The 272,920-nt window shown below is 37.1% G+C and overlaps 7 protein-coding genes and 2 non-coding genes across 21 annotated transcripts; 3 read left to right on the top strand and 6 right to left on the bottom strand.

The window, feature by feature from the left end:
- Positions 1-2,779: 2,779 nt before the first annotated feature.
- Positions 2,780-49,517, bottom strand: LOC139120745 (receptor expression-enhancing protein 1-like). 3 transcript variants are annotated; one of them, XM_070685294.1, is made up of 9 exons: positions 49,350-49,517; positions 26,545-26,617; positions 12,658-12,734; positions 10,858-10,978; positions 10,106-10,219; positions 9,287-9,428; positions 8,486-8,715; positions 7,359-7,398; positions 6,752-6,910 (listed from the first exon to the last, which is right to left on the bottom strand). In XM_070685294.1, exons 1-9 carry the CDS (start codon positions 49,379-49,381, stop codon positions 6,906-6,908), a joined length of 834 nt encoding a protein of 277 aa, XP_070541395.1. In that variant the 5' UTR covers positions 49,382-49,517; the 3' UTR covers positions 6,752-6,905. The 3 variants fall into 3 exon arrangements, with proteins under 3 accessions (XP_070541396.1, XP_070541395.1, XP_070541394.1); XM_070685295.1 differs by lacking the exon at positions 7,359-7,398 and having other exon boundaries at positions 2,780-6,910; positions 8,585-8,715; XM_070685293.1 differs by lacking the exon at positions 7,359-7,398.
- Positions 49,518-50,038: 521 nt separating this feature from the next.
- On the top strand, positions 50,039-144,358 carry LOC139120741 (probable JmjC domain-containing histone demethylation protein 2C). 6 transcript variants are annotated; one of them, XM_070685280.1, is made up of 21 exons: positions 50,039-50,317; positions 98,547-98,705; positions 109,015-109,131; positions 120,395-120,598; positions 123,827-123,908; positions 125,241-125,338; positions 125,808-125,982; positions 126,543-128,716; positions 129,435-129,656; positions 130,237-132,792; positions 133,226-133,286; positions 135,412-135,616; positions 136,102-136,469; positions 136,937-137,071; positions 137,362-137,528; positions 137,844-138,626; positions 138,963-139,134; positions 139,782-140,003; positions 140,190-140,321; positions 140,912-141,222; positions 141,475-144,358. In XM_070685280.1, exons 1-21 carry the CDS (start codon positions 50,156-50,158, stop codon positions 141,685-141,687), a joined length of 8,718 nt encoding a protein of 2,905 aa, XP_070541381.1. In that variant the 5' UTR covers positions 50,039-50,155; the 3' UTR covers positions 141,688-144,358. The 6 variants fall into 6 exon arrangements, with proteins under 6 accessions (XP_070541381.1, XP_070541383.1, XP_070541384.1 ...); XM_070685282.1 differs by having other exon boundaries at positions 138,120-138,626; XM_070685283.1 differs by lacking the exons at positions 50,039-50,317; positions 98,547-98,705 and adding an exon at positions 103,678-103,828.
- Positions 144,359-149,817: 5,459 nt separating this feature from the next.
- LOC139120730 (uncharacterized) lies at positions 149,818-165,915 on the bottom strand. Of its 2 annotated transcripts, XM_070685265.1 has the most exons (7): positions 165,776-165,915; positions 164,997-165,084; positions 155,731-155,849; positions 155,064-155,290; positions 152,196-152,307; positions 151,449-151,640; positions 149,818-150,936 (listed from the first exon to the last, which is right to left on the bottom strand). In XM_070685265.1, exons 3-7 carry the CDS (start codon positions 155,825-155,827, stop codon positions 150,827-150,829), a joined length of 738 nt encoding a protein of 245 aa, XP_070541366.1. In that variant the 5' UTR covers positions 155,828-155,849; positions 164,997-165,084; positions 165,776-165,915; the 3' UTR covers positions 149,818-150,826. The 2 variants fall into 2 exon arrangements, with proteins under 2 accessions (XP_070541366.1, XP_070541368.1); XM_070685267.1 differs by lacking the exon at positions 164,997-165,084 and having other exon boundaries at positions 150,651-150,936; positions 165,776-165,876.
- A 3,578-nt stretch (positions 165,916-169,493) lies between these two features.
- On the bottom strand, positions 169,494-169,580 carry Trnastop-uca (transfer RNA opal suppressor (anticodon UCA)). The gene has a single exon. It is a non-coding gene; the product is annotated as a tRNA-Sec (tRNA).
- An 885-nt stretch (positions 169,581-170,465) lies between these two features.
- Positions 170,466-170,537, bottom strand: Trnaw-cca (transfer RNA tryptophan (anticodon CCA)). The gene has a single exon. It is a non-coding gene; the product is annotated as a tRNA-Trp (tRNA).
- A 7,505-nt stretch (positions 170,538-178,042) lies between these two features.
- On the top strand, positions 178,043-205,335 carry LOC139120732 (xaa-Pro aminopeptidase 1-like). Of its 3 annotated transcripts, none has more exons than XM_070685269.1 (20): positions 178,043-178,158; positions 182,587-182,722; positions 183,403-183,466; positions 183,978-184,082; positions 184,884-184,924; positions 191,777-191,828; positions 192,377-192,523; positions 193,358-193,453; positions 194,156-194,237; positions 194,632-194,812; positions 195,407-195,451; positions 196,091-196,177; positions 196,929-196,979; positions 198,695-198,753; positions 199,933-200,082; positions 200,503-200,563; positions 200,972-201,041; positions 201,263-201,439; positions 202,998-203,173; positions 204,098-205,335. In XM_070685269.1, exons 2-20 carry the CDS (start codon positions 182,606-182,608, stop codon positions 204,215-204,217), a joined length of 1,881 nt encoding a protein of 626 aa, XP_070541370.1. In that variant the 5' UTR covers positions 178,043-178,158; positions 182,587-182,605; the 3' UTR covers positions 204,218-205,335. The 3 variants fall into 3 exon arrangements, with proteins under 3 accessions (XP_070541370.1, XP_070541371.1, XP_070541372.1); XM_070685270.1 differs by lacking the exon at positions 178,043-178,158 and adding an exon at positions 178,513-178,707; XM_070685271.1 differs by lacking the exon at positions 178,043-178,158 and having other exon boundaries at positions 182,654-182,722; positions 183,403-183,563.
- Positions 205,336-208,243: 2,908 nt separating this feature from the next.
- Positions 208,244-218,235, top strand: LOC139119658 (homeobox protein EMX1-like). 2 transcript variants are annotated; one of them, XM_070683486.1, is made up of 4 exons: positions 208,244-208,476; positions 211,769-212,009; positions 213,679-214,048; positions 217,360-218,235. In XM_070683486.1, exons 2-4 carry the CDS (start codon positions 211,983-211,985, stop codon positions 217,716-217,718), a joined length of 756 nt encoding a protein of 251 aa, XP_070539587.1. In that variant the 5' UTR covers positions 208,244-208,476; positions 211,769-211,982; the 3' UTR covers positions 217,719-218,235. The 2 variants fall into 2 exon arrangements, with proteins under 2 accessions (XP_070539587.1, XP_070539586.1); XM_070683485.1 differs by lacking the exons at positions 208,244-208,476; positions 211,769-212,009 and having other exon boundaries at positions 213,622-214,048.
- Positions 218,236-231,625: 13,390 nt separating this feature from the next.
- LOC139120734 (UV-stimulated scaffold protein A-like) lies at positions 231,626-244,484 on the bottom strand. 2 transcript variants are annotated; one of them, XM_070685273.1, is made up of 13 exons: positions 244,136-244,484; positions 242,910-243,240; positions 241,794-241,914; positions 240,921-241,397; positions 240,553-240,665; positions 239,904-240,132; positions 239,144-239,312; positions 238,302-238,478; positions 237,554-237,611; positions 235,652-235,774; positions 235,001-235,097; positions 234,484-234,703; positions 231,626-234,150 (listed from the first exon to the last, which is right to left on the bottom strand). In XM_070685273.1, exons 1-13 carry the CDS (start codon positions 244,276-244,278, stop codon positions 234,051-234,053), a joined length of 2,358 nt encoding a protein of 785 aa, XP_070541374.1. In that variant the 5' UTR covers positions 244,279-244,484; the 3' UTR covers positions 231,626-234,050. The 2 variants fall into 2 exon arrangements, with proteins under 2 accessions (XP_070541374.1, XP_070541375.1); XM_070685274.1 differs by having other exon boundaries at positions 234,484-234,700; positions 244,136-244,466.
- A 2,261-nt stretch (positions 244,485-246,745) lies between these two features.
- Positions 246,746-270,621, bottom strand: LOC139120737 (tRNA (34-2'-O)-methyltransferase regulator WDR6-like). The gene is made up of 24 exons (XM_070685275.1): positions 270,250-270,621; positions 267,730-267,828; positions 266,950-267,022; positions 266,382-266,445; positions 263,385-263,491; positions 263,004-263,151; positions 262,036-262,239; positions 260,233-260,295; positions 259,817-259,864; positions 259,285-259,345; positions 258,268-258,370; positions 257,589-257,740; positions 256,980-257,086; positions 256,302-256,490; positions 255,286-255,444; positions 254,832-254,909; positions 253,014-253,199; positions 252,496-252,625; positions 251,497-251,914; positions 250,297-250,860; positions 249,782-249,925; positions 249,083-249,180; positions 248,523-248,590; positions 246,746-248,383 (listed from the first exon to the last, which is right to left on the bottom strand). The coding sequence occupies exons 1-20, from the start codon at positions 270,380-270,382 to the stop codon at positions 250,482-250,484; spliced, it is 2,901 nt and encodes a 966-aa protein (XP_070541376.1). The 5' UTR covers positions 270,383-270,621; the 3' UTR covers positions 246,746-248,383; positions 248,523-248,590; positions 249,083-249,180; positions 249,782-249,925; positions 250,297-250,481.
- Positions 270,622-272,920: the final 2,299 nt, after the last annotated feature.

Raw genomic sequence — 272,920 nt, forward strand, 5'->3', positions numbered from 1 at the left:
GAGCTTAAAATCGCAATGTGAAAAATAGTCTTTCAGCTATATGTTGCTCATTGACTTCGTGGTCTATCTAATTCACAGTGAGTGTGGTGTTGATAAATGCCGATAATACTAGGCGGTCATTATGTCCAAGCGCCATTGGCGGTATTTTTTAACATAATGACCATAGGTCATTATCACATCTGGAAGTTGTGATATAGGGTTAGCTTCAACCGGTGGTGGACAGTGTCCATTTTCCGTAAATGACAAAAAGTCAAAAACCGCTGAACAGACTGCATTGATATTTGGTAGAGATATTCAGACTAATTCCAAGGTTCCGATTCTGAAAAATGGAGCCAAACGGAGCAGCGGTTAGATAGTTTTGGGAAATTTCTAACCCCCCTTTAAGGAGGTACGCTACCATTCCAAAAAATGTTGGGACATCTTTGAAGTTGACTTTTCTGAAATAATCTTTATGTGTACATTGCAAAGATATGAAAAAAATATGGGGTACCCATGCAAATTTTGAAAAACACATGCCAAAATTGACAGAAAACCACTAAATCTCCCATTTTGCGAAATTTGCACTTACCAGCAGAATCTTTATTTTATCGCAAACGATTAACAGATCCCTGTGTGCATACCACATTTTTGCATCGCCAGGACAGCTGAATTAGGAAAATCAACTAAAATTTGTGATGTCTTGTCTTAAAAATTAAATATTAGACCCTAAATTTACCTTTTAACTGTAAAATTAGTCTTTTTAAAAAATATAAACTTCATATAAATGCACAAAATAATTTTCAAAATGTTAAAATTACAGCAATATATATCAAACAGACAGTATTCTTTGATTTAGAAGCAAAAAAAATTTGGGTCACCGCGCAAATTTTCTTACTAAACAGCAAAAAGTGACGAAAAAAGGTGAATTTTGTTAGACCTGAGATTTGACCCTCTAGCTTACTGATATTATGTCAGAGCTACAATTGTTAATTATTCTCTTCTGATCTTTTAAAATAAAAATATCTGTCGATTTCTCAGTGCAAAAACATAATTTCGGTTTTTTTGATTCATAAAAACTTCTGAAAGAAATATTATAAGGTCACTAGCATGATTTTTTGCCGTTTTCTCCTGTTATTCACGCTCACCAGGTTAGGTAGTTTAAATGGAACATGTACATCTTCTGGACAAAAGAGGGCGCTCTCCTATATAGAATGGTAGCGTACTACCTAACTAATTGATTTTAGGGGTCTTTCATATATGTAGTTTTGGAATGTACACCAATCGTGCATTGTGGACTATTTAATGAGTTGTGGAACAGAAATGAGGTTTTGATGAATGTTACAAATATGCAGGATGGCTGATTCAAGGTATCAGAGATTTCATGCGCTTTTGGTAATAAAATTGATAAAAAAAACATATTTAACGTTTTAGATTTCTCACATTTGTTATTACCCTTAACATTACAGACTTGATGACATAACTAGCTGCTGGACCTGTTTACTGCGCGCATTGATTTAAAGACAAAGATCGTTTTATTTTGTAATAAGGACGTGTGATTTCGTAAAACATAGTCTATTAGCCTGGAAATGTGATTTGTGCGAATATTGCTTACCCCACTGACAAACAGTGTGGTTTGAAAATGGCTGGAATTCGCTACTTCGGGACTTTGTTTTCTGTGTGCATTTACTGACAAACTCCAAACCCGCAGCACCTACCCATTCAGTATTTCATGTACAGGTGTACCCAGAGATAGAGTAGTTTCACAATGTGCCAGTTGTGATCAAGTGCCATTGGCGCTATTTTTTGTCTTTGATCACAATGTCTATTACCAAGTCTGTGGAATTTCATCTGCAAATAATAGTGACTCGCAAGAGGGTAACAGCCAATGTTTGTGTGCCTGAGGGCCAGAACAATGTTGTAAAACTGTGTTTCATGATGGGGATAGGCTTAGAGGAACAGACTGTTTTGGATGACTCTGCATTTGAGAAAACAAACTTAGTCCTAATATTGCCAGCCTATATGTTTTGCAAAACATCAACCAATTTTCTCACTAAAAAATAGAGAAATTCCTCTGCTATCACAGGTCTTGGTCGTAGATGACACCACCATCTTCTCTTTCTTGTTTGAATTTCACAGTCAAGTCCAAGGTTGTTCGAACTACATGCATCAGTACCAAAGTGACGCAGACCAAGTGAATGTAAATTAATAATTTCTGACAGATTTTGGACAAGATGTGCTGCAATAATGACTATTTGCCACAATTAATTCAATAGGGAAATTTGGTTCATCTGTAAATCATGAGCTGGTCACTTCACATATGGATTATGTCATGGGGGTTGCCATTGTGCATTGCAGTGACCCTGGCTGTGACAAATGTGAAAAATCATTGAGTTGGGCTAAAGAATCTGAAACCAAGCCAACATGACACAGGTACTTCCTGAATGGAGAATGTACGGTATAAGCTAAAAGTATTAAACAGAATAGCATGCAGACTCGTACTACTCCTAGACTGACATTGATCCGAAACTTATAGAGAGTAATAATTTAATTATCTGTTCCAAGATGTGTTTTGGTTACTGCTAGACCAGTTGTACATCTTCTCAAATATTTATTTTGGTTACTGCTAGACCAGTTTCACATCTTCTCAAATATTTATTTTGGTTACTGCTAGACCAGTTTCACATCTTCACAAAGATTTCCTCTAAAGCCCATTCCTAAAGAAACTTCAGAGATAGGCTGTCAGTAATTTATCCGAGCAAAGATAGCTGTTTGTAAATGAAGACACCATGACAACAGCAGATTGCTGTAACACAAAGCAAAGGGATGTGTAACCTTTATTACCAATATTACAGGCCTAACAATAAATACACTAACTGAAAAACAATAATACAGTCAAAGAAATAACACATGGATGGAAGAAAAAAAAATTCTTGAACACTACAGAATTCTTGGAGCTATGACTGTGAGACCTGTCTCAGCTGTTTGCAAATGTCAGGAAGATTATACAGTGAAAGTATTACAATTCAAAAGTGAAAAATACTGTACATAATTGCATCATTGCCTCGTCGGGAGACTTCTCACCAAAAATTATCAAAACTCACCTAAAATTGTACCAAAAAATCATGAAACTTCATCGCAAAATTGTCAAAACTAAAATACCTGTTTATCAGAAGACCCCTGTATTAAAGTTGGCCTGAGAGGTATCGTTATCAAATACTCTGATGTTGTGGAAATCATGAATTACAGCATGCAGACATCTTACTCAAACCTTTACAGTTCTTACATGTAAGGAGATCAGTTCCTCATCTTCAGATGCCAGAAACAACAATTCAGAGGTACACTTCATTCTCACATGACATTACATGTCAATCTTTAATGGCGACCATCGAAGATGTTGTATTATGTTGCAGACATACCCAGCATTGTGCAAACATTCTCAGAGACAACTTTTCTGTTCATGACTTTCAATACTTGTCTTATTCACCATCTTGTTGGAAATGCACATAGATTGTTTCAACTGTCTCACATCTTCTGTACACAGCTATCTATCTTACAATTCTGCTGCCACTTCTAACGACCTTTGACCTTGGTCTACATCTGAAAAAGTCACATGGAATTGACAGAAATTCTTTGAACTTGTAAAATAAGTCAGAATGGAGAAGCCTTCTTGTTTGGCTTGGTTTCTGTAATGCAGTTGTCATCTGAAACTTTCTGACAGTGACGGTAAGAAAGTACTGAGATCTTGAATACCAAGACACAAACAGACCACCTGATAATCTTGTCTACCTTATCTACACACCCTGCTGTTCCATAAAATTCACAGCTATTAGGCTGTGGAATAGATATGCAGAAATATCACTGGTATAAGACTGGAATCCTGCTCATGTATAGTTGAACTGGTTGCTATTAACAACTGTCATTTAGATCATAATGTAAAAGTGCTTCAAATATTTTATACCAAAATTATTTTTTTTCATGGAAAAATTAATCCTATGTACTCAATGTATACCAAAAACAGAAAAGTAAAAATTTATGATGCATAAGTGTTGTATTTTATGTAAATCAGTGGAAAAGAAAAATTGATAAATTGTCAGTCTTTGCAAAATACTGTTACTAGTAATTATCATCTCTGAAAATGAACAGGCACTTGACTTGGTAGAGAAATCTTTTACTTCCCAAGTTGTAATTGACTGTAATCCTGTTGACAAGCTTGAGAGTATGATGAATGCTCCGTATCAGTTGTTACAGGTTTTTCCCTGTGACCTGGGTTCATATAGAGGGCGCTGATCAGCCAACTCTATCACTTTTGCACAGACAGCTGATCATAGTTTCATCATTTGTTGTTGATCTGGTTTTAATCTTGCTTTAAACAAATGTTGACTTTTTCTGACATAGGCTGATTGCAAGTATTGAAGGGTGTTGGGAGAGCAAATCAAAATTATTCCATGAAAGTTATAAGAATGCTAAAACAAAGCAAATGGAAAATATCTTTGACAGTAATTACACTGAGGCAGTGAAAACATTGGACAGAAAGTACTAACATATAAACCTAGCATTAGAGATGCGATAACCCAATGGTCTACACTGGATGTACATACACCATATGTTAGTACTGTAAATAAGTCCTTCAAGCTTAAAGTTTACATCTTGGAAGAGCAAAATATGATTTTTGTACAGAATTTCTACTCAACATATAAACAGATTGGAATTTGTTAGATTAACAAGGAAAATATTAAAGCCACATGCATTTAATTTTGACGGATCTGGTATCAATACATTTGGGATAACAGCAATGATATTAACTTGTATCTTTGTGACCTCTTAATCACAGATTTGGATCACTTGGAAATCATATTGTGAAAATAATGTTGTTATATCATCGAGAACAACTTGGCGTGATATGGCAGATATATGGTTCATGCACCGTAACATTATTCTCAACTGTAACAAGTCTTTACAATGAAAGCAACAGTTGGAAAGGTAGGGGATGTGGGGGGGGGGGGGGGGGGGGGGGGGGGGGGGGGGGGGGGGGGGGGGGGGGGGGGGGGGGGGGGGGGGGGGGGGGGGGGGGGGGGGGGGGGGGGGGGGGGGGGGGGGGGAAGGAGGTTGAGCCATTTATCTGCTATATCCTTTACTCAGAACTTCAAATAATCATGATATTAAATCACATGCCAATAGAAAATACACAAAGTGTCATGAAATTTGTCCATACTGGTAATACCATTCGCAAAGTATTAAAGCATGCACTGCGCCGGCAAGACAATAGCACAAACAATCTGCAATAAAATGGTTGTGTCACATCAATGATGTATTCCCATAATCTAATTTCCTGTGTAGACATCATATTCTGGTTTTCATTGTGTGTCCATGATGGTGGAGCTGTACATTCACTTAGAACGACCGTGTACAAACCCATTGTACTATATCATTTTATCAACCCACGTTTTCCCTTACTGTAAATTATACCTGGAGATAACATGCCAACAGTCTTTACTGCTATGAAACCACGGCAAAGTGTCTCTCGTTCGATGAATGAATTCTCAAATCTCCCTGAATCATTCAATACATTTTGTAATTTGGACAGAAACTAAAATTGGCAAGGTGTTTATTTTCATGCATCACTAGGCTTTCCCACGGTTCACAAAGATTGAAGGAACCAGATCATCAGATTTCAAGATTCACATCTCTCTGGATTTTTCTGCCATCAACAATGCCCAAAATCAGATTTTGAATTATCAATATATCACTACTACAGAAACATGGAAGACATCATTTTCAACTGCTCACTGTAAATATTTACATTCAAACTCCCATGAGGCACTGGGAGGTCTGATTTGAACTTTACATAATTGAATTGTAGCGGTCTGCTGAACCAATCAGTAAAGTGAATTCACACAATGCATAGTAACACAAGAACTTGGCACCACTGCGTACCAGCATACAAATTGGAAGCCATGAGCAAAATGCGTAAAAAAGTTCAAATTCTTCTGAGAATGCCCAGAACACAGCTAATTTAATACAAATCTGGTCCATTAAAGTAGTCCCAAAAAATCCTTTGCAGGTGATATGTGTAATTGGCTACTAATCAAACACTAATTGTAAATTACTCTAACGTCATGGTCATTGATCACTGACTGCAGCCACAGTGATTGTCACGATGGTACAATCTAGCTCACTGTAATTGCATCTTTCCCTATTTCAGAAACTACGGTGTTGCACCCTGTATCTACCAGCCATGGCTGAAAGACAGCTCTACTTCAGTATCACTAATAGAGGCTTAATATTCTACGGACATGATCCCCATGGTACCTCTGCAACGTCAGCTCTACTCTATTTCCCTACAACTGCATTTCATGCATAGGGGCCAACATTTTATCAACTAAATGCAATATGAAACAGACTGATCATCGGTCTGTCCAGTATATCAAGCTGCCAAAAGAGTTTGACCCTGATTCGTAAATTACTAATCCATTACTTCTAACCCTACATTGGAAATATGGACCATTATGACCAAGTGTGTGTGCCACCAATTATCCATTATCCCGTGCACAATATTGTCATGATTAAAACAGGTTGGATGACCACCCCTTTTTATTGTCTTGGTGAAAAAACATCCAATAGAGCAAGATTTGTTGTTTGGCATAGTGATTTTGACAATACTGATAGGACTATGCATGGTTGTATAACACGTTGACAATATTTGTTCAGTAAGTTGCTCCTGGAAGTTCACTTGAAGTTCAATCTTCACAGTAGGGGAATTGACGTTGTAGGCCTTTGGCTGGTCTCAGATTGAGTTGTCTGTTGAAATCCCAGTCCATGACAAATCAGCGTGAAGACCTAAAATCGCATTTTCTTGTTCTCAATAGTTACTACTTCTGGTAGAATGTCTGGTTTGTCGTCCTGAATGGTGGCCGGACATCTTGCTACTAGTCTGTCACAAAAAAAAAAGACATATTATGTAGTTAAAAGTTGAATGTGACTTCAAGCAATGGAGGGCATCTCTACACTGTCTGATTAATGACATCATGGTATGGTACTATGTTTATGTGAGGTTGTTAGTGTCTAAAAGTGTACTTGAGTGCAAGGAGGTCATTTTCAAGTCAAGTCAAGTCAAGGGTCAAGTTCAAGTAACAACCTATCTGCAACCATGGTTAGTTGACTCCATGCTGTGACTGAGAGCTTGGATGTAGAAGATTATCATAGCTTGTAAATAATGTACTGATAATGGTAAACACAAATTTTGCATGTATAATTATTAGTGTGTGATGGCTCCTTTGATCAGAGTTCAGATTTTGAGCAATTCAGCTGATATTTTAATAACATGTGAAGACAATTATTCTCAGAGTTCACCCCATATCACATGTCTCAAGAAAACTCACCTAAGGATATGTCAAAGCACTGATTAGATGAACCGGAATCCTGAAAAAATGTAATTGCTACAATGATCAAATATTACTACTGTATTCCTAGACCCCTACATGTCATGCATCGTAGCAAACCACCACTAGTTTTATAAACCTTCCTGCACAAATTCACCAATGTTAAAATCAAATTGTGTGAACCACTGCCATTTGAATTGCAAGCAACACTGCCATCAATCAACAGATAAACTTATATGCTATCATATCAGCACACTAGAATGTCCCTCTTCTCTTCATCATTACTCTGATATTTTACAAACAAATTCCATTTCTCCACAAAAGCAACAATGCATTTATAAAACTGAAAGTTTTTCATCCCATTTCCATGTGCATGGTTCCATTGTCACGTGCATGGCTCCATGCTCGTTATTGAAAATCATAGGTTAAGGCTAAACCACGGTGATTAAAAAGTTCCATTGTAATACTTACTGATGCTGAACATATTATTCAACACCTCCCAATAATATACAACTCAATCTTTCTACCAAAGCACTCTTCAGACAAGCAAGCTATGAACTTATCAGTGCAATGACCAATAAACCTATTTGAGTCCATGATCCTATACCATCAGCCAATCATTAATACTCCTTGTCAAATTTATCAGCCAACATGCTGTGTTTGTCTGTTTCAACAATGTTGCATACAAGTACAACTGCCTCAATATCTTTCAGTATCTTTCAAGCTAGTAAAACAAGTCATATACATTTCAATTCTAGATTTCATTTCCAGCATGCAACTAAACATTACACATAAAAATCCCACAAATCTTTGTCAATTTTAAGTAGCCACTTTCCAACCTAACTACACCTGGGTAATTTTACAACCATCTATTGAACTGGGACAGGAAAGATTGCCATTTCCAACAAACTAACCTTCAGACTTGCCAACATATCTATTTCATCTTCCCCTAGCCCACATCAGCACTGCCTTTATTCAGCCCTTATAGAACTGTTTCCATACAACAATACACCTACTACCTGCCATGTTACTGTACCTTTCCATCTGCATGCAAGCACAGCAATTCCACACCATCCTAGACTACTCTAGTCTACTCTAGTCTAGTCTACTCTACCGACAAGCTTTACCTCTTGGTGCTTCTTCACGTGTTGTTTAACACTGCCTTCTTGTGCGTACAGTCCATAGCTGTATCTTTTCATGTTGATTTTTAAACCATTATTATCTACCTGTCTATTGGAATCTTCCTCTACTTCCTTGTTAAGATCTCGTCTTCGCCTCCGTCTGGTTTGGACAGGTGGTTCTTCTTGCTCTTGTTGTAAATGTTTTTCCATAACTCTGTTATCAACACTGTCAGTCTCTGTAATCAGATCATTATTCTAATTATATCCTTCTGCTGCTCAATTTTAATCTGACTCATCTGAATCTCTCATTCATTTTCAGACTTGCCATTATTTTGTAATTTTTACACTAACATGAGTCAGCACTACCTCTATCAGAATCAACGGGCTTACACGCTGCCAGAAAATCAGAGCATGCCCTTGAACTTGTGGTATTTCTAAACTCTTAGGGTAAATTGAAGAATTTTTATGAAATTTCCTTTGGTCAGTGCTATACTGGTGCATGTAATCCATGTATGTCCAATTTTCTTGAATCAAAGAGAAGATTTTTGAGTCTGTGGTGCATCAACTCAGCTTAGAGACACACTGGTGTAAACTCTACCAACATACAACTGTATGTTGGACATCGACAACCTATCTGTCAGAGATGACATGATTTGAAATTAGAAGGGTTTAAAAGGCACTACCATGACAGAAGCATTTATCTCCATTTGTGCCAAGCTTGCTGCATCTATATTACATGTATGATATCATTGAAATGTTCTCTGAATACAACAAAATATACGCAATAAAATGATGTCAAGACAATACCTATTGTTGTCGATTCTTCTTCTTTCTCTGTCTCTGTCTCTCTCTGTGTTTCCATCTCTTCTTTTGATGATATCGCTTTCTCCTTATCTGCTTCAGGTGAATTGGCGTATTGCCGTATATGGTCAACCAGTGAAGATTGGCCCTGATAAGTTGACAAAGTGATCACTTTTAATGAAAAATTCCTACTGATATGTTTATATCCAACTTCATCTTTCTCTCAAACTCCTTCATACAAAGTTGAAAGTACCTGTTATAGCTGAACATAGTTGTACTTGTACTCTGGACAATAGAATTACTGAGTTCATTTTGAATTCATTTGTGAATTTCTTGTATTTTTTTCCTATGACTGTGTAAGCCCAATAACAATACAATTATCATGGAAAAACATCCACTAGCTGAGAGAATTCACCTGAAGTGCAATTCACTATGACATGATACATCTAGTTGTTAAAATGGGTTTTAAGAACTGTACACGTACATGATCTGTGTACATGAACTTAATTTGTACATAATTGTTACTGTCAGTATTTTTCCTGAGAGACAAAATATAATTCTGTAAATCCACTTGATGTAGTGTAATGAATTGGCCAATATTCAAACATCATGAACTTCATACTTTGATTACCACTAAAGTGTCAGGGTATATGGTCAATATGAGTGCAAATTTGCACATGTACAGGCTGTGTTGACGATGAAAATATCACATTTTTCAACATGCCTTAAAAATGATTAAGAATGTATGACACATGTAACAGAAGTTTAAACAACACAGAGAGAAAGGAAATTGTCACTGTTTTACAGAAAAAATAGTATACCTACCATGATGGCGGAAGTAACTACAGCATTTGCTGCTATCGTTAAACCATTTTTACTGACTCTCTTGAGCGTCTGGTAACCTTTATCACTGGCTGTAGCTATGTATTCATCAATTTCCTACGGAGTAAAACACAAAGTTCAGAAATCATGGATAGGCATTCATTACAATAAAATTGCCTATTATGTTTCTTTTACTGAGAAAACTCACTGATAATACATGTAGACAGATAAGCCCTGTTGACAAGAATAAAATAAAACAAAGAGTGTGAAACCATGACCTAAACACCGACATGGATTCTCTCAGTATGAAACACTGAGGGCGCTGCTTCCTGGCAAAACATTTTTACACTGAACATTTCAATCTGTACAGCTAGCTAAAAATCAACAACCACCCACGGACTACCAGTAACAAACATTACATAAAATCACTTTCACTATTAAAATTAATAGTACATGTACTTGCTGTCCTTTTCCTGACCTCACAAAACTGCAAAGCTCTCTCTCATACCTTACAATTCATCAGAAAATATGGAATGTTCAAGAGTCATTTGAGAATTGACGTTAATAGATCGAAATGGTTAGGTTATGTCAGTTTGAGATTACAAATTCATTGCTTCTTCAGATTATACATCTCCAGATCACAACATAGAAAACATGTCAGTTAAGCCTGTGGGACAGAAACAATGGGTATGAGTGGTACATTTTCAAAAAACCTGAATTTTTCAATTTACCAGGCACTGTGGGTTTTTACTCACCTTTTCTTTTTTACTCAGAGTTGGATGGACAAATTTCCTGTAAATGTAGCTAGAACCCCGTGTCCAAGGTGACAGTAGCCAGAATATAAACAAAATCTTCGCCTCGTAGTAAAATGGAATTCTGGTCAAAAAACAAAGGAAACGAGAATGCGATGAATTTAAGTCAAGCAACAAGTTGAGAAAGCTTGACAACCTTCTCCCGGATTCAAAAACAAAATAAATAACTTTTACAAAACATACTATCTTTACATAAACTGAATAGCAATGGCATGTTGAAAAATTATAAATATTTTCATTTTCTCAACTTGTCATTAAGTGATTTCATTTCTTTTAGTGAGAATAAAACACTGGCTAAAGTAAAATGTGACTGGTTGTTGCCATGTCCTCTAATTTCAATTCAAGGTTGTCGGAAGACAGTATAATGCATTTCAATGAAATTGAGCTAATCTACATGCTGAAAAGTCCATTTGATTTTACTTTCAATGGCTGCCTCCCTACTCTTGGTAATTACGTACTGTGATGAGGACTGGCATATCTCCATGGCAACTGCATCAATTTCAAATGGAAAAACACGTCTGATCAATTTATCCTTGAGCGCCTTTGTTAGACGCACCAGTGAGAATTTTGCTAACACTCTGCCCCAGCAGATCTTTGATGTATTTATTGTGGGTGGGGAAGCATACCTACTTGGCTGATTTTTTACATATTGGCATTGAGTCAGAAAAACATGCAGTTATGTATGATATAACATAACAATAATGTTACTTCACCGATAATAATTTCAATGCAGTGTTGATGTTGCACATTAATGTTCAAACAATTTGGATAAAGCCACTTTGAAAAATGAACAGTGTTTGAATATATTGGGAAACTGTATAATCTTTTGAAAATGTCCCAACCTTGCAATGTCAGTCCTGTCAAATGACTAAAATTTGATCGAAAATCACTCATGATTAGCCTTGATGACTGGTATGAGAATCTTACTGTCTCAACTTTTCGCAGCTTCCATGACGAATTCCTCATCATTTCTCTAATCAGTATAGATCCTACATTTCATTGTACTAGAGACAATTTTCATCTTACTTTCATCTAACTTTCATCAATATTCTTTAAAACTACGGTAATATAACTTATGTGTTGTGATTTAACAAAATGAAATAATTTCCATTGATCACAATAAATATTCATTCAGTTTTAATCACACAATGACTTTTAGAGTTAGCTTTTAGGAAGGCTATTAAAAATTGTTTTATCCAATGTTGGCCTTATGAATTGAAACATGGAAAAGCAAAGAGCAAAGAGCAACAATGTACTCATATATGTACATCAAAACCTATATTTCTTTTATACAAATTTACATTCATATGAAAATTACAAAATCATTTATTTGCTAAAAAAAAGCATATTAGGATTTACAGCGAAAACATAAATTACATTTTATAATACCGTGATGACACAATTCAACACTGCAAATACATCAACCGCTAGTCACAGTGTTGAAACATTGGTCATTTGTGTCTGTGGACCAGGGATGCTAACATGATACTGAAATTGGTTCTTGGACTGGTCACAGCATATTTGATTCTACAATATTTCATTTACCCAGGGTTCTGAATTGTACTGTGACCTCTAAATGCTTATTTCACTTCAGTAAGTTATCCAACTCCATGTACGGTAAATGTGAAAGATATGATAACACAACTCTTATGAGTCTAACATATAAGTGATTTGGCCTTTTTTTTTCAAGGACAAGGTCAGTTTATTAACTGTTGTAAGATGAAGCCAAGACTAAGTACTTACAGTGAAGAAAAGATGTCTGTCACAGTCTCCACGCATGTGAATAATGCAAAGACTATCCAGTACATCATCCATTTCACCTGCAAAATGTAATCAGATCACAGCAAATCAATGGTGAGCGGCCCTGAAATGTACGCACCAAGTGTCAATTTCACTGGGCTACTGCCTGCTGAATAAATCAAACCAGCTCTGAAATTACATCAGAGCAGAATGATGGATGGATACTTTGCTTGTAAGACAGCTGAAGGGAAACACAGTCCCAGGAATTGATATATTTTATTTCCACGCTAAACTATTAATCATGATGCCCTAAAAATATAGGACACTAGACTCTGCATCATCTGAAATATAACAAGATTCTGTTTAATTGAATACTTCAAATGCAAAGCAATCTAATTCGTATTCAACACCATCATCCTGAATTTGAATGCAAAATCGACTGAAAGAAATATCAGGTTACTTATAGCCTTGGGGAATACATTTTAAGTACAACTGCACTCAATGAATGAAAGAGACAGGTATCAGGTACATGCATGGTCATTGTGAACAGCGCCCTCTAACACAACCAGCTGTGTTATTTCTGACTCTGCATGTTGAATACAACACACTGACGACAGATTTGGAGTTTCTAAAGGGGCCACAGTTGGGCAGTCTGTAAAACTACAGAGAAACAGCAATTTTCAAATACAGATTTTCTTCTTTAGTGTACTTCAGCTTCTGATTTAACTTCCAACCTCTCAGTATATTGCTGGATATGTGTCTTTGCTTTTGGACTCTTTCCAACTTGATTAGTTCTATTGTTGGATCAGAATATACATCAATTGAAATGATCAAGACATGCTACCAAGCAAAATTTGATATCCTTAGAAAATGGAGGGCACGAGAGCCTGTCAGTGCCATTACAGATCAACTGCTTGATGGAAAATGTGTGCCTGGACAGAATAGAAAGTCTGACATTTTGTTGAACCCTAACATCAATTTGTTCATAGCATATTCAGGAATATTTCATTAAAAATTATATGATCCAGATGTCGAACTGGTGAAAGTCTGGCTCCCTTTCTCAATCAGAAATAACAAATTATGTGAATGGAATCAACCACGAGTGGTTCTAGAGTGCCGTTGTAATAAACACAGTCTTGGGTGCATGTTTATGATACCTGTATTGAAAGCTAAACCACATATATCACAATGCAGGTTGTTTGTCTGTATGATAACAATAATGGCTTCAGACACACTGCATGGATCAAACATTTTCTACGACGATGTTTCACTTTTCATGCATAAAAACTGCCATTCCTCTTAAAATATTTCTGAATGCAAAAGCAGCGTCTGCATTACATTCAAAGAGATGAGGTCACTGAAGAGACGAAACACAATACACACAATGAAATTTATTATCTGCCATCAATAGTCTACTTTCAAATGTTTCTTTCAAAGCAAGCTTACAACTGCCTTTTATTGACAACAGCATGATAATCTTGCAACGGCAACAGAGCTATTATTCAATGTAACAAATCGGTCATAGCAACTCTCAAACAGCATCGTATCATTATTTTTTTGCAATTTTAATTGTATCAAAGCTATAAAAAATTTCCAAGGGTAGAAGTTGCTGTTGAGGTTTTTGTATTCAGAGAAAATGACTGATTTTTGCAATCCATCATTAAGTAACATAAATATCTGATAGTTGATACAAGTGTACAACATAACACTGCTGTATTGCAGACTGTACAACATAACACTGCTGTATTGCAGACTGTACAACATAACACTGCTGTATTGCAGACTGTACAACATAACACTGCTGTATTGCAGACTGTACAACATAACACTGCTGTATTGCAGACTGTACAACATAACACTGCTGTATTGCAGACTGTACAACATAACACTGCTGTATTGCAGACTGTACAACATAACACTGCTGTATTGCAGACTGTACAACATAACACTGCTGTATTGCAGACTGTACAATATAAGACTGTACAATGTAACACTGCTGTATTGCAGACTGTACAACATAACACTGCTGTATTGCAGACTGTACAACATAACACTGCTGTATTGCAGACTGTACAACATAACACTGCTGTATTGCAGACTGTACAATATAACACTGCTGTATTGCAGACTGTACAATATAACACTGCTGTATTGCAGACTACAATATAACACTGCTGTATTGCAGACTGTACAACATAACATTGCTGTATTGCAGACTGTACAATATAACACTGCTGTATTGCAGACTGTACAACATAACACTGCTGTATTGCAGACTGTACAATATAACACTGCTGTATTGCAGACTGTACAACATAACACTGCTGTATTGCAGACTGTACAACATAACACTGCTGTATTGCAGACTGTACAATATAACACTGCTGTATTGCAGACTGTACAATATAACACTGCTGTATTGCAGACTGTACAATATAACACTGCTGTATTGCAGACTGTACAACATAACACTGCTGTATTGCAGACTGTACAATATAACACTGCTGTATTGCAGACTGTACAATATAACACTGCTGTATTGCAGACTGTACAATATAACACTGCTGTATTGCAGACTGTACAACATAACATTGCTGTATTGCAGACTACAATATAACACTGCTGTATTGCAGACTGTACAATATAACACTGCTGTATTGCAGACTGTACAACATAACACTGCTGTATTGCAGTTCTGGTTCTGTCTCAGGCCTCTCAGCTAGGCGACTGATGCCGTATGTTGTGGGTTCGAATCCGATTGAAAACTATCCGTATTTTCTATCCTGGGTCGGTAACACTGCTGGTGGACAGAATTGTCCCCGAGGTTATCGTTCGCCCAGTTAAAGCGATGAAATTCGTTTCTTCGCTTCGATAAAGTGTGTATGTGCGATGTATGATAGTGAGCATGCGTGCGTGAGTGCTTCACGAACTCTCAACGTGTGAAAGGTCTCAGTCAGAAAAATGTAACAACTTAGCCGGCTATTGAACCACTCTTTTTTGGGAGTGGAGATTTAGCCGACTGGTTCTGTCTCAGGCCTCTCAGCTAGGCGACTGATGCCGTATGTTGTGGGTTCGAATCCGATTGAAAACTATCCGTATATACTGTACAATATAACACTGCTGTATTGCAGACTGTACAACATAACACTGCTGTATTGCAGACTGTACAACATAACACTGCTGTATTGCAGACTGTACAACATAACACTGCTGTATTGCAGACTGTACAATATTACACTGCTGTATTGCAGACTGTACAACATAACATTGCTGTATTGCAGACTGAACAATATAACACTGCTGTATTGCAGACTGTACAACATAACACTGCTGTATTGCAGACTGTACAACATAACACTGCTGTATTGCAGACTGAGGTATGCAGCATCAGCAGCTGTCACTTCATTAGCATATCAGCAAGGCTGAAGGTATGTCCTGTCTCTCTGTAAGTCTCTGAGGGGCCGTCGATAATAAAAGCTGATGCATGACAAACGTAATTCTTTCATTTAGGGGAGGAGGGGGTCAAAGCTCATTTCGTTTTGTGTGCGTCAAAATCGCATAAGGATTTTTGTCTATTATTTTCGAAGCGCGACTTTGCAGCGAGAACGCAGTGCTACCTTCGTGTTCATTGAGAACAGAATGACCACAAAATACGGAGACAGAAAAGACAAAAAAAGACATAAATATAAAAAACTTGTATGCTTTTTCAACGTGAAACATGTACGTAAAACATTTTCCTGCCTGCGACATACATTAAAATGTTCTGTGACTTATAAAGTGATACGCGTAAAGTGGAGGGTTATTAATTAATGTGCACTTCCGGTATTTTTTCATGGGCGTGTGGATAGGAGAGGTGCGAGTGGGTTTGTCAGAAATGGCATCATAATACGAAATTGATTTCGCATAAGAACTTTCGTTTTGAGGGGGGAGGGAGGGGGTTCAAGTAAAACAAAGGAATTACGTTTCTTGCGCATCAGCTTTTATTATCGACGGCCCCTAAGCATATTATAAGATATATTGAACAGTACAATTGGCTCTTACTCTTGTGAATTTGCACAGAATAATGCCAAGGAGAGTGATTTCATCCCCACAGCTTAAGATTGCATAGAAATCATATTTGGACTGGTAAAAATTACACTGATTACAAAGGCGTTGACAATAAATGCAGAAATGTTTGACTTGTGTTACAGAATTAACGATTAATTAGATTACATTTGAAAATCAACACAAAGAGCCTATTAGGGTCCCATGTTACTGATATTACACTGAAAAATTCATAACAATGTCATTGAATAATTGTATTTATAGTTTAATATATACAGCAGGGAATATGCAGATATATTCCAAGGTCACCAAATAAATAGAATCACCAGGTAATGACTTTAACAAATTTCTTGTTATGACTGTACTGAAAGTACATTTTGTAGACTGTGTGACCTTTTCTGCTGTACAAGAGTGGCATTTACTGTGTTTCAGGCATGATTGACAGATCTGTGAATATACTGCGCGAGGTCATCTGAGTTGTAATTGGAACTTCCACATGAAACACAACAACTTGCCAATTCTAGGGAGAAACAAATAGGTGGCTGACTGCCAAGAAACGTATTTGGAAAGCAATGAAAACACTTGGTATAGCTGGTAATTAGAGATAGCATCCACTTTCAATAACTTTACATGTACCCTCTGTGGTATGCTAAGTATGACATGGAAAGTCAAATGACTGTATGAGCTATGTCAGGATCCGTGTCCTCCTCAGATGAGATAATTGGACACTTTAAAGCAGTATGGAATTGTGATGTCAGCTCAAAAGGATGAAGTAGATCTGCCTCATTAAAATCAGTCAAGTGAACCTAACTTGTCTTCTACATACCCCTCCCGTGTATGAACTATACAAATCTACTCCTATTTTTTGTAACGGTTTTAACTAATTTTAAAAAAAATAACTATTTAATGGCTATACCCGTGGTTTATCCTACATTTGATTTGATTTGCATATGACCAATTTTACTTGTTTTTAAAAAAAACAAACTTCAGGGATTAACTTTTCTGTTTATCAATACAAACATTCTCTGAGGACAAAGTCCCTATCAATGCCAACAGCGCCCTCTTTAGTTGACCCTGGTATGTAAAAACCCCCCTCATAAATAGCATTGGCCATATTTGCTACAATGGTGTTTACTTTACTTGTTTATGACAGATAAATATAACATATTATCAAAATTCAGATTAAATAGAAACATCTGGTCCTACCCTTTTCACATATGTACTTTATTTATTATTCATCAAAACTGTGGACTACACTCATTTTGCAACATTACAACATTTATAGCAATGTTTACTTCTGCCACACTCTTCAAGATATCATTGATCAGTGTCAACTGTTGATGAAAACCTTGCCAAATGCAGTAAACACCAGACATATCCTTAGCTTATCTCTCCTAAACATGATAATCATATGTTAATGTCACTGTGTCAGTATTCAGAAGATGACCCAAAAAAGATACAATTAACAGATATTATACTGCCAACATTCAGATGTACAACTTAACAAATTTTCTGAGTTTGATATGTTCATCTCTAAAACATACATTATCTATGAAATGATTGTCACATGTGTATGATTCTCACTGTATTGTCATTTCAATACCGTATGATACAAGAGACCCATCGCGATGTCATTGCTGACATTTTTGCATTGCTATTCAATACTCATCTGCATTGGCAGCCAGATTGACATTTGCAATGTTCAAACCATTGAATTGTAAACAAATGCGGCAGCTGCATGGCAATCAGTGTTGACGTGACATTGTGCTGGTGTTGCCACAATGCTAAACCCATGACATCATGCAGTATGGTCATTGATGGGGCTGGGTCACCATTGCTAACACAACTGTAACTGAATTTACCAAGAATCAAGTCTTTGCATGATAGTCTTGTTTGAATGAATGTTAACCACCTAAGTAATCTGAGAATAGACTGTTTGGCTTCATTTCATGTCATAAAATGACAGCAACATATGGAATGTTTCTGATATGTTATTGATTAACTTGAAATGAGTGTTTCAATGGACCTGAAAATCTGTTTAACATCTTGGAAGTGCACAGAGCTGTATGATGAATAAAACACTACTAAATTTTGGATGAGAATAACAAATGCACCATTAAGAGACACACACACGCACACACATACTGACACACACACACACCAAACAGAAGTGAGAAAACTGAGAGCTATCAGTGCGAGGTCAAAGGAAGGCTAGTGATGACCTGTGTACTGTATTTCAAGGATAATAGTTCAATATTCTGACACAGTGTACAGTTTATCATCTCTCCTGAATTTCCCTGATTTCATAACTCAATTTTATAGCTGCACTGCATGACGTCATTTCTGTATATCAATGACAGCCAAAAATATAGCAGAATGAGATCTGCTGAATGTATGATCTATGTGTTTGGAATGCCATGTGAATACTCTATTACAAAATGATGAACAGCCAGGATGTTACCAGGTCAAAGGTCATCATGTTTCAATCACATGACCTGGTAATGAGTACATCTCAATGATAAACCCTTCCACCTTGTTTTTTAATATTCCTGAACAGAACACTCATTTTGTTCAATTCTCATGAGACTAAACCAGGCTAGACTGTTGAGTTTCTAATTTGATTTTTGATAATAGATGGCACAGTGCTGATTCAGGTCATTAAATTTCAGAGACATTTGGCGACTGAGTTGATGGTATACATGTCATTATGGACTGTTTATTTCTCACATATGTATGAATCAATGAAAATACAATCCACATTTATTAGATTACATTTTCACTTCTTGTTTTATTCTGACTGATTTCTGAAGGATGTATTTACCAATATGTTGATGGTTACTTCCCATGTTGTCTGGAAATTACCAGTGAAGGCAGACTATAATATTAAATTCTGTAGTCACAGCATGCAAATTATCCATCTACAGATTCACACACATGAACTTGCCAGAGGAATATTTACAAATGAAAATGCTACAAAATCAATCTGTATGCAAATTTCATTTTCAATGATGCATAGCTAACTTCTTGCTGCCATGGCAACTGTGTTATAGTAATCATAACACTGACAATTAATTGACCTCCATAACATCACTGTGTCTAATGTAGATGCAGCAATTCACTTTGTGAGTTTATAATTTCAATTCTAAGGAATCCAACTAGGCTGGCAAAACAGTGTATAACACATCATTATAATAGACTGAATACTAAGTTTAGTAAAACCTGACACCCATGTTAACCCCTGTACACCACTGAGAAAATCAACATTGTCATTATAATCCATACGATAATTCCCTTGAAATCAATTATCAGTTATCAGACAGAAGGTACATTCTAGTGTTATCAAGCTATTGTTAACTTATTGATCAGGAAACAGAAGTCTGGACATAAATCTGCTGTACTGGCTGTGTGACATCTGGTTAATAATATAACTACCAAATCATTTAATATTCAATGGTAATATTTCAGGCACTGACTTCATCAAAGTATTCCGTGGAAAGTGGTTGAGTAGAAAAGTCAGTGTTTACAAGGAGACCTGAACACAGCAGGAACTAAAAGTGGCAGTCACTCTGGGTTCAGACATGTGCTGGAAAACTTCTGAAAGACGCTGAACTGCTGCATGACCTTTGGCGACCTCTTTGTTACAGAGGCCAACAGCATGTCAAAATTTGACTCTAATGGACTCCAAAGGTCAACTGATGATGTCACTGCTATATCCGTGCCTATCAAGATGACACAATTGCTTGCATGCTGGTCCACTGTCACTCAAACAATTACTTTATAAGGTACTAGAAATGAATTTGAAATGATACAACACAATATACCCATAGTAGGGGGCATGTACATGACTGGTTGTCTTGCCAATCTCTGAGACAAGTCTTTTTCATGTTCACACTAATGTGAAATGTCGGTGAAATTTACATCACTACCCTTTTTCGCGATAAAAAACATAGTTGGTAGTCTTTTGTTTTATAACACATGTGACCTTAGATCAGTTTAACAACTTGAACCTTGCACCTGTTAATGAAATAATTATTAACCTCTTATTTTCAAAACAACAAATCATCCAGTTTATATTACAGATGTTAAACACTGCAAATCGGGAGAATATTTTACTATGAAACAATTTTTTTCCAAAGATAACATGACAACTTACAGAATATGGAAGCACTGTTTTTTTATACCAGATACTGATGGTGAAACATGATGGTAAAATTTTATTGAGAAAGTATTTGACAGTCAACTGTCCAATAACTTTTCAGTTCATTGGTTGAGTGCAAAACAAACATCTGAATTTTGAATTACATTGTTTTCATGTGTCTGCCATGAAAAGGACAAGTGACTCTTCATCATTATTGCAATGCACTATATAGACTAGTGCATTGCCAGTTGGCCATATTTGATTTGATCACAAAACCAAATGGAATACAGTGTAACACCTTGGCTACCAAAGAAGTCTGTCTTCTAGCAGGGGGAACCCTCTGGCCATTTAATTACTACCGGTAACAAAACAGGTTGTAGGAGGTTGTACCAAGCTGACCTGGCTAAGACTTACAGATCATATATAACAGTATAATGTAATGTATTGTAATGCAATGTTTTGCGTCAATTCTGTCAGGAAAATAATTCTGGAATTTGTTGAAGGTGGCTCAATCACAGCACACTACACTTGATACGTACACGCAAAAAAATGAAGTTGGGTTTAATCAATTCTAGAATCTACTGGTCATTGGTAATCACTGAAAGTTCCTACTAAGAGTGTCAAGCCACTTGCACTTACAGCAAGGCTGATATCATTGCAATTATCTGAGAGAACAAACCAAGACTTCAAAGTATGTCTGCTGCTCTGTGAGTCACAGTTCTGACATTATCACCAAACCTCTGCCTTTATCATGACCCTAGAAACATCAAATTTCAGTCACTATGGAAACGGGTAATTTAGTCTGTAAGTTGATCTCTACCACACGGCACAACTGCACACAATCTAGTGTGTATTGCTGACGTGGCTGGCTGGCTGACTCCAAGCTGAATGTGTTTCCAGAAACCATGCTAGTCGGGTTCAAATCTAGCTGTATTCAAATGATTACTATTTACACCATGCCTAGGCTACTATTCATTAAATGCCTACAACTCAGGTTGAGACATGTACGTAGCTACTTGGATGAAAACTTGAATTCTGCACATATACTAAGAATAAATCACATTATACATGGAATGAAGACAATAACTAGCACAGTTCACTGTCAGGATTCAGCAGATTTACTCAAATCATCATGTTTGAGCAGCAACCATCGAAGACTTTCAGGAATAGAGTTTAATTACGGCAAAAAGTCTGAAATAGAAAGTTCCAGAATAGTTCACCAGCTGAATTGACATGCATGTAACACATACTGATGAGATGGCGCATGCTATTAATATGGTATTGGCATCACAGAGGTAATTTGATTCTGTATGCATGTGTGAAGGCCACTAAGAAGTAATTTCACCATGGTCTATTCAACTCTTCCTTCAAGCCAATCAATATAGTTTAGTTTCTCAAATGAAACTGAACCAACCAGTAGAGATGTATTGACCAGGGCGTATCAAGAGAATGCCAGTCTTTCACAGGCATGCTATAGACCTGGCTCTAATGACAGATAGGCTTTTTTTTCACAGTAACGGAATGCCTCGCTATCAATCCATTACCCGATGCCATTACACAGGAAAAATCAGTTGTCACTCCTGAAATGTTCCATCTAACCACTTTATGGAGATAACACTGATGTCTTAATAGCTTCCCTGGCCAACGCTGCATAACCTACTTTTCTTGTTCTTTCTTTCAATTCAACACTTAGGGTTACACAGAGGTCAATCAATCCATTCTCAGAATATTCACGGCACACCGTTCAATACATTTGCCAAGCATTTCACCTCTAATACTTTGAAAGCATTCATAACATCAGGGAGTGCCGAGCAGATCACATAAATGAAAGTAATTATTTTTGAGTAACGCTAGGGTCACATTATTAATGAAATTTGAAACAAACAGACGACTGTAAAATTGAATTACCCAAGAATCATTATCTTGCAAAGCATCATGGGAGTGACCTCCCTTCCTTTCTTTGCCTTCAAACATCATGGGATAAGCTTGGAAAAATATCAGAGCATTGGAAAATTCTAGTGCAACTTCATGAATATTCATCAAAACAAGATACTTCAAGCTGTCTCATGCATTTATTGATTGACATCATTTTTTAAACTGTGCCTTGCACACAAACTTATAATTTGTATACATCATTTGTACTTCTACCAGATATGGAAATAATCAGACCCATTCATTTCAAAACGAAAACTGTAATGTTTCTCAAATAGACGCATTTAAAATGTACACTTTTTATGTGTGAATCTTTAAATTATAAGACATCTCTAGTCTAATTCACTAATGTGATAAAAATTTTGGTGAATGATAAAATTCAGGTCTTCTTCAATCTGATGCACCTTATAGCAAGTTGCAAATATAAACTCTAGAAAGTTTTCGTAAAAAAAAGATACAATGCGAGGGAAATTATTAAATTATTGGCATATTCTACCTGATCCGGATAAAACCCCACCGAACTTTAATTAATTCTTAAACAATTACAATGCCGACCAGTATTTTCATTCATTTACTGATATCACTGAATCAACATGTATTGCACAGCTCCAGCAGAACAATTTCCACAAAATAAAGCTGCTCTGAGAATGCTCAACTGTATAATTCACATCCATTGGGTAAAATTTACAATACAAATGTCTGACTTCCAATTATCAGCAAAGGTTTGTTGTGCACAAAGAAAGTAAATGAATAAACATAGGGCCAATGTCCCTGAAGTTACTATAGACATGGATACAAAATTAAGTATTCCTTACTGTATGAAATTATCTCACTAAGGTCATCCTACGGACAAGTAAACTAAATATTAAAGCTGTCTGACCAGCGGTTTTGAAAGAACAAGCAACTCAACAGTTGACAGAGCTCTGTTGAGTTATGTAGAGAATAACCTTTTGTGACACATGTATTGATGAAGAAGGTGGATATCTTTGATTAACCTTGTGAGTTCTGTTTAATAAGTTGAGACTGTACATACTCAGAGAAAGCACACTGAAGAGACAAAGGTTTGAAACTTAAGAAGTTCAAGGTCATCAAAAGCATTATAAGGAATCATGTTACACTTTCATTGCACTGTTTACACAGATTGCATAATTGCTATAAATAGCACATGAGGAATCTTTATACAGCCCAGCTTTACCATAAAAACCCTATCACTTTGACCACTCTTTTAATTGACCACTCTATTTTTTTCCTCAAAAAGTAATTTTATTTTATCCTTACCAAGTCAACCATAAATGGAAATTAGAACTTTCTCTATCTCTATCTCTATCTCTATCTCTATTGACTATTTTGAGCAATTTCTTTTAGATAACATACAGGGCACAATAAATGACGGTTCAGAATATGTCAAAGTTGGGATTCAGGAAAGTTGCCTTTACATGTTTTAATCCTCCAAGATGGTAAGCATTTCACTATGAACTGTCAAAAAAAGTTGAACTTTCTGATAATTCTACACTAAAATTATTTGGCTTTGATGATTTCCTAATTAATTCAATTATTTAAAATCATATTAATTATTTTTTTCTGGGTGAATTGATAGGGTTTATACAGTACAAGAATTACATACAATGTAAGTCAAATTTTGACCAAAATGACAAAAAAATTCCTTAAAAATACAGATTTGCATATTTCATCACAATTTGAACAAGTCTAAGTTGGGTTACCCCTAGGGACCTGTATACCAAATAACAAAGCTGTCTGACCAGCGGTTATGAAGAAGAAGATTTTTTACCAAAAACACCTTTTTTGGCATTAATTTGCCTATTTTCAACAATATCAAAAAATTAAAAAACTAGTTTCTCAAAATCGTATTTTTCATCTACACAACAAATATTAAATCAGTAAGTACTGCGGTTCTCAAGATATTTGAGTGGACGGACGCCTCACAAACGGACATACATACATACATACATACATACATACATACATACATACATACAGACTGACGACGGACGCCGGACGGATACCCATCCCAATAGCTTCTATAGACTATAGTCTATAGTAGCTAAAAACTGAAATTTGGATAATTTTGTTTGCGGTATTATGAGCTGTACAATGAAAATATTGTACGCTTGACAGTCTGAAACAGGTTTAGATTTCTCTTTTTATCAATTGACTGAAAACTGGGAATGTATTGAGGGGTTTCCGCTTTTTACAAATGCTTTCCATTTTATCCATTGCTTCTTTTTCCCACTATGATTGAGCTAATCTCAGCAGTGACGTGAGGATTTCATTTCCACCTTAATAGCTGCCTTGCTACGCCTAGTGATTAGACCGCATGATGAAGACTGGGTGGTTTCCATGGCAACAACGGAGAGTGGGAATGACAGCGTGACCTTCATGCGTCAATCATGGAATCTGCCTACCTGGAACAAGCCAGGCATTGGGAGGCCAGCAGGGAGGTTTCAGGCTCTCTGCCTACAAACATTTTTCTATCAACATCACCAGGTTAGAGAAATGTTGAAACTATACGGTACACACTAAGATTCAGAACGCTACAAACACCCTAATCAACAGCTGCACTTTCATGCATGAATGAAATAAATTTATTGCAAGTAATTTTCAGATGGCAATGTTGTGGCCAAACAAAACACTGTTTATCTAAATTTAGAAAGCATTACAAGTAAAACAGCAACCCCAAGATTTATAACACCTTTTTTTAACCCATTCTAGCTGCCTCCCATGAAACAAAATGCAGAATTTCTGAAATACTTGTCTATTCATTCAATGCTGTGCTGTGTCTCAAGATACAACAATGCTAAGAGAATGATATGTCTGTCTGCAAATTACGGCTTTCAGCTTGCATATGAGATTTCAGCTGACAATGAAGGCTGATGTCGCCGTCTGAATCAAGGTTCAATTCTGTAATTTTCCTCTCGCTATGAGACTGACCTCAATTTCATCTTTCACGGACCCTGTCTGTCAGTCATTCATGATCTAGCTCTACAGTGCTTTGTGCCTGCTACAGTACCGGTTCAGTGCTGAAGCTGGAGTATCAGTGCATAGCACCTGTTTTAATTCTCTTGATTCGCTTGACAAGCCACCAATAAAATTTGAGAGAAACCACACTATCAAACACACAAACCAGTAAAATTATCAATTTATGTGAACAACATTTTTATTATATATGTCCCGACAAATGGCCGAGAATTATGTTAATTTTTTCTGAAAGCAGTGCACTGGATAAAAAGTTGTATTCTGATGATCCTTCACGATATATCTTCATCTGTGGTCTTTGGGAAGGGTATCATTCTGTGGACCTGATATTCTTTGATTTTGTAAATATGTCATTGGCAAGCATAATAGGTCAACAGATATCCTATGCTTGGTTGCAATTTTCTCAGAATTGGCATACCCATGCAATTTTCATGGAATAAACACATGATATATTTGTCATAATACTTCAGAATCATAGTTAAAATGTCACACACTATCAAATCAGAAAACTAAACATCAGTAGTTCAATGCTATCACATGGGAGGTTGACAATGAAATTTAAAATACAGAAATGTAGGCAAAGAGTACGAAAGTAAATTGTGCTATACCCAATCAGTGGCAAATATAAATTTCTGCTGGTACACTGTAAGAATTTGCTGAAAGAAAATCAAGTCTTTGAGACAGTCACCATCTCATGTGTCAGCTAAATTGACATGAGATTTTACAAGGTAGATGTGTTCATTTTGTAAATACTTTGCACATATTTTACAAGATCTACTCACATATTCCTTCACATTTCTAGTCTTGACTGCCTTGTAAGATGCGTATGCAGGGTACAGCGTACCAAACAACAAACTGCAATACAAATAAAAAAAATTCATAAGTACATGAATTACCACTTTTCTGTAGTACAACCCTTCTAAAGGGTTATTTTCTATTTGAAATAACATGTTGTTGACAAGAAACAAAGATCATTTTTTGTGGTATTCTTTATAAACCCCATTTTTTGGGCCGGAATTTACTGCAACCTTCAACCAATCAGCGTTGAGTAGCTGTGACCTTGCAGGTCAGCTGCCAGTACCAACCAATGGGTGATGATTATGTGAAGGCTGATCATCCACTGGTTAGCCTGTCATGGAAGTCAAACTGAAGTTGGCAAATCAAATGTACAACTATGCAACACTGTCACACATCAACCGGCCAATCAGAAGCAACATGCCAGTTAGGCTCAGTTAATTAACAAATAAACATCTGTAAATTAACGAATAAACATCTGTGGGAACTCACGGTCAGTTTAGGCTACATAATCAACATATCATGTTACTATTTGTGGAAGTTCTATAGACTTTATATCTTCAATGACAGGTTGGAACATGTCACTTGACAATGCTTATTGAGATACTAGCATGTACTATCTCTGCTATCAATGATAAAAAGTAGGTTACAGTGATAGTTACACAAGACAAACACCTCAAACACAGGGGAATGTTTATAAGAACTTAGACAGACTGCCAACTGGATCATTCTAGAACACTGCTACAATCGTGCAGGCCTGCAAGTTTTCAAGGTCAACCTACAAGTTAGAATCTGGGGCTGGTATGACTCTATTTACAAAAGTTCTATCTAATCACATTTTCAAGGCAACCAACATTTGATGAAATTTTCACACAAAGGATAAATAATTTCCATGTGAATGCACTGGTATACATTTACAATAAGAACTTTCTGCTGGGCATGGACAGATGACCTTATACACTAATTGAACTAAATGAGGCTGTAATTGTTATTGGTAGAAGATAATCTTATCAACACCAGAAGGAGATTACATTGAAAGGAGCTCTATAGCATGATAATTACATACATCAATGCATTAAGTTCCACTAGCTGATGTAGTTTTTTTAGTATTTTCAATCTCTGTGTTGAATTCAATTCAATTTCTTGTTCTGATACCAATGTCATGTCAAATACCAAGTATTCAATTTGAGCCTGTATGTGTGCAATGTCTAATGTGGACTGTGGTCCAATATTATTGCCGAATACTGAGTTAAGGCTGCACTGGTAAAATACATGTAAATTGCATAGTGTATGTACATAAAGCTTAGCATTTGCTATACTAATCAATACACTTTATGTTTCAATATAATCTAGTGAGAAGAGGGGAAAATTTGCTTTTTAAGGCACAAAATAATGACAATATCGAGAGTTACAGCTATTGTCCCTCTAAGTATGATCTATCATGATGGGGGAATATTTATCGATGCAAAATATGTGCTAGGAAATAAATGACACGTATGTTGGGAGTAATAAATTTTGAAATAAATTTGGAATTATTTCACGTGACCTTTGCTGACTAATCTGGGTTGTGAACACAGAGTAGACAAATAGCCATGATTGTGTGATTTGAGTTTTTTACACATCAGTTGAGAGCAAACCAAAGAGTTCATCCATCAGAAGGGACTGCTTGATTTCAAAGCATGGAAGAACCTTTTTTATAGAGTCTGCCAGAATTTGAAAGCATTGTACAAACACAAGAAACTGTGTGACATACCATTCCGTCCACCAAAAATCAGTTCAGCCTACATCATGTTTATTAAATATGTGAAGGACTTGTTTATGTTTATGTTTTGGTCGTAACAAAACTATGACTCAAACTGCAATACAACTACTGTAATGAGTAGAACCTTGATAGATTGTAGATTGTCTGGATTTTCCCACACCATGTAAAATTCATGAAATGTTTCCATTTGAATGGCTCCAGCTACAAGGAAAGTTGTGATTATACACTGATGATGTCATACCTCATGATCTGAGTACAGAACAACACTGGCAAACATTTCATGTACCAGGCAATAATGCAAACAGCTACCAGGATAATCCCACTATAATTTAATGCATGCACTTCCAATACTATTTTTAGAACACACACAACTGGAAGCTTTGCAAAGGATTTTTTTGCTGGGAAACTATGAAGGGTGGTGTAAATCTAAGGCATTCTGGGCATAATGCTAAACCAAATACTGCAAACTGAATTAATACTAAAAGCTGGTATTCATAGTTTGCTTGACAAAAATCATCTCCTTGAATTGTGAGGTTTAAAGAATAACATTTCTTTAATGAAGATACTCATCAAATCTTGCCTGAACTGATTTCATGTCAATAATATATTACTACATATAAATCACATAAAATTCACCATGGTAACATCTGATTATTAGCATTACTAATGAGTGTTTTATATAAAGTAATTTCTCACTTTTCACCTGCTGCATCATGCATGTGTCAAACTCCATGTATTCCATTTACACTGAGTGTTATTATCACTAATCAAACAATCACAGGCTGGGCCGGTAGTACGTGGGCAGTGCAGGATGTGGGCAGCGTATTATGTACTTTACATTTGTAATATAAATATAGCATGTCTCTCACCAGAAAAAGAATATTCTCTATCAAATTTAGGTCTATATTTTATGAATATGAAGGACCTGTACCATCAGCCACAGTTTCTCTAATGATTTTGCGCTGGATTTTGAAAATGATGAGCCCTCTGAGAAAACATTCATTCAGATAAGCATAATGCCAATGAATTATCAGCGCAGATCTTCTTTAAATCATCTGCATTCTACACATGCTGGTCAATGCCACATATTATACGTATATTTATACCATGCTATCATCAACAGTAACTAATACTATGAATATTTTAAATATACTGATGGACAGTGGAACTGACATCTGTGTGGTACAATTCACTGTCATCAAGGACTACAAAGCATCTACACTTTACCATTGCATCTACAATTTACCATCAACAGATTTGCTTGGTTGTACTTGAATTGCTGAGATTTGATATCAGATCTTCTAATCAAGGTGAACTGTTTATTGACCGCTAGTGTCCACATAATATTGATTCAATATGATAAAATAAACAATTAAACTGCATTAGTTCCCAGTAATCATTACATATATGTACTTTGTGACGTGTTCATAATTTATGGTTGGTAACTTTGCATTTTAATGCTCATAAAAATACAAATGTCCCAGAGTGAGTTTCCTAGAAGCTTGATTAAAAATGAAACTACTTTGATCTGTGAAATACCTATTTTCAAAATTTTATATTTGCAAATGTGAGAGCTTTCTCTACTATACAGTGAGCCTTTGCTGCGGAAATGTAGATCTGACAAAAGTTTCAAAACAGAATTAAAATCAACAATGGTTGAAATCTGAATCAGGATTATGCAGCCATATACCAATATGACATTAAACTGGTCCAATAATCATTTTCATTCAAGGTAATATATTACCAGGTCCATGGGACAATTGTGATTTACAAATTTAAGTAGGACCATCCTGAACCACTGATAATTAGTGGTGGTACTAGGTGTCCCGAATGGGTAAGCGTACCCTGCTAGCATGCTACACCCGTCAGGATTGGTCCCAAAATTGTCCGAAGTATAGTATCTTATCAATCATTTCCGACACAAACTGTACAGATCCAAGACATAGCAATCTTTCAGTTTCTTTGTCAAAATTGTTGTTGAAGGAATTCTTGATGATGTTTAGGGGAAATTGGCTGAAGGAACTGCAGCTGTCTTCTTAGAAAGATTTCCCATGTATACCTGACTGACCTGTTACAGATATCAATATCTATTTGATATGGCACATGCATATTTTTTTTTTCATTTATCTGTCTTCACAGTGTGTGTGTATTGTCAGATATGCTATTTACCGTTGAGTGTGTACATTTACCGATGACCTACCAATAAGGAAGTTACATTTAGCAGCTGACAGGTTTGTTTTATCTCTGAGCACAAATACCTCACTCCCACGGCAGGTTTATAGCCTTCCAAGTTCTGCATTCAGGTCACAACCTCTCACCATGTTTTCAATAACATAGCCTTGCACAGAGACATGCTAATAGAGGTGAAAAGTTTACACATGGAATGGACACATACTTGGTTCACTGATTGCCTTTCGTTTGACATTTTGTAGGATTTTTCAATCATGTCTGCACATATACAATTTAAATTATAAATCCATAAACAAAAGTTGAAGTGTGTAAGCAAGGAAGGGTTTTCAAATGCCACAATTCATACCTTCCAGGAATAAACTATATGAATCAAAAGACTGCAACATATCATTAGGGAATATCTTGACATCATTTTGATGTTTTTTATGTCAAACATAATAAATTTCGGTTGGCTGATTGGAATTTACATTCCTTTTTAGCCAACATAGCTCTATACACATGCCACTTGAACACGTACAACACCAAAATTGGATTTATAATTTTTGACCTGTAATTTTGTATCAATTGATCACCAAACTTGTATCATGGCACAACTTCAACAGTGCTTGTGATTGGAGCTGTAAGTGTACATGCATAAAATAACCACTCACTGTGACTTGGTAAAATCACACAGAATAGTCAAATGAATGTTGAACAAGCAACCTAGCGGCCGATATAGCTCTGCTCCGCTGTGTTTATGTCGAGAATAACTATTTTTAACACATGTTGATGAAGAAGGTAGAAATCTTTGATAGCTCAATGCAGTGGCCAGAAAAAAGTGGCTAAAATAAGCTGTAAAAATACACAATTGAAGATTTCATCATACTTTGAATATATAACATCGGATCATCCCTAAGAACATGTCAACCGAAGCTATCTGATGAGTAGTTCTTTGAGAATAAAATTTTCTGACCAAAAATGGCAACAATTGCCCCCCAAAATAAAAATTGCAGATTTCATCATAATTTCAAAAGATCAAATTTAGTTCATCTATAGAAACCTGTATACCAAATTTCAAAGCTGTTAGACCAGTACTTTTTCAGAAACATATTTTTTGACCAAAAATGGGAAAAATTACCCCAAAAATTCAAAATTGCAGATTTCATCATTATTTCAATAAATATTATTTTGTTCATCTATAGAAACCTGTATACCGAATTTCAAAGCTATCAGATGAGTAGTTTTGGAAATACACATTTTTTGACCAAAAATGGCAAAAATTGCCGCCAAAATACAAAATTACAGATTTCATCAGAAATTTAATACATATTACTTAGCTCATCTGTAGAAACCTGTATACCAAATTTCAAAGCTATCAGACCAGTACTTTTTGAGAAAGACATTTTTTGACCAAAAATGGCAAAAATTGCCCCAAAATTACAAAATTGCAGATTTCATCACAATTTCAAAAAATATCATTAAAGTGATCTGTGGGAACCTGTATACCAATTTTCAAAGCTATCAGATGAGTAGTTTTGGAAATACACATTTTTTGACCAAAAATGGAAAAAATTGCCTTAAAAATGCAAATTTGCATATTTCTGCACAATTTGAACAAATCTGAAATAGATCATCCCTAGGGACATATGTACCAAATATCAAAGCTTTCTGACTGGTAGTTTTGAAGAAGAAGATTTTTAAAGATTTTTTAACCAAAAATGACAAAAATTGCCTTAAAAATACAAATATGCAAATTTCACCACGATTTGAACAAATCTGACTGAAGTCACCCTAAGTAAACTGCATATCAAATTTCAAAGCAATCGGACAAGCGGTTTCAGAGAAGAAGATTTTTTTACCAAAAACACCAAAAAATAGCGTCAATGACACTGTAGCTCCCATCCTGGACTATTTAGTGTTTGTTCTCTGGTCAGATATTTGAACATGTGTGAAAGGGATAAAGTGCATGAAGTGAAAATACTTAAATGAAATGTACTGGAGACAGTGAAATATGTTTAATGTAATTATTCAGAATATAAAATGGAAAAAATACAGAATTAGATATATCGAATACTGTGATACAACCATTAACTCAACAAGTCATTTACAATGACATAGTCCCCACTTGTAATAGGAGTATTAGTCTTGATGGGGCAGGAAAATGTGGTCATTAAGAAGTATCACTGGAGTGTATATGTTGAGATCTATGGGCACATATGTCTATGTCGTTGTTCCCAATTTGAAACACATGAGGCATGTCTAAGTTATGGTTCTAAATCGGGAAAAAAGATCAGACCTCTAGCAGTATTGGCCAGCCAAGAAATACATATGCGCATTATAAATGAGGTACAAGATGTGACATCTTAAGGTCTAATATCCTATCAGAATTGGAGGGTATAGAACTTGTGGTTACTGAGATATGCATATATATGTATAATCAAGGTCAAAGGTCATCGAGGTCACATGACATTTTGAAAAAAAAAATTATATTGCTAATTAATCCCTATATGCCGAAAAATCAGATCTCTAGCTCTATTTGCTTGCCCAGAATTAGATGTGTACATAATTAATGAGGTAAAGCGTGTGTTGTCATAAGGTCTCCCATCCTACTAAATACAAAGGACATAGCACTTGTGGTTACTTATTTATTGACATAAACATATATTTTAGGTAAAAGGTCATCGAGGTCACATGACATTTGGTCAAAAAATTTCTCTCCTATAGTTATCCCTATATACCAAAAATCAGACATCCAGCTCTATTGGCTTGCTCAGAATGAGATATGTGCATAATTATTGAGGTACAGTATGTGGTGTCATAAGGTGTCCAATCATACCAAATATGAAGGGTGAAGCACTTGTGGTTACCGAGTTATGGAAAAATATGTATATTTGAGGTCAAAGGTCACAGAGGTCACGTGACATTTTGTCAAAAAAATTGTATTGCTAAGTTATCCCTATATACCAAAAATCAGACCTCTAGCTCTATTGGCTCGCTCAAAATTAGATATGCACATAATTAATGAGGTACAATATGTGGCGTCATAAGGTGTCCCATCATACCATATATGAAGGCTGTAGCACTTGTGGTTACTGAGTTATAGACAAATATGTATATTTGAGGTCAAAGGTCACCGAGGTCACGTGACATTTTGTCAAAAAAATTGTTTTGCTAAGTTATCCCTATATACCAAAAATCAGACCTCTAGCTCTATTGGCTCGCTCAAAATTAGATATGCGCATAATTAATGAGGTACAATATGTGGCGTCATAAGGTGTCCCATCATACCATACATGAAGGGTGTAGCACTTGTGGTTACTGAGTTATGGACAAATATGTATATTTGAGGTCAAAGGTCACCGAGGTCATGTGAGATTTTGTCAAAAAAATTGTATTGCTAAGTTATCCCTATATACCAAAAATCAGACCTCTAGCTCTATTGGCTCGCTCAAAATTAGATATGTGCATAATTAATGAGGTACAATATGTGGCATCATAAGGTGTCCCATCATACCATACATGAAGGCTGTAGCACTTGTGGTTACTGAGTTATGGACAAATATGTATATTTGAGGTCAAAGGTCATCAAGGTCACATGACATTTTGTCAAAATATCCAAGATATCTGCGTGAACGGATGGACTCACGGATGGACGAACAGACAGACATGACCCAATCTATAAGCTCACTGGACTTCATCCGTGGGGACTAAAAATTGTGTCACTGCATCCTTTTTGCAATATGAATACGATGAGAAACTAAATTTTTATTTTTCTTGGCCTTATACATGGGAGTGTATGGAGATCTGCCTTATACATGGGAGTCTATGGACGTGTAAACTAAAAATATGCAAATTTCACCACGATTTGCCCAAATTTGGGAAAGGTCACTCCTATGCACTTTCATACCAAGTTTCAAATCAATCGGACTTGTGGTTTCAGAGCAGGAGATTTTTTGACCAAAAATGGGAGAAAATACAAAAAATTCATGAAAAATAGCAAGTCCAAGATACTGACCCAAGATATGCACAATCATTTCATGTCAGCCCAAAGTACTTACATGCTAATTTTTCATGTAATCTGCTCAGTGGTTATTGAGTTTTTTCAATTTTGACTGTTTTTACATTTTTTCACTTAATTTGCATATTTTTGGCAATGACAACTTCATTTGAACAAAATCTCATCTACAGCCCATCATCCATGTACACACCAAATATCAAGATGAAATCTACAGCGGTTTTGGAGTTTTTGATGTTGACGGACAGACATACAGACATACAGACATACAGACATACAGACACACAGACACACAGACATACAGACATACATACATACAGACATTTCCCTAGCCTATAAGAATAGCTTCCATTGCCATATATACATATGGCTATGGGAGCTAAAAATGCCCCAAAAATACAAATATGCAAATTTCACCATGATTTGAACAAACTGAAGTGAGGTCACCCCAAGTGAACTGCATATAAAATTTCAAAGCAATTGGACTGGTGGTTTCAAAGGAGAAGGCAATTGTTGACGGACGACGACGGACGACGGACGACGGAAAATCAACCTATTTGATAAGCTCCGTGTCGCTGACAGCGGAGCTGAAAAATTGGAGTCTTTGCAATAACACCATCAAGAGCGTTGGTTACATTTTAATGTACCAATACCATGGTGGCTGTACCATCACTCAATATTCATACACATGGTGATACATCAGAAGTATGTAGGTTGCAGCGGGATACATCATATTAGAATTCAAACAGATGAATCTGTATGATTGAATACTTGATGTATCTGCCTGAAATGACTAGCTTGCAGCGATACCTACGATCAGAAGATTATATGACTGTAGGCAATCATAGTTCTGATATTAGACTAGATCTTATTGGGACAGTCACACACTGAGACATCACAGAGAATACACATCAAGATGACACCAAGAGTGTTGTAAGCTGTACACAGTGATACAAGTCATCGTTGATGACACAGTCCCCACTTGTTAATGGTACTTTGATTACATGTCCTCAGAGAGGATAGAGTCCTCTTCATTAATTAGGTCTGTAATAAAAATACTTTGATACAGATGGCGCTCAATGGCCAAGAATGAGTTCCATGGTGATGAAAACATGAAACCAATGTAGGCCACCATCCTAAAGTTCAGAAAATGAGTCAACTAGGAATTAATCAACAGGATGTTGCAAAACATTTTTGCATACAATTCTAACACTTGACAGATTATCACTGGTACCATATTTGAGACATGCCCAAGTTTTGGCTAAGGACAGGAAAAAATTGTAACAAAATGGCTGCCATGCAGCCATATTGGATCATATCATGAAACAAATTGACATACATATGTATGACATAGGTTAATGTCCTTGTACCAACTTTGAATAAAATCGGTTGAGATATGCCTGAGAGTATTATGGCTCTGTTCATGAAAATCGTAACAAAATGGCCGCAAGGCAGCCATATTGGATCGTATCACATAACAAATTGACATGCATATGTATGACATTAGTCAATCTCCTTGTACCAACTTTGAATAAAATCGGTTGAAACATATCTGAGTTATGGCTCTGTACATGAAAACATCGTAATAAAATGGCTGCCTAGCGGCCATATTGGATCGTATCACATAACAAATTGACGTATATATCTATGACATAGGTCAATGTCCTTGTACCAACTTTGAATAAAATCGGTTGAAACATGTTTGAGCTATGGCTCTGTATATGAACAAATTGTAATAAAATGGCCACACAGCAGCCATATTGGATCGTATCACAAAACAAATTGTCGTGCATATCTATGACATTAGTCAATGTCCTTGTACCAACTTTGAATAAAATCGGTTAAAACATGTCTGAATTATGGCTCTGTATATGAAAAAATTGTAATAAAATGCCGTCTGGCGGCCATATTGGATCGTATCACAAAACAAATTGACGTGCATATCTATGACATTGGTCATTGTCCTTGTACCAACTTTGAATAAAATCGGCTGAAACATGTCTGAGTTATGGCCCTGTACATGAAAAAATCGTAATAAAATGGCCGCCTGGCGGCCATATTGGATTGTATCACAAAACAAATTGACGTGCATATCTATGACATTGGTCAATGTCCTTGTAGCAAGTTTGAATAAAATCGGTTGAAACATGTCTGAGTTATAGCTCTGTACATGAAAAAATCATAATAAAATGGCCGCCTGGCGGCCATATTGGATTGTATCACAAAACAAATTGACGTGCATATCTATGACATTAGTCAATGTCCTTGTACCAACTTTGAATAAAATCGGTTGAAACATGTCTGAGTTATGGCTCTATACATGAAAAAATCATAATAAAATGGCCGCCTGGCAGCCATATTGGATCGTATCACAAAACAAATTGACGTGCATATCTATGACATTGGTCAATGTCCTTGTACCAACGTTGAATAAAATCGGTTGAAACATGTCTGAGTTATGGCTCTGTACATGAAAAAATCGTAATAAAATGGCCGCCTGGCGGCCATATTGGATTGTATCACAAAACAAATCGACGTGCATCTGTATGACATATGTAGTAATCCTTGTACCAAGTTTGAATGAAATCGCTTCTTGCATCTCTGAGATATCTGCGTGAACGGACGGACGGACGCACGGACGGACGCACGCACGGACGCACATGACCAAACCTATAAGTCCCCCCGGACGGTGTCCGTGGGGACTAACAAGCACTGGTGAATATCTGGACTTGGTTGATGGCAGAAACACAAGTGAAACTGCTAAATATAAACGTGAAATTGTCCAAGACAATTGCTTTCATGCTGCACTCTGACTGGCTAGCATGTTTGCTTAGCCTGATGTCATCCATTGAACTGATAGTCTCTTCATGTGTAAAATTTATCCACACATCTGTCTAGATGCCTATATTTGACTGGGAGTGTTCATTAATATTATTTATACATCATACATTTCTGTTTATATTTCCAAAATTTCTTGCATAGAGAACTTATAAGAGAGAGTCTCTACATGATCATGGCAGTAGAATCATCAGAATTTAGCAGAGCCAACATGAATTCTCAGAAGGGATCACTTGACAAACAATGGAATGACACAATAAATTTACCTGTAATCAAAATAAACATTCTGCATAATGCGTGAGTGGTTTTTAGAAATTTATGAGAATTGTACTTCCCATATCAAAAGCTTCCATTATGACACCAATTCCAGTGAATTGGTGTTGGGTTGGGTTTCTCATTTGATGGCACTGCACTCTAGGCTATTTGAAGCCCTATGAGTGAAATTACATCACAAGATGGCTGAGTGTCTACTTACAAATAGTTCTACAAGTGCAATCAACTGAACAGAACCTGTACTTTGGATATAACCTCAACTCACACTAAACCCAACAATGTCAAACTTTACAACACTGAAAAAGGCTCCAGAACATTGCTAGTGTTGCAATTCTCAAACTTATAACATAAATAAAACCAAACATTTTACAACTAATGGTAAAGGAAGAGCCATTCTAAATAGATAGGGCAAAATTCATAATACTTGGGTTTTCGAATCCAAAACCACACAGAAACCCTACTATGCTGTATATTTTTCAACATTTGATATGAATCCATAAACAGACCATAACACTTTTTCATAGTCAATCCTGTGCAGTGATTTTTACAAACTAAACCTGCTATAACATGCCATACCAAATAGATGAAAATACATACAGGTTTCTGCTCAATACCACGCTTTACTGACTCTGCAGATGGGAAATGATAGGCCTGGCTACATGGCAGGTAAGGATTATACAACCCCATAACATGAAGTCTTATTTATTCTGAATATAACAGTAACATAGCATTGTCTTTGTGGACATGTTTATTACTTATTATTATCTGCATAATATTTATTGAGTTTTATTTCTGGCAATTATCAAAGTATACTTGCAACAAAATTTAATTCTATAAATTTTTCACCAAGGTTTGTCAGGACCCTTTCCGCAGTGCACTAGGTTTCAACTCTGAGTCAAGGTCACACAAGTCTGTTTATATTAACATCTATCTGACATGCAAGGACACTGGCAAAAAGGGGCAAACTTATCAAAGGAACTGTTTTACCTTTAGCTTGTGAATGTGTTTTGATTTGAAACATTAAGTAAGAAGCCCTACTTCAGTCCAAGTACTAGACATCAACATGACAAGGTCAATGAGATGAAGATATCTTTCAAAACCACTCTTGTATGTGCGTCATACTGTTGTTCTCACTGCAAGCAGTTTATATTGGCAGATTTTCAAAAACAATCAAAATGGCCTCCGCCAATCTATATTGGGTTACCTTGCAACTATGACCAGAATAAACACAAAAGTGATGTTACGCCCGAAATAATGTCATTTTATTCTCCAAATATTTGACATAATATGCAAACACATAATACATAACTGCTCACCGTCTGATGTCACACAGAGAAACGCAAATTTTCTGATTTTAATATCACCAAAAAATTATGACTAAATACACGGGTAAACTACATTCCAGTAATCTTTCTCCGTCCCTCACAACAGAAAGTAAAGCATAGTGTTGTTGTTCAGTTGTAGAGACTTGTATGAACATCTGGTGATGTATAGGGAATTCTATGTCAAGTCATGGCACCATGGTAACAAAGCCTGTCATACAATGGAGGCTTCACAAATAATTTACAATCTGGACCAAACAAATATCCTAAGACTAATACCAAAGGTTCTATTCATCTATGAGTTACAATTCAACATTATTGAAAAAGAAGACCTTGATAAATTTGACAAATTCCATTGTAGAAAGGAGTTCAAAAGATGACCACTAGCTGCTGCATTGAACGAGTAAACTTTGAAAACTTGGCAACTATAACCTTGGACTTTGATCAATAGACACCTTTCTAAGTGACCTCACATGACCTGACCTTTGGAGTATTTTGTCATCTCCTGCTTTCAAACCTTGAAATATCTGTGCACACCCCTTGGGGCAGTGGTGGCATGTCATTAACAACGCTGCTAAAATTCACTTATAGCCTGGAGATTTTTTTTTTAAATACAGAGGACATGAAAACATAAATAACTGTATGCTTAAAAGGAAATACCGATGCTACACAAAAGAACACTAGATGTCATGATCAATGATAAATGATATCATTTCCCTATGTAAAATATAATAAACTGAATGAAAAACTTTTCTTTTCATTCAAATGTGAACACTTGTGACTGATCTCTACAGGGTGTGTTTTATATGTATTTTAAATGACCTTGAAAAGAATTTCTGCAAACTCCTCATATGTGTTCCATTTTAATTGCCCACTCAAAACCTGGAATGAGACATAAAATCCGGCAGCAGTTTTATGACCCCATCAACAATATTAATATCACAGAATGTAAGGTATGCCAAGGTTACAACTGTCATTTCATTTCTTACTTTAATTCTTAAACTTCCTGTGAGTTCTTAATAATGATACATCTTAATTAAAAATTCACTGCACCTTCAGGGGCTTGCTTTGATTATATTAGCTTTCAACATAACACAATGAATATTCAAATTAATCTGCCTGGTATAAAATTGGTGCTGCCATGGTAACTGCAGTGTGTTTGCCAGTTCAGTTCATATCGCTATGACTGAGGGGAAATTACCAGTAAGACTGATGGCTCTAGCTGTTGTCAGAACAGCCCCTCTAAGAATGCTGCTAGCTTTCTTTCAGGCTGTGCTTATTTTAATCCTCTTTTCACACAGCTGTAAAACTAGGACTGCATCAATTTGAATACAATACCATTTGGTCTCCTTGCAGCTTGGCATTCATTCTGAAGGACTAATGTTTACGGAAACTTTTCCCTGCAAGGAATTTTTAAGCTCAGGGCTACTTTCTTCAAGCAATCCAACAATCTTTCCTCAATCCCTGAAAATGTTCAGACTTGTCTGATCAACAATTCAGTACACCGACTAATGTTTGTACAACACACAGCGATGCAGTTTAATGCGTATTTCCCCTGTACATATATGTCTATCACAAACAGTACATCTGAGCAGAGTAGAATGTAATTCTAATTGGTAAAACAAAGATTATCACAAGCAGACATCAAGTATGGAAACAATTTTGTCTTCCTTTATGTGCATGGAATTTTTTAATATTCAGCATTTTAAAATCTTTCTTCAATATCAAATGTTTGTAGACACATCAACTAAAGAGCTACAGGAAATTCCTAAATGTTGATAGTGACAAAGCTATGGCAAGGACCTATTAATCTGGCTGCATTCAGTTGAAATGCAACACTACAACACTTAGTCGGAATCACATATTAAAATTAGTCCAGATTCAGAGAAAATTATTCTTTTCTGACAGTGACCACGATGTCTGTTATCATTTTAGACCCTATGAGACAAATACATCTTAGGGCTTAAATGAGATAATTTTTAATAATTATCACCTCAGTTCAAAAGAGAAATTGTTAAATGATCCTGGCATAAAGGAAGGGTATTGTTCTTCAATTCAAAAACATTTTGCTCCCACCAGCTGAGTTTGCAATGACAATGTTAAGCTAATTACCATACAAATTGTCAGTGTTTTAATTACCTAGTCATAAGACTATAATTGTGTTCCATGCTATTTAATGTAGAAGACACAATACATGATTTATTTGGTTTTGTCCAAGGCTAAGAACAATCAACAGCTTTGCCTCTTGGAAATGGTTGTCTCAAATGATTTTGTAATTCCTCTAACTGTGTTTCCATATGAGTAATGTAATAATCATCACCATTTGTGCTGTCAATCACCCATGCATAGCAGGTCTTGAAATTACCACTACAACCAAACACATATACACTGCACTTAAATGCAGTAGCTTGTGAAAAACCAGGCGGTCTTGAAGTGCCAAAACAATACACTGCATTGTGGGTAAAGTAGTACTGTCAGGGTGACCTCTGGCTAAGAATTCCTGCATCTGATTGGTTGAACTCTTGTTGGGTCAGATGTCACTGTATAATGTGCCACATACACAAATACTGTGAAACTTGAATGCGTGAAAGTTTTTGGCTTTGGTGTTTACATCCTGGAAAGAAATTTCCAATGTTTTGGCAAAACAACTTCACCATTTCCTTCATGGTGAATGTTTGAAAAATTGACATATAGTACTGAACTAACTTCAAATATTAAAAAAATCTGATGAGCATTGTTGATAACAATCATCTACTTCACAAATTTGGTACTGCAGTTATGCTCATTAACTGGGTAGACGCAAACATTATACTGCTGTCACATGTCTCACAGTGAAGATGTACCTGACCTGTTATCACGATAAGGCTTGTAGACTAAAAGCACAGCTATCAGAGTATGAACCAGGAAAGGTCCTTCCTATATGAAAGCAAATATCCTGAACACGAACATATGTTGCACTGCATGTCTGCATGTTTTGAGTTCTTTGAGTATTTTAATCAATTGAAACAATGAACTTTGTACCAACTGTATCTTCTCAAGTTTTTTTTTGAAATAGACATCAAATTAGGTCCAATAATCATTATCATTCAAGGTAACTATGAAATTTACCAGGTCCAAGAAATATATCCAAAATGACAAAAGCAATTGGGTCATCTTGAACCACGAAATAGTGGTGGTACAAGCTGTTTGGAATGGGTAAGCGTACCTTCCAGCTAGCTGCACCCGTCATGATTGACCCAAAGCGACAAATCCATCGTTATTTGGTGAATTCACCAAATTACTTTTGTGAGTCAAAATTGAATCAAACTGGTAATTCATCCTGTATGAAACTGGGGTAACCTTGACGGGTAGACTGTAGACAGAAGAATTATGTACACATGCCACTGACGTAATGCCACCATGTTGTCAATGTAAACTTTCTGTATTTGGGCATTTTTGCAATTCAATAGGGTTTGACTGAAACATGCCGAAAACTTAGAAAACATTCTAATGATTGCCATAGCTGTTTAAACCAAAGACTTCGGACACAAACCAGGAACTACTTGTACCAGCTGTTACAGCTAATGATTGACAGATTTTTTCATCCTTTTCACCGGTAAATATTGACCAAGAAGATCTTGGTTCCACGTATCCTGCCATGTTATTGCTTGTCAACTTATACGGTTTTCAATTTGTTGCAGGGTGTAGAGGCTTATATTTTCTTTCAAGACAGGATAAAGTACCTCTATTGAAGCCATTGAAACCAGTGTACTCTCTTTCACTGATGTAAACAGCCTACAGCGACTGGATTTGATGCATGTACATATGAAAGGGTGACGGCAAAGATCTTCTGAAGATGAAACTGGGACTGTAGAATAGTATTCAATGCGGACTGAACATTTTGACAATTGTGAAGTTTCTGCACAATGTCTCTCTTAGTTACATAATGCACACATTCTTACGGTGACAATTGACATTTGTCAGATAAAAGAGACGCTGAAAGAGTTGTGTTTGAATAGCACTATATGGTATTTCAATTTTATTCAGACATCAATACCTGTAGGGATGTTCGTATGTACACTGGCCTCAACCAACAGTGTTTAAATAGCACGGTGTCTGCATAGTTAATTGTCATCTGACGTTTTTCCTGTTTGCAGGCATGTCCCTTCTCTAGTATTTGTTTGTGTCATAAGTGATCTATTGTTCTGATGTCCTACCTAAAATCACTGATTGGCATGGTGCGTGAGGTTTGAAAATGCATAGTCACTGGTATTCATCCGGATGTTTGCATAGAAAGAGTGTGTGGTCACCAATAACCGATGGATTGTATTGAAAATTTGCAGGTTTTTTCATTACTCTTATGAGACTGATACATACACAGTAGGTATGATTCTATTATTGTAGACCCTATCACAAGTGAGCATAAGAAGTCTACACCAAGTATATCAATAGTCTTGGAAATAATGGTTACTCTTTCCAGTCTTTTCATACAACATCCAAATAATAGTTCTTTTGAGAAGTTCTTGTCACGGCATGCATTTACTTGTGCCTCAAACACGATTACTCTACCTCAACTGTCCTCAAAAGCAGTTTTTTGATGGATTTTGTTAAAAGCAGCATGAGTGTACATGTCATGAGAATTCCCAAATCACTTGCAAGTTCTCAACAATACATCAGTCCAAATGAACAAGAAAGTAACAGAAATGAATCAGCAGTTCCCTATCTCCAATCTTTGTTTTTCAAAACACTGACTGATGGCTGAAAACACAAAATTTGTGGAAGCACATAATTATCAATGACTAAGCTATTTACCATGGAGGCAGATCAGATGCTTGAAATAAATTATACCATAGGAAATCCATGGGCCAGAAAACTTGATATTGCTTTTCCTTTCAGACCAAGTATTGGATTTCAACTGCACCTATCAAATATGTTTGTCATTATCTGTGGCTGTGGACTGATTGCTAAATACATTTCTTCTTTCACTTTGCTTCGCAAAATAAAAGTTGTTATTTACATACACAGTGTACTTAACATGTTTCTCTGATTATGTGCTTTCACATTAAAAAGATAATTCAATAATTAATGGATAAAATGTAGTTCACAGGTGATTCAATCAAATTATCTATATTCGACTCAACTACCACAACAGCAAAATTTGATAAACTTATTTTTTACGTTTGAAAATATGAAAAAAATTACAGGTTGGTCAGTTATTACCTTATAGGGGAATTAGTGAATTTAGTGAATGACATGCTGTGAAGAACTGCCAAAAATAGCACATTTTGTGTATCATGTTAAACATAGCCCTGGGTTTTGACCTTTGAAATTCTAGTTATTGAGTTAAACCCAAATGAGGAAGAAAAAGGAGTGTTTGCTGAAAAATAAATCAGAAAGAGATACTGCATGGAAATAAATGATGACAAATTTCAGTTTATATGATTCACTCTAACAGAAATAACAAGGTCACCAGACGTTAAATTACATCCCTGTATACCATACAAGCACCAGTAAAATTTATCACCCTACAATTTATTAACCCTAAAGTAATCAATTCTATTGTAACACCATCAATAGAACACACAATAGCTGAATGCTACAATTATCAACACCACAACAATGGCGGTGATCTTGGACAAAGAGCTTAGCTCTGTTCTTTTGATACCATCGTTAAAGACAGTCAACCATATCCTTCAAATGTACCATGTCGGTTTTGCCTCTGGAATAGGACCAACATTAATAGTTTCCCAGATATCTGAGCAGTGCAGCACAGGAAGTACATGCTGATTTGTGGCAAATACCAGCTGGAATCCCAAAACTGGAAACTTCATCAATCTCTAAGATTTCAAAACTCATATGGCAATCATTACACACAAGCCAATGACTGGTTACAGCATGACTGTGAAACGTTATATGCTGAAAGATTTATTTCATGGCAGCATTTCATAATGAACAGACATGTTGTCTGATTGTATATCATGCTTGAGTTTTTAAAGGGCTGGTGAAGAGTAAAAATGAATTTTTTATTGCTTGTTTCTTTTGATGAATAAAATGGTCAAAAAAAGATCTGCATTGGAATTTTTCAAAACTGCGCTCCCAGTTCCGAATAAAGGCCCTAGCGACGCCCTTGGCAACAAAGATACAAATCTTCTGTACACTTCGGCAAATGTCGGGTATGACGTCATTTACAGCACATTGACCGCTGGCGATATACACGTCAGTGCTTTTGTGTGCATTCTCGAAATCCATCGTAAAAAGTTGTAACAGCGCCTAAGCGTTGTGTCGCTGTGCATTGTTCTCAGTCAGTATCAAAATTGTTTCAATGGCCAAAGGATGAAGATCTGGCCAGAAAATGGACCTAATTTGTGAAAGCAAAGCGGGTTAATTTTACTCCTGTAGCCAAGCGCTAGCTCTGCATGGCAGGGCTTTGTGTTAACGCGTTCTACGGGGAGGCCGTAATAACAGGTATTTTATACAAAGGCACAGACTTATTCTACCTGTAACTTAAAACTGATAGTGATTTTGTAGCTCATTCTTTGCTATTTTTCATAGTATTTGGTAGCCGGTATCAGACAGTTCGTGTTCGTGTCGGCTACATAGACGATCTGCCATATAAGTTATAACGCCGGTATGTAACACACACACAGCCATGTAGAGCTAGTAGCCAGGCGCGTAGATGTACTTCGCTACACACACTTCACTGACGATTGTTTTCACGGAATACGATCATGAATTTTCCAGAAGGCAAGCCATAATTTATAAGATTATCAATAAAACTAGTGATTGACTTAAAACTAGTGATTGGCTAGACTATTTTGGTGGTGTAGTTCTACCCCACGAGTTCTACGTAACCGAAGATGTCGAACGACTATACTGCTTTCCAAGCATTTCTATGAGGCCAAACCATGTGTTGGTTGCGCAATCGATCGTCTGATGTACGTAGGGGCGATTAAATATCATACCGTTCACACTTGACGATGTATTCAGTGTAGAAGTTACAACAACAACAGACCTAAGCTTACATTGCCGAAGAAATTAATCTGTGAAAAATATCAGAAATTTACAGTTGAATTTAAAAACGTGTGCGGTAAAACGATTCATTGAAAAAACGTATGTGCCGTTGGCTGGTGTAGCTCGGCACGGCGTGACCTTTGAGACAGTCGGTCAATCAACGTTTACAGATCGATGGGAATAATATAAAATGAGATACTGAATCATGATTATGGAGAACACAATTTTCCACGTCTTATATAGGCTCTGAATCTCACGTCAAAACTATGTCAAAGATTAGAAGTTTTCAGGCGTACATGATTCGAAAACACCGCAGCTCGCGCACTGTCTTGCAACAGATCATACACAGATACATGATACACAACTTTCCATTTAGATTAGCTGTTTCGGCACTTGTAGGTTTTAGCCTAAATTGTTTCAGCCGGTAATGTTCACAACCCGGTTTGTTCGGCGATGACAGCCTAGCCTTTTCGGCCTTTATCAGCGGCGCAGCCCATATCGTTTTGTCAGGACTGACATGGAAGACAGTAGGATAATACCACGGCGCGGCGGTACCAGAGTTGTTCTACCTCCATGGATAATACGGACAGTGCGAGTGAGCGTTTTGTCAGTGGGACTAACATAACAGTGGACGACAGTACGATAAAGCCAGCGAGCGTTTTGTCAGTATGACTGACACAATTTGATAGAGACCTACAGCTGCCATGTACAGCCCAAAATCTTGCTGTTGTTCGTCCTCTAACACTGTCTTGGTCGCGCTACTCGACAGAAGTCGTCATCGCGTTCTATACAAGTACAGTAAGGCTGCTCTTAAAGTGACGTCACACTTCCGGGTTTGATTTTTTCGCGGGAAAATGTGACTAAGCTTCGGAAAACGCATTTTTTCCCCGGAAAATACGCACTTAAACCATTTTTCTGCCGTAAATTTTTTGCTTGTGCCTTTCCATGTATTATTTAACGAGTGAAAATCACCTTTTCAGCGATTTCATTTTTACTCTTCACCAGCCCTTTAAGTTGATGCAATCTCACAGTGGACACATGTCTGTGCATAACTATAGCTATATAACAAGTCAATTTCATGCATTTTTAGTACAATTTAACAAAATATTTGCTTTTTCTGTCAGTAGCTTTGCTCAACATTACATTGATACTTCTTTGTCAATCTTAAATGAAGATCTGGTATATATCCAATCATAGTAATCAGTGACCAAGAAATTGACCTGTTACTGATTGATACTACAAATAACATTATTACTTTTGTGCACATGCTAGAATCATGATATCTGTTGTTTATTTTTGAGTTCTTTTCCTAAAAATGATTCTTGAACTTATTACTACTATCCCAAAAGCACTAATTCTTGACACTTAATCTATGTAAGCACTATTAGGCACTACACACTATTTTATTTCACCTTTTTGGGTGGGTTTGTTGTAGTATTGGAATTTGAAAAAAGCAATGATCTGTCTCATGAATTTAACAATTTTACACCTAAGTTAGTGACATTTTACTCATAAAATGAAATGTTCAGAGCTAAGATTACATGTACTTTCCCACCATTGATCGCCCATAGATGGGAATTCAAGCTTATCAAAATTTCCAGCAAAGTCACTCCCACCCCTTGAATCTGGTTGATATCCATGAGTATGCTTATCAAACTTCAAAAGAATGCTCAAACTGATTTCACATTTATTAGAACTCACTGGACAATTGTAATTTCTTGTGGTACTACACTTACACATAACTTAGTTTCTCTTTCTGAAATTTCAAGGATTTCCTTTAGTACAGTGAGCCTGCTGAACTCAAACACAGACCCTAAATGGCTTACACAAGCAACAAATCTCCTAATTGATTGGATACATCACTGTCTTACATGTTGATGGACTGTGGATATATAGAATAATTCAAAACTGCACATGAGAGAAATACAAAATACATCTTCTTTGTGGATCATTTGCTGAGAGAAAACTGAAGATCGAACATCACACATTTATGTCCCTGGATTTATGTTCATATCATCGCAAATCACATGAATCTGAACACAAACTTTCCACTTCACAAAAAGCCTCAAAAATGCTCTGAGAAATGAGAACTATTACACGTTTTTATATTTATGGGCAAATGACTCTGGCAATCTTGGTGGTTTGGATATCAAATGATTATCACTACTCTAATTATGTTCCTTTGAATCCAGACTGGTTAGTAAACATAGAGCTGCATAAATTTATTTCCTCTAACGGTCATTTTCCTGGTAAGCTGATCAGGGAATGACAATATAATGACTGACATGTTGAAAGTATTATGTTATTACAATAGTATCAATGGCTAGTTTGCACATAAACTGTATTCACATGACACTGCATAATTGCTTGCAAAGCTACCTATTGCTTTTTTTCTGGGTGCCCTGACACTCATCAGAAAAGTACTATCCGGTACTTTAGATTGTTTTCATTTGTGTAAACTTGTGACAGCATGTTCTATGATTAAGGCATGTCAAATGATCACCACAGAATTGTGAGCAGGTATATTTTACTGTATTTAAATTCTTAAATGCTCAATTTCTTGTTCTTAAGGTATTGGTGTCAACAAACTTTACATGTACAGCAATGAAGGTAATAAACTTGGGCAACGGTACAGCTCCACATGATAGAGAAGCCCTACAGAGACAATGCTTGATCTCATCAAATAAAATATATGTGACACCATGCCATGGAGGTAGAAGTGATTCTCGCTTCTACCTCCATGGTGACTCTTGACATAATCTATGACCTGAGCAGAGTGTTTACTCGCTGAATATTTAACATCAAAAGTGCAGTTTTAGTTGTCTGTCACTTACAATGGCTCTGTGCAAGGATGGTGTAAATGAACGATATCCCTTATAAAGTAATCGGGTTACCATGCAACTCGTGTTCGATGTGTTGTATTGTTCTCACTTGCACAACTTTGTACTACGTGAAAAACTTTCAAAAGTTTCTTTCTTTTGAAGTTTTGTGTCGATTCATTGATGAAGGTATTCCATACAGTATTATTTCACTATTTTTGCTCGGTAGTTTCCGTACTCAAGGCAGGGGTTAACGGATATGTAAATATGGTTATCTGTATTGCATTAAAAAAATTGCACCAGACACTGAGGCGAAAGTGATCACGAATTCAAACCTCGCGGAAAGTGTCATACTGTTACATGTTATAATGACCCGAATGGACACTCTTTCATCAGCCGAATAAAAGTAACTTTTTTTTAAATGCATGTTAATATGAGTGAATATCTTGAAATCGATGAAGAATTGCATTGCCGATTTAGTAATAAACAACAACAAAGAGTCGTTGCGCAAAAATGTCCACACAGAGAACGAAGTTGATCAAACTCCGAGAGTTATGACGACCCGTTCTAGAAGCCATCATGGAAAAAATGAATATATACTCACACTACAACACGGGAAACAATATACGAAACCATCCTGGCAACAATGATTTGCCTAGAAGACTACGCAGAAGGCAGCAAAACGGAAGAAAAACTGAATATTCGAAAGCGCATACTGTACAGTTACAATCCGGTTACAGCTCCGCCATTTTGAATGACTTATCCTCTCAAGTCTGGTCACGTGACGTAAACAATGTGAACGTGATGCGATATCGCGATGATGATGCTTATGTGATGAGCTGACGCGCTGACAAGAAAGATGACCTTCCTCTCGATTAATTGCAGTGATATTTGTGAAAAAATATATCGACTAAAACAACTTATGCTACAATTACAAACAACGTTGTTTACATAATTATAGAAAAGAAGTTACGCTCAAATTCACTTTGTTTATCATTAATATCGTCATCAATATTCTGTACTAGACTGCTCTTATTCAGTCTAAGCGATACATCTTACGTTAACTTTGGTTTTATTGTAATGGTATAATTATGTTATTGTTACTGTTGGAACATCGTTTTACAGTAAATTGTACAAACAGATCAGCTGAGTGGTGCGACATATAGTTTGGTGCATGGTGTCGCACTTATCGGAGTTACTTTTTGTCACTGCCGAGAACGCGGACGTGCACAAAAGTAACCTCGGTTGACCTCTTCCCTGACCCCTACACATCACATGTAATTGAGTTATTCATACGCCGGGATCTCTCGGAGAGAGCGAGACGTTGTACGAAACTTCAATCAGAATTTCTACGGAATTTCACTCAAATTTCAGGTGGTTTGTAGGAAAATGTTAGCCTAGACTACCAACATGGTTATTCAACCTCGTGAGGAACTTGTCGGAAAGCGATTTCTGTTCGTAAATGGTACGGGCAAGCTGAAACTGAGCAAGATCGAGGATTGGGATTGGCGAGCTGGTGTAATCAGAGCAGTGGATAACTGGACTAAGGGACAATCGAATCCAGATCTTGCGGTATGTTGTCAAAATTTTATCTTTGCAGTCACATTTCCTCTTGTGTAACTCTCAAAGGACATACATAGATAGTGTCAAGTCGATCTTCGGTTGACACTTCGCCGGAATCCCTCGAAATGTATGTTTACTCATTTTGCCTTTGTTGGGCCAGCGCGAGCTGTAGTAGTAGTGTATGCAATAGCTTGGTCAAAAATATTGGTGCACAATCTCGCTGTCCCCGGTCACACACCTATCACCCCATGAAAGAGGAAGTTTGAAACTGCACAATTCACAAATTGAAACTAAGCCTTTGTTTTCTGTCGGATGGCTCGATGAGCGAGCCTAAAAAAGAATTGTAACGACTGTACAGCGTAGAATGAAAACATTGTTCTGGACTCTACCTTGTTACGTGCAGAGAAAACGAACAAAAGGGTGAACTCAGCAGTTTCCGTTTAAACAAAATTTATTACGAAAACAAAACTAATTGCTAAGTTAGGGACAGAGTACAAGCTTTAAAAGTGTACAGACTACTTATCTCAGCTGGGACGGCAAAGCTCCAGTCTCAGAGTTGTAACAGTCAGTCGGATGAATGAACAGTCCTTTGGCTTGCAGGCTTGAATTTGCACAAAGTCCACAGTATAAATCCAGCGTTGGCAGTGAAGGTCTTGAAAAGTCTTGAGAATGACTACTGCTGGAGTTTAGTAACACACAAGAGACACGATCCCCCAAGTCTGACTGGAAGCTGTGCACGTCCCTTTTATAAGGCATATAAGAACAATCTAGAACTTTTATTGACATGCTAATTACTGTTCTAAAATTATCTCCCTTACACAACTAATCAACTTTCCAGAACATTCCAAACATGACTAATTGAATTCAAGGTTGTGAGGTCATCAAGGGCAGTGACCTTGAGAATGTTCTAGACTAATTGAACTCAGGTCATGATGAGTGTGGGGGAAATGACCTACATAACACACCCCCTCTTCAAAAAAAAGAAAATTTTTCAAAGAAAAATCTTTCTTTTACAAATGTAATCTTAAAAGTGTGAACAACAATAAACTCTAAATACGAGAGAGACAGTCTGCAATTAAATTGTCTCTGCCTTTGATATGTCGAATGTCAAGATTAAACTCCTGTAACATTAAACTCCATCTTAGCAATCTCTGATTTTTGCCTTTAAATTTCTGCAGAAAAACAAGAGGGTTGTGATCAATATAAACCACTATTGGCTGATTTGAAGAAGTAACATAAACTTCAAAATGCTGTAAAGCTAATATCAAAGATAAACACTCTTTTTCAATTGTAGAGTAGTTTCTCTGGGATTTGTTAAATTTGCGTGAAAAATAGCAAACAGGATGATCTACACCATGACTATCCTCTTGCAATAAAACAGCACCAGCAGCCGTATCACTAGCATCCACAGCTAATTGAATGGCAAAGTGAAATCTGGTGCAGACAACACTGGGGCACTTTGCAGTATGGCTTTAAGTGTATCAAATGCCTGTTGGCATTGCTCTGACCAAACAAACTTTACTTTCTTTTTAAGTAAGTTAGTCAAAGGCTCAGTAATTGTGGAGAAATTGGACAGAATTTTCTGTAGTAACCAGCCATACCGAGAAAGCGCATCAGTTGTCGTTTGCAGTTTGGTATGGGAAAACTTGAAATGGCACTGATTTTAGCATCAACAGGTTTTACCTCACCCTGTCCTACAGTATGTCCGAGGTAAGTTACCCTTGCCCAACCAAACTCAGATTTGGCAAGGTTGACAGTCAACATTGCTTTGCTCAGTCTCTCAAAGAACTTCCGCATGAGCTTGATGTGTTCCTCCCAGGTGTCACTATACAGGATGACGTCGTCAACGTAAGCGGCACACCCGTCTAGCCCGGATATGACGTCGTTGATCATCCGTTGGAACGTTGCCGGAGAGTTCTTCATTCCGAATGGCATCACCTTGTACTGGAACAATCCGTCTGGTGTAACAAAGGCGGATATTTCACGAGCACGATCCGTCAGAGGGACTTGCCAAAATCCCTTCAGTAGGTCAAATTTTGTCACATACTTGGCTTTTCCCACTCGGTCGATGCAGTCATCAATCCTCGGGATTGGGAAAGTGTCTGTCTTTGTTAAAGTGTTGACCTTCCTAAAGTCCGTGCACATACGATAACTGTGATCTGATTTGGGAACAAGTATGCACGGCGAACTCCAGTTACTTTTACTGGGTTCAATAAAGTCATTGTCCAGCAGGTATTTGACTTCTTCCGGAGATATTTCGCTTTTGGTGGATTCAGTCTGTATGGATGTTGTTTTACAGGCTTACTGTCCCCAACATCAACGTCGTGATAGATGACGTTTGTCCTCGTTGGAACATCTTGAAACAGGTGTTTATATTCGTGGAGCAGTTCTTTCACCTGTTGTTGTTGTTCTGGCTGGAGGTGTGCCAACTTTGTAGACTCCAGCTTCTCCAGGATTTCTGAGTTCTGAAGCTTGACCGAGCCCAGCTTTGAGTTTAGAGTATTATCACTCAAGTCAGTTTCAGTATCACTATCTTCATAATGGTTTGAACTGACTGCACTGACAGGCTGAGTTATAGTAGGATTATCCCTATCCGAATATGGCTTAAGCATATTTATGTGACATAGCTGTTTTTGTTTTCGCCTGTCAGGTGTTATTATGATGTAATTTAAATCACTCAATTTCTTATCAATTAGGTATGGCCCAAAGTAACGAGCATGGAGTGGTTTGCCAGGAACCGGAAGTAGAACAAGAACTTTTTGACCTGGTTCAAACTTCCGTTTTGAGGTGTTTTTATCGTATTTGGTTTTCATTGACTGCTGAGATGACTCAAGATTTTCTCTGGCTAATTCACATGCTTTAGAGAGTTTTGTACGAAAATCTGACACATATTGCAAAATATTCAGACAATCATCATCGTCTGATAGGAATTTCTCTTTAACGAGCTTAAGTGGGCCACGGACTGTATGTCCAAATACAAGCTCAAATGGGCTAAAACCAAGAGACTCCTGAATTGACTCTCTAACAGCAAAGAGCAAAAAATGAATTCCTTCATCCCACTGTTTCTCTGTGTCAAAACAGTAGGTCCTTATCATGTTTTTCAAAGTTTGATGAAATCGCTCAAGAGCACCCTGACTTTCTGGATGATAGGCGGATGACCTATACTGTTTAATGCCTAGCTGATCCATTACTTGTTGAAAAATACCAGACATAAAGTTGGAGCCTTGATCGGACTGGACACATTTGGGGAGGCCAAATAAAGTGAAAAATTTGACTAAAGCTCTCACTATAGTCTTTGTTTTATGTTTCTCAGTGGTATGGCTTCTGGGAACCGAGTTGATGTACACATAATTGTCAGCATGTACTCGTTTCCAGATCTTGTTTTTGGTAGGGGCCCAACACAGTCTATTAGAATCCTACTAAATGGTTCTTGAAATGCAGGAATTGGCTGTAAAGGGGCCTTTGGAATGGTCTGATTTGGCTTTCCTACCATTTGACATGTGTGACAAGTTTTACAGAAATGTGTTACATCTTGCCTGAGATTAGGCCAATAAAAGTGACTGAGAATTTTATGATAAGTTTTCCTTACTCCCAAATGACCAGCCCAGGGCGTTTCATGGGCCAGGCGCAATATTTCAGCACGATAGGGCTTTGGAACCACAATTTGATGTTTTATAGCCAATCGTCATCAACCAAAACATCTGGAGGTCTCCATTTACGCATGAGAATACCAGACTTTGTATAATAGGAAACAGAGCTATCTGAAGTTTTACCTTCATCATCTACCCTGTCAAACAAAGACAAAATATCTGGGTCTTTGTGTTGTTCTGCAATGAGATTTGATCTAGAAAATGTCTGACTTTGGTCAGCAGAAGTTTTACTGGAAGTTTCAAATCCACGAGGGATAACGGAATGATCCGTGTCAAACACCTGACTGAGAAAGGTGTCATTTAAGTCAACATCTGTGACATTATTTTTGAGAGTATTTTGATTCTCGGAAGTTTTCTTTGACATGGCTCGAGTAATGGCACATGAAGGAAATAAATCGGGTATCTCTTGTTCAATTGGCTCTGGATCCTGATCTAAACTAGGATTATCAGTCACAAGTGGATTAGTAATGACCTTGTCCCCAGCAAGGTCGTTTCCAAGAAGAAGGTGAATCCCTTCAAAAGGCAAAAAAGGCCTAATACCTAAAGTCACAGGTCCAGAAACAAAGTCCGAAGACAAATAGACATTATGGAGAGGAACAGGAATAAAGTCATTGCAATCTACCCCTTAATAAGAACTTTAGAACCTGAAAATGACTTTTCAGAAAACGGCAGGGTATCTGCCAACAAAAGAGACTGGGAAGCCCCGGTATCTCTTAAAATTTTGACAGGGGTAGCGGAAGAGAAATCACTAGAAAGTGATATAAAACCATCATGAATAAATGGTTCGAAAATACCCATAATGCTATCTTGTGAAGAATTGACCTTGACCTCATTAATTGGGGATAAGAGGGGTTTAACCTCAGAAAATGTGTTGCACACATTATTAGACTCTAATTGAGTTGATGAAGAAATAAAGCCGGTTGGCTTAGATCCACTTTGACCACTTTGACCTTCACGTTTTCTTTTCAATTTGAAACAATCTGACAATAAATGGCCGTCTTTCTTACAATAATTACAAGAAAGTGTACCGAACTGTTTGTCAGGAGATTGAGACTTGGGATCTGATGATGGGGAAGTGTTACTTGAATTTTGTGAACTGTTGTCATTTGATTTCCTACTCTCCTTTGAAAATTCTTGGATGAAAAGGAGGAGTTAAATTTACCTGCATTGTTTCTGTATGAAAAGGACTGGGATGGTTTGCTGAGAAATGAAGATTTGTGGGTCAATGAATAATCATCGGCCAAACGTGCAGCAACCTCCAATGTATCTGCCTTTTGTTCATTGATAAATGTCTTGATGTCACTCCGGATGCACCTTTTAAATTCCTCAATCAAAACGAGCTGTCGTAATTTGTCATAATTCTGACTGACCTTTTCCGAAGAACACCAACGATCAGACAGTTGTTCTTTTGTTCGAGCAAATTCAACATAAGTTTGATCCTTCACCTTCTCACAATCCCTAAATTTCTGACGGTAAGCTTCAGGCACCAACTCATAGCCCTTGAGAATTAATTCCTTCACAGAATCATAATCTGAAGCCTGCTCTACTGACAACTGAATGTAAATTTCTCTGGCTTTACCCACCAAAGCACTCTGCAAAAGCATAGACCAGGACTCCTTAGGCCAATTCAGACTCTGAGCAATTTTCTCAAAATGGAGAAAATATTTGTCAACATCCTTTTCTTGGAAAGGGGAACTAACCTGAAATGCTTAGTGATGTCAAAACTGTCTGAAGGAAGAATTTTCCTGACTTTCTAAGCTCTAAACGTCTCATTTCTAACTGTAGTCGATGTTCTTCCAATTCTCTCTCCTTTTCTCTCTGTCTTTCTTCCATTTGTAATTCTTTCTCTCTCATTTGTAATTCTAGTTTCTTGATCTCCAAATTTGTCTGCATTTCTAATTCTAATTTTCTGAGTTCAGAGGTAGACTCGGGCTCATAATCTTTCAGGGTGGATTCCTCAAATTGGCCTAAATCAACTAGATGTTTGGCAATACGGTACTGTATTTCCCTCTTGCGCATAGATCTTTTAACTTCTACTTTAAGGAAATTTGCCAGTGCTATGAGGTTGTCTTTTCTGAGGGAATTAAATGTGTCCTGATCAAGGTCATCCATAAATTCGTCTGGTTTAAATTCCGCCATGATTAAATTTCGCTGAGTTCACAGTGTACAGTAGTTTTGAAAAGGCTGGCAAAATGTTGTCAAACGGCTCAAAATATTCGTATCCCGGACGAGCCCCCAATTTGTTACGTGCAGAGAAAACGAACAAAAGGGTGAACTCAGCAGTTTCCGTTTAAACAAAATTTATTACGAAAACAAAACTAATTGCTAAGTTAGGGACAGAGTACAAGCTTTAAAAGTGTACAGACTACTTATCTCAGCTGGGACGGCAAAGCTCCAGTCTCAGAGTTGTAACAGTCAGTCGGATGAATGAACAGTCCTTTGGCTTGCAGGCTTGAATTTGCACAAAGTCCACAGTATAAATCCAGCGTTGGCAGTGAAGGTCTTGAAAAGTCTTGAGAATGACTACTGCTGGAGTTTAGTAACACACAAGAGACACGATCCCCCAAGTCTGACTGGAAGCTGTGCACGTCCCTTTTATAAAGGCATATAAGAACAATCTAGAACTTTTATTGACATGCTAATTACTGTTCTAAAATTATCTCCCTTACACAACTAATCAACTTTCCAGAACATTCCAAACATGACTAATTGAATTCAAGGTTGTGAGGTCATCAAGGGCAGTGACCTTGAGAATGTTCTAGACTAATTGAACTCAGGTCATGATGAGTGTGGGGGAAATGACCTACATAACAACCTCCAAGGTGAAATTGACTATATCGTAAACGCGAAGTGTTCCATAGCACCGGCGTGATAAACGTAGTGACAGTAAACACTCGTATTTCCCTTGGAAAATGTCAGAACAATCACTCACTCATTGAAATCGGACGCGTACTTATATTACACGCCTGATCGTGTCAAACTTGACGACGCTGTTGTAAATTGTGAACAAAATATTTGAGCTTCGTCTTCCTCCACTCGGGTTGAATGTAGCAAGCCAGTAACGTATAACAGCCAGTTCACTGAGAATGAACCAGACATTTATGTTATACCCATCGTGAAAAGTACTACTTAATCCAAACATACACAGGCAGGATGCCATTGATCATAGACAAGCAGGAAACTGAAAATAAAGTCGGCAGAAGTTGAAAGATTGTAGTGACCTCGAGCATTGTTGAGTCATGAAATTTGATAATTGTCAGCAAATAGGTCAGAAGGTTTTATCTATAAAAGGCAGCCTTGGAAGTTTGGTGGGAACAGATGTTATAATAATAGTGTGAAATGGTGAAATTCTCAAACTAACAGTTGGGCAAAGGAGAGACTTGATGTGATTCCAATGAAGTGAAACTTAGTCTTACAATCTAACAAAATATACCTTATCATTACCGCAAAATCGCTGTTCAACAACTGTAGCAGTTTTCATTATTTTAATGCACAGACCACTTATCTTATCATGCTGAAAATGGTCTGTTGAACATCTGTTGGACGGAGCATTGGTGGTGGTAGGATAATAGGCGACTTTTAAGATTGCAGGCTTGTGATCAAAGTTGATGGGAATGCTACACACATTGGTATGTGAGACACTAGCTTCTTACAAACACTGCATGGAAAGTGGAAACCTGAGCTTTTGGCCTGTAGGCCGTATCAGACAAATACTAATACAACAAACATATCAGCATTTGGCAAAAAATCAGCCAGTACTCAACCAGTCGAAGCATGACTTTGCCTAGCAACTCGTCTGAATGCTATGTGACTAAACTAATAGAGTTTGGTCAGTGTATGCGTGGAAAATTTCAACTCCTCAAACATAAGCTAAATAGATGTTGACTTTTTGCTTACAAACTCTTAGCAGGCGTCTTCTATTCATTACCTAAGCTATAGAAACCTACTATGCTATATGTAAGAGATTCATATTTGTACTGAGTGAGGTGTCACAGTTGTAAATGCAATTAGTCAGTATTGAACAGTTCACAAGATGCACCAAATATAGTGTTGTCTAAATGAAGGAAATATGGCGAGAAGTGTGTAAATACAGAAAATTGACCATGCCCAAACACAACCACATGACCATCAATTTATGACGGCAGAACTAGTTTATGTCACCTTCTGACACAAAATTAATTTCAAAGTTTTCATTTTCGTTTTCATGGACAAGTCTTTTCTTGAATGGATTGTTCGGTGATTATATTCATGGTATACTTACTGTACAGGGGTTAGGAAATTGATTTTTACAGAGTTTTGCATTGTCAGGTACTTTGCAGCAGGACTGTCACCATTTTTCTGTATCGACTGAATACAACAATTTGAAAGACTGTGATGTTAATTAGGTTGTTTGGTAAAAATACAATCGTTGGCTTAGCTAAAAAAACAGACTACTGAACAACCTTTGTATTCAGTAATTTAAATTGAACATTGTTTCAAAGAAAAGACAAACAACAGACAGCACAAACCACAAATGGAAAATGTGACAAGTACAAATACCTCTTCTATGTCTCAGCTAGTGTTTTTTTTCTGAGAGAACCATGTTTCCTTGTCAAAATGCCAACATGCATAACCAGATAGCTGGATATCTAGTTGCCAGAAATGTTGGCAAGTGTGTGCTTGCAAGGTGAAAGTGTCAAGGAAAGAAATAAATGATAGTGTGTGGAACCTCAGTCTTGCTGTCAGTTCACTCTAACAGTAATTAAAGGTCTTCACAGGGTGATTCTTATTTTTCAAGGCTTGTTTCTATTCCAGCAAATTCCAATGTTCCAAATTACAGTGTATTTTTATCATGACCATTATTCTATTTATAGTATATATGCAGTTTCATTGTAAGAAACCTTTCAGTAAAATATTTCTTTAAAAATAATAAAATGCATTTTGAAATCGGAAAGGTTGTGTCACCGTACTGTAAGCTACATGTTCTTGTCTTTTTGGATGTTTTGAATTATTTACGCAAAGGCAGTGTACCGGTAATAGGTAGGTCTTGACCTAACTGCATCCACTGCTTTGGAATTCAACATTTAACAATTGGTGATATGAATGTCTTCACATTACCAGTAATCCAAATTTGAGCTTGAGGTTTGCTTACTGCAAGTTTTCCATCTGATTGCAAACTGTCCATCAAATTTTGTGGCGTCTTTTAAGTATTCTTGTAGAGCAAACTGATGGTATCTCACAGTCCAGAATTGTTATTTCTAAAGATGGTTTCATTATTCAGGAGAGGTAATTCCATCTTGCCTTTGTCCTTCAGTGCAGTGCTTCTCAATTGCATTCGTTTTGCCTCTTGAACATTCTAGAAAAGAAACAAGTCTTTTCAGTTGCTGTAATCAAAGAAGATTGTCATTGAAATGAAATAGAAGGTTACAGTGTTGGAAATTTAATTAATGAAGATACTAGTCTGTACCTCTGAACTAAGTGCTGTTTGACATTTTATTTAGAGATGTAGACCTTAGATTGATGGTGAAGACTACAAAAAATGAGAGGCAAGGCATCACTAATGTTGTTCTTTTCTTTTTATAGAATTGTGTACAGTAGTACATACTGATGAAATATTTACCCTCATTTTCATGCATGGATTGCCAGTTGGTGCCTGGCAAATGCACCATAAACACTTTACAAACATCATACTGCAGTCTTGGTATACATACGTATGTCATACATTTCGGAATACTGAAACCAGATTTGTCCATCTTGAAATCTGATTTTCTGTCTTTAAATCGAGTTAGCTAATAAAATAACCTATAACAGGGATAGACTTACTGAACAAAAGATCAGAAATGCTTGAAAAAACATGAAACAAACTCAAAGCTGATAAAACTCATTGATGTTTTTATTTTCATTTTGTAAAATTTTATTCAGTAACATGAAATAATCAAATATGCCAAAAGAATGAACTGTACTAATCTCTACAAAAACACATTGGATAGGTCAGCTATACCACTGCTATGATTACAGTCGCTTATCCCTCAGTTGTAAGGTCACAGACACACATTGACAAAGCCTTCAAAATAGCAAGGAGTTTCACTGATTTGGTTTTGTTTACCAAACACATAATTTGATCAATTGCCCTGCAGATATTTTTAGAAGCCCATTCTGCTAATTTTTCAATCATTGGAAAGTTGTAATTACAGTGTGTACAACAGATGACACCGTTGGCCTAGTTGCTGTAGCTTGTTTTGGTGACACACCCTATTTTGTCAGCCTGGCTTTGTCATGGAAAAAACAGTCCACTCATGTGACTGAAGGTATCAAGCACATTGGACAAAAAGCAAAATTCCTAGAGTGACCAACACTCTAAAGCAGCACTGAAGCATATCTGTAGCTTCATCTGATTCTGAAGTGATCTGTCCCTTTGAAGTTCAGACATTGTGCTGTATATCTTCATGTCCAGACACTATTTCATTTCATTTGATCCCTGGTTCAAAGTACATGGCTGTTTTAAAGACCCTTTGTGAAGGTTTATTTGTGCTTACTATGGTGACAATCAAATCTTTGTTATAGTTACAGATGGACCAGTAAGAATGCAATTTCCTCAAGGTTACCCATTGTTCAATCTTTCAACCAACTCTGATTTTGTGTCATGTCATTGGGCTGTTTGTTTCTTCACATATTCACCAAGTTGCCAGGGATAGAACAAATTTATTAAGAGGATTGTTGAAGTGGGCAACAGTGATTGCACTTGTAGTGCTTTTGGTGTGTTGTTGGCTGCAGAGGCCATGCTGGTATATTTCCAAATGTCATTTTCCTCAGCAGGACACCAGCTGCTTCCTGCCAGATTTGTTGATCTTACCATTCATTGGTGATATATTGCCTTGTAGCTCTTGCCATTTTGTCTCACAAATTTTTCGTAAAGAACTTGATCTGACATTGACCTGCCTTGGATAAATTTCCTGTCATCTGTTTACTCAATTTGCCAGCAGTAAGAATTCATTTCTCTGCATGGGCTTAAATCTCTTTTGCAGTTTTTCTCCAGGCCAGTTTACAATGTAAAATTACTCTTTTCAAAGAAACCAGTGTCATGTCAGGTCATATTCACAAAATCTGTTTTCCCCATCAGTAACTTCCCATTTTCACATAATGCTAAGAATTTGATTGTGTTAGAGAGTATAAAAGCTAAGAATATAGGCAGTCATTAATTAATCAGTCTTAACGTCCATCTGTCCTGTACCAAATTTAGGTCATCCCTAAATATTCTGCACAGTATATGTTTCTTGCAGTGTACTTGACAGGCAAAGGTATCGAGTATTTCAGATTCCAAAGCGAAAGTTGTGGTGTTTGAACTCATTACTGGTATTATACAGTGACAAGGTTGAAAGTTGAGCTATTATGAAAAAAACAACAGTTCAGTAATCAATGTCCTCATCAAGAATTTAGTTTGCTCAACAACTTCAGGCCCACTGTCTTCTAATTGTGAAACATTTGTTTGAACTTGGTTGTTTGAATTAAATTGGCTGTGTGCATAGTGTCATGCCCAGTGAATTTACCTACCTTTTAGTAGAATAACTTCAAACTGATCTACATGTAATGTATTATTGTCAAATCTTCAGATGCCATAAAATGTGATATTACACAGGAGGTATGTTAATGTAAATTATTGTAATTTATGGCAAACTATAGTATCAAGCTCCCTGTGCATGCATGGGAGCAGTCATATTATATTTTTACAAGAATGGTCATAACGTTACTATTTGCAGTTTTGCTTTCAGAAATTTGCCCTTTTACTATTTTGCATTTGCAAAGCACCAATCACCATTGTCAATTTTTAGAATGCATTCTATGCATACTTTGAAATGCAGATTACCTGGCCTATTTGTTTGCCTTTCTATTGTTCTGATTCCAACAAGTGTTCAGAATAGCCAGTTTCAGGGACGTGCCATAGCAACCATTCAGAGAATTTCAAAATCTGTTATACCTTTGGGTCAACATCCACAGAGCTTTTCACTGATGAGCAATATTCAGTATATTGTTAAATGTGGATCTGGCCACAAAGTGACCGTGAATATCTATATTCTGACTTCATACATGTAATTGACCTGTCCTTGGTTTTCTCAGTGTACCACTCCGCCAGTATGTGTTGTAAAATGTATAGTCTCAAATGATGCTTCTGTCACCGTGCCCATAATTGATCACTGCAAAATTTCAGCTCAGTGGTTGAGTATCAGCCCATGAAAAGTGACTGATTTGTATCCAATTATTTTTCCTGTACTTGGATCCTGTATTCAGAATGGTTATACATTGCATCTTTATGTGTAAGCAAATTACCTACAGAAATTAGTGGGGTTTTTCCCTGCTAGTTCCTGTCACAATTATCAGGTGATAAAACCAAGCAGTTCATCCCCAGAGGAAAGTATTATTATTTTCTGTAAATAGGAAAAGGTATTCTTTCATATTACTCTCGCACTCAACAGATAGCTGAGCTTTTTTTTTCTATAGTACATAATAAGACAGCTACATGTGTACAGTAAAGTGAAAATTTTCATCAAAAATGGTAGAAATACATTTATCATATTTTGATAACTGCTGTGGCACAAAATACAAATCAAAGATTTTGTGAATGCTTTGGTAAAATCCTTTGTTATCAGCGTAGGTCACATATCAGTGGTAGTTAAACCTTGCTGTCGTACTAAGACAATTTTAATGCTTTTTAACTTCATTGTTTTCCAAGAAAATCTCAGCACTCAGGAGTTGTTGCAGTTGTGTCAAGTTTTATGTGCAGTTGTCATGTTTTTAGGCTTTGAAAGATGTCTCCTCAATTGGTATTTTTTTTCCTTGAGCTACCACCACCCCAAAGCAGAGTGTAAAATTTATGTGCATGGTTGATTCCCACCAGTGGTGTTGGTCCTGCCAGCTGTTGATTTATTCAGTTGACCTTTAGCATAGAGAGATTGTACATTACTGATGGTATCATAAGACAGGAGGAGACCTAGGGGCGTTGCAAGTGCAACAGTTTCTCAGAAATGATAAATAGACCATTATGTTTCACTTGGCAATCTACTAAAGATGTCTGACAAAAGTCTGGCTTACTGCGTCTTCAATTTGTTTCAGCTGGTGTGAAGGAAGTGTGGTTGATATTTTCAGGTGAACTATAATAAGTGCTGTCTCTTGTGTTGAGAAATGTTTCTAGACTTTTTTAATATGAAGAGGTAGAGTGAATAGGAAATGAAATATTCCTCATACTGATGACTGGTGATAGATTAGCTGAACAGGAGATTTCATTTCAAAGTAGCTATCCTTTGAAAGAAATGTTTCCTTTGGCAAAACTCAAAGCTTGACTTTTTGACTATAGGATCAAATCCATCACAGTGTGATCTCTTCACTTGATTTGACATGTGTGTCTGATATTTAGAAAAACTCTTCTAATACCCTGTGTAATGGCAGGACTCGTCATATTTTTTGTTAGATTTTTCTACCTGATACTGTGACCAAACAAACATTCTTAGATGAGTACAGTGAATATGCTTCCTAAATCACAGAGGGATTTGCTGTGTACAGTTGTAACTTCACATATATGATAATTTCATAAAGCATCTGTTGGAAAAAACCCAAAGATAACAAAGAAATATATTTCATGTGTAAGATAACTGTACTGTCAATGAGTGGACTGACCTCAGTTGCATCACAGCTTTCCATAACCTCTGTGCCATGATAAAATGTGATCAATGAGACTTTGGAATTACCAGCAATAACATTTTATGAGATTTCTCAATACTGCTGGCCAATTTTAACTGCTGAACATCCATGGCTTGCTGCCAAGACAATATGCTTGTCATTTCCTTCCGAGAAGTATGCAGGCAGCATGAATTGCAAGACCGGTGGTTCCAAGCCGGATGGAGGACTCGCATCACACAATGGACTGTTATGTATTTGTAACCATGCCAGTTTATTTCCCCACACTAAACAAAATATATTCCAGACATAATCCACGTGAAAATGTTTCAATTGTACTACACTACAGCAGGAAAACTGTGTAAATGGAATGACACAATTACTGTATCCATGTCAGTCTGTTGGCTGTCCTGTAAAGGTATCAACAATATGACATATGAATGTGGTTTCAAACTTTGCTTGTGCAAATCTGTTGCAAGATTATTTGATGGCTACACAGAGTTAGCAGAACCCATCAATGACGGGCTAGCCTGACAGTCCACAATGCAGCATCATCTGGGTGGCCATTTCTTTCAGCTAATCCCCTCTCGCTTGAATAAGGTAATACAACTCAGAGGCTTGCCTTTGATGTTTATTGTACAGTGAATCCTGTCAGCTGGTACTAATGCTTTCCTTTCCCAAAAACTTGGACAGGACGGGTCGGTTGCTCTCATGCCAGTTTGTTTCACTCACCATTCTTTGATATTTTTTATTTTACACATACAAGTGTGCAAACTGTGGTCATTTATTATGGCACAGTTGTCAAATAAACATTTCCATATAGGTTCACTATAACATAAACAATATAAATATGTCTTGCTCAGGTCGTTATCAATTGTGACATTAGTAGTGTATGGTCAGTATCATGATAAACAAACATACAGCCATAGGCCACAGAGTCCCTTTCTCCATCATCTGGTTTTCATCATTTTCAGTATGGGTCCTTAACCATAGAAGGCTATGTAACAATTTTGTTTTTCCCATTATCACCAAGCAGACGGTTCAAAATCTTGCAATCATGGACTCAGATATTTTGCGCTTGAACCAGCACTGTCTCATCAATTCAAATGAAGTCAAACTGATTGCAAATTTTTCGTCCAAAAAGGAGACCAAAATTGCCATTACAAAATCACCAATTTTAGTGTAATTGCTTCAGCCAGACAAATATTTAATTTCATTTGCAAGATTTCACCTTAAAAAATATACATGTTGTGTGCGTACTTGTAGAAACAACCCAGGTATTACAACCTCATATTTTGAACAAAAGGTATTCACAAGCGTTTTAGTATTGTGTGTTAGGATACATTTACATAACAAAGATCTGTGACGTAAAGAGAGGTACTAACAGAAACGATAATTAGCGCTTTTTGTATCTTGATGGAAATTAAACAGACTGGCAGACTATTGTCATAATATCTTGGTATTTCCCAAGATATTTAGCTTGCTGAGTATTTAACAAACCGTATTAGTCTAGATATATGCTTGAATGTTGTTTCGGGAAAAATAAACTGTAGTGTAAAATATGCATGTGCAGGCTGTCAAAGTGAGTTAACAATTTGGACCTAGATTTACTTTTCATAATAGTGTGCAATTATACATATTCAGGTCATATAGACAAGGATTACTGAGTTTCATTTCACAAGAAGATATGGTTCTGAAATAGTAGGAGAAACACTATCAGATTTTACAGCTTGTTTCCAATCAAATTGAAATTAAACTTCAATTTTAGATTGCAAATTGTAACTTTAAAAAAAAAAATTGCAGGAAAATGTAGAATACCGAGTAATTGTACACATATCATTAGTACTACATCATACAAGATTTGCCATAAATTGTTATCCTGTGATCAAAAATAAATGTTGCTTTTGAAAGATGTAGTATTTTTTATCCCTAATAGTAATAATGCCATGTGACTCTTCATTATAATAACCATGCATTTTATAGTGTACTAAATTTTCCTGCAAGATAACAGAGTTTGCACCATCTGTAGTACTTCTACAGTGGTGAAAAGATTAGTTTCACACACGAATATGTTACAGACTTGTTCCACTAAGTCATCCATCGAATATATTTAGCTCAGCATTTGCCAATACATGTAATATTTTTTTGTTACTTAAATCCCAGTGATAGATGACCTTAATATTTTTGAAAGATACTTCCTGAAACAGAGTGTGCCAGTTGTCAGTGATTTTGTTGTAATTGTAAATTTTGAAAGTGGTGACAGGCAGGTTGAGGCATTGTGATATTCTTGTCCAGGGTCAGACTGTGATTATCAGCAATGAGTAATAACCAGCTGCAAGCAACATCTCACTATATGCTCGCTCTAATGGAAAATCTAAATGGGGCTTAATCATTTCCCATAATAATTGAGGTACAAGAGGGAAATTGCGTGGAGACACTGTCTTAGTACTGACGCCAGACTGGTATCTCAGTGGAAGGAAGAAGAAGACAGAGCTTTAATCAGTAAAAATAGAAAACATTGATCGTGTTGCTGTTCAAGAACTCTAGCTTTCTGTCCCCTGAGTTTGCAAAGTGAACTGGAAATGTGAATCAGTTTGCATGTAACTAGCTGCATTGTAGCCTGCTTTTCAGCAGCAGGCATTAGAAAATGACACAGTGGTTATGTTATCCTCCTGATATGTCAATGGCTAAATCAAAAGTTGGTATTTCACATCACTGGTACAGGGAGTATTCTGGAAAGGTTTCTGTGTAGACATGAACACAGTAATGTGTATCTGGATAACAGGTTTGGGAAAGCTAATTCCACTGTTGACAGGTATCATGGACATCAGTGGACTTGACAAATTAATTGAACCTGGGTTTTGTTTATCAAAAAATGAAGTTTTGCATGTGAAACACAAGAGGTAACAGTGAAATCAACATCTTCAATAGATTGCCTTGCTAGTCATGTCTTGATCACAATGGAACACTACTGCAGTGCAATTTCCCTTCACAAGACACTGATGTAAAAAACAGAAATGAAATGTGAGGACCCATCTGGTTTCTTCCCACCCAGACATTTTGTTTACCATGAATTAACCAATGTTCACCAGACAATTTTTTATAGTCCAGGGGAATGAAATTGCAGCAGCTTGTGTTACCCTGCTCATGATTATATTTCACCATTCTTGGTTTTCAGTGAGGTTGGGTTGGGAGAACATACACATTACACCCAAACAAATGTCCACAAGCTTTGAAACTCTGATCAGTACTCTCATAACAATCTGAAGAGTGCAGTTGTTAAAAGTTGCTGGCAAGCTGTTTACTGTGTCAGGGAATTCAAAGTAATTTCAGAAAGGGTCATTTCTTCCCAGCTAATGTAAGGCAATTACAAACGCCATATCACCTAAGAAATTTCTCTGTATCAATGTAACTGCTTCACAGTAAAATTATCACTTGTCGTGTACTGGTAGTCCGTATATGATATGTTCAATTCAAGAGACAGGCAAAAATATTCTTTAACAGCATATTGCCAAATTGTTATGCATGTCAAAATTGTTGACATTGGTTCAGAAATACTTTACAATTCATGCATGTCATTAGCTGCTTAGCCCCTAGTATGTGAAATTATGTATTTTGAGTGATATTTTGTTTGAAAACTGCCACTGTTCTTGTATGGTTACAGTACCATAATATTGTACTTCTGATGGATTTGATACTTTACTGATTGAAAATACTGTTTGATTCAGCCACAAAATTATATTTGCTACTTATTAAATTGAAATTCTCATTTCCATGTAGCATGTTGATCTTTGTAAAGAAAATCCACATCAAACATACTTGATCTGATCTTGAATGTTTAATCTCACGAAATTGTATGTTTAGTAATTTGTGTGTTTAGTCTGAGGATGAATGAACGGAAATTCCATGAAGAATGCTCTAATAGTGCTGATAATTCCTCTCTACCAATGAATGGAGATTATCAGTAATGATAATTTCCTGCTCAAATGACCTGGCAGCACTGTGGCCATGAACTCTGTACAATATCATTCCAAAACCTAATTACCTAACATAAATGTCTGAGGATCTCATGGGTTTTTCATTTGTTATGACCCACATGGTGCTGTCTGAAGAACAATCATGAAATGCAAACAAACTGCTCCTCTTTCTAGGCATTGTAAATAATTTACGAGCTAAATGAACATAAAGCCCCAACCTGACCATAGCAACGTTCAGTATGTTGAATGGCCCAGTATGCATATTTAGAGAATGAATCACTAATGCAGAAAATAGAATTGATTAAAATATAACACTCAGCCAGGTCATAAAGATAGCAAGCTGAAATCATTATTGTGAATTGACCTTTTTGCAATGGCATTACTTGATACTGTACCTCTTTCAAAATTATACTTGCTTTTGAAATTTTGGCAATGGATTTGAGAAATATTTGCATTCATTCAACATTTATGGTTTTTTAACCCTTAATTGCATTGCAGAAGTCCAAAATTGTAGGTACATGTTACCATAATGTATATATATTTACCATAATTTTAATGAAACAGATGGCATTAAGGAAATGTGTGGGATACTAAGGTAATATAAATGCTGAATTTGTCTGTTTTGTTGTGTCTGATCATCACATGCTGCATTTAGAACATTGTAAGCTAATAATTCATGTGTTATGTAATGAAAAAATATCTACTCATTGTTCAACAGACCATGTACAGTGTAACATGCAAATATAGGGAATCTACTAGATAAACCATCAAATGGATGTTGATTGACCAGGAATCTCTGAATAAAGAATTGAATATCCATAACATATGGGCTAGCCTCTCGTCTCAAGATGGGTCTTATTATAATACTATCCACAGATTTTTGTTTGGCATAACTTTCATTATGTGCACAAATAGAAATTCATCAAAATGCTAATGCTAACGCATAAAGAAAATTCAGGCATTTGTGAGTCTGTCACCAATGCTTCTGCAGGCCCTGAATGTTTTCTGGGGATGTGTTTGATTGACAGCTTGGTGATCTCTCGCAGGGCAGGATTTCGCCTGCTGAAATTGGACTCATTGGCAGCTTAGTGTGTTTGAACTTCTGGGTGTGTTTATTTTCAGTGCAGGTTCCAGTCTTCTGTTTAAATTCTCTGAAATTCTGTCAGACCTGTTATTAACAAATATAAAATATGTGCATATGAATTTGTGAATCTGTCACAAGTCCGTCATTATCACTGTTGTCCTAATTCTGCTTTGGCAGCCATTTAAAACTGTAATGTCTTTGTACTCATTGATCAAAGCATTGTAATGGTCCCATATAACATGCACAGACCTGATGGTGACAGTGGCCCTTTCTGTGTATAATGATAAGATATTTCAAAAAAGGTAAATAACTCAGCAACGTGATCTATGCCAATGGAAAGTCATGTTTCAGTTTGGTTCTAGAGCAGTTCAGAAGCTACCTGCATTTCAGAATATTATGGTGGTGTTTCCGCCTCTCCAGATAAGTCCAAGATTAGCAAAGACAGCTATGTACTGAATGTCTTTTATGGACTGTTTAAACTTCCATATTTGCTTGCGCTGCGCCTGTAGAGATGGCGCTCATTGTACGAACAACAAAGACCTTATGTCATACATCTTTTTACATACCGAAGCCCTGTGTCCTTCCTGTTGGGTGTTCCTTCAAACATTCCAAGTGGAGAATTGTCTTCAACAACACAGACAGGTGTTGAAATTTTAATTACCAATTGTTCAAGGCAGTCTAGAAAATCATTTGTCATTCAGACATGTATACACACACATTTAGTGTAATGAAAAACAGTACACACATAATGTAAAAAGTTTATTCAGCAAAAATGTTGAAGTCAAAAGTGTACTCAGCCTAATCAAAGATAACTGGGCTGTTTTGATCTATACATATGTAGATTAGATTATGAAGATTTCAAAATTGACTTCTAGAGATATTCCGTACACATATTAGTTGAACAAAATTCAGCGTTTTGTGAAAGTGCATTTGATACGGGTAGTGGCAGGCAGTATCAGGCAGGCTTCTGTTGGAAGCCAGACACTTCGAGACAATGAAGGAGTTGAGACTGCTCTATTGAAAAACCCATTGGTAATGTCTAAAGTCTGTGTGATGGAATGTCTGGTAAATGGACCTGAAATTTCATGATAAAAAGTCTTAGGAAAGGGGTCGGGGCATCTGAATCCAGTTTGTGTTCATCTGGAAATGGGTTGACCCCAGTGGTATGCCTTGGGTTTGCAGTTTTGTTGGCAATCACAAGAAGCATAAGGAGACTAGCTGGAAACAAGGCCAAAGGGTCTTAGGTTTTCTGTTACTCTTTTCAATAGACCTCACACAAAAACCAGGCAGATAAAAACACCTATTGTTGGCTAGAGTTTGTATTGATTTGGCCGGCAGCCCATTATATTATCAGCATAACAGTGGGCAATTAGCATCTGTATGGGTGCTTTAGAAGTCTTTCATATCAGCTGGCCTCGCCTGAACAATAGCAGTCAGTTCTACCCTGTCATATCGACCATGTATAGAGTGTCTGGTAGATTTCAGTGACCGGTTAACAGGAATTCACCACCCACTGCTGTACAGAAACCTAAATTCACACCTAATCAATCATTGTTTCTGGATCTGCAAGGCATTTCCTGTCTCACTAGACTTTGATTTCATGTGTGACATCACACTGCACTAGATCATGTCAGAGTATTCATGAGATGTTATGGAAGGAATGTCATGTATCTTCTACTTCAGTGTTCCACAGAACAGTCAATAGTGAGAATGCTCAGTAAGTCCTTGTAGATCCTGTGAATGAACTTGACTATTGTTAATTAAGCGAGCTAAGACATGTTTTGCATGGAAAGATTCACAAGCCTGGCTTTGTCAAAATAAATCTCAAATGATGTGATGTGCCTGCATCCCAATGGTTGCTTACTGAATAGAGGAGAGTTGAAATCACATGAGTTACTGTACAAATGAAGAAGATGAATGCGATGATTTACGCATGAACAACAACTTTTCAGGGAAATTGCTGTCCACAAATTTAACCTTGTAAAATATTACTAATTTGTAGAATAATCTGTCTCTACCTCGGTGTCCATCAAATGAGAACAGAACCCAGATATGAAAGGTTGCTGAGAAATGTTGAAAAATGTATCACGACAACCGGAATTTGAACTTTCAGGGCTTTGCTGTCTCTAGCCCTGGTTTCAAGCTTCAAACTTTCTAGTTTTGAGTTCACAGCAAGGATGATATATTAGACTTCTGTGTGAATGTTTGTATGATATAGTAACAAATACTTACAATCAAGTACAACGCTTGGGTACTTTACCCTATTTAATACATGCATGTCTATCTATGTAATATAATTTACACATCCAAACAAAGTACTGATGATTACAAGTCCACTGAAGCAAACCGAGGACTGTGGTCAAATCTAGTTTATAATGTGAATTCATCTGTATCACCATTCTCTGCACTGTTCCATACCAACTGTGAATATATGAAATATGTTAATTACTAGTTCAGGAATAGTCACGTCAGTGAATGTCTGGACTGATCAGGTTTGTTTTACAGTCACAAGATTCATGGATTTCACTCCGACTGTAATTGTAGAAGCCACTCTGCACTGTTGTTTCTTTGAACTTTGCCAGTCCACTGAGCTATTGACCAGGCTTTCTGGCTATTGAAAGTTGGCTTTTGTCAAAATGATCAATGACAACATGTCCCATTGAGACCAGTGGGAAATTCACTAGTTGAATAACTAAGTAACTATTGAGTCTGACCTTTTGTTCCACTACCTGGCCAGCAAATAAGAAGGTAAAGAATTCCACCGCAGAGAAGAAGAAAGGGGAGTGATGATTGTTACCAAGAATGGTCATCAATCATAAACCAGTTTTCACTCTCTTTGCATTTTGGAGGTTATTCTGTGAGAAGAGTTCTATGTTCCTACGCTCAGAAGTGAGACTGTTGAAAGACAAGCAGATGTGATTGTATGAAGATGAGTCTGCTCCCAAGAGTTGTATGCAAAACTCATTTAACAATGAAAATTCACCTTGTCCACCAGAAGCATTTTAAAAGTTTTAGTATTTGCAATAAATTTACATGTAGGATGTGGTTTAACTGTACACAACATGTCAGCTGTCCACAGTAAACATGCCAACGTAGCAATGAAAATGTACAACAAATAGATTGCAGAATTACAGCCTTTTCACAAACAGTTGATTTTTGGGCAAACTGGATTTCATCAACAATTACCCTTCGACTGTTCCTCCCTCCTCACTTATCACATTGGAGAGAGTGTATCTGGTAAATTAAGTGAACACGAGATTTCAAACATTGCTGGGACAGAATTGCTCCAGAATAATTTGATTCACTGCTGTTAGGAGAGAACTACCTGATTGCTATGCATCAAAAGAACAAATATGTTTATCCATATTAAATGCAAACTGTCCAATGTTCATTCTGGTCTGCAGATGTTGTAAGTTTTGAAATTACAGATGGCGATACAATCATACAATTATTTCCTACCCTGTATTATTGTAAAAAACAAGACCATAAAAGGAAACACAAACTACTGAATTATTTTTTGCTGCGTTGCTCAGTATTTTTTGTAATTGCTGGATGATCTGTCGTAACCATATGGAATAGAGCATCTCTGCCATCATATCTTAGCATGTACAGCCCATGTATTTTATTTATGACCTCAACTGTAGTTTGGAAATGTAACGTTCCCTTATGCCCAGCGAGCTTCCTCATAAAAATGTACAAGTGCTTTGTCGGCCAAATTCAGTTTTGAATCCAATTCTAGCCCTTGTGATTAATTGTTCCCAATGTCTTATTGTTTCTCCATTTGAAACTTAGCTAGTTTTCACCACTAAGAAGCTGATGCTATTCTGAGCATGCCCTCAATTTCAATTTCATTCAAATCTGGTGTCCATAAGTCACCTGACCGAAACTTAAAGCACATTGTTTACTTCAACCTGTACAAGCGCTCTAATTGGTGTTTTAATTATATATCGCTAGGGTTATCAATGTTAAAATTTTTCATTTGATGGTGAAAAATGATGCGCCATATATTTGAGATGTATTGGCCACATTCCATTGGTGACATGAAAGTGATACCTTGCCAACCAGTATATTGTTTAGAGCCATTGACAGTTTCTACAAATATTCAATGTTCTCTGATGAAAGCAATGTAAAGCATGTCGTTGAATAGAGTTCCTGCATGTAAAGAAAGCAAGGTCAGTCTGCCGCAAGCAATATAATTTTATTACCAAATAGTATCCAATCTTTTGTTAGGCTTACCATAAACCTGTGATGCTGTCAATAACAAATAACAAAAAACTGGCAAGTAATTCGGAAAAGGCGTCTGTTATTACTATTAGAAAGTATTATGACTTGCTGTGTGTCACAGATGCAAAGTAAAACTTGCTAAATGTAACTGTAGTTGAGGAAAATGACAGTGTGGTTGCTTTTGACAGCTGTGACAGGATTCAGTCACAGTTGTCTATACTTAACAGATAGTATCAAAATTCAAAATAATTAGTTTGGCAAATTCATAAAATTTGACATTGGCATACCTTTCTTGATATTTCTATTAATTGCAAATGTAGTATAGTTTCTCTCTGAATTTAGCCAGTCACTTTTGTAAACACACATCAGTCTCAGTTGTTTCTATTTGTTCACACAGTGCAGTGTGAATCCAGTGCATTGAAGAATCCACCTTCCCACAAACTAAACCTTCTGAAGCTCTTACATTACTCACATATGAGAATTCTAGTGCATCTAAATAATATTTAGGAAATCATGAGACTAATACATAATGGAATGACATAACTTCAAAAGAATGCACAATTTTAAGGTCATAACTGGATGGATTATAAATAACATAAATCCACCATTTTACATAGATTATCAGTAATGTTTTCAGCATAGTTTTGAAGTCATCTGTTTGATATTAGCAGTTTACTCAAATACAGAGGCACATTGTAAACTTTATGTAAACATGCGATATGACCTTGTTGGGTACCAGTCCCTGCCTAAAAATAAAGTGTCACAGAAGAAGGTCAGTTATGAAGTCATGCATGTTGAAAGATTGTATTTAACTTTGGTAGTAGATTAACAGCCTATTGATTGGCTGGCCAGGTACCCATGATATGAAATCTGATAATATCGAAAGTGATTTACCTTCATGTATTTTTATCAACTGAGACACCCCCTCCTGTCCCCAACACAAACACTTCACAGTGAACTTCTAGTGATAGGGAGAAGAAGGAAAAGAAACCATACAAGTATGCAGAAAATGTTGATAGGCAAGTCAACATGAAAACTGGGTCAGTAGCCGTTTAGGCCATAACTCCAATGATACAGACATCGCATATAACTGAAATCTAATTTGAAAACAATTCGTGGGATTTCATCCAATACAAGGCATAATTGCTCTTTTTGCTAACTCAATTTCAAGAGGCATGAGTCCAATTTTCAAACTTTTACGTCTGTCTTGTCTATCAAGATTTGGAAATTTTTGTTAATTTAGCAGACAGTGTCCAGATAATACATCAACTTTGTGAATTTAACAGACTGTCAAGAGTACTTTTCGCTCGATTAAGATACAGTTTTGTGTGGATCAATTAAGAACATGTCAATTCCAGTTACATAATGAGATGTTATTGTGCATTGTCTTTACTCAATGCATCTGTGTGTGTTTTCAAATACAGCACTCAATGACAGCAGAATGAAAGAGACGACTGTGTTTGGTTATGCCCTTGCTTGTTATTTGCAATCTTTTGTCCTCAAAGTAGCACAAACATTCCCTTTCTGGAAAGCCATTTTTAGTTTCTTTACAGTGATGGAAACGGTATACTTTCAGTTTTGCATTGGATGTATTGCACGTAGTCTCATATATCTTCAAAACCTTTTTGTGCATCCATGAGGAAAATGTACCTGTCAACGTCAAATGTAATGCAGTGCCAGAAATTTTGCTTATTTTTCCGTGTCCAAATCATGAATTCACCCAGATAAGATAAAGCATAAACATCATGTACATATCATGTAAGATATTCACATTGGAAGTCAGAAATGTCATAATGACAACAGACAAGTAAAAACTGTACATCTTTGGTGATAAGATGTCAAAGGTAAAAGTTCTTTCAACATTCAATAATTGGAAGCAGATCAGTCAGTGTGTTGAGTTACCAATGTGTCCTCATAATGCATGTCCAACAACAGATGTCTGTCGGAAGTTGTAAATACCTCTTTTTACCAGTGCTATTTTCAGTCTTTTTTGTTGACATTGACAGTTCAAAAATTTTTGCATGCTTTTTGATGAAAACCTTAAATCCTTGACTGAACAGCATGGGAAATTAGTGTTAAATGGAGAAATTTGAAGAGTTGACAGGAAAAACTCAGAGAAGTTGGAATCATTTGACCATCAAGGACTGTTAGAGAATTATTGTGTTTGTAAATCAGTTCCTTTGTGAAACACATGTTTGCCTACTCTGACATTTACTTTGACAAACAATGAACAGTGTGTCCTTGAATAGCTTTGAAATTATGAGTTGTGGAGTAGAGTTGAAGAAAGAGCCAGGTTTCATTTTGGTTTACAGTCAGCTAACACCACTCATGCTCTAACACTTTAATCAACACACTCCACGGGGCCTTGTTATCAAGTCATTGTCAGATGTTTTAGTGAGAAATACTTGTATATTTATCAAACAAGGAATACAGTATGTGGTCTGTAAGGCCAACTTAGGGTTTATTGGAATACTGATTAGATTTATTTGAGTTGGGGAATTTCACTTGATCTTTGTCAGGCTTGCAAGCTTGATATTGACCTTGTCACCAGTGTCGGTATATAACCTTTGTTTCCTTGACTCCTAGTGTGACAAGTACTATGTGATTTTTGGCAGTAGACATTTGATATGATACATACAGGGCAACCTTGCCAGTGCCAGGGAAACTCACTCAAGGAAAACAGTTGCAGTTTTAACTGGCTAGGCAGTGCCTCAAGCTGTCACATACATCATAATGTAAGGTTGAGGATAAATTATGTTATTCAATCTGGAGCTGAAATCCTTCCATGTGTGCCTAGAATAGAAAATTCCATTCTGTCAGTGGATGAGAAATTACATACATCATGGGAAGGAGTAGATTAGATTGCTTGATAAGCTATCCATTTACATGTCACCTGTTCAGCCTTGACCCCATCACTGTCCTATCCCATTTGATGTGTCTGATCTGTATACGCCCCTGTAATCCAAAGACTCTGCATCCAGATATTACTCGTGAGAACATGCACGGTTATTGTCACTTATTGTCCTGGATCAACATTGCAAGCCAAAAATCAGTTGTAAAATGTGAATTGCATTTACGCAAATCCTGGTTTGTAATCAGCAGTTACACACAGGTCAAGGCAGCTGTGGTAAAGGGAGTGTTTTGTGTACCATTTATGAAAGAGCTGCAACAACATTTCAGAGGACATGAAAACATTTTATTCTGAGTCTAACCCTAAACCAACATCCTGTCGCAAGGACAGAACCTAGGGGACTTGCAATTACTTTGAACAATATCCACCAGATGACAGGAAACTGTGGTTTTTCCATGTGACATTTTGACATGTCCTGTCTTTACTCTACCTGTGTGTGGCAGGTTTTTGTGAGACATTCTTTTTCGGTGAGAAACAAGGTAAATATCAGTAGTTACAAGATCAATTTATAATTTACCTTTGTCAGCTGGGAGACTGCAAATAGTGGGCTGAGATATACTACTAGTAAATCCTTGGTACTAACACCACAAGGGAAAATAACAATAGTTGTCTGTTGTCTGATTTACCTCTGTGAAGTAGCATAGTAGATTTCCCACAGGTAATGCATTGAGAGTGTAATTCTGACTGATAGTCAAGGTTGTCAGTTTCACTGTGCCGAGACAGATGAATACTATATCCATGCAAGGTGGCTTTTCTGTACACAATAACCTACTCAGAAAGGAAATGAAAGTCAGATTAAAAGATAGAATTACCTTGACTTAGTCGGAAGAATAACAGGAAGGATTTTCATATTTCTGTTACCTTCCACTATTCTCTCTTCCTGTCTTTCCTTTGTTTTGTTTCAGTTGCAAAATTCAATGTCACCAAGTGAATTTCCCAATATTCTCTTGTCACTGGTATTTTTGTATGGCCTTGACACAAACATGATCACAAAGGATGTTTACAATGCAGACATTGATGTGCCCAGACAATATTTTGTGTACTATTCTTCCTAACCGGTATTGAACGTTGAGTCTTTTGGTTGCACGGCAAATTATAATGTTGCAGCCATGTTTGTTTATTGATATTAACAAAAAAAGTCCAGTGAGTGCAATCAAATTTGGAAGAAAAAAAATGATAAAATTGCTCTAAAGTTAATATATTCCTGAGTAAAGCCTTGAAAAAACCAAAAATGGTGCCGTTAATGTTTGTGTTTTAAGTTGACTTTATATTCATTTTCCTGCTGACCCCAATACCTGTTTTTTTCTGGTACAGTGATGTGGTTGTAACAGCAGGCCTTGCTTGAATTACATCAGAAACCACCATGTAAATAAATAGATGAGATGAAAAATTCCCTGCTGACACCCATTCAGTTTTGAAACGGATGTAATTGGAACCATGCAATTACTGTAATTATTTGGGCCATATCAGAGTTTGTTTAACCTTTTGCTAGGGTAAAGAATGTTCAGCTCCCATCAATATTAGTAAATACATTGTTAGTTCAAATGAAGTCCAACTATTTATCCCAATCAACTTGCAATCTTTAATTAAAAATAAATCAATAAATATGATCAATACTATTCAATTCAGCCATACTGCTATTCACAGTGTACCAGACCCGCATCAGAAATACTCAGTGGACATTTAAAACAATGAAATATTGATCAGATCTTACAATGTTGTGTCAGAAATTTCACAGAAAAAAAACAGACATGCAAAAAAGTAAATTTTCATAATTGTAGCATAAATTTCTGTCTAATGTCTACTTTTAAGACATGATGTCATCAAGTTAATTGAAATGTAGTAAAAATTTATGTCTGTCCTTGGTATGGTTACGGGTATAGTCTTTTTGTCCTTGAAAACTACTCTTAATTTCCAAAGTTCAATCAAAGAAGCATTTAAGAGCAGTACTTACCCTGTTGAGAGTGGTATTCAAAATGTTCTGAGTCAAATTTGCAATAAAATAGCCGAAGGTTGCTCTCTACTGAAAGATTCTCTTTGTTGTTTTCGCCAAAGAAATATTCAATGAGTAATTTTCATGACTGCCCATGAATTTTCTGTTCGTTGACATCTTTTATATTTGCCAAATTCATCTACTGGTATTAAAACACATGGGCAAGTAAAATGTTGAGATTGTAATATTGAACATAGTGGTCATCATAAAGCCAGTATTAAAAAGAAAGAGTATCCAGTTGAATGACCTATGCAGCTTACCACCCACCAACCAATTTAGAATTGAATGTGTCGGTACTGTTTATTTGAACTAGTTGGTCAGTTTAGAGGCTGCTACAAGGCATAGGACTGTGTTTGTAAGTTAAGTGGCATTCAAGTCTGCTTTGGACATGTTCTCACCTCGCAGTGAGCATGTGTGTGGTGGTGCATACATTTCCAGCTCAGGTCTTGCTATGTGGTTCAGTGGAGTTGTGTATTTTGATCATTCAACCATCATATCATGCTTCAGTATAGCTTGGGTAGAAGACAGTTTCCCTGGTGATATCTTATTGAATTGCTTCATTTTACATTTGATATGTGGACACATTACTACACTAGAAAACAAGACAAATACATTGTCACATTATTATGGTATAAGAAATGTAGGTACGTGTTCACAGAAATATATATGAATCCATAAATGCATTTGTTAATACATGAATGCAGAAATATGAAGATAAATACACACATCTGCACATATTTCATTTGTATATGTAGACTACTATGCTGTTGAAATGGATTGATCAGAAACCCAAATCTCTTTGTGATGAGGTCACTCAATCATACACTCATATTCAAAATCATAAATAAATACAAAATAGCAACACCCAGCTAATACTGTTATTTCATCATCTTATGATCTAGAAAATCCATACTACAGTTTGACTGGCAAAAAATACCCTTTAGCAGGCCTCCAAGTCTAATGGTCTGCTCATAACCTGTACAAAAACCTCTCCTGTGATATTTCTTACATGTATGACAAGACCCCTGGGAAAAAAATCTGCTACTAACGCAGGCTGTCCTTGATTTCTGCCCTTTATGCATAAGTTTCCACTGACTCTGTCTTGCAACATGTTAAACTTTGAACCAGACTCGTGGCCTGGCATATTTTCAGATGTTCTGTTTACTTAATTTTCTGGTAGAAGTACTGTCTGTCAGGTTATCATTATGACAGAATTTTCTCTCATTGCCCTTCTTTGTTTCTAGTTCGGGTGAATTTTCCTCATGAATTTCACGGGTTGAAACAAATGTCAGGGTTGCAGTGTCATCTGATGAAGGGGCAGCCTTTTATGGAAATGCAGCTTGTGAATGTCAACAAACATATGTTGCTTGTATTATTAGCATCAGTGCATAGTGAGTTCTCCATTCTTTGAGGAACAAAATGTTTTCATTTGTGAATGGAATTTTCTGGTGAATTATCAGAGATCTTACTTGAGGAGTGCAGTCCAATTACATGTACATTATTAATTAATGTCAACTTGATCATGCTTAAAATTTAAACCAGCTTGGTTTTGGTCGCAGACAGAAGAACTCACAAAATACAAGCTATTATGGTACCAACTGTCACCAGTTAATCTGGAAAATTATTTCTCACCCAGGGTTAGCATTTTAATGAGCTGATAACAGTATGCTGTTTATCCTGATGTTGATTTTGAAATTGGAAAATTGGCCAAGAGTGACAAGCATGTAAACTTGGTATTAAACACTGATACAAATCCTGTAAGTTGCAAGCAAAGTCAGGTCATGCTAGAATCTGTAGAGCTCTGAGTGTTGGCACTGATTTCAAAATGGTACAAGTGTATGCAGACAGCCGTGTCAAAATGTGGAAACCAATGTCATTAAAATTACTAGCTTGAGGGCATTTGATGACTGATAGTATTACTATTAAAATTCCAATGAAATTATCTATGAAAGATACAACTGTCACAGAGAATATGTAGGCATTGTTTTTGGCTTTTTTCCCATCAGCTGAAGTGATATTCCTCTAGATGTGTCTACATTTCAAAGTGCATGCAAGCACCTTCTAGTTGAAAACTCTAAATCACTCAGCAGCTCAGCCTTGATGGGCTTTTAGCAGAACTTTGCAGCAAATTGAAGGAATTTGACCCAGCTACCAAGACCCATTTATATCTCAACACTTTATGTCTTTGTCCACTGACACTTGGTTTCCTTTTGATGGGGGTCAGTCACAGGAAATTAAAAAAAAACAATGTCAGGTTCCTAGAAAATATCAACTTAACCCTATCAAAGGTTATGCAGGTTTTTTTGGATTGAAAATCCCCAAACTAATACAAAGAAATATTTAGACAGCAAACTGTAAAAATTCTTATTTGTGTTTCATGTGTGTGGATAGTGGATAATTTATTGATGCAACTTAACTTGTGTGCTGGTGTTTGCAGTAACTGAAGAGTGTGCACTGGAATAATATTTTGCATAGCCTTGAAGTTTATGGTGTTTGAAATGTTTACTTACCAAATATTACCTATTCAGTAATGTGCACAGTTGTCAGTAATATGCAAAATGAAGTGTAGGCTGTATTAAACAATGATTCATCCGTCTAAGTCTCCCTAAATGTTTCTAAGTCGTTACTGTATGTGTAGTGGGCTTATTTTTCAGCTTGTTGCCCAGCAGAAGACTGGTACAGTGGTAGTTGTCATTTTGTGACATTTCATGCGCATGGTACATGTTTATATCTCTGCTGAATTGGAGTTGATGAATTCCTATTCACAAGATGATTGGTCGGCATCCAGCAGTCATGTCTCTGTAACTTCCATGGCAACAGCCAATCACAATTGCAGTGTGATTGTAGCATTATGATGGAGTGTGCATCGCATGCCTTCATAATCCTTTACTGGTATTTCATAAGATTCACCTGTTCAGTTGAAGTAGAAGCATCACAAGAAATGGAAAGGAAATTACCATCTTTAGTTAGAGATTAGTGCTACAAATATCTCCTAATTATTTGGTCAGAAAAATAAGCCACTCCAGAGACTCTTCTGCATTCTTGAATGTAATGTTACAGACATGTTGAAGAGTTTCTGTATTCTTACTGTGATTTGATCAAGGAGTTTTGAAAGCCACGTCGTCTACCAGTCTGATGTTTGATTTGTTACAGGATGTGGAAGAAGTCTGAGTGTGTGTTCAAGTCATTACCATCTAACTTCTTTCAAAAGTTTTCAATAAGACAGCTGATAGAAACTAATGTCAAAGTCTATGTGTCAGTCAGTTGTGATGTCTTTCATCTAATCAACCATGGTTACAGTTCATCATGCCAGTGCATGGAGACTGCAGTAGAGACATATCTAAGTTACCGTCTCTTTGTAACCATGACTACAGTACATCTTCACCTGATGACTCCTGTCTGTCAATGCAAGTGATGTGCAGTAGTAAATTGGCATAAATACTGAAGGCTATGACCCCTCTCTCTCTCTTCTCCAGGGTTCAAGAAAACCAAATTACAGTTCTGAGTATCATGTTTGCAAGCCTGTCTCAGACCACTTGTTTGTGACAGGACGAAACAGGATGTAAAATTCAGAAACAAAGGTCAGGCTGTACAGTGATGAATGAGAACCAAGTCTCTTAGATCAGTTCTATACCCTCTCCTCTGTCATGTAACCAGTGATAAGAACTTGCTGTGACAATGTTCATAAGCATTGATCACCAAACCATTGCTTATTTCTGCAATATCTAGGTAGCAAGACAAAAACATTCAAACTAGGACCAGTGATTTTTTTCATCAAGTCCCCACGGACACCGTCCGGGGGGACTTATAGGTTTGGTCATGTCCGTGCGTGCGTGCGTGCGTGCGTGCGTCCGTGCGTGCGTCCGTCCGTTCACGCAGATATCTCTGAGATGCCTGGAGCGATTTCATTCAAACTTGGTACAAGGATTACTTCATATGTCATACAGATGCACGTCAATTTGTTTTGTGATACGATCCAATATGGCTGCCAGGCGGCCATTTTATTACGATTTTTTCATGTACAGAGCCATAACTCAGGCATGTTCCAACCGATTTTATTCAAAGTTGGTACAAGGACATTGACCAATGTCATAGATATGCACGTCAATTGTTTTGTGATACAATCCAATATGGCCGCCAGGCGGCCATTTATTACGATTTTTCATGTACAGAGCCATAACTCAGGCATGTTTGGACCGATTTTATTCAGAGTTGGTACAAGGACATTGACCAATGTCATAGATATGCACATCAATTTGTTTTGTGATACGATCCAATATGGCCGCCAGGCGGCCATTTTATTACGATTTTTTCATGTACAGAGCCATTACTCAGGCATGTTTGACCGATTTTATTCAGAGTTGGTACAAGGACATTGACCAATGTCATAGATATGCACGTCAATTTGTTTTGTGATACGATCCAATATGGCCGCCAGGCGGCCATTTTATTACTATTTTTTCATGTACAGAGCCATTACTCAGGCACGTTTCAACCGATTTTATTCAAAGTTGGTACAAGCTTATTGACAAATGTCATAGCTGTGCACGGCAATTTGTTTTGTGATACCATCCAAATGGCCGTTGTGCGGCCATTTTATTACGATTTTTTCATGTACAGAGCCATAACTCAGGCATATCTCAACCGATTTTATTCAAAGTTGGTACAAGGACATTGACCTATGTCATACATATGCACGTCAATCTGTTTTGTGATACGATCCAATATGGCCGCCAGGCGGCCATTTTATTACGATTTTTTCATGTACAGAGCCATTTCTCAGGCATGTTTCAACCGATTTTATTCAAAGTTGGTACAAGGACATCACCAATGTCATAGCTATGCACATCCATGCGATCCAATATGGCCACTGTGCGGCCATTTTGTTACGATTTTTTCATGTCCTGAACCATAACTCAGACATGTATCAAGCGAATTCATTCAAAAGTATTTTTATCACAGACCTAATGAAGAGGACTCTATCCTCTCTGAGGACCTGTAATCAAAATACCCATTAACAAGTGGGACTGTGTCATCAACGATGACTTTTTTTCATCAAATACTGCAGCTATTTTGGTAATTAGACATGTGAGACAGTGAGTGTATCTTTACCTCTTATATGCAGATTGATGTACTTGTACAAATATTCATCCCTATTTTGTGAAATGTATATTCTGTATATTCTGGTTAAATGTTTCCATGGAAACAGAATGGTTATTATTATCATCATTTGACACTGGCTTTCTCCAATTGGCACTCTACATTCCATCCTTTATCACAATGTGCATCTCTTCAGTTGTCTCATTTTGAATTGAAATTGAAATTGAAATCGATTAGCAACAAGGTACTAGGTACTCCTTGTAAGCCATGTTATGGTACAAAGTCATTTTCTGATGTAGAGATTTTATGAGTAACAAGAACTTTCTCATACTTTGATCTGAGAACACTTTCTGTTGAATAGATAAGTTCGTATTTTAGAAAAAAATCAATTGGTGACATTGATGTATGTACATCATGTATGTCATAAAGAAGTCCATCTGTGGCAAGGATAACTATAAAAAAGTGAAGTAATCCCCATCTCAGTGGAGTTAATCTACAGGGAGACTTGAGAAATATTTCATCAGACCGTGCAGACCAGATTCTGTTTGACTGAAATAGAAGATTTAAAGTAGTACACAGGCCAGTGTGGAATGAAATGTGATTTATCTGTATTCTGAAGATATATATGAAAAATTCCCATGAGTTTCTACTGTACACCACAGAGAAATGTAATGAGTAGTGTCATTCATGTTGGGATAATGACTAAAAGAGTGACTTATCGCTTTCTAGTTCATTCATGTACACCAGGACTCTAGATACCTAGACAGGATTGATACTTGACTGGTTTTGACTTCAAAATATGCAAAACTTGTGGCCATGCAATCCATAATTTGGAATTATAAGTTCATAGAGATGCTAATCTTAGATTTTGATGGCATATCTTTGAAATCAGATATAGAGAATTAATGTATGTTGTGCCAAAATGATATTCTGACATGAGAGGTCATTCAGGATGAAACATGATGTTATGAAACAGGGGATCTGTGATTTCATTGAACCAAAAACATATTTTGCTGATATTACTCAATGTATCATATTACTGAATGTGAGATCACTCATATAGTAGCCATAATGTATGCAGTGTATCGCAATTTTGAAAGTAGAATTGTTGAACGAGCCTTGACTTTTGATGACAAATGGTGACACTATGAAATATTGGAAGGGCTTGCAAGATTCTTTGCTTGTCCATGAACTTGGTAATTTTGATCAGCTGTTGTGTGGATAGGATTACCAAGACCTTGGTGTTTTTAGCTGTACAAATACATTCATAAAACTTGACAAGACTCTAAATCTTGACAAATGGCCTGTTCTTTTCATCTGCAGTGACTTAGGTTCCATTGATAAGTCACCATTCACGTAGGGTTAGCTGTAGCAGTGCAACCACACTTGTCTCAGCAATTCACATTCTGGCCGACAAGTACTCGCAGTTGAATGATGTTTCCCATGCCTGGAATTGCTGTGTTCCCAGCCAACCAAAATAGGAAAGAAAAATAGAGATAACCAATTTACTCAACAATACACTCGCTAGAATCAATTTTGGAAATTTCCCATTAGTGCTGTATGGAAAACTAGATTGCTTGTCACTCCACTCCCACAGAAAGTAATCATTTTACCAACCCAAAGCATTCAGTGAGTAAACATTTCACAGACCGCAAAGTAGTACAAGGGTCAGACATTTGCAACACAATGCCAATCTATTCTGAGAGATGCAGACTAGAACTTTACTGTAACTTTTTCAGTCACTCTGATGAAAATGGCTTTTGTCGTGTTTTGATTTTTTCAGTGAATTATTTATTTTCCAATATCATTTTATTTCCTGTTTTGGTGTCTGTTTTAGTAAAAGTTAAAACTGTAGAACTTTGATCAGAAATATACAGTATCATCTCAGAAGACAGGATATAAAGAATATACAGTAGTATAAACCTTATAAATATTCCTATAGGATGATGCCTATAAATTTGCATGCTTGTTATTTACTGCAAATTACATCAGAAATCCAAAGATAATGATGATAATTTACAAAAACCTGTATAATGTTTTGCATGATTTAGGCAACCTATTACCTTTCCAGGCCATAAAAAATTCAAACGGAACAGGAAAAGCTCTTACCAGGAGTTTACATTGTGTTATAATTTCTAAGTTTTAACATCTCGGTTTTTGACCTAGAGTTTCAAAGGAAGTCAACCATATAGTCTTGTTCAAGTTGATTGATGGAAATGCCCACATTCTGTAGCAGCATGCCTGTCCTTCTGCAAATATTTGACAGCCTGTTTTTCCAATGTTGAGGGACGCTGGCCAGTGTGTTCCATCTTACCTGCAGGGTAATCACTTGTTAGTTCATCAGTTACATGTAAATGTACAGGCTACACACCAATTGTTAATTAGTCAGACTAACAAAAGCGATACTTTGTGAACAAGTGTGTTATACTTCAATTTATTCACAGGGCAATGGATTGTGTAGGCTGCACCAACAACAAAGGCAAAGCATTTCTCTGAAAGCATTTTGTTAAGCTAGCACTTCTGTTTCCCCTCTGCATGTTAATTGCATGTTCATTGCAACACTCAGAATGTTACCGAACGTCAATTTCGCATCCTGTTGGACATTGTTGCAGACAGAGCTCCTTGTGTCAAAGGAGAGAGCTTTTCAGACAAGAATGAATTTAGGCCTGAAAGCACACAGCAGAGAAACCCTTAGATTAAGGAGTACTTTAGTACTATTATTTAAGCAAGTTAATTGATCTACCTTTATGAATGGTAGTTACCTAATCACTTTTACAGGGAACTGAAATGTTTCTAAGGCTTTGTACCTGCGTGAAGGTAGACAAATGGTTTCCAGTCTTGCTTCTGGGTCAAAACATGCATTGGTATGCAGAGCAGTCAACAAATGGGTTTGCACATGCCCTGAATGTCTATTCAAAGTGTTAATGGTATGTTGGTCAAAACAGTGCAGTCACTGTTTTCGGGGGCTTTTTTCTTTCTCAGGTTGCAGCCCTGTACAGGTGACTGAACCCAGCAATTATTGACTGCCATTTTATCAGCTTCTCTGTCAAATTCAGACGTGAAATTGCCTTTTTGCGTAACACTGCAGTCGTTCCTTGAATAATTACTTCATGTGTCCTTGTGAGAGATTGAGGGTGGAACCAGGCGGCAATAAATTATCGTTGTAGACTTCTTTGTCTGCAGGCGATCTGAGCACAGAATCATTATTTCTCTACACTTTATGACAGGATATTCAGTCTGCATGTGTGTCCATATTTTTACAGGTTTTTTCAAGTACTATTTTACCAACGTATGGTGAAATTTAAAAACAAAGCAGAATCGCTAGCATAGACAGTTGAAAAACTGGCAATGTGGCCTCTATCAAGTGACACCATAGGTTGTTGCTTTCATTTCTGCATTAATCAGTGGCTATAAATATCACTTTTGTCCCACCAAGAGACATTTTCCCACTACACTCAAGGCTTGAAAACTATTTGAACTGCATAGTTGTTGTTGTCTTTCCAATATCCAGTCAGATAGGACTTTTTATCCTTGCTTTGCGGAAGACAGTTACAGATAAATCCGCAGCCGTGTTTGAGTTGTTTTAAAATAGAGCATTTCAGAAATCCCAATTGGGCAAGACATCATATATTCAATATCACCATAGTACCATATTAATATCTTTAAAGTCTTATAAAATACAACTTTGTGCAAAACTATTGATGTCAATTCCTTAGCAACAGGCAATAAGAATCTTTCACTTCAGAGTTTATGCACTGCCATCTTAGTTCTTTGGTAAACAGTCTGCATGTTCTTGCAAGGGGTTAGGGAAACTAGGTTATTGCAAAGACACATGTTAGCAAAAGAAGTACAGTCAATGGAGTAATATTGATTTTACTGGCTGAGTGGATTTTAGTTTTTTAATGCATTATTGATGTTGACTTCTGGTACAATGTGCTCAGCACACATGTAGGTATTTGTACTTTTTACATCTCTTTGATGGCAGAGCAGGTGTCTCATTGCCCTGTGTTGTTGCCGTTTCCATTGTAGAGTGATGGGATTTACATAGTATTTCTATTAGCAAAATAAATGCAAATCATTTTAGATGTGTTACAGACAAAGCAGGATACTAACACAGCTCTAAAGAAATTCATGGAAGTAACACATAGTCATGCATTACTGAGGATTGTAGAAATGAAATTTAAGAGTAATTAATCAGTGTAGCTCTGAAAGCATGCCAAGATCATTATATAAACAGGAGATATAACTTTGTTACTGAATGTTGCTGAGAAGACCCGCTGTAGGTCTGATGACAGATGCTTTTACAGTCAGATTTAGTCAGCACCACTAGTGATGAAAAACTTCAATGCATATCAACAGCTGTTTCCGTGTGTCATATTTACTATTCATATGATAATTACAAGGTCATTCCAACCATTAAAAAGAAAAGGATTATCTTTGGTGTATTTTATGGTCCAGAGTGAATTCCTAATGTTGATAATCCCACTTTATTACATGTACACTGGACCTGTTCATCCTCTGTAAGTCCGTTAAAGGACATATTGCATGCATTGCTTCTACTTCATACCAGAATAATCTACTTCATACCAGAATAAATAAAGTAAGGTAAATCAAAGGCCAACAGGAACCTATATTCATATGTGTGACAGTGCCAAGTATGACAGATGATGTTGGGAAGAATTATTGTCTCATTTAGGGTATCTTTCAGCATGAGATAAAGTATAACCTTGTAAGGTCAATTTGTGTTCCAGAACTTTTGAACATTGTTGATTTAGAAATGGTAGACATGTAGCATGATGTTGATCTCTCTCTGGATTTGATTAGTTGAAATAGGTAACTTGATGTCCATTTTTCAGATCACAGAATCAGATGCCAAAATATTGCAACTGAGCAAGTTATGTATTATGTTGCCCTAGATTAGTAAGTTAATAAAATCATGACATTATATTTTCTCATTTAGATTTTGTACACTAAGTACTGTTCATTGGTCAGTGATATGTCTCTTTACTACTGGCATAATATTGTTGTGCCAAGCTTTAAAGTAAAAGAAATTAGGTGTTAGTGATCAGTTGTTAGATACATATTCCTAGGGAAATGGTGAATGTAATCCTGTACCTCTGTCAGGCTGTCTCACTCGTCCTCATTAAAATTTTAAAAAGGTCATTTTTTTCCCAAGCCAAGTCCAGTGTGTTGTGCATGTAGGTTAGAGTGACCTTGGAAAGACTGGCGGTGTGTCTAGCCAGTAATGATGTCCATGTAGCATAAAGAAAAGTGAAGTTATGTGTTACACTACATGCAATTAGTCATGAGGTCCACAATGGATCATTCTTAAAATAGTATCTGATGTGTATGTGCATACTGAATATCTTTGTATTTATCTGTTGAACGACTGATTAAAATCTTTCCATCTGGATGACATGCTGGCTGTCTGCCAGGAGCAGCTCTGTTTATCTTCAGACTGTGAAATAGCTTGCCCTGCCTAAATCATGCTCAGCTGGTGTGATGATCAGCATTTTGACCTGCCCAGGGTTCACTTTCTTGGCCAGATATGCTATCAAATGTAAACAATGCTGGTAGAAAATTGACATGTGCTATGATGGTATTAAGAGCCTCATGAATATAAACCAATACAGCACACACACACACTACTGGCAGAGTGGGTGGAAGGGAAGCGGAACATTGCAAAAATGAAAAAAAGCAAACCAGAGATGTAACAATTTCTGAGTCTAGAAATCAAGGACTGAAAAATCTTCAAATGTGTGGCTGTGAGTAGGATGTTTGTTTCTCCAAGGCACCAGTGTTTGATTTACAAAGTTCACTTACAGCAGTGGGCATTTCAGCATAAAATAACATCTGTTATTTTCTGTCATAAAGCCTTGCTGATTTGGCAAACTTATTGATGAATTATATTAGTTTATGATAGACCAACACGTATTTCATTGTTAATCATTTCCAGGGAACTAATTTCTCAGGCAATAATGTACAGTTTTGAATCATGCTGTCAGCTTCACTTAAAAACTGTAATGAAGATTTAGACATGAGAAGCTTTGCAAATAAAAGCTCTAATGTGAAAATCTATGAACAGTGTGAAAAGATTTGTTGATTCAATGAATGTCAGATTGGTAGTGTATAGTAGACCCATCAAAATGTCAGTTCAGAGGTCAGCATAGTGAACCTTGACCTCTTGATAAAGAGACAGTACATGACATTCTGTGTAACATTTTATATCTGTAAAGGTTAATTTGCTTCTTGAAAATTACTGGTTTTGTTGATCATATCATCAAGTACCTTCAGAAATGCTGGTTTCTGATGCCGAAACTGATTCTGCTAATATCAGGATTACAGTCAGTATTTTTAGACCTTTGAAAGTGTCCTTGATGTGATTATAATGACATGTTGAGAACTGGATATTTCAGATATTTTTAGGTAGAATGATTTGAAGCACATACTTTATGTGACAGCTGTGCCTTGAAATTCAACAGGAGATCTCCTTTGTGTAACGGCAAAATGAAACTCTAAAATGTACTGCTACACAGTAAAGGTTTTTTCAATGCATCTTTTAAAATTTTAGATGATGTAAATAGTCAAAAGTTACAGGAAAATTAACAAAACCACACCATATCAAAGAACAGTAGTACCAGCGAACCAGGAATGGCTGTAATTAAAAAAGGCAAAATAAGCGAGAAAAGTATATGAATTTATCTGAATTGCAAGTTTCAGTTTTCTATTGAAATAAATCTATTCTCATGAATACAAAATACCATGTATTCAGTTGTATACTCAACCATATACTGTGTTCATCTGAAACCTGTCTTGCCATCAGCCAGAGACCTTATTGGTAATTGTAAGTTTAATCTTGTAGTGCGATGTCTGTGTGGCAGTTTGTTCATATCAATTAGACTAATGAATTCTTCTTTATGTGGAGAGTTCAAGGCCAGACTTTAATTTTTGCGCACAGAAAAAAAGCTATAAGCTATTGTACTTACTGAAAAAACTACACTTACTCTCCAGTCATGGGAAAAAAGGGAACTAACATACAGAAAAACCTAATAATTGAATTCACAAAGGTAGTAAATAGTCTAGTGTTGATGTAGCACTACAATATGTCTTTATTTGTATTTGAATATTTGTAGACACTGTCAGAGTTCAAACCCTCTAAAATTTGTGCTTGCTTTGAAGATGGTTCAAGTGGACACATGCCAGCTCCTCAATCTGAAAATCTTTGAAAGTTCTGTACATTGTATTGTAGTTTCAATGACACTGTGCTTCACAAGCTGTGTCATGAAAGGGACTTTTGTTGTGGATCATATTTAGCTCTCTGTACACGGTATACAAAATAAGAAGCCTCATGGAATTTGCTGTAAATTCACTGAATGTAATTGACTGATATGGAAGGAGTTTTCATTGTGTACGGCACATGGGTAAGAAAGGCATCAGTGGTTTCCTTGACTAATTTGAAAACATTGTGGCCTTGATGACAAGACCATGTGAATTGTTTCCTTGGGAGGAGCTATTTCCTTTGAAGTATTTTCAACAGGTTGAGTTTTATCAGACCTTTGTGATTTTCAAGGCTGCCTTGCCACATTATGCTTGTGTACATCCGTGCTGCCAAATACATGTCTGTCTATGAACAGTGCAAGTCACGGAGACACCAGTACCAGGGTTTTATCTTCAGTAAATTGCTTTGTTGGCCTATTCATTTTATTCTCTCCTTCCAAAGATTTTATACTTGAAGAACTTCACTTTGAAATATTCAATGACAAAACTATAAGATTGTCTAGGAAGTTGTTCATATGAAATATCAGGTTTTGTTAAGGTGTACAATACATGTAGGTATTGTACTGGATGGTGTAGTGGACATGATATGTCCATATATGATGATGACATAACAGGCATTCTCTGATACTATGTTGTTTGACAGGGAGGTTAGAACTGAAATACAGAAATGATAACACTATGGTGCAACAATGCAAGCGTTGTTTCAGTTCTCTCTACAAAGGTACGGCAGGTCATTTGACGGGCACAGCTCCAAGGATATGGTGACCCTACCACAGTTCTGTCTAGCCTTTGATTGAAGAATAACAATGTAAAACTTGTTCTTAATTTTGGGTGTGTCATCGGTCGCGGGAAGTTGTTGTAAACAGTGGCAAACATGGAAAAGATTGGTTCTATGAGATCTCTTGTGGTGGTTTGAAGGACTCGATAAGATGGAAACCTTGGAACGTGACAAGTACAATTTAGCAGTGCTGAGCAACACAAAGTCTCCAAGTCACAAGTAGACTAACATATTGTTTTCAGACTGAAGAAAAACTACAGGACGTCACGTAATTCATTAAGTTTTATCCATGCTATAAACTGGGAAATTATTAATCACAAGTACGGGCCATTTTATATTAAACTGCCCTGGTATGAAATGAGTCTGAATATATTTGCATCTGCCAGGTCATAGTTTGTTTATTTACATGTTGACTTCATACATTCTTAGTGAAGTGTCTGAACTCAAATGGTGTTCTAAAATATTCTGAGCATTAGAGGACAAGATTGGTATGTGTTTCTGACCAGCTCTGTGACATATCTGAAGCAGCAAATCTCTTTGCTGTGTAAGTTTTATGAGTACCTGAACCATACAGATCATGGGTGAAGTGGTTTTCTTCAGTAAAAGGCAAGGTTTGTAGTTACTGTCATGCCCTGTCAGTAGCTATGGTAAAAATCCACCAATGACAGATATTTTCAGTGACAATTGACAAGATTCTGCCCTAGCCATTGCGTGTTCTTTCTCAATGCAAAGTTGCTTCGATTCTGATGAACGTCCCAGAGTCGTACTTTAAGCTTATTTCTTTAGCAGCTTGAGGATACTGGAAAATGTTGATTTTGTAGTGGTATTCCATTTCTTTTTAAAATATTATTCTGTGAATATTTTTAAGCATTCAGTGTATTTAAGGACCTATAATTATACATTCAGCACTATGAAACCATTATTGTAGAATGATTAGTTATTGATTTTTAGGGTTCCACTGGATTGTAATGTGAAGACAGCTCCATAGATAACAAAGTACAGACAAGTCAGATACAGTAGCAAATATTATTTGTATGTCCCCTAGAAAAGTGTTGTTACAGGTTATACCTTTTGTTGACCATGTGAATACGCCTTGAGAGTTATTCGGTGTTGGTTGCAGACCAATATAGCCTTTTTTTTAATCCATAGGATGGTGGTTGCAATGATTTATGGGATACAATCTATTCAGAGAAACTGTTTTGCTCTCACCCAGTCTGACTTGTTAATCATCAAGATAGCGTCAACGAAGTGGAACTGTTTTAATTTACAGAGCAGACAAGGAGCTCCTACCGATCAATAAAAGCTGACACTTTTTGAGATGAATCAAGGTTGAACCTGGGGACGTTCACAAAGTAATGAGGCTATATCTAGATAGCTATCAGATTGACTATATTGGCTAGAGTTTGAAAAGTGTATTCCCAAACCTAGTGGCTTTAATGTACTCATGCATTTTGGTCACATTAATACTGTGACTGGTGTATGGGCCTGTTTTAGAATAAACTGCAAACATTATATGTGTTCAATATGGACAAACATAGCCCAATGTAATAATGAACCATGCATATTGTGCAAAGTAGTCTTGTCAATCGCTGCTTTATAGCAGTATGAACATGGTTTCTTTGTAGCAAATGTTGCTAATTTTGATGTTAGTGGTGGGTGACCTTGGTATGTTTTGATTGCTATCTCTGTGTACATGTGATGTCAGTCAGTGGGACCCACTTCATACAGTGGAATTGGAAGTTATTGTTTGATATTTTGTGTGAGACTTATCATCCACAGCAAATGTCAGAGTGAAAAATGTTATGTGTAATAATGTGTGCAGAAAGTACTTTCTGGCATGAATTGGTTTACATTGTGTATATTGAACTGTTTTGCGATATCTGTCAAATGAATTTTGATAATATTCAGAGGTTGTAGTCCTTGATGTTTTTAACCAGAGTTCCTAAATTTTTAACTTTTTTTATCTGCAAATGATTCAAAATTGAAACTGTATATTGTCAACCTGAGCCACAATTGAAATTTTAATGAGCATCAAGAGTAATGTTTCACCCTAGCTATTTGTGTTGTCTTCAATGCCTCAGGGTAGCTTTTGTTCAGCTGGATGAATTAGTTAGGTCATTGACATAATGCAAACATGATTACTGAAAGTAGTTCCAGGCATGGCCTAGTCTCTGAGGTGGAATCCCACAATGCCATGCAGTGGGTGTATACATATCTCTGCTGGCCTTTGTAGGGTTAGTGAAGAGTGTCACTCTGAGCAATTGTGTTCGTTTATGCATCGTTGATCACGTCATGTACTAAACCTGAATATGATTGCAGCGTGCAACAGGTTTCCATGGCGCTCAGTCTTTTTGGTTTGGCTTACCACCTTATTATCGTTGAGAGAACAATACCCCCCATACATGTCAAGTAATTCCATCAGCTGAAAGGCAGGTTCTCTAATTGTATAATTGTGAGTCTTTTCATATGGAAATCTGTTTCCCTTAGCATTCAAGTCTTTTTACGGCCATTGAAAACTATTCAGCTCTCTCATATTTGAAGAGGCAAAGAAAAGGTGCAAAAAACTGCAGGCTTGTTTCTTTGAGTAACCCAGCACCCACAACATTGAAGTAAATAAAGTTATAAATAGACCAGGTTAGTGATGTAGGGTTTGACATTTTTACCCAGACATCTGATAGTCCTCAGCGCATTTCAAATGAGGTTATTTTACAGTGATGGTGTTTATCCTTGGAATAGCATTCTACTCAATCAATATATCAGGCCACAGACTAAACACATTCACTATGAAACTTGAGCCAAGTAGTCCACAGCATAGAATCAAGGATCAGTTTACGTTTCCTTCCATTATAACTCCAAGTCTACTGCCCTCTTGTTGTAACAATGTCTTGTTCTGATTGTTACTGTGTACATACTTGGGGTTGGTTTCTATATTATCACCATACTTCTCTTGATTTTGATGAAATGCTGACAGTACTACCTGTAGACAAACGTTTTGAGGCAATTAGATTTTATTTACATCGTTCCTCAGTGTATACTCAACAAATTTAGCTACACAAACCTCTTGGATAATATCATTTTGTTGTTGAATGTCCTGCCATACTGTGTGAATGTAGCTGAGATAACAGTGTGTCAAAGACACACAGCAAAGAAGAGAGTTTAAGTTAATTGTTGTATTCTACATATATCTTAGTTGAATATTTTTTTACACTCAAGTTTAGTTGTTTTCATGTCATTCCACACCTTCAAAAATAATTTAGATAATTAAATCCATACCCTGCATGAACAGTAATGATAATAATAAGGAATATTAATGAAAATAAGGAATATTTAATACTAGGAAAACTAATTATAAAAGAGAAATTCAAATACACACAGTTCTCTAATTTGCCATTCTAGATCATGTGAAGCATTAAAAACATGGAAAAACAACTGTTTGATGTTTGAGTGGCACTATAATTTAATTGAATAGTGAAGCCAAGAGGTACATAATGTCAGTAATTAAATTTTACTGTAGACATGTACAAACAAGTTGTTGCCATAGTGATTTGCAGTTTGAAGTGGTGGTGGCACATTAATAAAGCTACTCAAGACCAAAGAGGTCAAGGTCATTTGAGATGGTGTGGCATTTGTGTTTCTCCTGCAGTGAACCTTGACATATTGATGATTAGATCTCCAAGAGTTCAAGGAGTAGTGCATGTCATCTATGTGGGTATCTTGTCTGCCTATGTTCTGGAGGTTCCAGAAGATCTGTTACTCAAATATGTCCCGAAGTCATACCGTCCTTTTGATGTAATAATAAAATAATATGTTATGATACTGAAAATGGGAGGGCATGTGTTTGAGAGGTTAGGCACATTGGATTGTTTGATTTTCAAGTTAGTACCAAAAGTGATATGTATTTGAAGAAATAATCGACTTTTGATAGCTAACTATGTTGATAAACTAGTATCTTGTGTAGGTTGTTTATAGTTGATAGCAAGCCATAGCGGCAGAAAGCATTGCACATTGGTTGATGAACTTTGACACGTGTGATTTCATCATGGTGATTTTGTCAACAGACATAAAATCCAATATTTGCCTCTAGTTTAAAATTATAAGTCATTATTTATGTTTGTTGTGTACACAATTGAATGCAAATACCAGTGTATATGTGATTTCCTCCTTGAGATTTGTAAGTGTTAATATTTCACCATGAACAACTGACCGCAATGTCAAAGGGTCATGTGCACAGATCACATGTTTTTATGCTGTCAGAGGTCACTATACAGTTTAACCTTCTGAGAAAACAGTGAAAACAGGCAATTTTCAGTTTCAACCCAGGTTCTGAATGATACGCCTAATTGTATCAGTTGTGTCAGGAACTATCAGAAGCCTTTCTTTCATGAGTGATTTATACACCAGACGATACTCCAATGCAACTGAATACATTCATATTGCTGGGCAACAGCTAGTCAAATAATTCAACCATTTCAGTTAAAATTAGTTAAAGATTATTTGAGTAAGTGTCAATTACAATGAAGACAAGTTAGAAAATCATGTGCTTTGTTTAAACCTAACTCTGCTTTTGCTTACCATCAGATTTGTTATACAATATATCCCATGGTGGCGAAAAGCACATTTTAAATTTTCAGTGGTTTACTAAAACTGCATCTATGAAATTCAACTTTTCTGTCCAGAAAGATAAATTATTTATTGAAAAGATTGAAGGTCAGATGATACAATTAAAATATCAAGAAAAAAATTACATAATTGATTCATCATACAAGCAATTGCTAAAGATTATGGGACACCTTTTAACAATATTGTGTTGTACAACAAAGTACATAGTTGATACATAGCAGGGTTTTTTGTAAATCTGTGTGGGCTGTTTATCTTCCTCTTGCACTGACCTGATAGCTTTGAAACTTTCACATGTAATACTAGACCCACAGAAATGTCGAAGGGATGTTGCATACTTGATGATATCTAGCTGATAAAGATATGCAAGAAAGTTATAAGATCAAATTTATAAAAAAATTCTGTCAAGGTTTAGATCATTTAATATTAATGCATACATGTTAACCTTCTGGCATTTTGTTCCAGTATAATTATACTGACTAGCTATCTTATCACATTAGCCAGGAATTTTGACTTGCCTAGTATCATGTGACATGCTGCATGCATACAAATGAAAGTTATAGCAACCATCCTCTGGTCGAGTCATTCAAAATCAATGTACCGGTGATAATCAAGATACCCTAGTAGTAGAATATTGTCACACACAGTGTGGCAATACACAAAATTATCATCAGGTCAAGTCCATGATAAACACCAAATTCATGTTAGTCATATTTGTAATGTGCGACATCTCTACTTCCCTGCAATTAACCATCCTGACCTGATAGTGAGAGTTAGGGATGAACCTTGTTGGAATATTAAAGGGAAACTTCGTTTTATTGAATAGCATAATAACACCAACCATTTGTCATCTCAGATGTCTACATTCCAAGATCAAATAGTCTAAGAATAAATAGAACAGACATATATTTTTGAAAAGTATACACCTATCAATGCTTATTTAGATAAGAAAGGAATTGAGCAGTTGTTATAAATTACAGAACTGTGTTACACATGGATACATTCCATTCTTCAGAATAGGATCTGCCGTCATAAATTTCAAGGTGTCCAACATATTTACTTTTTGTGGTATCACATTTCTCACGTGCTAAAGCTATCTCATTCAAATCTGCATGTGTTCCTTCAACACCTTAATCTTGTTCCTGACACCTTTTCTCACATGCTTGTCACATAAATTAGACATTGTCACTATGTGCTTGCTGTTTGCCAGGATTGTACCATCACTGCTAAAATAAATATTCAAATATCCATGCATCAGTCCAATCTATGAATCCTTCAAAAGACAATGTGTGTGCTGTATCTCTATGAATCTCTTCTCTTATGTAATAAGTCTGCCAACTTTTCTCATTAATTTATTAAATTAAGGTTTCCATTTACCTTTACAAAGACTTGCTGATTTTATGCAGAGAAAAGGCTTCTTATGTCAACTTATTTCAACTCTCATAACGTACAAAAACAACAGAGACAAGTTTACCGGTGCAAACAAACATTGAAATATATATATCATCTGTCAACATAACATATACAGCAAAGACACACAAATGTAACTTTATCAAAAAGACACTGAATATTGGTGAAATACACAAATGAAATATTGATTTTTGATGTACATGAAGTATTTGCAATGTATCAGTCAGCTGTACATTTCTACCGGTGTGATTTTGCAATAATTGTACCAGTTGCTTAATAGTATACATGACTGACTGAATACAGATATTTTTTATCAATTCCACATGTATGTGAACGTGAGTATCATTAATATTTGATGTTGGAAACTACTTGTTGTTCATGTTCTGAAAGTCATCACGAGAATATACCACTCCATAGATTAATTATTTTGCTGTAGTCTGCTTGTCTCCATGGTAGCCGCATAAGTGTTCTTTTCAAGTCACGATTTTCCCAGGAAGTCTTGGCATTATAAAAAAGCTTTATCCTCTCTGTGCAAGGATACCTTGGGGCTCCATCAGCTTACTGCAATTGAGATGTAGCAGGAAAAAAATTAATGTACGGTTGAGAACGTGCTTACATGTGGTAAGCTTCAAGGACATGCATGGCTAAAGTGCAGCCTGCCAATCATATTTCAAATAACAGATGAAGGATAAAAATGAGAAAAAGGAAATGAGTCTTTGTTGAACGCAGCTGCTGTTATGACGCACACTACCTGTCTAGTTGATATGGATTCACTGCTACAGATTACCTCATAAATATAGTTATCTGTGTGCATGTTTTTTCATTTAACATGAGTCGCAGTTTTATAGTACACAAAGGGAAAAATCAAAGGATGTGTAGTGTGTTTTCTGTATGCGTTGAAGATGTGATTCCATAAATGTGAAAGCTTGTTATTTTCCTAGTTGAACAGCATTATTGTATTACTGTTCTCCTCTGCAATAGAACCTGTGGAGAATCAAAGAGACTTGAGTTTTACAATATAACTCAAATAAAAATATTTGTAAAACAGTAACCGCCATAGAGTAAACAGCTATGTTGGAACTTTGATCTGGGTGGACACAAGTCTGGTGAGAGACTGAGTGCAGCTCAAGTGTATGGAAATCCTGCAGCTGTCACTGTAGGGCCACCACTGAGCAGACCATGCATTGATAAGATGTCAATGGAGATTTTCTTCTGCAGGGGAACAAAAGACATAGTGGCTGGGTCATGTGAACGAATAGCAAAATCTATTATCCTAGGTGTGTCCTTGACCGTGTCCCCGACAAGAAGAGTGCACAGCGCAGTAATTTGTAGTCATATACATCAGCCCTGTAGGGAACTTGAAATTAAAATCTAACCTCACTGCCCCTTGAATAAAAATAATTTTAAGTTTACCCATTGTGATTGTTTTGCATTTTCAATGAGATTTATTTGTCGAAAGTCATGTGATTTACAGTGGTGTTCATTTTTTACGACACTGATAAGTGGTGTGCATTGTTTGTTCCTGATTCATTCAATGATCATTATTTCTATTGTCTGCTTTTGTATAGGTTTATGTGGAGTTTGATAATGACTTGGAGAGGAGAGAGTGGCTGCGGCCTCATGACAACAGCTATCAAGTCTTTGTGGTTGAGAAGTCCCTCGTTTGGGGTCAGCGGACAGATCCATTTTCTTCCAGGCCTGGTAATACAATACTGTGGCCAGCTTTGGTGAGTTTGAACATCTGGTAATTTAGATAGGGTTGATTTACAGGCATGTCTGAATTTGATCTTTCTTGCAAAAAAAAAAGATGGATTCACAACCATCAGTTGCAAACGTGGCTTTCCAGTCATGCCACACAAAGGAAGAGATTCATTTTTCGGAAAACTTGTACTATTTTGGACACTGCAAAGAGAGTACTTTTATCATTGAGTGAGTAAGTGAATCCATCAATTGCATGGTATTTCATGATATTGGTAAATTCTTCAAATGTTTTCATGAAAGAAGAAGCTGTGGGTAGGTATGAAATGTAGGTCACTTTGGTCAAAATTTAGAGTGTACGCGTGTGTGTTGTGAAAAGAGTTCAGACATTGAACCTACCTCCTGGTGTGCCCTAAATACATAACAAGATAAGAGGTTTTTCTCATAAATATGCCAGTCAACTTGATACTTGTTGGCTGTCTTTCAAAGCCTTGATTAAATCAGTTGTTTTTTGTTTGTAACAATTGTACTACCGTCTCTTGTCCAAAGGTCATATGCATGAACTTAGTTCAAGCTTGTTATAATGAAGTTTGATGCAGGAATCCCATCTCGATATGCTTGCCCCATCATATAAAAATAATAAAATACTGACATGTAAGTGCCCTCAGTGTTCTATGCTTCATGTTGTTGTACCATAATAGACTTACATCCACTCTGTGACTAATAAACATACTCATTTTTTTTCAAACAGCTCTGTAGTAAGTTAAGTCAGTCTGTCCCATGAATTTTAGGCAAAGTGAAAACATTTACCGCATTCTTGTTTCCTTAAATTAGCCTGTGAATAGATTGCATTTAGAACAAGAACAGGGGATGGCGTGGTCCTCCCTGTCATATCCTTTTGGCAAGGAACACTTTTGGTTTCAAATTTTACTGCAAGATTCAGGTTAAGATGACCAAGTGAGATCTGTACAGCTGTTGCATGCCAGTCAGATCATCAACAACAATTCTACAATAATCCTGTCTGGTATTTGCATTCCTGTTGCTTGCAATTATGGAGGCTTTGCTGGAAATAGACTAATGGATATTCTTTGTTAGGTTCATTTTCGTGTGGGTCAATATTCATTTATGATACTTTCTCATCATCATAGCCATTTTGTATTTGCTGTATTGTGCTCAATGAAGACAAAGTTTATTGGTCTGATTACAAGCAGTGAGAGTAGCTGGTGTTCACAGAAACTGGAAGTATTCCTATTTCATCTTCACTTTATTTTCATTCATGTACTAGCGACAACTGAACCTCTACACCAGTTCAGCTGTGGTGGCGCTGTATTCTCTCGATGGATGTCATACAAATCTAAATTACAAGTTTAAATGGCTAGTTAGACACCTTCAGGTCACACGTCTGCACAAACACACCCACATTCCACGTGTAAATGTTTTGCTGTCTGTTTCTTTCTGTACTCTGTCTATCTCTGTACACTCACATACACATGCGGACCCAAACACACACGCACACACACACACACACACGCACGCACACCGAGTCACAGTAGAAAAGTCGTAAAACAATATCTGATTGTCTTTATACAACAAATATTTTTGGGCTTGAAAAAAAGACGTGTAGGATTTTTAACCATGTCCCACAAATTCAGTTTGGATGCTCTATCAACTCAGGTGAAAGATCAGTTCAAGTTTGCCGATGTGCACTGTCTTATTGGACTTTTTCCTTCCTTGAAAGAGACCTCAGATTTTACACTGGTTGTTCTCACTGAAGAATTTTTTGAGGAACTGTAATTTCCACACCATGCTACAACAAGGAATCTATGGCATTACAATATTAGTATTGTCATATATATGGGTATTTTATTTGCACAAATTACAAATGGCTGTATCATAAATAATTGTGATCAGATTTACATACCAATTATTCTGATGAAAAAATCTTGGTATGTGACAATCTGTAATAAACTTAGCACTGTAATATTATTGTAGAGTAATAAAATACCATGAAGAAAGAATGTGTGATTGAGTTTTGTATGTGAATTTCTGTCATCATCAGTTTTTGTGAACATTTTAAAGTTTTTAGCGATGTTATAAGAAAAAGTTTTTTATTATGTCATTAGAAAAACAATAGTTAGCTGTGGGCAGGTAATGGCATATGCAGCCATATTGTTGTCATATTAAGAAATAAAATGATTTTGTAAGTAAAGAGTTCATTATTTGTCTTTACTTATGAGTTTTAAAGTATATTAAATAAGCTGAAATGTTTTTAACTAAGAGATTGTCATTGCCATTGTCCAGTTCAGTGTCCATATTTCACATGTTCTTGTAAGTTGCATTTTTATGGTGTGTTTACATCAGTCATACTGACTCATGACAGTGGCATTCTTGTGAAAATGAAATGGGAACAATGCGACTTATTTTTGGAAACATACATGTAATATATGCATGTACATATGTATAGATGACATAGTGGAAAAATTGGTGCAAATTTGCTCATAAGCCTCTATTTAAATAAACGATATTAAAAAAACTACATTGCGTGTGGGTGGCAGAGACTAAATAATTGATGCTTAGAAGATTAATGCTGTACACAGACACTGAACAGTATTTTGCAGTAAATAGCTAAAGTGCATGTCTCATGGACTGTATTTTATGTCTGCCCTGGGGTAACAAGGTTACCAGAGGGCAGATATCATGAGAACCATTTGAAAAAAGTGGTGTAATTCCTGTCAAGCAAGTTAGCCTTGACATGCAAGACCTGAGCAAAGCTTGCTGGAGCCTGTATTCTCATTTAACTTGCAAAATTGATGAAGCTGTATCATCCTAGGAGTTTCAAGAATGCACCACAGGGACCAATAATTCAAATTTAAATTATTTTTGCTGGCTGTTTTTTTATAGCTGAACTGATCAAGGTGATCAAGATCAGGGATTTATTTCATCATGTGTGAATGTCAAATAGTTTCTTTAGTCATCCACTTTGAGAAAAAGAAGTATGATCTCTTTTATGAATAACAATGATGTAATTAACTTAGTATTATTACACACTGAGGGCAGAGATTTGAAAGCCAAACAGTACATGGTAATATTTTTACCAATACATAGTGACAGTGGAATAGGACTTTGCAAAACTCATGAAATATCATCCATGGTATATCAGCTTTCAATTCTATGGATAAAGGTTACCATGGTCAAAGAAAGCCATTACCGGAGAGTAATGAGAGTATAGAGGTTAAGATTGAATGTTACAAGGAAGTAATGTAAAATGAAAATACTTTGGCATGATGTACACATACTATTAAAGTAGGGCACGTCTTGAAGAGAGTGAGTTTACCCCAGCAGGCATACTAGTGAATCCATTGTATTCTGTCAGTTGACATGCATGGTTAGACAGAAAAATCTCTGAAAGGAGGGTACATTTCTTTAAGAGAGTGCTTGGGTAAGTGAAGTAGGTGGAGATTGCTACGCTGGAAATTTAAAGGCAAGATTTGCATGTGATCACAAATACAATGTCAGTGTTTTTAGAGCTTGTTTGCAGCGGTTACATGTATGAAATACAAACCAGTTTTTGGAGAGTTTGCATTCATGTATAGTGATACTACAGATCATATACAGTTGTTTTCATCAATAATAAACTGAAGGGAGTTTGGAAGGGGTTGGGATGAGGAGCAAGACTGATACATTTAGTGGAAACTTTGGGCGCTGAAAGACAGAAAGAAAGAAAGAACAAGGTACAGCACTCATTCCTCAAAGGTCACGTAAAGACCTACTAGAGTGTGCTGTTTTTCTGAATACAGGTGTAGGTACGCCATGATATTTCATGATAAGACCAAAGGTAAGTTTTATATATAGCAGATATTATCATCAGTGACATACACTGACAGGTGACATGTGTCACCTGTCCAAGGTGTTGTTATTGTGCCCGTATTTCCATTTATACAGTATGGTGCTTTCAAAAAGCCAATGGTAACAACATTGTGAGAAGAAATAACGATCGATTTGAGTTCACATCAAGAAAGATGTTTGAAAATCTGGGTTGTGTCTCAGAATATAAGCTGATTACATTCAACATTGCACTCTCTGTGGGAGTTACATTTACAGCACTTCAAAGGGTCAACAGTTACCATGGTGACATACGTCATGGTCCTTCTCTATGTGATTTCCATTGCCTACGTGTGACAGCTAGCTGAAGGCAAGGATGAAACCCCTACTGTTTGTCTATTTTTCTATCAGTTTTCAAAATCTAACCTTTTGGTGAAAGAAGCGTAGTTGTAATCTCCAGTCTTGAAAATTACCAGTTTACTGTCACATCATTGCAAATGACATCCTCTCAAGGGAATGTGTATGGACTGTTTTTGAAAGTGCATTCACATGAATGCTGCTTTTTATTTGGCTACTCTATTCAGGAGGTATTTTTGATGTACCACGGAAAGATGTAGCATTGATGGCCCTGAATTGATTATTTCAAAAATAATAAGTCTGTAATGGCAAAAGCAGGTCAAAAAGACAGATATCAATTTACAACTTGCATCTCCTTGGCTAAGGGCAGCTGTGGAATGTGTCTGTCTGGTTTGCTGTGATTTATTTGTGGATGAAAAATCTCCATGGCTTGCTTGATTGAATGCAAACCTGCAAAGCTGAAGTCTTTTTTTTTTTTTGCTGTCATCACATCTATCACTTTAAGATGTCACAAAACCAACGTACCGCGGTCTGCTGTAATTTGTCCAGTCTGTTAAGATCATTCCAAATTTTACCAGGGAGGTGCTGGGCCAAAGCAAGGGATGCGCTGTGTTGTGAATGTTTCACATTATTGCCAGACAATCCTGAAAATTCCCCCTGGGCTGTGAAGACCAGCAGCGCTGAAAACACTAATTGCATCCAGTTGATGGGTTACGCAGAAGATGTAATTAGATTTCTAAAAATAGCACCCCACTCAATGGTGCTGTACTATCCTACTCATGGCAGATTACATTCAGTCTGATTGGGGAGTCAGTGAATGTTATTCCACTAGACAACCGTGATCAAAGCGTTATCAATCTAGTGTCAACTGCATAACCTCTCTGTGAATAGGCACATCTAAATAGAATCAAGCAATTCCTGTAACAATCCACAAAGAGCCATCCGCAACGATTTGAAAGAGAGTTCCTAATAGGTAAGATACAGGATTATTATGTACATATGCACAGATGCCAGCAATTGTGTATTTACCAGGCGGGCAGTCATCTGTCCTTGAAATATCCAACACTGTTATTGACATCAATGTTCTTTGCTCTGCTTGACTGAATAATAAGTGTTTTCCCCTCCTGTCTATATCCAGTGGGAAACGATAGCTTCAATTGAATAAGGTATGTATTGAACTGACTTACTGAACTGATACCTATGTTTTGTTCTCTGGAGCTCTCTGAAATATGTCCATATCGTGTATTTCAGTCGTGATATAGAGGTCGTTGTCTTTATTGTGTTCATTAAATATTGATATGAAGGAAATCTTTTGAAGTTAATGTATTAATGATGATATGTGAAATGTATCATGACATCACATGCCTTTATTTCTTCAGGGATTTTATTATATTGTAGCGGTTTTATGTGATTTTATGTTTATCACTATTTTTATAGACTATTATATTTTTCAAGTGATATGGAAATGGGCTGTACTGTGACACCATATTTTATAGCAGATTACAGAGGATTTTTGACCAGGTAGAAGTGTGTTTCAAGGTCAGCCTGCTAATGTCACTGCAGCAAACCCAACATGATGCCTGTGAAAAGATGAAAAATGATTATGGCTATTTCTACCAATTAACTGGTTTGTGTTCTCATGACTGTTATGTTGAAAATTGCAAAAGGTGACAATGGGGAATTGATTGTACAGAAAATTGACTCCTGGTACACTTCATGTATCTAAGTACTGAATTATTCATGCGTCGGTTCTCGGAAGCCATCGCAACATTTCATGAAATGTAATATTTATGTAAGGCAAGAGCCATTGACGTCAGTGCTGAAAAGGCGGCTTGATATCTGTTGATGGTACCTTGAAGGCTTGGAGCCATTATGACAAGTACAGGGGTTTGTCGTTGTTGAAACCCATGGGAAAGAACCTGACAAGGTTATCATGCACTATGTAGCTGATTATCACCACTAAAGATGGAAGCCCAGACAAAGGAGAAGAATTAGTCTGTACTTGAATCATAAAGTCATTTATCTCTGTCCACCCACACATGTTTGTTGAGATGCTGCTCTGACTGATAAATGGCAAATATTGTGAAATGATAAGCCCATAGTTACCTGGTTTGATGTCATCCTCATAATTCAAATTTACTCGGCAGCATTGTCTTTGCCATTTGCTACTCAGTTAAATTTATCCTTGTATTATGTGTGAAAAAGTGATCAAAGCAACCCAGATCTTTAATTTGCTATGGATTTTATGGCACCTTTTATGCTAAAAATTTGGTTAGCCTTTATTATAATGGCTTTTATATTCAGAAAAACATTCCGTCTTTTGTATGTGACACCCTGATATCCGCAATTACACTGATGGTTATATTTTTCACCTTTCTACCAAAATGCCTAATATGTTACAATGTACCAGCACCTATAAGATTTTGATTTTAAAATAAACAAACATGTACACAAACGGGATACATGATTATCACAAAATGGGAATGGGATATAACCTGCAGGAATGCACCTAGTGTAGATCATGATAGAGATGGCATATGCAAACCTACCCTGTGAAGTCAGTAATTCTTTAAACCAGTAGGTAGCAATGTATTTTTCAAATCGAAATCATCAAATTCAGAAAATATACCCTATTGTAAAGATGGTTTCTCAAATGTATATAGACAGTCAGGGAACAATAGATTTTAGGTGTAGCAAAAAATTTATACATGTAGGTTTTATTCTATTCTAGCAATCCAAACTAAAATATCATACAAATGATTCCACCACAAAAAATGATATTAAGACCATATTTTCACCATCCAAAAGGGAATGAATATACTATCATTTGCTAATGGACAATAGGAGATGGCCAATCCAATCACAAGGTCAGTCAACCATACTCATATAATGTTGATGATAACATTTACATTACTGCGGCAAAGGGGACCTCTGCTCTTGTGAGTATTGTATCCATCATCAGAGAAACTCAATGTAAACACTGTCTCCAGCATTAGAAATTATCACACTGTAAACAGACATTTTCTTACTCCATACTTTGTCTTTTGTTTTTAACTCTATGCAAACTTTACTCATTATTTTGTTTCTTTGTCTGTCTCTGCTTTCTTTCAATTGGAATTTTCCCCTCAATTTGAAGGACCCCCCCTTAAGATCTAATGGTTCACCCCATGACAACCTGTTTTTATCTGTCAAACAACACCCCTATCATACAGAGTCCCAGACATGACCTGTCATGTGTTTGACCTTTGTCATGTGATCTTATCCCACTGTGCTAAAGATCACATTCACTGCGTGCTAGGTGACAGGAAACATCTCTGTAGTTGGCAGGTGGGTGGCCTGCTTTGTTTCTACATAGACCCTAGAAAAAGGATCTACTGCTTCAATAGCGTTTGCAAATACCCCAGTGTTCATCCAAATCTCATTTGCCTTCCAAATTCCCCCCTCGTCTGTGATTTTGTTCTTCCCAGTTTTGTTGTTTTGTGGGGAATTAGAAACAAGAGTGGAAAAGGATAATGTTTAGGTGTAAATTACTGTGTGATGGTTTGAGCAACTTTACAGCTTACATCAGTGCACTTTGAGGCACATCTCAGTTAGCAAAATAGGAAAAAAAAACATTTTACATGTTTGCCTCGTGGAAGGGGTGGTACCTGTACCAGGGATTGACCTTTTGACCTTTATAACCTTGCAAACCGCGTTCACCCATGTGATGAAGCATGAGACATAATGATATGTATCTCCCATGACAGGAAATATTGTGTACTATCATCTAGCCATAACAAATTCATCATAGGTGTGCAGACGCATGTACCTCATGTATCTACGTTTATTATCAGTGTTGATGACTTCTTCTGTTTCTGAAATTAGTGCAGGTCAAGAATCAGTAATGATGGATAGATCTGTGGCCATTGATAGTTGAGTGGTTGTCAATGGTTAACCAGCGTAAATATTACGTGATCCTACATCAAATATTGGTACATGAAGGTGCCTCCTCCTGGGAGGCTAGTGGATTTGTCTCCAAGCACGTTTATGTAATGAAATTCAGAAGGGTCAAAGGTAGAATGCAATTTGTAAATCCCTAGGAGGGCTTGTGCAGGCACCTTGTTTCCTACAATCATTTTGGTTGCAGCATATTTGCATTGCACATTGCTTCACTTAATTTACTGCCACAACAAAGAATTCACTAGTGCCAGAAATTTAGAGGTGATTTAGTGATCACTGTGTACACCAATTCATGTTTTAAAACCAGCAAAACATATGTTATAGTGGAACGTTAAAGAAAATGTCACCCTTTAACTGTGGATCATAAACCTAATGTAAAGGTATAAGAGATCAGCCATGATGGTGTAAATCAATGCTATGACTCAACATCTGAATTGTGTAAAGTTTTGGATACTTAGTTACATGTATATTATAGTGTATGTTGTACTTTTGGTTTCCTGAAGGTCCATCTTGATTCTGGAAAAGATCAATCAAATGTTCTTGATTTGTCTTTGTAAGTCAACATCCACCTGTGTAGAGCTATCTTTCAGAGTTTAGTTATATAACTTTCAGCCGTTCAATTACTAGGGTACATTCTTGTGGTTTCTATCTTTTGTTGTCTAGGTAAATCACTTTCTCATCTTAATCTATATGTGTGGGGTCGCACACCTGCCAGCAATAGCATTCGGAAGTTCATACGTAGTTAAAAAAGGATGTTAAACCACAACAGTATTACATGACAGTGTCATCTTGATAAAGCACATTTTTCCACTCTTGTTAGTAAACTGAGAAAGCATGGTTAGTTTGTTGAAATCATCAATATGTCACCCATTCAATACTTTAGCGATCAAGTTTTTGGAATACAGCAAAATAAGAATTCAAGATAGTGAATTCTGAATATGGGAAAAACATCTCCAATATAGGTTTACAAGATGGTGACCTCAATGAAACAATAATTTAGAGTGACGTGAAATGTCTTGTAGTGAAATTTATGGTCGACATCATGAAGTGTATGCATGTGGGATTATTTGACAGTTATAGCAGATGAACAGATGATATCTTTGTAATGTAAAAAACTTTGTAGTAGTGTAGCTGATATGAGTTTTAGATAACTTGAATCTCGATTTGCGTGTAATGTTACTGTATTTTAATTTAAACACCAATTTTGGGGGAAAGCTACTAGGGTTAACATTTATTTTTCAATGGTCATAGCCATGCGTTCTGGTAAGATGAGTTACTGAAATATGACTAACCTCTTCAGGACTTCATCAGACATAGTCGTACAAAATGATGAGACAAAATGAAACAAATGTTACCTTACTGATGTCTTGTTAAATTGTTATGATTTCAGTAATTCAAGATATTCAAGACTTAGGTTGTTGTGTTACAAGTTATTGAAAGAAAGATGAAATTAATTTTTGGCGGTGGTATGCAATGTAGTATTTGTGTATGGCTTGCTGGTGAACAAAATTGCCAAATGCTTTCCTTGTTGAAAATGAGCTGATGCAATTCAAGAATTCAATCTTCCTTTGAGGGCCATTACACTTCAAATAGTAATGATTGATTTGATGTAGTGTTATCATCAAGGGATTTGAAACTCACAGATTCAATCTCTTTCCATCTGCTGCATTACAGCTTTGCTTATTCATTAGAATACTTGTCTTATGTTTGTCATTCTCTATGCTGTCAACCTGACACCCTTGCCACTATTCACTACAAGCATAGACAACTTTTGCAATGAAAAAATAAACCCAAATACCTACAGTGCAAGTGGAAAAATACATTATGTTGGAATTATCCTGTCTTCATTCTAATGGTCATAACTGAACCATCATTGTTGTATCATATGTGATTATTGCAGTTCTGTTTTTTGTTGTTGTTTTTTTTTTGTTTTTTTTTTGGGGGGGGGGGGGCGGCATTTCCTTTAAAAATTTTGTCCGTGACTGGGTCAGAGGTCAGTTCCTGTCATTGACACTTTGTAAAGAACATTCTATAGGAGACCAGAAACCTTTCAATAGGTGAGCAAACAGGAGATGGGGTCAGTGTAATTTGTATGAATGTGAAATGGTAATGTGAAGTGTATGTGCAAAAATATGTTTAGAATCAGTATCTTTCTCTGACAGATGTAGTTCCATGGAGAGGAAGAAATTAATTTATGTGGTTTTATCTTGTTTTCTATAGAGTTTCCAAACCCTTGAAGACAAAGTAGGCCTCAGAGAGTGTAAGAAAATCCCACTCCAGTTTTGCGTTGATAAACAGTTGGAATTTGTCCAAGAAGGTGAAACCAGAGTGTATGAGGTGAGTGGGCCATTATTTCTACCTGGAGTCATGACGTCAGTCTGTTCCTCTGGGATTTGATAGTGCATGTACTTTACTTTGTATCTATAGATGCTGCCATTGTTCAATGAAATAATCTCATTTCAGAAATAAGGATGACATTTGACCTGTCAGAAAACGAAACAGGTCATGACTGCATTGCATGATAGTGTACTGCCAGTACATTGTCAGGTACATAACATAGCAGGCAATATTACATTATCTATTCATCCCTGGACATTCAAAGACATGATTTGTCAATTGTGTTTCCAATATGAAAATGACAGAAGAATTGTGTATTTATGCGTTTCAGTCTATTTGACAAAGCAAATGAGTGTGGTTGGTTGAATGAACATACAATCAACTGTGTGTGGGTGTATGTTGATCAAGACATGAGTTGTTGCGTAGGTGTATAATATCTGACACAAATCCATTACCAATGAAAGTGTTCATTGTTGCAGATAGATGTACTCTTTTCTTTACCCATAATGCACAGTGGCAAGCCTGGTTGCCTGTTTTGTGCATGGCAACACCACTTCTAGATCTATATCATATAAAAATTTTGATAAATGTTTACCAGAATAATACGGTGGAAGGGTGAATACATGTGTGTATCTGTGTTTCTTATTGAGCTAAAATGACTGCTTTGAAAACATTCTTATCAAATGTCTGCCAGATAGGTCTTCAAATGTATTTGGCCGTGACATGATTTAGTATGACTGAAGCATAAACGGTTGAACGGCAAAAAAAACAGAGGTTGTTAATGGTTTTCAAATGTTATTTGCAATCTATCCAAAATTACAATCTAAAATTGAGCCATTTCACATTCAACTCAGCAACCTCCAGAAAGCTGATAGGATTGTGATTGTATTGTGTCAAATCTTAAATTTGTGTTTTCTGAGAATTAGACAATTTTAAAGCATTTCATTTCTCTGTTAGCTCCTGCACCAGAAAATTCTAATGTACAGTGTGACCGTAATGTGGTGTGGGTGGTCCAGTTGACATGCCCTTGATCATAATATACCTCAATACTAACATAGTTGGACATCATTTATGAAAAGTCGTCTAATCAAGACTGTATTGAGACTTAAAAAGTCAGACAATGGTAGATATACAGCAAGTTCAATGATATAAATCATTGTTTTATATAATGCCAGTAACACAGATGGGTGTTCTCGCAGATGTACCTGGATGTACCCAGTTATATGCTAATGAGGTGATTGTGTGTACACATTATCCATGTTGTCTGATAAGAAGATAAGTCATGTGTTGACCATTGAAAGCATTTTATAGAAAGCTGAGCTTGGAGATCAGTGGTGTCTAAGTATTTGCGGTTTGTACTCCCTGACAATTTGTGATATTTTTTCCATTGCTCTGTTGGGCATCACAGCTGTTGGTCTGCGCTGACAAACAACAAATTCCTTTCTCGTGATGCACCAAACAGATTGTGGATGAGTGGTAGCGTTGCAGGGATTTGTGTTCAGATCCTGGTGACTGTATCTGATCATGGTTTTAGCTGGACTACCATAAACTGCAAAGTAGAGATTACTGTAGAATTGATTCAATCCCAAAGGTAACTAGCTTGTAAACATGGATGCCATTATAAAGAAGTTGTGAACATCAACTATTAATCAGGTCTTTTTAAAGCAAGATGTAGTGTAGAACATCCCGGCGATAGATGTGAAAATTTTTTGGTTTTTTTGTCGATGAAAAAAAGTATCAGAAATACTATTATGTAACTTTCTTCTAGGAAAAGGAAAGTAGGCATAGAATTTCAGAACCATGCTTCCGTTTGAAAACACTTCAGACTTGTCATTTAATGATGTCATTTAATGCAAAATATCACTTCTCTATCGAGTCAATCAGAAAACCAATATTGCCCCATGGCTCCTTTGATTTATGTATGTTTGTGAGAGACCACGAAATGGGACTACGTGCGACAGTGATAACCACGAATGTCCACGTGTCTAGTGTTTTGCGGCCAAAGTATGCAAGACCACAGTACAATACACAAACTATTAAGAGTGACCACAATGAATGGTATGTGTTATATTCAAGTATGTGGAGAGTTCACTGGGTCGTTAACCATCGCTATCAGAGGCCGAATTAGCATGTGAATAGGGTCTGTGTGTGACCTTCCTGTGAGTTGGCTCTCTGCATATTAACTGGCTTCACGCAGCACATGTCGACCCGCTCCATTCTCAGAGACAGCAAAGACCTATTTTAGGTGATTTTTGACCACCAAACTGAATCAATCGGCATTGGAAGCATTTTCTACAGTCCCGAAGAGGTAGGTTGTTCTTTGATATCCAAACTTCCATGGAGCTTTGAGCCACATTTTGGAGGATTAAGCAAGGTGTAGCACGGATGCTGTGCCATTGATCAATGGACCATGTGGTGTGCCTGTTCAGTGCTCTTGCTATTGCTACCATCCATGGGTATTGGAAAAGCGGGTAAAAGGCATGAAGTCGTATTAACATATTCTGGGATATTACATGTATTTGAAAACTTATTTGATACCAGTTCAGTGACAGGATTTACAGTGCATCAGCTGGTATAGACAATGCAGTATGTTAATAACAGATTTCAAGTACACTATCAAAACAATTAGATAATGATCATTGCCATTACCAGTCACCATAATTTCATGGTACCCTGTAAGCTTAGCTGACATCACATCAAATGAGTACATATCAAAATTTGGAAATGAAACAAACAAAAAAATGCAAAGCCTAGAATGACTTGCATTATCATCAGATTAGGCTATTTTTAACAATGGCCGTGTTTTTTTATCTGATAAGTGATTGGTAATCCAAGCTAACTTTGATAAATTATGTATTCAAGTCGTATAGCGAGGAGGGTGTAGATGCAATATCAGCCGGAAGTCACGATAACTACATTGAAGCAAAGGACAAAGAAAACCCTCCTGACAGGATATGTTTTGTCAGGCAATTCAGTGGCATTCATATTCAAATGAAACCCCAAAATGTGGTTTGCATTTACTGTGAAAGGCCCTCAGTGCCGGCAAACAAAGCCTTTAATAGGAAGGATTGCAGAAAAACATCCCCATGTATCGGGTGATGGCGATGGCGTCATCGCTTGTGACCAATGTGTTGAAAGGTGTGTTTGTATTTGCATGCAATGCTGGTAACTGCGTTAGCATGCATGTCAGTACAATGGTCTGGCATGCAGTGAGAAAACATCTTTCTTGAAGATGCTTGGATCTTATCCTTTGTCCTTGGGAAGCAGCCAACTGAAAAGCTATTGCCGTGAGCCTTTACCTAAGAGATTTGATTTGATTACGTGCTCAAACATCTGAAGTGGAATTTGGGAAAAACCCAGCCGTGACGAGATAAAACGACACAGAAAGTTTGTTTAATGCAAGGAAGAAATTTACAGTCTTCTATCTGTATATATATAAATAAATTTGGGGGGAAAAAGAGGTTTATGAATAGATGTTGATTCTTAGTTGTTATCTATTAGTATCAGTTGTTCAAAGTCAAGAAAAATATCATTATCACTGTCTTTAATATTGCCATGATAACAGATTATGGGTACAAAGTGTGGCTTTTGTCCATCCATCTATCTACAGTTTATGAAATGTGTTCATGGGTCCACCCCTGACATAACAAATCTAGAGATAGTTGCTATGTCACTGAGAGCAATTTAGGGCAGTGTTTCTGTTGTGATCTAGCTGTGATAGACTTTGTTCTCCCTTACCATATCCTGCAGCTGTCTTTGTGTACACAGGGGAAATCAGTCTTCTTGTGAGGGTCACCAGAGGTCAGACAGGACATAGTGAAATGGGGTCGTAAGTGTACATACTGAGCGATAAATGGAGCCCACCCCCTTTTCAAGAGCAACACCTCCTAGTGCAGAACACTTAATGCCGCCAGAATGAATCACATTGTTGTCATATTAAAACAAGATCTTGTCTAAAAGACTTTGACCTTCCATTCATGTAATGATTTTTAATGTGATAAGAGTAACATCAGAATGTTACCTATATTAAATTTAGCACGAGCTAATTTACATCCATTTTCACTTTAAAGCCTTCAAAATTTTGGTTATTTTGAACACTGATAGCCACAAAATGTAGTTTTGAGTTTCTGACCCGTTCCTTTTTACTTATCGTGTCAACGACAATGACAAGTGAAAGTGAGCATAATGAATAATGCAATTTAAAAATAGCTTACTACATGCATATTTCATGCTACTGCTAGTGGTCTCTATGCAGGTATATTCTGCCATAAACAGATTATTTCAGGGCTTTACTGCCCATTTGTGGATATTTTTGACATGTTTTGCATATATCAACAGCTTGATCGTATTGTCGTTTTGTATGAGTTATTTTTAAAACCTCTTTGTAAATTAGAAAATTTTAACCATAGAATTTTAGTTTCAGCCTACTTGTAATGGGTTTGAATTTGTCCTCACTATTTCAGTGTTGTCTAATGCACCATATTGGTTCCAAATAGTGTTTCAGGTTTAGTATAAAAGAAGTACGGTTGGCAGAGTGAATCCCTTTTATGGCTTACTCTGTAGTTACAAAGTCGCATTATCCCCTTATCAGGGTCTAGGCATTACAGTCTATTTGCATGTCTTGCTGTCATTTCACATGTGATACATCAATGCAGGTGTATTATTGCAAAGGTTGAAGTACAGCATGGATGAACAGATAAGCCACGCCACCAGACTATGGTTCAGTTGAACCCATACTTTTCAAAGTGTGGCAGGATCCATAAAAGGAAAACAAGGGTGTTCCAGCATATCGGAGCATATCAGTTGATGTCATTTAAAGACAAAACGATTAAAATATTGTTTAAGCTAATGACTGTCAGAATTGAAATGTGTTACAATGTTAGCCATTCTGAAAACTTGTGAAATTCATTGTTACAGACGGCACTTGAATCAAAGTAGTCTAAAATGTGATAAAATTTCACATTAAAAGAAATATTTATCAAAACATTTATTGATCTTATGATTGATATCACCTGATTATGAAAACTAAACACAACATAAAGTTGTCTGTTTGTTTTATCACAAAAAAATAATAATTTCTCATGGTTTCAAAAACTTTCACACTCCTTATCTTCACTTCAAGACAGAAAAGTCAGTTTCTTGATATACATACCATGATAAAGAAGCTGCGAGGTCAATGAAATTAGGGGATTGAAAATGTGTGTGTCCTTACTGAAATGATTTACTTCAAAGGTAAACTTCAAGATCTTGCATGTTATGATTATACTGTTTGCAGTTATCTAAATTAACTTGCTGTTGACCATACAAGGGTTTCCTATGATCAGTGTACTGGACTTTCCATTAGTTTGCCCATGATCCATTTGGTTGTGGTTTATGAGTTATTTGCTGGAAGTTACATGTCCACAGTTCTCTAATTCTGTCAGTGTTGTTGACAAAATGATTTAATTTACTATTTCCTGTATCAAATTGCATTGTTCAACCACCTTGTCTGTGATTCAACACTCTGTGAATCATTGACGTTGCTTTTGCTAAAGGCTTGCCTTTATGCTGGTTTGGTTATTCAATGACTACTGTTGGTTTGTTTGCTCTTATGGTTTACTATATTTTTAATGATTTTTCACCATCTAGAGATTTGATTGATGCAACAGAGTATGTGTGAAAGTGCTGTTGCCTACCTAAAAGTGCTGTTGCCTCCCACATATTGTTGCATATGTTAGTGTCTGTTGGCCTTCATTGTTGTTCAGTGTATACCTGTTACATTCTGAATTTATTTATACGGATTCATCTCATCAAATATATCCATATACCAGGATACCATGCATATGTATATGAGTACCAGCACTATTGAATATCTGTTTATCATTAGTTTGCAAATGAGGTCATGCAGACAATGAATGATCCTAACAAATTGGAGCCACCTGTTACCTGCCGCTGGAAATTAGATTGGTAATTCTATTTATATCCATACCAGTGATGTGGCAAAAATTTCACACCCTTTACTTGCGATAAAGAGGCTGCACGTATACATAGCAGCAGACCCTAAATAGCACAGATATTATCAATGTATGTTTAGCTGGAATATCTACAGTTTCATCTCTAGAAAGGTATCAGAAAATTCACCTGAACATTCCGTCGCTGTTTTCCCTTCAACCAGTTTTTGAATACTCATAGCACAAGGCCATATTTATTAGCAGTAACACTTGCGAAATCATTCAATAAAAATTCAAGAAATTTCAATAATAATTAATACACATTTCTTATAATCTACATTTTTAACACTTAGTTTTCATTCGACCACAGAATGAATTCTTTCATGTATTTTTGACTGAGAAAGAACCTCAAAATCCTTGTATGTTCAATGAGCAACTTAGTTTTCTATTGTTTCCACTGTGAAAATTTATATCAAACGTCAAATTCAGGAGTATCGTAAATGCTTTGAGAATCCTGCCACCAGAAATGAAAATAATTTATTCATGTAAGGTCTAGTATAAGATCATTGAATGTTGCATTGGCCAATAAGGACATTTTTATCTCTATATGTTAAGTGTTTACATATTTTTTGTTTCACTTTTGCAACATGAAGTAATGGGCTCATTATATGCACTGTAAAGCTTGCATGTTAAAAAGCCATAATTTATGAAACTCTGTAGCACTACTATATGCTGTGAATATCAAATGAAGTCTGAGTTATATTTAAGGGTACTAATGTCCACACATAGTCATTTCAATGGCGGCACACCCCAAGCAATGACCACACTATTTATGACTTCCGTGGGCGTTGTTCAATCTTGTCTGGTGTGTACCAACTCTTAGAGGGCAACAACAATATTTACAAGTGTCGCCATACTCTAGTTTCTGCAAATACCAAAGTTTGCTAGCTCTGTCCATATCATAAAACATTTTATTGGTGCAGGTAATGTATTCTGGTCGTGAGGTAAAAAGATGTTGGCTGTATAATGTCACACAGTCAGTCAGGGGTCGTACAGGAATGAAATTTATGTCTCACATGATATTGAGGAGACTTTTATGTGACACAGCAAACATTGCTGTTCAAGATAACGCAAGATGACAAGCAAGCCTATAATGCCACCATGTGAATGAATATTCTCGGCATGGCCTGACTGTTGCTAAGGTCAAATAGTTCTATATATGTATAGTGGATATGCACAATTGGAGACGGAAAAATTGTCATAAAGGAGTCAAAGTTTGATTATAGCTAGTTGTGGCATTTGTCACCTGATGATTTGCAGAGCAAAGAATTATGTTGGCAGTAGAACAAGACAATTAATTGACACAATATGAAATACTATCAAATTTTAATGAAGAGTTGAGAGAATTGTGATACTTACATGAGGATGTTGTTCCTAAAGAGATGTAGAATTGCAAGTAAACTTTGAGTGTTGAATAATTCAGTTATGATCTCTGATTGAGACCCTGGCTATTGGTCTGCTTCACAAATCTGTTCCACACATAGAAATTTGAAAGGAAAACCAGATATTAGTGCAATGTTATTGACTTAGATACCTGGCCATTTATTGGGAAACAAGGAAATAAGAAATGAATCTGTGTAACTCAAATTAACTTTGTAAGGTGGCATCAATGGCTGTTAAAATTCAACATTGTTTTGTGAGTGATTGGCAAGATAAGGTGTGATTACTAGTTGTGTGGATAAATGACCTTTGAGCAAGTTTATGTAATCATACTACCATATCATTTATTTATGATCTTATTTAGAGTTTTCATGGTCCAATCTGATCAGGCCAGAATTGTTATATATTTTGAACAAAAACTAACCCGAAAAATGATAAACAAACACTTTACCTCAAATTTGAACACGTTTTAGTGTTTTCAGTGATTTGTGTGGTAATATTAACAAACACTGTACTCCTTTCTCAAATGGAGGCAAACTGTTTTTCTAATGAACTGTTGAGGTCATAATGGTTGCCATGTGTGCAGTGTTTTTGATGTAATCAGAGTGGTATTTGGGCCAAAGCATGCAACATCTGCAGGAAAGAAGGATAAATTGCCTGCTTGTCTGCAAGCAGCATACCTATCATACATTAAGAGATGCCGTTAAAGGTCAAAAGTTGATGAGATATAAATGGTGATCTTCAAGGTTTGTGCTACCACGTATCAAATATGGGTAGATAATGCCATCTAGATATAGTTAATCAGTTATTCTAGGGCACTCTAGAATGGATGGCCCTTTAAGGAGAATCAAACTTAAATTTACATATTCTATACTCCGGTGGATGGCCATCAGGTTAGAGTTATCACAATGCAGATTTGGAGTAGTTACAATAAGATAGGACCTCAGAGCAGGGTTTATCCACTGATGCCAAATTTGACCATTTCTTTCATGGAATGATTGAAGGTCACTGGAATTGAGAGATACATTTGAAGAGAGATAAAGGTTGCTGTTCAGCACTCTCCTTCATCTCATATTCTATGCTGATGACACTGAAATGTATTGCTTTTCAATCATTTCTGCCATTGTCAGAACATCTCTGTACGTCATCCACTCAGACTGTGGCATCTAGATATCCTTGATGGATGATATCCAGGTGGCAACCCCCGTATTCCACTCAATTCACTAATCAGTTTCACTTCTACATATTCAAATTTTGGTCAAGTAGATTGAACACTTAAATTTGAATTTTGGTTGTGACAAATAGGTAGATTGAACAGGTACTGCTTCTTGGAATTACTCTTTGACTGCAGGGAGTACTTGTGTTTTCCAGCCTCTGGCTAGGTCACAGTCCCTATTCATGTTGTTATTCTGCTTCAAGCCCGGACTACCAATAACGGGCAATATAGCAAAGTCAGGATTGCTGTCCCATTTTCCAAGGGCATATTTTGATTTGTGAAGACTTAGTTGATCTACCTCCTCAAGTGTGAAGTAATGGTATTCACTCTGCTAGTTGGTAGTTGCATGGACTTGGTATTGGATAAAAGCTTATAGTATCTCAATTCACTTCTGTTCTATATTGTCATGCCCACAGTTTATGTCAGTATTCCTGCTACAGGACATTTAACTCAATTGTACTTCACATCAATGACAAGCATTAAAAATCAAAATAGATTATATCATAATATGTGTAAATGGACTTCTACAAATTCCAACTGGGGGTTCTAAATGAGAGTGAGACTTCTTATTTGAAAAAATGATGATCCCTTTCAAAGATTTGAAGCGTAGGAAGTAACATATAGAGTTCACACAATCTCTGAACTGACGTGAATGTATGCGTGATATTTGCATGATTTCTACAGTAGCGTTCTCACACTTGTATCCAATGTGAACAGCTGTTGTTTTCGAATGCTAAAATAGCATCTGATAACTGAGCTTATTTTAAAACCTTGATTAAATATTCAAGCATTCCAGTCTCAGTCTGTAGCTTGGATATATCACATTAAATGGCATACAAATGTAACATATATTACCTTTGACAGAGTCTGGTCAAACTCTTGTTTTCAATGATATGGTAGGGCCACCTACATTGTATATGGATATGGATTTTGAGTTCATTATTGAATAATGCCATATGTTGTGAATTGACAAAAGTATTTGTCAAATAGTCTGTAAATTGTTGTTCATTTGCTGTACATAATATTATCAACCATATGGGAAAACAGTGATGTAAAATCCAAGTTCATGTGACGGTCAAAGTAGGGTAGGAGCGTAGCAGGAGATAGGAGACCACATAATTGGATAAATCCACTAACAGAAGTGATTCATTATACAGGGTTTGTGTCATGAAGGGCCAGTGTACCTAAATTTCTAGCATCCAGGTGCTTTCTGAAGATTAAACAGGGAGTCAATGTGCTATCATCAGGATCTATCAGTGTGTATGCAGGAAATGTGCATTGCTGTAAGGTTCTGGGTTGTTTATCACATATTTCATACACAGATTCCTAAATTATTATGTTTTCATAAATATAGAACTATTGATGAATATTATTAATAATTCAACAATGCCAATTACACTAAAAAATAAAGCATGGATTTTATGGATCTATGGCTATGCATTCAGTATATAGCAGAAATGCATTCTTTCACCAGTTTTCACATGGCTTGAAAATTTAGCGCTTAATGTGTTTTCCACTTTCTATGTCAAAAAGTATTTGTCCCATTTTTTGTTGTAAATCAGTTTGCAAGGAATTTGTGCAATGCCAATGGAAGCATAATGCTGTGCGTGATGAGCGTTACATGGTGGTACTTTTTTATTGGTAGTTACACAACAATTGCTGGCATATCTTGTCAGGGTGTGATGGGTGATTTGAGTGAACATCTCAGACAAGATTTAGTGAACAGTACATTTCTGAAATGCCATAGTCTGACAACAAGTGGTGTGGTTGTCGACTGCATGAGGTCTGATGTATTTGCTTAATAGAATGCCCTTCAAGGGTTGATATTGGTGAACCACGCATCACATCCACTGTTCACTCATGTCATTTGTATGCAGTGCATGCAGAGTGCAGCTGACGCATTACAAGTAATGGGAGTCAGGGATAAATGACTTGGTTGTCATGACGATATCCTTGAAATGGCAATTTACAATCTTGCATATTTATTACACCAGAGAGTGGCTGTCCTTTTCAATTGGACAATGAACTCTTCTATGAGGTGTTTGTGAGTTGTTTCATTTCAGGGTCACGTTCTTCAGTGATATTGAATTGTATCGACATGTAAAAGCCTTCTATATATTGTAGCAAATTTCCTTTAAATCATTGCAGTTTACATTTTTGAGAAGAAAGAAATTACTAATGGAAAATGTCGTCATAGCACTTGTAGTCTAGGTTGTGTGTTAAAGATCTAGGTCGCCATGGTCTTGTCGCAGCACCCAGGCAAATATTCATTTGTCTGACGCCCCTAACTCCAACACCATTCTTTCCATACTGCCTGTTTTGCCCTCATCCTGTACTCAATATATTGGTGTCTTTGTAGTGGCATGAAGGAGGTAGTTTTGTTGGCATTACTTTCAAAAGGGAAGCATTTCTGTTTGATCTCAGTTGATAGTGTATTGATTGGCAGACCCAGCTGCTAGTTACATGTACGCCAGCAGCCAACGTCTGATGTAATTATTTGTATTCAGGTCACTTTCTGAATGACTCATAGCATTGTCAGTCATTAGAACAAGAATCTCAGTCAAATACCATTTTATTGCCCATGGGTAAAGCCATTAAAGATCACAAGACTTACAACAACCATAAGTTTTTCTTAATTTATTTTTACGAGGATTTCTTCTTCTTTCCCTGGTGACAGGATGATGCTGATGGTCTTCAGCCTGCATTACGATATGACGAGGTCAAGAAGGAGGTAAACACTTGGACACACGCTCAGAAAGTACATCAGATTTTGATGAAAGCTCCCTATTCCCTGACTGGTTATCGAGTTCAAGTGTACAGACTAGACTCCAGGACACAGTGGTTCTCTGCTGTGATTACAGGGCATGATCTGTTAACAAGGGTAAGTCCATTGTTAAACTGATCTTTTTATCACTTTTGCAGTCTAAATGTGGAATGAATATGTTGTTTTCAGGGCAAAGTTGAAGCATTTCTACACGAATGATGAAGGCAAACGGCCACAATCAGCCTCCATTCTACATATATTTTATAGGGGCTTTTACAGATCTGAATTCAGCTATTCTGCAACCGCAAAGTTTCCCCAAAGTGCATTTTATTTGGTTTGAAATCTTATTTAACTTCCTGGTTTCAATTATGTCATTGTTGTACCGGATGTACAGATCCTGTAATCACTCAATACATGGTTTCTGGTGTTGACTCTAACAAGCTCAACAAGCTCCCTACCTTAATTCCTTGAAACCAACCCATCCCTATTTCAAAATACAAGGGTTAATTTCCACATCTATTGATTCCTTGAATGGAATAAAGGTTCAAGACAGGATATTTTCCCTCAATTTGAACAGCTGCTACTGCAGTCCCCACCAGGCATTTGGCTATCTGCAATTTCTTTTAGTTGTATGGTTTGTTTCACATCTGGGGAAATGAGTATGTATAAGCTTAAAAATGGTGTAGACTTTTCCAAACTGTTTTCTAAATCATGATTGAAAAAATTATGTGGTCTCTTTTGAAAATTTTGTGTGAAAACAAAATTTGTATGACTAAAATTAAAAATTAGTGATGTTTGGAGATAATAAAAATGTCATATTTGTTTGACAGAGTGGTACGAAATATCAATAAACAATATGTGGTAAATTAGAGAAAATTCAGCCAAAAAGATGCTTGTACATCTGATAGGACTACAGGTCATTTCTGTCAATGAAAACAGATGAATATATAATCACAGAGTTAAAGAGCTTAGTCTGTCAATCATGTCAAGCACTGCTGGTCTGCAGTATTAATCAATGTGAATGCAGAGTTGAATTAAGAGTCAGGTCATCATAGGGGTCGTTAACCCTGTGCAATGAAAGCACTCCCACAGTCATTCAATCATTCTTTTGCAATTTCCCCCAAAGGAATTACCAAGAGGATACAGCTCAAGGTTTTGCACATCAGACTTGACAGAGAATCAAAAGTTAAAATTGATTGGACATTGACAAGAAATTGTTAGGTTTGGTGCGTTTAGTGCATCAACAACCGATGACTGTATCTTTCCAGGTTATTAGAACAAAATGTGTGGCAGAGGACTTGTTATTTATAACCACTGATACACTAGGCCATATGTCTAGATGAAGGATTGATCATTCTGGCCTCCTAGATATAAGTAATTTATAATGAAAGTTGGATATTATGAAAGATATGTCTAGATATGTTCTTGACATGAATGGAAGAGTTATTCTGAGTTGAGTAACAACCTCTGTTTTATCATCAGATGAGCATTGGCCTTGCTACTAGGGCTGCCAGATCATCAGTGCTGCAAATGCATTATTTCCAGCCCACTCAAAAGCAGACACAGTAAAAGTGTCAAGTAAAGCCTAATTATGTACTTAGTGTTTGGATCAAGTAGCAGATCTTGATGATGAGCTATTAAAAATGGATGAATGTCATGATGGTTTGTAGAGTGGTTTGCATGCTATTGTGCATTTCACTGCTCCTCCATTCCCCAAGGTTATCCAACCAGTATATTTTTATGTAAATCAACCACTGTATCTGTATATACAAATCTATATTCATACCCTTTCCTTTTGTATGGTGATATCACCTCTTAATTTGACTCTTCTTTGTGCATGTTGACAGTATTTTTATTTGCCAAAGAGTGTACTGTACAGAAATGCCCTACACATGAACCATACTGCAGTCTGGGAAAAGCTTTCTAGTCACAAATAGCTGTGGGTGTGAGCAGTAGGTTGTGTTTATAGTCTGTTTACTCTGGTATCCTAAGCTGGAGGGATTTCATACTCCAGTGCATCTATTGTCTGTTGAATAGTGTGGTACTGTCGTCTAGTGTGTGAAATTTTAAAAGGTCATTTAGAGGCTCTCTGCCACTGAACCAGAGCGGGCGGTTTGGGTGTGAAGCTTAATGATTGATCTACTGGTGTCCCTTGCTCTTTAACTGTGAATACTTTTATTGAATTTCAAAGCATTGCAATGTGCAGTTCACAATATGTCTTTCAAGTAGACCTTTCTGTTTGTGTCCAGTGTCTGAGAGGCACCGTGTTCCCAACAGTCTGCGTCAGAGTAATGTCAGCACCCATCAAGTCTGTTTCTGCAGTCATATCATGTCTGAATTCTGCACTATTGTAATGTCACTTCAGTCAGTATGCAGTGTTTGTTAATCTGAACTCATAGCAATAGTGATATACAGCATTGCATAGTATTTCTTTCAAATTGGTATCCCAGTGAGTGTGTCTGATGGCTACAAGAATCTTTTTCTTGAAGACATCATTGCAATATCTTATGTTTGTAATTCACTGGTAATGCATTGACTGATGTCATGGAACTCAGCAACTGAGGCTTCTGTGTCTGCAATTCTCTATGTTGTTATTATGACATACCACCTTACACCGTTACACTCTGTCACTCAAGTTTACAATGCACAGTAAGGTTGTACAAGATTGTCATGTCCCCACTTGATGCAGCTTTCAACGCTGGCCACTAATGTATAATGTAAACCATGTAGTTATGTGTTATTCCATTTTATTGCCATTCAGTGAGTTTACAGGAAAATGTCTTTTGATTATCAGACTGGTAAATTTGGTGATGTGACACACAAATTCAAATAGTGAATGTAATTTATTTCAAGTTGTCTGAGAAACACAAAAATTTTCTATGTCATTTGTTTGAGTCTTATGGGATTAAGTAAAACTTGGGCTTGATAATAAGGTTCTGTGTTCACCTGTTTATATCTCTGTCCTTGGCCATTTCTTACACGTGCCTAGACTGATATCTTTCAAAGTGGGCACAATGACTGTACTATATGACCTGCATCCAATATAAATGTATGTGACAGTGTGTTTTTCATGGCCAGTGTCATTAATCAGATTTGCCCATCAGATTTGTGTCATCAAATATAAAATTTAGGATGAAGACTTCAGATTTGTGAGGTTGTCATGGTGAAATCGAACATTGCAGTCATCCTGGTTTTAGCATCATGTTAGGAGGAAACTCACGCGGTGATTTTTTTTGCACTCATGCATCAGGTCCATAAATGATGATAAAGTTATATAAGAAATGGCAGTGTTTGATTTATTGAGTGCATTCCTGATGCAAATTTCCTATCTTTTCTTCTATCCAGGATCTTCAGGTTATGGATGACACAGTACTAGAAAGCCATTCAGAAAATCCAGCACATGTCCAGATGATGTTTCTAGATGATGGTAAGACACAACCTGACAATTTTCACCTACGTCTCAACGTTAGGGAGTGGTTGTTTACAAAATACTAAACTCATTAACCCTTTGAATGCCAAAGTCCATTTTTGTCCCTTTTTTAAAATAAACCCCTGTCAACTTTTCTCACATTTTCGCCAAATTTTTGAGAAAAAAACTGTAGCCAATGAAATGTGATCACCATTTGGTCCAAAATTATCAAAAAATTACTGAAAAATTCATAAAAATTGGTAAAATGTTGCACTAAAATTTTGGTGGGAAAAAAATTACAGCGGTCAAAGGGTTAACGGTTGCTGTTTCTACTGATCAATGTACAGCTCTCTAAATACTGTCAGATCAGTTCATTGTTCACCATGAAAAGTAAACAATACAATTTGTAAGACTATTGTGTGTCATGAGGTTCATGTCATAAGACGTGTTTTTCGAAAAATTTGCCATTTTGAAATTTTCATATGATCTGTATCTGTGTATAAGCTGCATTAAATCATTTGAAAGCAGCATTTCACAGATCTATGACTCTGACCTTTTTGTTTTAGAGCATGTTATGTTGTGTTAATCAATATAATTCCACAAGTGTTAAACTTCACAGTTTTTAAAAGTCCTATCTTGTGCTGCTTAGTTTGACATTTCAAGTCTTTTTAACGTCTTCCTTGAGTGGGAATGTTCGTTCATTTAGATTTGAAAAACAGACTGGTAAAATTGATCCTTCTTTAATTAAAAGTCATGCCACTCTATTGAGTATGTATAGCAGTTAAATAATGAGTGTGGTGAGTAAGTAGACATGAGATATTTTGAAATGTTTTATGATCGCTGCCAGCGTTTCAAATAACCAAGTAAATATCAAGTTTGTGTGATCTTTGATAACAATTTTTCAGTAAATACATGTACCCAAAGAAAGGCATCAATTCCTAGAAACTGCTTTCACGAAACAAGGTACAGCTTTCAGTTAGGAGGAGGAACCTACTGTTCTTAAGAGAAGACAGCATAGCAAGGTTTCCTTTTCATCTATCTAGCCTTTTAAAATGTTGGAATAATGAAGTGTGTATCTTTTGATACTGACATTAGTCTCATGACATTTGACATATAGATAGCTTGGAGATGGATGAGTTGATGCTGTCATTATAGTGTTTCACAAACAAAGGCAAATGTTGTGTTTTTTGTCTGTTGTGCGACTTGAAAGGACAGTGTTTGTCTATTTTCTAAATTCAATGCCAGATTGATAGTTTGCCTTAACATCTTATACAGGATTTTAGGGAAAAAATTGACCATCAGTGTTAATGATCATGTCTGACACAGAGTTGAACCTTGTCTGTTCCACAGTTGTCAATTCCTTGTTGAAAGGTGAAAACGTCGGCATTACATCGAGAAGACGAGCATGTCAGGCAGCATCATCCTCAAACACACAGATGGCATCAACTGTAAGTACTAGGAATTGAATTGTAATCGTCTGTCTACGCAGCAAACATTCGGTATTGTGTACTTTGAATGGGACAAAACACCTGTCATGGCAATAACTGGTCTTCTGTTCTTTCAGGATGGAAATTTAGCAGTTTTTTCAACGATAACAGACATGCTTCTTTTTCCAAATTCTATTAACGTTTCCAATTCAGTATATTACAGTCAAGATGTACTATTGGCCATTCAATTTATAACCATTGAACTAGCCAAAAACTGCCTTATCATCGCTCAGTGGTTTAAACATGTCTTTTTTGTGAAACAAAAGATTGTATTCATCTTTTACTTTTTGGTAAACCATACAAAATAACTTGATTCTAGTGATTCTATTCTCATCTATCATGTGACTTAACTGTGAATACTTATGTAGATAAATTGCAGCACATAGGTGGTGCTCATTGCAATGATGTTCTTAACTGCGTCATTTTTCAGGTCCACAGTAGTAGAAGTTCAAGTCGCCAACAGAATCAAATTCAGAGTGCAAGCCACAGCTCAACATCAACTTCAAGTCGTAGCAAAAAGAAAAGTAGGCATTCGGAGATGAAAAATTCCCCCAGCCAAGATTTAGATAAGGAGAAAGAGAAAGAGAAGGAAAAAGGAAAAGCAGGTGAGCATGTGTCAGTAATACTCTGTGTGTGTGTGTGTGTGTGTGTGTGTGTGTGTGTGTGTGTGTGTGCGTGTGTGCGCATATATGTTTGCATGAAATATGTATGTACTTCTGTGTGTGTGTTGACTGTGGTGAATTTGATATTCTGCATGTAAATGTTGGCAGCGTGTAGGCATTTCCTGATGACAAATTAAGTCTCACAGAATTCATGTCATTTGTGTCAACACTTTGTACTGGTAGTGACGTCAGTAATGTTTATGTAGATATTCATTGAATGCAGACACCAATTGAAAGCAGTACTTATTGAATTTTTCAGATAATTGCAGAATTCTGAGTGCTTTCATTTCTCTCTCAACAGAGGTCAATTGAAATGGGCTTTTTGTGACATTTGTGTACTTTTCAAAGTGAAAATTTGATTTCCTTGATTGTCAATTGAAATATTGATATGAATCCTTCCATCCAGAATTTTGCATCCAGTTTAGAAATGGGAATAAGGATTGTTAATATCTCAGTAGTTGATATACTTATAAATTGCTCTACTCTTTGTGTTTCTCTCTCAGGGACATCAGAGAAAGAGGCAACTTCAAGGAGCAGACCAAAGAAGGAGAGAAAGAGAAAATCACATGAAACAGTCAGTGAGAGTAATAAGACTGAGTTGCCATCTACGGTGAAAAAACGGAAAAGTGAAACTCAGTGCCATTCTCCGTTACCAGATCCAGTAGCTACTGTTGTACCTTCACCAACACCTGTGAAACCACCGGACTCGGACACACACAAAGACTCAGAATCAAGTACCTCAAAACAGCCAAGACAGAAATCTCCAGACAAGACTATCAAGCATAAAAAGTTTCGAATTCGAGGTCTTGACTCAAAGGTGCATTCCGGGGAAAGTACACCTCCAGAAAAACTCTCAAATCCTGTAGCTCCCCCTGTATCTGTTCCGGAAACAGAGCCGAGTAAACCTGAGGAAAGTGTTAAAGCACAGGACTCCACCATTGAGAAAAAACATAAACACAAACATCGAACGAAGGACAAAGAGAAGCTTTCAGCGCAAAGCAACAAAGATCAAGAAAAGATAAAGAGTAAAGCACCAAAGGAGTCCAGAAAGCGTTCACAGAATAATAGTAGTAAAAGGACTAATGCTGAGAAAAATAAAGTGAAAAAGGAAACTGGAAATAACAATAGCAGTACTGTGATTACAGAGGCAATGCATCTTCACAAAGCCCGTCCATCATCCCCAGTTATCAGTCAGAAACAGCACACAGACAAGCAGCAAGTAGTGCAACAACAACAGCAGCAGCAGCAGCAGCAACAGCAGCAGCAGCATCAACAATTACAACAGCAACATCAATTACAACAACAACATCAGCAACAACAGTTACAACAGCAACATCAGCAACAGCATCATCAACAACAACAACCACCGCCACACAAACAACAGCAGCAGCAACAGCAGCAAAAAGAATACAGCAGTGACAGAGACTCTAGCCATGATGAAAACATGGTTATTATAAAACGTGAAAGAAACATTCATGCTCCTGTGAGCAGTGACTTTGAAACAGAAACAGCTACAACGATTGTCACAACAGCCACAGCAACAGTACCCAGCGTTGCAGCCAGTGACAAAGTGAACACTGCATTGACAGCCAACTTTGAAGCTATTAAGCGTGAGGAGACACGAGAACATCAGCAGCAGTCTTTACAGGTGAAAGAGGAACGACCAATGCATCCACAACTGTTAAAACAGTATCAACTACAACAGCAACACCTCCAGCAGCAACAACAACTTTTACATCAGGAGAAACAGTTGCAACGACAGCAACAGCAGCAACAAGAGCAAGAACTGCAGGGAAGCCTGCAACTGCCCTCAATCCAACCACACCTTCATGAGAGACCACCGTCAAATGAAAGTTCAAAATCAGAGAGTACAAAGTCGCAGAGCTCCCTGATAGTTGACAATGGTGAGCCAGTCAAAGTTTACAGGGATCCGAATCTGTCTGACAGTGAGGTGACCAAAGTTGCATCAGTACAACATCAGCATGTACATGGGGCAGCACATGCTTCGCATTCACGAACCCAGGCACCATTGACACCTTCTCCCACAGTCCCTGCATCAAGCCATTCACAGTTACGGCCTGGTTCAGCTCACAGCACTCTGGGAACTTCATCATCTGGCAGTGCATTCGGACCATCACCAATTAGGCCCCTCACGCCGCATCCAACGATAAGACACCCAACTGCAGCTGTGTATTCCCGTATCCCATTCCTTCAGTACCAAGGCGTTGGGCTTGGGCCTGCATATGCACGCTACCCAATCTCAGCAATAGACCCACTGCGTGCCAGTATGATCACTCAGCAGGACATGCTAGCACACCACCAGTACGGCTTTCCCTCCCAGTTCCTTGGGGCTCAGAACATTGTATCCCTTCAGGGGTTCCATCCAGGAATGTCCACTGCTGAGTTACAATCACTGTGGAAGGCAAATTATCCTCAAAGGCCCTTCCCGCAACACCAAGAGGAACGGGATTGGGGGGAGCATGTCCGCAGGGAAGTGGGTTTTCAACAGAGCCATGATGCTCAAGCAGCAGTACAGAGACATTTTCAGGAATCACTCAGGAACTACCAAAGCACCACCAGTCATGCCCTAGGTGGTCTTGCAGCTGCTGCAGGAGGTTCAATATCTGTACCTGCAACCACATCTAGTGAGGGTCAACAGAGAGAACTTGCACAGAAAGTAAGCTACAGTAAATCATCAATATTTCAGTTTGTATTGGCACAAATTTTGTGTTAATTTGTTCATTTGCTTTGTCTTCTTTTGACATCTGATAATTTTTTTGTCACTATCAGTAATAGTTGTTAGCAATGAAAAAATTAGGATCATATTTATTTTTGGAGAAGGATTTTCAAAATGGTCATGATAAACATAATACAATCAGGGTGTAAATTTTGCCTCTTGATTGCAGTCTCCTTTGTTTATAAGTTGTGTTCATATGTGTATGTTTGTGTGCATATCAGTTCTGTTCAAATGTGTATACATGTTTGTTTGTTTATAAGTTGTGTTCATATGTGTATGTTTGTGTGCATATCAGTTCTGTTCAAATGTGTATACATGTATTTGTGTTCACATCAGATGATACCATGACTCATATACTACAAGCAGACTATTTTCAACTTTTCCTTTAGTAAGTAGAGGCAGACCTAATCATTTGGTTTTAGGTTCATCCAGATCCTTGGGCTGCACACTTCAAGTGCAGTGCTTGAACCAATAAACATAACTGCTCCTGTTGTCGTCTTTATGTTTGCTCCAGGTAAATTAAAAATACAGAAATTAATAAATACAGATTTGCAGTTTTACAGTAGTGAGGGGATATTTGAAAGTAAATACATAAGATAGAGTTCAGGGCCAACAGATGCCATGTCTCTGACTTGCATTTCACATGTATGTGTTCCAGGAGAAGGAGATGGCTCAGAAGGAACAGGAACTCAGAGAACAAGAAGACAAAGCACGACGAGAACGTGAAGAAAAAGAGAGAGAATGGCAGAGGATACAAGATGAGAAAGCCAGAAAGGAAAGAGATTTACAACAACAACAGAGAATAGAAAGGGAGAGAGAGTATATGAGACAGCAACAACAACATCAACACCAACAACAACAACAACAACATAGAAATCAGGTAAGATTCTCCATTGCAAAGTTTTATTCATTTCAAATGAAGAAAATCAGCAGTATTTATCATGGCCATCATACCAAAGCAATACAACAGAGGTGGGTATCCCTTTTCCTGCCAGACAGTAATAACTGTATCACTTCCCCATCAGCCAAGTCAGTAAAAAGCAGTATTGAGCCAAAAAATGACGTATTTTCACCCACTTAGCTTGGTATGTTATAGTATCTTTTGTCCAAAAAAAATCAACTTTACAGTATTATGTTTTCAACAGCCTTCAAATGTACAGTGTTAAGTTAAAATACATCATATGGAATACGTTGTGTTTCATTAATTTTAACCATCTTGACCTGGTGGTGAAATATGGACTTGGCAGGAAAAGGGGTATACTGTTACAGAGCTGGACATATGTAATACTAGGACATGATAGGTATTGTAGACAAACACGTTCTTGACTTGTTTGTAGGGGCCTTGAGAAAGATAGCAGTTATTGGATGAATAAAACACACAACTTGAGGATTACAATTTGATCTTTAATGTAACTTGCTGCTACCTTATACTGATCCATTATTTATTTTTTTCTGTACAGGAGAAAGGCGGTGTTCGTCCAATGGATCCGCTTCATGTGAGTCACCATGAACTTCTGATCAAACAGCAAATGGAACAGAGGGAATTAAAGAGAAGACAGGAAGAAATCCTGAGACAGAAAGATCTGGAGGCCCAGGAGAGGATACGAAGGTTGGAACATGAAAATAAGATCATACAGGAACAAAAGATGAGAGCGGAGCAAGGCAGTGGGAAACATACAGAGACCACTCGTCCGGAGCAGGTAGTACGGAAAATGGAATTCCCACATGGTCACTCACTGCCACATCATAGAAGTGAAATGAGCATGACTGCAGCAGCACCAGGGTACCAGGGAATTCAGATCAAACAGGAACCAGGTATTGCACACGTGACTGCTCATCCTAGCAACTGTACTGCTACACACAATGATGTAGCAGCCAAAAGTGGAAGCTACAAAGTCAAAGCAGAGCACCCAGTTGGTTACCAGCCATTCAGACATACCATCATGAATCCCATGGACAAGGCAGTTGAGAAAGCATTCAGTGAAACAGAGAGGAAACCTAGCAACCCAAACCATGCGCATACTCAGCCAGCACATTCCCCTAGAGGTCACTCCACAACACCCCCATCATTTATGAAACCATCCAAACGACAAGGTCAAGTCATTCCCACACCCCCTCCTCTAATCAAACATAACCCTGGACAGTATACTGAAGGGTATGTGGAAAAAGCCAAACAACCTTTAACAGTTGGTCACACTAGTGTGATACAGGGCAAAGAACGATTCCATGAACAGAAAGCAGCTGCCATTGAGCAACAAATGCAGCCAATGGACTTAACACCTCACTCAACCACAGTAGCAGCCACAGCTGTAGCCCCCAATCATTATCCAGTATCTCCACGCCAACATAAACGCCATAGCCCACAGGAAAAACTTAAAGAGTACAATCAGCCTAAAGCATTGAACGATAGTAAACAGGGAGTTCCGGTCATTATGCATACATCTATCGGACAGCCTCCCCCTCTACAAAGCAATCCTAAGTACAGCAGGACAGGGTCTCCAACTGCTCCTACTAAAGTTGAGCCAGGTGGTAAACCAGGCAGGCGACCTCAATCCCCTCTACATGTAGCGTCACCACAGCAGTTATCACAGGCCGTCTTGCAACCAATGGAGTTACAAAAAGCCTCAGAGGGTAAGGGAGAAGTAGAGGGCAAGAAAGCAGGAATGGGAAGTATGTCTGTAGCAACAATACATAATAATAAGACACCAGTGAGTACAATGGCAAACTATGGTTCCAGTGCAGTCAATGCCATGCAGTCCATGGTGTACAACACCACTAGCCAAGCCACCCACCAGTCATCTTCCTCACAACACAGTCTGTTGATGTCAGCACTGAGATCACCAAATCACAGTGAACCACTCACCATAGACACTAACCTGAACAACAATCCGTCCTCAATGGCCAAGAGGAAATCAGCGGAGCACCAATATGCGGCAGGCAGTAAGAAGATGAGACTAGGAATACCAGACAGGCAAACAGTGACAGCCATCAACAGTGACAAATCACCAGCGGAAAAAAAGAGCCCAGGCTCTAGTTACATAGAAAGTTTTCGAGCATTTGTGTCAGACAGTAGAAATAGCCAAATTACAGGTGGACCAAGTGGGGAATATTTGGGCACAGATCTTCGGACAAGTCCGGGGGCCAGCAAGAAATCAAAATTTCACGGCAAGGACCAAAGTGACAAACCCTTAAATTTACATCATTCTGCACCAGCAACAGTGCTTAATGTGCATTCACACACTTTGAAGGCAGAGCCTATTCAACAGAAAATAGCTAATGGGTCCCTGTCAGACAGCAGTGACTGTAGCATCAAATCTTCATCAAGTGCAAAATGTTCAGACATTACTGCTTCACCAAGCAAATCTGGCTCTCATGTCAACCTTAAAAAGGCATGGCTGCAGAGGCACACAGAAAATGACTCCAAAATCGGGTCGCCGTCAAACAGCAACTGTAGTACTGATAGTAGACACTTTTCAGACGGTAGCACCAGCCCTGGCAGGTCTGGAAACAGTAAAAATGGCAAAATGTCAGCAAGTTGCAAACTTGAGCTGAACTCAGTGATGATCAAAGATTGTTACGTAGACTGCTCTAAAAATTCACCCATCAAAAGTCCCCCAGTCAAATCATCATCTGCCAATAAATTAGCTAGACACAAAGTTACACTGCCAAATGGAGATTTAGCAAAGTCGGAGAACACTAATAATGCAAACATTGCTATTGAAATGGAAGCAGGGAAAAGCAGTACAGAGCAGCATGAATCCAACCTTGCCTCAGCGTCCGGCATGGAGAGCACATCTGCCAGCTTTCCAAGAAAGAGGAAAAGAAAAGACAAAGCTAATAATGCGGATGAGAGTGAAGACTCTAAGAGTGCAAGGTCTGGTAGAGGACCGGGCAAGAAATCCAAGAAATCAGAGGATCATGATAAATCAAATGATGGAACAGAGGAAAAGAAACCAGCAAGGATTAAGAAGGAGAAAGGTTCTTATGGTGAATTAGACCAGGACAAGATTATAGAGGTATGGTAATGTGTTTATGACATTGCTGTGTTTCAAGGGCCATACTAGACTTCAGTGTTACAATGAGCAGAACGGAATGCAGTTTTTAACATTTCATGATGATTTGTGTATTGTGTTTATTTCATGTGTATATCTTAAGGTTGTCAATTGTGTTCTATTTATTATTGAAGCAGGCGTATCAAATGTATTGGTTTTTTTTCGTATCTGATATTGTATCCCATTCAAATGAAAAGACTCAACTTTGTGTGCCATGAATTATTCCAAAACTTTCTCAGTAGATTTGGAAACTAAACAACTGCGTTCCATCACTGTGCAGTATGTCACACACCCAGGCCAATCAAGAACTATTTTTGCAAGAATTAAAAAGCATGTAGAATTTTAGATACTCCATAATCAGCGTAATGACTTTGACATAATATCCATTCCTGTTCAGGGCCTGAGTTTAGTGGCACCCAAGAAGAGAATACAAACAAGAGCAAAGGCAGAAAATAAAGGCAAGTTGAAAGATCTGTCAAAATAAATGTCAAGTGCTATCAGCAAGTGTTAAATATCACCATTCATTGATATAGAATGGATTCCCACATTATATAGTCACCACGTATGATTTTCTTGTTAAACCATGTCACTATCGAAGAGCATATGTACTTCTGTACAGTTTTGTTGTTGATATTTTAGACCAATGTAATGTGCTGTGCTCCAAGATTTACATGAATTTGTTTTCTGACCATGTGCATATTGAATAGGGCGTAATCTCTGCTGGTCATCACAGTATCTACTCTTTTTCAATGTGACGAGGTGTCATCTCCTCATCTTCAGTCTTACCAAATATTTTTGATATTTAGTTCCAGAGACCAGCTCTGGAACTGTTAGTTTTTGCTCACTTTCCTTCTTTCTTTCTTTCTTTCTTTCTTTCTTTCTTTCTTTCTCTATTTCCGGTATTACTACCATAGAACATGCTATACACAAATTTTACTTTAATTACCCAGAATGCATTGCGACACGCTTATGACGTCATCGCTCAGCTCGGACGGGTTTTACGGGCATTTCTTGTTTGTTTATTTATTTATTTTTTTTTGCATTGCTCAACTATCATATTGCGTTCAGCTATTAATAATTCTAGCTTTCTTTCGCTTTGTTTTTTGTTGCTTTTTGATTTTATTTTTCTCTAAATACTCGCCGTACGTGGCGCTATACTGTTTCGCCCGAATGCTCATGGGTTGAATGACACTAACAATGGCGGCGTATTTCGCTTCGCCCGCACAGAGACAGAAAATTAGGGTTTCCGTACGTTTACAAGCGCGGCTGGGCACATCGTGTACCTAGGCGAGGTGGGTGTGCTCGAAAACGATGATCAATGCAAAATTTGGACTCAAAATCGGCTGTTTTGGCGGAGAAGAGAAGAAAACTGCCCGCCGTACTTCTGAGGAGTCACCAGCGGTTTTTCCTATATCAGTCTGCGGGGCTGTGGTGGGAGGCCGTTTAACGCCGGTAACACACAGCCCTGCCATGCAGAGCCAGGATATTCATAGTGAACGTACTGTCTGTCACGCTCCGGCATGCGTTGGCTGCACGTATAAAAAGCAACTCAACTTTCCAAGATCAAACGGTCAGTATCTTGTGAAAACAGCGACATAGCAATGAAAATTGTTTTAGTCTGTGCTTTTAATCAAATGAAAATGCATGTGGCTCAATTTCAACGGCCTAGGTCCGATGTTTCCTCTCGTCTGATCATCGTCGTAAATGACACGCCTCTTTACGGCAAACAACTCAGCGCTACCCGTCAAGCGATTGATTTTTGCGTTGGTCAGCAGAGCGAAAATTATTGCTCTGGCTCGCGAGAATGTCGTTCTGATAAACATTTCCGTGCGTTGTCGCCCCCGTATGTATCTGTTGCGTTTTTACCGTATATGTAGGCATTTGTAATCTGTGTACTATAATTCCCCGGACTGCCTTGCTTTTAGTTGTATTGGTGTTTACTGCTATCAGCCCTGAATATTAAAATCCAAAGCACTCTTTCATTTCTGCACCTATCTTTGTCACACATTCTCTTGTTTCTTCCGCTGCTCTGGTCTCTGGAACTTCGCTTTTGCTTGCAAATGCTTTCTAGTTGGATATTGTTGTCGTAAATACTGTACATGCTGAGTTAGAAGACTAGCAGTGTGAATGCAATACACATGTCATAAACAGTATAACCTAGTGTGATTTAATTGACATGATATCTGTAAAATGATACTCCACATGTCATTAAAGCCGTGATGACAGTATTACTATCAAAGTATTGACCAAGTCTGATAATGTAAAGGATGACAATAACTAGGTTTGTCTTTCATTCTGTAATATCTAATAAATATAAAGGAATGTAAGATGACTGATACAGTCCACATGTAAATCACATGTTCTGTGTATATGTTTGTATCACAGACAAAGGGGTGTTGCTTCCATATATGGCATATCACGCATGTTAGCCTACTACCCAGTAATTGCTGGCTTTATTCTGCTATAGTATCAGCAGCAGATTAGACACAGTGCTGCATCGTCAGAAAATAAATTACAAAGGAATAATGTGTAGCTTTGGCATTTCCCATCTAATTTGACTTTATTTCAAAACTTCATGTATAGGATATCAACCAGTTGGTCTCAACATGACCAAGGCACTGTCTAAGCCATCCATTGCCAAACTGAAGAGGACAGGGGAGTCCTTCCTACAGAATGGGCCTTGCTTTGAGGTGGCTGCCAACTTGGTCAAGTGCAGGGAGTGCCGCATACGTCCAGCTGCAAGAACTGCCAAACTCAATATCTTCTGCAGGTTCTATGCCTTCAGGAGGTAAGCACATGTATTATATCTGTATTTTGTGTCTTAATTTATTGATGCTGGGTCATAGAGAAGTATTCAATTTATCAAGATGTGCACGTGATGCTTTTCATTTTGAGTGAAGTAGCTCCTGAATTATTTATTGAAATATTAATGAAGTGACAAGTTCCAACTGATCAGTAATTACCAGCGCTGAGTTTCCACCGTATAGTTTCACTACCAAATTGTACCATGACCTGGTTGTTTTAGTGGTTAAAGTTTGACTACCGCCCAGGGAAGTAGGATGGCAGGATTCCAAACTACCGAGTAGCTATGTCTGCATTCTGACTACCATTCTGTAATACATCTAATTTTTTCACAAAAGTGACAAATGGGAAATTCTATTTTGTATTCAGATATCTATTTCATAACAGTACATTGTGAAAGTAGTAGCCTAGTCAAAAACTGTGTTCCATGGAAAGTTGTAAATGTCAAGAAATGTGCATTTTTGACAACAGGTTGAAATATGGAAAGAATGGTACACTGGTTGTAGCAGGGTTTTCTGATCCACAAGATTGTAATAAGGATGACTTACAACCATGGCTACCCCAGGCGGACATTGAAAAGAGACTGGAAGTGGATGTGTCTCAGTACATCCTTGCCAAAGTTGGTGATCACTTCTGTGAGCTTGTCAAACAGGAGAGGGAAGCCCAGAGTTGGGCCATCAAGGACTCCAAAGTGGCCTGGAAGAGAGCTGTAGCTGGTGTGCGAGAGATGTGCGATGTCTGTGATACAACACTCTTCAATATCCACTGGGTTTGTGAGAAATGTGGCTTTGTTGTTTGCCTGGATTGTTACAATCACAAGAAGAATGAACCCAAGAAGGGTAAGTTGTCCTTGAAGGACTAGTCTCTGTGTTTGTACTGCTAATGGAAAATGAATACATGAAAAAGTGACTGGCCTAACAATGCAACAAACACTTATGACATTGACAATAGTAACATTTCATTAAATGAATGCAACAGATTCTATTGATTCCTACAATACGTAGCATACTAAATGACCATTGTGGAGCATGGATGTGTGTATCCCTAACACTGTGCCTAAAAGTCATCACATTCGTAGGGTAAAGGATGCTATATAATATGTTCACTGGTAAAGAGGTTCCATGTATTGCCCTTTGGTGAAACAACACAACATTTTTTCAAAGCTCATCAAAATCTCCAGTGTGTGATCATGCACCATGTGCATCTAAAAGGTGGGCACAGCACTTCTTTATCGTATGTTGCTTTGCTTATAATGATTAACATGTTTCATCTTATAATTTACAACATGTTTCATCTTATATTGCAGAAATTCATGATGAGGAAGATCATAATGAAAATCCTACTGGAAAGAAACGCAATAGATCTGCCTGGGTTTGGTGTAGCAGTAAAAATCCACATGTTCCAGATAATCTCATGGTTACACAGATTATCCCAGGGTCTGGTAAGTAACACCTTGTAAGGATTAGTCAGTTGTCGTATGCTTAGCAATCGTAGAGATCAACTCTTTATAAATTTCACAGTGTTGGTATTCATGTGGAAATTGATGGTAGCTGAATGTTTTAAAGGGCAATGGAAATTCTTCCACCAGTTATGAAAGGTTTCATTTTATGAAAATGACTTGAAAGAGCCGAAAGCTTCACTAATGTAAGGATCAGCCGTCAAGCATTTGAAGAGAAGTGAAACAAAAGTGTAGCTGTTGCAAAACTAATACACTATGACCTGGTATTACAGCACTGTGGACGGTTGGTGCAATGGTTCATAAAGTCAGAGGAAGGTGGGGCATACCAGCTGGTTGTCCGTGTGCTTTTGCAGAAAGTGACATGACACTTCTGAAGACGGAGAGTAAACCTGCCAATGGTACAAGACCAAGTGTCAACCAGCTGAATGGTGTTACACAGGTCAGTCAATGATGCACCATAAAGTGTTGCCTGCAGGACAAAATTAGCATAGAATAGCTTAGAATTAATCAGATTTGCATAAGTGAATGCGACTGCTTCAAAACTTACAGTCAAATTTGTCCCTCCACCCAAACAAGCTTTAATCATCCCATATACATTTCACTGCTATTTTGCTTTAATCATGGAAGGCTGGCTTATCAAATTGCTTACCATCATTTCCTTTTTGTTTCGGTTCAGTATAACTACGTGTTTGACTGCTTGTGTGTCTGGATGTTTGTAATTTTGGCAATACGTTTATTTCCCTCTTTTTCATAGATTTTATTTGCTGAAACCAGTGACAATGGACCAGCCGATAGTACATTTAACAATACTGCCATTACTAATACTAGTAGTAAGTTGATGAGAGAGAAGTACAATGCCACAGGTCATTCCAGATGTCAAGCTGTCACGATCACGTCATCGCCCCTCGATTTGCTAGCTGACATTGCTACCTCAACCACTGCCCAATTAGATACAAAACTCAGCCTCAGCAAATCTGAGAAGACCACTGATGAAAAGAAAAACAATATGAGTGTGTCTGAACTTTTCCAGTATTCCTATGAAGATACCAAGGCAGTTGCCATGGCAACTGGGAAGGTTGCTGGCCTGGATGCAGATGATACTGAGAAGAGGGAGTGCGTCACTCTGCGTGAGTTACTGACCAAGACGGCAGGTCGTCTTGGGAAGCCAACCCTGTCAGACAATGTTGGTTACATCACCCCTGTGTCCACTGCCAATGAGAGACCCAGCACCTGTAGGACAGTGACAGGTACGTTTGAAGACATTATTGCCACAGTGGTGGAACAGAACATTGCCCTGCCAAAGCAGCCTATCGTCAAAGAGAAAGCTGCAGATAAACAAGTGAAACAAAAACTGAATATCAGTGCAGATGATGAAGATCCATCCAGGTCACCAATACGACGTACTCTTACAGAATCTAGTGTGACTTATCCTGGTGTTCCTCATTCATGGCTGTGTGATGGAAGATTACTCAGACTCCATGACCCAGTCCATAAAGGAAACTTCCGTATCTTCCAGGAAGAATGGAAAAGGGGAACGGTGAGTGACGCACTTGTAATCAATTGATTTTTAACAGTAGATATATCATGCGTATTTCAGATCTTTGCGGAAGATATTGTAGTATGGTGAATGTGATAACCCTTTGACCCCATTTCCTGTTTACAGGTGTAACTTGCCGAGAAAATAATCAGTAGGTTTATATCTAATGTTAGTGTGTTCCATGTCTGTATCATGCAGTATCATGGTATATCAGACATCAGTCTGTTTGATACATCACCTGATGAAACCATTACAGCAACAGCTGATAACATTAGCTTTCCATGTAATGTATCTCTTGACTTGTTTCAAATCATTGATGTGTTTTTATCTTTGCAGCCTGTGTTGGTAAGCAATGTACACCAGAGTCTTAAGCAGCATCTCTGGATTCCTGAGTCTTTCAGTGAAGAGTTTGGACATCTGGAGAATGACTTAGTCAACTGCCGAGATGAATTAGTCATACAGGGTGCACCAATGAGAGATTTCTGGGATGGTTTTGAAGACATTGACAGTAAGTTTAGCTTATATGTGTTTCTTCAGACCCTAATATAGAGATATTTTTGTCTGACGTTAAAGTTTGTTTAAATCTCTGTGCAGCAGAGATTTCTCCATTACTTCAATAACATTCCTGAGTAAACTAAATGCTCTTGCAGACAGAATCATAACGTGTGCGCATACATTTTACTGTCTGAAATACTCATAATATACTTCCGTATTTCTCTCTGTGATACCACTGCTACCATAACAATTTTATAGGATGTTAGGATTATAGTTCAAATAAATGTCTGAATAAACTTCTCCAATTTCAAAGGAATGAATTGCAAGTATGTCCTGTGGTTTTGACTTGATGGTGCCACTTCACACCATATGTCTGCAGCCTTTCTTTGAAGTATAAAGTGATAACAAGATCAAAGGTCAAACACTGTCACATCATCTTTTTTACACTTTTGCAGCTCAAACGTTTGATGATTTGTATGCTAGTTAGAGAGAAGTGAGTCACCAGAGATACACAGGACACAAGCAGCGAGAAAAACCCTTTCTGCAAGATCATGGCTGTTTGCTGTGATTTTAGTTCTAAATGTTAAATTCAAAATCTGTGCACAGAATCCTCCATGTCTAGAGAACATATATGATAAATGCATTACATTTGTTTTACAGAGCGACTGGTTACAAAGCAGAATGAACCCATGATATTGAAGTTAAAGGACTGGCCTCCAGCCGAGGATTTCAGTGAGATGATCCCGGATAGATTCAAGGATCTGATGGAGTGTTTACCATTGCCTGAATACACTAGAAGGGATGGCAAGTTAAACTTGGCATCTAGATTACCAGACTTCTTTGTGAGGCCAGATCTGGGACCAAAGATGTACAATGCCTACGGTGAGTGCTGACTTCATTTTGCTTATCACATCAACAACAGCGTAGTGTATGTGTGTGTGTCAGTATGTGTGTAATGTCCAGAGATGCCAACACAGACATCCCTTTCTATGGAATCAAAGTTGAGTATGCTTTTCTTAGGTATTAACAATTCATCATTATATATTTCTCCCACTTGATCTGTTGTAGGTTCTGCAATGTACCCACGACAAGGCACCACCAACTTACATCTGGATATCTCAGATGCTGTCAATGTCATGGTTTACGTTGGTCTTCCCTACGGCAGGGAACCTGGACACACCAAACAGGAATCTGAAAGGGGTGAGTTGTCAAGTTGCTGTGAGTTGCTCAGTCTAGCATGTCACTCTGCTGTCTTGCAGTTATCTGTCATGTGCTATAGATAAAAAAATGTGGCAGTGTTTCTCTGATGTCAAAACCACAGCAAAGTAATGTGACTTGAATCACCTCATTGCATAGAGCTCAAGTTGCATCTTATAGGAATGATCCACATGACAGCCGAGTGAGAAATATTTTGGAAATTTCAAAGATAAAAATCCTATGATTCTAGTATGTACTGATTCTATTATAAGGTCAGAGACAAAACCTGCTAGGATGGTCATACGGCATGCTGTTTAAAGACAAATATTGCATACCATATATATTTCTGATGCAAGATATACATAACGCATGCAGAGCTGTAAGCTGACCGTGAAGAATCTCACAACATTTTCAGAAATGCAGCACTGCTGTGATATTGATATTCTTTCTAAAACAGACTGACTTGTCAAGCTAAAAATATGATGTGTGATTATCTGAAAGTCTGCTAGCCGGTGGTGCACATCGCTGGAATTTCTAAACTTAGGAGCTTTTAAATGGCAATTGATATGTGTGGTTTGTGTGTTCCTTTTCAGTGGTATTAAGGGCAATTGACGAGAGTGACTGTGATGACCTACAGAGGCGGAGAGCTCGTGAGGATCTACCAGGTGCTCTCTGGCACATATATGCTGCTAAGGACACTGACAAGATTCGTCAGTTTCTGAAGAAGGTTGCCCAGGAACAAGGTCAAGTGTGTCCACCAGACCATGACCCCATTCATGACCAGAGCTGGTATTTGAGCGGTGAATTGAGGGAGAGATTGGTAAAAGAGTATGGTGTTAGGGGATGGGCTATCACTCAGTGTATGGGAGACGCTGTCTTTCTACCAGCTGGTGCTCCTCATCAGGTAATGTGCCTTTCAAACCTTGCTTAGTAAAACTTTTAACAGACCATACGTTTAACTCTTCTTGTCCAGAATAAATTCATCTCAAATTGCAGCACTGTAACATGAGTATTCCCTGCTAAGCCTTTCATCAGCTTGTTCAACAGTAAAAGTTAAATAAAAAAAGAAATTCATTTCAAACACCCCAGTGTATCTAAACCTTAGGATTCTCAAAGACACTTTTCTCATCATTGTATGATATGTCATGTGTTACAGGTTCGAAATCTGAATTCCTGCATCAAAGTAGCTGAAGACTTTGTTTCTCCAGAACACGTTGAACAGTGCTTCACTCTGACTCAGGAATTCCGTCACCTTAGTGACGGCCATAGCAACCATGAGGACAAACTCCAAGTGAAGAACATTATATACCATGCTGTCAAGGACTCGGTCGGTGTCCTGCTCAGAGAGGATCCCAAAAAGAAGAGCTGAATGTTATGATGACATGACACCTGAGAAACCCACCTACTGAAATGAGATGAACTGATAGCAAGGAAGATATCAGATGTCCATGTGTTATTCCAGTCACGTTTTTCAAAGTGTTTTGAAGATAGTTACGACAAGTAGTCTAAGACTTACCGATACATAGACTGCACATCAAGTATATCTTGACTTGTACAGATAATAACTGCCTGTCTACTTTGTGCCACAACCTAGATGTATGGATGTGGACACTCCAAGGGTCATGCATTTATCGTCACTGTGCTGCCGGCCCAGTGTCTAAAATTTATTTATCAAGCTGAATCATGAAGTGGACTGTTCAGAAAAATTCATTTTGTTGAATTGTGGCTTTCTATTGATATTATGCTGCTGTCTTGATTATCCAAATTGAAGAAACAAATCTCAAATAGGGAGATCAACTCTTCAGAATGTGAACTGTGTTGCTTGCTGACAAATTGACAAATCTACTAAAAGTCAGAAGGCCACGATGACCTTCAGGATTGCTGTTGCTGTCAGTTTTACTGTAAATTCCATAGAGCTTGAACTCCAATCTGTAGAGAAAGCTTTGTTGGAGCAGCTGTTACACGTAAACAGTTCAACATAGTCTGCTGTCTGCCTACAACATACTTGTGTCTCCACTGACCTCCAGGAATAGGATTACTGGCCCAGGACCATGTGTGAAAGATTGCTATTTTTATCTGCAGGGCTGTGCTGATATTATTTGCATAAGACTTTTGTGAACATTATGATGCTAGTTTCAGTGACAACTCCTGACTGTAGAGAAAGAAGTAGAAGAGACCGGAGAAAAACTTATTTCATGATGATTTTGACTTTGGAAGTTAAAGCTTCTAATCTAGAACACTGAACATTCCAATAATTTCTTGAAAAGATACAAATTGAAACTGAAAGAGTATGGTGTACATAAAAAGTTTTTAAAAAATTACATTTTCCATTGTGTACTTTTGAAGACTGAACTATTCAGTCTCTTGGTTTTGTTTTTCGGTTTTTTTTTTTATTTTCTTTGTCTGTTTGTGTTTTTTGGCTTTTGCTATGTAAATAGAATAAGAGAAATGGTAATTAAATAATTGTGAATATGAAATTACTCTTCTTGTATATGTATCTTATGATGATGCTATCATTTTGGTTCAGTTCATTGGGTGCTATAGTTCAAATCGTATCATTAATTTTTTTCATTTTTTATCGTTTTTGTTTGTCATACAAGGACTAATTGAAAATGTTCAAGTCTCTGATATGCGTTTGTTTTTTTCATTTCTTTAAGGCAGGTGTTTTCATTATATTCAGTTTTGTCATGTTTCTTACACTTATTTTGTTTGATGCACCCGTGTTATCATTTGTGGTGGCTCTGATGCGTACTGCCCTCATGTGGAGATAAAATGTTGCGTTATTTCCATGTTGTCATGTGATCCAGACAAGTCCTGATATATGGATACCCAATAAATGTCAAAATTTTCATCAAAGAACTACTATTTTTTCATCTAAGGTAAAGTCTGAAGGCTAGGCTTAAGATACTGAAATTGGTGAAATTCATCTCTAACTGTTCTCAAGGAAAGAGCAGTTATTTAACATTGCAAATGATGACATGATCATATGCTCATCCTCTGGACATTAAAAGATACTTTTTATTTAACTTTCAAAAATTCTTTTCCTTGGGACAAAACAGAATCAGATTTATTTTTAACTGCCAAATTTGCCACCAGCTTAAGATGTTTGTGTCTGACCCAAGCCAAAGCCTTGTAATAGTTATAATTGTTTAAAAAATCTGAAAGCAGTTTCTCAAAGTTGTTCAAGTTGCAGTAGTCGTCCTGTCTCAGATTTTAGACTTTTGTAACAAAACGTAAAAGAGAAGGGAAAAAAAGACAAAAAGGGGAAAAACAAACCAAAAAAAGTGTGTTTGTAAGATCTCTTGTAATATTTCTGAATGTAATTGTTTTAATTATTGTTTGGTGATTAACACAAAATTCAGAATATCATGTTCTGATAATTGCTGTTATTTTTGTGCCTTAATGTTTTTTGATTTGTCCAAGGGAACCCAATTAGGGTGTCTGAATGTTATAATCTCTACTCTATCCTCTATATGTGTGTTGTTCAATGGTTTAAAGGAGAAAGAAAAAAGCATTGTAGCTTCCATGTCACAGAGATTTTAAATTGTAGGGCCCTTTTAGTTTGTAAAACCTACCGAATAACTTTTCTACTGTAAAGTCAATTGACATGAAACAAAGCAAGACTAGCCAGTTTAGATTCATAGTTTATGTGTTTTTGAGCGCAAATAACCCCTACCCCCACCTCTCCAAAAAGTAGTGTTATCGTACATATCACAGTATCACCAACTGACTGCAATTGAAATTGTCTCTGTAAGCCTATAATGTTCTCAGCGATTTCAATGAGATTTCATACTATTTTAGTCCCTTGATAATGAGAATGTTTGCGTTTTTTTTCCTCCCCTAATCAGTTTTCATTGTACATAAAAAACAAACCATAGGACTATTTTTATATGGATATGGTTGCAGAGTAAGTGTTTTGCCATTGTGTCAAAAGGAAGTTCTATATAATATCACATCTTATTATATTGAGGAATCTATATGCATGGCTTGGTTAGCTTTTAGAAATCAAACCATTCTTATTAAAAATTGTTGAATATTGATATACTGTGTCTTGTGTATGTGATTTGACACCCCTCCGTAACTTTCATCCAAACACCTTTTCAGTAAACTTATTATGAAGTTAATCCCTATTTGTAAGAAATGAGAAATATCTGCTGTCTCTTTCACTTTGATTTTCACTTTTGAAGGCCAAACTGTATGTCAAACATGGACAATTTTGAATTTTTGACAGAGTTATATACAAACTGACGAAGATGGAACAAAAAATAAAAATAAAGTGTTCCACATTGTACAACCATTAAAAGTAAAACTGTGTGGAGGTGTCGAATGTAATGTGGTGTGATACATGACATTTAGAATGTGACGTGTAACATGTAATGTATGAAATGGTGTAACGTTTCAGTCAACGGTGTGTGAAATGTTACATCCTACATATGATAATGAAATATGCTGTATGTAATGTTTGATGGAAGATGGTCTGAAGCCATGATTTATCAGATACTCTGGTCTCTATGTTTGAAATGTGACAAGTGTGTTGAAAGTGAAGTATTGTTGCTAATTTATGACTCAGTGTAGCAAGCTAATATGATATGAGAATGTGGTGTGTTAAAGATGATCTATGGGATGAATTATAAAATTAGACACAAAATCCTGAGATTAATGTCAAGGAATTTAGTCCAGTGGAGGCATGAGGTCACAAAGGCATAATTCCTGGTGTATTTTGTTTTGTGTATTTTACACACTTTTTATGGTCTGATTTTGTGAGAAAAAATCAAAATTACAGTGATATTGGAATACCCTATACATACAATGAAGTGGATGTACAGTCCATATGGTAGTGAAGCATGCAGAAATAAAATTCAATTTGCATAATGACAAAGATCATAGCTCAGCAGAATTATTCCTTGTAAATTTATAGTTTTTGGACTTCTCTTCATGTGACTCAATCGATGTCAAGATAATTAAAACAGATCAGATTATATCAGGTTTTCCCCATAGTTTATAAAAACAGCTGTTGGGTCAAAGGTCAAAGAATGGTTTCTGAAAGGTACATCACTTGTAGAGGGATGCTCTGTCCGATGTTGTAGAAAGTTACTGTACAAGGAACCTACATAGGTTATAAAAGTAGGTGTATAACATTTACTACATCCTGTGACATGTGTGGAATACGTAGTTCCCTATTATTAATGAAGCATGGTATATGAACGTGTGCTGTATGAAACAAGGTGTTAAAAATACAACATTTAGAATACACTGCAACAATGTCTGGTGTAATTGTTACATGTGTAGAATATGATATATACAGCACTTGTTGAATTACAGTCAATCATTTACAGGTACAAAATAATAGTTTTCGTTTGATTATAAATGGAGGGTTTCATGTCAGAGGATGTGTGAGTTCAGATGTGATGTCATTTATAATTGAATATAGAATATGTTTTGTGCATGATTTGCATATGTTATGAGTACATTTGATGGAATGTTGTCTGTGACATAGCTTCATTTGTCATCATAGGAACACGGCTATGAACACCTAGGGACAGCCCAACTGTGGTAGGGTGGTAGAATGCTGCAAAGCCAATGTAACAGAGACTTCACACTCTAAGATGTGCTGACATTTGTAGAAGATGTAATATTAAACTGATCATTTCAGATCATATTTTCCTTCTGTGAAATTGTTGATGCCGGTGATATAGGAACACAATATGACACAACTTGAAATGTTTTAAACAGTTGAACATCTCTAATTACAGTCTCTCAAAAGCAAATTTGAAAGAGTGAAATTAGCCTACAGAATACTCAGTGCAGAATGAAACCCTTTATATATGAATTTATGAGAATCCGTGGAGCAGTATAACCTACCCCTCTGTGTAGTAACATGGACATTTAATCATTCAGACCATGTACGAAAAAGGTGTGCAAAATAAAGTGTATGGCTCTTTACTCCTGAACTGAAGTTTAGCGAATCAAAAGTGAAAGCTATCAGACAAATTTCAGAGATTAAGATATTTTGACCATAATGAGAAACTTGGGCAAGATAATTTTCATATGCGTATTTCACAACCACGAAACCAGAATGAAATCGCCTCAAGACAACTACAAATAAAATTCAAAGCTATCAGATACAGTAAAAAGTTGTACCAATAATTGGAATATTGATCCCAAAAATTTATATTTGTGTATTTCATGATCATTCTAAATAAAAATAATCAAGTAACTCATTATTAGGCAGCATAGCAGCAGACCACATTTAAAGGCTGTCAGCCAAGGTGTTTTAGAAAAAAAACTTGAAAATCGACCAATTTCACCAGAGATTCATAAAACATGCAGATATATTTTCAATTCTAGCATTAAGATAGAAAAATGTCTGTCTGAATTCTGACACATCATATTTTAAGGTAATAGGTGCATTGGTTTCAAGATATCTCAGTGGATTGATATACATACGGAGACAAGCACCTAATTATCCCAATTGCTCACCTTGATATGAATAAGTGTAAATGAGAGCTAAGGATGGGACCAGAAAGATGTTTTTCAAAACTGATCTAAAACACCTTTCTTTCACTGAACACGCTGTCAAACCAATAGCGATGTTGAATTTGTTTAAATAAACGTTGCCCACAATCTCACATGTGAAAGAATTTATTATTGAGATTTTTCCTGTTCATATTTTGTAAACAATGACAACCAAATGCAGAAAGATATACTCACAACATTATGCACAATTTCAAGAACAATATACCCATTGTAAGATATTTTAGTTTCTTAAATTTTTGCAGTGGAATCTGTTTTAGGGCAGTTGAGGATCATTGTTTTGTGTCCCTATAGTCTTTAAAAAAACTAAAACCTAGTTCTGTTACTTTCAATATTGCTGTTACAATTAACAGCATTAACAAGCATTTCACACATCCACATATACAAGAACTAGGGATTGAGAGAGGTACCTTTTATAACTGTTTTTACAATTTAATCCAAGTATGTCTTGATATGTACCAATTGGGACATGCTACACTCAAGGCTGACATGTCATTTTCAATCTCCATATCTGAATCAATGAGTGAACCAGCTGAGCAAACACTCATCTTTTACACCATAAAACCTCTTGTGCCAGACAAATTCCAAATTGACATGGTCTGGTGATGTTTTGTATAGTCTTGTGATTACATAAATAGTGATTCCGACTTATCTCCAATCAACTCATAAAATAGAATGATAAAAACAGAGATAAATGACTGACTCTCTTCCAAATTCATAACAGCTGAGATTTCTAGTGATGCACTGAAGTGTGGTGTTGAAAATTTGTCTATGATTGGCTGCCACAATGCCACACAGTCATGATTACTGCAACACACACCAATCACAACCTGTCTCTGATAACAGCGAGTCATTGCCCAATGACCTACTTCCAGTGACCCCAATCTCTAAAGAATCACACACTGGCTGCCATCTTTAGAAGTTGACTTCCTGGTTCTCTCTCTTATCACCATGGAGTAAAAGGTTTGACTGGAAATCCACTGATGTTGAATTAACATTGCTGCTTAACATGATCACCAATTTGCTGAATCTTAAAGAATACATTTTTGACATATTGGTACACTGCTTGTTCTATGTGTTTAACAAATTTACACATTTGCAATCCTCTATATTAAATTTAATCCACTGTTGTATCTCTTCAGGAATTAATCACTTTATTCACTTGTCAATAGATTATCCCCCTCCCTTCCCCAATTCGAATGGACCATGGTACAAACAGCTCAGGTGCACAAGCCTTCACGTGATCTTTTGTGAGTACTGAGTCTGCAGAACAAATGGGGTTCTCAGAAACCATCGTCAATCAAACCAGGAATTGTGTCATTTTTTTTCAATCTAAATTGAAATTGTATTGGCACAGTTGCCAATACAATTTTCACTTGTCAAACATCTCAGTTGAAACACATCTTGATTGGTGATATTTGTGTGTTGTCTGTTAGACTGTAATTCTCCAAAGATCCACCAAGGTCAACAGTCACATGGCAATATATAGAGTGAATATGTGCAATTTGCTACAGGTCACAATGGCAGTGATATTTTGACACAATGAAAATTTGGTCAAAAAATAATGCACACTGATTTCTTTATTGGTCTTTCTCACAGTGGCTTTATGTTACTTCGGATGAAATAATTTACTACTCAAAGAGATAGCTATAGCAGCTTATGTAAAAGATCTACACTGAATAGTCTCATAAAGGAGCTAGTGGGAAGGGGAGGTTCTCTCATGCTGCCTTTCTGTGAAAGGTTGACCAAATATACATTTGAATGGTGTCTGAAAGTGGGTGTGTCTTGTTCATGGATACAAATTTGAAAATTTGCATAATTTTTTCCAAAATCAACAAAATTTCCAATAGTGACATTGGAATGATATTTGCATGCTTTCGTTTGAGTCTCCGCATGAAGTTTGCATTATAGCATTTTGAATTTTTTTTCTAGTTTTTCGTGAAGTTTTTCTTTCCAAAATCATTTTTTAATTGCTTTTTAAATAGGGTTTTTCATTTGTCATGGATTACCTCATAAAAATTTATAAAATTCTTTCACATCAACAGAGGAAATTGTTTGTTTTTAGTTTTAATGTTTTGCAACCATGTGACACACCTGCTCATAATGAGGGGTTTTCCACACTATTGTAAATTATTTACAAGATATTTCAAAGTGATCATATTTGGGTACAGTTACAATAGTCTAGCAGTTTTAAAACCTATTGTTCCCAGAGCAATTCATCAGTAAAGGCATTGAGAATGAGAGTACATCTGAAAAGTGAATTTCTCTTACTATAATATAATGTTGAATGCCCGTAGAGGGCGCCATTGCATTGGAAAATTCATCGAGGTTATGTTGCCTCATTTGTTGAAACTTCTGACACATTTTTGAGTATTTTTACAGTCTGTAAAATATTTCTTGCTCTACTTCTAAAATCATGAATAATGCCAAGTCTATAACTTGTTAATACTTCCATGTACAAGTGTACCTTTCATGTTACTGTTGACAATAATTACATTTGACTCCAGACTAAATTTCAGTTGTCAGCAAGGGAAGTGACATGGTATTTGTATATTGTACAGCATTGACAAGGCTAATCCCACACCCAAGTACAGCTTATTTTACAATCTTTAAGCTGTCCATAAGCTGTCTAACAGCTTAATTTGCCAAAATCTAAGCCATCCAAAGGTTTTGACCGATGTGGAAACTCAAGTGAGCTCATCTGTAAACCGTATCAACATGTAAGATGACTTTGAAAACCTTGTTCATTGTACCTAGGTTTCCCTTGTAGTCAAAAGGTTTGCAGAGTTGACAAAGTCACATGAAAATTTATACCATTGCAATTAACAGCTTGAAATAATAATTTCAACTGTTCACAGCGTGAAGTCATTATTCAGAGGGCATCTTAGGACTATTGATTCATTTTCAGGTTTCTGAGTTCCAATAACCTAGGGCTTTCAGTATAAAATGGACCAGGAAAGATCAATTGTTAATTTTTTAAACTTTATTAGCATTTTCAAAAACAAAAACAGGAAAAAAGGACAAGTAAATAAAACAATTTATGACAAAAACATAATAAATAAAGTAAAGTGCGCAAACATATACGTAATATAAACTTTGGCAGATTGAAAGTTGTGGAAAGTATTTGTGTTTTAATAGATTAAATTTTCCATTGCGTATGTAATTTGAACTCTATGACAATGAATTCCACCAGTCTGATTTCTTCTCCCGGCAATTTTGTTTTAAGCACGATTTATGAACAAAACATAACAGGTAAATCCTATCACTTATTGTTTTTGAAATCTTTCCTAAATTCAATGGTGAAGTTTTTAAATGTCAAAATTCTGAAGATGACATCATTACAGATGGATTGATGAAAATGAAAATTCAAAGATCTCCTCCTCACTGTCAATGACTCGACTGGCCTCTTGCAGTGGATCTGTCAACTACATTTGTGAAAAGTTGAAAACATTTACTTGTGTAAAAGTGTCAGGAAATAAGAACATATCAGATGTGAAATGGTAGTGAAAAATAGAGTGAATGGATTTGGTTACGATCCTAATATTTGAAAAATTCTTGTCAAATAAGGTACATGGTTGTGTGGTCAGCTGGATGGCCTTTGTTACAAGACAAAAGAAATGACAATACTCAGACATTTAGAAAAAAGTCATAATAAACATCAAACAAAAATTAAACTGAATACAATAGAGCATTCTGTCTGTACAAGTTAACTTCCAAACCCTTTTCACTATATCCCTATATCCCACTCCACATGCCCCCTCTATGGCATTTCTTAACAAACTTCCTTTCATTCACCTGCACCAGCTTATTACTTGAACTATGTATTGCACGCTATGGCAGAGACAAAAGTGCAAGGGAATATGCAATGTTTTTGTACCAGCCTCTAGAACCAAACCAAACTCACTAGGATCTGACTAGGTCTAGACACCCCCTTCCTATCCAATCAAAACCTACAAAACATTATCTGGGAATATCTACAGCAGAAGTTGTGTTATGTCCGGGATTTCCACAGGGTCTAAGTCCTTAAATTCAATTCCCTTGGCAAAGTCTTCCATGGAAAACAGCTCATCTTCAACATCTGAGACTAAAAACAGGAAAACAAATACCAATCATTACAATTCAGTCATGCAGATGCAAGAGGCTGGACTGTAAGAGTAAAGTGAAACTTTTGTGATATAGTACAGGAATTACAAAGAAATCTGAAAAACAAAATTGAGAGTTATAAATTTCTTTTTTAAAATCAGATGTACTATACAGGTATCATACATTCAAGAAATTCTTTGGGGTCTGAGCACATTAACAGCATAGGTGATATTCGACTGCAGTGCGCCCTCTACCATGATCACACAAGAAATTCTTGAATTTGGTCACCTGTATTTATAGTGGCCAATAACTGGTTTTCACCTGGTGGCCACACTAAAACAAGTGCATAGTAAATACTGCATGGTGCTACTGATGTTCTGCAAGTAAAGTTGGCTGACAAGGCATTTTTGGTTTAGTAATCAAGAGGTCAAATCTGAATATATGACCACCTCAAATTTATCAGACACCAGTTCACTTTTACAATGGATTATATGTGTTGGCAATGACACTGACCTGATTCAGTTTTTGGAAGCATCATTGTTTCAAGATCAAACTTGGAAAGGTCTGGGTATTCCTGCTGTTCCTCCTTATAAGATTTCATCCTTGGAATCATCCTGCAAGACTTTCTGAAGATGAGGGAAGCACTAGGACGGCCATCTTCTCCCCATACATCAAACAAATCATCTTTACCAGTAAACCAATCATCTGAAATCAGAGAAACATTCATCATTGGTTTTATGGACACTCTATAGAATATATTCTGTCTGAAACTGTATGGATATTTGACGGTATCAAAGAAGGTAGGTTTTGGGTTAGCATTTTAGTATAGACAATTACTGTGTGAGCTGAACCAAGTTAAGTTGTCAAAATGTCACCGCTTTAATTTCATTCTTGCACCCCAACCTTGTTATAGTTAAAAAGACGAGACAATAATGTAAGAGATGAATAAGAACAGTGAAAATGTGCTGATAGGATGGACAAATTTTCATTCACGCAGAGATCACCTATACATTAGAATTCTGATATCACCAAGTGTTTTCATGCCAGGTGTAAGAAATGCACCTGTGTGTGGTATCCTCTTCATTTCATAAATTAAAGGGACAGTTTTTCAGAGATTGTTATTCTATATACAGACTCCTTGAAAACTTTTAACTCTTTTATACAGCTGAATTAAATTACCAAATTTGTGTATAAAATCTGGATTAGTATACAGAAGAACAGCATGGTATACACTTTACAAATCGTGTTGCTGGAATTTACCTTCTTTGTAATCTGGCATGTATTCGACATCTGGAAAGTCATCTACTGGCAAAAGAGATGCTTGTTTCTGTGTTGCTGTTTTTGTTTTTGTTTTCCTCTTCACTGACAAGCCCTGTGTAGAGAATAGAAAAGAAAACTGAGCTATGTATAAAGTTGTGGAAAAGCTTTTCAAGGCCATCGTCGTACACCACGCCCTCTTCGGCGAGTCTTATCACCCAACGCCGAAAAGGCCGTGGTATCACTGGCCACGTTTAGCGTTCACGCATTGCTGCAAGGCTCTATGATAGTCGAGGAAAAACCGACGAGCCAATCAGATTGCCCGTTACAGAGCTGATCTTGGTGCTTACCACACAGCGTTCACTGTCGACGAAGAGCGCGCAATGTGAAAATCTTTAATGTTTTTGGACTCAACCGCTCTATTCACACCAAAAAGACGTAATTGATAATTATTTTACAAGGAAAAGATGGGTTTCTTTGCACAAGGACCAGCAGTGGCAAGTCTGTATGCTACCAGGCATGGCAGGCCGTCCGGCCCATCGTGTTTCACGGGCGTTATATCGAAGGGTATCGCATAACTGGAGCAGCTGGCCCCACGCCTCGCTATGCACAGTGTCCAACCCAGACCGCTGTGTAAAACCCGTTGGTCAAAACTATTGATCATAAATTTACTTTACCACAAGTTATGTATAAACGTTTATGTATCGATCTCTTCATTAAGGTTCACACTGAAAGCTTTCTTATCGTGCTGTGGGTATACATGGAGATAGAAACGTATGAATGGTATATTGGGCCCTTTCATTCGAGCTGGTGCTCCGCAATACAAATCACAAATGTACGCTAGGCTCCCGATCGTCTCAACACTGCCGAAATCACAGATCTCGGGAAATTGCGTAGTTGTTCAAGTCCGATTATGTTTCATTAATTCATCACAAAAGTTACGCTTACAACGGAATCAAACCAAGAGAGGTTTAGTTTGTTCCATGGGTTTGCAGTTCAGCGGGGTACGAACACGTATAAGCTTATGCGTACACTCGCTCAGTGTGACCTGGTGACAATTTTCGGACAGGGTATAGTGAATTTCGCCCAAAGCCGTTTCACAAATAACGAGCAGTACGAAATCTTATTACCATACCCTTCGAAACTTTATTGTGTTTATCCTAAAACTGTTAACAGGACGGAAGTGGTATTTGGGGGGTCAAAGTTGCCAAATTGTTGACTCCATAGTGAGTGCGTAATAATCGGACGTCGTATTTGGAATGTGATTATAGGGGCTAAATATTGATATTTTGAAACTTCAAACCCTCGATTTACAATTTCGATGTGTTGAGAAAACTGTTTGTAAAAATTTTGTGATAAATTAGTTACGTTCAACCCATGGACGACGCAACTATATTTCGACGTGTATGGTGCTTACATCGGATATGGGCTGTCTCTGTGTGTTGCTTTAGATCGTACGGTGTGTTAACTTCGCGAAGTTTTATAGCGCCCGAAATAGCTTCTACCGAAAAAAACTAACTATTCAAAACGGGACAGCAGCGTCACCTGACTTAATATGCGGTATCATGACTTGTAAAACGCTATCAATACGGAGCAAAGTGAGTACAAAGAACAGCATGTCTTTGAATGTCCGAACCGAGATTGTCCGAAAATAGTCGCACTGAGTGTACGGGGACGACCTTGCAGTGGGACCGGGTAGGGTTCGTTGATGGCCGTAGTCTGTGTACCTATCAAAGCCATAGTATTCACATGGTGTCGCCGTTGCTCTCGATCATGACAGAAAAACAGTCAAAATTTTGAAAGATGTCGGATTTAATGCAACATATATCGGAAGAGGTGCAACAGAACCAGAGGATCTCAGGTCCTGAAAGCTCGATTGTGTACACACAGACAATGAGGAGCTTACGACCCGACATGACTTTGTAAAACGTATTCGTGATTGGCTAATTCTGATGATATGTTCTCATGAATAATTAATTAACCCCCATTCATACTTCCGCAGTTTCCCGGCGTAATCTGCCAGAGCATGATTTTTGCGTAGGTCAGCGGAGCGAAAATTATTGCTCTGGCTCGCGAGAATGTTCAAGGCTGAAGGCTGAATCATGGCAGTAGATGAAGTTTGTCTAGGAATGAACTTGTTTGTGCGGTAGCGACAATGGACTACAAACCTTCATCATTCTTCATGAAAAATTGAAACCAGTGGGAAATTTGTGAAAACTTTGTTCTGCTTTACTGGATAACCTGACAATCATTTGCACAAACAAGTTTTGATTCAAACATTACTAAATACCATAGATCCTAACTTTCTCAAGAGTGGAGGTTCACACATACTTCACATGTCAAGCAATCATCCAGGCAACTCAATGGCAATGCACAAAAAAACAAGTTTAAAAAGCACTGTCGAGTGGAATATCAAATTGAAATGTTATGTACAACAGCTGATGATCAACTGATTATTCTTGGTTGTAATGTTACCATTACCACTGGTGACCATAGTGTGGAGAGTTACCCAGGTCAGCTGAGAGCTGACACACTGCTTCTTGTTCAACCCACTGAGCTGTACACTACCGTACACATGCTGCTGTTCCATAGCATAACATGTGAATGAGCTGTATTATCATGAGACAAAATTCTATGAATTAGGAGGGCAAGCACAAGTTTTGGTTGTCTGTAGGGCCAGATTAATGTCAAGCCCAGTTGTCAGATAACTCAATCAACACCATAATTGCAGCTGTATTATGACATATCAACAACCCAACTATACTTTGAACTATTTCCCTCTCAATAATAAGCCCTGTGTAGGCCATCTTACAAGTTCTGCAGCTGAGGAAAGACAGAGAAAATGACAATCGAAAAAGAGAGGAGATTAACCTGTAATGATGGTGTGTTGAAGGACGGTAATCTGATTGCTGACTTGTGTGGTGCTGGTGTTCTGCTGTGCAATGCAGGTTTCTTCATCTGAGTTGGTGCAGTTTTCTTGGCAGTACTTTTAACACTACCAGGAGCCGTTCTGAGTCCAGGGTCAATGTTGACATTGCCAAGTGCCTTCCTTGGTGTGACCAGTGAGTTTGTGTTACCAGCAAATGTCTTCCCTGAAACTAAGGACAAAGGAAATGTTAAAATCTTCACGGAAATCATGAACTCAAACCACCAAAGGTTTAAAGGAATAGTTCAATCTAACCACAAATAGATTTCATGTTTCTACCACCTCCTGCTAGACCACTTTCTTATGAACTCATTTTTAAAATGCAATTGTTATTTCCTGGTCCAGGGCCTACCTTGGGAGTCTTTTTCTCACATGAAATTGTGCAATCGCACTTTTGATGAACAATTTATGGACATGTTATGCCAAGGTATGTTTGAGGAATGGTCTCCACTAGAATAAACACCCTTGGCTAGTCAAGTTGATAACTGTTGATTGCACTTGCATTATATCAACTCAAGAACAAAAATCCTCAATTCACTTTGAGAAATAATTGTACCTTTCCAGCTCCATTGATGCAATCAAATAACATACTGAGTAAATATTATGTCTTACTCGGCCGAGATGATGTTGAAGCCAGTCTGTTCTTTCCAGATTTGATGTTGTCCGGATTTTCCTTGTCAATCAAAGGCTGAAGTATTGAAGATGCCATTGTAGTTTTGGCCAGAACAAATCTGAAAACAATCATTATGATGCTTTTGATATTATTTTACAGTTACAAATTCAAATTGTTTTGCAGAATTAGACCATTCTAAGAGCCATCTCTCACCAACGCAAGGAAACAAAGAAATTCATCACAGTCTCAAGACACAGTCAGGGCTCGAAATATTACCTGTCTGCCTGTCCCGGACAAGTGAAATTTGGCCTGGGACAGGTAGTTTTGAAAAGTACTTGTCCAAGTGGACAGGTACAATGTAGGTTTTTCAGCCTGCAACCAGTATTTCAACCTATTGACTACAGCAAATATTCATAAGTTTAAATTTATATAACAGCGTTTCCATTACAATTTCAAAACTTGCGTACGATTTTACGCAACTTGGTTCTTATTTGCGTAAAATGTATCAACAACTCGTACGGTGTCGGTGGGAATCGGTATCTGAAGTGAGTTGGGCAGTCTTTTCTGTCGAACTTGGGGGTTTCCTTTAATGCGCATGCTCTATTAACAAAAAACAATAACGTGGGGGGCTTCAAGGTATAGTAGCTGAACGCTTGCAATGCCGTGATGCATGTCTCGTATATGATCGTTGAGCAGCCTAATGACTTCATGTTCAAAGTTTCAAAGAAAATACTTTCTGACAATGAAATTAGTGTTTTCAAAGGGCCAACAAAAAGCAGATACTGATCAAAGTCCAGCGGGACCTGTCAAGATGCAACCCTACAGAGTGTAAATCGTCACCCGTAAACACTTTCCAAATAACATGCGACCTAATGACCATGATTAACTGTATTGTGTTACCAACAACGTAGACTCGATGGATTCTCGAATTTTTTGCATCTGTAGTGTCATTGTCTATACAGAACTGATTGACACGATGCTTTGTGATGTGAAATACAAGGTTCATAAAGAGTTGCTGTCTGCTAAAGTCTAAAATGTGCATCATGATAAATGTCACTTGCAAGCAGGTGCATATGTTCTATTTTTGTCCTGCATTGAACCACGTTGAGGCAATGTAGTGCGAGTCAAGTATGTCCGTGTCACGGGGCGGCATTTCTCAATGCGTTAGTTTATGCAGTCATGATTTTTTTGCGTATTCAGACTATTTTGCATAAAATACGCAGGATTTTGCGTAAACGGAAACGCTGTTACAGTATATACCTTTTACAATTTTGAAAATCATTATTTGGATATTTACCTGTCAGAAAAAAGTAAAAGAAAATTCGATAATATCTAATCACTGTTTACAGGAGGCAGCCATATTGATTTATCTAAGGTCACGTCTCAAATCTCTTAGATTGGGAGATTCTCAGGGCTATCTCGACACCGCTGTTACGCCAGTTTGCATATGATACAGGCATGAGTTTGTTGAATTGAATTGAAACTAGTATAGTTTCTTAGAATAAATTAGGCCATTTTGGACAGGTACTTTTCTCACTGGGACAGGTACTTTTTATTTTGACTTGTCCAGTGGACAGGTGGTTGAAAAAAAGTATTTCAAGCCCTGACAGTAATTTGGTATGCACCATAACTGCAGTAGTTTCTTTTATGTACACATATCAGCAGAATTTCAAAATAGCAGCAGGAGTAAAAAGTGATCTGCGTCACAAAAGTTACCACCCATTGTTAAGATGGGAACTCAATCAACTAGAATGAGCATTAACCCTTTTCCTGCCAAGTTCATCTGTCACTATTTTAGGTCAAGACCCAGTGAGGTTAGTGAGGTATAACATGTCCCTATATCCCTTTTCCTGCCAAGTCGGTGAAAATCCGCTTGAAATTCGGTGTAGCTAGAATCTGAGCAGCCACGGCCGTTATCCTGCCAAGGCGGTGGAAATCGGGCTACTTTTTGGTACCCCCTTTCCTGCCTAGTCGACGGAACTACGTGTAGCAAACCCTTGCTCGCGCTAGGGGTCGTTCGAGGACAGGTTTTGGGCGAGGAACGGCGTTTGCTCTCGAAATGGGTTCACAGAGAGTCCAACGACAGGGAAAGGTGCGGAGCTACCCAGCCAGTCCCCCACCCCGGTGGGGGACTGGTTTTTTTTGGGGGGACGAGTAGCGTACTTGGCAGGTTAGCACGTTGACGTATTCTAGCGGAGTTTGGGGTAACTTGGCTCTGAGGCACTACATAGATTGCGGCCGAAATTGACCGTCTCGGCAACGCTAATCTGTAAGGCAACCGCCTAAGACCGCCTCAGCTGGCGGTGCAATTTTTTGCCAATGGTGCGAGACGAAAATCACGGACTTGGTCCTGATTGACGGGAAGTGCGGACGGATTTGACGGACTCGGCTTGATTAGTCCCTGACATGGAACTGATCCGAACGGACTTGAGCGACATTTGTGAAGGGTAACCACCGCTTTTAACCGACTTGTTACCTTCTCGAAAAGACTACCCACTCAGATGTCGGACGTTGTCGGCTGCACTTGGCTCTAGACGTTCAAGCCGTGCAACGAAACACACCGCCTCAGCCTTGCCATTCAGGAACATGGCCTCAAAATTTGATACCATTGTTCACCGACTTGGCGGCTGCGGTTAGGTGCGTGAACCGTTGTTCACCGACTTGTTACGCCTATGTTGTCCCTGTGAAGTTCGGCTAACGGCCGAGTCTAACGGGAGTTGGCAGACCTGTGTTTGGTTTATACCGTAGTATGACCGACTCAGGTAGAGGTACCTGTCGGTATATTCCGAGTTTTACGCACTCGGGCGTCAATGACGGGTCGTCATCACCGCTGATGACGTAGACGTGCTGGCCACGTTATTTGAAGGAGCCATGTTTGCCCAACGGACGAGGCCGAGACAGCCGTTGACAATTTTGGCATCCTTCATCTTTGACCGCCTTAGTTGGGTAAGCCGCTCGGCAGGCGACGGTTATGACCTAAACAAGCCGCTGAAGCACTGTTCGTTGCCGTACAAGAACGAGACGGCCAGTCCATTACTGCTTAATGGGCGATCTGTCGGGTTGGCTTGTCACCGACTTGGATGACAATACGCCCTGCGCAGGCATACTTAGAAGGGACATGAGGTTAAAGATACGGGTTTCCCACCCGTACTAAACATGGGCTTGGGCCAACGTCCTTGGGTGGCAGGTGCGCATGCCACGTACCCAGCTGGACGGAATGTCAAGTTGAGATGCTAATGACATTGACTATGTTATGCTAAGTGCTCGAGGGATTTGCATCGCAAATGAGTATTATTAGCATATCAAATGGTGCGGACAGGCAATTTACATGACGGGTAGGAATGTCAGCGCCGGTTGGTGGACTGATTGCCGTAGGTCCATTATAATAACAGGTGGTTGCATATATTAACACCCCTGCGTCCAATCATGTCCAGGGCTTTGTTTCCCTGTGGCTTTAAAAGGGAGGGACCTGCTAGTCTGTCGACACTGTTCCAGACATGAGCTTGACGGACCGCAAAAGTTTTCTGAAGGCGAGCAGACGACTGAAGCTCAAAGATGCAGAGTCTCCGGGCGGTAGTGGTAGCGATCGTTGTGATGTCCCTAGTAAACGTTCTAAGAAGTCGGGCAAGAAACGCTCCCGTAAGGCGAAGCCATCTCCGGCTGAAAAACCCAGTGGTAAGCGTAAACGTAAGACCGATCGTTCTGCCGATGAGGATGATGACGGGTCACGGTCGCCAGTGGTTCTCACCAGCTAGTCTCGCATGCCAGACCTCGAAACCTGCGTGCGGCGCGAGCGGCGAAGCCGCGAGCAGCGAGTAACCGCAGGTTACGAGGTCTGGCTAGAACCGACGTGCTATATATACTGTCCAATAGAATGCTTCGAAAATCGGCTGGATGAAAGAGTACATCTATTGTTTATTCATGAATGTAGGTGGAGCGTCTAAAAATAGCCTTTTGAATTTGACTGAATGATTGTGTCATTCATCCAGAAATGTTTCATTCGAATTAAACTGCCTTAGGGACCGTCTCAGATTGTCGCAGAAGTTCAAAAAGCGAAATTTATTCGTTTAGGGGGGGAGGGGGTTTGACCTCCATTCAATTAGTGAATTTCACTTTCGCACTTTTATTTTGTGATCACAAGTTTTCGTGTGTTTATTTTAAATTAAAGAAAAACTGCACACTCGTGCCAACAAATTTGTAACTGTTTCCATCTCGTTTGTGCCCCAAACACAATTTACCGATAGGAACATTGTATCCTAAACATTTCATTCATCAAATTATACAAAGACAAAAGTATCATTTTTTAAAAATGTGCTATTTATAAGCGTCTGCTCTAACCACTAGATGTCTTTATTCTCACTTGTTATGCACCTGGTCATAGTCGTTTTAATGATATGATTGAACATGCCTGGGCCCCCTTGTCAAAGTTTTTCGCTTATTTACCGCCCCTACCAAGTACAAATTGCGTCTTCACAAAGACAAAGAACAGCACAAGAGATGCAAAAAGGGAAAGTAAAATGAAATGAAACTTTTATGCGGTAAAATGCCCTGTTAGTACTCAAATCTGATCGTTTACTTTAATTGTAATGTGGCAAGGGGAATACGTCTTTAGTAGCTATAGCAAAATGCAACATTGTACTCTCAGGCAGACATGAACATTTCGCACTTTTGAAGTTTCGTTTAGGGGGAGGGGGAGGGGGTTTTGATCTAAACGAAGAAATTTCGTTTCTTGAACTTCTGCGACAATCTGAGACGGTCCCTTACGTTGACCTCAGACAGTAGCACGGCTTCATGAAATCACGGTTACGCTATCCCCAGTAACCATGATGAAAACAGTCTGCAAAAATGATCTATGCCGTTGAAGAAGTGGTGATGGACAGCCTGAAACTGAAGCAGGAGGTAGCCATCATGACAGATTATCTGGAAGGAGACGATGTTTCCGTGAATTTGCCGACAAGATATGGCCAATCTCTAATTTTAAGATTGCTCCGGCCTTGCTTCAATGCTTGCGATTGCATTTTGTTGATCGTTGACATCCTCTATGAAGTTTGCTTTTTCATTTTGCTCCGTTCAAACGAAGCTCAGACTTTGGGCCCCATTCAACTTCCAATGAGCTGATGGTAAATGGCCTCAAAAATAAATTCTCGCCGTAGATTTTTGCTTGAGTGTTTTTTTCGGCGCAGATATGTGAAACGTGGTGGACAAGTACAGTGAAAATGCGTTATGGCCGTCTGTACGCGGTGGTCCAAAGTTATACTTATTAGCATAGGAAAGACAGCCCACTTTTGACGTCATCACATTCCTGAGCAGTTGGTTCTTGCCAGACCTCGTAACCTGCGGTTACTCGCTGCTCGCGGCTTCGCCGCTCGCGTCGCATGCAGGTTCGAGGTCTGGCATGCGAGACTACTCACCCGGCTGCTCCGGGAGAGACTACTTCACCTGCAGAGACTACATCTGCTCTTGGGAGATACTTCACCTGCACAGACTACGTCTGCTGCTGCTAGTGAGACAGTGAGTAATGAGACGGCTGATGCCATTGGTTCTCCCCCGGCTGCTCCAGGAGAGACACCACCTGTTGCTACTATGAGCCCTCATCCTGCGTCAGGAGAGGTTCCTGTGCCCAGTGCGAAAGAGCTTGAGTCCTCGTCATCAGCAGAGGCTGCCGAGCCCGCTCCTGCCATAGTTTCGTGTGCTGCGATGTCCCCGCCGAAAAAGATAGTGCGGAGGGTTCGTTATCAGGATAGCCCACCTGATTTTGAGCCAGATATGATCCTTGATGCCGCTACGGGCGAGTTCAGGCCCAGACGCCCAGACGATGGTGATATCACCGCTGAGTCCGACTCGGAGGTTGACGAGGATGCGGCAGAGGACGATGACTTTTATGACAGGCAGTATGTAGGTGAGGCAAGCTCTGACGACGATGATGACGTTGCTGCTGTGTTGGCGGAGGACGACACACCTCCTGTCTGGCGTATGTCGGAGACTACCGATGCTAATATATTTGAGGAGACCGATTTTGACCATGAGAGAGGACCGACTTTCACCTTGCCCAGCCACGCCCGTGAGCTCGATTACTTTTTTAAGTTTATTCCAGCTACACTGATCAGATTGGCCAAGGACGAGACTAATAAATACGCCAAATTCCACCAGCGACATATCGCTAGGAAAATAGATAAATACTGGCGTAACGCTGACTACCGAGAGGTGCAGGCGTTCATTGGCGTCTTAGTCTGTATGGATCGACCGTAAATCATCAGTGGAGGATTATTGGTCTAGCGATCCCTTTCTGAGAAACCAGGGTATTTCTACTGTGATTACCCGCAGTCGCTTTCAGCAGCTTATGTGATACTTTCATCTGGCAGACCCAGAGAACGATCCACGTCGTGATCCTGATGAGGCACGCCGCCGACGTCGGTGTCAGGAGGATCCCCTGTATAAAATCAATCCATGGATGGAGCCCATAGTTGACCGGTGCGTAAATAATTATAAGATGGGGTAGAGAGATCTCCATCGACGAGGGCATGGTGCGATTAAGGGCCGTTCTAAATTTAAGCAGAGATTACCGCATAAGCCTGATCGAGACGGTTTCAAGATATGGCAGCTGTGCGACTCCACCACTGCATACATAGCTAACTTTGCACCGTACCTAGGTGTGAAATATCGGGATCGGACTGATGGGAGACGGCAGGAGCGAGGTGTGGTGAAAAGAATTACGATGGAGCTGGTCCAGCCATTCTGTGGATATAATCACAGCCTATTCTGTGATAGCCTGTTTAGCACGGTCGTTACTGCTCGAGAGCTGATGGAGACCGGGATCTACATGGTCGGGAGTTTTAACCGCCGTAATCGTCGCACCATGCCCCCTCAATTATTCCGCCGGGTAAGAGGAAGCGCCTTCCTCTGTCTGTTGGGGATATGAAAGCCACGACCAGAACGGACTCTCGTCTTAACATCACTGCTTATCAGGATAGTAACGCTCAGGTGCTGATCTTGAATACGGTCTATCCACCCTTGGAGTGCGTGCCAGTGGGGGAGGGAGACGAGCGGCGACAAGTGCCTCTGTCGCTGTATAATTATCGCCGGTACATGGGAGGCGTCGACCGAGCCAACCAGAAGCGCAAGTACTTTCACACTGGGCGCAAGAACCACAGATGGTGGACATATCTGGCATGTTACCTGATTGATGTTGCCCTGGTAAATGCATATATATGCTTCAAGCATGTACACCCTGATAGTAAGCTGACCCATAAGATGTTTCATCTGCGTGTCGGGAAACAACTCATTGGCGGTTATTGTGGGCGATCGCAGCCCAGTGTGAGAGAGGTCGAGGCCACTGTTTCTCTTGCCTCGTACATCAATCCACAAAATCAGCCGATGCACGTTGTCAGCCGTTTGGAGGGGCGGCAGAAATGCTGTAAAGTATGTAGCAGAGAGGGTAAGACCACTGCGAGCGGACGACTGTCTGAGACGTCCAAAGGATGTAGTCTGTGCGGGGTTCATCTTCACGAGGGCGAGTGTTTTGCGGCTTTTCATCATCGCATGATGCTACGAGGTAAGAGGAGCATTGGCGTGCAGACCTCTACTCACACAGCCCCGACGACACCCATCAGCAAGAGAACCCGACGTAAATAACGGACAGGGGACAGCTTCGCCTAACAGTGGCTTGACTGTATTCTGAACACGGACCATGATCACATTTTGAGCACGGTTGTGCCGTTTGTTTGTGCTTTACGATCCCGCTGATTGTAAATTGAAACACGGATTATTTTGTACAATCCCCCGATTGTAATCTTTGTAACACGGACCATGCACTCGGACGTCGAGACAGACTCTGAGATTTATTATTCGGCATAATGTAAATTATTCCCGAATAAAATACTATCTATGGATCGCATATTTTCGTTTTGTTTTGTTTAGACGGATTATTTTGTACAATTCCCCCTATTATAATTTTTGAAACACGGATCTGCCACCCCGATTGTAATTTTTGAAACACGGACCATGCACTCGGACGTCGAGACAGACTCCGAGATTTATTGTTCGGCATAATGTAAATTATTCCCGAATAAAATACTATCTATGATCGCATATTTTCGTTTGTTTTGTTTTTACCCCCACTTTCGTTTTTGGCAGATCCGTAAGGACGCTATAGTAATGGATGAACGTGCGTTGTATCACGTGGGAGGGGCACAGCCCAACGGAGGCTGTGCTCGTGCGACGTAGACGTTGTACCAACCATCTGTCGTTGGGGTTAGTGCATAGAGCAGTTGCACTGTCAAGAGCTAAGGTGGTACAAAACTGCACCTTAGTAACAACTGCACAACTAACGTGTTAGGAAACGGTAACACTAACGAGCTAAGTGTTCACTGAACTGGCCAAACTACGTACACGCCTTCCTTCAATGGCGGAACTATGTCGTTGACACTACGTCAAAGCAGACTGCAATGTGCGACTCTTCCAAGTCGTTCAAAGTACGTGGCCAAGTGACACAACCCAGGGGAAACAGGACAGGTTTGAGGGTGCTCCCGCACCCATAGCACTAACCCCTGGGTCTTCTACTAACCCACGAGAGAGGTGACGTTTCCCCGGTGTGGCCGTGCGTGCCGGCGAACGAGCTTTACTTCCGCGAAAGTAAGCTAGAAAAGGGCATAAAAGTGCACGTCCCCCGGGGCAAACAACGCCCGTGACCTCGTCATTTTCTGGACACAACCTCATCAGCAGTTGCCCCTCTATACGGGCATGCAAAAATTTTTGAAGTCTAACACGTATATGGTCGGTAATCGTACCCCGAAAATGCGGTATTTTCCCGCCAAATGCCTGGCAGGAAAGCGTGCAGGAGAGCCTATCTTCTGTAGACACGGAAAAGGGGGCCGGTTTTGACCGACTTGGCAGGATAACAGACAGGGGCGCTCGGCAGGAAAAGGGATATATCATAATTTGGACCTTGTCAAGTATACTGCCATGGAAGTACCCCACAGACTTGACAAGGTCCTCATATTTAACAAAGATGACAATTTGAAGGCCCCTGAAAACAGTGTAAACTAGATTTTTTAAGTAATTGATCTGCTATGACAGACATGCCAAGTACGTGAAAATAAATGTAGGTTTTGGCTCAATATTGCTTTTTACTGACTAGCCAGATGACAGGTTAAAGGTGCTAAATTACAGACATTCAGTTCAAGGTAAATGGTATGTGTTGCTGTTACGAAAAATGTTTTGTAATAAAACAGCAACTAAGCTTATAAAACTACTATTTTGTACTCACAGTTTGATCAGATGTTGTCTTCGGGACACTGTTTGTTCAGGAGTTCCTCTTCAACACTTTTTACCAGATACCAAAAGCTGTGCAATCTCTAAGTGCCAAAGATAGTCAACATAAAAGAAAACATGCGATACCGTAAATAAGGGTTATTACATACAAGTATTGTGTAGACCATTTACTCACTGAATGAGATTCAGGTATGTGCCTTCCTTTTCCTTAAAATCAGTCATTATGTTATTGTTTTGCTGTCTTTATCTTATCACTCAATGATCTTTTACTTCCATGACCAAGAGCAAAGCAAAGGTAAGTCTATTCGGTTATACTGTGTAAGATTCTGTATGAGGGGATATGTGATTATCAATCAGTTACACCGAAAATCAAAATGCACTCGGCAGAACAACATTCTCCCTACATTATAGTACATGCCTTTTGTGAAGTTTCATCCATATGCAATGGATAGACCCCGGTGATGGATTTACATGTAATACATAGTAGCATGGTCCGTGTTAACAGTATTTTCGATACAAAAATGTAGATGAGTGTTGCAAAATTTGAAATTATTCTTCTCTTTTACACGTTTAGCAAGGATTTTAGTCACTCTGCACATTTCAGTCGTTAAAAAAACGGTAAATTTCCACCCCTGCATATCGATGCATCAGGCAACGTTTTTTAAAACACCGAAGTTTGACAACAAAATATGAGACGATACACGAGCTGAAAACCGCTAATCGGTACTTTCGAAACGAATGCCCTTCGCAAGAGGCTTTCTAAAGAATACTTACAATGCTACCTTACAAGAATACCACCTCTCACTTTCGGAGTGACGATTCCAGCGTAATTTCGTCCGTCAAAAGTCAGAGCTCGACTCTCGTTTACACACCAGCAGTACTGTGTTTTGAAGTAACGCGCTGTTCCATTCAGTTGACCAATAAGACGTTTCTATTTTTCACGTGATCATACTTTCCAATCTTGTCTGAAGAGGGCGCTGTTGATTTGGCTGAGTTTTTTTCGTTTCGACTTGTCTTAGGCTGATACACGGTCCCTCCACACTTTTGTGGAGGGACCGTGGCTAAAAGTATACGTTCAGCTGTTGCTGCTTTTGCAGCTGCTTTTTCAGACTAATCCTTCGTTCTGTCTTTTTTTTTACATATTTACAAATACTAATATGTAGACCTGACATTCCATGTTGGTGGGGAATAAATCTAACTTTCAATAAAACGTTCTTTCGTGTAAGTAGCGCATCGAGTTGACGCACGGTCACTCCGCCAGAGTGACCCCGATTGACGTTGCAATCTTGGTGTGAATGACAATCAATAATAATGTTATTCGTATCATTTATTATGATGATAATAATAATAACAATAATAATAACAAAATTTGCTGACGGTGATAGTTACCTATGTTACCTGTGCTAAAATGTTGTCATGCTTGTATAATTTTACTGTACTGATTCAGAAAGTTGTTTCAACAGTTGCTGCTTTTGTTGCAGTTATGGGGTAATCGTCCAAGAGACGGCAGCTGAACTGTTAATGATAACACAGTCAAGTACAAAGGCATTCTTGCATTAGGGTTGTGTTTTATACCTCCATTTGATTGTTTGTAGTCTGAATAGTATGAGTATATTAGGGACTGGTCAGTTTCTTCAGCCTGGGGGCCGGTGGATTCATGGGGGGTCACCCTGTTTTTGATTTTGGTGATGGGGGGTCACCTTGTGTTTGAAATGCCCAATAGGGGGGGGGTCAGTGTGTTTTTGAATTTTGACACAGGCTCATCATTGCCTAAAATGCTAGTGTCAGCCACAAATTTCATCATTCAGTTGTATTTTCGGCGCGCCCTTCGGGCGCGTAACTTTAATAATCAGTGATATTTTTCAGCACACCCAACTTTAACATATCAAGCATACATACATGAGAGATATCTGTATGTTCAATATTTTTCCGCGTGCTCTTCAAGCTCATTACTTCAATATATCAGACATTTTTCAGCATGCCCTTCAGGTGCATGACTTTAATATACGAGGCATATATATCAGAGATATCAGGATGTTTCATATTTTTCGGCGCGCCCTTCGGGCGCCATACTTTAATAAATCAGAGATATCTTGATGTTTGCTAAGTGAAAGTGTACCATTACGAAATCTGCATTTCATATGAAAAGCATGACAAATTCCTGATACTTTTCTGTTCTCTCTATGAGAATTCAGTATGAGAAAGCAACATGCACAAATATTTCACAATATATATTTGATACAGTGACTTATTTTAGAGATAGAAAAATGAAAAGATGTCTTTCCTTTTCATTGATGCAAGTATTTTCCTTTGTGTCACAAGTTTTCTGTAGAAAGTTGCTTTTTTATGAACAAAATAACAGTTAAAAGGGCAGTTTCTGTCATTATTAGCTGTGCTTTTATGGTTTCAATGTTACAAGAAAAGGTCCTCTCAGACACTGTACACATCAGATTTGGCTAAAAAAGCTCTCTATGGCTCCTCAGGAGATTTAATTGGATGGTTGGCAAGTCTTAACACCCATCAAAGTTTTTGATTCACCGCTTTTTCCTCTTTGATATTAATGATTTGTCATCCATTTCTGCACAACAGTTCAGGACATCTGGTTAAGCATAGAAAGTGTGAAATACATTCACAGCTCATTCAAAATACAGCTCATTTAAAATGTACTGTACTTTAAGATTGACACTTTGAAATTCCTATCTTACAGCTGACATGTCAACTATTTCATTAAACATAGAATGACTATTTAAAATATAAATATATGTAAAATGTGAAATATAATATATATATATATATATATATATATATATATATATATATATATATATATATATATATATATATATATATATATATATATATATATATATATATATATAATTCATGTCCACCTTTTGTTTTACCTATGTCGCGCGCCGGGGGGGTCACCCTGTTTTCAAAATTTGGAATGGGGGGTCAGCCACTTTTTGACGTCGGCAAAAAATAATCCACCGCCCCCCCCCCCCGGCCGAAGAAACTGACCAGTCCCTTATATCGTACTGAATTCAATGTACTCTAATGTCTTAGTGATTTAGGTCTACAGTCCACAGCAATTAAAGTTTACGTCACTAAAACTAGCGAGATACCAAACCAAGTAATATGATAACTTATTATTCAGATCAACTGCGGAGTTCTAACTGCGACGGAAATACCTATAAGGGAGCCGTCATTTATGGCCTGAGGCTCGGAGGAATTTCATAGAAAAATTTGAAATTTCGAGTACCCCCCCCCGCCAACCCAGATGAATTTGAGTAACCCCCCTCTAACACAGAAATTTTGACTGACACCCCCCCCCCTTATTTAGAAAAGTTAAATATCAAGACATCTATTTGTAAAATTTACAAAAATACAGCAATAGTAAACATCTTTCATATATCCTAGTGTACTCTACTAGATTATCATCGGTTATCTCATGCATTCAAGTTGAAAAACGTGAAACCAACAAAACGAAAATCAAAGTCACGACAAAATGTAGACATAAAAGCTCACGTTATAACCGATAACGGTCGTCTACTATCCTATCAGATCACAGTCGCTTGTTTGCTCTAATTGCGCTCTGCGCCGACACGCCCCATAAACATTCTTCCAACGCGTGTCTATGGGGTTCTCCACACCCGTATGTACACATACATGCCTATGGCGCGCGTAGGCGCAAAGCCGAATAGGAGTAAATAAGCGATTGTGTATCACATTCTTTGCTAAGGACGGATTACAACAAATTATGGTGTCGTTGACACCAACACACATCAGCCGTATTGAGTAGTGGACATGAATTACAGGGAGGGGTTAGTAATGGGGAGATTCGATGAAAGGAAGGAGAAAGTCATCCACTTTCATTTACTGCTAAGGGTGCGTGTCACTAATTATTTAGAACAAAATTGAAACAATTTGATTCTAAGTTAATATGGATGTATCTAGCCCATTCATGGCCATGGTCACATCTTGGTTACCTTCAAGGCTATTATATGTTGATCTGTAACAATAAAAATATGCAATAGAGTTTCTAAATACAGGGTACGATCAAAGTTAAATGTGCATCAATACATCGCCACATGTCAAGAAATAGCAGGTATGTAAGATCGTAGGGTGAAAATGACAATTTTCCAACACTTACTAGCGAGAGAAACATATTTTTCAGGCCTTCTATCGATCATGGCAATATAATGTTTATTGCAATTACAGCCATCGGCAAATATTAAATTTGTCACCAGAACACGACGATGAGTCCCAGCCTAATATTACATACAGAATTTCCCGATAGACAGTACCTACAACGTTCATCACCTCATGTCTATAAGTTTAAATGAGTTCAAATGAAAAACAGTTGAAACACGGTCGAAAGAATACCAAGTTGAATTTATTAAGCCCCTGAAACACGGTAAGAAAATGAAAATTTTGAAAATGGAATTTGCAGATGACAAAAGGAAACTAATTTGTCAAAGTAAAAAATGGGCGCCCAGAAGGCGGAATCGAACCGCTCCGAAGCTAATCGGCTACAGGTTTGAAGCCTGCACCCCAGACCACTGAGGCTCATCCGGGCAAGATACGGCAGGAGATTTAGCGGTACTTATACTGCAGAACGTAACAATAACGCTCTGTCTGGAATGTGTATTATGACTTGAAGCCGACTTTCAACTATCAAATAAATGTTGTAAACTTAGAACAGCATCAATCTACAGGCAAATGAGACATTTATAGTTCAAAACAATATATTAATAATAATGGAATGCGAATATTACTAATAGAATCAGTTGGGGTTTGATCGGGGACTATTTTCCTTTCCACTCTGCAATACTTGAAAAAAATCATTGAACGGGTTCAATGGGGTTTTGTTGGTGTGCGAACAGTACTGTAGCGGATTTGCTAATTTTGAGAGGGTATTTACTTAATTGTCTTGCGTCAGGGGTGAGGCAACTCCATAACCTCGAGGGGATCGGGGTTGAATCGACTGCAGTTTTGACGTGCTGTATATAGGCTATTAACAATAATTCATTGGTGATATATATATATATATATATATATATATATCGAGAGAGAGAGGAGTATAAAACAAAACTAGTTTCGTGTTTTCAGCTAAAGGAATCCGTTGTTCAACGACTGCCAATGGATGAACAAGCCTTGTCAGGATTAGATTTTCATAACTTAGCATAACATATATATATATATATATATATATATATATATAGAGAGAGAGAGAGAGAGAGAGAGAGAGAGAGAGAGAGAGAGAGAGAGAGAGAGAGAGAGAGAGAGAGAGAGAGAGAGAGAGAGAGGAGTATAAAACAAAACTAGTTTCGTGTTTTCAGCTAAAGGAATCCGTTGTTCAACGACTGCCAATGGATGAACAAGCCTTGTCAGGATTAGATTTTCATAACTTAGCAAATCAATGAAATTTTCCTCAGTATTTTTCGGTAAAAGAATTGGCCACTGACCCCGACGTGATTTGAACACGCAACCTTCTGATCTGGAGTCAGACGCGCTACCGTTGCGCCACGGAGTCATTGCTGATATATCATAGCAAGTAAAGCGATTTATATGATGCAACCAACGTATCATATACCTCACCACGTCACTGCCTGGTTTGTAACAGTATATATGTATCTACAATATATCAGTCTTCAGTTCATGCGCTTTTCATGAAATTCGTTTCACCACATTTACAATAACACTTAAAGCCTTTGTTGAAAATATACACAGTACAACGGGTATTGTTGATACATTATCCGACCGAGAAATTATTGAATTAGGCCTATATGTATTAAAATTTTACCTTGTTATACATATTACTGTATTTATATATCGGCTGTGAAAAGCTCGAAGAGCTTTACAACAGCCAATCTAGCTGCAATGTAAGTACAGTTATGTCATTGGTCTTATCATATAGCTGTGTAAGTGTGTGTTGTGCTTTAAGGGCGCCTATTGTTCATCAAACAATAAAACAATAATACACAGCGCCCCCATAGCGCTGATTCATACGTTGTGGCATGCTGCAGAATACTAGTATATATATGCCTGCCGAAATTTGTCCACGAGATAATACAGTACGGAAATGACATGAATTGCAACGATAATATGATTGAAACAACAGTGACAAGAAGTTAATGTTCTTCCACTCCACTGGCAAATAAGCTTACAGTAATGGATACCATAAATGATGTTTTCCGTTCATACTAGTTCCGGATACTAGTATTCATTTTCGGGAAGAATTTTATCTTAGAGACTCAATCCATCCTACTGATCCGCGGACTAAGCATAGATCCAACGAAAATTACATACAAATAGAACTTTTACAAAATAGAAGATGGGAAAAAATTACATCAAGAAGTTAAAACATATATCGGATGAAACATATAAGGGTTTTACTAGAGTATCGGTATTTTGTCACGCCGGTGTTGGTAGCTCAGGATATCGCATTTACGGTAGCTGGAATTTCCCACGAGCGCATAGCTCTCTCTGTCTCTCTCTGTCTCTCTCTGTCTCTGTCTCTGTCTCTCTCTGTCTCTGTCTCTCTCTGTCTCTGTCTCTGTCTCTCTCTCTCACACACACACACACATACACACACACACCCCGGACACACACACACACACACACATATATACACACAAGATACAGGGCTCGAAATCAACTTTTTTCCCCGGTAGTCCCATTGGGCTACCATTTTCTAAAGTTGGTAGCCCAGCGACAAGGTCTGGTAGCCCGTGCATGAATGAAGAGGTTTCTTTTTGTAAAGGATATTTTTATTTATATCTATGAACGATTTATTTTGCATGATTCTATCCAGGAAGTGAATTTTCTAGTCATTTTACATCAATACCTGCAGATCATAGCCGTAGAAGAACGGTATACCATGTGCAGTGGACAACGGTGACGCCTCAAAGTTTCACGAATTATTCACACACACGCAGAGCTTATATCCAAATTTTGATGTTCGCAATGACAACGACTTTTCTTGAACTTTTAAGAAACTTTAAGTAGAGCAGTCTCTGTACTGTGAAACTTTCTACATTTAGATTACAAAGTTTCCAGTAGCAACTTGGAAGTGAGGAGTGACAGTGTTTGCCATTATTTTATGAAAAATAACAAATCTCATACGATAGCTTTTTAGGCTATTGCTTACTTGAATAACGTAATAAAGGTACTTTTCCAGGCTGTAGGGAGCGATTAACGGTTTGTGTACAGAATTAAATTATTCAAGCATTACTTCAGCAAGGCTGTGGGAAGGGGACCAAGACAGCTTGTTTGACTGTATGATGAGAGATAGTTCTTCGGCACTGGCCGGTCGGATGGAAAGACGAGATATTGAATTTACCAACGAAATGAAAATTTAAGAACTAAGAATCTAGTCTATACAAGGATTTATATTTATCTTGCTTGCACACTACAAAGATGGAGGTACAAGTGAGATTACTGTATTTTCTGGTTGGCAGTTTCACTTGTTGTCGTTGTTATACTCATTTTAACACTTCCTTTGTTGTGTTTCGCACCTCCTGCACCCTTTTGTTCTCCTGTCTACATACCTTTTTACAGTGAATAATTATGTGGGTACGTTTGTTTTGGGCCACAGTCCTGTGATTCAGTTTTTGCACGGAGCACGGTTACTCTACCCATGGAGTTCCAGCTCCATGCTCTACCCCAACGTGCACGGGGATACAAGCAAGATGGTCTTTACTTAGATTTCTTGTTTTTGAAAACTGATACTATATACCACTGATCGCATTTAGGAATACAACCTATTGCTGTAATGTTTACCATTGAAGATCAAAACGGCGGCTACTGTCTTGCAGTACCGACACTGATAGTTGCAAAGGCGCCTGATATATTCATGAAAGCAATAATACATTACATTTTGTGCAACAACTTCTCTAAGGCTCAATGTGTTCAACTTGAACAGCGAAAAATCAAAGATTTTTCCATTATCATATCGTATGGTTGGAATAGTGGAATCAAATGTAAGCATTAATTTGTCAAAATTGGTTAAATTGTGAATGATCAAGGGTGGAGGTGGGCTGAATCATCGTGGCGCAGTGGTAAAGTCCAAGCCTTTGGAACCATAGTCACTAGGAGTCAGGCCGAATAGAGTTCAATACCCGCACAGGCCCACCTTGATTCAGAGACACTTGGCGCACCCCTACTTGTACAAGCTAACAAAGACAGAGCAAGGCGAAAACCAGGCCCGAATACGGCCCCGAGTCTGCAAAGCAGTCTGTAGTCATTTATTTTTATTAAAATGGAGACAGTGGTTTCCATGGTTGGTATAGTGTATTTTTTTCTTTAAAAATATAACTTTAATAAAAACTTTTGCTTTTATTCTTTGGAGGTAGTAAATTATAATATATACTTTGTTCTGCTTTCATGACCCGTTATCATTATCACTTTGAAAATGTGATGGAAAAAATGTGTGCAAAAGTTGGAACAACAAGGAAAACTCTTTCCATGTAGGATATCCCTATCTAGGCTAGCTATTGATTAAGCAAGAAAGTACTTTTACTGTATTACTGACATCAAAGACATTTTTTCAAAAAAGCAACATTTGAAAATATGACCAAAAAATATACCAACATCACTGTTGTGTAAATCAAAGTCTTGAAATGTGACAAATAAGTCTACTTCTGTGACTTCAACAGGACTGTCTGTACATTAATTGAACTAAAAGCGAGATATGTGGAGAGTGAAAACATTTCATGATACCAGATATTAGGGCTACAGTTCAACTTGGAAAAAGTCTCTGCGATGGTGTAGTCCAGCCATGTGTGACACGGTGATATATTCAATTACATCATATGCCATCATCAGTTCGTATAGAACTTGAAGATGAATTCCAACCTATGATTAGGTTGGCCCTGTTACCATGTCCTAATATCTATCCAACAGTAGAAACAAAATTAATAAAGATAGAAACATCGAAGTAAAACTAAATTAAGCTTCATTAAACCAAGGTAAGTTTACTTCAAGTTGAGATCGATGCGGTTGATGAAAGTAATGCTTGAGTCACGGTCCCTCCACAAAGGAGGGACCGTGCTTGAGTCAAGGCGTCTAAATTTCGTTGTTATTTCTGTTAATTGCCCTCCCTGATCCCCTTCATTAATTTGTCCTACCGATCACCGATGCGAGGGCATATACCCTTGACCAAATAACTCGTTAGCAGCTCTTATGATATGCTAACGAGATATTTGGTCTGGGCGATAAGCCCCCGCGTTAGGGACGGACCATTAGATCTTGGGAGGGGGTGGTCAAAAACAGAAAAAAAAAATTTCAGAGCAGAAAGTTAGGAAAAAAAAAATCTTCAAACTAGTTTGCAAAATAAAAAAAAATAAATAAGAAGACAAAGGCGTAAAAAAAAATTCTGCAAAAGTCTTTAAAATTTTGAATTTTTTTAGATTTTACCGACAGAAAGCAACTTTCTGTATTTTTTAGTACATCCTCCCGGCACATTTTTAATTTTAATTTATACATTTAGAGTGACTGTATCCCTTATACTGGAATTTGTGATTATCTTATCTTTTCAGGACTTTTGTATTCTGATCACTTGAAAATTATGAAATTATAGAGCCTGTTTTCTACTTGTTTCCTGCGTACAAACCAAGCAGGTACACTAGGTAAAACATTGAAACTATGGTATGGTTGTCAAGACAGAAAGTTGTATTTGCCTTTTAAGATCAAGGTAAACAGATGCAGGCCACATCAGTTTCATTTTTTTCCCAGCATTTTATTGCAATGATGAATGCAAGAATGGGTGAACAAGTAGAAACACGTCAATAATGATAAAACAACATATCAAGTCATTATGTATTATTTTGCTTTTAAAAAGGCATTTTCAATTCTTTTTTCTCAAAAAACAGCCTCAAAAAACAACAGCAACACATGTTTTAACATTCAACAATATACAGATTTTTTGACCATGAATGGCATAAAATGCCCTAAAAAGACAAATATTTAAATTTCAACATATCTATACACATCAAATCAATTTGGACATGCTGCTACAGAGAAATAGATGTTTTGATCAAAAAAGGGCAACAATTGCTCTAAAAACACAAATATGCAAATTTAACTATATTATTTAGCTTATTTTAGCTTCTCAGCTTGTCAAAATCAATTGTAAATCATGAGATATGCATGATGTTTGGTCGAGTGAATGTAGGCATTTCACCACGCAGTAGAAAGGGAAGCCAGGAAACCAAAATAGTCAATTTTCAAAACTATAGGAAGCTACTGAGGAGCAAGAAGACCATGTTTCAGAGGAAGATGTGTAATCCGAAAAAAATGCTCCCAAAGTGCCACCAAATAACACCATTTTTATCTCTATTTTTCAAAAGCTCCAGTAGCAGGAGGGGGACACCCCCTCCTGACCTCCCCGCAAAAATACTCCCAAAGTGCCACCAAATAACACCATTTTAATCTCTATTTTTCATAAGCTCCAACGGCAGGAGGGGGACACCCCCTCATGACCACCCCCCGCAAAAATACTCCCCAAGTGCCACCAAATAACACCATTTTAATCTCTACTTTTCAAAAGCTCCAACGGCAGGAGGGGGACACCCCTTCCTGACCTCCCCCCGCAAAAATACTCCCCAAGTGCCACCAAATAACACCATTTTAATCTCTATTTTTCAAAAACTCCAACAGCAGCAGGGGGACACCTCTCTCCTGACCTCCCCCCCCTCTGTGACCGCTTGCGTGGCCGCTTGTGGTGCTTGGCACCACATCTTTGCCCTCTTTATGTTCAGACAACGACGAACTAAAAAAAAATTATAAATCTGAAAATTTACTCTGAAAAAAAAATTTGCACAGCTTATCTCAATGGGATAAAAAAAAATTCAGAAATTTACAATAGTAAAAAAAAAATTTTCACAATTTCATTGTGACCACCCCCCTCCCAAGGTCTAATGGTCCATCCCTTAATGAAGGGGAACAGGAAGGATATAAACTGTTTTCTTTGAAATATTATGACGAGTTAGCGATGGTAAAGTAATAGGTACACACGTGACACAGGTAAGGCTTATATAATGAAAAAAGGTCAAATACACGACATCTATTGATCGTATTCATGACTTCTAGACGAATAATGCCTGCAGCACCCTGTGGTCTATGTGAGTGTTTTGCTTACGCCGCTGCCGTACGTAAGGGAATCATACACAGGTAAACTTAGTGAACAGTTTGACTTTTGACCATATGTTGATCATTTATATAAGGGTATGGAGGTCGTACACTGTACTAGCTCCATGGGTAGCTCAAACCTCATTACATATCTTACACCGCAAACTTGATAGACTTGGGATTGGTCCCATTGCATTTCTTAGATGTAAGTGTAACCTTTCTGAAAGAACATAGTGCAACTAAATATTCTTGTTAAAAGTGTTTGCACTGTGACCAAAAGGTGATAAGCCTTCCTCGGTCAGTCTGCATAATTCAGCGTCCGACGGCGTGAATGACACCTCCAACGACGTGTAAAACCAGATATGAACTGTAAATGCTCACGTGTTTCATTATATATTGAAGTTATGTGTAAATTTGAACCTTTGCCACATGTTTGCAACTTCATTGAAAGTATTATGATCAACATAATGAACAATATTCACCACAGATTAACTTTAAATATAGCTATGGATATGTGATGATTGAAGGAATGTATCGGGACAGGCAGTGGCATAATAACCTTTGCAAGACTTGTCATTTTTGAACCTTGATATTATAATCTTATCCATTCTTAGAAAGTTTATATGCATATAAGAAGGGTAGCTTGCTTGTACATTTTATTGAGTAGGGGAATGATTTTTCCAAACATTACAGAACAGTTTTCAAGAATTCGGTACCGTACGAATTGTGAATTTCAAGTGAAAACTTTGAAATCTATCTTTTAGGTGATATTGGTAAGTAGCCACAGGTGAATAAGTTACAATATCTGTATTGCAAATGTTAAAGGCGTTTGTTTTCAACAAAAAATTATTCATAAGAATTCGAACATGTCAATTTCGTTGTAACCTTAGAAATGTCACCAGTGTAAAGTACTGAATAAACAGTAAAATACTTAAATCATCCATGCATTTAATACACAAACAAATGCTTGACGAGTAAAATTCCGTAAAGAAGTGTAGAATCTTTAATCTTTAATTAAAGTGTTTAATTTCATAGTAGCCAAAGTTTAAAACAATCTATGATAAAAGTGGCAAATCAGATATTGGAAAGGTATTGTTTGGGCCGATGCTTGGTCCACGGAGGGGCCCCTAGGCTACCTCCATACATCATCTAAGAATTCCCCTTCCCTCATACAGGTGGTAAGAAACAATTCCCAGTTTGCATTACTCTGATTAAAACGTTTGCAAAGAAGCATGTAAACTTGTGAGAGCAAGTGATAATTCAAAAAGCTTGATACACTTAAATCTCCATGTATTATTTAATATATTAGTAGACCAAATATATATTTTTAATAATACAGAAAGCCATAACTTAGTCGATCGGCCATTTTGATAACATTTGTAGGAACACAGCTAAATAAAAAAAAACAATGAAAGACGTATGGATAACCGGTACCAGACCGTTTCCCTTGGAGTGAGATTGCACATTCTTCACTAGTTCTTCATATTTGCTTGTCCATCGTCATCTTTTTTCAATTGTTCATTCCCAATTCAATTTGTCACATTTTGTTCATTGATTTGTACACCACATTCTCTCAAAGCAAGAGAAGCCGACAACTTTAAAATCAGCACCTCTAGATTTTGCTTTCAGTCTGCCAATCTGAACAGCTTCATGATTAGGCCTACTTTTTCCTTTGTCATTGGCTTATTTGTGAACTACATTCATTCGACCGTCTACGATTCATTACATGAAACAGTAACGTTTTAATACTGCGATATTTCTAAATTCATCACTGAAGGTCTTATTTTTCGTACATATTTAAGTTTGTGATCCTGGTATAAAAAAGATTTTGAACCTGTATCTTGTATCCCTCCCCTCCCCCGCCCCCGGCCCCCCCCAACCCATGACTCACCCCCTCACCGCCCTGACATTTCGCAGGAAGTTAAAATGCATTGTTGGAAACGCAATATGGCCGCTCAGTGGCGATAAACGTGACAGACAGCAGACAGACGACGTGGCAGACACGCCACTTGTTTACAAGACAGGTAACTATTATATGAGAATTGTCGTAAATCATAGTTGCAGTCACCTGCAATTTTCCGACACAGACGTGGTAAACAAGGCGTGTGATCCACCGCTTCTTTGTTGGTTGGTAAGCATTTCAAGCACGTCACGTCGCGCCTGTGTGAACACCGCTACAGGCGTCAAACTCAAAGAGACAGGTGCCCAGCTCACCCTAAGCAGCTATGTACGGCACTATGATAACTATTATATATAGTTAGTCTTATATTGCAGTTACAGGGCCGTACGTACTGACAGCCGAGCGCCTGTGCAGGCATGTCGTTTGTGTCAAAGACGCTATTGCTGGCGCTGGGGTCAACTGGGGTCAACTGAAACCGTTTATACTCGGTGGGTGGAACCACAGGCATTCGACTCGCTGCAATGCAAGCAAACCGTCACTGATTTTCTTACTGGTTGCATTAGTGACGGTTTGCTTGCAGTGAGTCGAATGCCTGTGGATGGAACTGGCGGTACACTGGTACATGTACCAGTATACAACAGTGGGGAAGCTTTCTTGAGGACCGTGTTGTAATGTAAGTTGTTATGTCACTTATCAATATTATTCACGCCAAATTCTGTATACAGTACTTAGTGAGATGGGGCAATCGGCGTTCTCAGTTCTTGCATGCGCCAATGGTTCATGTCTGCTTCTTTTAAATGTATCATACTTCCTTTGATTTCTTGACAACTGGACCTCTCTGTTCAAAAGCTCAAATCTAACAAACTGCGATCTAACTAATTACTACTCGTCTAGAAATTAACCTATCAATTACTGTAATCAGTCAATATATGAATGCCATAGACCACTTTTATTTGTAAAAACCCACAAAATAATAGTTTGTCTGCAAAATGTTGAAACCAGTAGTTACGATGATCAAACATAAATGAAGTACTGACAGTTTACAATATATTAATTATGATCTTTAATACACAGTTTCACCATGCATGGAGAATCCTAGCCATGGTTACGCTGCCCAAAACACAGTTGAAGCTTCAATATACCATAGGTTTGAATGTTAAAAATTAAATTGCCACTACTTTGAAGTTGTAGAGTAGTTTCATTTTGGGCTAATATTTGGACCCACGTATACAATAGAGCATGGTGTTATGGCAACAAGATCATGTAGGTCCATTGTTGGATCTGACCAATCAGCACAACCTACTGGTATAAAAAATAGCACTTTCATTTTCACTTTCATTTCCTTAGTTTTTGTGAATAGCACCGGTCAGTGGCATTGAAATATTGACTGATAACAGTAATCTATAGGCTAATTTTCCAACAGGCAGTGATAGGCAGTAATTAGTAGGACCAAACAAACTATTCATGCTCTCTCCTTGCTTTTAATTGACGATTTTCAGTTACAGACTCCTTTCCCCAAAACCATCCTGACAAACTCAACCTACTGCATTACATAGCGTTCAATGCTTCAAAATAAATACTACACTTTCTTCAGATGCCTTTCAAGATGTTTTGCTGCATAGTTTTTCTACCGGATGGTATGTAGCAAGTGCTAGGGTTGGGGCTAGCTGATTGACAGTGTCAGGATGAAGTGAGTGAAGGCGAGCCAGATTTGAATTCAACCATCACAATCAGCAAATCCTTTACGCTGAATCTAAACCAAACTATCATGAAACTGTTCTTTACAATACTAGTATACAGTAGAATATCATCACATTACATATGTTTTGAGACCATTTTGTCGTTAGAAAAAAAATGTTTGGTGCTGGGAATGAGTTTCAGTAAAAGGTCCATATCACAATGATTTATGGTACAATTTATTGGTAGATTGTTTGTAATCTGACAGATAACAGCAAAGTTTAGGCCGATTATAGTTTTTGGATAAAATGGTTTAGCTAAGGATGTAGTGGCAAGTTCTTGAGTTGGATGAAGTTTTTTGGACCAGGTGGTATTGGGATTAAAATGACACGTGGGAAAATTTTGGAAATGACTGAGAAAGCACGAGGCAGTACATCTGCTATGAAGAGCCACACGTGAATGTTAATTTTAAGATGAAACTATACTGTTGATAAACAAGTGTGAATACAATGGAGTGGCACCATAACATTTTGCAAATCAATGTCCTAGATCTTGAAGCGTCAGGTTCTAGACCCTGACATATGCCAACAAAGGCTTTGGTGAAAAAAACTGAAGTAAACCTATATCTACATCTGATTTTAATCAGATAACAGAGGCATGTGACATTCTTGTAATAAGGTACATTCATTTTAGTGGTTAGAAGTACTGTATGGTAGTTTGGTCTTGTCACTGAAGGTTAAGTTGGTATACGATAGGTGAGTAAGCTTATACCATATGGTTAACATACAAAAGTTGCGTGTATATATGAAGGGGAGCTTGATGGGGATTCCAGGTACATAGCGTCATCTTAAATGATGACCTTAATGCACATGTGAAACCACCATGAATCTAAACATATTTTTCAGCATTCTGGCCACTTCCTGTCGTTAGTTGTAGCCTTACACTCATTCATGGCTTCATTAAAGCCGCAACTTTCAATCCCAGGTTCTCGCATTAGTGGAGTTCTCCTCCCAGTCTAACACTTGGCCAGTACGATGTTTGATTTCTATAACATTGATTACACAAACTGATCTCAACCTTTTGTCACATTTTGCTAATCCTGCAAACAGAGTTTATACAAGCGTTTGATTGACGGTCGGTTCAAATCGCCAACGGTCATTGATTCCCCACCACCAACACTTGAATTTCCTAAAAAAAAGTTTTCCAGTCGCATTAGAATTGGAATATAACCACAGAGTTTGATCGGCAGCGGCTTCACGCTGACCGCTTGGCAGTCTGTCTGCGTTTTTGCGGCCGGAAAAAAACTAAAAATCAGCATTTTCTGGAGTGTGTGCCCGCGTGTTGTCTGTTTGGTGTCCACTTACACAATGAACACCACCATAGCTTTGCGTCCTTTTAAAGGGAGGCTCTGCCTTTAAGTAATACAGCTGGCAAGGTACAAGCACTGCAGTAACTGTACCTACATGCACACGAACACAAGACAACAATCTTCTGACAGCAATTTATTGCCCTTAGAACTGCCCTCGATCACTGGTAGCATTACTGAATTGGCTGCCTTCACTGCGATTGTATATGCTGAAGGTGTCTGGATTGCACATTGCAAATAAGAATGGCTTGATGAGAACGCAGATATTTGTTTTGGTTGTTAGAAATGTCATCAATGAGCAAGTTGTTTCTTTACCATGTACATTGTATTCAGTGTTCTCTATTAAGATGGTGTGAATGCCCAGATGCCTGGAATACTGATAAAGTATTAACACTGAAATGTATCAAATCTCATTTACAGCAATATTTTTATTCACTGACATTTAAAAATAGTAAACAGATGGTGACCTACTGGTTTATCAAAGGCAAATAATTTTACACAAGATATTAGGCGAGAATTTCAAAGCAAATTAGAAATTTTACAATGCAAATCTCACTGAGACTGAACCTGAACAGCAAGTCCTCAGATGTGATCTTGGACAGTAACTTCAAATACTTGATACATAATACAATATAAATGTTTTGAAATTTCACTACCATGTCATATTGTGTGACTTTTTGATCCAGTTGAATTCTTGAACCAAATGCCATGTCCCCCTATCTCATTTAATGTTAAAATGGCCAATATATCGTAATTAAAGAAATTGTGAATATACTGATGTACACACCAATAGCAATCTTAAAACCACACAGTGGTTGGAGGCAACCTTGTTTGGTCTTGTGTGTGAAGTGTAAAGAAAGCAATGGTTGACCTATGAATCTTCACAAAAACTATGATGATGTGCTAATCTTTCATAAAAAACTGCACAGAATAACAATAACCTCTACTGATTGTGTACTCATGTACCGGTAGTTGTACTTGTAAGAGTTGTGGATTTTAATATAATGGATAAAAGTATTGTTGGTTATCACATGCAAAAATTGCAGCTTGCGATTTTAATTGTTTCTGTTCACCCAGAATTGTTTTCAACCACTAGTTTTCTTTCAACACAATGCTAAATTAGTACTGTAAGGGATGATGCCACATGTACAAACTACTGGTAATATTGGGTATTTTTTAGTGATGTTTTGTACGTCAGAAAATATTCAATAGTTTGAATTGAGAAATAAATTATAGGTGTGGCACTTTTGTACTACTTTCACCTTCTCACACTTGCATACTGAGTGCCATTAAGTTATGGAAGCAAAAGGATTGCTTCAAGTTCACCTGTAGTTTTAATGGATGATACATAAAAACTGTCAGAAAAACTGAAAACTTATATTTTGAAATGTATCACATAGATCAAGTACACAAATCAATTAATTATCCTTTGTTGGAAATCTTGGCATTATCAAATTGTGTTCAATGCCTTTCAGAGAAACCATTTACATCTGTTCTATTATGTTACAGAAATACTTAAATTATCAAGATGTCAGCCAAAAATAGCACAGCCTTACTAGGAAAGTTGCGGCAATTGATGAAAAATAAGCAGTATGTAAATGAACCAATACATGCATACCTTGTACCTTCAGGAGATGCCCATCAGGTAAGCTGATTGTATCAAGTCATATCTTGAGATAAAAGTAGGTAGAAATCTTAGTTACATTTATCATCCATTCTTGATATGTTAACAGAAATCTCTGTTTCCACTGCTATTATTGCAGAAATATGATTCATTTTGTGAAAACATTCTGTAATATCCACTTGTTTATGGTAATGGTAAAATACTCAAATTCCTCAGAGATAGTTGCTAGGGGAAGTTGTATGTCTGCAATTTCATGACCCAGGTTATACAGACCTGCTACAAGCCATATGTGATTATATATGATGTGTTAATGAGTGTTGTAAGTTTCACACAGGGGTTTAGCATGTTGGAGAAATAGGCAATCAATTGTCTCTTCTCAAGGAAATTCAACTGTAACTTGCAAAAGATTAAAAGTATACTGTATGGAATAATTTATTACATACATGTGTACACAGAGAAGAGATTATGCTGTAAGTCTTATATAAAATCTGTCGCTTATTAGGAAGGCTACCCATAATATACTCACTGTCCTATATCATTTCTGTTACATGTGACATGTTGAAAATTATTTGTCACAAATGGCACTTATCCTCTTGCTATAGTATGAGCTGTAATATTTTGATACTGAGAAAGAGGCTATGTTTATTTTTTTTGTTTATTCCTTTGTTTACCTGATTTGTTTGTAATGATGTTTGTTTCAGAGTGAGTATGTTGCTGATTGTGATACAAGGCGTGGTTACTTATCAGGATTCAATGGATCTGCTGGTAAGTTTGTACCCACATCAGTGTTAATACAATTCTTAACAGTGTGTTCATCTTTAATCTACAAACAGTAGGACATGTACGTGAATCAGACCTAAAGGTAAAGGCAGCTGTTGGGTAAAGGTACATGAAAATTATTGTAGAAAAATTTTGGACAAGAAACTTCTGAGATTGTGCCATGGATATATAGCCACATGCACATACATGTACATCCATGTATGGCATTTTTATTTTTGGATGGCAACATTTTAAAATAGTACAAGAATTAGAATCCAAATCATTTCACCACAGTTGCCAGTGATGTACCAAATCTGCTAAAGAAATGTAAGGGACAGCAAAATGTTACTGATGTTCTTGAGAATATTTGCTGTGTTTCCAAACCAAAGCAAACATCACTGATGTAAATCCATCTCGTCTTAAACTTCTGTGGCTGTAAAATGTTTAGTGTTACATTTTCATAAAGTCAACCAAGTTGTGTAGCTTTCAATAACTTTATTGTTCCTCAAATTACCAGGATCTGCCATTGTAACTACGGCACATGCCATGATGTGGACAGACAGCCGATATTTTCTACAAGCTGAGCAACAAATGGATCAGAATTGGACACTTATGAAGCATGGTAAGTAAAATGTAAATTAATCCCTTGCAGTGTTTTTAAATTTTGTTCAATTGTCATTGTATCTGAGTTCTTGTTTTAGTATTGGAATTTGTATTTCACACCAAGTGAAATTAAAAAGACTACTCACTCATTTAAAATTGTTTCTCCAAAACTAGAATTATCTTAATCAATTTTCAACTCCAAAACATGGTGTCAATTGAATAAAAATATTATGATATAATTGTAAATTTTGGTTACATACCAGAAATCACATCAGTTAAGTATTTACATTCTATCTACCCTATGTACATCGTCAAAATACAGCCATCGCCATCTTATTTACTTTTGCCAGGGTTTATTTTCTAAACCAGAAGGCTCAGGTCCTGAACGGTGAATAATAACAAAAATTTAAAATCTAAACATTTGATTGGCTGTGGCATGGTGAAAATTATCGTCTGCATCTATAAACTCGTGCTAATTTCAAGTTCCAAGAGTTCAACACTTGTTTGTCATGCACAATCCTCAGTTCACTACATGTGGTCTGATTTATGTTATCATAGATTGACTTTTGTCGCGTCATTCATGTTTGATTTTATCTTGACACATGACAAGTTTTTAACCCTCTTTGTATGATAGCTATGCTTGAAAGAAAGATAGCTAAAATAAAAGGAAAATACAGAACTCTTCCTGACTAGATGGAGTACTGTCGATAAAAACAAAACGTCATTCATTGTTTTTACTACCAATGGTTGGGTTATTAATAAAGCACTTACCAATTAAGACAGTAGAATATTTGTTTATGTTCATCCTATGTACATTTAGGTTTGCCAAACACACCAAGTCAAGAAGAATGGTTGGTTAAGGTAAGTGTGAAATATGTCAAGGGTCGATTGCTTTGGTGTCAGCTAAAAGACAGCTATGTATGGAATAGGTTACTGAAAATCATTTAGAATCACGTAACCATAGAGCAATGTACATTTTGAACTATGACCTGCGAGTGTAATCAATTATTAACAGCTTGCGATGTGACAGCTAGCATAATTTATTTTACTAATTGTAATACAGTTATTGTCTGCAAACTTCTTAGAATTGTTATGTAGGTCTTTCCCCCCACACTCATCATGACCTGAGTTCAATTAGTCTAGAACATTCTCAAGGTCACTGCCCTTGATGACCTCACAACCTTGATTCAATTAGTCATGTTTGGAATGTTCTGGAAAGTTGATTAGTTGTGTAAGAGAGATAATTTTAGAACAGTAATTAGCATGTCAATAAAAGTTCTAGATTGTTCTTATATGCCTTTATAAAAGGGACGTGCTCAGCTTCCAGTCAGACTTTTGGGATCGTGTCTCTTGTGTGTTACTAAACTCCAGCAGTAGTCATTCTCAAGACTTTTCAAGACCTTCACTGCCAACGCTGGATTTATACTGTGGACTTTGTGCAAATTCAAGCCTGCAAGCCAAAGGACTGTTCATTCATCCGACTGACTGTTACAACTCTGAGACTGGAGCTTTGCCGTCCCAGCTGAGATAAGTAGTCTGTACACTTTAAAGCTTGTATCCTATCCCTAACTTAGCAATTAGTTTTATTTTCGTAATAAATTTTGTTTAAACGTTAACTGCTGAGTTCACCCTTTTGTTCGTTTTCTCTGCACGTAACAAATTGGGGGCTCGTCCGGGAGACGAATATTTTGAGCCGTTTGACAACATTTTGCCAGCCTTTTCAAAACTACTGTATACTGTGAACTCAGCGAAATTTAATCATGGCGGAATTTAAACCAGACGAATTTATGGATGACCTTGATCAGGACACATTTAATTCCCTCAGAAAAGACAACCTCATAGCACTGGCAAATTTCCTTAAAGTAGAAGTTAAAAGATCTATGCGCAAGCGGGAAATACAGTACCACATTGCAAAACATTTAGTTAATTTAGGCCAATTTGAGGAATCCACCTTGAAAGATTATGAGCCCGAGTCTACCTTTGAACTAAGAAAATTAGAATTAGAAATGCAGACAAATTTGGAGATCAAGAAACTAGAATTACAAATGGAAAAAGAGAGACAGGCATTAGAAAAAGAAAAACAAATGCAATTACAAATGGAAGAAAGACAGAGAGAGAAAGATAGGCAGGAAAGATTAGAAATGGAAGAAAGACAGAAAGAGAGGGAATTGGAAATGAAAGAAAAAGAATTACAAATGGAAGAAAGACAAAGGGAGAAAGAAAGAGAGGAAAAAGAAAAGGAAAGAGAATTAGCAGAACACCGACTGCAGTTAGAAATGAGACGTTTAGAGCTTAGAAGTCAGGAAAATTCTTCCCTTCAGACAGTTTTGACATCACTAAGCATTTCAGGTTAGTTCCCCTTTCCAAGAAAAGGATGTTGATAAATATTTCCTTCATTTTGAGAAAATTGCTCAGAGTCTGGATTGGCCTAAGGAGTCCTGGTCTATGCTTTTGCAGAGTGCTTTGGTGGGTAAAGCCAGAGAATTTACATTCAGTTGTCAGTAGAGCAGGCTTCAAATTATGATTCTGTGAAGGAATTAATTCTCAAGGGTTATGAGTTGGTGCCTGAAGCGTACCGTCAGAAATTTAGGGATTGTGAGAAGGCGAAAGACCAAACTTATGTTGAATTTGCTCGAACAAAAGAACAACTGTTTGATCGTTGGTGTTCTTCGGAAAGGTCAGTCAGAATTATGACAAATTACGACAGCTTGTTTTGATTGAGGAATTTAAGAGGTGCATCCGGAGTGACATCAAGACGTTTATCAATGAACAAAAGGCAGATACATTAGAGGTTGCTGCACGTTTGGCCGATGATTATTCATTGACCCACAATCTTCATTTCTCAGCAAACCATCCCAGTCCTTTTCATACAGAAACAATGCAGGTAAATTTAACTCGTCCTTTTCATCCAAGAATTTTTCAAAGGACAGTAGAAAATCAAATGACAACAGTTCACAGAGTTCAAGTAACACTTCCACATCATCAGATCCCAAGTCTCAATCTCCTTCTGACAAACAGTTCGGTACACTTTCTTGTAATTATTGTAAGAAAGACGGCCATTTAATGTCAGAGTGTTTCAAATTGAAAAGAAAACGTGAAGGTCAAAGTGGTCAAAGTGGATCTAAGCCCACCGGCTTTATTTCTTCATCAACTCAATTAGAGTCTAATAATGTGTGCAACACATTTTCTGAGGTTAAACCCCTCTTATCCCCAATTAATGAGGTCAAGGTCAATTCTTCTCAAGATAGCATTATGGGTATTTTCGAACCATTTATTCATAATGGTTTTATATCACTTTCTAGTGATTTCTCTTCCGCTACCCCTGTCAAAATTTTAAGAGATACCGGGGCTTCCCAGTCTCTTTTGTTGGCAGATACCCTGCCGTTTTCTGAAAAGTCATTTTCAGGTTCTAAAGTTCTTATTAAGGGGGTAGATTGTAATGACTACATTCCTGTTCCTCTCCATAATGTCTATTTGTCTTCGGACTTTGTTTCTGGACCTGTGGCTTTAGGTATTAGGCCTTTTTTGCCTTTTGAAGGGATTCACCTTCTTCTTGGAAACGACCTTGCTGGGGACAAGGTCATTACTAATCCACTTGTGACTGATAATCCTACTTTAGATCAGGATCCAGAGCCAATTGAACAAGAGATACCCGATTTATTTCCTTCATGTGCCATTACTCGAGCCATGTCAAAGAAAACTTCTGAGAATCAAAATACTCTCAAAAATAATGTCACAGATGTTGACTTAAATGACACCTTTCTCAGTCAGGTGTTTGACACGGATCATTCCGTTATCCCTCGTGGATTTGAAACTTCCAGTAAAACTTCTGCTGACCAAAGTCAGACATTTTCTAGATCAAATCTCATTGCAGAACAACACAAAGACCCAGATATTTTGTCTTTGTTTGACAGGGTAGATGATGAAGGTAAAACTTCAGATAGCTCTGTTTCCTATTATACAAAGTCTGGTATTCTCATGCGTAAATGGAGACCTCCAGATGTTTTGGTTGATGACGATTGGGCTATAAAACATCAAATTGTGGTTCCAAAGCCCTACCGTGCTGAAATATTGCGCCTGGCCCATGAAACTCCCTGGGCTGGTCACTTAGGAGTCAGGAAAACTTATCATAAAATTCTCAGTCACTTTTATTGGCCTAATCTCAGGCAGGATGTAGCACATTTCTGTAAAACTTGTCACACATGTCAAATGGTAGGAAAGCCAAATCAGACCATTCCAAAGGCCCCTTTACAGCCAATTCCTGCATTTCAAGAACCATTTAGTAGGATACTAATAGACTGTGTTGGGCCCCTACCAAAACAAGATCAGGAAATGAGTACATGTTGACAATTATGTGTACATCAACTCGGTTCCCAGAAGCCATACCACTGAGAAATATAAAGACAAAGACTATAGTGAAAGCTTTAGTCAAATTTTTCACTTTATTTGGCCTCCCTAAATGTGTCCAGTCCGATCAAGGCTCCAACTTTATGTCTGGATTTTTCAACAAGTAATGGATCAGCTAGGCATTAAACAGTATAGGTCATCCGCCTATCATCCAGAAAGTCAGGGTGCTCTTGAGCGATTTCATCAAACTTTGAAAAACATGATTAGGACCTACTGTTTTGACACAGAGAAACAGTGGGATGAAGGAATTCATTTTTTGCTCTTTGCTGTTAGAGAGTCAATTCAGGAGTCTCTTGGTTTTAGCCCATTTGAGCTTGTATTTGGACATACAGTCCGTGGCCCACTTAAGCTCGTTAAAGAGAAATTCCTATCAGACGATGATGATTGTCTGAATATTTTGCAATATGTGTCAGATTTTCGTACGAAACTCTCTAAAGCATGTGAATTAGCCAGAGAAAATCTTGAGTCATCTCAGCAGTCAATGAAAATCAATATGATAAAAGCACCTCAAAACGGAAGTTTGAACCAGGTCAAAAAGTTCTTGTTCTACTTCCAATTCCTGGCAAACCACTCCATGCTCGTTACTTTGGGCCATATCTAATCGATAAGAAATTGAGTGATTTAAATACATCATAATAACACCTGACAGGCGAAACAAAAACAACTATGTCACATAAATATGCTTAAGCCATATTTGGATAGGGATAATCCTACTATAACTCAGCCTGTCAGTGCAGTCAGTTCAAACCATTATGAAGATAGTGATACTGAAACTGACTTGAGTGATAATACTCTAAACTCAAAGCTGGGCTCGGTCAAGCTTCAGAACTCAGAAATCCTGGAGAAGCTGGAGTCTACAAAGTTGGCACACCTCCAGCCAGAACAACAACAACAGGTGAAAGAACTGCTCCATGAATATAAACACCTGTTTCAAGATGTTCCAACGAGGACAAACGTCATCTATCACGACGTTGATGTTGGGGACAGTAAGCCTGTAAAACAACATCCATACAGACTGAATCCAACAAAAGCAAAATATCTCCAGGAAGAAGTCAAATACCTGCTGGACAATGACTTTATTGAACCCAGTAAAAGTAACTGGAGTTCGCCGTGCATACTTGTTCCCAAATCAGATCACAGTTATCGTATGTGCACGGACTTTAGGAAGGTCAACACTTTAACAAAGACAGACACTTTCCCAATCCCGAGGATTGATGACTGCATCGACCGAGTGGGAAAAGCCAAGTATGTGACAAAATTTGACCTACTGAAGGGATTTTGGCAAGTCCCTCTGACGGATCGTGCTCGTGAAATATCCGCCTTTGTTACACCAGACGGATTGTTCCAGTACAAGGTGATGCCATTCGAATGAAGAACTCTCCGGCAACGTTCCAACGGATGATCAACGACGTCATATCCGGGCTAGACGGTGTGCAGCCTACGTTGACGACGTCATCCTGTATAGTGACACCTGGGAGGAACACATCAAGCTCATGCGGAAGTTCTTTGAGAGACTGAGTAAAGCAATGTTGACTGTCAACCTTGCCAAATCTGAGTTTGGTTGGGCGAGGGTGACTTACCTCGGACATACTGTAGGACAGGGTGAGGTAAAACCTGTTGATGCCAAAATCAGTGCCATTTCAAGTTTTCCCATACCAAACTGCAAACGACAACTGATGCGCTTTCTCGGTATGGCTGGTTACTACAGAAAATTCTGTCCAAATTTCTCCACAATTACTGAGCCTTTGACTAACTTACTTAAAAAGAAAGTAAAGTTTGTTTGGTCAGAGCAATGCCAACAGGCATTTGATACACTTAAAGCCATACTGCAAAGTGCTCCAGTGTTGTCTGCACCAGATTTCACTTTGCCATTCAAATTAGCTGTGGATGCTAGTGATACGGCTGCTGGTGCTGTTTTATTGCAAGAGGATAGTCATGGTATAGATCATCCTGTTTGCTATTTTTCACGCAAATTTAACAAATCCCAGAGAAACTACTCTACAATTGAAAAGAGTGTTTATCTTTGATATTAGCTTTACAGCATTTTGAAGTTTATGTTACTTCTTCAAATCAGCCAATAGTGGTTTATATTGATCACAACCCTCTTGTTTTTCTGCAGAAATTTAAAGGCAAAAATCAGAGATTGCTTAGATGGAGTTTAATGTTACAGGAGTTTAATCTTGACATTAGACATATCAAAGGCAGAGACAATTTAATTGCAGACTGTCTCTCTCGTATTTAGAGTTTATTATTGTTCACTTTCAAGAAATTTTACTTTAGAGTAAAACAAAATTTGAGTACTTAAATCCTTTTCAAGATTACATTTGTAAAAGAAAGATTTTTCTTTGAAAAATTTTCTTTTTTTGAAGAGGGGGTGTGTTATGTAGGTCATTTCCCCCCACACTCATCATGACCTGAGTTCAATTAGTCTAGAACATTCTCAAGGTCACTGCCCTTGATGACCTCACAACCTTGAATTCAATTAGTCATGTTTGGAATGTTCTGGAAAGTTGATTAGTTGTGTAAGGGAGATAATTTTAGAACAGTAATTAGCATGTCAATAAAAGTTCTAGATTGTTCTTATATGCCTTTATAAAAGGGACGTGCTCAGCTTCCAGTGAGACTTTTGGGATCGTGTCTCTTGTGTGTTACTAAACTCCAGCAGTAGTCATTCTCAAGACTTTTCAAGACCTTCACTGCCAACGCTGGATTTATACTGTGGACTTTGTGCAGCTTCAAGCCTGCAAGCCAAAGGACTGTTCATTCATCCGACTGACTGTTACAACTCTGAGACTGGAGCTTTGCCGTCCCAGCTGAGATAAGTAGTCTGTACACTTTTAAAGCTTGTACTCTATCCCTGACTTAGCAATTAGTTTTGTTTTCGTAAAAATTTTGTTTAAACGGAAACTGCTGAGTTCACCCTTTTGTTCGTTTTCTCTGCACGTAACAGAATCTCTCACTAATTCTGTGCTATTGGCAGTTTGTCTTCCTAAAAACATGTTTACAAAGTAGTTCACTGTGCAAATAGACACTGATATTACCTTCGATTTTGAATTTATAGGAATATTCATACTGTGCCGTGATTCAGTAAGGAGTAACTAAAGATCATTCAGTAGATGAAAAGTCCTTCATTTCAACAAATTGTAATGAGAATTTGCCAGCAAACCCTCATCGATAATAATTGAACACTCATTTAATGTGTAACATTATGTCCCCAAAGTCTTCAGAAAACATTACATCTTCAATCCTCTACTGTTTCATTTTGTGGAACATCACAAACTTTGAGTTTATTGTCCATTTTTCCAGACCCTGCCGGAAGGTTCAAGAGTTGGAGTTGATCCTTTCCTGTTATCCCATGGTAATAAATATCAAATATTTTATCAACAAATTTATTTGTGTATTCAAATATGTGATGGTTATGTCTGTATATATGTCTGCCAATAGATTTTTTGTTTGTTTTCAAACTAGTTACTTTTTAACTGATGTAAATTTACTTTCAATACAGTTAAATTTTTATTTTTTACAGTAATGATCAAGAAAGAATAGCTGACTTGGTACACTGCTTGTATAAATCAATGCATTGGAATAGGGACTGTGTGGTGTTTTTATATCCACAATGAATGAACTTTTGATGGTTAAATACATAAATATGTGTACTTTAATAACCACCCATCTAGGTGATATACTTTGTTTCTGTATGTAGAAGTTTGTTCAGGTATCACCTTATAGCCATAGATTCTCAAACATACAGGCTTGACTGGAACACATTGATTGAATGTCCTGAAGTATAGGGTCCTAGGTTTATCATGTGTGCTTGGTTTTTAGCATTTTTGAGAACAGTGCATACATTTCTTTGTACTTTCATGTACTATGTCGTTATCAAGCCCTTGTCTCTTTTTCTGACAGAGCAATGGAAACAGATACAAAAACACTTGAAAATAGCCGGACAAACTCTGGTAGCTGTCAATCAGAATCTGGTTGATATAGTTTCAGGTGATGAAAGACCTCTCCCACCAAATGCTCCAGTACAAGTCTTAGATATGAAATATGCCGGTAAGATCACATTATCCATGGTATACTTATCTCATGTAGATAAGTGTATGCATCAATTTGTAGAAATATCAACTTTGGTGATACTCTTGACTAATTTCAAAATGATCTTCTGAGATGGGTCATGTCCATTGTACTCAATAATCAATGATATTTCTCCTGAACTTTGGCATTGGCAATACCCCTCAGTCTTTAATGTGGAAGTGGTTCATTTCATACTCTGTTAAATAGCTTAGCACACCTTACAACATCTGATGTTCTACATTTATTGTCACTTCACTGTAGAGGATACTTACCAATGCTATAACTAGCAGTTCACTATACTGCACAGTCAAATACATTCACAATAACATCTTCAACCATCTTCAATATGGCCTCTCATCTGATGGTTTTCATACTGTATTTGTGTATTTTCTCAAGACGGCACAGGCAGGAAAGCCCCCAAAGGTACAAACTGAGAAGGCAGTACATGGCATATGCAAGGATGTGAAATCATGACTTATAGAAAAATAGTAAAGAAACAGTATGTTTATATCATTTTTGAGTTCAACATGTCTAGTTGTTACTTGTAGGTTTCTAAACTTGTTGTGTCAATTTAGTAAGTTCTCTAAATTTGTTGAGTCTGTCCTATACTGATATTTAAGTCATTGGTTTGTTAAATTAGCTATGTCTGCAGTATACCAAAATTTGAGTTATTGATGTGCAAAATTGGCAGCGAGAACACACTAATGAAGCTGTTCTTCAGTGTGGAGGTAAAATTCTGTTTAAACACACCATCTTTTTATATGGCAGCTCCCAATCTTGATTGGAAAACTAACAATGATCTTGATTTTTCAGGTGAATCATGGGAAGACAAAGTGATTAATATTCGTAAGCAAATGAAGGAAAAGATGGCAGAGTACCTTGTCGTAACAGCCTTGGATGAAGTGGCATGTAAGTTTTCAGGATAAAGTAATCTGATTGAAAATTAGAACTTTGTGTACAGTATGGTTTACTATACATGTAGATCTCGTTTTCTCATTTGAATCCAAAGTAAGTATATTTGTAAATCCCTATTCCAAGTTTTAGTTTCCACATTGATAACAACATAAAATTGCTGGATGAATGCAGGCCAGTCATTATCTGTGAGCTTCCAACGTTTCCTTAACCCCACCAGTCCAGGTACTATGCTATCTTTCCATTTGACTGTTCTTGGCATTGTGGCAAAATACATCCAACTGCAAGCTATCAGCAATAGCTTACACAGTTTTTAGAGTTGTTTACCTAATGTATTACATGTACCGAGAGTGTTTTCTGAAATGGTAATCCTCTCAGCCTTATAGCAAATGGAAAAACAAATTCCATAGTATCTCTTTTTTGAACACTTTGTAGCAGTCTTGTACATCTTCATATAAAAAGTTGGTTAAGTCCAAGAGAAGAACTTGCTGCTGCCCATGACAAGTTCACCATTCAGTGCCAACGTTGGCAATAAGAAAAAAGCCTGTTTTATGTGTGTATGTCAGTTAACAGTGTTAATAGTTTGTGACTTAGCTTGATATTAGGAGAGAAAAGGCAAATCAATAATAAGTCTTTTCCCAATCATGGCATCAAAAATTTGCCAGGCGTAATTATGATTTGCTTCCGTTGTCTTGCCAGGGTTGTTTAATCTCCGTGGATCTGACATTGAGTACAATCCTGTGTTCTTCTCCTATGCAGTCATTGGTACAGATTCTGTTCAGTAAGTATTTCTATACATCTCTTGCTGTTTCCTCAATACATGGTGACATTGAGACTTGGATACTGTTACTTTATTTACCGGTATATGTAAATTCAAACTGACAATCAGGACATCTATATGAAATGGGCAAAACAAAAACTGCTGTGAATAAGCTAAATTTTGTGAAACTTTGGTTGGCATTGGAACAGTAACTGAAGATAAAGCTAGATATTATTTATGTATTAGGAAATTAGATAGATAAGCATTTAGTCTCCAATGGCAGTTTGAATTCACTACCTATCCAATACCACACATTGGTGTAACTCTATCATTTTCAAATGGAATGGTCACGTCTACAAGAAATTGAGCTGATAGGGTATCAAACTCATGAGAATTTAACACTTTGTATCTGTAGTCTTTTCATCGATGAAAGCAAAGTGACTGATGCAATCAAAAGACATCTGAGAGCTGATAAGACAAGCAGTGAAAATGGTGATGGAAGTCAGAATATGTCAGTGGAAATTCATCCATACCAGTCAATACAGTCATTCCTGGCAGCAATTTATGGAAAAAGTGATATCGGACCAAGAACATGGGTGAGTCTGCTAATATAAGTAATTACTTACTTTCATTTAGTGTTCATTTGTATTGCTGTTTACTAAAGCTCCTGGGACAAGTGTAAATAAGGTTGAAGATGTTGCCACACATTGCGGATTCTAGATACAACAAGGCATTGTGGGTAATTGGTAGTCAGAAATTATGAACACATGTAAAGTTTATAAGTTGCTGCTCTTCAGAGAAGAGATGAGCTAGTTTCATTTTGTGTGATATGCATAAAATACTGCCAGTGCGTGTGTATGGATATCCCAAAGACATTTGGCTATTAAAGTGTACTTTAACATAACAAGTTCAACTTGAGAGATATTCCTGATGACACAGCTGGACATACATGTAACTGACTTGATATCTCACAGATCTCACTTGATCCATTGACACACACAGAGCTTCAATGATGCATAACATCATCACCATTATCAACTTGTTCTGTGGTAAATTTTGAAAGGTGAGGAAACAATTTATGTTTCCTGATACAGAGGGGCAATCCATGTCATCTTGACTTGCTAACAAAAGCAAAGTGAAGAATGTCATGTCCCATTAGATTGAATAATTGATATCATTTACATTTTCAGATCAGTTCCAAATCAAGCTATGCATTGATCAACATCATTCCTAAGGTAAGTCACTCAACCAGGTTGTGCATGTTTTTACTCAGGTAGCATCACAAGTATCACCATGTGTGTTCACTTGATTATGCCAGGGTCTGGAGGTGGCAGTACATTGTTTTTGAACAGTTGTCCATAAATTGGCAATTACTTTAGATTGTTTGACCTAGCTGTTAAAATAAGAATATGGAGATACAGGTCTAGTGCAGTCACTTTTTGCAGTTTTAGGAAATTAGCATTATGTTGTTAGTTCTTTTAGCAAACATGAACTAATTAATTAATGTCATGGAACTACTGTACAATACTGTTGTCATTTTAATGTTTTTCCCAGTGAGTCAAAAATGATCACCTTTACTTTGAAGTAAAACAATCCTCTATTTAGCAAATTTTGCTTGATTTTTCACTCATTTATTTTTCCTTGGTTTTAATAATCATAGACAGTAGAGGGGGAAAATTCAATGCTGCGTCCAGAAAACAATACTTAGTGTTAACATGAACTCATCTTTTTGTATAGACTCTCAGATGATTATTTTATGGGAGTACTGGTAGGGGGAAAATTCCAGACTACAGACACATCAATAGTGCTTGATGTGTGTGTAGAATCCTTGTACAGAGTAAATTTGGAGCTAAAAGTCATTGTTTATTCTGCAGGGAAGAAGAATAATACAATCATCTCCCATTGCATTAGCCAAGGCTATAAAGAATGAAGTGGAGATTCAAGGAATGAGAAACGCACATGTAAGTTTACAAATCCTTAATACATACTAGTACATGTACCAGCAACTCATCCAAATTTCAGTGTTTTCCTGAATGTAGCACATAGTCAATAATTGTAACAGTAGTGTGTTTAGGCTATGTTGTTTATGACATAAACCTTTCACTATTTAGCTGGTGTACCTAAACAGTTTTATTTCAGCATTTCAATGAAAACTGACCATTATGAAATATGGTGGGTCAGAGTTTACTTTGCTTTTGATGATCCGATTTAGATTTATTCCAAGAATTACCTCTAAATTATTATGGATGAACTTGCAAGACTTGAAGTACACTACTATCAGTGAAGTGTCTCCCTGTTAGTTAAAATTTTTCAACAATATATCTCATAGGTATCTTCCAGTAAAATTACAGCCAAAGCCAGTTTTCTTCCATTTTATGTTTCTCTTATTTACATTTGACTAAATGACAAAAGATAGTAATTCTGCTGATCCAACTGTGTTTTACAATTGACTTAAGTTTACTAATCAGCCAATGGTCATGCATGTTTTGAGTGTGAATTGAGTTGTGTGCATGCCTGGCTGATGCGAAGTCTTCCATCATGTAGACTTGGAGAGGCTTTCTGACTAAATAGTCTTACTGTAAAGTACACTATTAGAAACTATACACTAATGATATCTATGATATTTATGGATCCTCTCAGTTGTATGATTAAATTATTTGTTGCAGGTAAATGCATTTATAGTGACAATATCATAGTTTTTTTGTTTGACAGATTAAAGATGCAGTTGCTTTGTGTGAATTTTTTGCATGGCTTGAAAAAGAGGCAAGTAAATCTAAGTTATTCCAAAGATTGAACCAGTTCTCTGTGACAAAGATTTACTCTCTGTCAGTTGTTTTACCATTTACCAAGCTAACGTTCCTCACTGCAAAGGGACCGTCTCAGATTGTCGCAAAAGTTCAAAAAGCGAAATTCATTCGTTTAGGGGAGAGGGGGTTTGACCTCCATTCAATTAGTGAACTTCACTTTCGCACTTTTATTTGTGATCACAAGTTTTGTGTGTTTATTTTAAATTAAAGAAAAACTGCACACTCGTGCAAACAAATTTGTAACTGTTCCCATCTCGTTCGTGCCCCAAACACAATTTACCGATAGTAACATTGTATCCTAAACCTTTCATTCATCAAATTATGCAAAGACAAAAGTATCATTTTTAAATGAGCTATTTATAAGTGTCTGCTCTAACCACTAGATGTCTTTATTCTCACTATATGCACCTGGTCATAGTTGTTGTAATATGATTGAACATGCCTTGGCCCCCTTGTCAAAGTTTCTTGCTTATTTACCGCCCCTACCAAGTACAAATTGCGTGTTCACAAAGACAAAGAACAGCACAAGAGGTGCAAAAAGGGAAAGTAAGATAAAATGAAACTTTTATGCGGTAAAATGCCCTTTTAGTTCTCAAATCTGATCGATTACTTTAATTGAAATGTGGCAAGGGGAATACGTCTTTCGTAGCTATGGCAAAATGCAACATTGTACTCCCAGGCTGACATGAACATTTCGCACTTTTGAAGTTTCGTTTAGGGGAGGGGGAGGGGGTTTTGATCTAAACGAAGGAATTTCGTTTCTTGAACTTCTGCGACAATCTGAGACGGTCCCTAATAGTCCAAATCAACTAGATGTTCACCAGTTACTATGGTTGCAAGCACAATAGGCAGAACATCTTTCACAGTGCAAAGATGATGGGTTAGCTCTCCAACAGTTCTTCAAATCATAGTCCTCAATGCCACAATCAGAAAGTGTTTTCCTTAGAACAATACACATATATTGTAGGATCCTCATTTATCCATTGAAGCACTAGATAGTATTGATGGAAGAACAACCAAAGAATGCTAACAAAAGTCCTGTATGTGGTTGCTTGTGGAAGTGAATCATCACAATACCAGACACAGTGTTCATATACAGTTTCATTTCAATGAATGCAAAAGCCTTTCATCTTTTGTGACAATGGAAGCTGTGCATAGTATTATTTTGTACTTGTGAGAAAATTGCTCACTTTGTATGCCCAGGAAATTTCAGAATCTGACATTACTGTAGCTTTAACAACCTGCGTGAATTATGTCATGTTATTCAGAAATACAGCAATGTCCTTCTCGCTATTTTGACCTGCTAACAAAACTGTATTTCAAAAATATGGCAGCAGTGTTTTCAATGAGTGCCTACAAGTACAGATCTGGATTTGCTATGTCCAAGGACATGATACATTGGCATGGCTTATGCTGGAGGTCTGATAGAGAACCTCACAATGTATGAAGCTATCATGGAAACTCTGACAGACGATGAAACAACACAGGAATAGTCAAAGTGAGCTCAAAATGTATTTGGAATGACTGCTTGCCATCTGTCTTGCAATGGTCAAAATTTCAAATCAAGGACCACTAATGTCCCTCCAGTTAATCTGTCAACACACATAGGAGACCTTCACAGTTACGTTTTAGCATTATCCATTTTCCTATTTGATTATTTGTATTTGGCAGGTACCCAAAGGTCATGTGACTGAGATCAGTGCTGCTGACAAGGCTGAGGAGTTCAGAAGGTAAGATAGAATCAATATTCTTCTGATTATAATGGAGATCTTGTTTTTATACAAAATAAAACTTACATACATGTATTTTGTGGAACCAGTGATATTACATTCTTGTCTTGCATATGCCATGATTTGGATCTATAAGTTCACACAAAGTAAAGGTATTTGGTTCCAATGTCAACAGAACAAAGTGTATAAATTCACTTACTCAACGCAGTACTCCATGGCCAGTAGTACTACTTTGTCTATAAAGTAACGTGTTCCCATATAAAAACAGTTTGACACTTGATGTAACATTAGATTGTATGCTCCCTTGGTAAGTTTTTGCTGATTTGTTCAAGTTTTTGATAAAAAAGGAAATTTGATTCTCAAGAACCTGCAAGAGGATTACTCAGAAATATTTAGCATCCATGTTTACATGCATTTATTCAGACATTCATTTACCGGTACCTATAAGTATAGATTGTATGCTCTGTTCCTACAAATACATCTTTATATCATCGGTGATGATAATGACTAGGGTCCAGTTTGTAGCATAGTCATTTTCACTAATTGTACAACACTTCTGACATTTCAGATATTTGTGCCTTCAGTACATATACAAGTATTTTTTACATTTTACCTATCACTTCAAGTGTATATTATGCAGTTGTTGTTGTGTATTTCACGAACAACCTTGTCCAAACTAGCTTTTACAATAAATGTGATATTTGATAAGTACAGTTGTATACTATTGATCTCATTTAGATTGTTCTCAAACACAGTTCACTATGTTATGTAAGTTATAGGTGAACATTTTCTGTAAATTGTTTCAAATCAGTATGAACCATACCAGTTGATTTTTTTCATTTTGTTTTTCTGTTTTGTATTAAATATTACACTTGTTTTTCTATGGTCCATTAACTCTTACTGAGAGATGCAGGCTTGCTTGTGACAGTTGCATTGCTTTGTTACAGTGGAATGGCATTTAGATTAAGAATGTCTTCTTTTTCTTTGCAATAATTGTGTTTATTATCTCTGACTGCAACAATCATTGTTGCTAAATGTGTCTCCTTAGAGTTTCTCTCATTGTCATACCTGGCAGAAAAAACATATAAAGCAGTAAACTCATCCATTTATTGATGTCAATATTGGCCGTGTCACTACATATTTCATGTTAAATATTTTCACTTAAATATTTCTTTCCAGCCAACAAGAGGAGTATGTCAGTCTTAGTTTTGCCACCATATCTAGTATTGGTCCCAATGGTGCTATCATTCATTACAAACCCAGTGAAGAAACAAACCTAACTCTGAATTGCAATGAAGTTTATCTCTGTGACTCCGGTGCTCAGTTTAAGTAAGTATACCGTGTCATGCCTATGTATCTGATAAACAAACAATATGGTGGCCTTTTCTGTTCATAGTGTTTGGTATCCCAGATAACGTATTCTTTCTTACAACTTGGACTTTGAGCAACTGTCAAATTCACTGATATAACCTACATGTACCAAATTGAAAGTAAAACAGATATACTGTGTTCCTGTGTCATGAAAATTCAGATAAATATCAAAATACAAGAAAAGGAATAACCAAACATGTTATTATTCACAGGACATAAAGATGTACTGTCTCCATGACTTCATGTAACTAATTTTACAGAAAAATGATATGTGATTCAACTGAGTTTTCTTCATGTCATGACCTTTTGAAATTTTGGAATAAGTGACTGGATATAAATTAATGTTAATAATAACTCCATAATCTACTTATTCTGTAGAGATGGTACCACTGATGTGACTCGGACTATGCATTTTGGAACCCCTACGCAGTATGAAAAGGTACTTTGATTCTGTATGTAGCATACAAGAGTTCCATAAATATCAAATGCATACCCTGCATATGAAGTAATCAGAGTAACAAGAGTTGTTCATTGGTCATCTAAACAGATGTAGTATGTTGAACTACATAGAAGAGACAAAGATGCTCTTTCCAGTGTTGTCTGTGCTATGAATTCAAACACTGTTCAGGGCATACAAGTACAGCCTCACAGTGTAGAGGTATGCTCTTTATTGGAGACATAGTATGATTGTAAAAACCAAAACCATGTCATCGCTGTCCTGTACTTGTTATGTCTACCAGTTCCTTTGTACGTTCATTTTGTCATATGCTTGTTTTCCATTGATTTAAGATTGTCTTCGCTATAAGTAACAAAATTTATGATGAAAAGCATACATTTTCTTGATCAGGAGGCATACACAAGAATGGTGAAAGGTCACATTGGATTATCCATGGCAGTGTTTCCCAATGGTACCAAAGGTAACCCTTCTATACATCACATACTACATTTACTCTGTCCCAGAAATTTGGCAGATCATAATAAAAATGCACAATATTAAGTTCAGTAAACAAAGCCTGTTTTGTTTTCAAATATTTCTTCAAATTGATTCTGTGGTATTGATATTCTCATGCATGTCTGAAACTAACATTTGACCTCAGTAGTATTTGAATGTTCAGATATTTAATTTTGTTGTTGACAGGTTATCAGTTGGATTCCTTTGCAAGGCAGTATCTGTGGGAGGTTGGTTTAGACTATGGACATGGTACTGGCCATGGTGTGGGATCATTCCTCAATGTACATGAAGGACCTTGCAGTATCAGTTACAGAGCTACAGGAACTGATGTTGCCATTCAAGCTAACATGATTTTCTCTGACGGTAGGTTGTCAGTGAAACCAGAAACTGGTTCAGATTGTTGACATGCTGGTTGGAGTTGAGGTTTTTGTTATTTAATGAGAAAAAGAATGATTCAGATTACTATACATCTACCGTCAAGATAGAATTTACATGCGCTAAAAAAGCTGGAATGACTATTGTGTAACAGTTACCATTTCCAGGTGCCCCCACCCCTGCAGCTGTATCTGCACGTTCACTGTTGAATGGTTTCAAGGGACCCATTGGATGAGTGCCAGACTACATCTTGTGCTCTGTACATGTACTGCACAGGCTATCAAGAATGGCATTGACTTTCAAGATAGCATTCCACACTACATATGTGACATAAATCGGGAAAAAAAATCCTGATATTGTAGGAAAATGGTCAATACTCAGCCCTTTACTGCCCCAGTCATGAATGTAAGATGTCTAATAGTAAGGCTATCACGAAAATACCACAAAGGATGCACTTGGACATTGGCCTGAATGTGAGTGCATCGCCCTCCACGTCGGGCGATACGCTGGGCCAGTGTCCTCATGCATCCTTTACAGTGTTTTCGTAGTAACCACATATCAATACCTGACACACAAGTAGGCAGAAGTCTATCATATCACTATTGGGTGTAAATTACAGGCAGATCTTTGTGATATCATAAACAGGGAGTTGAAGACATTGTTGAAACTTACATCTTTGTGTAGAGGCTGGCACATTCACTCAACATTAATCCAATCAAAGTGTAACCACAAGGTCGAAGGATGGTTAAAAGATACAAAAAAACAAGAATTTCTTGATTTTTCATGGTATCAAAGTCACAATGAATACTTGTATCTGCATCTAAGTTGAAATGTTTTCTCATTCCAAACCAAATGCTGTGTTAACCACAAACTGAACAAGTTTGGCAATGGTAGACATAATTATTATTTTTGACTGAACAGAGCTGATGATTGTGTTGTAGTGAGATAGAAATCTATCAGTGTCATGGGTAGAGGAAGGTGGTAACATCTCCATCCTATCCTGTTCTGTTGCCTGTTGCTTTCAGATCAATTCTTTCTTCATGAACTTTGTTACAGTGTTTTTTGAATTGAACTAGTCTCTGTCTGTATTTATAATTTACAGATCTATCAGTTTATCAAACATGTAGCTGTTAGTCTGGTTTGTATGTGTATGTGTTAATATATAGGGTCTACAAGAATGTGTTAAGCATCACCATGTCATCAACTCCTCCCTCTACCATTGACACTGACAGATTTCTTTGTGGTGTGAAACAAAGCATGATAACTTTGTTTTCCCTACCACAGTCTCTACTACCAGACCCTGATCACTGACAGATTGTCACCATATTCACACCCTGACTGCTGGCTCCTGGAAATTTTCATCATTAGATCTTTTGTAACAAGGAATGTTCCCATTATAATCATATTTCTCCTCCTTTTTGCTCATCAGCCATAATTGAGGGAACTTTTGTCCATGTCATTGATGTCGATAAGATCCTCTTCATTTGCAATATTCTTTATATCCTCATTCCATTTATGTTGACCTTTGACCACTTTTATTCTACAGAACCTGGTTTCTATGAGGATGGCTCATTTGGTGTTCGTCTGGAGAACCTTGTGGTTGTTACAAAAGCGGATACAAAACACAACTTTAAAGACAGAGGGTTTTTGACCTTTGAACCCATTACCCTGGTACCAGTTCAACTCAAGATGCTTGAGCCAACACTTCTCAATGAGAAAGAGGTAAGCACTAGTTATTTCTCAACTCCAGTGTTTGGCTGTATGCTAATTAGCATTCAATTTGGTTTCAGTGTTTTAAAACAGCTTGCTGTCAACTTTTTTGTTTGATTATATATCACAAACCAAATCATGGTTATATTTTTTATATTAGACATTTCTAATGCCCATTTTACTTTATCAAGCTCATACACACACTAGACGGATATGATTAACATTAAAATTGTTTGAAGGATGTGTCTTGTCATCAGTGGTTGCAATATTTTTTGGGAAACATTTTCAGACTTTGCTTTTATGATATATATATATATATATATATAATATAATTGGTGGCATATTATACCAGCAACTGACAAACATTGTCATTACAATCTGTAATAGCATCAATGTAGAGGGCTTATGGATTTAACTCAGCGTATGTCTAGTCACCCTGACATATGGCTGGATTAGCCACACTAATTTCATTCAAAATAGGCACTGCTACAGTCACCAATGACTGTGACAGCAACACAGTTTCCAGACAAGCTTTCAAACTCAGTGTGTCAGTCAGTGTCTTTGTGGCGTACACCTTGGTATATGCATACATATTGTGTGTTCATCAGTTGGTTTAGCTGACAAGTAGCTATCATGCTAGCATTTTGACCTCCCTTTGGCTTAGCTGACAAGTAGCTATCATGCTAGCATTTTGACCTCCCTTTGGCTTCATTTACGTGCCACAATATCGCTATATATGAATGAACTAAATACTTGGCTTGTTAACATGTATGGCAACTGCCAAGACCAATTTGTGTAGATTTCACTTGATGTTGGTATGGACAGCATACAAGCTTTAAGTTGCCTGATATGCCAAGACTCTCCAATGCCATTTTAGATCTTTTCATTTGCAATGACCTATTAAGATTTGATTCAATCTCTGTTCTCATTGGCTAGATCACCTGGTTGAATAATTACCACAGTGTGTGCAGAGATGTGATTGGTAAAGCTCTCCAGGAACAAGGAAGAAAAGATGCTTTACAATGGCTGATGAAAGAAACAGAACCATTGGGTTGATAGTATGTAGAAAGGAAAAAACAAAACTGACTTTTTACTGCTCCAAAATTTCAATCACACATATCAGACAACGCTTGTTAAAACTTTGTTCAATGTTCACAAATTCTTAGTATCAGACATACCATTTTATTCTATATTCAAGAGTAGCATGATGAATGCGAACAAAATCTGATAAGATTTAACTGTGATAGTCTGCGAAACAACGCAGTCTTGGCAAAATGTTATAAGTTTTGGAAAAAACTTGAGAGTCCATGGCCAAAACATGACCTTAGTGTTCCCTGTGGAATGTTAGATCCCTACAGTTGAAGAACAAAGATGTTTTATATAGAATCATATTCTAGCCATGGTTTTTTATACTGTCATGAGTTTTTTCTTTACATTTATAGCTAACTGAAATAAATGTATAAGATTTGAGCACTGTTACAGTGTAGAATAATTTTGAACTTAGAAACTATTCAGGTTTGATCAACAGCTATGCATTAATCAAAACAAGCTTTTCAGTGTAAATCATGTCACTTTTGCCCCACAATGATTGTCACTGTATATTTTTCAGAGACTCATAGACACATAGAATTTACAGAGCTACATTAATATTTTTCTTTTGTGTAAATTGTATATTCAGATGTAGTATAGTATCTGCTGAAGTACTTCGCAAAATGTCTTTTTTCAAGAAAATGAAAATAGTCTGATGAACATCATGGACCTTGAAGATACATAAAAAGTATCACGAAATGCTACTCGTAGCATAACTATCTGATCTCTGTGTTATTTTGGTTCCACACATTGATCAGAATAAAAGAAAGCAATACAGTACTGATGGCTTTTAACTCCCCATAGCCAATGAACAAGTATCTCTCCGTCATCAGTGTGTATCATGATAACTATACATCTTACATGTAAGTACATTGATTTTCACACTTTGAAGCAGTGATCAATATTTCCATAGTTGTATGTGACTTTCACATGATTAGTAATGTATCACAGGCTGTGAATAATCAAAAGTTTTGTCACAGAAAATACAGTTTTCTTGGTTAGAGGCAAAGAAATCCTAACCAAATCAGCACAAGGCAAGCTGTAGAATTGTTACTATGATATAAATGCATGTATATCTCCACCAACATCTATGCACATCTGTTGTTATTTGTATTTACATGTCTGTGCTTGTATCTGTGTGGCGCATTTAAACATGCAGTTGCGTCTGTCTGGGTGTCTAGGTGTATGTATGGGTATGTGTCTGTCAGTGTTTGACGCTATTGATCAGTTTGTCACAGTTCATCTGTCTGGGTATCTAGGGGTATGTATGGGTATGTGTCTGTCAGTGTGTGACACTATTGATCTGTTTGCCACAGTTCATGTTTTTCACATGTCTCTTTCTTTCTTGGCTTTCCAATCTTTTAGTGAAAGAAACCAATTGATCAGTATCTTCGATGTTTCCAATTGTGTTGAGATGAAGATATCTTAGAATCATTTGGACTTTTTATCCATCCACATTTTTGGTACCTGAAGTTTTACAGAACCAATAATTCCATGTAGCTTTACCAGATATGCGCACAAGACTTTTGTAGACTTGGTAGTTTTGCGTCTCAGTAAATGTATTTGAACAGTATGCAATAAAAAAGTATCTAAATCAAAACCCCCGTGGAACACATGTTTCTGAATGACAAGAAAAAAGTGAAAATAGCTTTCCTGGAATATGTTAGCAAATTACAATCATTAAATTAACTCAGTTAAACCCCCTTCACTGCAAATGATTTGTCCCAAGAATTTCCCTCTACAGGGTTTAAAAACTTGTGTGGGAACTTTGTGGCTCTCATTGGCTAATGTTGCCTGGTTTCTCAGATATTTTGGCAGTTTCTCTTTTTATTTTGCCACACTAAGTTTTATTTTGCCACACTAGGTAAGGTAAATGAAAATGATGTACATCTAAGTATATTGAACGAGTAATTTGGTTTTTGCAAATATCCCTGTATGACATCAGTAATCATGATATGCACAACTACTGGTGGCGCTGTCAACTGGTGTCGCGATGCTGAGGTGGATCTCTTGGTTGAGTCCGGTCATCAAAGCGTTTGTATACATCCATCCGGAGATGCAAAGTTGTTTTTAGTCGTCTGTAAACTGATGGTTTTTGGTCATGTCAGTCTGCTCACGTCCATTGGCAAACTTTTCTTGGAGGTGCCATAACCGCTTTCGAAGTTGGTACAAGAACATTAAACCATAATGTGTAGTAGATGTGCATGTCGATTTGTCGCACGATCGATCCAATATAGTCGCCTTGCTGCCATTTTGTTTCAAATTTTCCATATAGCATTAACTTGACATTCCTTGACATTTCTTTCAAAGTTGGTAATACTCGTGTTTAATATCTCAATTTTATCAGGGAGGGAGAACAAGTTTAACAGAATGCCAATCTTCACAGTTTTATAGCTAGCACTATTGGACAAATAGGTCACGGGGACTCTGGGAAGGGTTTGTCAAGAGGGACTCTACATTTCTCATTCCAGTCAGCACTAACAGTCATTGCAGTAATTTGAACTTTGCCAGAGAGAGATTGATGAATCATTAATATGTACAGACACAGGTAAGTCAAACGACTTATACATCTACAAAGATACTGCCGTCTGGATAAATCGAAGTAAGACCTAGGCCAGTGTCACCCGGGTAACTTTCCTGAATGAATATAGTATTTCGTGTAGGGAATGAACAAATATATTTACCGGCAAAGTTAGCAAAATACTGGTGATCAAATGTACACCATAATTTCCCACCCTTTACATGTAACATTTCCGAAGAAACTGCAACTTATTGAAAATACAGTAACAAAAAAAAATACAATATTGAAACATCAGTTTGCATATATATGTTGCACTTTTCAATGTCATTCTCATATGTAGTGACATGCAACTTCTGTACTCCAGCCATAGGGTTCTCGAGCTCCGATGATGATGATAATTAAATATTTGAAAATGGAGAAAAATAAAAATATATTGGACTCTGTAAATTTGTTGTTGTTGTTTTTATTATTGTTGTTGTTGTTGATAGTATTTGCAGAAAAGAACAAAGTATGCGCTGCGAAATTCAATACAGCTTTACTATACTATGCGCTGCAAAATTCAATACAGCCTAACTATCCATATCCCCACATGTGCGTTGCAGCCTAACTATACTATGCGTTGCAAATTCAATACAGCCTAACTATTTTTTTTTTTTTTTATTTATTTATTTAGCACAAATAACCAAATAACCAAATTAATAAGAAAATAGTACAGAACTATACATGTGCGTTGTAGCCTAACTATACATGTGCGTTGCAAATTCAATACAGCTAGGCTGTATTGAATTTGCAACGCACATGTATAGTTAGGCTACAACGCACATGTATAGTTAGGCTGTATTGAATTTGCAACGCATAGTATAGTTAGGCTGCAACGCACATGTATAGTTAGGCTGTATTGATTTTGCAGCGCATGTGTATAGTATACTATAAAGGCTGTATTGATTTTTGCAGTGCATGTGTATAGTTTGGCTGTATTGAATTTGCAACCCACACTTTGTTCTTTTCATCAAATACTATCAACAACAACAATAACAACAACAACAACTTTACTGACTTCGATTATATTTTTATTTTCCTTCATTTTTAATGTTTAATCATCATCATCGTCACCATCTGATCATCATCATCGGAGCCTGAATTCCCTATGCTCCAGCTTAGATAACGAACAAACAAATTGAAAAATATCGCATATGGATGAAATATGCCAACGTTGGTGATTGGTACCTAACAGCACATTTATTCAAATTACTAAATATCATTAGGCCTAACACTTCATTGATATCAAATTATCAAACCCAACATTTTGGGAGGAACAGTATTAAAAGAAAAGCGTCAATTTCACCCCTTGTATCATGTGTATGAATATTTGCAACACCTATCAAAAGATTGAACGTCAAATACACCCATCACGGGCGGTCGATGGTACTGGGTTAGCCTCTGCAGACGACATGGAGGACAGAAAACGCACAATAGGGTTTGTCATTGCCTGCTGACTGACTATTCCAAGGTGATTTTTAAACATATTAAATTATGCAACAAACTATAAGCTTCATTACAAGGGTAGCCAACCCACCTGTTACCAAGCACATTTTACTTTCAAAGTGGATGAAGTCAGGGAACGAATTCCCTTGCAGATGTAAACCTAACTTTTGCAGCAAGCCTCTATTAACTTCGGATCATCTCGATCCTACAAGACTTTGAGGTATGTGTCTAGTTCCTGCAGTATTCTCTGAGGAGGTAGTGAATCATATTTCGGGACATATTTATTTACACCAAAATTATTGACGATTTTACGGCGAAATGTCGGTACACTCGGTTATCTAGCATGAACATAACACCTGTGCCTTTCTAATATGCAAATAACCTGTGGTTTGGTACCAAAATATGAAGATATCAATGACAGACGCATAATTGCGTATTGTAATGCTCGCACGTGTGTACCAGTTCATGTGCACTCTCTTTGTACTTTTAATATCACAATGCGCAGCGTTGCCGTCCGAGGTTTGCCGTAGTTTTATGCTAATTGTCGTCATTTGAAAGTAATTTGGTAAGAGAAGCGGTTCTTGATAAAGCAATCGTGTGCCAAAATGTCATTCCGACAAAAGCATTGGAGTAGTTCGCATAGACTAGTTGTGAAATGTGAAAAGGGCCTGGTTTCAGACAAAAATACAACAGCATAGAGCTTATGTGAATGACGAGATGAATACATACCGACTGCAAAAGTCATGTTAACTGTGTCTGGTATTTCGTAGGATCTGTCGATTACAAAGGAACTCCATAGATTTTTACATATGCACATTAAGAGTTTTGCTGACTAAGGAGGTGAGGTTAATCTTTGGTGGCAAAAAGGAAGGCAGACCATGACCACAAGTTCTGTGCATTGGGTCATTATACTCAGTGATCAATCAATTGTGTCAATTAGAATGTGATATTCGGGTAAACCCTGATCAGCGAGTATACCGTCTTACAGAAACACAAGAGATCAGTTGCTGTTTTTTTGTCTTTGTTTAAGAAACATTTGAATTATCTTAAGCATTTATCACGCGCAAAATGTTAACCCGGTGAACGTCATGGTATGAATATTAATAGGCCTAATATGACAGTCCATTGGTGCTCTCACTACGTGTACATACACGTGGTTTCCATATGGGCCTTCAAAAATTGCCGTGTCTCCAAGCTTCTCTGCCCCCTCCCCCGACATCATTGAAAACCCAGAATAAGTAGAAAGTAAATTTTCATCAGCGAGAATAGTTTCTTGCATATGCCGTAGGTTAATGGAAATGACTTTCACGAATATATTGTGGCATCATCACCTATTGTGACATCATCAATCCCTGCACGCGTACAACAGGTTCGTCTTCCAAGGTAAATTGTTTCGGTCAATTTTCCAGAAAAATGATACTGGACAAATTCTAAGTTCTCATTAAAGTAAATCTCTCGTCTTCACAAACTTGCGCATCTAATTATTGCTACATATAACGACAGAATTATATAAGATATAAACATTTGCCATTCCATTATTGTTATGAGTAATATGCTAAACTTTGATGAATCTCAAATATGTGAACAAGTTGAATGACTTAGAGCAAAGGTTTCAATTAAAAGATCTGATTTTCTCAATCGAGCTGAACATTTTACGATCCGGTCCGAAAACAATTGTTTGTTTGTCCTCTTGGGTATACTGCAAAAATGATTATGTGACGCGTATTGTTATTTTCGATTTTTCTTTTTTTGTTTTGGTTGTTTTGGGGTTTTCGTTTTCAGCTGAAAAGATCTAGCTACCGATGCAAAACAACAAAATGGGAATGCATACACGCACAGGTAATTGTGACACACAGTGAGATATTACGGGATGAGTTCACTTGCTATACTGTACATTTTCCAACAGGCTCAGCACACTGTCAGTTAAAGTATTGTATGTGCCTCGAAATTATTTTGCTCAAACTTTCCTCAAAGAAACTTTCAACCACTCTTTTCGGAAATCATCAATGAAAATCGGGGGTTACCGTGCAAATTTTGGTATTATGGAAAAAATACCTCAAATTTACCAATGTTTAAATTTCAAAATCGAAATTTCGATTTTCAGAAAAATAAGATGGTTAAAACTGTATGCTTTGTTTCTCCTTTTCGTACTCGTCTATCAAGACTGGCTACATAACGCCTAACTGTGGGTCCATAGCTGTGGTGTTTTCAGACGGGATTCCTGCCTTTTACGGGCTGGTTTTGACTTTTACGGCAGGGTTAAAATCGCAAAAGTCAAAACCAGACCGTAAAAGGCAGGAATCCTGTTTAAAAACACCCCAGCTACGGACCCACAGCTACATAAAGCCTTGTTAACGTTTATTCGAACAATATTACTATTGTGTGAAGATAAGAATGGACAGTGAAATTGATCTAATGTTATCACACTTGTGTAATTGGTTTGTAAAGTTGTTTCAAAACTTGCCTTAGAAGTTGCACTGACTTGTTATAATTGCGGTGAAAATCAGAGAGCTTTTATGGACCCCTAATAAACACACACCATGGGAGTACACTTCGCGGTGCACTTCACATATGCAGAATCATATTACATTCCGTACCGCTGCCCTGAGTGTCACAGCCACAGCATTGGCAAGTCATCCTCAGAAATGAAGACGGGCACTATCCGTGTTTGGGAATAGTACGAGAACTTGACTTTGAACATATTCTCGGCCATGGCCACTACTGAAATACAAGTGTGTGTTCACTTGTAGGAAACATTTATCCCACACATAGACACTAATCAGTTCCTACCGGCCGACAGGTTTTATTGCTTTACTTCAGCAATTACAGCTGAAGCCTGCTGTGAACAACACTATCATCCGTCTGTTCTTTGGCCTCAAGTTAATTACAAGTACTGATACTGCAGCAAGTTTTGGAATAACTTTACAAACCAATTACACAAGTGTGATAACATTTAGATCAATTTCACTGTCCATTCTTATCTTCACACGACCATAAGGTCACGGTAGAATGTGCCTCGGGGATAAATATTTAGACTTGCGCAATACTGTTTGAAGTTTACCACTTCTAGGGGCTTTTTTGTTCTCTTTGGTCTTATAGAGATCTTATGTTTTCTTAAACGATTTGATAGTTGTCTCAAGTGAAATAAATTGCTGTGGAACACACTGCAAGTGTTATGTATTTCAAAACGTAACTTGAAATCATCACTCTGTGCGGGATTTAAAAACTGACTAATGCACACAGAGGTTAGTGGGTTGACAATTCATAACAAACTACAGGTATTTCTAATTTTTTCAATTTCAAGATGTCTTGGTCTCCATCCACGAAGGCGTAGTTCAAATTGATTTTCATTATGTGACCGCCTTGGACATCGGCTCCAAACATAATGACAGATTGTATAGATCTTGTTTCAGGTGATTTCTATCCCCGTACGGGCTTGTATGGGATTACGCTATTTAACTGTCTAAAATATCTTACTCATATTTACATTTGTTGATCGATTATTTTGCCAGGAAATCATCGAGAAATCAGGAGGCTGTGGGAGAACGGAGAAGGGTGTCTCTGCAGGTCGAATCTTAGGGTAATTGTTAGACTGGACCCCAGTCGCCTGGCTTTTCTCGGCACCTGAGTTACTGGCTGGCCAAGGCGTTCACCCCACGATCTGCACAACAGCATACCACTTAGCGCGAGTCTGCTGATGTAATTTATTCTGTTTTGATATTTAATATGACCACAGAGTTGGAGCAAGTCAAGGTAATTGTCTTCCTCTAAGTAATTTACAGTTGGCATTTTTACATTTCTGAGATTTTACATTTTCTAACCATAATAAGCTCAGTAGAAGCTATTTTAGATATAAAACAAAAGATCCCTGTGTGTTTACAAATGCATCTTCGCTTGCCAAGCCAAGGTCTCTTGTTCGGGCAGCCGGATGCTCCCGTTAGTGGGAAGTAACGGACCCGTGCTAGCGGACGATGCCACAAATGTCTTCATTCGCCTCATCACTAGTCAGTCAATGCAATTAAAGGGGTTACCCCTTTCCGTCAAATATCGGAAATAATTTCTGCACATTCCAGTTCCAAAAGTTTGCGTTCTGTTGCACAATAAGCTGCCCCGTACAATTTCCAAGCAGCGCTGAAATGTTGTAAAAGCGAAATATATCGCCATATTTTGTTAAAATTTTAATGCACCATCCTTGTTGCAACAAAGGATTTGCAGGCTGACGCTTAATAATGGCAGTATGTGTTGGTGTTTGTCCTTTGTCACGTGTTGTGTTGATGGGACCTGTCGGGAGAGAAAAGACCAACATGAGGTACATATCCCGTAGAGGAGTGAACACAAAGACCAGATCCTAATAAAGAAATTCTGAATATGAAAGGCGTGCTAACGTATGGACAGGGACAATGGCATGAGACGAGGAAAAAATGACTTTTGAATCCAAATATTAAGCTGTAACTGATACCATTAACAGTCATGGCAATTTGAAAAAGATTGTACCATCCTCCAGATGTCTAAATCAAAATCTATTTCGTGTAACAACATAATTAAAATTTGGGGATTAAAAAGCCCGCTTTCTACCGTGCAGTGTCTGCTCTACAAAATTGGTTGATGTTAAATCAGGAAAAACCGTCTTGCGTTGAAAAGACTCTTTGAATATAGTATAGAGAAACTTGTTGTTGTTAGTGCGGCGTCCATCAGTCGATCTCGCTTGTTGAGGTTGCATGCTATACAACAATACGGTCACCCTATCATAGCATACCGCATTTTAATATAGATGTCAGTTAATCGGTTGTAATGACAAGCGCGAGTATTCTTTTGACGTCTGAAACACTTTCATTTGATTGTAAAATAGAAAGAACACCCTCTCCGTACAGAAAAGAAGGCCATATTGACAGTCGATCCCATGATGCTTTGGTATTACCGGGCATCCAAGCGCAAAATTAATAATAGCGTTAAAGCACGGAGGTAATAACGCAGAATGATTGACGCACCAGACTACAAATAAAAACCAATTAAAGAGCAAATAATTGGCAAATAGTTTTTCCGGGAAACCGAGCAGATTGGAAATCTGTTTTCTCTGGAAGGTAAATATCAATTGGTGGTAAAAAACATGGGGATGGTTGAGGCAGATTGGAACTCTGTTCATGTAGATGGTATTTGCTTTATAAAGATGATGATGTATGTGTATGGACACAGGCGGTATCCATTCAAATTTCCACAGAGGCACTGATGGTTTTATTCCAGCAAAGGGAATCACTCAGAATAACTGTAAACAATTAACTTTCAGAAAAAGAGCATTAACACACAGGTGATAAAGTTGTGATTTGTGATTAAGTTCGCATACCGTTGTCGACCAGAGTAGATTTAATCCATGGATCCAATGAACCGAGAGAATTTGAAACTTTCGCATCCTCTCCTTCCACAGTTATCCTTCTATCCATACCTGGTGCCAATGTACCCATTTCACATCCCGATGCCGTCACATCAACACGCCAGAGCCGAGTTCTTAGGTCGGCGGAAGTCGTCGTTTACCATTGAAGCGATTCTTGGACGTGAGAACATGGAAAGATCTGAAGTTCCTTCGATGGGACCAGGCAATGGATTCATATCGTCTTCGCCGGGAACAAGAGATCTTTGCCGTCATAGATTATCGATGGCGTGCACAGTGACACCTGCCCCACAAAGGCTCAGAAATTTACCAAACTTCAACTCGGAGTTTGCCAGGACGGTAGGAAACGCAATGTCTGTATTTTCGAAGAAACTTCATGATACCAAGACAGGAGTTTATTTACAAGGTGAGTGTACTGTGAAACGTGGAACTGCATGCTTCACCGAATAAATGGATAATCTTAAGGGTAGTTGTCTCTACGGTAAATAACGAGTCAGAGTAAACGCTGACGTGAACGTTGTCAGTTCACAACTAACTTGCCGATTCGATTCCGCGGATGTGAAACACGAAACCTGCTACCCCGGCTTCGGAGATTCTTTCGAAAATTTATAATTATTTTTCAGTTCGTAGTTCAACTTACTTACAAAACATTACGAAAGAGAATAGTGGTTTCAACGAATTCCAATTCAAATCAATATTTTGATCCCCAGAAGGTAAAATAGTGCCTGTACACGGATGGGTTTTCTGAATGATGAAGTGTCCAAAATACATCATCGAAAGCTGAAGCGAGTATGAATGTAGCGTCGAATTGAAGTCATCCAACAGTAATTCACTTGCTACAGTAACAATTCTCACACTCTGGTTGTTTTTCCCCTTTACATGTAAGTCGCTCCGATTCGCTGAATTATGCGACCTCTCAAAGAGAATTTCCTAAGTCGTATTTTAACATAAGCATGAAATTTTGGACGAAGCGCGGTTTGCATTTTCTCATTACATAACAAGTAATCTGGATGATTTCAGATTATCAAAGTTATACAAGCACAAATAGACGTACAATCAGAGCATAAATTCACAGATTACGATCAGGAGCACCCACTTTCCCGTTTTGCTTTTGATGTTGTCAAGATTTCCTCAATTAAAGCTTGATGAGATTATAAACATTCAATTCTACACAAATGACGAAAGGATTTATAGATAGAAAGATTTTCTAGAATTATGAAGAATTGGGGCTCTCAACGATACATGATAATAGGCCTACATCTGAGCAGTGTTTATTATAATCGTATTACCAGGCACCTTATAAATCGTTGGAATTTGGCGAAAACATGATTTATTTCGTTTTGTCTTCTAATTCATCAACATGAGGTGCCAAGTTGTGCAGTTCCTCTGTTGTAGTCTGCAACTAATAAAGTATTTGCACGAGCGATTTGTCGTAAGATTAAAACCAACCTAATGATTGCACCGGGAAAATGTATCATAAAAATCAAGCGATATGAAAATGCTGTATCATTAAGATACTTAACAAGTAAAACAATGATTTGGTTCAGGTCATTTCTTTGTCGATTGTATAAAAATCTAAACCGGCCTTCATTATCAGTGTGTTTTCACAGCAGACATTTGAATACAGCAATGGTGGAATGTAAATTTTGTTTTTTGGTGTAGTGGTCTGATAGAACCAACGTCTCACTTTGTAACTACGATGAGAAATCATGAAAAAAAAGATAAAATATGGAAGATTGTTGAGAAAACGCTACAGACTGTGGCTCTCCATTTTACGTTATCTGGTCTGAGGCAGACGAACCGGGCAACGTTTTTATATGCTTGATTGTAGAACGCATAATTTCGTACGATCATAGGTTTACTTAAATAATAAAGTGTATGATGGGTAAAATTACTGAAGTATGTTTAATGTGGGATTAACACAGAATGGTTTAAATGCGCTAATTACTATGGAAACAAATCATCTATCAACGACGTCAGCAGATTCTAAAAAGAAAAATACTGTTGAAGTCAAAAACACCTGTTAAATGTACCGTATCGACGACAGGTCCAATGCAATACAAATTCAAAAGATGGTAGAATCGAGTACAAGTTTTGCCCATATCAAATAAGCTTTATCTGGTTATTGTTGGTTTGAAACGTAAGTTTCAATTATAATAAAGACTGAAGACTATGTGTGTGAATTTTGGCCCAACAGAAAAAAACAATTTGAGTTTTCATCAAAATTGTGAGTATTGAACGTTTTTATCCGAATACAAACAAAAGTCTCTTGACCATTCTTCCAATTATAACAATTTATTATGTAAATACATGATGACTTGATAGATTTCTGAGATATAGCTCAAATAAACAAACCAATAAATATCATTTAAGTAAAATGAAGCCGAAATGGAGACTTACAATTGGTTTTACTGCCATGGTCTATGACCCCAACGATAAGTCTGCTGACAGGTTGTGATAGTATTTTATTGATTTATGAAAATTCTTTGCCGACATTTTGCGGCCGTTTTGGCAGCCGTTGTTGTTTGTTCAGCCGTTGCCATCATATTCCGATCAAAACTAAGCCTACTTCATTAAAAAGAAGAGAAAACACGGCAAACACTCAGGCTATGCAAACTTGCCGTCGTGTGTCAGATACACGGAGTGCATCAATGCATCGGATTTAGATTGCAAAAGCACGTCGACTTCTTCAGACCATGGATGTAAAAAGTTTTTTACATCCATGTTCAGATCAAACATTAAATCGTCAAACAAAAGAAGAAAATTGTCCACAGCGAGTGAAGATAGTCGACTTTCCAATAACCCTCTTCTCTCATCTTGAAATCAGTCAGCTATATTTGTTTCTTATCCAAGTAGTTTTACCCTCAAAATTATAAATCATATCTCGTTCTGATCACTTCCGCTTGTGTTCAGCAGTCAAATAGCGTTATTGTATTTTTGAATAATGTTCCCTTATCGAATAGAAAACTATAAGCTGCTTTCTTCCTAATGGCAATAAAGTCATTGAGTAAACAGAAAACAATGGGTATTAGCGAAAAAGCAGCCGTTTGCCCTGTTTAAATATGAACCAAGCAAAGTGCAATTGGGTAAGTTGACCAGGATAGTCGGCAAATCTAACTACGTCATCCCTTTCATAAAGAACGTGTGGGTCTTCTCGATGTATCGGCTTTCACACTGTGAGATATTACATCAACACTGGCTGCCTATCGTATTTTCACTGTAGGAAAAGATTTTTCCTACTGTAAAAGTAATACGATGTTGTTATTTTCAAAGTACTTTTTCCCAAGTTTAACCGTGAATCAACTCAAGAATATGTGAACTCATGTCTTTTCGAATTTGAAGAAATTTTAACACGCTGGCTCTTATTTCGCACTCATATCAATTCGTATCATTGGTTTCTTACTGTCCAGTAGAATTGACAACACAAGAATTATTACTTGAAAGAAGGCAAAACTTTGAGGTTTTGTAAAGATGCTGGTGCACAATCATACAATGTCAGACCTCAAGTAATGTTATAATGAAACGCATAAGAGTACTTCATATACGTGGTTATCACTGGTCGATGTGTCATCTTGAATGTCTTTCTCTTAGAAATGGAAAAAGTAGTCTTTGCGTCGAAGCGTTTAGAGTAAACATGCAAACTTTGTTTTATCTTTCATTATAAAAGTTTATATTGTCATATTGATACCAGCTCCATTTCACATTTATTCATATTAGCGACAAACCGGAAGAAGGGGATTCCGAACAACGGATGGAAGAAACCCAAACCAAAGCGAGTACGTACAATATTCACAGCGGAACAGCTAGAGAGATTGGAGAATGAGTTTGCCAAACAGCAATATATGGTTGGTAACGAACGTTACTACCTTGCTGCAGCTCTAAACTTGACCCAGGCTCAGGTCAAAGTTTGGTTCCAGAACCGTCGAATTAAATGGAGAAAACACATTCTTGAACAACGTCAGAGAAAATTAGCCGAAATAAAGGCTAAACAAATCACCGATCACGACGACGACGATGACGGACCAGACGGATTCAGATTTGGTGAAATGGCGGAAAATGTTACTGTAACACCCTGAATAGGGACACTTTCAGTTAGAATAACCAAACGATGAAAAAGCTACACGATATGAAAGTTAAATTGAAACTATGACCATTGTAACAGAGTTCATAGGTATTGGCTTTAAAAGACAGTTCAGAACAAATTGAAGGTTTTGGCAATAGAGCTATGTACTTTTTACTGTGTTCAGAGTAGATAATGTAACGAGTGACGTACGTGAATCTTCTAAGTTGCAAAGTGGACTTTAGAGAATCTCGTATTATCTTCGTAGATATGAAATAACACCGGTGTATCTAAGGTTTCAGTAATGACTTTCGCATAGTTTGCGATAAAACGTCAGAGGAACGTAAAAAGAATTCTTAGTTGTATCATTGTTGGATTAACAGTATTAACAAGTACAAGTGGAACATCTTCCCTTATCGCAATAAATATATGAGTCGGTTTGAAACATGTGTTCGGATACCGTCTGTTCACCTATTGATTTTGAACATCAGTCTGAATCTAACCAATCACAACGAATTCTGGTCAGATACGTGTGGTTTAAAGGTGCATTTGCCTATCAGAATGGTTTGCTAGTCACTCAGTTCAGTGCTATGTACTGAATACGATCTCCGTCAATCGTTTATAGGCGCAGCCTTGTTTTCGTCCGACAGTTGGTTGATGCAACCTGTGTGGAAAATTTCCGATAAAGTTAGATGTGTGTTTCACATATGATAATATTAGGCCTTACGGTGTGTTTTTCTCATGTGTTACACCAGTGTCCATGATGACAGGCATTGAACTGTTGGACAGTGCAAAACATACCGCAGGCACGTAAACACACAGACACAGACACAGACAAACACAAACACAGGCTGTCGAACTGAGGGACACACAGACTACTCATGAGATCAATGCCCTGTCAAACATATATTTATATTAGTGGATTACACATTAAAGGCTTGGTATATCATGCATTTAATCCCCCAAAACGATGTCTTCCGCCCGTCGCCTTCAATGGTAGCTGATTGAAAATAAAGTGTGAATGAGGTGCATCCCATACAAGTAGTCTCGAGATGCAGCATTTGCGCGAAAACCACGTTCACGTTTCTATGTATAATTTTTTTTTTATGTTTGATCTTTCAATATATTTATGGTATTGAGATCTACAGTATAAAACGGGCCAGATGTGTTTTTTTCCCCTCATTTTAGGCTACGTTCATAAACACCTTTGGTAGGGAGGGGACATTCTAAAATATTTCCTATGATTTTTTGAATTTCCCCTAAAAACTCAAAAACAATTTCAAGTATCCTCCTTCCAACTCAAAATAATTTTGGAAACCAACCTTACCAAATATGAATGATATCTCTTCAGTCCATAGAGGCAGTGGCGCGCGGCACATTTCAATTTTTTGCTCATTACAAAACACCTGTCTTAAAGCAAAACTATTCAATGGACAAACTTAGAAACTGGGTGACTTTCCTCACGTGTTGAAAACACTATACTTAATGAATGCGTGCAAAAAACGATGTTAAGTGTGGTATTTAAATGCAAGACTCTCTGAAATATTGTATATAGCCGGAAGAGAGACGGAAAGGCGGCCGCAGGGAAGGGGATATTCTAGAACGCGCAAAAAGACGACAGTGTCGTCTGCGACTGAGACGAATGATGATAGCTGAAGAACTTTTCGATTTCTTTTGCCAGAAATTTGGATTAGATATGTTACAAAATACATATTGACCGGCCATATTCGGGTAATATCGTACGTTTATTTTCCCCTCGAGCCTGAGAGTTGCCTAAAACAGTCTGTTTCACTGTTTTGAGAGACTCTCAGGCCCCCGAGCAACAGACGTATGCCGTTACCCTGATGGCCAGTGAATATGTGTATTCTTCTCCACTTCAATGATTCTGTCTTCCAGTGCGGATGTACAAAAGAGGGTCCTACATGTCCTTTCAAAATTATCAGTCTGAGATACTAAGTTAGTTTTGGTTATTCAAGTCATCATATTAGAAATGTCATTGTTCAGCAATGTAATGGGTCTTGCGTTAAAATCAACGGGAATTCCCTTTTAAATATTATGAGGGAAGCCGTTGACTTTCTCTTCAGATATGTTTTCTGTTGAAATGGCACTTATATTTAAATAATGACACACTACAATTATGTTAGGGCCTACTTGGCGAAACGGTTGGGATGGCACCCTACTTTGCAAATTGTATATCCGAAAATCGGATGAGAAATAGACAAATCACTGATTTTCAGACAGGACTATCCCATCTAGGAGGTTGTTGCCGAGAGGGAAATCAGACACTTGATGCGTCGGTTACCTCATGTAACTCCCCCTTCCGTCAGCGAAAGATTGGAGTTTGCGTCGTGCAGTCAACAGGCTGCCCCTTACCCCTTGTCCGATATTTTGCGCGTTTGCATTTAATATCGCCTCGGAATCCTTGTACACCTCTGTGAGGTCACATTGGTTTGGTTAGGTTGTCAAGGCATTTCGGGTTTCTTTGGAGCGTGCGGTGCGTCTATGACCGGTATTATCGATGGCATCTAAAGTTTACTCAGTTTTACAGAATACGTGTTCTACCCACGCACGAGCCTAGTCGAACTTCTACAAGAGCAAAACAAACCCAGCTTATCAGCACAGATATACATCAACACATTTTATCGGTTTCATTGAAGCATGGATCATGATATCATAAAGGATGTTCACTTGTTCCAACGTTTGAAAGTTTTGGAGATACTTCGATGACAGCCTTGTTGTAGACATCCAGCCCCTTACTCTGATTGTCGAGACAACTTGTTTCGCTTCTTTAACTAGACATTTCCGACACCAAACATTCATTGTCGAACTGAGAACTGAGTGGACCAATAATTTTCTGTAAGTCCACAAGAATAAAAACAATATCCTATAAACCAGAAAAATGTGTGTTCTCAATTTTGTGTCAACGTCATCATTATTGATTTGAGACAAGATAAATCTACTTTGTATGGCAATGTAATTATTATTGCTTACTTACCGGTTACGTACTTCGTTGGTACTGGTAGATGAAGTCATCGAAGAAAGCGTCATTCCTCTGAAAAAATCTCTCAGCGATTTTCGGCGAGGGCGCACTCGCTCGGACACGTCCACGAATCGATGGCATTGTGACATACTCGAAAAAACTGCGGAAACGGGGCGGAAACGCTGTTGAAATATTGTAAAGATGTGCAGATCACGTAAAGGACATTCGACACAAAGCAAATATTCTGCGATTGTGAATGTGTCGGTAAATAGAACGTATCGCAGCAATGACATCCTCGTCCAATAAAACTTTCGATTTAATAAACCTATGTAAACGTGATGTAAAATTTTGCGAGGAACGAGGCCTCGAATCTCGGAACTTTCTGGACGCCAGAGAACCTTCGGCAACTCTATCGTTCGAATCTGCAAGTCCGGTTCGAACAATGCAGAGCCGTATACATGACTTTTGGGCCGGATGTATCAATATTGTTTTGAAGCAAGGATGCAATAAGAGCCAAAATTATTTATTTTTATGGATTTTGGATTTGAGGTTCTCTCCTACGCTCTCCATTGTGCGTTTATTACTAAACATTGACGCTGACTACAGAACTCTGTTTTTGCCCTCAGTTGCAGGATGCGGTTAGCTCCTGACAGTTGACGAGTGTTACATAGGTTATCGGTGCATTAGGGAAGAACCATTTGGTTTCTAGCGAGAGTGGAGGAGATGGGTATGTCAGCAATTGTTTTCACTTTGACAACAATTTTTGATATTGCAACATTCAGCAATAAGGCACCTATCACTTTTGAGAAAGTTGAACAATATGAAGATCCAATTTTCTCAAATTAGTTCAAATCGCGTTTGTATTTTCATTTTTAGGAAACACTTGTTTGTTCTTCTATAGGACAATCGGCACAAAGGGAATATTCTACGATTGTGATTGTGTTGATAAAAAGACCATATCGCAGCTTTGACATCCTCGTTCAATGCGACAGTTAAATCATTCAACCAGGTAGTCTACTAGCTTAATGTATATGATAAATAAATAAATAAATAATGGCGAGGAACGAGGCCTCAAATCTCGAAATTTCTTGACGTCATAGAAACTTCTGGACGCTTTCCACCGAATCTACGAGGCCAGTTCGAGAGTCATATACGTGACTCTCGGGCTGAACATTATCAAACGTTCAGATCACCACAAACGCGGTAACACCACAGATCTCGCATATATTTGAATTAAGATGCAATAAAGTTTCAAAGTGTGTTATATGATTTGCGTTGACATAGAATTTTAGACTTCGCAATTCGAGAGTGTTATCGACATCAGTAGGAAAGTATCACTGTGCCGCAATAGCTTGCATGTTGGTCACTAAATAGCATCGAGAGTAACATGTACTGCTACCTACAGAAAATCCGAAAATTTCTCTTTTTAAATTTTAAATACTGCAGCATATAGTTTGATCTATGGTTTCAAACATGTCATAAAGTGACAATTTTACCATAAATCAGTCCCATGCTTCTTAATTAAATAGAAGGCAGAGAATTTTAGCTAACACATTCGAAAAATGACGAGTTATCATATTTTCAACAATAATTTTCCCTTTAATTGGAGATGTTAACGTAAATAACACCGAAGAGTGCTTAATAAGAGTGTATAGCCACTGATTCAGAATTTAGTTAATTCTGGCGTGTCTTCGTTTTGAACATTATATGTACTGTACAAAACAAGAAGCCTGTGATAACTTCCGTCCAAATAAGCCAATTGTGGTCGGCTTGATTATAGTTCGTGCAAAAACCAGCTGGAAGTTGGATATCAAACTTAGCAGTAGTAGGAGGGGTATGCCAAAGTCTTGGCTTTGAAGAGTTGGTTTAGCTAATCTACAAGAATATCGAGCATTGGACACTGCTTGGGCCTCTCGACCGTGGTGTCCATAAAGCACAGGGAGCTCTTCCTCCTTGTTTATTTTTGTTTGTGTTTGTTTGTGTTTATGTGTTTGTGTTTGTTTATTTGTTATAAAATAACAGTGAAAAGCTATTTGTTTATATTTGTCAATAAAGAGCAGTTTATTTATTTATTTATTTATTCATTTATTTGTCAGTTTATATGCATTTGCGATGGTTAGGGTAAGAGTAAGGGTTAAGTTAGGGTTAGGGTTAGGGTTAGACGATAGTCTCTCCCTTTACATTATCAGAATTTCCTACTTGTTTATTTTTGTCTGTGTTTGTTTGTCTGTATGTGTTTGTGTTTGTTTATACATTATTTGTCATAAAATATCAGTGAAAAGCTGTTTTTTTATATTTGTCAATAAGGAGCATTTTATTTATTTATTTTTTTTAATTATTTGTTTGTTTGTTTATATGTATTTCCGATGGTTAGGGTAAGGCTTAGGCTTAAGTTAGGGTTAGGGTTAGGTTTTGACGTAAGTCTCTTCCTCTATATTACCAGACCTTCCTCTTTGTCTTTAAATGGCTGTGTTTGTTTTTTTTAAATATGTTTGTGTTTGTTTATTTCTTATTTTTAAAAAATAACAGTGAAAAGCTGTTTGTTTATCTTTGTCAATAATGAGCAGTTTATTTATTTGTCTATTTGTTTGTTTGTTTGTTTATATGTATTTCGTAGGGTTAGGGTTAGGGTTTGGGTTAAGTTCGAGTTAGGTTTAGGATTAGGGTTAGGCTTAAGTTAGGGTTAGGGTAAGGCTTAATATGGTTAGGGTTAGGCTTAAGTTAGGGTTAGGGTTAGACCATAGTTTCTCCCTTTATATTATCAGAATTTCCTATTTTTTATTTTTGTGTTTGTTTGTTTGTGTGTATGTGTATGTGTTTGTTTTTTATTATTCGTCATAAAATAACAGTGAAAAGCTGTTTGTTTATATTTGTCAATAAGGAGCAGTTTATTGATTTATCTATATTTGATTATTTGTTTGTTTGTTTATATGTATTTCCGATGGTTAGGGTTAGGCTTAGGCTTAAGTTAGGGTTAGGGTTAGCGTGAAGGTTAAGTTAGGGTTAGGGTTAGGTTTTTTCGTATAGTGTCTGCTTCATCCTCAACCCCTTGGGGCTGGACTGATCGTGAGTGTTTGGAAGTATTGCCAGACGGGGGAGAAAACCGGGTAGGGTAGGCCAAGGAGGAATAAGTAACGGGGAAGGCGACAGTAAAATGTGGGGAAAGGCGAGAATAAAATAGGAACAAGAAGAAAAGATCGAAAACCGACGAAGAGGGAATCGGAAAGCCCGGTCATGATAAACAGACAGGGAGAGAGGGGGGCAAATGCAAAGAGGGAAAGAGAAGATCGTGTACAAATAGGTCAGAAGCGGCCACACGGGGCGGTGGAAACATGTCGAGAAGGCAAGAGAAAAAATGTCGGGGAAAGACGACCGCAAAGAAAGAACAAAAGAAAAAAATAAAAAAGATTAAATTGGCCATCGGGCGGTAAAGTAAAAATAAGGCCATAAAGTAAGATAGAATAACTCAAAAGAAAATATAATAAAACAAAGGAGGAAAAATGGTGGGGAAATAGGCCGACAAGAGGACGAAAAGTCGGGCACAGAAAGGCGTAGGGCCAATAGGTCGTGGTACGCCAAAGGGCTGAAGCCAATGGCGGCAAAACAGGGCAGTACAGAAATGTCGGGGGAAGGGGGGGGTTTGAAACCGGAGAACGATAGGATAGTGTTAAGCTAGGGTTAGTATTAAGTTAGGGTCAGGGTTAGGGTTAGGGTTAAGGTAAAATGTAAGTCTCTTCCTCTATATTACCAGACCTTCCTCCTTGTTTATTTTTGTTTGTGTTTGTGTTTGTTTACTTGTTATTTTTAATAAAAAAACAGTTAAAAGCTGTTTGTCTATACTTGTCAATAAAGAACACTTTATTTATTTGTTTGTTTGTTTATATGTATTTCCAATAGTAAGGGTTAGGGTTAGGCTTTTGTTTATTTGTATTTCCAATAGTTAGGGTTAGGCTTAGGCTTAAGTTAGGGTTAGGGTTAGGGTTAGGTTTAAGCGTAAATCTCTCCCTCTATATTTCAAGACCTTTCTCCTTGTTTGTTTTTGTCTGTGTTTGTTTTCGTTTATCTGTTTGTGTTCGTTTATTTGTTATATTAAATAAAATAACAGTGAAAAGCTGTTTGTTTATACTTGTCAATAAAGAACAGTTTATTTATTTGTTTGTTTGTTAGTTTATATGTATTTCCAATAGTTAGGGTTAGAGTTAGGCTTAAGTTAAGGTTAGGGTTAGGGTTAGGCTAAAGTTAAGTTTAGGGTTAGGGTTAGGTTTAAGCGTAAATCTCTCCCTCTATATTTCCATACCTTCCTTCTTGTTTATTTTTGTCTGTGTTTGTTTGCGTTTATCTGTTTGTGTTCGTTTATTTGTTATATTAAATAAAATAACAGTGAAAAGCTGCTTGTTTATGCTTGTCAATAAAATGGTTATGGCTTAAGTCTAGGGTTAGGCTTAAGTTAGGGTTAGGGTTAGGGTTAGGCTAAAGTTAGGGTTAGGGTTAGGGTTAGGTTTAAGCGTAAATCTCTCCCTCTATATTTCCATACCTTCCTCCTTGTTTATTTTTGTCTGTGTTTGTTTGCGTTTATCTGTTTGTGTTCGTTTATTTGTTATATTAAATAAAATAACAGTGAAAAGCTGTTTGTTTATACTTGTCAATAAAAAATAGTTTATTTATTTATTTATTTATTTGTTTGTTTGTTTGTTTATATGTATTTCCGATGGTTAGGGTTAGGCTTAGGCATAAGTTGGGGTTAGGGTTAGGGTTAGTGTTAAGTTGGGTAAGGGTTGTTGTTAAGTTAGGGTTAGGGTTAGGGTTAGGGTAAGGGTTAAGCTAGGGTTAGGTAAGGGTTAGGGTTAGGGTTAGACGTAAGTTTCTCCCTCTATATTACCAGACTTCTTGCATGTTCATTTTGTCGTGTTTGTTTGTGTACATGTGTTTTTGTTTATATGCTACTTTTAATGAAATAACAGTGAAAAGCTGTTTGTTTATATTTATCAATAAAGAGCAGTTTATTTTCTCTGTGTTGTTTGTGTGCATGTGTTTGTGTTTGTTTATTTGTTATTTTTCATAAAATAACAGTGAAAAGCTGTTTTTTTATACTTGTCAATAAAGAACAGTTTATTTATTTGTTTGTTTATATGTATTTCCAATAGTTAGGGTTAGGCTTAGGCTTAAGTTAGGGTTAGGGTTAGGGTTAGGGTTAGACGTTAGTCTGTCCCTCTATATTACCAAACCTTCTTTCTTGTTTATTCTTGTCTGTTTTTGTTTGCATGTATGTGTTTGCATTTGTTTATTTTCTTTTTTTAATAAAATAACAGTGAAAAGCTGTTTTGGTTATATTTGTGAAAAAGAGCAGTTCGTTTATATATTTATGAGTTTATTTATTATATATTTGTTCATATGTTTGGGTCTGGTAATATAGAGGGAGAGACTTACGTCTAAGCCTAACCCTAAGCCTAACCCTCTAACCGTAACCTCAACCCTAACCCTAACTTAACCCTAACCCTAACCCTAACCCTCACCCTAACTCAACAACAACCCTAACCCAACTTAACACTAACCCTAACCCTAACCCCAACTTATACCTAAGCCTAACCCTAACCATCGGAAATACATATAAACAAACAAACAAACAAACAAAATAAATATAGATAAATAAATAAACTGTTTTTTATTGACAAGTATAAAAAAGCAGCTTTTCACTGTTATTTTATTTAATATAACAAATAAACGAACACAAACAGATAAACGCAAACAAACACAGACAAAAATAAACAAGAAGGAAGGTATGGAAATATAGAGGGAGAGATTTACGCTTAAACCTAACCCTAACCCTAACCCTAACTTTAGCCTAACCCTAACCCTAACCCTAACTTAAGCCTAACCCTAACCCTAACCTTAACTTCAGCCTAACCCTAACCCTAACCCAATCTTGAAGCCTAACCCTAACCCTAACTTAAGCCTAACCCTAACCCTAACTATTGGAAATACATATAAACAAACAAACAAATAAACTGTTCTTTATTGACAAGTATAAACAAACAGCTTTTCACTGTTATTTTATGAAAAATAACAAATAAACAAACACAAACACATACACACAAACAACACAGAGAAAAATAAACAAGAAGGAAGGTCTGGTAATATAGAAGGATGGACTTACGTCTAAGCCTAAGCCTAAGCCTAAGCCTAACCCAACTTTATCCTTACCCTAACCATAATTTAACCAAACCTAACCCTAACCCTAACTTAAGCCTGACAAAAACCTTAACTACCGGAAATGCATATAAACAAACAAACTTATAAATAATAAATAAACTGCTCTTTATTGATAAACATAAACAAACAGCTTTTCACTGTTATTTTATTAAAAATAGCTTAAAATCAAAAACACATACACACAAACAAACACAGACAAAAATAAATATTGGAGAAGTTCTGGTAATATAGAGGGAGAAACTTACGTCTAACCACAACCCTAACCCTAACTTAAACCTAACCCAAGCTTAACCCTTACCCTAACCCTAACCCTAACCCTAACTTCACAACAACCCTAGCCAGACCTAACCCTAACCCTAACCCTAACCCCAACTAATGCCTAAGCCAAACCCTAACCATCGGAAATACATATAAACAAACAAAGAAACAAACAAATAAATAAACAAATAAACTATTTTTATTGACAAGTATAAACAAACAGCTTTTCACTGTTATTTTATTAAAAATAACAAATAAACAAACATAAACACATAAACGCAAACAAACACAGACAAAAATAAACAAGGAGGAAGGTCTGGGAATATAGAGGGAGAGATTTACGCTTAACCCTAACCCTAACCCTAACCCTAACCCTTACCCTAATTTAAGCCTGACCAAAACCCTAACTATCGAAAATGCATATAAACAAACAAACTAATAAATAATAAATAAACTGCTCTTTATTGATAAATATAAACAAATAGCTTTCCACTGTTATTTTATTAAAAGAAGCAAATAAACACAAACACATACACACAAACAAGCAAACACAGACAAAAATTAACAAGAAAGAACGTCTGGTAATATAGAGGGAGAGACTTACGTCTAAGCCTAACCCTAACTTAACAACAACCCTAACCCAACTTAAGCCTAACCCTAACCCTAACCCTAACTTAAGCCTAACCCTAACCCTAACTATTGGAAATACATATAAACAAACAAACAAATAAATAAACTGTTCTTTATTGACAAGTATAAACAAACAGCTTTTCACTGTTATTTTATGAAAAATAACAAATAAACAAACAAAAACACATACACACAAACAACATAGAGAAAAAATAATCAAGAAGGAAGGTCTGGTTATATAGAGGGATGGACTTACGTCTAAGCCTAAGCCTAAGCCAAAGCCTAACCCTAACTTTATTCTTACCCTAACCCTAATTTAACCCTAACCCTAACACTAACCCAAACTTAAGCCGAACCCAAACCCTAACCCTAACCCTAACTTAAGTCAGATCAAAACCTTAACTATCGGAAATGCATATAAACAAACAAACTTATAAATAGTAAATAAACTGTTCTTTATTGATAAATATAAACAAACAGCTTTTCACTGTTATTTTATTAAAAGTAGCATATAAACAAAAAAACATACACACAAAAAAAGAAAGGTCTGGTAATATAGAGGGAGAAACTTACGTCTAACCCTAACCCTAACCCTAACTTAAACCTAACCCTACCTTAACGCTTACCCTAACCCTAACTCTAACCCTAACTTAAAAACAACCCTAGCCAGACTTACACTAACCCTAACCCTAACCCGAACTTATGCCTAAGCCAAACCATAACCATCGGAAATACATATAAACAAACAAACAAACAAATAAATAAATAAACTGTTTTTTATTGACAAGTATAAACAAACAGCTTTTCACTATTATCTTATTAAAAATAACAAATAACAAACACAAACACATAAACGCAAACAAACACAGACAAAAATAAACAAGGAGGAATGTCTGGAATTATAGAGGCAGAGATTTACGCTTAAACCTAACCCTAACCCTAACCCTAACTTAACCCTAACCCTAACCCTAACCCTTACCCTAACTTAAGCCTGACCAAAACCCTAACTATCGAAAATGCATATAAACAAACAAACTAATAAATAATGAATAAACTGCTCTTAATTGATAAATATAAACAAATAGCTTTTCACGGTTATTTTATTAAAAGTAGCAAATAAACAAACAAACACATACACACAAACAAACAAGCACAGACAAAAATTAACAAGAAAGAAAGTCTGGTAATTAAGAGGGAGAGACTTACGTCTAACCCTAACCCTTACCCTAACTTAAACCTAACCCTAGCTTAACCCTTACCCTGATCCTAACCCTAACCCTAACTTAAACCTAACCCTAGCTTAACCCTTACCCTGACCCTAACCCTAACCCTAACTTCATCCTAAGCCTTACCCTGACCCTAACCCTAACCCTACCTTCACCCTAACCCTAACCCTAACCCTAACACAAAAATAATCACAATCATACCAATCCATAATCTAATGACACTAGGTCAGAATTCGTAAGACAATAGTTGTAAACATACACACAAAACAGCACAGAACAGACAGTAAATAGACGGTACACAAAAAAAAGTCATATTCATGAAAGAAAGATATATGGACCTCTGGCCAGAAGACCAAGTAGTGACGTCTAACGTAACCCTAACCCTAACCCAACCCTAATTCTAACACTAACCCTAACTGAAGCCTAAGCCTAAGCCTAACCATCGGAAATACATATAAACAAACAAACAAATAAATAAATAAACTTCTTTTTATTGAGGTATATAAACAAACAGCTTTTCACTGTTATTTTATGAAAAATAACAAATAAACAAATACAAACACATACACACAAACAAACACATAAAAAATAAACAAGGAGGAAGGTCTGGTAATATATAGAGGTAGAGACTTGTGTCTAAGCCTAATCCAAACCCTAATCACTTCTTGGTCTTCTGGCCAGAGGTCCATATATCTTTCTTTCATGAATATGACTTTGTTTGTGTACCGTCTATTTACTGTCTGTTCTGTGCTGTTTTGTGTCTATGTTTACAACTATTGTCTTGCGAATTCATACCTACTGTCATTGGATTATGGATTGGTATGATTGCAATTACCTAACTTAACCCTAACCCTAATCCTAACTTAATCCCAATCCTAACACCCTAACCCTAACCCTAACCCTAACTTAACCCTTACCCTGACCCTAACCCTAACTCTAACCCATACTTAAGGTTGACCCTAACCCTAACCATTGGAAATACATATAAACAAACAAACAAACAAACAAATAAATAAATAAATAAATAAACAAACAAACAAACAAACAAATAAATAAATAAATAAATAAATAAATAAATAAACTGCTCTTTATTGACAAATATAAACAAACAGCTTTTCAGTGTTATTTTATAAGAAATAACAAATAAACACAAACACATACACAGAAACAAACAGACAAAAATAAACAAGAAGGGTCTTGTATTATAGAGGGAGAGACTTCATCTAACCCTAACCCTAACTTAATCCTAACCCTAACTTAACCCTAACCCTGACCCTAAGTTAAGCCTAACCCTTACCCAATCCCCCAATTCCTAATGCTAACTTAACCCTAACCCTAACAATCTGAAATAAATATAAACAAACGAACAAACAAATAAATAAATGAATAAATAAATAAATAAACTGCTCTTTATGGACTAATATATACAGAAGTTCTTAAGTCTTATTTTATTAAAATAAATAAACAAACACAAATATATACACACAAACAAACAGACAAAAATAAACAAGGAGGAAGAGCTCCCTGTGCATAAAGTGCCTTATCTGCATGCATGATGATCTTGGCAATAAGGTGAGACCAAAATGGTTATTTAGCACAATCATCATGTAAATTAGCGAAAAATCCTGTTATTGCCATTATGATCGTGTCAATAAGTACCAAAAACATAGTCACACTAAAAGTCTTTGCCTTCTATTTAATTAACAAGAATGGGACTGATATTCTGTTCGAAACCTTCGTTTCTACATTATGTATAATGTTCACGTAATAAAAAAACATGATTGTCGTGCAATTTTAGATTAATTGGCACGATGATCATGCCTACATGAGCGACCGTTTATGCATGGTATAGCGGCCATTTTCAATTTCAAATATTGATGAATATGAGTTATTGGTTTTTTATCCAAAACATGGCATTGTGACTGGATATGTTACTCCTTAATTATGTTTATTTATTTATCTATTTTGGTAAACTGACGGGCCAGAGGCCCATTTACAGGCACCGTAAAAATCAAAAATATAATAACAGAGTAAAACATAAACAACAAGGACAAAATAAGTAACAATATTCACAAAAAGGATAAGATGATGAAAACACAAGAAGTTGAAAGCAGGCTTTACGGACTGTCTAGGAAAGCTAGAAGCTGAACTGAAATCAATGAGCGGGTCTGCTTTGCAGACTTCATTGCTTATACACCTTAACATAACTGAGTACTTTCTCAAGTGAATTCTACTGATACAGACATGAAGGGTAGTATGGTGTCATAGCTGTCTGCTGGGCACATTAAAATATAGCTTGAACAGAAGATGCAAACAGTTGTACGGACAGTTATGTCTCCCCACCAGAGATGGAAGTTGAAATCTGTCACAGAAACAATAATAATCTGAACTCTTATATTGCACACTATATAGAGAAAAGTTGGACCAAATTTTAAACCTTTTTTGAGGCATCTATTACCTTTATAAATAGAGTGTTGTTTATATAATAAGAGTCAAGTTGAGAAGTAGTAACACTCATACATACTACTCAGAAACCAATACACACACACCATGGTATATTTTAAATATAATGGATGGGAGTTTATCTCCACACAGACATTAAAACATAGCAAAATAGACTTTGATGAAACCATCCGTATTTATTTACACTTTGAACGAGTGATACATTTACTGCATAGACGTTCATGAGATAAAGTTTCAAAAATCATATGGGTGAATTAATTCGAGGTCATATACTTTGATATTCTCCGATAAAACTCAATTGAACTGAATTATCTTTAATAAATTACTCTGCATTGAATCTAGCTCTGTTTGTACTTTATTCACATTTCACAAACAAATAGCTGAGTCATTGCATGTAATCTAGTCTGCCACCAGACCAGAATGGCTATTTCGTTGGCATGGTAATCATAGGTTGTATAGTATGTCTTTTGTAAACAAGTGCTGAGTGCAATGGAGTCTCTCATAGCTGAGTACCAAAGGTATGGAGTCACAGTGCAGAGGGTATGGGGTCAGAGTGCAAGAGGTGTGAGGTCAGGGTACAACTGGTTTGAGGTCAAAGTGCAGGAAGCACCCGAACTGATTGTTTGCAATTGTTGCTCTGCTGTCATTTGAAGCGGAGTGGTTAAAATGGCAAAAGTAGCTGTCCAGCATCTACAAAAGAAATGTACTGTATTTTGCTAAAAAAATAAAACTATCGTACCTTCACTATACCCTGGATAATTTCAAAACAATGCTTGCTGTACAGACCTTAATACAAATTACATCTGACTATGCTGAACTCATTCTTGGTCTAATGTTTTAGGCACCTTTAACCCTTTGAACCCGGCTCGGTCATAAATGTCCAATGATGTCATAGAGTACCAGGGGGTCAGGGTGCAAAGGGTTAAGGTACAAACTAAACAGTTGCAAACCAGATGAAAAGTATTCCCTACCATACCAATTATTCTTTTTAAACTACAATGTTGGAACCCTACGATATTTTTTGGCTGACAAAAACGTTTTGTGTAGTATTTTGTTCAAGCATGCAGAGTCAAATGTATTAAATTTATTAAATACAAAAACAACTTGAAAAAATATCTTACATCTCATATATATCTATTTGAAATGACAAGTACAAAATTTTCTAATTTCAATAAATTAAGAAAAAAATTTATACATGAATACGATGGTATGAGGAGCTATTCTTAGAACTCATTCAAATATTGTACAGTCTCTACATAATCCGTATCTACAGTTTACATTATAATCAATATTAAAAATATAATCGAGAATATTCAAAACATACAAAACATTACTTTAAATGTTAGTTGCCTATAAATTTGATAGAGATATCAACATTTCTGAGTGGCAATATATTCCCTGTGTATATTTAGGAAAAGAATATTGAAAACATTCACTGAAAGACAAGTGTTTTGATATTTGATTGAACAAAAATGAAATCATGACCAAAACGTTTCTCTGGGGTAATGTTGTACAACCATTTCTTGAAGAAAAAGGGGACTTAAAAAAAACATATTCACATACTTCAAAAAATGTCATACAGGTATATCTTGAAAAATTGTGCAAGTTGTGATGGCAAGTCCTTGCAAAAAACATTCTTGACTGAAAATACTCACATCTCTCTATTTGGTGACAAATATGCACTGTGTACAGGTAGGAGTCTATTATGACAAGGAAGTCAACAAAATATCAATTATTAAATACAATATATCATGTATATTCTGGTATTGTATTATGCGATTTACAACATTAATCCTGAGATAAAATTGTTTCTCATTCATGTTTAAACTGAATCAAACTAGCTAAGGTAACTAGCCAAAGCTAAAAACAGAATGTCTTAGCAATATGACTCACATTTCAGATACTTGAGCAACTCCAAATCATTATGCATGGAAACAATGGTACACAGTATATATTATAGCCAAAACATGGGACTATGTACCCTTGAGACAGGAGACCATTTGCCCTCCTTACGTCCGGCAAATGGTCTCCTGCCTAGAGGGTACATAGTCCCTTGTTTGGGCAATAATGTTACATGCCTCTCTTACATAATTTTCACCCCAAATTTTTTCGTTTACATACGAATGACAATTATATGCTTTATTTCCATATTAGACAAAAATATGTTGAAGAAATAAAATGATTTTCATTATAAAAATGTTGCATTCATATATTTACATCGTTGTTATGCAGTTTATCGATTTTTTGCCTAATTTTGTAGAAACAGTTTTTACTTTGTAAAACATGTAATTTTATCTTTTTAAATCCAAAAGTTGCCTAGCTGAAAATAGTTCTGGTCCACTTTCAGTCAAATGATAACTATGTGGTCTGTGATGTCATCAACGAGTTACCATTGAATCCTGTGGAGCGTTCAATGTTTTGATATAAGAGGCATGTAATAGATACTATTGCTGAGTATACAACCACAGTGGATCAGGACATTAAACTGTAGAATGTGTTTGAAATTGAATTTATTTGTCATGCTGCAGCCTTGTGAACACACTTCTAATGTTGATGACAGTATAATATGAACAAAGTCCTTTTACTTGCTGAATGAATAATTGAAATTATTTGCAAATCTGTCCTTGTATCTCTTGGACTCCAGTCTATCCATGGTACCTGCCACCCTTGTTATTGCAGACCTGTAGTGTAATGTACAAAAGAATTCATCAATTACTTCAGCCAATAGCTCAACAAGATTTTCTGAATTGCTCAGAAGAGATCACATTACAAGTGGTGAATAACGTTTACATGAGAAAAATGTTACTTTAGAAAAGCATGTTTTGGTGTATGTTTTATTATATGAGAGTTAGTCTCATTGGTAGGTACAGGGATCTATTGTGTTGCTAACCATTCATATAGTAATATTTGCAAGCAATACTCTAAAATGCACACTACTGTACTTGAATAGTATATCCTAATTCACAGTTCCTAAGCATCATTGAAAATCATACTTGATGAATAATATGACTTACTTGCTGAAAACTTTCTTCTCAAGTCTAGTTCTGGAAGTATCTGCCATTTTATTGACATCCGTCAAATTGGGATATTTTTTCTTCTTTCCTTTTCCTTTACCCTTTCCCTTTCCCTTCCCATTGCTGCTTCCGGTACTTGATCCCAAATCAATACCTGTAGCTCCTTCAATGTCTTTCATTAACTCCTGATCTCTCCATTGTGGCGATGTTGTTTTGTCTGCTACATGGTGAGATATGCAAGTGAAACCATTGTCAAGTGATTAAAACAACTTATTAACAAGTACGTCTTCTGTTTGGTGATCTGGTGACAGTTTTAGTGTACCGCATATAATTTATTACATGATGTACATGATACTAGTGATACTGATTTCTGATATTCATCAAAATCAAATAAATGCAACGACTTTGATTGAATTGACAGGAGTCACTTATTTCATTTTCAATATAGAAATGTATTTCTCCTAAGAATTTACGGACACATTTCTCAATCCTCTCACTACTTGAAAATGAAGATTACCTTTATGTTTTTGTTCCTTTTCAAGTCTCTCAACATCTTCTTGTTTGTTGGGATTTCCACGAGAATCCCTGGCTATGATTGGACCATGAAAGGGACACTATTTCAAAAATACAGAAACAATACGGTCATTATACACAGCAGCCTAGCCTTTATCTTTCAAAATAATTCTGGAATTATTGAATATGAGAGCAATTACAGGAATCAAACTCAAGACCAACAGAATTAATTGCTTAAGGTAGTATGCACCTTGAAAGTGAAAGAGTTAAACCTTTGCTAAAACTTTCCTCAATTGAACTTTCAACCATTCTCTTTCCAAATCGAGCATAAATATCTGGGGTCACCATGCAAAATTTGGTACTAGAGTGACAAATTACTTAAGATTTTCCGATATTTAAAATGGCCGCCATCCCTGTGTTAACTCTAAGGAGAAAGATAATATTTTCGATTTTGGGAAAATCTAAGATGATAAAAAGTTTTCTTTCACCAAGACCTTTAATTGAACCTCTACAAGTGGTAGATCAGAAAAGAATTGGTAAAATTTGAAAGCCCGAAAATCTGTCCCCAGGCGTGTTTTACCTTAACACAGTATGATAGAAAAAAAACACTGCCAACCCTTAAGATGCAGACATTGACATAGACAAATAAACCTACCTTGTGTCTGTCCTGTCTTTCACAGAGTTTGCCATTTTGAAGAGGTGCCCGACATTTCCATTTCACAGGTTCAAATTTACCAACAAAGTTCATTTTTCTCAAATTGATCATATCTTTCATACCCTGAAATTAAAACACAAAACAAATATGAACATCACATTATGTTGTCTGTGAGGGGTTGTACAAGAAACAGCTTAGATTGATGTATGGAGCCTAAGGTATCCGTACATACCTACCGGTATTCCAAATGTCAAGTGACGGAGATTACAGATTGAAGACAAAGTTTTAAATACCGATGGGGCCAAAAGCAGCAGCATAAATCACTAAATGGTAAGCAGAAAATGTTTGTCACATCAAAAAAAATCATCTGAATTAGGCAGCATGTCCAGGAACTAATGCTGTGCTGTTGTAAATTATTGTTGTATGGAATTAACAGATACTTTTGTGCTGGTAATATCTCAAAATGCCAGCATAGTGTGCATACTACACAACACTGAGGGCGCTGTTCTGTCAACCAAAAGACTGAACTGAGCAGAGCTGACCCAACGGTATTGCTTGCATTACTGAAAATAAATTATCATCATCAAATAATTAGCTTAAATAATTTGATAATCCTTCGGATTTGTAAGACAACAACGCAAATCTGTGTGTGAAATATTGCAACAAAGTCCCAAACGTTGTGAATCTGCATACATAATGTATTCTCCTGCATGTACACATAACACACATCAACTTCGCTAGCCAAGGGTGTTTCTTCAGGCAGAGACCCTCGCTTGAAACAGTTCTTGGTGGAATGGACTATAAATTGCCTAATTGACAGCGCCATCACACGGCTAATGTTATAGCCTGTAGGCAGCCAATCATGTAGCTTCTCACTACTGCACTTTACACTTCAAAATGACCTCGAGGAACATATCACTGATATTTTTTTCCACCAATAAATTTACCAACATTTGAAAAAAGGAGAAAGCTAAATTTTACATTTAAAGAGGAATGATGTCAATATTACAAGCATAACTTGTGGTGGAAAAGTGAGTGTATGCTATCAAGCCTTTTGGCTTTGCAGTGTCCACCGTCCCTCCACCAACCTCAAGGTGCAGTGTTAAACCTCCCAAATATAGTGAGGCATACGATTTGTGTACTGTCATCTTCAACTTTGTAGTGAATGAAATAGTATCATATAACAATCATTGTCACTGTTAAACTGTAATGCTACCAGTGGGAGAAAGGCAATTAAAACAAATCGCTGGCACTAGTTTGAACTGTCAGGTGTCTGGTGAGAGTTTCCAGTCAAAATAAATCAACAGAAACTGCTTACTACAGTCACATATGAATCTGATTTGAAACATTTTATAATAATGGTCAAAGCATGATTTGATCAAGCAGTGCATTACTCTGTATCTGAAGATGAATAACCATGACGATTAATGATAATTAATGAGCAACATGTGCATTGTATCAGTAACAAAGACAGATGCAAACTCAATGTCAGAGGTTGCCTTCGTTTGGCTACATTTCTGTTTACTGCGAAGATTTATAACAGCAGCTGTGAACTATCCACACGATTCAAAACTTGGATCGAGATGCTTAAGAAATTATTTGAATGATCATGCATGGGTTTGTTAAGGAGACTATGCTACACTGACCTAATGAAGAAGATGCACACACACGCCCAGTTAACATTATCAATGCTTGCAAAAGAAATCCCAATGCTAATAACAAATAACAAATCCAGTCATAACAGTAGTTTCAGCCAGCCATCCCCCCTGTTGGGTCATACTCAACCTTAAGCTAGATTTAGGACTGAAAAATTAATGTAAATTGCAAAAAAAAATTTATGGAATGTTTTCCTTCAGTGTGCATGTCCTTTTAAAGTTTGTGTAGGAGAAACATTACACATACCTCCATGACAACTTCATCATCTTCTACTGGTATCCAAGCTCTGTGATTGTTTTCTGGTCTATAAAACGACAGAAAAATGTATGGAAGTGAAAGACAATTTGTTCTTTGTATGAAACTACAACTTAAATGATATGCTAATCCTTGGTACCGTACACAAAGATTTAAAAATAGTTTTATCCCTTATTGTCTTTACAATTATCAAAGATAGCTTTTATTCTTATCTGTGCACGCTTTTACAATAAATAAATGTCTCTTTTTGACTTTAACATGCCCATTTCTGATTTGTATCTTATAATTGTGTAAATTTTTTTAATTGTAAGAATTCAACCTGTCTGTACTTGTATGGAATCTGGTTGCAAAAGTTCAATAAATAATAATAATAATACTGTAACATTGATTGTTCTCAAGCACTCAAAATGCCTACAGTGATCACTTTTGCTTATTAATTAGACAATCAGAAGATACATAATTATGGTAAAGAGGAACATTATTAACATGTTTGTGTTGTAAAGTTGAGAAATCACAACAAAAACATTGAGATATCAAATATCATTGCCATGTCAGTTTTTTAAAATTAAACATTCAAATAATGAATCCAGGGAGTGCTGTACTTACTGCAATGGAACCAAGGCTAAAAAATCCTTCATTAATGATAAAAAGTCACTCTTACTATGCAATATTAAGTTTGATTAAACAACAAAAGTAGAAAAAAGTAAAAAAAAGAGTAAAGATTTATACAGTAGTATACCTAAAAATGGTTGGTGCTGGTACATCTTCAGGGCGTTCCCAGTAATACAAATCCATACTGAAAGGTACCTTTGGAGCTTTAGATAACAGATCTTCCTTCCTTTTCTTGGAAGGTGATGGCAAGTCAGACGAAGTTGATGCAGTTGGTTCACTCTCTGTTAGCTTACTTTGTCCAGTTCTGTAAATCATACACAGAAAAACACTTTTGAGGAATTGTCTCAGAAGAATACAGTGTCAATTGCCTTGATACATTTCTTATTTAGTTTCAAAAAACATGTAAATTTTGGTACATCAAAAACATTGGTGAATTGGTACACCAAAATTGTTAATCAGAAACACCATGTATTTAACATGCAAAAAAAAAACCCATTTAATACTTCAAGTTGATCACTGTGTTAATAACTGAGTCACATGAATAGTTTCAAAATGAAAGGTATTTCCAGGTCATTGCTGAGAAGAATCATGTGACATTTTTCCAAATTATCATGAATTTAATGAGACACTCAGTCTGTTGAAAAACCCTACATGCAATAAATAGTCCTGAAACCTCACAGAAAATCTATCACGACTGTTTCTTTGTAGTAGCTTGCTCAATACTGTCTGCGTTTTCCTATAAAATATCATTTTCATGGGTTTTACTGTTAAAAGACAGTAGAACTCAGATCTAACTTCTACTGTTTGTGGCAGTAATTTGCATCACAATCCAGTAAATGTATCTTTGAAGACTTCAAAAAGAACCTCAAAGATACTTAGAGTAACGCATTCCAGTTTTGTTTCAGTTAATTTGAAATCACAGTTAGACTTTGGAAGACGTTACATTAAGTGAAATAAGACAGAACTTACTGTTTTTGCAGGGAGCTCTGTAAGTCTTGAAGTTTTCTTTTGAAATTAGTGATTGCTGTCGCCCTGGAAGTGGGATCATTCAATTCTTCACCACCTTTTGTTTTGTTGCCTGGAGACCATTGAAAATGAGACTCATTTTTCTCATCATCATCATCATCATCTTCCAAACCTGAAGGAAATACCAAATACAGTGTTTTTCACATCTTGACATCTTCATCAGGAATAAGAAATTCCTTGTCTGATGATAATAATGAGATATTTCTGAGTCAAATCCTGGTGGATTACAGTAAAATCTTTTAGGGAAAACAAACCGTGAAGGCTGAACACCACATTTTTGAGTTCCCAGAATCGCAGCAATACATGTCACATCATTTGTTTTGCAGATATCTGCAGCACTGTGCATTTCAAGATGATCTTGTGAATGGCAGATGAGATGGAACAGTGACTTCTGTAAGGATTTCTGAGGCTATGTGTTATTTCAACCATAATACTATCATGTACTTGCTAACTTTGGCAATTTTTTTGGTATTCAATTATCTTCTTGAAACTAAGTTACTGCCTAGAAACAGCAACCCTATTTGCCTGTAAGCTTTTACAAATATAATGTCATCATCTGGCTAATTATGCAGCCCACTCTGCAGTTTTGCTTTGCAAAATCCAAACAGGCAAAGTGAACATTGATATTAATTTTAAAATTTTAAAATTTAAAATCAAATTTAATTTTAAATTTTAATTTTTAGAATCTCACTCATTACCATACCATATTCCTTCCTTAAATGATCTGGTATTTTTGGTTCATAGCCTTCTTTGTCAGGAACATCTTCAAAATCTTCATCAGTGTCTTCATTGTTCTCTTTTTCAAGTGTCTGTTTTCTTAGCTTTCTTTCAATTTTCAATTCCTGGCATTTACTTATGAATAGCTGCAATTCTAATTTAATATCGATGACTTTTTTGACTTGGTCTTGTAAATGCCCCGCTTTGGACAGCACCTATGATTGGATGTATAGATATAAATTGTTTGACAAATCAAATATTTGGTAGAAAATTTACTTTTTTCTTATCATCTCCATTTATCCATGGAGTACTTATATCTTGATTTTACTATCCATTTTAGATTGTTATGAAGACTTTCATCCTGCATGTGTGGCAAGCGTTATTGAATAGAGGATGTTAATTATTAGTTTGTTGTCATAAAACTAGAAATCCTTCATGAAGTAAAAACCATCTTTGGGTAAGGTCACAACAGGAATCAGAGAGACAAACTTTCTTGTTCAGAGTTTCAGTATGATGAGCAGTCTTCACTGACTGTGAATATTTACCGTTCTAGGTTAAAATTCTTTGAAATCCAGAGCAATTCATAACAGAAAACCCTTTGACAAATTTTAGATGAGTGGAAAGCACCACTGTACCTCTAACCATCTTTGTATCCTGGGAAAATACGCAGTTGTTGTTAGTCTCTGCATATCAAGTAAAATCTGCAAGATGTCAGTGTTATCTTCATCTTCCTTGATGTGTATTTCATCTGTTACATCAAATTGACAATAAAATGGCGTTGTCAAGATCTATTACAACTTCATGACAAACTGCGTTGACATGAAAACGAAACAATGAAACACTCAGTGCAGCAACGTTTATATCAATTCTAGCCATTTCAACACAGGTGTTCTGTATAGGATTTACATTTTGTGTCATTTACATATTTCTGGTTGGACTTTGGACTGGTGGATACCAGCATAGATCAAAGTGCATATGAGGGCAGTATCTAGTGAGTACATACCTGGATGAAGTTCTAAACTGAGGCTGTAGTTCCAAGAATGGATTCCATGAGCTTGTAAGATATCACTGCTTTCTCCATTATCATTGGTGTCTTCAACATCTTCATCATTGACAAAACTATCGTCATCTTTGATTCCCTCAGAATCTCCAGGATCAGACTCCTTCTGTGTATCAATTGGACTTTCACTATTTTCATTTCTTACTTCCTCACCAGTATCAGTTGTAGATTCTAATTCATCTGTTTTTGCTGTGGTATTAACAATGCACTGTTCATTTTCATGTTGAGATCCATCACTGCTCTGTTGTGGATTCTTCGATGTGTTGTTCTGAAAAGTGCTTTTTGAGTCACTGAATTGATTTTCATCAGCTTGTTTCCCTGCAGTACTGTCAGTGATGTTGTCCTCTAGTGGGTTAGGTAAGAGCAGTTGAAAGCAATTCCTGGCTTCTGTCAAACACTGTTCTATTTCTGGCATTGTCTCTGTAATTTGAAAGGAAAATACAACAGATATTCTCAGTAAAGTATTCAAAATATTCTGCGCAAAGCAGAGGTACTTTGATTGAACTATAAATACTATTATAATTGTTTCACTATGACAACATGTGATTGCAAAGTCTATGTATCACATAAATGGGGCCGTGTAGTGAATCTCTTATTCCATAAAACCTGCTGCTGGCCAACGGTGTGAGTCTTAAGAAAACAGCCAAGTAATAAGTATCATGAATTAACTTTTTGTGTCTTCCTATAAGATGAGAGATTAGACTATGACTATATTCAGTGGTTCGGGTCAACCAAAATACTTTTGAGCATATAATTGGAAAGAGCACTCTTTGCTGCCAGGATGAAAGACAAAAAGTAGATTTTTGTGGCCTTTACCTTCAATTTCTTTGATAACTTTGTTGACTTTCTCCATGAGAACAGCACGTTGCCTTTGTTGTCTTTCTTCTTCTCTCCGTCTCTCAACCACAGTCCTTGCATGAATATCATTAAAATTGATCTGAAAGGATAAAAGTGATCCAGTCACAGAAGTTGCATAGCATGACAATGTGAAAACTTGTAATTTATGATGCCTGAGTAACTATCAAATGTTCACCAATACTTATGAAGCAAGAGGTCTGTAAATTTCCTGATAACATTTTTGCCTACAGAAACAAGCACTGTATCATCTAGCAACATGAATGTGTTGGGTCATGCTGTCCCTTTACAGCAATGCTATGAAGACAACTGCACATTTTCATGATATGTATACACAATGAAGAGGTCCTGGTACATACAAAACATTTCGATGTTGATTTCAACTTTCTATGAAATGCCCCACTGGCCAAATCTTAGATCATTCCTAGTGACCCCTGGACGTGATATGTTCATTTCTGATGTCACTAGTTGCCTTATTTTGAGTGCATTGACAGGAAAAATTTACTAGATGGACACTTCCTAAAATTTTGCCTCATCAACTTCTTTTGCCTTTCTGAAGATTGCCCCTGTCTCTATGTATGCAGAATTGACCATGTTTCACTCCTTTGAAAATTCCTCTCACAGTGACAATGATAGGGCTTCTGTTTGTATAACATTGTGAACTTGTTTTGAAAAGAACCATTTCAGCTTTCCCCCACAGTAAGGTTTGCATGCTTGATGGCTGCCCCCAGAAGGGTTGTGTAGTTAGCTTTAACAGCTTTCCGCCCAAGATATGGCAGCACTGCCAGTGGTCAAAAGCTATCTCATAGATTCAGCCAGATTACAGACTTACAAAACCATCACTATAGTGATCCTTTTGATAGTGTCCTTCAAAAATAGCAGCCAGTTCAACACCTGACACTGAAAAGTGGGGTTAACACCAATATGTGACAAAGTGAACTAATTTCCAAGTATTACCAAAACAATCTTATTGTTGCTCTCATGGACGTATCTCTGAAAAGTAAATCATTTCCTATATGCCATGAATCACTGAATCATGCCTGATCACAGTTCAGGCATTTTAAAAATCCCTCTTACCTTTTTACAATGTTCTAAGAAGTTGTAACCTAGGGCAAGCTTTTTATATGCTTTTCCGAATTTTTCATGCCATATTTGTATTGCTTGGAGGGTCTTTTCTCTCAGTACTTTGGCAGCAGATTGTGGAGGTGGCAGTGGCTGCTCATGATCAGTCTCAACTGTTAGTTCCAAGAAAGTCTGAAAATCTTCCACGAGTAGTTCCCGGAATCTATGTGACCTTGTGAAGAGTTCATTGATGATCTGGAATGCTGACAATCTGACCTCAGAGTGTTCTTTGTTCAATTGTTTCATCACAAGATGAAAGGTGTGCTCCACATATTTATCTGATGTTCTGGAGAATGAAACAACAGAGGAGTGAGAGGGAAAAGAAAATACTGCAAACCATGTGGTTCAATTGGGGAGGGGGCACTAACTGGGGAGTAGGCCCTGAATGGGCAAAGGCCTACTTTGACAGTTTAAATTACAAAGCATAACTTAACTTTATTCAATAAGGGAGAGGGAATGGTCAAAAGTGCTACATCTGAAAAAATGTGGGTGTCACTTTACATTTTCTACAAAAGGATGGGACAAAAACTGTGTTTAGAAAAATATAGAAACAGGGGTCAAAGTCTAAATTCTATTAAAAGTTTTTTGGGTCAGATCTTTACATGAAACAAAAAAGGGGGTGGTAAAAATAACAGTATGACCCCTCTCGTAATGAAAGGTCAGCTACTCACAAAATATTGCTATAAGTGTAATCACTCAGAATTACGGTAATGATGGGAAGTGCAAATAGCCACCTCATTTCCTTAGACTATTAGAAAGTGTAACAGTACTGTAGCTGGAGGTTTTGCCTGGATATTTGGGTTGGACAGCAAAACCAGAACCCAGATAACCAGGCAAAACCTCGAGCTACAGCACTGTTGCACTGCTATTTTAGAACAGTGTTATCCCCTTGCGATGGTAGGCTTTCAAGAATGACACCAGGACAGAGTTATTGCAACTGAAGGCTTTAAAAATAATAAAATGACACCGAGAGAGTGGAATCCATGCACAAACATTTTTTTAATGAATTGATTCCAACGATACAAATGACATTTCAAAGGAAGCCCTGTTTTGCCTTTTGGTTAATCCATGTCCCCGTACGCGTACTGAAATGTTTGCAGTCGATGATGTTTGGTTGTATATGAATTATACAAGAATAAGTTGCATTTTATTGAGAACTCTTGTCAGTGATGCTTACTCACCTACAAATGCTTTTAACTTTCTTGATCCCATTTTTCTCAAGTGATGGAGATCCGGAGGTTGTGAGTTCTTCAATTGCTGTAGCCAGTTCAAGGCATACACCATGATCTAACGAATCATTATCAGTCTCCTGTGACTGTGACATCGCGATTCCACAGAATTGCAATACACGAAACGTCGCGACGTCCGACACAAGAGGCCTTACGACTTACGTTTCCGTATTAACACAGGTATTCATGAGTGAACAAGCTGCGTTTGCATTTACGGTGCAAAACACTGACCGGATAAAAAATTTGCAGAAACCGGATGTAGATTTGCTGACTACGCTTGTTTATATATGGTGACAGTATTAGGTTTAGCACTAGAGTCGGTTTCGGATGCGGAATCCTTGCGAAGTTATCTGTTGGCCTCGTGCGTTGTGGGTTCGAGTCCTGGTTGAAATCATCGTATTCACTGGCACTCTCTGTAGTTCTGATTTATTGTCTGAATAAATACCACTTTTGTAAATTTAGAATAGTATTTCTTCGCAGACGTCATTATTTTAATAAAATGTCGATAAATTGTTCAGGAAAGAAATGATACACAAATAAAAGAAACGTCAGCATATCCGATTTTAGTTTTTTTATATTTCTACTTCAATGTTCTCCTGGGTAGAGGCAATAGGAACGTGTGCTGTTCTTTTAAATTGGTAATAAATGTATAAAAAATTAAATATATATTTATCTGTAAAAGTATTTTTGTTTCTTTCTTCTTTCAGTAATACCAATTGAAACAAATTTAACATTTGTGAATTCAATCCCAAAAAGTATACAGTTACAAGAGATTTGTCATGTAGAAATCACATGAAATGTGAAAAACATTAGGGCAGGAGAATCCAAACCTGTGACAATGAGTTCAATTTACACGATAATACATATTATTACTATTCAAAGTTGGCTACGACAGAAATCAGATGAAAAGCTTGTATTAATGTGATGTCTCCATATTAATTGTTAGTTTATTGATATGTTAGAATGGTATAACATAAATTTGCACCACGCTTGATATTTGTTTTCTCGTGTATCTTGATGCTGTCTCTCCCTATTTCTTGTGCTGGACAATATTTTTTCAGTTTGAATAAAGTCATTAATATACAATGGCAGCAACAATAATTCCAACAACAACAATGATATACGACAGCAACGACGACAACAAGAACAAGAACAACAATGAAAATAGTATCTTCCTGAAAAACCTTTAAAAGCACTAAATACGAAACAAACAGCATTTAAACCTCGAGGGCAACACAGGAACAGGGTTATCATCGGGAAACAATTTTAAGATCCTTAGAAAATTTAGCCAAATCCTTGATAAACTTTTAAAAGGAGTCTCAACATTCTGTCACAAAGAATCAAATCGAAATGTATATCAGACTTTAAAGAATGTGAAACTTCATGTATTTTTAGACCTTGCTGTGAGTGGTCATTGATTTCCAGCATTAAAATATTAACTTGCTCAGTAAGGTATCAAAAGTGCATAAAAAGATAATTTTTCTGATTTTCATGATTTGTGATGATAAAGAACTTCAGAATGCATCCACCAACAAAATATAAAATTTATCTAAAAGTAATTTATTTAAGAAAGAATACAACAGTCATCAGCAGTGCTTTATTGTTTCATGAATCTGATACTGATGCTGAAAAATATAAATGTTATTGCGGACAGGTTTATTTTAGAACGGGCCACAATTGAAAAGTTTCTTTATATACAGGTAAACAAATTATTTTCATTTTCAGCTTATCCCTAGAACAGTTGGATGAATCTTAGCCCCGGAACAGCTGGATGAATGGAGAGAGAATTACCATACTGCTATGATGTCTTCTGGCCAAGTGTTCACATTGGGTATCAGTCAACCCAGTTAGCATTGTGACATTATATTGATCCATTATTTCTTCTGATAAAACTTGATTTCCTAGACATAATTTGGACATTCCCAAAATTGTTCACGGTTTGCCTTAAGGTTATTTAAGTCTCAATTTTCCAGGACTCTGAGAGTGAAAGAGATGTGTTCACTCAGTTACATTCTGCATTTAACAGGTCTAGTCCATGCCGACTATGTGGCAACAATGTTACAACCTCAGAGATAATTATGACTTTAAATCTTTCAAGTGAATAAATAGAGTGAGGTACTTGTTTCCAAAGCAATTCTTAATGCAAATAAGGAGGAAAACACAGACTAATAAACAAATTAGATTTAGGATTGTGATGTTGACAGAAACTGACGATACGCGAAAAAGCTGAACTGAGATGTAGAAAAACAAGTACCTATATCTTTGAAAATATTTTCAGATGCAATGCAGCCATACAATGCTTCTTATGGCTATAATTTGCTTATGCAAGGTGCCCGGCCCTTCTTGATTAATATATATATATAAAATGCCCCTTAACATAATGTTGAATTTTCAAAAAGCTACATAATTCCCAGCATCCTTCACTCTTGCCCTAGATGTGACATATTTTGAGTATGAATTGAGAAAACAACTGGTAAATGATCAAAGTATTTGATTTCAGTAACTGAAGAGTGTGTGCAGTTTACATTTTGTCTTCAGCTAATGAAAGTCAGACAATCAGTGTCCAGGCACAGTATGCATTCTATAAAGTTTATTTCATCATTTAATTTAAAAGTTAAAAAATAGGAATTGTTTCCACTCCAGAATCTCAACAAAAGTACACTGAGATACACAACTCTGAATTCATACATAATATAATTACATACAAAGAGTAAAAAATCCTTGGAAATGATGTGGAAATCATTGCTTTTACTTGACATCTGTGATTTAAATGTTTAAATTAAGACAGATTGACTCAATCCTAGGGAATGAAGATAATGTGTAAAAGCTATCAAAACACATGCAGAGTAATTCATTAGTGTATTATATACACTTTATCAACACGCTTTTTGATATACATGTACATTAAAAACTACAGTATGACTTATTCCCACTACGTCTCTGAGTATTGCTGATGTAAAAGTGTTGGTACTAGCTTGCATTTATAACTTCAGAGACATCTTAAATGATGAATGTATTCTTACATTGGTGATAGGGTTGGGTGGCACTTGACATAAATTTATACGTACCGGCATGTACAATTGATAGTTGATGAGAAAAAACATAATCGAGAACATGGATGTATGATATACTCAAAACCCTGTGCAGGGGTAGGATAGAAACAACTCTTATTTAAGTTTTCAATTTTCTTCACAGCAAAACAGAATTTGTGAAGGAAACTTGTAAATTGACAGGTTTCTATCTTATTATTTCCACCACTACAAATTTGAATTGACAAAGATCACATTACTCACTTAGGAAAACACTTCATCATCTGAATTGTCAGAGAGTTTACACCTTAATGGTGATTTGTTTGTGTCATTGATAAGACGCAGAGTTAACATTGCACATATATTGACAAGAAATTGCGGAAAGCCACATACAGACATTTTTCACGAGTCATTTGACATATCATCTTAGTCTAAATACTGAGAGGTGATTCTCCCTTGATCTCAGGATATAGCTTGGAATGATTTACTGTCCCTTTAGCAAATACATGTATGCTATCAGGGCCTGCAGATACACTTATTACAAGCAGCCATTAATTTCCTGTCTTATACAGTGTATGGTCATAGCCTATTCATAATATGTTTACATCTTCAGCATGTTTGATAATCTTGTCGATGTTACAAAAATTTTGACAGATTCAGTCTAATATGATAGTACTGTACAAAGGTAATATTACGAAGTACTTTTCATGTTCTGTTGATCACAGTATTTTGTTGTTATCAAGTCTTTGTCAGACACAAGATCTTATACTTGCATGGATTGAAAGTTTTCTCTTATCACTGGCAATATATGGTAAGATCTACTTACCATAGTATTATATTGAGCCAACTATGTTGGAGCCTATTTTTTGTCAGTTTTTTTAACTATACAGTTTTTGTACACTTGTATGATTGGAAGTTCATAATCTGTTGACTAGTGTTAGCTTCTAGCATCATTGTAAAAAGTTATGCTGATCAGAGGTGCCACAATAGAGACAGACCAGCCGCTGGTTTGATTTACATAGTCACATTCGATGCTGCCTGCACAGATACATCTGACATGAACTCTGTCTAGTTGTCACATGGCAATCACTGGATGAAGATTTTCATTCATCTTTTGGCAGATAGAAGCTGCACACCAACACCACTCAGCAGAAAATACAGAGATCCATACCTGTTATAAAAATCATACATTTCAACCTTCATTAACAGACAAAATTAAAATTGAACATAAAACTCCATGTGAATAGTCATTAATCTCAGAAAACATGAGTGACATAAAAATTTCAAGCAAAAAAATAAAAGCGACTCACCTGTCTTCCCATGATTCCATGCAAACAAGATCTGCCACATTAACGAACTTGGAATGCTTCAATATCACCTTTTAGAGAGAAGAAATGAAAATGTCACAATGTACATGTGTATGACTTGACTTTTGGCTGACTGTAGTAAAAACCATAGCAGAGTTCTGATTAGAGCTTTGATGTGGAGCAGGAGTTGGATAGAGAATTATTTACATATCAGCAATAATTATAATGTATCGGTTAATCTTGGAGGAAATCATCAGCAGCATTTCTTGTTTTGCTGATGTTGAAAAGTATGCTAATTGCCAGGTACTACCTGTAACATAGTTAAATCATTGTCACTATCCGTATACAGTGATAAACACACTTGTGTGTGTAAGATAACATGCCCTAAAGTGGCAGCCATCTTTGCATGACGCTGGAAGCTACATCCGGGGCTACATCATCTGATATATTGATAACATATCACCTACAGAAACAAAACGCCATACTGAACAGAAATTTCTTTGCATTTGAAACTTACTTTTGTCCAAAGTGTTGAGAAAACTCATCAAAGACACTTCACTCACCTTAGTTACGTTGTGTGATTCTACTTGCACTGTCCAGATATTAACTCTCTGGTCGATGGAGGCACTAACTAACGTGACTTCGTCTATCCAACACATTCCTGAAATAATGAATACACATGATGATCAATAAAAACAAGAGCATAAAAAAATCAAAATGTCGGAGTAATAATCAAGATTAGTGATGACAATAAGAGCAAGGAGTTGGGCTTTCTCAAATACATCACCAATATTTGCAACAAGTCCCATACTCATTACAATATACTTAAAGAACTCATACAATAACATTATAATGGTAATGCCCCAAATTCAAGCGATGATTTTTTAAATCATGTACAGTGAACTTTGCCACAATAAGATCTGTAAATGATCTCAGCTGCTACGTGTCTTATGATTGACCAGAATGACTGTTTAGTTTACAAAATATTTCAACATGAGATTCAAACTTTTATTGTCTGTAGGTGTGCATTGCTATTAACATGTTGACAAATGACATCATAGAGTCATGAAACAAATACAGTTTCACTTTTCCTAGTTAAACAGGTTTGTGTTATCAAAGATGGCACTGTCCAGGCTGTCACAGTGCTGTAAAGTCATTGCTTTGTATAGTCTTGTGTACCAGGCCCTGAATTTCATGAATATTTCCCATGATTCAATGCATTGTCAGATGACAGATACATCTAATAGACAATTTACACTTACCAGTAATTTGTGCAGCATGAGCAGAAGGTAAAATGAATTGACCTTTCATCATGACCTGACATCTGTCATTATACACTGACATTTCTATCACTGCTACACAGATAGAATTATCATCACCACCACTGGCAACCATGTAGACGTCTCCTGAAGTTGGAAAAAAGTATCAAATTTTAAATAGATATATATTTTACTGTATGATGCATCTTGGGTACAACTTGATTGGTGTTTCCACCACTAGTCTATACATCCTCATATAGAAATGATCACAGCCATGAAACACTGGTCTCTTGTTCTGTGGCTTCATAGCAAATAGATATGAATACTGTGAAATAAAAGTCTTAGATAGAACTCCCTTCAACATTAATTAGCTAAACAAGATCATTGGTTATCAACTGAATTCATCATGAGTGTCTTGACTATGATTGAAGTAAAATATGACGGGTAAAAATGCAACCAGTGTCTAACACACATTTAATTACCATGGTAACTTAAAATCTAGATGCTTGAAAACTTACCCTGTAAATGATGAATTGCTAATGAGTTGATTCCAGATTGGTGTGAATTCCAACTAAACACTGGTTCTGATAAACTTGTCTTTTTCCCGTGGAAATATCTATGACTGTCTCCTCTGCAACTGACATGTAATCTTGTAAATTCATTGCAAGGTATTGCACATTCCTGTTGATTCTCAGTTGGTCTGTCACAGTTCAGTTGTTTCAGAATCAGATTTGCTACAATTGGTTTGAAATTCTGTCATTTTGTGACTGGTATCCATGGCAACACATTCTCCATTACTATCACTTGAATTACACTCTGTATCACTTTCTTCATCACTCTTTCTCTGTGATATACATTTATCATGTTCCACAGTGGCGGGCATGACATCCCAGCATGCTATTCTGCCATCTGTACCACCAGTGAACAGCATGATGGGAAAAGCAGAATCACCACTGGATGAGGTAGACACATTGGAGTCATGACTGAGGATATGATGTGTGGTAACTAACACACAGTGCTCATGCCATGAACTTTGTCCAAGGAGAGAAAATTTTCTGCAGGAGTAGTCAAATGAAAGAAGTCTGGAAAAAAAAGAATAATGAGAATAATCACTATCCATATGGTTAAGTATGGCGCTAAAATTTTCGTCACTTTATCTGGTACATTGACTTTTAATTATAAGATTTCAACGGAGAAGAACAAAAACTATAATGACAATGGCATAATTGCAAATGTGAAATGACTGTAATGTGCAACCTGAGATAAAATTCACTTTCATTATTTTAAACCAGAAAAGACAGGCCTATTTTAAATGTTTGAAAAATTTCTAGAGTAATAATTTTACTTCCAAACTTTGATAACTTAACTTTGTCCATGTCAAAAACAGTACCGTAATATTCAAACCGCATTATTTGAGAGAACCCACTCCATCTGTCAAAAGTGATTATTATGGTGTTTCTATTTGTATGTATTCGGCCTTATTGAAATGTTCAGACAGACAGCAACAAATGTATGATGTATCTAGAGTTGACCTGAAATATGATACTGAAACAATTTGGCCAGCCTTCAGTTGTACAAAACTTCTTGATGTAAAGTACAGATTGATTAATCGCACACAGGAATTACAATCAGTATAGTATCTATTGAAAGAGATCATGGTTACTGAAGGCAATTGGAATGGAATCTAACATAAAGCCCTGTCATTAAAAACTACATACCTAACAAATGCATCTGAACTGCAAACTGCCAGGTAATAAATGTTTTCCTTAGGTCCTTGCCATGCTGTCATTGACATATGTCTTGTATCATCAATATCATCGACATCCTTATCTCCTTGCCATTTATGTTGTCGTCGTTGACGACCATCAGTTGTACCGTAGCAACCAAGAAGTTCCACAGAACAATCTAAGAAAGTTGACTCTTCCAAGGTGTCATTAGATGGTGTTTGTTGCTCCTTACACATCACTCTTACTTTCCAACATTTCAAAGCGGCTCTGCCACCAGCTGAAAACAACAGCTTCGACATTGACTGACTGTCACCACTAGAGGGCAGGCTGCACACTTGTAATGTCCTGACGCTGGAGATATGTGAATGCAAACATTTTAAAGTTTTCTGCTTGCATATCGCATTATTTTCTTCATTAATTTCATTAAGGAGAAATAGCATTGGAAAAACACAATAGCAGAGTAACAATACAAAGCCTTTCAAATTAATGCAGTATATCTGGGAATTGTTACAGATACAAGGTGTAAGATGCAAGCTGCAAAATCATTTATCAACCTTTAAAATCTGTAGCATTGCAAACTTCAAAATCATTATCTAATATTTAACTCTGCCAATTAGCTGATCAGTAAAATCATGAAATTAGTGACCTAAAAACTAAAATTATAATACATGACATTTTCAATTCCCATGACAAATTTGTGATTCTATGTCTGCCATCTGGACTTCACGTATTCACGTAACATTGTGCCTAACTGAAAGTTTCTACACTTTCAGACTTCCATATGTCTGCATAGTAATCCTCTATCTGTACATGTATCTGAACATGCCAGGGTATTTGTGTACAATCTACTGTAGCCATGGTCTAATGATGACACTAAAATTTCAGAAATGCACACATATTTTCAAAATTTAAATTTGTCAAAAAATTATTATGCTGTGAAAAATTCACGTGACAATCATCCAAACGATGGAAAGTTATTACAAAGGATACGTGTGATTGCCATGATGTTTATCTTTGTATCTTCACTTGCTGTGGCCAGGATGTTGTGTTGTGTGTTTGGAGATAAATATATGGTATCCAGGTAACAAACAGATGTTATCTCTCTCCAATGGAAACTTTCCTAAACATTATTAAATGTAAAAAAACAAAAAAAAACCACATTCTTCTCTCCATATTATCAATTTTAAGTAACTAAAGTGTACATCAACTTCTTCACTGTGTTTAAAACAAGATCATAACTTCAAAGAGGTTCATGACTGAAAATTAGGGAAACAATCACTTTCTGATATTGTGGGAGCATTGGTTTGTACACAAGTATTATTGTTTGTGTATGACATGTGTGACAATTGTTACCTATTTGTACTGAATGAAGAATGCTACACCACTTTGGAAATGTGCCTTTGATTGTAAACAAATCTAGATGCAGTTTGACTCTCAGAGAACCCTCACAATTGTGATAGTACTCATGACATTCTCATCAAAGACTTGAACATGCAGCAATACTGTACCTTGATGACAGTTTGTGCCTGTAATGCATCCATTGCAATCTGACACAGGATGACATTCCTAGCTTTGATGTAGACAAAGATTGCATCATTGTGTACATTAGCATATCCATAGGATCTGTGACCTCCACCACACTGTATCTGCAGAAGCCTTTCATTGCGATGTACACTCCACACAACAAAACTTGTCTGGAAATGAGAACAAAAGAAGACATGACTACACACTGCTTAGACCAAGAAACAAAGCTGCTTCATTAAAAACTCACCAAATACTCTCCACTGCATTTGAAACACTTTGAGCTTTGCCAACATTACACCATCCAACATCATACCGCTTAACATTGCAATATATTGTTACAATACAACCCAACATTCATCAAAATCAGTAACTTCATCTTGAAACAAGTCATCGTTGATGACACAGTCCCAACTTGTTAATGGGTACTTTGATTACAAGTCCTCAGAGAGGATAGAGTCCTCTTCATTAATTAAATCTGTGAAAAAAATACTTTGATACAGATGGCGCTCAATTGCCAAGAATGAGTTCCATGGTGATGAAAACATAAAACCAATGTAGGCCACTATCCTAAGGTCATTAAATGAGTCAACTAGGAATTAATCAACAGGATGTTGCAAAAACAGGATGCAGTGCTTCTGGACATTCACCCTAAAAACAAAGTTCATTATGTAAATGCAAATTAGCAATTAATTTAATTCATTGGATCGTATCACAAAACCAATCGACGTGCATATGTATGACATTGGTCAATCTCCTTGTACCAACTTTGAATAAAATCGGTTGAGATATGCCTGAGTTATGGCTCTGTACATGAAAAAATCGTAACAAAATGGCCACACAGCAGCCATATTGGATCGTATCACAAAACAATTGACAAGCATATCTATGACATTGGTCAATATCCTTGTACCAACTTTGAAAAAATCGGTTGAAACATGTCTGAGTAAGGTCTCTCTACATGAAAAAATCGTAATAAAATGGCCGCATGGCGGCCATATTGGATGGTATCACAAAACAAATCGACGTGCATATGTATGACGGTCGATGTGTACCAACTTTGTATAAAATCGGTAGAGATATGCCCGAGTTATGGCTTTGTACATGAAAAATCGTAACAAAATGGCTGCACAGCAGCCCATATTTGATCGTATCACAAAACAAATTGATGTGCATATCTATGACATTGGTCAATGTCCTTGTACCGCTTTGAATAAAATCGGTTGAAACATGTCTGAGTTATGGCTCTTTACATGAAAAAATCTTAATAAAATGACCGCCTGGCGGCCATATTGGATTGTATCACAAAACAAATCAACGTGCATATGTATGACATAGGTCAATATCGTTGTACCAACTTTGAATAAAATCGGTTGAGATATGCCCGAGTTATGGCTTTGTACATGAAAAAATCGTAACAAAATGGCTGCCTCGCAGCCATATTGGATCGTATCACAAAACAAATTGACGTGCATATGTATGACATATGAAGTAATGCTTGTACCAAGTTTGAATGAAATCACTCCAGGCAATCTCTGAGATATCTGCGTGAACACGGATGGACGCATGGACGGACGGACCGCACGTATGCACGGACACACACACGCATGACATGACCAAACCTATAAGTACCCCCGGACGGTGTCCAGGGGACTAAAAATATATGTGTCTGTTCCTACCCAATCAATGTTCCCTTCTTAAGTGTTCATATGACCTTGCTATTCAATGCTAAATATTACATACATTATTCATTTAATAAATTTCAATATACATTCTTATTTTCCTAGATATAGTGCTATACTTACTGTGTGGAAACCCTGAATATTTAAATCACCACTTTCTGTAAATGTGAGTTTTTCCAGCCATTCAAATCCTTTGTATACCTGCAATACATTTAAATAAATTATAAAATTATTCTGTTGTATGGTGTTGCTACAGACAGTGTATATGGATAAATGGCCTAACTACCATAGTATGTAATTGTAAGCACACAGTCTGAATTTGTGCTAGGTGGATTTTACTTTCACTGTATTACGGATCGATTAAAAATGACAACTGTAACATCCAAATGACATGCTTGGAAGCAGTGGTGTGTGCTGTCCACGCAATCCAGAGTAAAATAATTACACACTTTCTAAGAACACGCAATAAAGGAAGACAAATGTATTTTCTGTTCCATTGACACCATTCACAATGATTCATACTCAGTGGTTGAAGTGTACACTCAGTAGTATCTTATCAACTTTGATAAAACCTAACCTTGGATGAGTTCAAAAGGTGTAAATGGTTGTCTTGGTAACTGTATTGTTTATATGTGCCATCCTTTCCAGCAGTGTAGATGAAGTCACCATGGCAACAGGCATCAGTGACTCCGCCCTTACCATGCACAGTAACTAAACTCTGTGTTGGTCCCACTGCCTGTAATGCAAATAAATATCTCTAATGAACTGAGATGTTATGGCAAGTCTCTAATCCTGGTTGTACAGCACTCTTCTGTCATTAATGGTATCAGGGAAATAAAATTGGGAAATATCCAATACTTCACTATGATATTTTAACTTTTAACATTGTTTGTGATGGAATTGTCTATCATGAATAAATATTTATGCGCTATTATTTACCATTGCTTACACAAGAAGGACATAACGTCTATATTGGTAAAGAAAACAGGTGAATTGCACAGAGAAATTATTTTGAACAACACTCAGCAAATGAAATATGGATTTTTCTGTTGCTTTTTAAAAGACCAGATAGTAGACACTACTCTTCAAAGAGATTTCTGTGTAGTGGTATATATTTAAGAAATTTGTAACTTGTAATTAAGTTCAATGGCACAAACAGTTTGTGAAACATGGTACTTCAAACAATAAAATCATAAGACATACACTTTCACAGACCTATCTGTGCAGAGTAAGATAAAATTCATTAGTTCAGTCACAGACAGTGAAGTGGATCACTTTATTCCGTTTTTCACACTATGGTCACTTACATTATTACCATAATCAAGGAAATATGTCCTACAATGACCAGCAGATGTATGAAAGATTGGGACAGCCCTATTGTGCCAAGTTTTAAAGAAATCTGTCCAGAGTTATTTTAATTATGTTTTAAGCACACGCGAAAAAATTAAAACTGAAACATGTAGCTTCTTTACAATGGCTCAATGGTTTCTCATGGTATGTGAGAAAGATACTTGTGACGGATTTCAATATTTTGGACACACATATAGACTTATTTTAAGAATAATGCAATGATGAACATCACAGAAGATCTACCTGATCTGTTTCTTTAGTTTCAGATTGATAAAGATGAACGGTTCCTCTTCGATCTCCAATCACTAAACCTTTGTTACTATCCAATATAGAAACCGCTGTCACCCATCTTTGTCTGGCATAGGGCAGCAGGTAGCACTGCAGCTTATTAACTTTCAACTGTTGGCTTGAAAGTTGAACTTTCCACCAGGTCTGTCCCAAATAAATGAACACACAACAAATCATAAATTTTATAATAACTCATCAACAATCATGAATGAATGTACAATTCTAACCTGTACTGACATCATCCATGATTCAATCACTTCTCACTGCATAGCCTTGATGGTGATTCTACATTTAAAAATTGGTCACAAAGTATAGCACCATGTATGTGACACTGGCAGCTACCAGATAAATATTGTCTGTTTATCATCTGTGTATATTTTTGCAGCCACTGTGTATCACTGTAGTCTGTGCATAGCTTGTGTGTTATTTCTGTAGCCCCACTATATTGCTGTTAAGCAGCGTTACTTTGTCTCATGTCTGATGCAGCACAATATTGAAATGACACTCATGCTAATGCAACACAGGAACAGGTGATATTGGTATTACAGTTGTATGATGTGCTATGTAGACATGATTCTAGCATTGATGACATTTGAATCTGAATTGTCATGTCAATATAAACTGGTATCTTACCACCATGCCATCAGGACCTGATGTGAAAATATCTTGATTTGACGCCCAACATAAACTCAGAACTTTTCCTTCATACACTTTCACTTCTGAAAGCTGTGAAGAATTTTCTGAAAAAAAACAAGATTGTGTTCTTGAAAGCAAGCAATACAACATCTTGCGTACAATGTTCACTGCTAGTTGACAAATAAATTACAGTACTAACTTTCAGTTGTCAATACCATGGGACATTATACACATATAGGCTGTGCGTTGTGAAGATGAACACTATGCATTTCAACATGATTTTGGGACAGGAAGAGAAATTGAATTGTACAAGCAGAACACTAAAAATAGAACATACATCTAAAGTAAAAACTAATATTGAGCTTTTACTTATTGAATTGTCAACTGTTTCACTATGGTTGTATGACAAAATATTTGAGGAGTTCTCCTAGTATAACCTTTCATATGAAAATGATGACATAAAGTGTATAATTCAGTAGAAAGTTTGCATGTAACAAAACCAACTTCCTTTGTAACACAGGGCCAAACATTCACATTCCACACCCTGGTGCTATTTCTCATTTCTCTAGACTATGGAGTTCATTTTTTGATTGCTGAGTTACTTACCTACAACAAAGATTTTCAGGAAACCAGCAATATTTGCCATGGCAACCAATTGATGATTGGGAGAAGGTGATAACAAAGCATAGGACCCATAATTTGAATCAGACAATAACACATCCCATTGTTTTGTCTGCACATCATAGCTATGAATTATCCTGAAACATATAAAACAATAAAACATTCCATTATTTTTTGTCTGCACATCATAGCAATGAACTATCCTACAATAGAAAGATACTATCTGTAAGGAGTACAGTAGTAATTTGCATTTGAAAGAGTATATTCTTTCAAATGCAAATTACAGAATAAATATTTGCATAAAATTTGAATAACTGATTTTTTTTTGCATGTATGTGTGGACAGTGGTCAGACACCATTGGTTGGCCCTTTCAGTAGACCAAATCATATTTTTATGGTTACGTTTTGGACTGAATTAGTAAATGGCATGCATTTACATCGATAAAGTGGATTATAATATGTCTTTCCAAAATGAAAGAAAACTGAAAGATCAAGATACGGATGATATCATTGCTTATCACGTCTTGATTGACAACCATGGTGGCAATGCCTATGTACTGGTAATAGCAATTTTTCAGCATAGTGTCATATACATTTCCTTAAACCTCTTATTTCTGTACAAAAAACTTTATGGAAATATTAATAATAAATTATTGATAGCTACCCTAGATCTGTGAGGATTAGAATAATTCCAGTCTTCAAGACACACACATGACGAGGACAGTCAGTAAAGTCAGATGGACTATCCAGCTGTACTGTTTGTATGTCTGTAAAATAAGTTACAAACGTGAACATTTTTGATTATTTTCATCAACCTTGAAATGTGTACAGCAATCTGATAGAACACAAAACTGAGGTCAATGAAAAGTCACTCCATTGAAAGTACCAACACACATAAAATGCAGTATGCGATCCCTGCACATTAGAGAAATCAACAATTATTATTTGAAGACATTACTATTCTTGAGTAGAAGAATTTCAGTCTTTGTGAAATTGATAGACTTAAAACTTGGACTTCTATGTATATGAGTGATGATTTGCTTTTTCCTGCTATAAAGCAGTGCTACCAAGTCGTCATTTTAATGTTTAACATTTGGATTTCAATTCATGGATATCTTCTTTCATCCCCTGATTACTCCATAGACAGAACTGTCTATGATAACGCTGAAAGTTTCTTCAAGGTTTGCATTGTCACTGTCTGCTAATCAATTCAGTCTTTGTGATCAAATCCAAAAATTCAACTGACTGTTATAAAACAGCAACAAGTGATAACTGTCCTTTCAAATTATACGTTGTCTTTTCCCATCAATGAGGAGGAGAAAGTCTGCATACTACCGCTGACAATCAAAGAATTAATAACTTGACACATCATGTCTATTTTCATGAATCTTTCTCTTCAGTTTGTTTCAGTAAAAAGCTGGTCTTCCATTCGTAACATGAAAACTAGTTTTCAAGCTAGGAATATGATTTATCGTATGTCAACACACTTACAAGTAAAGTGACATCATCAAGAGAGTAATGTTGCAAAAATGCATGTACTGGCAGCAACATATCCACAATCATATCATTGTTAACATTTGAATCTTAATCAAGTTTTAAAAAATAGTTTTGACATAACATTTTGAAAGATCTCAACCATTTTGTACGGAAACAGGCAAATTATCAGCATTTAAATGCTCACCTTTCTGTTGCCAGGAAATCAGCGACCACATCCTAATACTGCAATCACCGCCCCCTGTCACCTTGAATAAAAGATGCAATAATTGTATTGTAAAGTCTTGGTTTGCAGGATATGTTTCATTCACTGAGAGGCCTGGCAAATTATGCTACCACTGGTATATGCTGAGTAGTGACGTATTGTAAATTACAGGGATACCATGATAACAATACTGTTGAATCTAAATTAACTGCGGAGCTGGTGTTTTTCTCTGATGATTTTCAAATGCACATTTTGTTGACAAATCTAAGTGACTACAAGAATACAAAGACACTATTTCTGTTTACAACTTTCACCACAAAACTTTACAAATATTTTCAAAAGGATGGTCTGTAAGCAGTGTGCACCACTAAAATTAATATTCAATGTCTTTTCAAGTTTTTAGTTAGGATTTACAGACTGAGAGAGACCCCATACAGAGTTTTAATCATGAGATCTGTGTTTACTTGGTCAAAGCACCTGGTTTAAATTGTAAATATTAATAAACAGCTCTTACCACAACTTGCAGGTCTTCACTTGTTGCCAGACTCCATATACTGCTGCCCTAAATCAGACGTAAAAATATTACCAAGGAGCAAATTCTCAATACACAATGTTTTCACGTTTAAAAGTCCATGGTCATACTACACCTAAACTCATCATTGTATTTCAATACACTTGGTGTCAAACATCTATTCAGTATTTTTGTACAAATGAATAGGGTCACATGTATTCTTAAGTTGGTTATAAACATATATACAAATGCTGTACCAAGCAGCAAAGAAGCATCTTGCCGGAAAATACTTTTTAGCATTTGTCTAAGAAATGTCTAGATATCAGCAGAAAGCACCATGCAATAGTGACATTTTAATCATCTTTTTACCCTTGTAAACTTTCACATACCAAACTGACAGACATGAAGCATTTACTGACCTTATGACCCTTAAACTTTGTCAGTATGTTACCATGGTAATCCCAAAGACAACATGTAGCATCCTGAAAACAAAGTAATATCTTCTGCTTTCATTAGGTGTAACAGGAGAATATTGTTCCCTTTCATAATCTTCAAATACCCATAGACTTGGCAGATTATTGACGAATTTTGTATGTTACGCTGAATCATTAATAAATTTGAACTTTTACAGATAATTACATGAGAAGCAAATGATGAAAAAATTCATTTGTTGGCATGCTCATCTTATTTGATCTCATAGGACTATGTATACTCTGTAGTGATATACACTGGATTCATTTACACATAGACTACGATGCTGACAACGACATTGACACTGAATATGTACACATTTGGATATTGGCCTAGATTGCATGACATCGAAAAAAATGTAAATGAATGCCAGGGAGTTTTGAATAGTTTGTGCGTATCAAAATTCACTAAAACCTCTGTGGTAATTTGTAATTGAATATGAGACACATTTATCACATCCCTGGTACATTGGAAGTGTCAGAACGCCTTTGTAGAATCCTTGTTCTAAAACTCTATATGATTGCATGAACAAAACATGATTTTTGTGTTATGAATTGGCATTCCCATTCAAAACTCAGTTGATTTGTATTAATAGACAATTGGGGTGTTATATTATGCAAGACAAAAATTACCAATACATTGTACATCGACTATGCTGTAAAGTGATCGGGTTCTGACAATTTCACTTATTTTGATTATCATGATGTCAGTGACAAGTACATTGTGGGATAAACATAGAGTTGTGTTGTAAAAGACAATGTTAGACCCATGGAAACATGAAAGGTGAAGTTGTGATAATAAAAATATTATGTATTCATAAACAAATTTTGCATAATATATGGCGGAGATGAATTTCAATGTAGGATACAAACTATTTGATGAAGGTCAAAACCAATGTGAAATTTGGACATTTTTTTGAAGTATACAGGATAGAACTGCCATTTCGCTGACAGTGTGAAAGATTATACAAAACCCTGATGGACTGACATGGAATGTCTCATGCTCACGGGATATTTACATGAGTCAGCCACAGAACTTTTCCAAAGAGTGTGAGATATTCAATGTTATTATACATCTACCATCCAGAACAATAGAATTTTGCGTGTGCTACAAAAGCCGTACAGAACGCCCGTTCCGTAAAATGCACGGTTTAAAGGCACCCCATCCCCTGCCACTGTAGCTGATTGTTCACTGTTGAACAGTTTCAAGGGACCCATTCGACGAGTGCCAGAATAAGTCTCACACGTGCGCTCTGTACGTAGGTGTATAGTGCACAGTCACACTCCATAACTTGCAGAAGCACGTCCGAAATAGTGTTCCACACTGGCGCGATAAAATCGTAAGAAAAATTGTTGACATTACACGAAAACGGCCACTACTCTGACAATTTGATGCCCCAGTCACTAATGTAAGATGTATAATACCGGTAATAAGGTTATTACGAAAATACTGCAAAGGATGCACTCGGACATTGGTGCCGCGCATCGCCCTCTGTTTGTGTCGGACGATACGCTGTGCCAATGTCCTCGTGCATCCTTTGCGTTATTTTCGTAATAACCTCATATTAGCACATTGGTGTTTAGCGTTTTATTTATCAATGATCTGAAGTAGGGAGAGGTCACTCATGGCATAGAAACTAATTTCATTACAATAATTCAGGGTCCCTCTGTGACAGAGGGACCGTGAGTTTTTTAAATGAATGTAGATTCCATTCCAAAAATACCGTACATGCACATCTGGATTACTCTTACCTCTCCTATGCTGACAATGTATTTGTCCATGAACACTGCATCCCATACCCGAGCACTGTGACCATACAATACTAAAAGCGGGATGGTCGGAATCAAATTGAGGTGCTCTGGATCTTTCATGTCCCAGATACGAATACTTCTATCATCTGACACTGAACACAGTTTGCCATATTTTTCACTGAAGGAAATTGAGAATATGACACCCTGCAGTAATAAAAACAATTCAATCATCTTATGAGTGTTTATTTTCTTTATTTTTATCTGATTTATTGGTAACAGATTGACATATCTACCAGCAATGTAAATTGAAAATACCAGTACAATATAGTTTCTGACTTTCACAGTGAAAAACTCTGTTATTTTTTGAGGTGTTTTACATAAGAGTTACTGACTCAAAATGGTCAAAGCATTTCACTATCAGATTTGATAAATTGATATGATGGTCTTTGAGATCTTGACCATGCACTGTCTGACCATAGACTCTATCTGACCATGGACCTAGGGTCTGTGGTCTGACTAAACATTGTTTTTTAAGCTAGAACCCCATCCTGTTTGAGATCACTGACTATTGAAGAGTACTGTTCATGTTGAACTTCTTGTCAAAATAACATGCATCTTGTCTAAACAGTGTTTTCCACATGGGGGATACTGAGAGGTGGGCCATCACTCTGGTTTTTTTTTTTCAGCAATCTGTTCATACTGTAATGACCGCACAAAAGAATACCTTTTTACAAAAGAATAAGCAAAGTATACATTGCTATGTAACAGGTCAGCCCTCTGTTTTTGCAAGCTTTGGGTAATACTAGCAGATATTTATTCAATGCTCTACAAGGGTTATGTTGGAAGATTTTATAATAATGATTTGGGGATTTGATCGAGAAAGTGCAAAGTGATGCTTTATGGAACAAATAATTTATTAAATTATCAAAAGTTACAGTCACTGGTTGTTAATTGAAAATCTCACATACCTCATGACCACACAGACGTTTCTCTACCAAAGCTTGATTACTTTCTGTCCTGTCTCCTGTAGGTTTCCATAAAACAACTTGATTGAAGACGGTACCAACAGCGACTACTAAACTTGACCATGAATTACCAATGATAGTAGCAGAGTAACTATTTCCAGTTAAGTCTTAAAAACTTAAATACCAGCAAGTGACCTAACAACAAAGTTTTTGATGTTGCATTTTACACAATCAACACAGTCTTGTACAAAAGGCACTACGGTATTCATAAACATGTTGGTTTTAGAAAACATTTTATTCATTTCCTATAACAAATGTTATTTGCAAGTGAGATATAAACGTAAAAAAAAAATATTTGACACATCTACCTTCATAAAAGGATACAGAATGCATTTATCTTCACAGTGTACATGCTCAATGACCTTTGAACTCTTCCAGTCAAATAATGCAATAGAGTTGTGAGCTAAGGCTATGGCAAGATGGTCTTCATTCTGTAAAGATATCATTCAGAAAGTCAAATTGTGATAAAGTGTCGTCAATATTCTTACTGACTGAAAATAAAACATATGGTATGATTGTAATGATTATTTGATAAAGGCCATGGTATGGGGCTGTACATGTTCTTCTTTCTTGGCAGTATATGTAATTTGAGCTCAACAAGGGGATTTAGGTGGGCCACCCTTCTGTTTTTAAAGCAATCTTTTCATGTATTAATAACCATACTGTACAAGAGAATACATTTTCATAGCAGAAGAATATGCAAATTATACTTTATTATGTCAATCGGTCAACCTTCTGTTTGTCCAAGCTTAAGAACACTGTGATACTCTTACTTTTGACTGGAATATTTGTTACACCATTTTGTGAAAATGGCAGTCCAGTGTTGTCCTTAGAAGCCGGGTGACGGGTAAATAACCCGGCTATTTGCATTTTTTCCCGGCTACTTTTAACGTCATTAGATTATTTTTATAGACCTGTAATTTCGGGATTGCGTTGCCAGCTGTTAGACGGCACACGTACGATTAGCAGTTTTGCGACCCCTTTCCCTGCATGGAACTGCACAAACAAAATACAGTTTCTAAATACCCGTTTGTGGCTCTTTGAGCCCGATCTCTTATTTGTTAAATAGTGTGATTGGCTGATGGACGCGCCTATTGTGTTGTCTTTGTTACGAGCAGTGTAATTGGTTGGATTAGTATGAAGGTCATGCATCATAGGTCATTTTTAACGATGGCGTCAAAAAGAAATGTGGTGTCGGCCACTGGCACCTTGTCGATGGAATATTTTTCCCGAAGAAAGCCCGTTCGAAAGGTATACTTGATTCCAAAAATATATTTAGTTTATGTATGAAAAACTTCAATTTCGCTGAATTTGTGAGAAAAAAGCGCCGAAAAGATGTGATTTTAATCGACGATTCGAAGTTCATGAGACTGCAGCTAGTTTTCCGCCGCCGCGCTGGCTGCCAACGTCACGGTCACTGCGAGTATGATCTTCCTAACAAATCAAGTTATTCTCTGAGCAATACCGATGCATTATCTAGATTTAAACAAAATTAGCTAGAACTGATTTTTTTAGAAGCTGCTGTTTATTTGAATGGGTATTTTTTTTCATTGATTATTTTTACGTACTAGAATCCATGGTCACAGGCATGTGTGTTGCCGACCGGCGCATGATCGTCACGGTTCACGGCTTCACAGTGGCGCTGATCCCCTGTTGCTTAAGACAACAGGACAATACGTCGTGAATTCCGGCATGGGTTCAATTTCACTGCGCCTCTTCATGTTCTCCATGTTGGGTTGCCGGAGAGTGTATTTCGATGGACCCTCTGAATCATTTTTTTCACGGACTCGTGGAGCAAATTTGAAAGAAAATAGAGTTGTTTCCTTCCGACGCCATGCTACATATCTGCTTTGATCAAATTTGGGGACAGCGAGACGCGATGATCGTGCGCGGTTTGCATTTTATTTGTTGCAACATTTCTGTCAATCGCTCACTCTGTGTGATAGTTTCAGAAACTATCGCTCGCCTGAAAATTAGCAACGCAGTAAGTTCATAGGCACAGCTGACATGGTAACGTGCCTCTGACTCGACGATGCCGATTTTTCAGACTACACTCAAAGAATCCGAAACTTTCCACACAAAATGAGTGATTGACAGAAATGTTGCAACAAATTTAATGTTAAGCGGGCACTCATCCCATCTGGTTGTCGCCTAGGCTTAGTCGCGGAGAGTGCTTTCGCAAACATTTTACTATTATCGTTTGCGTATAGAAACTCATAACAATGAAAAAATGCGTAGAGACTCAATCCAATGCGTAATATTATTACGCATTGCATCGACTCTCTACTATACGCATTTTTTCATTGTTATGAGTTTTCTATGTACGCATTTTTGCGAACACTGTTACAGTGAATTATCTTACCGATATTTTTCTTAACAAAAGCGAATGTGTTTTAATTAGAATAGAATGAGTTTGATGATTTTGGGGAAACTACTATGTGGTAATGAAGAATGGGCAATGAGCAATGAAATGAGCAGACAGCGGGTGATTTAAGATTAAATGTTACATCTTCACTGCAAATAAAACCACAAGTGTGTCATAAATAATACAAACAAAACAAAATCATGTTTGTTTGCTTTGTTGTATATGAGCCACGTCTAAGACACACAACAAACGTACTGTTTCAGTCTCAGCTAAATGTCACCTCAGATGTCACCAGAGAACACCATTTCCACTCCAAAATTTCATTTTTCGCCTTGCGAGAGGAGGGACACCCCCCTGTCGCACTCTTCCCCCCTCGTTCGCTACGCTCACTCGCCGCTCGGTCGCTTCGCTCCCTCGTAGACCACCCGTCTACTTTCTGAAATTACCCGGCTACTTTTAAATATAAGGACAACACTGTTAATGGCAAAACTTTGGAAACCCCTCCTTGGAATGGCATGGTCCATTACTTCCTGTTAAGAATACCCCTTCTAGAGAATGGCATAGCTCCTTAGTACAATACCTATGCTATGTATGATACCCCTTGCTGCCGAGTCTATTTAACTTGCTTGACGTTAACTATGTCTTTCTGCAATGGAATAATCCCTTGAAACTATTCAATGTAGGACAATGGACACCTATTCAATGTAATTCCATCTTTTTTCAATAGAGTGGTCCAATTCTACCAGTTGAATGTCGGACACTGTCTTCTCACAAAAGAACAGTACCTTACAACCTGAACAGTATGAACTCCCTTGTTTTTGAAAGAAACTTTTGATCATGATAGTTTAATTTGAATATCTGTAATTTTTAGTTTCTTGAAATCAGCTGTACCAGATGAGGGTCAAAATTATCCCGACATTGGCCAGACAGTGAAGTTACCACCATGAAAATCTTACCTTAAGCCATTGTACATCTTTTATCCAGTCTGCTACCTCACAAAGTTTTCTCTTCACTGTAATTCTAGGAAAGAAAAAAATTAGTGCAAATGATAATCTGTTCCTATTGTGATCACAATTGATTAATGTAGATATGACCTGCATCTAAATTCAACCAAACTTTCATGCTTGAACAATTTGCTAGATAAATTTTCAGTTAATTCTATATGGCTACCATCAGGCATTGTCATCTGTATGACTTCATGGAACCTCTCTAATATTTTCAAACAAATATCTCAATCAAAGAAACAGTATTACAGTATAAATTATACTGTACATATACATATACATATACATAGACTAAGTCATAACATGTATTGCCTACGAAGCCTAGAATTTGTAGCATTTGTTATGTTTGATGGATATGCCAATGCTAGTACAATGTCAGTGACGGATAAAAATAAATGGAGTGTTTACATGTGTACATACTGGTATACAGCTTTGTCATATGGAAGACGTAGCAACATGAAATACTGGTAGCTTGAGCGAGCTACCAAAGTTTTGACCAAAAGAATAAAGCAGTTGATACCTTCTGGATTGTAAATCTAACTGCAGAACACAAAGAGCCTTCTGACCATACACAGCAAACAAATCACTGGGTCCTGAAATAATGAGGAATTTCAAATTAAGTCAAGAAATACTGTCCATTGATGTTCGTCATGGAGCAACTGTATATAGATGAAGAAAATAATACGTTCTTCATCTTCAATAAATAGCATACATACTACCGTGATACTTCAAAATTCAATGCATACATGTACAGCTGCTAGTGCTGCTAATACCTAATACTTTAAATGTGTATTCTGACATATGAAAATTGTAATGTTTATGCACCTTTTTTTGTACTGTAAGATTTCAATAGTATTCAAGTGTTTTGAATAAAATCCTTCAACTTCACTTTTACCATCCAGAAAGGATATTACACATATGATTTAATTTCTGTCAGGATTTGGCAGAAAATCTTTTCTAATATACGCCAAATGACAAGGTGGACATTTGGTATTTTACAATGTATAAGGACATAACCATCCCAATCTCTGCTTGGGTATATGGACAGATATAGATCTACAAATGTGTGCTCTAACAACAGTGTCTGTGGCATCAGCTTACACATATTTAAAGATTTACATGTACAATTACAGCATACTGACATGGGTACTCTACAAAGGGGACAGGATATCTTACAAAATTTGATCATTCATCTCAGGGTCTAAGTTTGCTCTCTTACAAAATAATCTGTAAAGACTGCTGTAGTTACTGTATATTTCAAATGATTAACACATGTATAGCATGGATATGGAAGACGTACCTTTCCTGATGCCATGTATGTTACACCAGTGAAGCGCATTTTCCATGATTACTTGCCTTCCATCACTGATTGAATAGACCTTGAGGTATGGTCCTTCTCCTGCCAAAGTAATCAATATTTATAGATATGTATGTCGTTACATTTCTGACAGCTCTTGACAGAATTCCAGTTTTAATTATTCTATTGTTCATATATGTAATTGTGATTTTTCTGTGTTTACATCAAATTTCTGACATGAATTGGTTCATATTCTGAAATGTAGGTCTGCTCTGATAAAAGTTCCACATTAGTTCTGTTCGTTTAACCCTTTGAGCACCAGAGTCAATTTTGTCACCTTTATAAAACATACCGTACTCAATTTTTTTCCAATTTTTGCCAAAATTTTGATAAACAACAGTAGCCAATGAAATGTGATGTCCATTTGGTCCAAAATTGTCAAAAATATTACTGAATAATTCATGAAAATTAGTAAAATGTTGCTGCACTGCACTAAAATTTCAGTGGGAAAAATTGTAGCACTCACAGGGTTAAACTTTTGTGATAGGTGACAAATTCTAAATAAAAAACACAAATTAAAATACATGTACATCCTTTCCATTTACAAATTGCCAATGAACTACGGCTTGCTCTTTCATCACAAACATCACAAACTGTTAGCATTGATATTGGAGCTCACTATTAACATGTACGCCACCAACAAAAAGTGAGAGTGGTAGATATAGATGTTTACTTCTTCATATATGCTCTCGATAACTTTATGATTTGTGTTCAACAATAGAGTGTATGAATTATGAGTTGATTACGGTAAGGTTTGTACATGATTAACATCAACTAAGTTCAATAATAGCCAGTGTTGTTACATACTGTCATATTGAACACACTTGCCAAAACTGGGTTCTAATACTACATACAATGACAGGCCTTTGTAGAGCCAGCAAAGAGTCAGCGTGGTGATGAGTTTTCATTCAAAATACTGTCCAGAGAAGAATAGTTGTATCTAGATTTCATGAATTTTGGCTGACCAAAGGATTACAAATATATCGTATTTAGCATTGACAAAAACTCCCAAATTCAATGACAGATGTATACTTCAACTTTTATTTTATAAAGTTCAACAAAATGCTAAAGACAGCTATAGTCTTATACATTATTGCCTGAATACATGGGTTTATGTGCCCGAGAGCAGGTGACAATTTGCCCGAGGCCAGGAAGGCAAATTGTCACCTGCTGCAGGGCAGCATAAACCCATATATTCAGGCAACAATATTTTTATTACATGCCTCTTCACAGTTTATAGTATATGATATTTAGTTACATGCAGGGCATTGTCGAACAATTTTACCATTATTGACCAGCATCAAAAAGATTGAAACGAAAGTCAAAATAGTAGTGTGCACATAGATATTTTACATCTAGCGTTAAGCGTCAACACATGTACTTAGATGTCGAAAACATCAAAGGGCTTCACCGGACTGGCTATAACTATGGAAACCGGTCAGTACATCGTTCACACGGCCTGTCAACTTCCCGAATGTTCCTATTCAAATCAGTGCACTGATTTGCACTCACACCGCGGCATGTAATAAAGTTTACGATGCTCAGAGTGGGGTTGGAGTCTCTTCTTCAACCCTGTGTAATCCATAATGTGTGAAAAGATTCATATAGTGTAGGTGTTGCCTCACTCTTAAATTTTAAACAGTGAACTCATGTGAATATTATTATGTGTAAATGGAAAATTGTTCTACCTCAGAAAGTTTTCTACTTACTGTTAATTATATTCAAGTACATAGACTCAGACAAGATTGTTTAATTTACTACACCCTCTTGTTTAAGACTGGCAAAGTGTGAATACCAGGGAGATGGTAGAAATTTTCCTTCTAAGCCAGTTCTTCATCACTACATATGAAGGTACATCCATTTTTTAGTCATTCTTATTAAGTATTTTTGGATGATATTTGAAATCCTAATCTAAATCTGATATGGTTTCCGGTAAAGGTTTCCATGATTGCTTTCTAATGGCTTTAGTTTTCCCCAGTCTCATCATGGAGGTAAAAAGAACTCCATGGTGTCATGTACCAGCAATGGGCTTTAGCTATAAACTTATTAGCTGCAGTACTGTAGCTCGAGCTTTTACCTGGGTATTTAGGTCAGATGGCAAAACCAGCTTTGCCGTCCGACCCAGTATACGGTATGCAAATACCCAGGCAAAACCTTGAGCTACTGTACTGCAGCTATAAACTTATATGATATGTGTAGCTCTTTTCAAGAGATTTCTTCATTTTGCATGTTTTGTTGAATTGAACTGTGGTAAAGTTTCTGCGGCACCATATTTGGCAGGCATTCATGCTCAATAAAATACCAACCAGCGTCCACTTAATGTGAAGAGAGCGTCTGGCACCAATAAAATGTTGACAGTTTGTATTGTGTGTTGTGAGTTATGGAACATTGCATAGATCTTCAGCAGTAGCTCCATGATCTTTAGTGACCTGCAGTGTTAAGTGGTCTAACTTTTCAACCTACCGGATAATATATAGTCTTGTTGAATTGCAAGTGCCGTAACGGGCCCTGTATAAGTTCGAACCTCGAAGATGTTAGGTTTGTGGTTTTCTGATTGCTGGTATGTTACCATCTGTTCTTCACAGTGGTCTGCCATGTGTAAGGAGCACTGCAGGCTGTACAGGCTGTACAGCACTCAGTCTTTCAGGTCTGTCCAACAGTAGAGTAGTACACAGTTTTTATGCGTGCAGCTTCCTGGCTGATCATAAAACTGGCATTTTACAATCACAATCGGTGAAATAACGCCATGTTGGTCCTCGTAGAAGTATCACCACCGCAAAAACAAAAACATGCTGAACATGGGCGCCGCCATCTTGTGAGATTGTGGGCGCCCTCAGCTCAGTCCCAACATTTGACACAGACGGAGAGGGCGCCCCGCCTGCAGGATGAGAACCAGACGTAAGGGACGGACCATTAGATCTTTAGGAGAAAAAAATCTTCAAACTAGTTTGCAAAATAAAAAAAAGAAGAATACAAATGCTTAAAAAAATCTGCAAAAGTCTTTAAAATCTTTAAAATCTTTTTTTTAGATTTTACCGACATGAAGCAGCTTTCTGTATTCTTAGTACCATCCTCCAGGCACATTTTAAATTTTATTGTGTACATTTAGAGTGACTGTATCCCTTATATTGGAAGATGTGATCATCTTATCTTTTCAGGACTTTTGTATTCTGATCATTTGAAAATTATAAAATTATAGAGCCTGTTTTCTACTTGTTTCCAAGTAGGTACAGGCAGGTACACTAGGTAAAACATTGAAACTATGGTATGGTTGTCAAGACAGAAAGTTATATTTGCCTTTTAAGATCAAGGTGAACAGATGCAGGCCACATCAGGTTCATTTTTTTCACAACATTTTATTGCAATGATGAATGCGAGAATGGGTGAACAAGTAGAAACACATCAATAATGATAAAACAACATATCAAGTCATTATGTATTATTTTGCTTTTAAAAAGGCATTTTCAGTTCTTTTTTCTCAAAAACCAGCTTTAAAAACAACAGCAACACATTTTTTAACATTCAACAATACACTACATAGAATGCCATCAATCCAACAAATCCCAACACAAAAACACAAAAGGGTTGAACTTTGAAGGTTTCTCTATAGCAAATACTGAATAAATCTGCATGAATAATCGTTTGTGTGTAGCAAATGCTGAATGACAATTATCTGAAGAATTTTTCCACCACAAAAAAGAGCATGATTTAAACAAATCTTAAGGGACTTATGTTGCAAATTTCAAAGAAATTGGACAAGCCCTTTCAGAGAATACAGATTTTATGACCATAAATTGCCCTAAAAAGACAAATATTGAAATTTCAACACATCTATACACATCCAATCAATTTGGACATGCTGCTAGAGAGAAATAGATGTTTTGATCAAAAAAGGGCAACAATTGCTCTAAAAACACAAATATGCAAATTTCACTATATTTTGCAAACAGCTTCTCAGCTTGTCAAAATCAATTGTAAATCATGAGATATGCATGATGTTTGGCGGGGTGAATGTAGGCATTTCACCACGCAGTAGAAAGGGAAGCCCGGAAACCCAAATAGTCAATTTTCAAAACTATAAGAAGCTACTGAGGACCGAGAAGACCATGTTTCAGAGGAAGATGTGTCAGATGTGCATGAAAATGTGCCATTTGAATTTTCTGATGTTGATATGTACAGGTCATCATACAGGGAGGGAAACTCATTGCCGACATTGTCTTTTTTCTGATTTGTCTCATTTATATGAATCATCTGTTCAGCATTGTTTACAGAACCAGTCCTTACAGTCAGGAGTGACGGATGGACTGTCATTGGTTGTGCAAAAATCAGTCTCTGATTCCACCACTTCATCATTTCCTTCTGTTCCAGTATTAAGCAGTACTTTTGGACATTCAGTGCGCAGATGATCTGCAACATTTCGCGAAATCTATCAGCAATATAAATCACGAGGCCATATGTATGTTGGGGTTACAGCACTCAGTCTTATTTGCTCTAGTGATATGGAGGTACATTGCATCCTCAGACACCGCCGAATTAAAAAAAATTATAAATCTGAAAATTTACTCAGAAAAAAAAATTAGCACAGCTTTTCTCATTTGGAAAATTTTTTTTAGAAATTTACAATTGTAAAGAAAAAGTGTTCACATTTTCATTGTGACAACCCCCTCCTAAGATCTAATGGTCCATCCCTAAGGACAGGGGGCGGAGTATCCATGATTGCAGTATGTTACAAGGACAACAGAAGCAGAGGGACTGTAGTCACAAATATTCACCAATTCTTTTATAATTCTTTCGCTAACACTTACATCAATATTTCCCATTTGCTGTTATTTTTTTAGATGCAATAGATAGATGCAATTCTGACAGAGTGACCAACCCCACTAAATCAGTGTCACACTTTTTTGTAAACAAAGTTGATCAAGTTGAGTTATGGCAGCCATAGGAATACATGTACCATACATCAATTTGATCTTTGACCATTTTCAAATTTTCTAGACTCATTTGCATTTATTTTAATCTCAATTCACATTCATCTGAATAAAACTTCTCCTTCAACAAATGATGCACACCACAAAATACTCGGCTGATACATTGAGCATATCATTCTTCAGACACAATTCACAGCCTGGTAAGG

This window comes from Ptychodera flava, chromosome 20 (assembly GCF_041260155.1).
Source record: "Ptychodera flava strain L36383 chromosome 20, AS_Pfla_20210202, whole genome shotgun sequence".
Lineage (NCBI taxonomy): Eukaryota > Metazoa > Hemichordata > Enteropneusta > Ptychoderidae > Ptychodera > Ptychodera flava.

Bases quoted from the DNA above. Each gene is read 5' to 3' on its own strand.
- LOC139119658 (XM_070683485.1), top strand. From the start codon at position 213,625: ATGGATCCAATGAACCGAGAGAATTTGAAACTTTCGCATCCTCTCCTT. The intron at 214,049-217,359 runs GTGAGTGTACTG...TATTCATATTAG, and splicing joins GACAGGAGTTTATTTACAAG to CGACAAACCGGAAGAAGGGG.
- LOC139120737 (XM_070685275.1), bottom strand. From the start codon at position 270,382: ATGGCAGACCACTGTGAAGAACAGATGGTAACATACCAGCAATCAGAA. The intron at 263,492-266,381 runs GTAAGATTTTCA...ATATCTTTACAG, and splicing joins AAGATGTACAATGGCTTAAG to AATGAAGACCATCTTGCCAT. The intron at 255,445-256,301 runs GTAGATCTTCTG...TTTGCATTACAG, and splicing joins AAACTAAAGAAACAGATCAG to GCAGTGGGACCAACACAGAG.
- LOC139120745 (XM_070685293.1), bottom strand. From the start codon at position 49,381: ATGGTTTCGTATATTGTTTCCCGTGTTGTAGT. The intron at 10,979-12,657 runs GTAAGTACTTAG...TTTTTTGACCAG, and splicing joins ACAGACATCTTTTCTTCACT to AATTCCATTTTACTACGAGG. The intron at 8,716-9,286 runs GTATTGTCTTGA...ATCTGATTACAG, and splicing joins AGAAGAATCGACAACAATAG to AGACTGACAGTGTTGATAAC.
- LOC139120734 (XM_070685273.1), bottom strand. From the start codon at position 244,278: ATGTCACAGTCACAGGAGACTGATAATGATTCGTTAGATCATGGTGTA. The intron at 239,313-239,903 runs GTATGGTAATGA...TATTTCCTTCAG, and splicing joins TCATTTAAGGAAGGAATATG to GTTTGGAAGATGATGATGAT. The intron at 235,775-237,553 runs GTATGTGTAATG...TTTTAATTTCAG, and splicing joins ATGATGAAGTTGTCATGGAG to GGTATGAAAGATATGATCAA.
- LOC139120730 (XM_070685265.1), bottom strand. From the start codon at position 155,827: ATGGCATCTTCAATACTTCAGCCTTTGATTGACAAGGAAAATCCGGAC. The intron at 152,308-155,063 runs GTTAATCTCCTC...TTCTCTACACAG, and splicing joins TCAACACACCATCATTACAG to GGCTTGTCAGTGAAGAGGAA. The intron at 150,937-151,448 runs GTCAGTGTCATT...TCCTGTTTTTAG, and splicing joins GCTTCCAAAAACTGAATCAG to TCTCAGATGTTGAAGATGAG.
- LOC139120741 (XM_070685280.1), top strand. From the start codon at position 50,156: ATGGTTATTCAACCTCGTGAGGAACTTGTCGGAAAGCGATTTCTGTTC. The intron at 125,983-126,542 runs GTGAGCATGTGT...TTTCTCTCTCAG, and splicing joins GAAGGAAAAAGGAAAAGCAG to GGACATCAGAGAAAGAGGCA. The intron at 129,657-130,236 runs GTAAGATTCTCC...TTTTCTGTACAG, and splicing joins AACAACAACATAGAAATCAG to GAGAAAGGCGGTGTTCGTCC.
- LOC139120732 (XM_070685269.1), top strand. From the start codon at position 182,606: ATGTCAGCCAAAAATAGCACAGCCTTACTAGGAAAGTTGCGGCAATTG. The intron at 184,925-191,776 runs GTAAGTGTGAAA...CCATTTTTCCAG, and splicing joins AAGAAGAATGGTTGGTTAAG to ACCCTGCCGGAAGGTTCAAG. The intron at 201,042-201,262 runs GTAACCCTTCTA...TGTTGTTGACAG, and splicing joins GTTTCCCAATGGTACCAAAG to GTTATCAGTTGGATTCCTTT.